Source organism: Thermothielavioides terrestris, chromosome 3 (assembly GCF_000226115.1).
Source record: "Thermothielavioides terrestris NRRL 8126 chromosome 3, complete sequence".
Classification (NCBI taxonomy): Eukaryota; Fungi; Ascomycota; class Sordariomycetes; order Sordariales; family Chaetomiaceae; genus Thermothielavioides; species Thermothielavioides terrestris.
The window spans coordinates 1574308-1836608 of record NC_016459.1 but is presented as its reverse complement, the minus strand read 5'-3'; the positions used below and the strand labels follow the sequence as shown (position 1 = coordinate 1836608).

Sequence of the window (262301 nt, the reverse complement as noted above, 5' to 3'; positions counted from 1 at the left end):
GTGGTATAGGTGTATCTAGCACCCCTTTCTAGAATAGGAACTGCCTAAGGCCAATAGCCCTAATACGCGCCTATATAAGGAGGGAGCTCTATACCTTGCTAAGACCTTTATATACCTATAGCACTTAGATAGGAGGCTCTAAGTTATATAGGTTTGCCACTTCCTTATAGTACGCCCTCTCTAGCCTTTTAGTGTCTATATAGTATATCTATATCTCTCTATGTACCTTCTACTCCTCTACTATAGCTATATCCACGTTAGTATATAGCTATAGCTCCTAGGGCCTCTAATCGTTGTCTTTGTCGCTCTCGTCCTACGCCTTCGCTACTACTGCTAGACAGTGTATAAGGAGCTAGTCCTTAGCCTATAGTTGCCTTTGCTCTATAGGAGACTCCCCTTTAGCTAGTCTCGCCACTAGGGTATAGTGTATATAGCGCTACTTCTTTAACTTTAACGCTACCTTTGTATAGATATTGTATAAAAGCTATATAAGCCTAGTTTTCTAAAGCCTCTATTTGGTATATACCGCCTAGCGGTTAAGGTATAGATCGATAGAGGGTATCTAGGTCTCACTTTCTAAGTTATAGACTAGTATTGTGAATTAGGGTGATAGACTGCCTAGACATAGGGACCTAGTTTTTTTTTCTATTTGTTTTAGCACGTTGCATTCGTTGCTAGGGGGTCTGGCCCTCTAATCACATATATTTAAGTAGGCTGAGCCCATCTTCTTCGTCATCAAGCAAGACATCAAGCAGTTGTCAATATACGTTCGTTGACACTACGTTGGTGGTCCTCCTTCTTCTAGGAAGGCTGTTGAGCCTCTCCTTTCGTTGTTCTACCTCTGTCTAGACGGTAGGCATTCGAGCTATTGAGCTCTAACCGTATTCTTATTGTCTTTTGTCTTTCTACTATATCCCACTAGATGCACCTAAGCTATATGTCTTCCTCTTAGGAGATATCCTTCCTACTACTTGATATACACTATCTTTATTCGTCCAAAGGTATACTATATTCCTTTAGGAGCTATCTTATATACCTAATCCTAGGTGTAGTAGAGTAGGTTAGTATAGAGGTTTTGCACTATTTCAAATAGGGGCTTAATCGGGGAGGAGCTTAGCTCTATATCTAAATAGGATAGTATAGACTACAAAGTCTTCTAAGATCGTAGAACTATATAATACTATATTAATAGCTATACGACGACGATATAGCCGACTTGTTGAGGCTCCGATATACTAATATCGGCATCTCCGGGAGGTATAGAAACCTATTGAGGCGTATATATTCTAAGGGTCTGTTGAGACCTTGTCCTAGGAGACCTTCCTTTGCCTAGACGGCGTAGGGCATTAAAAAGATATCCTATTATCTCTAACACTTCGAAGACCTATTAAGGCTTCGTTATTATCGACGTAGTAGTCGTAAAATACTAACCTAATCGAAAGATAATAGTTCTATCCTCCTAAGTAGAGATAGGGGTAGAATTTTTATCGATTATCATTTTCTTCCTTAGTCTAGCTGAACTAGTCACAAAAGTAGTTAAACGTAGTAGCTATTTATAAGCTTCCAAGCTCGGGACTACACTTTTACGACACTTAGCTCCTTCTAATAGTATATCTAGCACTATTTTATATTGGATATAAGGTTTTAGTATAGACTTTTACTTTTCTTCTTAAAAGCTATACTCTTACTACTATTACACTAGTTAGGTCTAGTATATTAGTTGCTAGGGGTATCTAGGTGATCTATAAGGAACCTATAGTTATCCTTCAGGGCGTTTAGACTATATATTCTAAAGGAACCTAGCTTCTTAAGAGGTTTTCTTCCTCTAGATAGACGTTAAAGGAGTTAATATTCCTATAGAAGTGTATATATCAGTCTTTTTATAGTTTATCGATATAGTCGTTGCCTTTCTCGAAGATAATAGCTAAGCGTCTAATAACTAGACTCTAGCGATATATATATACACTGTCTATAGAAGCTCTAGGAATTCTATCAACCTCTACAACACTATTAATCTTGATATTAACCTCCGAAGGAGAGTCTAAGGACGTATCTATCTTATAGCCTTTCTAAAGTATACTAAGCGAAGAAGACTTAGCTAAAGTAGCGTAGATACCTCTTCTATTTTCGCTAGATACCTCTACTTCGCCTATCTATATAGAGGCATCTACGGTAATACCTTCTAGTCTCTCCGAAGCCGAAGCTCTAAAGAAGATAACTAAATACATTTTTATTGTTACGCTTAGTACGACCTTTCCAACCTTAGCGAAGGCTAGCCTTTAGGGCCACTTCTCTAGTTAGAATACTACACGTTGGATTAAGACCTTCGAAGAGATATACAAGGCTTATTAGGTTACTAATGACAAGACCTATATATATCTGTTTGAGCTTTGGTATAATACTACGATCTAGCCTATTATCTGTCACTAGGAGAAAAAGGACTAAGAGACTTAGGTAGCTTTCAAAGCTAAGTTCTTAAAGCGTTAGAAGGGCAACGATCCTAAGTAGTATAGAGATAGAGGTTACCTTTATAATCTGATCGAAGGGAGATACTAGCTAGTCGATAAGGTTATCTATAACCACTTTAAGTTGATCGACTATATATACATTGTCGCCTCTACTAAAGTTCGTAAAGAGCTATAGTATATAATCGTTCTAACTATATAGTGTACACTTAATTAGTAGATCTAGGTAGCTCTTAAGGACCGCTAGCGTACCCTAAAGAAGGACGACAAAGACTCTATTTGTACTACGAAGTGGGTAGACTTCCTTAAGTTCGTTTAGGATACTCTTTAGAAGGGTCTCAATGTAGGAGACCTCTTTCTTAAGACCTATAAGTATAAGATCAATCTATAGAAGTACTACTTACCTCTAGCTACGCCTACTATTAAGACGATCCCTAAGCTATAGGAATAGGAAGAGGAGGAGCTAAAGAAAGCTCTTATACCTACGCTCGACGATATCGATGATTTAGCTAATTAGCTCTAGCGTCTATATATCTAGAAGTAGAAGATCGCTAAATAGTTCGAACGGAAGATCAAAGCCCTCTGTTTATATAGAATCGATCCTACTCCTAATAAGATCGAGGTTCTCTAGACGTATTTCTAGTAGTAGAGCCGTTTATAGGAGAGACGCGTTAGCTTTGTTGCTAGCCTATATATTGATAGTTGTCCTTTTAGCTATAGTAGACCTATAAGCTCTAGCTATTGCTACTATTGTAGTAACTTTGACTATATAGTCCTTAAGTATATAGAAGCTATAAAAGCTATAGCTATAGGTCTAATATATCGTAAAGGTATAGACTATTGCCTTGGCGATAAGAGCAAGAAGGGCTATACGCTAGCCGAGACGATCACTTTTACAAAAGTAGATGTTGATAATGTATAAGAGGTCGGTAAGATTAGCTAGCTTGTCCTCGTATACGTAGCCTATTGCCTATAGTATAACAGCTACCCTATATATTAGGCGTACTATTGTAAGTATAAGCGCTTAAATAGTCGCCTATTTAAGCTAGATATATCCCTAGTACTAAACAAGCACTACCTCTAGTAGCCTAAACTATATTAGGAGCCTACGACTATCTAGGTAACGATCAATTGTCTTATATACAAAGGGGAGCCTAAGCTTATCTCCGCCTTCTATTATATAGCGTCTAATTAGTTGTCGTTTTATATAGTTCTATTAGAAGAAGGTTATATCTTAACTTAGAAGGTTGTCCTATAGCCTATATTAAAAGCTAACGAATTTCGCTGACTACCTCTTCCTCTCTTTAACTAGACTAAGGGGGAAGCTAAGAAGGAAGTGGACGAGGAAGCGGAGACTATATTTCAAGGTATACCGTCTACTAAGCGTCGGTTCGCTAAAGACGAAAGGGAAGATAACTTCTAGATAGGTAGTACTTTTGTACCTCTAGTAGAGCCTCCTTATATAACTATCTTTAAGAACCTAGCTATAGCGAATTGTATAAAGAAAGAGAAGCTATAGTCTAAGCCGCCTACGCTAAAGGTTGCTATATTGCCTTTATATATAAAGGATACGATCTATACTACAATGAAGGCGAAGACTAGTCTAACCTTTAATAACTTAGTCTATATCTCGCCTAAGTATAAAGACGCTTTAATCGTATATCTATAGAGCATTTCTATCGACGTCAAGGTCATTGACTATAAGGGGTCCAGTGTTCCTAAGCCTAATAGACCGACCACTATACTAAAAGATATAGGGGTCTACGTATAGGCTCTATATACTAATATAAATACGCTTGACGACTCTTCCTCTAGTTAGACCGAGACAGTTCTAGTAATCTTTAGAGTTACTAAGGATAGTGTATAGGGCATCTATATAGGAAGCCTCTAGGAGCGTTGGATTCGTAAGGGTCTACCTAGAGACGTTGACGATTGTATCTATACCCTGCTCTAGAAGAGGGGGACCCCGATTGGAAACCCCTTTTCCAATAGAAAGCTAAGGTAGGCGTTCTACTATAAGTTTAGGGAGGCCTTGAGGACATTTATACTCTAGAAGAATATTGTAAACAAGGTTTAGCCTATCGACTTGGTACTATCGGATAGCTCTACGCTAGAGGGAGACCCATTATAGTGAGAAAAGCAGCTTACAAAGGCTAAAGCTAAAATGTAGTTCGAGAAGGACTAGGAAGACCTTATAGTCCTTTGTTTCTTAGATCTTAAGCTAGGCTCAAGACTTACTAAGGAGCGCCTTCGAGAAATGCTCGCCACTATAAACGGTTTTCTTACCAACTAGAGAGAGAAGGGTATTAGAATAAAGTAGCGAGAAGGTTGGAGGAAGAAAATGGTTCTAGGATAGTAAAGAGAAGAGGAAGGCCTTAAGAATTCAGAGGGCGAATGCTCATTTCTAGCTAATTAGTAGGCGCTACAAGCCTTATCTATTTTCTTTTGCCTAGTTTAAGAAAGAGCTAAGTAGCCCTCTTGCCTTTAAAGGCTTGCCTACCCCTTTTTCTTAATTCTCCTACTAGTTCGCTTACGATCAACTATTTCTTCTACCTTGCCTATTACGCTCTGATTTTTCTTACGATTGTTTTAATTAGTCTAGATCTTTCTGCCTAGAGAGCGACTTTTCTTATAAGCCAATTTTTTATACGCTATCGTAAACATCGCTATAGGCTGTCGTAGGATTCCTAATTTCATAGAGCCTATATAGCCCTAGGCCGATATAACTATCAACCTAGGATAGAAGCAGCTACTTAGAGAGCTCAAGTTTTATATACTATAGGGTTTGCGGAGGCTTGCTAGCAATAGCGATTAAACGTAGTATTACACCTCCCTTATATAGTAAGAGCTAGGCTTAAAGATACTAGGCTACCTAGGTAAGACTAGCCTTAAGCTTTTCCTATTTTTATAGACTTTAAAGAAGTACCTATAAGATATAATTAACTAATGACTCGACTAGATCCTAAGCCTTTAGCTTAGTACGAACCCTAAGATTGTAAAGTACCTATTCCTAGACTAGCTAGAGGGAAGGTCCCTAATAAATCAGTTTTTTAATATCTGTTTTATAGATATAGGTATTTCGCTCTTCGATATAGAAGGTATATTACTTAGTAAGGAATAGCTAGATTATAGGACAATCTTAGACGTTATATAGTTTTTCTTTCGCCTTTACAAGGGCTATCTCTAGATCTACCTATAGCTAGTCTCAGACTATAGTCCTATACCAAAGGAGTTCTACTAGTCTGACCAGAGGGTTATTACTAACAATTGCCGTTTCTAGGTTTTCCTTTGCTTCGTTGACGGAAGGTATTGGGTAGTTGCGATCTTCGATTAAGTTAGAGGTCGGCTCTATTACTTCAACTCTCTATTTAAGAGCTTAGAGACGTATATCGATATCTTGTTAGAGGTCTAGATCGCCTTTTAGTCTGTCTATAGGTTCCTTTAGACGTAGCTGTATAAGGAGGTTATTGTCCACTGCCCTTGGCAAAGTTTAAAATAGGAGTATAGATAGTTCGCCTTTGAGTTTATATAGGCCTTTCTTTAAGAACTCGAGCCCTACCTTCTAGATAGATAAATATAGTTTAGGCTGCCCTAGCTTCGGCTATACTAGGGAGATAGTGAGATAGTTGTATAGTAGTATATATTGTACTTATAGTTAGGAACTTGTAGGCTAGCTCTTAGTACCTTTAAGGATTGTCTACTTCGCGTTAAGGTAGTCCCCTTACTACTATAGGACAATAGTAAGACGTATAAGCTCCCTCTAGACCTACTATCTCTAACCAAAGAGCCTATATAGCTTATAGTCTCGGAGTACAATGAAGATAAGGTGATCGAAGTCCTCTAGGCCGACAATGTATTTATATCCGATGTTCTTAGACTCGATAACCTATCTACGTGTCTCTACGACCACTTTAGCGATATAGAACTTAGGATCCTAGCTATATACTTAGTGGCATTTAAGGAAGCCTAGCTCTTTAACTGGAGTAAGAAAGGAGTAATTACTATTGCCTAAATTATCTTTATATCCTAGTTAAAGAAGGATATAGCCTACTAAATATACTACTGTAGAGTCGTAGGACTCCTACTAGATAGACAGTTAAGTAGTGTACCGCCTTTATAAGACCTTGTAAATAGCCTTGGACGATAGCTATAGAGTATATTCCTAGTACCTAGCACTGTTCTACTCCTCCAACTAGAGGACTAGCAAGCTACTTTAGGTCCATTAATAGCATTTATAGAAGATCTTAACAATATATCAACCTAGTGGGATATTGAAGCTAAGATTATAGAGATTACTATACTATAAGCGACTACGATATAAAAATTTATTGATATCCCTATAGACAAGATAGACTAAGAGCACCTTTTCGGTAGCGACCTAGTTAAAGACCTTAGGGCACTAGTATAGGTAGCCCTTAAGAAGATAGTACTCGATCCCTACCTCTAGGAAAAGGAGACGCTTATCTATACGCTTATAAGGAGGCTAGACTACCTTAAGATGCCTTATACGCTAGTATAGAAGTATCTTTAGGCATATAGATCACCTATGTCATCTAGCTAAATGTTACCTTTAGTATAGCACCGTAGTAAACGCCCTTATAAGGAGCCTACGAAGCCTAGACGTCTACTTCGCCTACCTCTATATAACCTATACGACTACGCCTTCGCCTATAAGTATAAATATCCGGTATAATAGCAAAGATAGGACGTGTATATTAAGGAAGTAGAGGAGTATAAAAGACGATATAATCAGCTACTATAGCTAGCTAGACCTTCGTAAACCGAGAGAGCTATATATAGAGAGTAGCTTAAGGAGTAGCAACGATAAGAGACGTATACTAAGGAGCTTTTAAGGTATAAGCTTGCCTATAGGAGTATATAGTAAGCTTGAAAGGGAAGTATAAATTAGGGTAATAGACTACCTAGATATAGGGACCCAGTTTTTTTTTCTATTTATTTTAGTATATTACATTCGTTGCTAGGGGGTCTAGCCCTCTAATTATATATATTTAAATGGGCTAAGCCTATCTTCTTCGTTATTAAGCAAGACATTAAGTAGTTGTTAATATACGTTCGTTGACACTACGTTAATGGTCCTCCTTCTTCTAGGAAGGCTGTTAAGCCTCTCCTTTCGTTGTTCTACCTCTATCTAGACGATAGGCATTCGAGCTATTGAGCTCTGACTATATTCTTATTGTCTTTTGTCTTTCTACTATATCCTACTAGACGTATCTGAGCTACGTGTCTTCCTCTTAGGAAACATCCTTCCTACTACTTGATATACACTATCTTCATCCGTCTAAAAGTACATTGCATTCCTTTAGGAGCTATCTTACGCGCCTGATCCTAGGTATAGTAGGGTAGGTTGGTATAGAGGTTTTGCACTATTTCAATAGCCTTATATGTATTAACAACTACCTAGAGGTAGCCCGACTACGTTGCACTAAAGCTATATACAACCCTATAGGGAGTCCCTCCGATTAGTATTAGAGTATACTACGCTACTGCCCTATATAAAAGGACGTTCCTAATGACCTTTGTATAGATCTCCCAAGTTTGTATAATATATACCCTATACGTCTTTGCTATAAGTCTTATAAAGGTAAACTTTTATATAGCTATCTTAGCTTTAACCGCCTTTTTATATACTTGAAATAAGAGCTTATAGTCTAGCTATATACTTAGGAACCTCGCTAACTCTATAGGTACAAGCCTTAGCTAACCTTCGCTAAGGATATTAACGATCTCTATATATAGCCGCCACGCCTTTATAAAGTAGATAAGCTTACTCTTCGCTAGCTCGAACTGTATCCCCCGTTCTATAGCCTATTTCTTATACTTAGTAAACCCCCTCTCTAATATATAGTAGTACGCTAGTATATCCTATCTAAACGTAAGGAGGTTAGTATTATCTATATACTCGACTATTAAAAGCCTAGTATACGCCTTAAAGGTATAGAACAGGGGGGTGATAAAGAGGATAAATAGCGCTAGCGATAGTAGCGAGCCCTATAGTATACCTTGCTATAGAGCTATAGGCTTAGCTATAATCCTATTGAACTATAGGTGCGCTATACAATCCTCGAAGTAGCTTTTTAGAAGTATAATCAGCTTTCTCTTAAAGCCTAGTTCCTAGAGCGTATATAGTAGCTAGATCTAGTCGACCTAGTCGAAAGTGCTCTTTAAGTCTAGTTGCAATAGTAAAGCGTAGGCACTACACGCCTACGCTGTTTTTACTATATTAATTACTACCTAGATTGCCACCTCTATAGACCTATACTGCTAGAAGCCTATCTATATCTCTGGGAGTAGCTTATATACCTTAGCTATATATATCACTCAGTCCGTAATAGCTACCTCAATAATCTTGCCTACTGCACTAAGCAACGATATTAGGCGGTACACCCCTACCTCCGTCAACTGTTCTAGAGACTTCTTTAGCTTTCTAAGGACAACCACCTATATAGTGTAGAATCTACGTAGGAAGTGCTCTAGCTTAAAATAGACGTATATAATCGCTATAAGCACCTTCGACAACTTGCTCTCCTTGTTATAGGCTTTAAGGAACTTGTTAATAAAGAGGTCTTCGCTAGGCGCCTTGTTTAATCCTATATAGCTTATAATCTCTATAATTTTAGTACTATAGACCTCCTAGTTGATAGGCGTAGTATTGTAGAAGGACTCTTTAGGCTAATCTCAGTTGGGTATATTGTTGTACTACGCCTATAGGGTAGAGAAGAAGCGCTCTACTAGCGTCTCCGCCTTCTAGGTATACGTTATAGCGCTCTAGGGCTTACTAGGTCCTAGCTAGAGCACTAATAGCGTTAGCGGCTCTAGGCGTTAGTGGCTATAAAGCTGTACCTACCTCTTAATATTTTATATTAGCTTCTGCTTCTTTGACGCCTTAGTAAGCGAGTAGCACTAGTATAGCGTCTACGACCAATGGGTATAACACTTAAAACGCTATACTACCTCGCAATAATATACTTAGGAGCTCGCTATACAGCTTGATCGCTAGGCACATTTAGCTCTCCTCGCTTCTTATATTACTTTGTTGACTTCGAAGTTCTATTATAATATATAGGACCCTTAGTTAAGCTTATAGCATAGTACTACCGTATCTATAATACTAGTTAACTTATATATTAGAGTATCTACTATATCCTTAAGCTACTCTACTATACTGACCTCCCTTAGTAGAGTAAAGAACTATACTTTAGCTTTATACCTCTTATAGTCTAGTAGCGCCTAGCTATAGCCTAGTAGTATAGCGGCTCTACCGCTATTCCCCCTTAGTAGTACTTTAGCTATCTAAGGTACATAGTCTAAGCCTACTAAGTCGAGTAGCCCTAGCTACTAGGCACCACTACCTTACATTGCCTAGATATAGTCGATCGTACTATCTCTATTGCCTTATCGAACCTAAGTAGACATACTATAAGGCGTATAGAGCTTAAGCTCTTATTCTACTATAATCTAGAGTAGTATATATACTAATTAAGAGGTTCTATTGTACTTGTCCTATATTAGATAGTAGGCATTGAAGTTGCCTATAAGTATTTTACGTCCCCTTAGCTCCCGCTCTACTAGGGCATAGAGCGGCGATTACTATCCTAGCTCTTAGTTAGACGAGTAGATAGACTATACTGTAAGGGGGTCCGACCCCTCCTTCTTAAACGTCACCGCTACCTAGTCTTCCCTAGCCTTAGTAGACTACATTGTATAGTCGAGGCACTTACTTATATATAGCACTGCCCTACTAACATTATATATTATCTTATATTGCCTACCTCGCCTATAGGGTAGGGTAGGCGAGGTCGTAGTTAGACGGATTAGCGGCTTTTAAATCGCTATTAGGTCGAACTCCTCTCTCTCCTCTAATACCTAGTTAAAGCAGTGTCTACTACTATCGGTATTCTAGTAGAGCACCCTTAGCGTTATAGCTATATACTTAATATAGAGTAGGGGCCCTTAGTTATAACTACATTAGGCTATAAAGCTAGCTCTATACTTATATTATATAGGGGCGCTATATAAGTAGTACTTTTGTTCTATGCCCTAGCTCTCTAGAACGTTTATAAGAGTACCCTAAACTAGAATAGGTCTATACCATTGGAGCGTCCTACCCTCTAGATGTCGATAGGCTAGCCTACCTTAGTAGAGCGCTTCCTTAGGCGCTACTCCCCTAACTCGTCTTTCTAGCTTCTATACTATATATTCGCCTCCATTATCGCCGTTGCCTAAGGTTAAAGCACGTAGAACGTAAGTAGGTAGTCAAGGAACCGCTCCCTTATACGCCTATACTACTTCTATACAACTTTGTAGCTTATATCGAAAGCTATATAGACACCTCTATAGTTGATATACTTCGGTTAGTGCCTAGCTAGGTTAGTCTTTACTAGGCATTGCGCCTCTCGCTCCTTCGTAGTACTACTATCGCTATACGCTATATAGATATAAACTAGATAGTATATCTCCTCCTCTTTATAGAATACCGCTTTATATCCCTATTTCCTATATTTAAAGTATAGGATTGTATATACTATGCCTTCGAAGCGTTTATAAAGGTAGACTATATAGTCGAGTAGAATACCCTAATCGATAAGCCTTATAGCTTCCTTAACTATATAGAGCTCGACTAATATATATATCGTCTATAGCTCCTAATCGCCTTTAATACTGCCCTATAGCGTATATAGCCTTGTATATACGATCTAGACCTTATTCTCTCTTACTAGGTCTGCTACTAGGTGGCTAAGGTTATCTCTATACCTCGCTAGAGCGGCTAGCTATATACCCTTCGCTAGTATCGTAAATATATAGCGTTTAAGCACTATAGTCGCCTTGAACATAGCGGTAACCTACGCTTTGTTATCCTCGTCAACGAACTACGCCTAGCGATCCTCCTTAAATATAACTACTATATTCCCACTCTTTAGTAGCTTCTATACTACGATAACGCTACTTCTACTGCCCCCTATAGTCGCTCTTATTGTAGCTATAGCCGTATTTACCGCCTAGACTATATCCTCTACGCTCCTATTGACAATATCTGCAAGTACTTGCCTAAGGTTGATCATAAGCTTATAAAATAGCTTCTTTAGTATATACTGTATATAGCTCTTAAGTAGCTAGGGCACCAACGTCGTAGCTATACCCTGCTCTACTACCTAGGCCTAGGTCCTCGCCTATATACCTCTAACGCCTACCTATAGCCCAACCTTGTTCTTAATCTATATAACCTCCTCTTTTATATAGTCGACGCTTTTATATAGCTTATATATATTGTAGAGGTAGTTTAGCTTGTCCTAGAACACCTTACAGTAATATATATATATAGTAGCCTATATATATAGCTATATCTCTAGCGATACTAAGGCGTAGAATTCTTATAAAAGCTTTGATCTTTTATTGCTAGCGCCCTTGGTATATATATTCCGATCGTTTGTAGCTCCTATAGGAGGGAGCCTAAGTCTTCGGTTGCGTCAGTCGGGGTGCTCGTATACGTTAGCTATAGCGTTGCAACTCGTGGCGCCCACTATCGGACCACCGCCATTGCCACTGCGACCTACGTAGCTACTACGCCCCCTCTACGACATCGTAGATAGGGGTAATCGGGTATACTAAGTATGCTTGCGTTGTCGGATCCAATTTTAGCTCAACGGTTCTTTCGCAATCGGCGTTTAAGTACGAAGAAGCTCCTTTTTAGTTTTTGTAGTTTATATATAAATATAATGTTTCCCCTTCCTCTTCTAGTTCGATACTAGCCTATCGTTGTACTATATATCTCTCTATTCCTATTCGAACTCGTCAAACGTAGCAATATCTAAGAAGTTCTCTAAAGGCTCCTATATCAGTTTATTGTAACCTACCTACTTAATGTATATATCGCGGTTGTTCCCCCTCCCCCTTGTATTCCAAGCTTTAAAGATCGCCTCTACTCTATACTTCTACTAGGGAATACCCTTCTTCGATATAACTTATATAGGGTCTAGTCGCTTATTTGTAACTTTCTACGAAGGGAGCAAGTTGGAGGCTACTCGCTCAACTAGGTTAATATAGAAGGTTGGGTATAGGCTGCTTAGTACGTTGAACGTTACCGTTAGGGGGGTAGGTATTGTAACTACCTTGTACTTAGTATTTAGCTAATCGAGCTTTTTACTAGGGCAGTTCGTCTTTATATTATATAGGGAAAGCTATACCTTGTCCCTAACCTAGAACCGTTCGACTAGGCGACAAGAGCGGTTTGTATTCGCCTACTACTACTACTATATATATACGATAGCTACTTAGATCTATTCTATTCCCTCCTTTAGGTGGCGGAGGAATCTAGTAGTATAGCCTTCTAGGGAGGCTATAGGCGCCGTCAAGATCGTAATAAGTTGTATAGGACTTATGTTGAACCTATAGAGAAGATAGTTCGGACTTACTCCGGTTATAGACGAGTCCCTATTATTAAATGTAAACTATTAGACTAGGAGATATTCGAACTAGTCGTACTATGTAAAGGAAACGAAGATCTAAAGGATCGCCTATACCTTTTGATTAACTCGCTTTATCCCTCTATCTATTTAAAGATAATAAGACGTCGATAGGAGCTGCTCTACCCCTATCGCCTTATATAGTATAGTCTAGAACCTACTTAGCTAGTCTAATCTATAGTTGGTTATAATTTGAGTCGAGAACCTATAGAAGCGCTACTATACGTTATAGAACTGAAGGGTATACTCTTCCACTTTTATTAAGTATATCGCCTTAAGCTATATATACTTAGAAAGGTAGTCGATAATCACTATAAAGTAGCTAGGCGCCCCCTTATCTTTTATAGGGAGGTCGGTTATAAAGTCAATAGAGATCTACTTCTAGAAGCGATTAAGGATAGGCAAAGATTATAAAAGCCCTTGACGTAGCTGTTGAAAGATCTTGCTCTAATAGCACTGATTGCAGTTTCTAATAAACCACTTTATATTAGACAATATAAGGTCCTAGTAGTAATCTCTCTAGAGTATTTTAAATAGCCTATTATACCTTAGGTATCCTAATATAGTCGAGTTATAGATCCGCTAGATAATCGTAGTAGTTAAGGGCTCTTATATAGGGAGCTAGAGACGGCTATAGAACTAGAGTGTACTTTATATATTGAAGGAGTAGTCTATAATCTAGGTCTATACTACGTTTGTCTTCTTTAGAAACTTCTAAGCCCTATCGCAAATAGCTTAGAGCTAGTAAACATAGTACTTGTCTTCGACAATACCCTTATCCTATAGGGCAACGAGCTACTTATCTTTGAAAAGCGTCTCTCCTATAGATAACCTAGCCTCTTCCTATACACTAGTCTAGTATACTTTGATTAGAGAGAGCAACTAGGCGATATACTAACTATCTTTAGGCTCGTCCTATTTACATTAAAAGAGTGTATTAGGGCATAAGGCCTAAGATCCTAGCCAGTACTTTAGCTCGAAGTTAAATAGAGAAAGCGTCTTCGCCTATTAGGCTTGTCGTTCATTAATTAGATATAGCTAGGTAAAGTACTTAAGGTTCTTATAGTCGATCAAGATAGTGAAGAGGGCTACTATACTCTAAAGCTCTGTCGACTAGGCCTTAAGGTAAGAGATAATAGCTAGTAGCTCTTTATTATAGATAGTATAGTTATGTTCAATAGGGCTTAGCTTTGTAGAGTAGTAGACTATAGGGTAGAGAACCCTATCCTCTCCCTACTAAGATAAATATCTGCTAAACGCTATATTGGAATAGTCCGCTTCTACGACCGTCTCCCTCTTAGGGTCCTACTAGGCGAGGATTAGCTTTAATATAAACATAGCCTTAAATATATCGAAGGCTTTCTATTCCTCTTTACCTTAGTAGAATAGGATATTTTTATAGGTAAGGTATATTAGTAGAGCTATCTTTTTAAAGAAGTTAGAGATAAAGTTGTAATAGAAATTAGTAAATCCTAGGAAGCTCTATACTCCTTAGACCTTATAGGGCGCCTCCTATTTATAGATAGCCTTGATCTTCTTAGGGTTGGGGTAGATATAGACCTTTGCCTCTACGATATATCTTAGATATTTAACTTCCTTCACTACGAATATATATTTCTTAAAGTCTAGGTTGAGGCCTACGTCCCTTAATCTTCAAAGGACCTTGTATACCTTCCTTATATAGTCCTTTTAGCTCTCGCTTAAATATACTAAGACGTTATTAAGATATATTATTATATAGTCTCCTAGCGTTAGGCTAAGGGCGTTGTTAATATATCTCTAGAACGTTGTAGAAGTACCTACGAGCCTAAAGGGGTAGACTAGGTACTCAAATAGTCTAAACCTTATATAAAACGCTATAAGGTACTTGTCCCCTTTGGCTATCTAGATATAGTAGAATATAGCTCTAACGTCCAACTTTATAAGCTATTTAGCCCTAGCTAGAGACTAAAGAGTCTCCTTAATTAGGGAAAGTAGGTACTAGTCTTACTTAGTGATCTTATTTAGGGTTTAGTAGTCTATATAGAACCTCTATCCTCCTTTTAGCTTCTTCGTAAGCAAGACTAGGGTAGCTACTAATAAGGAGCTTACCTAAATCTATCCCTTATCCAATAGGTCTACGACCTACTTTTAAATCTCTAGGAGGTAGTCCCTTAGTATATTGTATAAAGGTCCCTATAGGAGCTTAGGAGGTTTTCTATCTAAGCCTGTCTTAAGACGGATATAATAGTTGGCCTCCTTTTGATAAGGGGGTAGGCTATTCGCCTTCTCCTTATTAAAGAGGTTAGCGAAGTTATATAGCTCCTCTAGTAAAGCGACCTTTAGGTCTAGGTCGATATTAGGCTAGGAGATAGCTACTCCTAGTATAGTAGTCATCTTGTAGATACTAGTAATAAGGAACGTATCTTATACCCTTTTAGACTTTTTCCTTTATACCCTATAGGCTATACCTATAAATACTACGCCTATAACTAGGGTAATATTAGTTTCTTTCCACTATAAGAAGCATTTATATACCTATAGGCCGCTTTATAAATTGATGGTAAAGACCCTATTAGCCAAGTCTAGTATAATCTTATAGTAGTTTATCTAAAGGAGCTCTAATATAACGTTGTAGACTAGCTCTAGGACTATATAGAATATAGCAATACTGATCTACCTATCGATGTCCATTATAATATAGGCGATATATATTTTTTTTTTATAATTTATACCCCCTTAACTACTATACCTAAGGTATAAAGAGTCGATAGGCTTATCTACTTAATCTTTAACTTCTAATATACTCTCTTGCTAATAGCTCTATAGCTCTAGTACCTACTATCTACTTATATATTTATAAAACTAAAGGAGTTTAGGAAAACAAAGATAAGAAAGGGGGGTTTATCTATTCTCTCTCTAATCTCTATAAACTCGTTCTATAAACGGCTAGGTCCTTTTAGCCCTTATACAAGACTTTGTATAGGGGCTACTCTTTTCCTTCCTTCTCTTTAAAAGAGGAGTCCTCCTCTACCTATTCCTTAGCCTCTAACTTATTGATATCGACCTAGGGAGCTAGTCTCTTAGCTAGAGCGAAGGGGCAAGTAGCTACAAAGTAGCCCTAGCGCCTATAACGGATATAGGCTCTAGCCTATTAGCGTACTATATATACTTCGTCGCTTATCTACTTCGCCTATAGTACGTTTATACTTCGTTTTCCTCTATTCCGCTACTACTTTCCTCTATAACCCTTATTAGCTCCCCCCTAGGCTAGGGCAATATAGATTATATTAATCCCGATTATTGGTATATCTCTATCCGTATCCTTCTCTATATCTACATTAGGCCTAGGTCACTTCCCCTAGGACTACTAATGTCGTTCCTTTAGACAAAGGGCCTCTAGGTCAATAGCGATCTTATAGTACTTTGTAATAGCTATAATATAGTCGTTCTATAGGACCTCCTATCCTATTGCGATATACTTCAACTTTGAGGAGAGGTATCGTTATAGTCTAATAAGTTGTACCTTGTCGCTCTAATTGAATCCTCTAGCCTTCGATAGCTTCGCCTCGAAGCGAATAATAAAGGAGGAGAACGGCTTATTATCTTCTTAGCGAAATATATCTAGCTTCGTTAAGGCTATAACCTATTTATAGAGGTCTATATAGACTGTTGCGAGATATTTAAGAAACGCTCCTAGGTTATAGTTGTAGCTAGGTCCTCCTAACTTATAGAAGGCTATGACTTTAGCCTAGATCCCCTAGCTAAGGTTCCTCTAAATGAATACCTACTAGTTATAGAGGCCTCTAATAAAGTCCTAGTTCGCTACTAGGATATATACTATTATAGCCTTCTAAATAGCGAAGAGCTCCTTTTTACTATTGAAGGGTTGTCCTATAGGGAGACGCTTCTACTACGTCTAAGGAGCTACTAGAGCTATAGCATCAGTCGTCGAAGCTAGAGCATTGGCTACTATAAAGGCGTTTATAGCCTAAGCTATAGCAATCTAAGCTATACAAAGTTCCTTAATAGTTACGTTCTAATGTACGATCGTCTCCTATAAGAGTTAGAAGTATTCGTGGACCTAATCTAGGTCTAGGACCTATAGGACGTTTAGGTTGTTTATAGTAGCGTCTAGTCCACTCGGTACTAGCGTCGAAACGCCTAGCGTACTACTCTTGTCTACGTCTAGAAGTAATAGCTACTCTATCTATATAAAGGTAGTTGAACTATAACGTACTAGCCTTATAGCGTCTATAGATAAGCGTACGATGTTCTATTCAACTACCTTAAGGAAGGAAAAAGGAGAAGTATAGGCTATAGTCCCTACATATAGAGTTTTTTAGAGGCTCGCGAAATGGGTTTGGACCAACGTTATTCTAGGCGCGAGGCAGGCCCGCTATAGGTTCGTCCTAGGGCTACTATAGATCCTAGGTGTAGCCCTATATACCTAGCCTAGGTATAGCCTAGTCTATAATAATAGGCCGCTATATCTCTGTCGCCACTAGACTAGAAAGGTGAGTTCTAGCGAGTTAGAGAGAAGGAATTAGGGAGGCCCGCCCTACGTAGTGGGAACGTAGTGTAGGCGCTATATATAAGTAGTGTACATAGAGGTGGAGGGACCGCTTGCCCTTAGTAGCGAGGCACTAAGTGCCTCTTCGATATAAGATTAATAATAATAATAATAATAATAATAATAATGCAATAGGTTAGCTAGGAACTAATTAGCATCGAGGATAAACCGTCAAATATACAATAGGTTGCTAATAGCGAAGTAACCTCTAATCAACTAGTGGCAAACAGTACAATCACCCTATTAAAGCAATTCAACTATATTGATCGATAGAAGAAGTCTTAAAAGAAGTACGATTCTAACAATAGCTTATAAGACAGAAAACGTAGGTTATACTCCTAGGCCTACCGAACAGGGCTAGAATACCTAGAAGATTAATCTAATAGATCTCTACGAATTCAACGTAGAAGGTAACTAAGGTACCTAAATTCGATTAAAGATTAGCAATTTAACTCTGTTTAGCTCTTAAATCTAAATGACCACCAACTTGATCGAGGAATATAAACTTATAAATCCTATTCCTAAGTTTTTCAACTAAATTAGCTAGATTAAGTATTTAACTAAAGAATAGGAGATAGATTTAATCGAATATTATCTAAGGCTTAAGAACAAATATATTGCTATTGCCTATTTCCCTTAGGATAACGAACCGATTGCCCCTAAGGAGATCTAGCTATTAAGCACTAAATAGGTCGATTAGTTATAAAGCGACAATTTTGTCGAGATAATCTAATCGATTATTATATAGCGCGATATAGCAATTAGATAGGCTACAGCCTTATAAGTCACCTACAATGCGCTAGCCAATTCGATAGCAACGCTACTATGATGGCATAGCACGCTAACCACCGTTATATAACTTGCATATAGACCTGTTATATAACTATATACCTATGTAACTTCCTAAGTTAGTAGATTTATAGGATTCGAGTCGACTTCTAGATTAAGAAGGAGGGGTTGACTTGCTAATAAGGAAAAACGTACTAATAAGGTAAACTATGTTTTACTTTATAGTATATAGACTTTGTAGCTCTACTACAAATTGTAGCCCTATTGTAAATTGTCTATACATACTACCTAAGGTATTTTAGTACAGTTTTCTACTTATATATTGATAGTTTTCCTCTCTCTCCTTAGACTTAAAGTCTTTATTAATCGAAGATCAATTTAGCTACGAGTTATCTAGCATTTGTTTTACCTTGCTATAATATTATTTTAAGTCTTACTACTATAGGCCTACAAAGGCGATATAATATCCAATATAGTCTTCTCGACAAGACTAGTTTAGTTGGCTAAGGAACCTAAATCTCTAATAGAACCTTCGACTTACCAACAATGCAGTGCGATAGGTTAGCTAGGAACTAATTGGTACTAAAGATAAACTGTTAAATATACAATAGGTTGCTAATAGCGAAGCAACCTATGATCGACTAGTGGTAAGTAGTGCGATTACTCTATTAAGGCGATTCAACTATATCGATCGATAGAAGAAGTCCTAAAAGAAGTACAATTCCAACAATAGCTTACGAGATAAAGAACGTAGATTATACTCCTAGGCCTACCAAATAGGACTAGAACACCTAGAAGATTAATCTAGTAGATCTCTGTAAATTCAACGTAGGAGGTAACTAAGGTACCTAAATTCGATCGAAGATTAGCGATTTAACTCTATTTAGCTCCTAAACCTAGATAACTACTAACTTAATCGAGGAATATAAATTTATAAATCCTATTCCTAAGTTTTTTTAATCGAATTAGCTAAATCGAGTATTTAGCTAAGGAATAGGAAATAGATTTGATTAAGCGCTATCTAAGGCTTAAGAATAAGTATATCGCTATCGCCTATTTCTCTTAGGATAATAAACCGATTGCTCCTAAGGAGATCTAGCTATTGAGTATTAAATAGGTCGATTAGTTATAAAGCGATAATCTTATTAAAATAATTTAATCAATTATTGTATAGTACAATATAGTAATTGGATAGGCTATAGCTCTACGAGTCATCTACAACGCACTAGCTAATTCGATAGTAGTGCTACTTATAAGAGTTTAGTAGTTTAAGTAAGAATAAGGCAATATCCCTAACCTTAAAGAACTTTCTACTTTATACACTTAAGTCGAGGTACTCTTATATAATAAGATAGCACTAGAAGACGAGAAGATAGAGCTCTTTAAGAAGATTGCTAATATAGTCGATCTATAGGACTAAACTATACCCTTGACCTAAACCGAACTAATATAAACTAAGTTATATTTAGAGTTATATAATCCTAATCGTCTAATCCCAACGACTAAAAAGACTTTTAAACCTATAACTTATATAAAAACTACGAAGATTATTAACCTTAAAAAGTTTACTAATAACAAAGACCTAAAGTATTTAATATAGAAGGTAGCTATACTTTAGAAGATTAAAGAGAACTATAAATTGTTTTTAATAAAGGATTTAAAATTTAGATATATAGTGTCCTTTATTAATAGTAAAGCAATAGAGGCTTTAGTACCCTACTTTAAAGAGGATATAGCAAAGCTAATTACTAATCTTAATAAGTTGTTCGACTTCCTAGACAGATTTTATATCGATTCTACTAAACTCTGCTATACGAAGAACAATTTTATAGTCTTAAAGATAGGATCTATACTCTACTATAAGTTCCTTATTAAGTTTATCTACCTTGCTACTAAGTCTAAGAAACTTAAAGACAAGTAGAAAGAAGAATTCTATATTCAACTCTCTTAGAGCCTACGTTTCTAGATAGCGAGAGATCTAGTCGATCTAAATATTAGCTTTAACAACTTTACTCGCCTTAGTCACTAGTTCTCCTTACTCTAGGAGATAGCTAAGAAGGATTAGAAAGATAGAAAATCCAATTCACTAGGATCTAGACAACTAAACGGAGGATTAGCTCCTATAAAGAAGAAAGAAAAGACCCTTTAGCTAGATAGCTCTAGTAGAGGCAAGGCTAAATTAGGATCTTCTAGGCTCTTTTAGAAAGAGTGTAATACTTTAAAAAAGGAGGGTAAATACTTTTATTACTAAGAGACTAGTTATATAAAGGTATAATGCCTAAAACGTATTATAGCTATAATTAAGAAGATAGAGGTAGACTTAGAGAAGATAACGAACTTAGTTAAAGAAAATAAAACTAAGACTACCGAATTGGAAAACTAAGAGCTTTAGAGAAAGTAGACTCTAGCTTAGAGCTAGATATTAGCTTAGCAGTTACCTAAATAGACCTTTAGTAGCTAATAGACGGTCGAAGCCTCTCCTTCCCCTATATATTAGCTATTAATAGAACTAGTATTATTATTATTATACTTGTTAACTCTAGAGTAAACGGTTATACCTTCTTTAATCGAACCTATATAAAGCGAATCGCTAAGAAACTTAGTGTTAAAGGGATATCGCTTAAGACTCTGATCTCTATAAAGGACTTCTAAAGCTAATCTATAAACCTTATCGACTTAATCCTAAAATTCGACCTCTAAATTAATAAGAGAATATAGAAGGATACTCTATTTCTAGCTCTTAATATAGGGAAGGAGTATTAGCTATTACTAGGCTAATAGTAGCTTATTTACTACGATATTCTATTAAATACTCACTAATATCGGTTGATCTAGCTTAAAGACAAACTATATAATCTAGAATAGAGTTATATCCTTGAGATTCTTTATAACTCCTTTGTTCCTAAGGCATTAAACTCTAAATACTAGAAGGACATTGAGCAAAGAGACTAAACGATAGAGCATTAAGACCAATGTTAAAAGGCTTAGCAGTAGCTATAAATATTAAAATGTAGAGAGTTACTTTCTAAACCTATATCTAACAAATTCTACTAATTGATATAGCCTACTAAAGATTTAGAAATATATTAATTATTATTATTATTATTATTATTATTATTAATCTTATATTGAAGAGGCACCTAGTGCCTCGCTACTAAGGGCAAGCGGTCCCTCCACCTCTATATATACCACTTATACGTAGTGCCTATACTACGTTCCCGCTACGTAGGGCAGGCCTCCCCAATTCCCTCTCTCTAACTCGCTGGAATTTACTTTTCTAGCCTAGTAGCGATAGAGATATAGCGGCCTATACAGCCCGTTGCATACTACTTACGTATACGATACGCTCTTAGCGTAGGTACCGTAGCCGCTAAATGTACTATATACTTACGAGGAGTAGCTAGAGGCCGACCTTCCTATACCTCTTCCTCCTCCTCCTACGCCTCTCGCCTATGCCTAAGTTCTTATAGCTAGCCGCTAGGGGCTCCTCTACTACGCTGTCCTAGCTACTATGCTCCTACTATATACCTGTGGCGCTCTCTACCGCTCTCTTATATCCTACCTCGCCCTCGACGTTTAGCTTAAGCGTTAGCTAGTACTCCTATAGGCGCTTAGTGTATATTAGCTATCCTATAATCCTTTAGGCGTCTCTCCTACTCCTAAGTAATATAAATAATATATATTGGTCTTTAATATAGGGCCTCCCTATAGCAACTATAGGGTCCCTATAGTATATTGTAAAGTAGGCGATAGTCTTAAGCGCTTTGCTATAGCGGTAGAGTGGTATAGGTATATCTAGTACCCCCTTTTAGAATAGGAACTGCCTAAGGCCAATAGCCCTAATGTACGTCTATATAAGGAGGGAGCTCTATACCTTGCTAAGATCCTTATATACTTATAGCACTTAGGTAGGAGGCTCTAGGTTGTATAGGTCTACTGCCTCCCTATAGTGTGCCCTCTCTAGCCTTCTAACGTCTATATAGCGTATCTATAGTTCTCTATATACCTTCTACTCCTCTACTATAGCTATATCTACATTAGTATATAGCTATAGCTTTTAGGGTCTCTAACTATCGTCCTTGTCGCTCTTGCCCTAAACCTCTACTACTATCGCTAGGCGGTGTATAAGGAGCTAGTCCTTAGCCTATAGTTGCCTCTACTCTATAGGAGACTCCTTTATAGCTGGCCCTACTACTAGGTTGTAGCGTATATAGCGCTACTTCTTTAACTTTAACGCTACCTTTATATAGATATTGTATAGAAGCTATATAAGCCTAGTTTTCTAGAGCCTCTATTTAGTATACGCCGCTTAGCGGTTAAGGTATAAATCGATAGGGGGTATCTAGGTCTTACTTTCTAGGTTATAGATTGGCGTAGCCTTATATATACTAGTAATAACCTAGAGGTAGCCCGACTACGTTGCGCTAAAGCTATATACGATCTTATAGGGAGTCCCTCTGATTAGCGTTAAAGTATACTATACTATTGCCTTATATAAAAGGACGCTCCTAATGACCTTTGTATAGATCTCCTAAGCTTATATAATATATACTTTATACGTCTTCGCTATAAGTCTTATAAAGGTAAACTTCTATATAGCTATCTTAGCTTTAACCGCTTTCTTATATACTTAAAATAAGAGCTTATAGTCTAGCTATATACCTAGGAACCTCGTTGACTCTATAGGTATAAGTCCTAGCTAACCTTTGCTAAGGATATTGACGACCTCTATATATAGCTACTACGCCTTTGTAAAGTAGATAAGCTTGCTCTTTGCTAGTTTGTACTATATCCCTTGTTCTATAGCCTATTTCTTATACTTAGTAAACCCTCTCTCTAGTATACGATAGTACACTAGTATATCCTATCTAAATATAAGAAGGTTGGTATTATTTGTATATCCGACTATTAGGAGCCTAGTATACGCTTTGAAGGTATAGAATAAGGGAGTGATAAAGAGGATAAATAGCGTTGGCGATAGTAGCGAACCCTATAGCGTACCTTGCTATAGGGTCGTTGGCTTAGCTATAATCCTATTGAACTATAGGCGCGTTGTATAATCCTTGAAGTAGCTCTTTAGGAGTATAATTAGCTTCCTTTTAAAGCCTAGTATCTAGAGTATATATAGTAGCTAGACTTAGTCGACTTAGTCGAAGGCGCCTTTTAAGTCTAGTTGTAATAGCGAAGTATAGGCGTTATATACTTATACCGTCTTTACTATATTAGTCACTATCTAGATTGTTACCTCTATAGACCTATACTGTTGGAAGCCTATCTATATCTCTAGGAGTAGCTTATACGCCTTAGCTATATATATTACTCGGTCTACAATAGCCGTCTTAATAATCTTATCTATTGCACTAAGTAGCGATATTAGGTAGTATATCTCTACTTCTATTAGCTGTTCTAGAGACTTCCTTAGTTTCCTAAGGACGATTACCTATATAGTGTAGAATCTATATAGGAAGTGCTCTAGCTTGAAATAGGCGTATATAATTGCTATAAGTATCTCTAATAGCTTGTTCTCCTTATTATAGGCTTTAAGAAACTTATTAGTAAAAAGGTCTTTACTAAGCACCTTATTTAATCCTATATAGCTTATAATCTTTATAATTTTAGTACTATAGATAGACTTCCTAGTTGATAGGCGTAGTGTTATAGAAAGACTCTTTAGGCTAATCTTGGTTAGGTATACTGTTGTACTACGCTTATAGGGTAGGGAAGAAGCGCTCTGTTAGCGCCTCCGCCTTTTAAGTATATATTATAGCGCTTTAGGGCTCGCTAGGTCCTAGCTAGAGCGTTGGTAGCGCTAGCGGCTTAGGGCGTTAGTGGCTACAAAGCTACGTCTACCTTTCGATATTCTATATTAGCTTCTGCTCCTTCAACGCCCTAGCGAGCAAGTAGCGCTAGTATAGTGTCTACAATTGATAGGCGTAGCGTTCGAAACGCTATATTGCTTTACGGTAATACGTTTAGGAGCTTGCTATACGGCTTGACCGCTAGGCGCATTTAGCCCTCTTTGCTTCTTATATTGCCTTATTGACTTCGAAGTTCTACTATAGTATATAGGACCTCCGGTTAAGCTTATAGCGTAGTACTGCTATATCTATGATACTAGTTAGCTTATATACTAGGGTATCTACTATATCTTTAAGCTACTCTACTATATCGATCTCCCTTAGTAGGGTAAGGAACTATACTTTAGCTTTATACCTCTTATAGTTAAGTAGCGCTTAGCTATAGCCTAGTAGTATAGCGGCTTTGCTGCTATTCCTTCTTAGTAGCACTTTAGCTATCTAGGGCATATAGTCTAAGCCTACTAAGTCGAGCGGCCCTAGCTATTAGATACTACTGCCCTATATTGCCTAGATATAGTTGATTATACTATTTTTATTACTTTACTAAACTTAGGTAGGTATATTATAAGGCATATAGAGCTTAAGCTCCTACTCTATTGTAATCTAGAGTAGTGTACCCGCTAATTAGGAGGTTCTATTTTACTTATCCTATATTAGGTAGTAGGCGTTAAAGTCGTCTACAAGTATATTACGCCCCCTTGGCTCTTAATCTACTAGGGCATAGAACGGCGATTGCTACCCTAGCTCCTAGTTAGGTAAGTAGATAGACTATATTGTAAGGGGGTCCAACCCCTCCTTCTTAAACGTTATTGTTGCTTAGTCTTCCTTAGCTTTAATAGACTATATTGTATAATCGAGGCGTTTACTTATATATAGCGCTGCCCTATTAGTACTATATATTATTTTATACCGTTTACTTTGTTTATAGGGTAGAGTAGGCGAGGTTGTAGTTAGACGGATTAGTAGCTTTTAAATCGCTACTAGGTTAAACTCTTCTTTCTTTTCTAGCGCTTAGTTAAGGCGGTGCCTACTACTATTAGTATTCTAGTAGAGTAGCCTTAGCGTTATAGTTGTATACTTAGTATAGAGTAGGGGCCCTTAGTTATAACTATATTAGGCTACAAAGCTAACTCTATACTTACGTTGTATAGGAGCGTTATACAAACAATACTCTTGTTCTACGCCCTAGCCCCCTAGAACGTTTATAAGAGTACTTTAAACTAGAATAGGTCTATACTATTGGAGCGCTTTGCCCTCTAGATGTCGGTGGGCTAGCTTACCTTGGCTAGGCGCTTCCTTAGGCGCTATTCCCCTAACTTGTTTTCTTGGCTTTTATACTATATATTCGCTACCGTTATCGCCATTGCCTAAGGTTAGGGTATATAGAACGTAAGTAGACGGTTAAGGAACCGCTCCCTTATATATCTATGCTACTTCTATATAATCTTATAGCTTATATCGAAGGTTATATAGGCACCTCTATAGTTGATGTACTTTAGCTAGTACCTAGCTAGGTTAGTCTTTATTAGACACTGTGCCTCTTGCTCCTTTATAGTATAGCTATCGCTATACATTGTATAAGTATAAACTAGATAGTATACTTCCTCCTCTTTATAGAATACCGCTTTATGCCTTTATTTTCTATATTTAAAGTATAGGACTATATACGCTATACTTTTAAAGCGTTTACAAAGGTAGACTATATAGTTAAGTAGAATACCCCGATTAATAAGCCTTATAGCTTCTTTAACTATATAAAGCTCGACTAATATATATATCGTCTATAGCCTCTAATTGCCTTTAGTACTACCCTATAGTATATATAGCCTTATATATATAATCTAGACTTTATTCTCTCTTGCTAGGTCCGCTATTAGGTGGCTAAGGTTATCTCTATACCTCGCTAGAGCAGCTAGCTATATGCCCTTCGCTAGTACTATAAAGGTATAGCGCTTAAGTACTATAGTTGCTCCGAACGTAGTAGTAACCTATACCTCGTTGTTCTTATTAGCAAACTACGCCTAGCAATCCTTTTCGAATATAACTACTACGTTCCTACTCTTTGGTAGCTTCTATACTATAATAACGCCGCTTCTACCGCCCTTTATAGTCGCTCCTATTGTAGTTATAGCTGTATTTACCGCCTAGACCATATCCTCTACGCTCCTATTAATAATATCTATAGATGTTTATCTAAGGTCGATTATAAGCTTATAAAATAGCTTCTTTGGTATATACTATATATAGCTCTTAAATAGCTAGGGCGCTAACGTCGTAGGCACGCCTTGCTCTGCTACCTAGGCCTAGGTCCTCGCCTATATACTCTTAGCGCTTACCTATAGCCTAACTTTGTTCTTAATCTATATAATCTCCTCTTTTATATAGTCGACGCTTTTATATAGCTCGTATATATTATAGGGGCAGTTTAGCTCGTCTTAGAACACCTTATAGTAGTATCTATATATAGTAGCCTATATATATAGCTATATCTTTAGTAGCACTAAGGCGTAGAATTCTTGTAAAAGCCTTGGTCTTTTGTCGCTAGCGCCCTCGGTATATATATTCCGATCGTTCATAGCTTCTATAAGAGGGAGCCTAAGTCTTCGGTCACGTTGGTCGGGGTGTTCGTATACGTTAGCCGCAGTGTCGCGACTCGCGGTGTCCACTGTTGGACCATCGCTATCGCTACTACGACCTATATAGCCGCTACGCCCCCTCTGCGATATTATAGATAGGGGTAATCGGGTACGCTAAGTATATTCGTATTATTAGATTCGATTTTAGCTCAACGGTTCCTTCGTAATCGGCGTTTAAGTGCGAAGAAGCTCTGATTCTAAAATATATTAATTAGTACAACCTAAAGCAAGCCTAGGATTATACTAATTAGTATAACTTAAAGTCTCTAAAATATATACTAATAGGTATAATTTCACTAAACACCCTAAGAAACCCCTTTAGAAAATATCGTTTAGAGGTATATAGGACAATAGCCTCTAGAAGATAGATTAGGCATTGAGAGGCAAGGAATTCATTCCCCTAAGAACCTATACTCGACCTATAACACTTAAAGAAGAGGAGGAATAGGCTACCTTCTAGATAAAAGAGGGCAAGCGATTATAGATTCTCGAAGACCTAATTAAAGCTATAGTCATCTCTACTATAGCCTTTAATAAAATGTTCTTTAAAGGAAATCGATAAGGAAATTCTATACTAGGATTTATTATAATCGCCTAAATCGACTAAGCTATTAAGGCTAAGAAGATTAATAAACTTCCTAACGATAAGGACAAAGAGGTCTAAGCCTAAGTCGAAGAAGCGATTATAAAGTACCTTTACCTTATTAAATTTGCTAATATATTTTTAAAGAAAGAATCTAACGAAATGCCTCTAAAGTATAAATATAACTATAAGATCGAACTTACTAGACCACTACCTTAGTAAGTAAGCCCCTTATACTCCTATACCCTCGACTAGCTAGAGACTATAAAGAAGTACCTAGTTGAAAACCTATAGAAGGGTTTTATTAAGCTAAGTACCGCCTTATATAGCTCTCCTATACTTTTTACTATTAAAGGAGATAGGACCTAGAGGTTCTATATTAACTACTAAGCTCTAAATAAGGTCATTGTCAAGGACCGCTATCTACTACCTTATATTAATAAAACTTTATAACAACTAAGAAATACTAAAATCTTTACTAAGATCGATATCTAGTAAGCCTTCTATTAGATCTAACTTACCTTTAGAAGTAAAGACTTAACGACCTTCCGAACCTACTATAGCCAATTCTACTATAAGGTCCTACTATTTAGCCTATATAATAGACCTACTACTTTCTAGCAATTTGTTAATTCCTAGTTCTTTAAGTACCTTAATATATTTATAACTATCTATATCAATAACCTAATTATCTACTCTTAGAATAAAGAAGAACACTATAAATATATATAACTTGTCCTCTAGAAGCTATATAAAGTAGGTCTCTAGGTAGATATTAAGAAATATAAGTTCTATACTACTAAGACTAAGTTCCTTAGATTTATCGTCAATACTAAAGGCGTCTAAGTAGACTTAAAGAAAATTAAGATAATAGTTTCTTAGGACTAACCTACTATTATATAAGGAGTATAAGCTTTCCTTAGATTCTACAACTTTTATCGCTAATTTATCTATAAATATAGAAGAATTATATAGCCTCTATAGCGCCTAACTATTAAAGGAAAACTATTCAAATAGACTAAAGAGTATAAGGAAGCCTTTTAAGAATTTAAAAGGCGAATAACTAATACCCTACTCCTTAAGCACTACGACCCTACTAAAGAGAGTCGAATCGAAGTCGACGTATTTAGCGGAGTCGTAGCTAGAGTCTTCTAGTAGAAATACAACGATAGTTAGTACCCTATTATATTCTTCTTAAAAACGATGTCTAGACTAGAAAGCAATTACCCTATCTATAACAAGGAACTCCTTACTATTGTATATACTATCGAGGAATAGTACCTAATACTGCTTAGTCTCTAATAGTGGTTCGACATTTTATCTAACTACTATACATTGTAATACTTTATATAGAAGAGGCTGCTTAATATACAATAAGTAGAATAGGCTAAGCTCCTCTCTACTCTAGATTTTTAAATCGTCTACCGACCTAGTAAGTAGAACGCCGTTGTCAACGCCTTGTCCTACAAGGCCGAAGAGCTCGCTACCTAGAAGGAAGTCTAAGAAGCCTATTGTACCTAGATAGTTCTCCCTAAGAGCAAGCTAGACCTATAGATCTTAGAGGAACTAGAGTTACTGTTATAGCAAGGCAAATTAAGTGCTAGATAACTCGTAGCTAAATTGATCCTCGATTGACAAAGACTTTAAGTCTAAGGAGAGAGAGGAAAACTATTAATATATAGGTGGAAAACCGTGTTAAAATACCTTAGGTAGTGCGTATAGACAATTTGTAGTAGGGCTGCAATTTATAGTAGAGCTACAAAGTCTACACGCTATAGGGTAAGACGTAGTTCGCCTTATTAGCGTGTTTTTCTTTATTAGCAAGTCAACCCCTTCTTCCTAATCTAGAAGTCGACTTAAATCCTATAAATCTACTAACTTAGGAAGTTATATAGGTGTGTAGTCACGTGATAGGTCTATATATAAGTTATATAATAGTAGTTAGTGTACTATGCTATTATATTACCCCCCTTCGAAAAAACGTTATACCTATACAACAGATGTATTATAGTACTTCGCTAGCTATTAGTAATTAGAAAAATTGGCTTACAAGCCTATTTTTTATAATGTTTATACAATTGAGTTCTATAGGACTTAGAAATCTACCCTATAGCCCACTAGGCTATACAAGTCGTTGTATCTAGGCCGGTGGGTATACGAGGGAGCTAGGATAAAATGTCATTCTACGACCTTATAGTGGGTTTATATATATATACGACGTCTCTTAGATTGAGTTGGATCGCATTATCCTCTAGGTACTAGCAGATTATTATCTAGGTGTTCGTTATCGAAATAATCCTTCTTATAAGCCTTTAGCTATTATAGCAATTATTATAGTAGTCTAGCTATATAGGGGAATACTTTGTAGAATTCCTAAAGGCGGTATAGTATATTCTTAAAATTAGCGGCGTTGTACTATTTAGGATTTTCGCTTTAACCGATCTATTTAGCGTAGTACTAGAGTTTCCCTTTGAATATCTAGGAGGCAAGAATCTTTTCGATTTACTATTTTAATTCACTGTCTACCTTAATTAGCGGCTTAGGCTAGGGTTCCTAACTTGGTAATAGGTTATTCAGTGCCCTCTAGAGTCGATCTAAGGTAAATACTAGGTATATCTTCTAGGTTTTAAGCAGCTTTAGCTTATAGGAATAACCCTTTTTAGCGATAATCAGAAAAGGCCTAGCGATAGGGTAGTCGAGCTTATCGTTTAGTCGGTTCGTCTGCTAGTAGCCCTTTATAATATAGACCTCCTAGCTAACTTCAAAGTCTTCTAGTCGCTAATACTTATTTGCTTACTGCTTTTAGGCTTCTTAAGCTTTCTATATACTTTCTCTAGTAAATTAGACGATAGGATTAATTCTAGAGAGTATCTCCTAGGCTTTAGTATAATTAAACTTGTCTTTAGTACTATTAAATTCTTAGATATACTCCTATTAATTATAGGTTATCTAGGGGAGTATATTAGTTTCAACTTTAAATAGGGCAAAGCTAGTAGATAAATAGAGTAAAATAGCTTAAGTAAAATCTATTATAGACAATAATTTTAACTAATTGTCTTAGAAATAGTTAACAAATAGGTATAGACGCTAGTCGAGGTACTAATTTATAATTTTAATCTACCTATCTATTTAGGGGTACTTTAAAGAAGAGAGATGTAGATTAATTCTAAGGATCTTATAGAACTCGTCTTAGAATATTGAGATAAACTAAGGGCCTTAGTCTAAAGTAATTAATTCTAGAGCTCTATAAATATACTAAATATTATTATTATTATTATTATTAATCTTATACTAAAGAGGCACCTAGTGCCTTGCTACTAAGGGCAAGCGGTCCCTCTACCTCTATATACACTACTCACGTATAGCGCCTACACTACGTTCCTGCTATATAGGGCGGGCTTCTCTAATTCCCTCTCTCCAACTCGCTAGAACTCACCTTTCTAGCCTAGTGGCAATAGAGATATAGCGGCCTATACGGCCCGTTGCGTACTACTTATATATACAATACGCTCCTAGCGTAGGTACTATAGCCGCTAGGCGTACTATATACTTATAAGGAGCGGCTAGAGGCCGACCTTTCTATGCCTCTTCCTCCTCCTCCTACGCCTCTTGTCCGCGCTTAAGTTCTTATAGCTAGCCGCTAGGGGCTCCTCTACTACGTTGTCCTAGCTACTATGCTCTTGCTATATACCTATAGTGCTCTCTATCGCTCTTTTATATTTTACCTTGCCCTCGACGTTTAGCTTAAGCGTTAGTCGGTACTCTTGTAGGCGCCTAGTGCGTATTAGCTATCCTATAATCCTCTAGGCGCTTCTCCTACTTTTAAATAGCGTGAGTAGTATATATTAGTCTCTAATGTAGGGCCTCCCTATAGTAATTGTAAGGTCCCTATAGTGTATTGTAAGGTAGACGATGGTCTTAGGTGCCTCGTTATAGCGGTAGAGCAGTATAGGCGTATCTAGTACCCTCTTCTAGAATAGGAACTGCCTAAGGCTAATGGCCCTAGTGTACACCTATATAAGGAGGGAGCTCTATACTTTACTAAGATCCTTATACACCTATAGTATCTAGGTAGAAGGCTCTAGGTTATATAGGTCTACCGCCTCCCTATAGTACGCCCTCTCTAGCCTCCTAGCGTCTATATAGTATATCTATAGCTCTCTATGCACTTTCTACTCCTCGTCTATATTGGCGTATAGCTATAGCTCTAGCCGTCGCTCTCGCTCTACGCCTCTGCTACTACCGCTAGGCGGTGCACAAGGAGCCTACAGTTGCCTCTACTCTGTAGAAGACTCCTTTGTAGCTAGCTCTGCTGCTAGGGCGTAGCGTGTATAGCGCCGCTTCTTCAACCTTAACGCTACCCTTATGTAGATATCGTATAGGAGCTATATAAGCCTAGTTTTCTAGAGCCTCTGCTTAGTATATGCTGTTTAGCGGTTGAGGTATAGATTGATAGGGGGTACCTAGGTCTCACTTTCTAGGTTGTAGACTAGTATAGCCTTATATATACTAGCAATAACCTAGAGGTAGCCTAACTACGTTATGCTAAAGCTATATACAATCCTATAGGGAGTCCCTCTGATCGGCGTTGGGGTATACTACGCTATTACCTTATATAAAAGGATACTCCTAATGACCTTTATATAGATCTTCCAAGCTTATACAATATATACCTTATACGTCTTCGCTATAAGTCTTATAAAGGTAAACTTCTATATAGCTATCTTAGCCTTAACCGCCTTCTTATATACTTGAAATAAGAGTTTATAGTCTAGCTATACGCCTAGGAACCTCGCTGACTTTATAAGTATAAGTCTTAGCTAACTTTCGCTAAGGATATTGACGACCTCTATATATAGCTACTACGCCTTTATAAAGTAGATAAGCTCGCTCTTCGCTAGTTCGAACTATATCCCTTATTCTATAGCCTATTTATTATACTTAGTAAACCCTTTCTCTAGTATACAATAGTACACTAGTATATCCTATCTGAATATAAGAAGGTTGGTATTATCTATATATCCGACTATCAAGAGCCTAGTATACGCCTTGAGGGTATAGAATAAAGGAGTAATAAAGAGAATAAATAGCGTTAGCGATAGTAGCGAACCCTATAGTATACTTTACTATAGGGTCGTCGGCTTGGCTATAATCCTATTGAACTATAGGCGTGCTATACGATCTTTGAAGTAGCTCTTTAGGAGTATAATTAGCTTTCTCTCGAAGCCTAGTACCTAGAGTATATATAGTAGCTAGACCTAGTTGACTTAGTCGAAGGCGCCTTTTAAGTCTAGTTGCAATAGCGAAGCGTAGGCGCTATATACCTACGCCATCTTCACTATATTAGTTACTACCTAGATTGCTACCTCTATAGACCTATACCGCTAGAAGCCTATCTACATCTCTAGAAGTAGCTTATACGCCTTAGCTATATATATCACTTAGTCTACAATAGCCACCTCGATAATCTTGCCTACTATACTAAGTAGCGATATTAGGTAGTACGCCTCTATCTCTGTCAACTATTCTAAAGACTTCTCTAGTTTCCTAAAGACGATTATCTATATAGCGTAGAATCTATATAGGAAGTGCTCTAGCTTGAAATAGGTATATATAATCGTTGTAAGTACCTTCAATAGCTTGCCCTCTTTGTTATAGGCCTTAAAGAACTTATTAGTAAAGAGGTCTTTGCTAAGCGTCTTATTTAATCCTATATAGCTTATAATCTTTATAATTTCGGTATTATAGACTTTCTAGTTGATAGGCGTAGTATTATAGAAAGACTCCTTAGGCCAATCTTAGTTAAGTATATTGTTGTACTATGCCTATAGGGTAGGGAAGAAGCGCTCTACCAACGTCTCCGCCTTCTAGGCGTATATTATAGCGCTCTAGGGCTCGCTAGGTCCTAGCTAGAGCGCTAGTAGCGCTAGCGGCTTAGGGCGTTAGTAGCTATAAAGCTATATCTACCTCTCGATATTCTATATTAGCTTTTACTCCTTTAACGCCTTAGCGAGCAAGTAGCGCTAGTATAGCGTCTATAGCTAATAGGCGTAGCGTTTAAAACGCTATACTACCTCGCGGTAATATGTTTAGGAGCTTGCTATATAGCTTAACCGCTAGATACGTTTAGCCCTCTTTACTTCTTATATTGCCTTGTCGACTTCGAGGTTCTACTATAGCGTATAGGACCTCCGGTTAAGCTTATAGCGTAGTACCGCTATATCTACGATACTAGTTAGCTTATATACTAGGGTATCTACTATATCCTTAAGCTACTCTACTATATTGACCTCCCCTAGTAGGGTAAGGAACTATACTTCAGCTTTATACCTCTTACAGTCGAGTAGCGCCTAGCTATAGCCTAGTAGCGTAGCGGCTCTACTACTACTCCTTTTTAGCAGCACTTCAGCTACTTAGGGCACGTAGTCCAAGCCTACTAAGTCGAGTAGCCCTAGCTATCAGGTACTATTGCCTTATATTGCCTAGATATAGTCGATTATACTATCTCTATTGCTTTGCCGAACCTAGGTAGATATACTACGAGGTATATAGAGCTCGAGCTCCTACTCTACTATAATTTAGAGTAGTATATCTATTAATTAGGAGGTTCTATTATACTTGTCCTATATTAGATAGTAGACGTTGAAGTCGCCTATAAGTATATTATACCTATTTAGCTCTCGATCTACTAGGGTATAGAGCGATAATCGCTATTTTAGCTCCTAGTTAGGTAAGTAGATAGACTATACTATAAGGGGGTCCAACCTCTCCTTCTTAAACGTTATTACTACCTAGTCTTCCCTAGCCTTAGTAGACTACATTATATAGTCGAGGCGCTTACTTATATATAGCACTGCCTTACTAGTACTATATATTATCTTAGATTACTCGCTTCGCCTATAGGGCGAGGTAGGCGAGGTCGTAGTTAGATAGATCAATAGCTTTTAAATCGCTACTAAATCGAACTCTTCTCTCCCCTTTAGCACCTAGTTAAGGCGATGCCTATTACTATTAGTATTCTAGTAGAGTAGCCTTACTGTTATAGCTATATATTCGATATAGAGTAGAGGCCTTTAGTTATAACTATATTAGGCTACAAAGCTAACTTTGTACTTACGTTATATAAGGGTGCTATATAAGCAGTGCTCCTGTTCTATACCCTAGCCCCCTAGAACGTTTATAAGAGTACTCTAAACTAGAATAGGTCTATACTATTAGAGCGCCCTACCCTCTAGATGTCAGTGGGCTAGCCTACCTTAGCTAGGCGCTTCCTTAGGCGCTACTCCCCTAACTTGTCTTCCTAGCTTCTATACTATATATTTACTACCGTTATCGCTATTGCCCAAGGTTAGAGTATATAGAACGTAAGTAGGCGGTTAAAGAACCACTTTCTTATACGTCTATACTACTCCTATACGACCTTGTAGCTTATATCGAAGGTCGTATAGGCACCTCTACAGTTAACGTACTTTGGCTAGTACCTAGCTAGGTTAGTCTTTACTAGGCACTACGCCTCTCGCTCCCTTATAATATAGCTATTGCTATATACTATATAGGTATAAACTAGACAATATGCCTTCTCCTCTTTATAAAATACTGCTTTATACCCCTATTTCCTATATTTAAAGTATAGGACTATATATGCTACGCCTTTAAAGTGCTTATAAAGGTAGACTATATAGTTAAGTAGAACACCCTAATTAATAAGCCTTATAGCTTCTTCAACTATATAGAGCTCAACTAGTATATACATTGTCTATAGCTCTTAATTACCCTTAGTATTGCTCTATAGCGTATATAGCCTTATATACGTGATTTAGACCTTATTCTCTCTTACTAGGTCTACTACTAGGTAGCTAAGGTTATCTCTATATCTCGCTAGAGCGGCTAGCTATATACCTTTCGCTAGTACTATAAAGGTATAGCGTTTAAGTACTATAGTCGCTTTGAATATAGCGGTGACCTATACCTCATTGTTCTCGTTAGCGAACTACGCTTAACGATCTTCCTCGAATATAACTACTATATTCCTACTTTTCGATAGCTTCTATATTATAATAGCGCCGCTTCCACCGCCCCCTATAGTCGCTCCTATTATAGCTATAGCTATATTTATCGCCTAGACTATATCTCCTATACTCCTATTGACAATATCTATAGGTATCTGCCTAAGGTCGATTATAAGCTTATAAAACAGCTTCTTCGATATATATTGTATATAGCTCTCGAGTAGCTAGAGCGCCAATGTCGTAGGTACGCCTTGCTCTACTACCTAGGCCTAGGTCCTCGCTTATATACCTTTAACGCCTATTTGTAGCCCAACTTTGTTCTTAATCTATATAATCTCCTCTTTTATATAGTCGACGCTTTTATATAATTTGTATATATTATAGAGGCAGTTTAGCTTATCTTAGAACACTTCACAGTAGTATATATATACGGTAGCCTATATATATAGCTATATCTCTAGTAGTACTAAGGCGTAGAATTCTTGTAAAAGCCTTGGTCTTTTGTCGCTAGCGCCCTCGGTATATATATTCCAATCGTTCGTAGCTCTTATAGGAGGGAGCTTAAGTCTTTAGTCGCGTTGGTCGGGGTATTTATATACGTTAGCCGCAATGTTACGATTCGTGGCGCCTACTATCGGACTACCGCCATCGCTACTACGACCCGCGTAGCTGCTACACCCCCTCTACGACATCGTAGATAGGAGTAATCAGGTATACTAAGTATATTTGCGTTGTTGGATTCGATTTTAGCTCAACGGTTCCTTTATAATCGGCGTTTAAGTGCGAAGAAGCTCTTTTTTTATATACTAAATATACTAGTAGTAGAGTTATACTATCTCTTTAATAATAGTAGTCTTATAATAGGGGAGCGAATAACTATACTTCTCTAAGTAGTCTACTATAACAAAGACTTAGTTGTAGCTCAACTTGTCCTAGAGTATTATATAGAAGTCTATAGTAATATACTACTAAGGTCTTATAGAGACTTCTAAAGGCTTAAAGAGGCTTAGTAGCTTGTTATAGAGTATATAGGAACGTTAATAAGTTTAGTGATTTTAGATAAACCTATCGATATCTCCTATTTACCTTAGCTAGAAGTATTGTCTCTAGACTAACTCTCGTATTTTGTTCCTACCTAGGTAGGCTATAGAGATCTAGTTATAGATCTTAGCTAGTAGGTAAGTTCTTAGGTAACTATCTAGTAGAACTATTAGCCTTTCTCCCTTTAGTAGAAGGCTATTGTTGCTTAGGGTCTAGTCGGTATTATTCTAATAGGCGAGCTTCTAAAAGCTTTCTAGGACTTTGCTTTCCTAGTTCGCTTTAAGGATAATATCTACTAGTTGATATCCCTTAAGTCGTTGTAGGTAGGACAGCTTAGATTCATTAGCTTCGATTTAACAAATTATATACTATAAGTCATACTTAGTAGGCTTCTTAGGTAGCAACTCTAGTTCCTCTAGGATCTATAGGTCTAGCTTGCTCTTAGAGAGGACTGTCTAGGTACAATAGGCCTCTTAGACTTCCTTCTAAGTGGCGAGCTCTTCGGCCTTATAGGACAGGGCGTTGGCAATAGCGTTCTATTTACTAGGTCGGTAGACGATTTGAAAATCTAAGGTAGAGAGGAGCTTAGCCTATCTCGCTTATCGTATATTAAGTAACCTCTTCTATATAAAGTATTATAATATATAGTAGTCGAATAAGATGTTGAACCGCTACTAGAGGCTAAGTAGTATTAGGTACTATTCCTTAATAGTATATATAATAGTAAAGAGTTCCTTATTATAGATAGGGTAATTGCTTTCTAGTCTAGATATTGTTTTTAAAAAGAATATAATAGGGTACTAACTATTGTTGTATTTCTATTAGAAGACTCTAGCTACAACTCCGCTAGATACATCGACTTTAATTCGACTCTCCTTAGTAGAGTTGTAGTACTTAAAGAGTAGGGTATTGGTCATTCGCCTCTTAAGTTCTTAAAAAGCTTCCTTATACTCTTTAGTCTACTTAAATGGTTTTCCTTTAACAGTTAGGCGCTATAGGGGCTATATAATCCTTTTATACTTATAGACAAATTAGTAGTAAAAGTTATAGAATTTAAGGAAGGCTTATACTCCCTATATAGTAGTAGGTTAGTCCTAAGAAACTACGATCTTAATTTTCTTTAGGTCTACTTAGACGCCTTCGGTACTAACGATAAACCTAAGGAACTTAGTTTTAGTAGTATAGAATTTATATTTCTTAATGTCTATCTTAAGCCTTACTTTATACAACTTCTAGAGGATAAGTCGTATATACTTATAGTGTTTTTCCTTGTTTTAAAAGTAGATAATTAGGTTATCGATATAGACAATTATAAATATATCAAAGTACTTAAAGAACTAGGAATTAACAAATCGCTAAAAGGTAGTAGGTCTATTATAGAGGTTAAACAGTAGGACCTTATAGTAGAATTAGCTATAGTTGGTTTAGAAGGTTGTTAGGTCTTTACTTCTAGAGGCAAGTTAGATCTAGTAGAAGGTTTACTAAATATTAATCTTAATAAAGATTTTAGCATTTCTTAGTTGTTATAAAGTTTCATTAATATAGGGTAGTAGGTAATAGTCCTTGACAATAACCTTATTTAGAGCTTAGTAGTCAATGTAGAACCTCTAGGTCCTATCTCCTTTGATAGCGAAAAGCATAGGAGAGCTATATAAGGCGGTACTCAGCTTAATAAAACCCTTCTATAGGTTCTTAACTAAGTACTTTTTTATAGTCTCTAGCTAGTCGAGGGTATAAGAGTATAGGGGGCTTACTCGCTAAGGTAGCAGTCTAGTAAGTTTAATCTTATAGTTGTATTTATGCTTTAAAGGTATTTTATTAGATTCTTTCTTTAAAAATATTATTATTATTAATCTTACACCGAAGAGGCACTTAGCGCCTCGCCACTAAGGGCAAGCGGTCCCTCCACCTTTATATACACCACTCACGCGCAGCGCCCGCGCTGCGTTCCCGCTACGCAGGGCGGGCTCTTTAAAAATATATTAGTAAATTCAATAAAGTAAAGGTGTTTTATAATCGCTTTTTCGATTTAAATTTAGACCTTTTCGTCTTTATTGTTAAGAAGTTTATTAATCTTCTTAGCTTTAATAGCTTAGTTGATCTAGGCGATTATAATAAATCCTAGTATAGAATTTCCTTATTAGTTTCCTTTAAAGAACATTTTATTAAAGGCTATAATAGAGATAACTATAGCTTTAATTAGGTCTTTAAGAATCTATAGTCGCTTGCCCTCTTTTACCTAGGAGGCGGCCTATTCCTCCTTTTCTTTAGGTATTATAGGTCGAGTATAGGTCCTTAGGGGAATAAATTCCTCGTCTCTCAATGCTTGGTCTATCTTCTAAAGGCTATTATCCTATACGCCTCTAAATAATATTTTCTAAGGGGGTTTTTTAGGGAGTTTAGTAAGATTACGCCTATTAGTATATATTTTAAAGACTTTAAGTTATACCAATTAATATAATCTTAGGCTTGCCTTAGGTTATATTAATTGATATATTCTTAGATCTTTAGTAGACTATACCAATTAGTAGAATTTATTAAATATAGGTTTAAAGAGTGACTCCCTATACTTTAGTATTTATAGTTGCTACTAAGCCTTCTAACGCTAGTCTTAACACTTTATTGCTTAGTCTCTCTACTTAGTATCCTTCTAGTGTTTAGGGTTTAATGCCTTAGAAACAAGGGAGTTATAAAGAATCTTAAAGATATAACTCTATTCTAGATTATATAGTTTATCTTTAAGCTAGATTAAACGATATCGATAAGTATTTAGTAGAATATTATAGTAAACGAGCTATTGTTGGCCTAGCAATAGCTAATACTCCTTCTCTATATTAAGAGCTAGAAATAGAATGTCCTTCTATATTCTTTTATCGATTTAAAGGTCGAATCTTAGGATTAAGTCGATAGGGTCTATAAATTAGCTTTAAAAGTCCTTTATAGAGATTGGAGTCTCGAGCCGTGTCCCTCTAATATTAAGTTTCTTAGCGATTTACTTTATATAAGTTCGATTAAGGAAGGTATAACTGTTTGCTCTAGAGTCAATAAGTATAGTAATAGTAATGCTAGTTCTATTAATAGCTAATATATAAAGGAAAGAGAGGTTTCGACTGTCTATTAGCTACTAAAGGTTTACCTAGGTAACTATTAACCTAATATCTAGCTCTAAACTAGAGTCTACTTTCCCTAGGGCTTTTAGTTTTCTAATTCGATAGTCTTAGTTTTATTTTCTTTAACTAAGTTTATTATCTTCTCTAGGTCTACCTTTATCTTTTTAATTATAGCTATAATATATTTTAAGTACTATACCTTTATATAACTAGTCTTTTAGTAATAGAAGTATTTGCTCTCCTCTTTTAGAGTATTACGCTCCTTCTAAAGAGCTTAAGAGATCCTAATTTAGCTTTGCCTCTATTGGAGCTATCTAGCTAAGGAGTCTTTTCTTTCTTCTTTATAGGAGCTAATTCTCTATTTAGTTGTCTAGATCCTAGTAAATTGGATTTTCTATCCTTTCGATCCTTCTTAGCTATCTCCTAAAGTAAAGAGAACTAGTAACTAAGGCAAGTAAAGTCGTTAAAGCTAATATTTAGATCAACTAGATCTTTTACTATTTAGAAACGTAGGCTCTAAGAAAGTCGAATATAGAATTCTTCTTTCTATTTGTCCTTATATTTCTTAGACTTAGTAGTAAGGTAGATAAACTTAGTAAAGAACTTATAGTAGAGTGTAGATCCTATCTTTAGGATTATAAAATTGTTCTTTATATAGTGGAGCTTAGTAGGATCAATATAAAATTCGTCTAGGAAGTCGAACAACTTATTAAAATTAGTGATCGACTCTGCTATATCCTCTTTAAAGTAGGGTACTAGAGCCTCTATTGCTTTGCTACCGATAAAGGACACTATATATCCGAATTTTAAATACTTTATTAGAAACAATTTATAGTTCCCTTTAATCTTCTGAAATATAGCTACCTTCTATACTAAATACTTTAGGCCTTTGCTATTAGTAAACTTTATAGGGTTAGTAATCTTTATAATTTTTATATAAATCGTAGGTTTAAAAGTCTTTTTAGTCGTTAAGATTAGACAATTAGGATTATATAACTCTAAGTACAACTTAGTTTATATTAGTTCAGTTTAGATTAAGAGTATAGTTTAGCCCTATAGATCGACTATATTAGTAATCTTCTTAAAGAGCTTTATCCTCTCGTCTTCTAGTACTATTTTATTATATAAGAGTGCTTCGACTTAAGTATATAAAGTAGAAAGTTCTTTAGGGTTAGGGATATTACCTTGTTCTTACTTAAACTACTAAACTCTTATAAGTAGTATTGCTATCGAATTGGCTAGTACGTTATAGGTGACTCGTAGAGCTATAGCCTATCTAATTGCTATATTGTACTATATAATGATCGATTAAATTATTTTAATAAGATCGTCGCCTTACAACTAATCGACCTATTTAGTACTTAACAGCTAGATCTCCTTAGGAGCAATTGGTTTGTTATCCTAAAGGAAATAGGTAATAGCGATATATTTATTTTTAAATCTTAGATAGCATTTAATTAAATTTGTCTCCTATTCTTTAGCTAAATACTTAATTTAGCTAATTTAATTAAAAAACTTAGAAATAGGATTTATAAGTTTATATTCTTTAATTAAGTTGGCAGTTATCTAGGTTTAAAAGTTAAATAGAGTTAAATCGCTAATCTTCGATTAAATTTAGGTACTTTAGTTACCTCCTACATTGAACTTATAGAGGTCTACTAGATTAATCTTCTAGATATTCTAGTCCTATTCGGTAGGCCTAGAAGTATAATCTATATTCTCTATCTTATAAGCTATTATTGGAATTGTACCTCTTTTAGGACTTTTTCTATCGATCAATATAGTTAAATCGCCTTAACGGGGTGATCGTACTACTTATCGCTAGTCGATCAGAGGTTGCTTTGCTATCGGCAACCTATTATATATTTGATGGTTTGTCCTTAGTGCTAATTAGTTCTTAGCTAACCTATTGCACTATATTGTTAGTAAGTCGAAGGTTCTATCAGAGATTCGAGTTCCCTAGCCAACTAAACTAGTCTTGTTAGGAAAACTATATTAGATATTATATTACCTTCGTAGGCCTATAGTAGTAAGACTTGAAGTAATATTACAGTAAAGTAAAACAAGTGTTAGATAACTTATAGCTAAATTGATCTTCGATTAACAAAGACTTTAAGTCTAAGGAAAGAGAGGAAAACTATTAATATATAGGTAGAAAACTATACTAAAATACCTTAGGTAGTATATATTATTATTATTATTATTATTAATTTTACACCGAAGAGGCACTTAGTGCTTCGCTACTAAGGGTAAGCGGTCCTTCCACCTCTATATATACCACTTATATATAGCGCCTACACTACGTTCCTACTATGTAGAGCGGGCCTCCCCAATTCCTTCTCTCTAACTCGCTAGAACTCACCTTTCTAGCCTAGTAGCGATAGAGATATAGTAGCCTATATAGCCCATTGTACGCCACTTACATATATGATATGCTCCTAGTGTAGATGCTATAGCCGCTAGGCGTACTATATACTTGCGAGGAGTAGCTAAAGGCCGACCTTCCTACGCCTTTTTCTCCTCTTCTTATACCTTTCGCCTATGCCTAAGTTCTTGTAGCTAGTCGCTAGAGGCTCCTCTACTATACTGTCCTAGCTGCTACGCTCCTACTATGTACCTATAGCGCTTTCTACTGCTCCCCTATATCCTACTTCGCCTTCGACGTTTAGTTTAAACGCTAGCCAATACTCCTATAGTCGCCTAGTATATATTAGCTATCCTATAATCCTTTAGGCGCCTCTCCTATTCCTAAGTAGTGTAAGTAGCGTATATCGGTCTTAGATATAGGGCCTTCCTATAGCAACTATAAGGTCTTTATAATATATTATAAAGTAGACAACGGTCTTAGGTACCTCGCTATAATAGTAGAGTAGCGTAGGCGTATCTAGTACCCTCTTCTAGAATAGGAACTGCCTAAGGCCAATAGCTCTAATATACGCCTATATAAGAAGGGAGCTTTATACTTTACTAAGATCTTTATATATCTATAGTACCTAGGTAAGAGGCTCTAAGTTATATAGGTCTACTATTTCCCTATAGTACGCTCTTTCTAGTCTTCTAGCGTCTATATAGTATATCTATATCTCTCTATATACCTTCTACTCCTCTACTATAGCCACGTCTATATCGGTATATAGCTATAGCTCCTAGGGTCTTTAACCGTTGTCCTCGTCGCTCTCGTCCTATATCTCTACTACTATTGCTAGGCGGTATACAAGGAGCTAGTCCTTAGTCTATAGTTGCCTCTACTTTATAGGAGACTCTTTTGTAGCTAGTCTTGTCGCTAGGGTATAGTATATATAGCGATACTTCTTCAACCTTGACGCTACCTTCGTATAGACATTGTATAGAAGCTACGTAAGCCTGGTTTTCTAGAGCCTCTGTTCGGTATACGCTACCTAGTAGTTGAGGTATAGGTCGATAGGGGGTATTTAGATCTTACTTTCTAGGTTATAGCCTAGCGTAGCCTTATATATACTAGCAACTACCTAGAGGTAGCCCAACTACATTGTATTAAAGCTATATACAATCTTATAAGAGGTCCCTCCGACTAGCGTTAGAATATACTATGCTACTACCCTATATAAAAGGACGCTCCTAATAACCTTTGTATAGATCTCCTAGGCTTATACGATATATACCCTATACGTCTTCGCTATAAGTCTTATAAGGGTAAATTTCTATATAGCTATCTTAGCTTCGACTACCTTCTTATACGTTCGAAACAAGAGCTTATAGTCTAGCTATATATTTAGGAACCTCGCTAACTCTATAGATATGAGCCTTAGCTAACCTTCGCCGAGGATATTAACGACCTCTATACGTAGCTACTACACCCTTGTAAAGTGGATAAGCTCGCTCTTCGCTAGTTCGAACTATATCCCTCGTTCTATAGCCTATTTCTTATACTTAGTAAACCCTCTCTCTAATATACAATAGTATACTAGTATATCCTATCCAAATGTAAAAAGGTTAGTATCATCTATATACTCAACCGTTAGGAGCCTAGTATACGTCTTAAAGGTATAGAATAGAGGGGTAATAAAGAGGATAAATAGCGCTAGCGATAGTAGCGAACCTTATAGCGTACCTTACTATAGGGTTATCGGCTCAACTATAATCCTATCGAACTGAAGGTGTACTATACAATCTTCGAAGTAGCTCTTTAGGAGTATAATTAGCTTCCTCTCGAAGCCTAGCTCCTAAAGCGTATATAGTAGCTAGACCTAGTCGACCCGGTCGAAGGCGCCTTTTAAATCTAGTTGCAATAGCGAAGCGTAGGTACTACGTACCTATACTGTCTTCACTATATTAGTCACTACCTAGATTGCTACTTCTATAGACCTATACTACTAGAAGCCTATCTACATCTCTAGGAGCAGCTTATACACCTTAGCTATATATATTACTTAGTCTATAATAGCTACCTCGATAATCTTACCTACTATACTAAGCAGTGATATTGGGCGATACGCCTCTATCTCCGTCAGCTGTTCTAAAGACTTCCCTAGCTTCCTAAGGACGACCACCTATATAGTATAGAATCTATATAGGAAGTGCTCTAGCTTAAAACAGGCGTATATAATCGCTATAAGCACCTCTAATAGCTTACTCTCCTTATTATAGGCCTTAAAGAACTTATTAATAAGGAGGTCTTTACTAAATACCTTATTTAATTCTATATAGCTTATAATCTCTATAATTTCAATATTATAGACCTCCTAGTTGATAGGTACAATGTTGCGAAAGGACCCCTTAGGCTAGTCTTAGTCGAGGATACTATTGTACTATGCCTATAGTATAGGAAAGAAGCGCTTTGCTAGCGCTTTAACCTTCTAGGCATATATCATTGCGCTCTAAGGCTTATTAGGCCCTAGCTAGAATGCTAACAACGTTAGAGGTTCAAGGCGTTAATAGCTTCGAAGTTGTACCTACCTCTCGATATCCTATATTAGCTTCTACTCTTTCGACGCTCTAGTAAATGAGTAATGCCAATATAGCGTCTACGACCGTGTAGTATAGTACTCGAACTACTATATTGCCTCGTAGTAGTACGCTTAGGAGCTCGCTATATAGCTCGATCGCTAAATGCGCTTAGCCCTTCTTACTTTCTATATCGCCTTATTAACCTCGAGGTTCTACTATAGTATATAGGATCCCTAATTAAGCTTCTAGTGTAGTGCTACTATGTCTACAATACTAGTTAGCTTATATATTAGGGTATCTACTATATCTTCGAGCTACTCTACTATATTGACCTCCCCTAGTAGAGTAAGGAACTACGTCTTAGCCTTATACCTCTTATAGTCTAGTAGCGCCTAGCTATAGCCTAGCGGTATAGCGGCTCTACTGCTATTCCCCCTTAGTAGTACTTTAGCTATCTAGGGTATATAGTCTAAGCCTACTAAGTCGAACGGCCCTAGCTACTAAGCACCACTGCCCTACGTTGCCTAGATATAGTCGATTGTACTGTCTCTATTGCCCTATCGAACCTAGGTAGGTATACTACAAGGTATATAAAGCTTAAGCTCCTATTCTACTATAATCTAGATTAGGAGATCTATACGAAGGTTATTAGGAGTGTCCTTTCATATAGGGCTATAGCGTAGTACACCTTAACGCCAGTTAGAGGGACCCCCTATAGGATTGTATATAGCTTTAGCGCAATGTAGTTAGGCTGCCTCTAGGTAGTTACTAGTATATACAAGGCTACGTTGGTCTACAACCTTAAGAGCGAGATCTAGGTACCCCCTATCGACCTATACCTCAACCGCTAAGTGGTATATACTAAGCAAAGGCTCTAAGGGATAGGGCTTACATAGCTCCTACGCAATATATATACGAAGGTGGCGTCGAAGCTAAAGAGAAGGCGCTATACACGTTGTGCCCTAGAGGCGAGGCTAGCCATAGAGGTGTCCTCTATAGAGCGGAGGCAGGTATAGGCAAAGGAGTAGTTCCTCTCATATCGCCTTACAGTAGCAGAAGAAGCGTAGAGCAAAAGTAGCGAAGACGATAAATAGGGGCTATAGGAGCCTTAGCTCTATACCAACGTAGATACGGTTATAGTAGAAGAATAGAAGGTATATAGAGAGCTATAGATACGCTATATAGATGTAAAGAGGCTAGAGAGAACACGCTATAGGGAAGTAGCTAATCTATATAGCTTAGAGCCCCTCACCTAGATATTATAGGTATACAAGGACCTTAGCAAGGCGTAGAGCTCCCTCCTTACGTAGGTACGTATAGGAGCCATTGGCCTAAGGCAGTTCCTGTTCCAAAAAGGTGTACCGGATACGCCTACGCCGCTATATCGCTATAGCGAGGCGCTTAAGACTATCGCCCACCTTGTAATATACTATAACGATCTAGCAGTTGCTATAGGAAGGCCTAGAGTCTAGGACTAGTATATACTACTCGCACTGCTTAGGAGTAAGAAGGGCGTCTAGGTGCTTACTAGGTGGCTAATATGTACTAGGCGTCTATAGGAGTACTAGCTAGCGCTTGAGCTAAATGTCGAAGGCGAAGTAGGATACGAAAGAGTAGTAGGAGGCTCTATAGGTGTGTAGTTAGCGCGTAGTAGCTAGGGCGGTGTAGTAGAGGAGCCTCTAGCGAATAGCCTTAAGGGAGATAGCGTAGGCAGGAGGCGTAGAAGGAAGAAGAGGCGTAGGAAGGTTGGCCTCTAGCCGCTCCCCTTACGTATATAGCGCGTTTAGCGACTAAGGCGCTCGTACTAAGGGCGTATCGTATAAGCAAATAGCGTGCAATAGGCTATGTAGGCCGCTATATCTCTGTCGCTACTAAGCTAGAAAGGCGAGTTCTAGCGAGTTAGAAAGAGGAAATTAAAGAGGCCTACCCTACGTAGTAGGAACGTAGCGTAGGCGCTATATATAAGTGGTGTATATAGAGGTAGAGGAACCACTTGCCCTTAGTAGCAAAGCGCTAAGTGCTCCTTCGGTGTTTAATGACGAAGAAGATAGGCTTAGCCTACTTAAATATATGTGATTAGAGGGCTAGACCCCCTAGCAACGAATGTAATGTACTAAAACAAATAGAAAAACTAGGTCCCTATGTCTAAGAGGTTTATTACCCTAATTCAATAAGACGTATAGTTCTATTTTATTAATTTTTAGAACTACTATAATAATTAATAGGGATAGTTGAGAGTATTAGTATTCAATTGTTAGAGGTGAAATTCTTAGATTTATTAAAGACTAACTATTGTAAAAGCATTTGCTAAGGATATTTTCATTAATTAAGAACGAAAGTTAAGGGATTAAAGACGATTAGATACCATTGTAGTCTTAACTATAAACTATACTAATTAGGGATTGGATAGCGTTATTTTTTAACTTGTTTAGCACTTTACAATAAATTAAAATGTTTAGGCTCCTAGGGGAGTATAGTCGCAAGGCTGAAACTTAAAGAAATTGACAGAAGGGCACCACTAGGGGTGGAGCCTATAGCTTAATTTAACTCAAAGATAGGGAAGCTCTCTAAGAGCCTATACTATTGCTTATTTCTCTTAAGTTAGTAGACTAACTTTTAAGACCTATAGCTTTAATTATAAGTTGAAGCCTGCTTACTTACAAATACTCTTCTTTCTTAGAGCGGTTATGCTCTTAGATACTTACACATGGCCCTACCCCATCTGACACCGCCCTTGTACACCCACATGCCTGGCGCGTTCCCGGCTTTGAGTCCCTCAATGGCATTGGCAAGCTGTGGGCCCAGGCCTTCGGCCTTGATGTCAGCAAGCGGGTATAGAAGCGTCTTGAAGCTAAAGAGGATTGCTCCGGTTTCAGGGAGCCGCGTCAGAGTCTGCTGCTCAACTCGGAACCTAGCCTCTTGGACATCTATGCTCGCCTCTTCCTCGACAACATCCTCATCAAGGACATGGTTCCCATTAGGCGCATAGAGCTGCGAATGCGTCTGGATCGCCCACTGAGACAGCCTATCAGATTAGCAGCCTCGCATCACACAGTCAAGTTTGCATTACGCTAGGAAAAAAAAAAAAGGAAAAAAGAAACGCACATTCATCCTCTTCACCGGGCTGCCCACCTCTAGCCGTCTAAAGTACCGCTCCATGCTGGGCCCAATCTTCTCGTACGCTGGCACCGGTGCGTGGATCTCAGCGAGGCGCCTGCCCAGCTTGGCGGCGGGCGCGAAACCGGACGGGTGGCAGCAGACGAAGGCCACGGCACGGTGCTCGTCGCCATCGCGCAGCAGCAGGAACATGTCGTCCTCGACTGTCTCGCCGAGGAGGCGCAGCATCTCGAGCGGGTCCCGGGGGGGCGGGTGCAGAGGCGAGTCGACGTGGGTCACTTTGTTGCGGAAGACCGTGGTGGTGGTGGCGGTCGCGGTGTCTGTGCTCGTGATGAGCTCGAACATGGTAGGGTATCTGGCAGGGAGATAGGTGCCAAGGAGGTAGGAGTAGAGCTCGGCGACGGGAGCGTGGCCCGACGGGATGGCGCCGTGGACTGCGGAAGTGTGCTCGGCTATCAAAGCACGCCGGGCCGTGACGCGGTCGAGGTAGTTGCTGTCCATGACGATGAGGTCTGAGGGGTTGCTGTTTTGGATCGCTGTCGGGGAGGGTTAGCTGCGGTCTTGCGTTCTCGGTCAACTGCTCGGTATGAGAGACATACCCATTGTGATGTTGTACGTCGGTTTGAACGGCCTTAGCTTCATTGGCGGTGTGATTTTCCAGTCGAAGTCTGGGAGAGGCTCGATCGCCGGCGCCTTCGGCGCGGGTGCCGGTCTGCTCTCAAGAACCGCAGACACTTGAGAGTCGGCGTAGTCGGAAGTCTTTGAGGGCATTTGGCGAAGACGACTCGACACTTGGCGATGCCGGTGAGCAAATGCCAAAAGCACTACCACTCCCAGCACGAACACAAGAAGAAACGCCATCGCAACGAGCGGAGAGTAGCTAGATGATTATTTCTTAGAATCACAGGTTCCCGGCTTAGAAGAGGAGAGTGTCAGCCGGGAGAGACGTAGGAGACTGGCTGCTTATATGAAAACAAAACTTGAGAGCTTATCCTTGGGGCGTGATCATTGTCTCCGCTTTCTTGTCGAAGTCTATCACTAGTGCAACTAATTCTCCTCGCAGGCTATCCAAATATGGAATGCCGATTGCTCTCAATGAATCAGGAGCTGGCACCCCGCATCCAATGGGACTAACTAAGGCCAATCATTGTCCAAGGGGGTTTGCGGCTATCCTCGGGGTCCCTTTCTACCTAACTTCCGCAGATACATTGATGTAGGTACCTTGTCTACTCTCACATTCACTGTTCACTCGAGCATCCATTCTCTCTCAGTTCTCCACTTCCACCTCAGTCGTCGCCACCACCACAATGACCCGAAAAGAGCTCCTCTGGTCTTCGTCAACCGACGACCTCACGCAGCTCGACCCGACCCCGGCCTACGAGGAGTTTGTCCCCGCCCCCGCTTCTGGAAACTCGGTCTTGGCCACCCCCCGGGCACCGCAACCGCAGCCGCCTCCGGCGCTGCACATCCTGGCCGCCACCTGGGGCGGCGTGACGGTCACGCCCGAGTTGCGCGCCCTCGCGCGCGCCAGCCCCGACCCGGCCCGGCTCACGCTCGACCTGCGCTCGCTGCACCGCGTGCTGGCGCCCGACCCGGCGCCGGGCACGCTCAAGGTGCTGACCGTGCTGTACCGCTTTGGCGGCGGACCCGACGATGGCCCAGCGGATGTTGGGAGCGGGAGCGGGAGCGGGAGCGGGGCCGGGCCGCCGGACGGGTCCGCGGGGCTGCGGCTGCTGTGCGTGCCCGAGGGCGGCGGCGTGGGGGGCGGCACCGTGACGCTTAGCCGGTTCGCCACGGGCGAGCAGATGCGCGCGCAGCTGGGGCAGCGCAGGAACGTGCTCGGTGTGCATGTCCGGCTGGAGGAGGAGGGCCCGGCGTGGCGTGCCGGGCCCGAGGGGCAGGTGGAGATCCTGGCGGTTTTGTATGGCCCGCAGCGGATCAAGACGCCGGAGGTGCTGGCTGAGTTGGCTAAGTTTTTCGAAGGCAAGAGGGGCCAGATTCGCACGACGAATGCCTTCTTCCGCACGGATCCGTGGCCGTACAAGCGCAAGACGTGGTCTGTGTATTTCCGCTTCGTCGGGTCCACGAGGGTGCAGGTGGTGACCGGCTGGGAGGACGGAGCGCTGGAGGTGCCCTGGAACAGGGACTAGGGGGGTGGGGCCTGCCGGTGTTGTGAGGCTGCGCTGTTGGGGATTGCAATGGCGTGTGTTTCGGGTTGTCATGTGTTTACGTGTTTAAGTGCTCTATCGTAGCGGTATATCCTTTCTATAGACATTCTCCTCCTTGACACATGGACGGCTAGAGGACACTATTTAGCTTCATTTCTCACGCCTCACGTCAAGCAGCAACCTAGCGAATCCACTCACACATGTCGGACTTGCATATCAACATAGACAAGAGCAAGCGGTCGCAACCTCCGCTGCCGTCGTCCTGTGTGTCTCCCTCGATGATGAACCCCTTCCTTTACCTGAACCGTTTGAGCGTGTCCGATCACAGTCTCGAGCACACAGTCTCACGCTCTACCCCTCCACGTACTTCGACCGCCGCGACAGACAATCACCACGAGCGTCCCATCCTCATCCTCGCCCTCTACCAGCGGCAATGGCAGCTGCGACGGCAAGTAGCGAAGGAGAAGGGAAGGCACCTTGGACAGCGAAGGGACGACATTGCAGGGGGGAGGGGCGGCGAGAGAAGGAGGATATCACGCCCAGGTCTCTGGTCTAGACGTAGAACCAAAAAACGGAACGGAAATTGTGCAAGTCCAAAGTTGTGCACGTTCAAGAGAATGCAGGCATATTTCAGTTCATTTCAGCGTGTCATCAATGTCATTGTGATCTAGCAAGGACGCTCCGAAGGCTCTGACGGCCTCCCTCAAGGTGAAAGCCACATTGCCGGAAGCCCAGAAATGATCCGCGCCGGACACCTCGTGGGCACGGAACCTGGAGTCAGGGACGGCCTGCAGACGGGATGCCCAGGCCCGGAGCTTCCGCACGGGCACGAAGCCGTCACGGTCGCCATAGATGGCAAGTGTGGTGTTCTGGGTCAGCTTGGCTTCCGCGTCAGCCGCGGCAGCATGCGCGGGACCCGGTGGCTCCGGAGTTTCGAGGCCAGCAGCCTCTCGGCTACCCTTTGTCGAGAGTCGGGCCCACACCTTTCCCGGGAGGCTTGAGAGTGTGGGGGAAACAGACAGAGTGACAAGGTTTGTAACGATGCCTTGTAGGGGCGAGACCAGCAAGTATGCTGGGCGGAATGCAGTCCATCCTGGAATGGAAAGCAAGTGGGTAGAAGGGGCACCCTCAGGCTCATCATGCTTTCCACCTGCGTTTTGAGATGTTAAACTCTGACCGCTGCAAGACCGGCTGTGTCGCTTTTTCGTCCTTGACAAATATTCTGCAACGCCATGTCGCATTTTGTTCTCGGATTCCGCCGACAGAGAGCGGCGCGTGTCGTGGCTAGTGCGGTTCTCTTCGTCCCCGCCAACGCGCAGGCCGACGTGTCGCCGGGGAGTCGTGGGCGTTGGCCTATCGATGGCGGCGTTCCTTGCGCTGGCAAGGACGGTGTTTTGCATCTCGGCCAGGTGCTGAGCGCGCAGTCGAACCTCGGCGGCCGGCGAGCCGCATTCCGGGGAGATAAACAAAGCGACGATCGCTTCGAAAGACGGGAGCTGGGATGTGATCATGGCGCCGTACGAATAGCCCCCGAGCAACAGGATTGGCGTCGTGGCAGGCACATAATCGGGAGTGGGCGGACGGATGCGAATCGCTGATGGCACATCCCCGGCAGCATCCCCGGCAGCATCACCTCCTTCAAGCGCATGATCGGCGCCGGCACCGGCTGGGCTGAACGGGTCAAGAAAGTGCACGTAGTGGGAGACGAAGCCCACGACCGCCATGTAGTCGCCCCGCTCAGCCTTGGCCGTCCACGAAGTTCTGCCGGCCGAGCCCTGGGCACCTCTAAGCAAAACCGACAGGCAGGGATATCAGCGAGGTGCTGCGAAGCAGCTTTCGGGCGAGCGGCGGACGGGACGGGGCGGGGGACGGTTCGAACCTGAAGTTGAAGGTGCCGACGAGAAAGCCAAGGCGCAACAGAGTACCGGCGACTATGTCGACGATGGGGTCATCGTAGCAGCCGCCGAGCGGGGCGTACGGATGGGCGATGATGGCAGCATGCTTCTGCCACGACGGCGCATTGGGAGGCGCATTGGGAGGCGCATCGGGAGACGCGGCCAGCGCGGGCGGGTGGTAGACTCGGCAGTCGATCGGCAGCCCGTCGTGCAAGCTCGGCACCGTCAAGGTCAGGCTCGGCCTCGGCAGCATTGCCAGGGACATCCTTATGGCCGGCCGTTTGCACAACGCGGTTGGCGGCCGGATCGCAACCCCGAAGGGCAGTAAACGCAACTCGGACGACTCGAGACTTTGGATGCGCCTTCTTTGCTGGAGCCTTGCAGCTTGCCGCCATGTCGGGCCTGATGGGCGACAGTGGGGCGGCGGCGCTAGCCAGATTAAAGGTAGGTAGCCAATCACGTGCGCTGCGTCGTACGCTATTCCATATACAGAACATTAAGCTCAAAGCGTCCAATGGGGAAGTGGCGACCGTAGATTCGGTCGTCCTTAAAGAGGTTCCGCCAAGACTAATTTCCAGCCCCTGTCAACTCCACCCCCCCACTATAACTCGAAGTACTATAGCAGTACCGGCAGGGGCCCTCGCGTATGTTCCGGGGTACTACGCGCTTAAGGGTGGGTAGTAGCGCGCTTACCGCTACTGGCCAGCTACGGGTCATCGCTATATCTACGCTATATTAGTTAAGTTCGTATAGTAGGTGATATAACCTACCTTAGAGCTACCGCTATCTTACTATATAAGAACAGGTCATATATAGAGGCTACAGCTAGGCTAGGGAAGCATAAGACTATATTTAATCCGGGCAAAGCCCGGCTAGCTACTAGGCAATAGCAGAAACGTATTAAAATAAAAGAATTGAACTTAAATATCCGTATCCACCTTACCTTTATCCTCACCTATATCCTTACTACCCTTCTCGCCCTAAATTTCCCTATACTATACTAATTAGCTACTAGCTAGCTACGAAGTAGAGGTATAGTACACTTATAATATTCCGCTCGATATTCTTAAAGTGTCTACGCAACTAGGTTAAGGCTTTAGTATATCGTTTAGCCTCCTCTAGAGTATCTCGAGCTAGCTAGGCTAACTCCTCAGCAGTAGTGGCTAGCCACTCGGCAGCTACGGCCTAGCGCTCTACCGCTAGAGCGACTCTCTCCTCAATACTCTGCTTAGGCTTAGCCCTAGCGAGTAAAAGGTGAGCTATAAAGGCGGCGAAAGCACTAGGCGTAGGTATACCGGCGCTAGCTAGGGGCGGGGCGGCGGTGGTCTCTTTACGTATTATACCTTTTAGTACTAGTTAGTTAGGTATAAGTATAAAGTAGCTATAGAGCTATATAGCTTACGAATAGTTGTAACTAAACGCCTACTCTACGCCTTAAGGTCGGTAGGCAAGGGCTCGTCCTCGTCGACTTCGAAGACTTACTTATACTATTTAATAATCTCTAGCTAAATTACAGAGGATAGCTACTAGTAGCTTATTAGCATTGGACTAGTAGTCGTTCGTTAGTTAATGTTACTTATAAAAATATAGGACTTGGTATAGCCCTACTTAATGTACTCCTAATATATATTACCTAGATCTATATACTAGTTAGCGAATATAAACCTAATACATTAAAAAATACAACACTATATTTACTCTCTTAGAAGTGGTAGGCCTATATATCCCTATTGTAGATATATATAACATAGACCATGTATAGCACTGCCTATACCTTACTATAGTTGGGCTCCTTCTTCTTCTTTTTAGCCTACCCAACGTTAGCTAGCTACTAACTAGTATTTAAATAGCACTCTTTACCAAAGACTTCGTACCCAAGGACCTAGCTAGGCGCTTCCAAAGGTTGTTGGGTATAACTAGCTTAGACTTGCCCTTATTAGCAGGGGTAGCGGGGAGAGCGGGGGCGAGGGCGGGGGCGGGGGCGGGGGTAGCTAGGGGGGCTAGCTACTTACTAGCAACGTTCTTACTACTAGTGCTAGTATTGGTAGTAGTAGTAAGTGTAGAACGTATAAGGCGGGCATAGAAGCGTTGCTACTACTAGCTAGGGGCGGCGAGGGCTAGGGGGGCGGAGGGGGCTAGCTACTTACTAGTAGCGTCCTTGCTACTAGTGCTAGTGTTGATAGTAGTAATGGGCGTAGAATATATAGGGCGGGCGTAGGAGCGTTACTACTGCTAGCTGGGGGCGGTAGGAGGGGTGGCGGCTAGGGCGAAGGAGGCGGCGAGAGCTAGCTACTTACTAGTAGCGCCCTTGTTATTGTTGTTGGTAGTAGTAGTAGTAGTAGTAGTAGTAGTAGTAGCGGGCGCAAAGCATATAGGGCGGGGCCGGAGGCGCTACTGCTACTAGTCGGAGGCGGCGAGAGCGTTGGCGGCGAAGGCCGGAGGGGTAATAGGAGCTAGCTACTTGCTAGTAGCGAGAGCATCGTTGTTAGTAGTAGCGAAGGGGTTATTCTCCTTATATAGCTCTATATCGTTGTATTTGAAGTTGCTATATAACTTAATTAGCTACTACTAATCGCAACACTATTGCTACCACCGCGATTTCGACCGATTTTTCGACTTAACCGACTTATAGAGCGTATAAAAAGTGTAGATTAAAGCTACAATATAGCTAATTAGCTTCTTAGCAATAGCGACAATGGATATAGCTTCAAATCAACTTATATAATAGCAACGTAGGTGTATAGGCGGGCGGCAACGGCTATAGCTACAAGGTTGGAAGAAGGAAAGGAAGAAGAAGTAGGTAAAAGGCTCTAAAGCAGTAGAAAAAGCTGTGGCCTACGTACCTATACAGTTCTTAAAGAATCGAAGGTTTTAATATCAACTATATAGAGTAAATATTATTCATTTTTTAGAATTATCTAACTATAAAGTATCTGGACTAGCAGTAGAATAGTAGCTAGCTAGCACCTCCTCTATACTTATATTCCTTCTTTAGTTTCTCTATAAAGCTGAGCTCAAAGATTAGGATGAAATTTCTATTTATCTACAATTTTATATAGTGTTGAGCCCCCTTTTAGAAACTTCGATCAACTCTATAAAGTTCAGCTATAGAGGGGCTAAGACTTAGACTACTAGCAACACTTACTATATCTTGGCATTGTAGAAACTCCTTTCTAAGCGCGCTAATCGGCTAGGAACTAAGCAACTTACTTACAGTTTAGTAGCTAGCTAGCTACTAATCCTCTGACTTTTAGCCATCAATTATTACGAAGTTCCTTAAAGTTGAAGGCAGTATTAGGGACATAAGGTAGTATAGTCTAGTGGCTAGCTAGCACTCAACTAGAGAACTATATATTGCTACTTATTACTAAGATATAAACGAAGGAATATCTAACCCCTAAACCTATTATAGATCTTCTTAAACCTTGCCTAATAGTTTCTCTAGAATATAGTCGAGATCCTCTTAAGAGCTATATTTTGCCTATACATTATCCTAGATCCTATATATCGTAGTTTATAGCAACTATATCAGCTCCTAGACCTCTAGGAATAGTTACTATATAATAGAGACCTCGTCTAAGCTAGTGAGATCTACTAGTAGTAGAACGACGCTATAGTACATCCCAAACCCCTTCGCTTCTAAGATGCTGACCAGCTATTGGAAGTGCTTTGGCTATAACGAGTTTGTCAACAAGTAATGATGCCAAATATACGAGTAGGGGAGTAACTAGCTCTTAAACTACTTATACCTATAGCAAGGGATGCTAATTAGCTTTGGAATTAGCGTATCCTATAAGAGCTAAGCCACTTAATCCGCCTAGTTGACTACGTTGTAATAGTCTAGGTCACAGTATTCGTCTAGAGCAGCCTACTTAAGTGCAGAGACCTCGGTAGCAATGTCGGTAGTACTCTAGGTACTTAGTCGCGATAGCTAGATAGCTACTATACCGCTTTGCTATTGCCTATTGTTATACTATAGACCAGGGAACTAGTCTAGTATAAAAACGCTATTAAAGTCGAAAGGTTCGTTGATATCGAACTATTTATATACTATCGATAGCTTATACGCGATCAGTGTTTAAGCCTGCTTAGGTAGCCTATTGAAGCCCTAGCCGTCAAACCGCTTTATATATATAGCTAGAAGTATATAATTGAGACTCTTGAACTTAGCCTAGATTGCTCTATTTCGGTAGTCTTATATACAATGATTAAGGTAGATAATTAAATTAGTAAAAGGGAAGATACTAGGCATCTACTACTTCAGTGTAGGCTTAGAGTTCTTAACCTTTGAGTACTATCCTTCGACTACATTTATTATAGTAACCTAGTAGAGTAAGGGGATTAGGTCTTATACCCAATGCGCCTATAGCCGAATATTGTTTAGCCAATTGTTCTTTAAATACTATTTAAGTCTATTAGTACTAATATAAGCAATAGCAGCCTTAATAGACTCTATATAGCCTTTTTCCGAACGACGGCTTAGAAGAGCGGCTCCTATATAGCTAAGGCACTCTTTGTTAATGCTAATCTAACGCTTTAAAGTCTCCTAGCAATACTTTATACAAAGGAGATATTATATATATAGGAGGCTACGCTCATCGTAGCCAAATGCTACCTAAATAGCAAGTTGTTTAGCTATAGAGTTATTGGTAATTATGTATTTTAGGGGCTAGCCCCTATTAGCTACTCCCCTACACTATTCCAACAGTACGCCTAGGTATACTACGATACTATCAGCGGTCTACCTCTCTATAAAGAAGTAAATAGAAGGGAGCTAGTAGCCATTGAAGTTCTAAACTATAATTGTAAATAGGTGCTAACCTCTACGTATAGTCTTGTAAATAGTATCTATAATCGTTAATTAGCTATACTTCTTTAGCGTATCTAATAGGTCTCTATATACGAAGACCAACGTAAAGGAGTTCTTATCGGGGATAGTTAGCGCTTTATACTTATACCAGTCGTTGCAGGATAGTAGCTAGGCAATGGCTTCTATAAATTCTAGCTCCCTAAGGACTTTACAAGACTATACTTTACAATTATCGCGTTTATAGAGCTTAAAAGACCTATATAGGTTGCTAATCTCCTAGGTTGTAATGTACTAGCCGCCTATATAGTAAAGACGTACCCTAGCCTTAGGGGTTTCGATATAGCTACGTAGCTAGTGTTCTACTATACTATCGCTATATCTAAAGGAGAGGAGGTAGGCAATATACTCTAGAATAGTATATAGGCGTTTAACTATCTCAATGTCTTCTATCAAGTAGTTATAGCTATAGCGAATAGCAATGTCAACGGTATCGTCGTCGTATTCAACCTAGTAGAGAATATAGCAGTATAGCTCTATATTCTATAGCGCCCTATTACGTTTACCTTGCCCTTTGGTCTTTTATAGCGTCTTCTAGAGGAGGTAGCGAAATATAGTCTTCTTTTCCTACTGCCTTAGGGCGTCTCTCCGACTATAGAAGTGCGAAACCCAGCGCTATTCGGCTCGCCAAGTTATATATAGAAGGGTAAATATACCTTCTTTAAACTAGCGTTCCCGGATCTCTACGATATTATAAAGAATTGTAAGGCTACTGTTTGGCGCTTCAACCTCTAGTTTAGATACGTAAATTAGGGAAATGTACCTATATCTATGTCTAGAAGCTACTTCCCCTATAGAGGAACTATCATCCTTAGAGGATAGTGAAGAGCTGTCTAGTAGCTAGGCAGAGGCTAGAGCAGAACTAGGAATACCGTTCGATTGTAACGATCGTAGGGTTAGATGCTTAGGAATAGGGAGAAGCTTGGGTTAGGATAGTATTTGCTAAGTAGCTAGATCGAGGTCGAGTTTAGAAGGTAGATGTTCTAGGACTAGAGAGCTCGTTGTAGGCACAGTATTAGCAATTTAACGCTAGTAATTAAATTCGCTATTTGACTAAATGGCACTTATACGTTGAGAGGGACCAAGGGCGCTAATAGGCTATAAATGCTACATCGTCTTATTACTAGCTATATAATACATCGTTTTATTACCAACTATACAAAGCGAGCTAGTCTATAGTAGGATACTAGTCTATAGCTAGATCAATGTTTAGTAACTGCTAATAGGTAGGTAGTAAAACAACTTACTAAACGTATCTTCTAGTTGCTAGCTATACAGTGTATCGTTTTATAGCTAGCTATATAGTACATTGTCTTATTACTAGCTATATAGCGCGTCGTTTTGTTATTAACTATATAAAGCGAGCTAGTCTATAGCTAGATCAATACTTAGCAACTACTAATCAGTAGATAGTAAAACAACTTACCTAGTATATCTTCTAGTTACTAGCCGTATAAAGTAAGCTAGTCTATAGTAGAATACTAGTCTATAGCTAGATCAATATTTAGCAACTACTAATATACGCCGGTAGTAAACTAATCTGAACTTACTAATAGGATCCATTGGATATAGGCTAAATACATAATTCCATAGCGATACAACGTCGTAATATAGGTCTAAGCAGAATAGAGGGTTGGTATAGACGCGGATTGGTTGGGGAAACGTAGGCAGGATATATATAGATACAAACCAGCGGCTAGGTAGCTGCTGACGCGACGTAGGCGTAAGGACCACTGCGTTGAAATTGTTAAGCGGCGGCAAAAGGAGTGACTTCTAAGCGTGGGCGCTATAGTATCTGTGGGGACATCGGAAATTGGTCTTGGCGGGACCTCTTTAAGATCCAGCCGTGGATTCTTGTTGCGACCCCTACAAACGGAAACTGGTCTGTCGTCGAAAAAAACTTGAAACTGGGAGAAAAAGAAGGAAAGGTGGGTTACGTTCCTGAGGTACCGCCATCCTCAACAGATCTTAGGTCGTCAGTTGCGCAGGAGGGCAACGATCTTGGCTTGCAACCACCCTGAGAAAACCCTCTCCTATTTTATCTCGCTCGTCGAGTATGCAAACTGGCACTGAGTCCGAATTCTCTCCGGACTTGGGATCCCACCCACCTATGGTACCTCCCGAGTCTCGTCTGATTCCCGTCAGCAAAACTGAGTCTGACTCGTGAACTCTGTGCAGGTTGATCTCACCAGCAAACGGTTGATCGAGCACCCGTTCTTTCTAGAGCATTCCCTCCTGAATCTTGTGCCACAGCAACTGACTCGGTGGCAATGGGGCATTCCAGTTTGGGGCTTGCCCCTGGGCCGGACCATTCGCTTCCCGATGGATGGAAACCATGCTCTTGCAAGAGCATAATCTTTTCTCGATTTTCACCTCGTCCCGCTGTGTATTCGGAGGATGTACGTGGTCCTACGAGAATGCTGAGCTCGACCATGCGGTCACACTGCTCCTCCACCGTTCGGGAAGCTTGCCTTGAGGACATGCATCGGCAAGTTGACAACATGCCGGTTCTAATGTCGAACAGTGTCAATGGGATGGATCGGAGACTGTCTCGTTGGCCCCCGTTGATGTCATCTTTTGCTGATCACTAACGTTAGCTGCGTCTGCGGTCTGAGGCACAATCGGGGCAGAGCGTAAGGTAATCCGTGATGTGGTACGGATCCGAAGTGGCTGCATTGACGGGTATGCTTGGTGGGCCGGTCCGCTAGACCCCTGCTTTACCCCGCTGATTGCCACGCGCACGTAACCGCCTCGCCTTCCCCACGAATCCTTTGCCCTCTTGATGGTGGGGCTTTCCCCACGAAACGAGACACATTTCCTGTTTGGGTGAGGGCACGGGGTCCATTTCGTCAGGCGCTCTTTCCAGGTGGCTCACAACCACCCGCCGGGGAATTTGGGAGCCGGCCAGGCAGTTTCCACAACCTCCACAACTCTCCACAACCTGCTCAACCGAATTCGATGTCCTGTTCACCACGTGTCTTCTCCCTGATCCTCAGTTTTGTGCCGTAGGCACCTACCACCTTTCGCTTTCGCTGCCTGGTCTGAGAACTGTTAATCATCAATATTGCTCGCACCTCGCTTTGGCGATCCCTGGTTCTCTGACGTGCTCACGGCACCTCGCGAGCCGACGTTGCTACATCATAAAGGGCCTCGGCCTGCCCCGATGCGGTATTGCGCTAATCTCCGGTTCCGAATAACGGCACGCAAGCGCTTGAGCCCGTGATTCCATGATCCCGACCTACGTGTGCAGCATCGAATAGCGCCCATCATCCGGGTTCCTATATGCGACGGAGGTGCCTCGCTTCGATTCCTCTCGCCTCTCTCAGCCAATTTCCGTCATGTCCGAGCTGCTGGTCCACAGCCCTGGTCATGAAATGCGTGGCACGCAGGTCGACTGTGCCGACTTGAGCCCGAGACAACCGCATCTGCTAGACGACCCGGCCAAGTTCAAAAAAAAGAAGAAGCCCAAAAACCATGCGCCCTCCCCGCTATCGTGGATTGTCCGGGTTGCCAGCAATCTGGTCCTGCAGTTGCGAGACGGTCTGTCCGCGTCGGAACGTGAAAACCGGAGGCGGGAGGAGGAGCAGAGGCAGATTCTAGCCGCCCGGATGCAAAATGCAAGGAACTATTCGCAAACCTCACCTGTGTTCTCCTCCGGTCAGCTGCTGACCCCGAGCTTTACACAGGCCACTACGCTGAAAGAGTGGGAAGCAGCAGCCACTCAGCTCGATCGCCTCGAGGGGAACGATGAGTGGAAACTCGACGATTCCAGCGGCGAGTACGAATATCACGCCGATCTTATCCGGGCCAAGCTGAGAGACCTGGACACGGCCCGAAACAATTTCGACATCAGCACCATGATGTACCTGATCAGGACCGGCTTATCTCGCGACGTCGGCGACATGGGCAACATGGGCCTCTACCGCCACTCGTACGTCGGAACAAAGGCTCTGATCGAACGCTACGTCGACTCGGCCATCAAGACCATCGAGTCCGTGGTCGAGAAGAGCATCTACCAGACCGAAATAAGTCCCCGAGACCTGCTGGAGGGTATGGTGTACGCCAGACAGAGCTTTGGTAGGAGCGCCTTGCTCCTGAGCGGGGGTGCCACCTTCGGCATGGCGCACATCGGCGTGATCAAGACGCTTTACGAACAGAACCTGCTTCCGCGCATCATCTCGGGCGCTTCCGCCGGGTCCATCGTCTGCTCCGTTGCGTGCACCCGGAAGGACGACGAATTTCCCGGCTTGATCAAGGCGTTCCCCTTCGGCGACTTGGGCGTGTTCGAGGGCGAGAACGAAAACCTCTCGAGCCATCTGCGCCACCTCCTGACGGAGGGAAGCTGGTCCGACATCTCCAACCTGACGAGGGTGATGCGTGACTGGCTCGGTGACGTCACCTTCCTGGAGGCTTACAACCGGACGCGCCGGATATGCAACATTTGCGTCTCGTCTTCTTCCATCTACGACGTCCCGCGTCTACTCAACTACATCACCGCGCCTAACGTGTTGATTTGGTCTGCCGTTGCCGCTTCCTGCTCCGTCCCCTTCGTTTTTCAGGGCCACCCTCTGCTCATGAAACACCCGGTGACCGGGGCCCACGAGCCGTGGATTCCCACGCCGCAGCAGTTCATCGACGGATCCGTGGACAACGACCTTCCCATGACGCGCCTCGCCGAGATGTTCAACGTCAATCACTTCATCGTCTCGCAGGTTAACCCCCACGTCGTTCCTTTCCTCGCCAAGGACGATCAGCCAGCCCCCGGGAAGCTCCGTCAGAACCGATCCGAGAGCACCAGCGAGAAGCTGCTTTATGCGCTGGCGTCAATGGCCAAGGAGGAGGCGCTCCACAGGTTGCACTTCACAGCCGAGCTGGGCGTCTTTCCGAACCTGCTCACCAAGCTTCTCTCGGTCCTGAGCCAGAACTACTCTGGTGACATCACCATCCTCCCCGAGATCTCCACGTCGGACCTCCGGCTCGTGCTGAAGAACCCGACGCCCGAGTTCATGCTGCGCAGCTGCTTGATAGGCGAGAGGGCGACGTGGCCGAAGCTGAGCCGCATCCGCAACCGGCTCTCGATCGAACTCGCGCTGGACCAGGCAGTACACGCCCTGCGAGCCCGCGTCGTTTTCAGCCGGAGCCAGGTCGAACTCCGCCGAGCGATGGGTGTGTGGAAGCCGGTCGCTTTCAAAATGATTGGCGGCAGGGTGCCCAGCGCCGACTCGAGCGAATTGAACCCGTATGGAGGGTTCCGTGTCGTCCAGCCGCCTGGTTCTGGAGAGGTCACGCCGACAGAAGACCGGCCGTTTGACCGGCGTAGGGGCTCCGGCGCTAGCATACAGCTCGTGGTGGCCAGGCATAGGACCCCGTTCCAGGGCAACGAAGATGAGCAGTCGGACGACGACGAGCGATTGGAGTTGAAGGTGCGGCCACGGAACACGGCCAACCGGCTAGCCGGCAGTGCATTGGAGCCCCGCCTGAGAAGGAACGCCAAGAGCCAGAGCCATATGCGGGACGGAAAATCGGTCGACTTCCACGCTCGAGACGAAACCAGCTCGACCCAAGGCCAGTCTACGAAGTTGCCTTCACAAACCAAAAGAGTTTCTCAAGCAGACAATGTCGTTGCCACCAGAGAACGAGCCGAGATTGCGGCTTCCCCTGCGCGAGGATTTGGGATCATGCTCACCCCAGATGCGGAGGGAGGGACGCAATCTTCAGACGGCGGCTTGCAGAGCGATTCTGATCCTTATGCAGAGGGCGGCAGGCACTCGACTGGTTCGCCGACGAAGGAGCAGCCTTCCAAGCTGCGCTATTCAGAGTCATGAAATGCTTACTTGTGCTTTCTGGGAAGAGGGTATCGTCGTATTTCTTGGGACGATGGCTTGGAAAGACGGGGGTGATACGGGGCGGCGTTGGGGAGACAGCGAGTCGCATTGGCATAGAGCGGCACCTACAAAAGGGGGCGAGAGCAATACAGTCTTGCACAGCGCGGCGGAACGGTTGGGACAGGTCGGCGTATGGGGTAGGAGGATTACCTCGCATGATTTTCTGCTATTGTTCAACCCAGTATGACAGAACATAGCGATGGAGGAGCGAGGCGGCGAGTTCCTTTCAACATCCGATTGGCACCAGTCGTCAAGTATAATATACCACCAGCGTTAACTCGATAGTCTTAGTAAACTATTTGGCCACCGCATGCTTGAGCGAATAGAGATACGCCCTTCGACTGCTTGCCTTGAGCTACTCAGAGTCATGCCTCGATCATTTTGGGTACGACTGACAACAAACTAGGTCCCACAGCCTCGAAAGATGTTCAGATATTGATTCTCTTTGACCCAAGTCCAAAGCTAATCAGTACTGGCCATAATTACATGTGATTAATTACAATTGACGTGTCCCCTAGCAGACGGGAGTAAGCAACTTGCGGTTCCGGTTGTATTTATCCAGACACTCATTACTCGTCCTGGCACGCTCAGCTCAGACGGAGTGCGGAGATGCCTCGGGGTAGACGACCTCGCTACCCCGCTGTTGCTTGCTCCTGTCCTGTTCTGTCTTCTGCATGCGAAGATCTCGCTGCGAGCTGCGATCAAGGGCACCTAGGCATTGCCTCCAAGTCCACCCGGAAACCACTTCGGAAGAACCTTGTACAAAACTGGAATTGGGTACAAGTCACTGGGTTCCTAGTTACCACCAATATGACGGACACGCAGCAGACAGCCGCGCCCCAATTCGTCCCGCGCTTTCGCAGCGACGTCTACCCTTTCATCTCGCCGTCGAAATTCAGGGGCTCGCTGAAGGACAAGGTGGCTATCATCACGGGTAGTGCTGATTCTTTCCTTTTTTTTTTTTTTTTCCTCCCTCCTTCCTTCACTCACGGACTGACCTGCATCTATTCTGTCTCTCGCATTGGGACACTGCACTCTCCTCTCTTCTTGCACAAATATGCGACTCCGGTTACTACACTCGTACTGACTGCTAAACGTAGGAGCCGCCGGCGCCATAGGCCAGGCACTCGCCGAGTCGTTCGCCGTGGCCGGCGCAAAGCTGGTGTTGACGTACAATAAGACGGTGCCGCCGCCGGCGCTGACGGAGCGGTGTCTCCGCTTTGGGGCGGGCGCGGTCGAGTTTGTCCAGTGTGATGTTGCGCAGCTGGAGGGGTGTGAGGCGCTTGTAAGGAAGGTGAGTGGGCGACAAGCCTCGAAGAGCATCAAGCGGCCGCTTGGTGACTGCTGCACCTTGGAGAGGTTATGAGGTGCCTTGCTCTTTAGCCACAACTTGGCTTATTCACATTGTAGACACTGGACCTCCACGGCAGGGTAGACATCCTGGTCAACAACGCGGGCGCCAACGGCCTTGGACCGGTTCGTACCGCCCCATCTTCCGAGATGTCGGTGAATACGCTGACTAGGCCGAACCGTCAGATGTACGCCCAAGACCCGCGCGACTTCATCCACGACATGGCGGTCAACTTCCATGGGCCGTACTACCTCATGCGGCTGGTGGTGCCCGAGTTCCGCCGCCAGCGCAGCGGGTGCGTGCTCAACATCGCCTCCCGCGCCGGCACCGTGGCCATCCCGTACAGCACGAGCTACTGCGCCAGCAAGGCCGCGCTGATCAACCTGACCGCGTGCGTGCAGAAGGAAATGGACGTCGAGGGGCTCGACGACGTGCACCTGTACGCGCTGCACCCGGGCGGCATCAAGAGCGCCATGACGCTGAAGAGTTGCGTCTCCCTCCCTCCTTCATCTTAAATTAATCAAACCTTCCCTACCACCAACAACAAACACGCCTACACACACCTAGATAGCCAGAAGAAACGCTCACACGTGTGCAACCGACCGACACAGAGTACGCCGCGGACTCGATCTCGGCCCTCCCGCCCCCAGCACGAGCCTCCTTCGCCAACACGCTGGACGTGTACAACGACTCGCCCTACCTCAACGGCATGGTGTGCGTGGCGCTGGCGGCGGGCGTGGCCAAGCGCGCCCTGCGCGGCCGCTACTTCGACGTCGGCCAGGACCTCGAGGACGTGCTCGCGCAGGAGGCCGCGCTGGCCGCCGACCCGGACCTGTACGCCCTGCACACCCGCTTCCTGGGCGGGCTGGCCAACGGCGGCGTGCCGCCCGGCGGTTACCGGGGCGCGGAGGAGGGTGCGTGGGAGTTTCCTGGGTTTTAAGGCTTTGAGGAAGGTGGGGGAAGATGTTGGTGGTCTGGAATACGTCCTTGCTTTTGTGAAGGGCGTTGAGCGGGAATTTGTGGTTTCACAGTGGAGTATGTGAACAGGGCTGGAGGGTGGGGGTGTGAGGGAGGATTGGGGGGAGGGGCTTGGAGAGAAGAGAATCCGGTTTACAACTTGTTGATTCTACTCGAGAACGTTGGAAAGCTTCAACCTTCACCACCAAGTTCTGAAGTTCCGCTACCTCGACCTCAATGCCATGTGTGGTTTAAAAGTGAGCTTGCGATGGATGATTGGAAGGGCAGTGGAAGCAAGGGGCAATCAACGACTGCTCAGTCTTCTCCGCAGCGGACATGGAAACGCAACCGAGGGGAGAAAAATCACTCATGGGTGCACGCAGCACGACAGGTGAGTGGGGAAACCGATGTGCTCCCGAGAGGCCAGCATCCGGCAAGCCAATTGCCGGTTCTTCTTCCCGCACAAAAGAGCACATCCCTGTCCGCTGATGATCTGATGATCTGATAAGATGGGCCTGCAGCGCTGGGTTGCACAACTGTGGAGACCCAGAAGCGGAAGCGGTTCTGCGAGTCCCTCCGGTTGGCTCTCGGATACGTGGCCAGCAGGGATAAGTTGGCATTGGGGGTCTCCGGTGCCGGGTGGTGTGGACTGTGGAGGTAGGGTAAGCGACCCACGAGAGGGAACCCGTCTATGGAGCTCAGGGGGAGGGATAGCAAGAGGGGGATTGCGCCAAGATCCAGCTGGTTGAGGAGGGGAGGAGGTGGAGTGCTGTCTTCGGAGCCGTCGCTTCGGCCGCTTGCTCCGTGAAGCAGTCCTGTCGAATAAAGCGGATGTCGAGCACGTCCGGGCCACTCTCCCGCATTCTTCCTCCAGGTCCTGCCGCAACTGCCTCTTCACCCTGGCCAGTTCGCGTGGAACCAGCCTAGTCACAGTTCAATACCCACAAGCACAACAGAGTAGCACCGCTGCCACTTGGTCGCCTCTGTTTGCCTTCGAGCCCCAAGACCCATCGTCCAAAAGCCGTTACAGCCATCTGCAATGGGCTCCATTCCCGAGCCTCAGAGCTCCGTCGAAGGTTCAACGCACCCCTTCAAAGTGCTCATTGTCGGTGGCTCCTACGCTGGTCTCTCGGCCGCCCTCAATCTTCAAGATCTCTGTAGCGGGCTGCCCCCGCGGTGCGCACCGCAGCCTAAGGAGGAAGATAGCGGGGCCGAGCGGAACGAGAGGCCGCAGTTCTCAGTCGACATCACGATAGTCGACGAGAGAGATGGTTTCTGTAAGTCCAGCTTCACCTCTCACCACCAACCTCAACACTTTCTCCGTTCGTTGTCTCTGATTATCGCGCGCGGCCAGACCACCTCATCGGCTCGCCCCTGGCGCTGGCGTCCGAGGCCTACGCCGACAAGTGCTGGGTCCGGTACGAGGACATCCCCGCGCTGCGGGCGGCGCCCAACATCCGCGTGCTGCACGGCTCGGTGCAGGCGGTGGACGTGGAGCGCAAGACTGCAACGTACGTCGCGCACGGGGGCGCGCAGTCGTCGACGCTGCAGTACGACTACTTCGTCGCGGCCGCCGGCCTGAGGAGGGCGTGGCCGGTTGTGCCCCAGTCGCTGCGCAAGAAGCAGTACCTGTTCGAGACGGGCGACCATATCCGGGCGACGACGGCGGCGAGGCACGGGGTGGTCATTGTCGGCGGTGGTATAGCCCCTTTTACTTTCTTTCTTTTTTCTTTCTTTTCAATTCCTCTTTCTTTGCTTTTCTGTTTGGGTTTAACTTGAAGTCTCTGCAGGCGCTGTGGGCATCGAGATGGCTGCAGAGCTCAAGCTGGTGCAGCCACAGCTGCGTGTCACGCTTGTGCACTCGCGCGACAAGCTGCTCTCGTCCGAGCCGCTGCCCGACGAGGTCAAGGACCGTAGCCTGGAGCTGCTTCGCGACGCTGGCGTCGACGTGCTCATGGGCCACCGCCTCGACCGCACCGAAGAGGTCACGGACGAGGCCGGCAACAGGTGTCTGCGCGTGCACTTCACCAACGGACACAGCATGCTGGCCGACCAGGTCTCGCTGGCTGTGTCCAGGAGCGTACCCTCGACGACCTTCCTGCCGCGCCACGTGCTCGACGATGAGGGCTACGTCAAGATCGAGGCCAAGTACGTACACACATACACACACATTCTCTCTCTCGTTCCAGCTCCCGTCTGTTCATCGTGAGTGCTGATCACATCGCAGCCTGGCCTTCGCCCCCTCCCACTTCGCCGTCGGCGACCTCGTCAAGTGGTCCGGCATCAAGCGCTGCGGCGCCGCCATGCACATGGGCTACTTTGCGGCCCACAACCTGCACCAGTTGATGATGCAGGCGACGGCAAAAACGGAGGCGGAAAAGGCACCGCCCAAGTTCCTCGAGCTCGACGAGATCCCGCCTATGATCGGACTCGCCGTCGGCAAGAAGGGCGTGTCGTACTGGCCCCAGGGCGGCCTCAGCTCGGGCGAAGAGGTTATGAAGCTGTTCTTTGGGGACGATCTTGGATTTTCGAGTAAGTGTCCGTCTCTTATCCCCTTCCCGCTGATCGCAGAGATGTCTGCGAAGTACAGACTCGTTTGCTGATGGTGCAGTTTGTTGGAATCACCTGGGCCTTGGGGGCAAGAAGGCGGTTTAAGTGGACTTATGCTTTTGCAACGTGTTTATGTCAGGGACTGGTTTGTGGGATGTGCTTCGGTAAAGATGACTGAAAAAATCGAATGAACTTTCACTGTGATATTACCCGGTACTTGCTTCTTTGGCGAGATGACTCGCGGAGAGTCGCTTTTCTACCTACTAGCAACCAGCAATAGAACCTTGATATTTTCTTTTCTTTTTTACAAAACCGTTCCCTCCCTCTCGAACCCCTAGATACTCTCTACAGATCTACTGAATCTCGTACAACTTCGGCACCAATCCCACGCCGGTCCCACCCACGGCCTTGTCATTGTCGTTGAGCGGGCATTGGTGGAAGAAGCGCTCGCGCGAGCAGCGCATGAGGGCGGACCGCTTGCGCGGCTAGTCGACGGACTTGTCGAAAAGTCGAAGCCGCGGACCAGATCGTCTACGAGCACCTAGCTGTTGGCGTACTTGGACTCGCCGACGACACTCATGGTGCGCCCGTCGTCCAGGAACAGGTAGTGCATCAGGTTTCACCGCCCAGGTACTTCCACGGTGCCGGCCGCGGAAACGCACGTCGCCCGCCGGGTAGTACGCGCCGATCCGCTCCTCCGTCCTCCTGCAGGAGGAACGCCGCGTGTAAATATCGCTCTTTAGAAAGCATTTCCTCCTGACGACGATGGGAGACGTTCGGGCAAGGGGCCGGGGCGGGGTTGAAGGAGGGGCCTAGAGAAAGGGGAGGAAGAGGGAGAAAAGAAAGAACGGGTGCACCCACCTCAAGGTGCGCAAAGAAGGTGTCATCGAACCGCGCTAGCACAACCATCTGGTGCGAATCCTCGTGCGCGCAGCGCAGGTAGGCGCGTTGCTGCTCGCGCGAGTCCGTCTCATTCCAGCCTTGCGCCACGCGCAGGTCTTTCTGCCAGACGTGGAACAGGTCCAGGTGGCGCCCGTCGGCGTGGTCGAGCGCGACCACGCTGAAGGCCTCGCGCAGGTGCGGGCTGTACCGGCAGCACAGGACGACATGCTCGGCTGAGGGGTAGGCGGCGTCCGCGGACGAGGAAGGAGGGTGGTCAATGGCAAAGCCGAAGGTTCTCAGCTGTTGCGTTCTCCGGTCAGTGCCAGACCATTGCGCTTGCGCGTCGAGGCGGAAGGCTTCCTCGCTGGAATGCGCGGTGAAGACGGCGTAGACGTTGAGCCAGAGCTGGCCGACGCTAGGGGGCTCGTCGGTCTTCCAGCTCACTGTCATGGCGGGGTTGCGCCTTGGGCATGTTGTTGGAATCCTTGGGCCGCTCACTCGACTTGAGGTCTTGCGGCTCGAAAATTGAGTCGGCGGCTTTATGCAGGGGCTTAGGCAGAGGCTTGTTGCCAAGTTCCGTGTCGCAAGAACTTGACTAGTAGAAATTGGGGTCTGCGTTAGCCTTTTGCACGAGGTAGGCTGTCTGATACGGATGCAGAAGCTTGGGAATGGACTCTGAAGAGGCAGCGGAGTCAACGAGTTGCCGCAGTGTCTTGGCCAATGGGGCTATGTTCTGGAAACCTGCCGGGGATAGACTGCGAAGAAGAGGATTCAAGAAAGCATCAGGGAACTTTCTGAACTCTTGTTGATCACAGCGTGCTTCGGCACCAGGAGCAGCGGTGGTGGCCGTGTACATACATGCATGCCGAGGAAAAGAGAAGGCGTCCCGTCCGGCAGACAGCTCCGACACGCCCACCTTCCCTTGAACGCACCCACTATACTAGCTCCCTTGGGCATTGCCAAGACAAACGAGGGACCAGGATTCATTCTCGAATCCTGGAAACCAGTTCGCAGGCCATCGGCCGTTTCGAGGCACGCCTCCGAAGAAAACAGCCAATGAGAACGGGCTTAGGGGTTGAGACAGCGTATTGGGGGGTGCGGATCTGATAGCTCTGAACGGATTACACTAGTGTACACTAACTACTCGAACGCCACAGGGCGGATCAGATAACTAAATATTCGCCGGCCCCCGGTCGCTTGGCACCCGGTCCCGGAGGACAAGCACTGTCCGCGCCGGGGCGGCAGTGAGGCGAGCTGTCCGGCTCCCGTCTCCTGAACTGGACGAATAGGTTGATCAGATTGTGATCAAAAAAATTTGCTCTCTGGGATTGGATCCAACAGCGCCTTGAGCAGCGAGGTGACACCCTTCTGGCCAATCCTACCCAAGCATATCGACAGGAGAGCCCCCATGTTCTACCCCTGGACGTGGGACCAGGGACCTTGCATAAATAATCAATATTATACATATCTAGGCAACAATCTTTGCTGTATTCGTATTCCCGTTGGTTGGCCCAGCCTCGAGAGCCTAGAACCAAGGAGGGGATATCAAAAGCGAGATGACTGCAGGGGCAATGCATCGGACCGGAGTGGTACTGTACATCCAGGGGCTAGCAACTGGGCTTACACTACTGCGTAGACACCAAGACAAGAACAATGCCATTCAGTCCTTCGAGAGGAGCTAGCAGAAAGGAACCATCTATCTCAGAAACGAAAGTCGGAGAAGGTAAGTGGGAGTAGTTGGGGGGTTAAAGAGCCCATAGTTTAGAGGCGGCCGCAACGTGCCGGTTGTCGTAAACCGCATTCTTCGGCTCGAGCAGATGCTCATGGCCGACTGGTGTAGTGGTTATCACGTCTCGTTCACAAGAGTTGGACACAACTGGAGCAATTCCACCGAGAAGGTGCCAGGTTCGATCCCTGGGTCGGTCATTTAACTTTTGTTGAGGTCTCCTGCGTTCCCACCCCGAAGGAGTGACCCCGTCTGTTGCAGATGCAGGATATTGACGATGTCTTATGTAGATCCCTGCTATAGTTACATGGACATGTGCATACGCCGACAACTGTGGAAGCCCCTGAAAATGGCAGGCAAAAGTGCCAACAACCTCCCAGAGGTCACGTGGAAGGCGCGTGACCGTTCTTCCAGCAGCGTTACCAGGTGGCAAATTCGTATCCCCCGCATTGCCGGTTTGTTCCCGGAAACCTGTACACATAGCATGCCATGTCACATGTGCCATGGATTCTCAAAGAAATACGTACATACAGTTTCTATGCCTTGCTTTGTCGCGCCATCATCACGCAAGACGTCCAAGTACGACGAGACCACGGGAGGACGCTGCTCTGCATGGAGACGGAAACGCTCAGACTCGGGGAAGACGCCGTTTCGGCTCGAGAACAAGCCGGAACGAGCCCATCCCAGACTCCCGGCAGCGCGACCAGCAAGGTTTCCACCAGGTCGAGGAACGAGAAACGAGCGTACAGAGGCCTGACCTGTGCCAACTGCCGCGCGCGAAAGGTACGAGGAGCCGTGACTCCTGACTGCCAGCGAAGAATGGCTGACAAGTGCTCGCTCCAGGTGCGCTGCGGAGGTGGCCAGCCGAGCTGCAAGACGTGCGAGGTCTACAATGACAAATGCCGCTACGACAGGGTTCCGCCCTTGTCGCAGGTCATGGCCATGGCGAAGCGCTTGCAGGAAGCCGAGGAGACCATCGCCAGGCTGCGCGCGCAGGCCGAAGCCTCTCCACGCGTGGATGCGCGCAGCTCTCTGTCGTCGCCAATACCGCAGATAGCTCCGACGGCGGCGCCGCCGAGCTTGAGCCCTTTCACTCCATCGGCTCCATCGGAACCCACAGTCACGGCGCCGCCTGCTAGTGTGGTACCAGCCCGTGAGCCTGCCACGTTTCGGTCTGTCGGGCCTTCTGTGAATACGCCCACGGCGTATTTGGAGGCCCCGAGCCAGGCCTTGCCCCCGGACTTGAGTGTCGACGAGAATGGAGAAATCCAGTATCTCGGCCCGACGTCAGCCGTGCATGATCCGCACAAGCGCAAGCGTGTTCCCGCCACCACCCAAGCCTCCTCGGCAGCAACCGGAGACTTGTCCCGGAGGGACGTCCGGTCCGCGCTCATGACTTACGCCGAGGAAGCCAAGATATGGGAGGAGTTCGCGTTAGGAAACGCCTCGCTGCAGACGGGTATCCCTCGTCAGATCATCGCCAAGCTGTTGCATATACACTGGACTTGGGTGTCCCCAATGTTCATGTATGTATACCGTCCAGGTAAGCCTCAGCCCTCTTTGCCGCCGATATGAGCGTTCAAGAATTTCAAGCAGCTGACACGTTCGCAGCCTTCGTTCGTATGCTATAATCCCCCCTTCTCCGCCTCCCTCTAATCTGCAATTCCCAGCTGATTCAAAAGCAGGCGATATGGCGACTAGGGGTCGCTATTACTCTGAGCTTCTCCTCACCGTAATATGCGCACATGCATCCAAGTATCAGGATAGCAACTACACCGAGTTTCTGCTTGCTCGAGTGCGCTCTCTCCTAGGTTCCGCTATACAGCAGCCCAGCTCCATCCCGACAGTCCAAGCGCTTCTGCAGCTTAGTGCGTATGAACTCGCCCGCGGCTCCATATCCCAAGCGTGGGTGTACAGCGGGATTGCCTTTCGCATGGCCAGCGACCTCGGGCTTCAGCACAGCGACGCGGGAATTCACGGCCTGGGCCCTGTCGACGTGGAACTTCGGAAGCGTCTGTTTTGGAGTTGCTATTTCTGGGATAAGTACGCCATGCTTGACGGAGGCCGTGTTGGCATGTGCCTGCTGACCACTATGGGGATAACAGAGCGACAAGCCTCTATACCGGGAGACTGCCCGCCGTCACGGAGCTGCCGCAAGAGAGCAGTCTCGACTTACGTCCGTCGCTCTTCCACACCACCCACTTGTCTCGTTGCGCAAAACTCTAACCTAGATGTCATAGTCGATGATTCCATGGAGCTGGAGAGGTGGACCCCTTATTACGGCGACTCCGTTAACCTCGCCAAGTTCGCGCAAACCCCGTATCCACCGAGCACCAGCCACGCTGTGTCCTGTTTCTCGAACTCGTGCAAGCTGTCCATCATCATCAACGACATCATCGTGCAGCTGTATTCTCGGCGGAGTCGGGCCATCACCGAGTCGGCGCTGCGAGATATCAGGACACGTCTCGACGACTGGCGGACAGCGTCGCCGGCCCATCTGCGGTACGATCCGGACGCCCTCCCCAGCGTCAGTCCGCCGCCTCACATTGTATCCCAGAAGTAAGGAAGCCACCACTCTTGCTTTGTCCCCGTCCGCCGTCCTTTTTTTTTTTTTGCACCTACTAATCTGCATCCCCCCCAGTCTGTTGTACTACACAACCGTGATCCTCGCCCACCGCCCATTTTGGTCAGTGGCAGCGTACTATCAGGTGTGCATTACCGCAGCGCAGAACATCGAGAAACTCTTGCTGCTGCTCGAGTCGACCTTCGGTCTCAACCACATCACATATCTGATGGGATACTGCATCTACACGGGCGCCTCCGTCGTCCTGGAGGACGCCAAGCGCAGCAACCTGGGGACGGAGCACCCGGTGCTGCGCACTTTCCTCCGCGCCCTCAACGCGGGCACGCGCCGATGTCCGCTCCTTGAAAGGAGTATAAACATCATTGTCAGGGGCCTCAGCCGCACGTCATCCGACCAGCCGAATGCTCCGCCAGACTCCTCTGCCGCGAGTTGCCATCTAGGCGGCGGCCCGCAGACTGCGCCGGACGCGAGCGGAACGCACCTGAATCCCTACATTCCGGCGTTCCCCTATTTCGAACCCTCCTCACCGCAGGACTTCAACCCGGAAACGTACCTCGGTGGCGTCAACGCCTTTGGCTTCTTGGATTGTTTCCCGGAAATGCAGCTGGACCCGGGGGGCGATTTTGGGTCCTCTATAATGGGCGCTTAAAGATGCTACGGGTTATATGTGCGTTGCTTTTCCGCGCTGTCAGGAGAGTTGTGGGAACGTGGCGCAGTGGCAATCTCACGTTCATTCATGTATGTATGGGAAAGAAATAGCTAGGCCCCATGAAGCCACTCTAGAATAACTGGGCGAGCCGTTGTGCATCCCTCTTGCTCTAGCAGTTCGCATCAATTCTTGATACCCGTTGTTTGCTCCGCTAACGTGTCTTCCTTCAACGCGGGTCTGTCGGCTCGCCCGGCTGTGGTCTGCATCTGTCTGTCAGAACCATTCTCCTCACTGTAATTGCTTGAGTCTCTCGGGTTGTGTTACTTACTCCTCCGTCGACGGGCATGATCAGCCCGGTAATCCATCTTGCCTCTTTGCTCGAGAGGAAGAGGACGGCTATGCGATCGAAAAGAAAAGAAACATCATCAGTCACAAACATGTCCACACACACACCACCATATCACCGAAAAGGGAGATTTGCGGAGCAAGGAGAGGAACGTACCGTAGCCAACATCCCAACCAGTACCCTCCAGCTTCATCAGGTTCTGGTTGATGCGGGCCTGCCTCATCTCGGGCGTCATGCCGCGGCCGCGCGTCATGGGCGTGTACACCATGCCCGGGCACACGCAGTTGACGCGGATGTTTTCTCGCCCGTGCTGCGCGGCCATGGCCCGCGTCATCTGGATGATTGCGCCCTTGGTCGTGGGATAGAGCAGGCTGGGATTGCCGCCGAGTACTGCCTCCATGGTAAGCTTAGCATGATGATGATTGACTTGACATTTGATGAAGGCACGAAAATGAATGAAAAATCAAAAAAATCAACCTACGGCCGCTGACAGACGACATGTTCACGATGGCGCCCCGCCCCTGCTTCCGCATCTCGGGAATCGCATACCGGCTCATCAGCACCATGCTGGTCACGTTGATGCGGAAGTCCCGGTCCCAGGCGTCCAGATTAACCACGGTGGCGTCGCCCATGGCGCCACCGACTCCCACTGCAGCGGGTATGCCATGACATGGCATGACATGGTTAGCGGCCGGGATCGCTGAGCAACAACACCAAGAACCGAGAAAACGGACGCGTACCATTGTTCACCAGGATATGCACTGCTCCAAAGAGCTCGACCGTCTTGGCCACCGCGGCCTTGCACGACTCCTCGTCCGTCACGTCGGCCTGGATCACCTCGGAGATGCCGCCCTCCTCGTCGATCATGCGCTTGGTCTCGTTGGCCCACGCGACGTTGTAGTCGAGCAGGGCCACTTTGGCGCCGTGCCGCGCGAGCAGGATGGCGGACGCTCGGCCGTTGCCAATCTCGCCTGTGCCGTGCATGTTCTGTCAGTGAAGGGTGATTGATTATCGATCAAACTTGAGACGTGGGATATGGGGTCATGACGTACCGTCCATTCGCGAACCGGCGCCTGTACGATGCAAGTGCCTGGTTAGCAGGATATCTTTTCTTTTTCTTTTTCTTTTCTTCTTCTGCTTCTTCTTCTTCTTTCTTGAAAACGACGCGCTGGGCATACCTGTGACAATCGCCACATCGCCGGCGAAATCAAATGCTCTCGGGGGCGCCATGGGCAAAACACGTAGATTTGGCAGCAGCCTCTTGGACGATCAAGCTCACTTGGCAAGCCGTGTAGGAAGGAAACCTGGAATGCTAACCAGAGATGTGGTCTGTCTATGAGGTTTGGAAATTCCTGGTATCAAGTATTCGCTCACTTGGGACATATTCTGAGGTCAGTTATTGCCGTCCATGACTTCTGCGGATCCCGGCCAGCTTCCGCGGGGACTGCCCGACGGTCAAAAGGCACACCAGCTCGACTCCACCAACGCCACCCTCCCTTTCCCCCTTTTTTGCTCACATGCCCGTGTGCTCACGCCAGCGCCACCCCGCCTCGAGCAGCCTCGCGGCTAGTACTCCCGGCCTGCGCTATGAACCGACATCGAAGTGATGTGTAATCTAGCCGATTGGGAGGTTTAGCTGGCAAAGGGATCTGCGGAGATCTCGACGCTAGGCGCAACTCCCCCTCCCCCCCCCCCCCCCACGAGGCCGGGTGTCTCGGACAATCCTCCGCCACCGGACACGCAAACCGAAGATCTTCAGCACGGGGCTTGCTCTTGGTCGGATCGTCGACGACCCCCAGCCAACGAAATTGTAACCTGGCAAGTGGTGGTGAGTGTTGGGTTCCCGCTTCAGGACTGTCTCATCTCAATTCTACGGGAAAAGAGGCTCTGGGCGCTTTTGCGAACTTTCGAGACGTAAGTGAAGAAGCACGAAATGCTGATTTACATTTTTTTTTTTCTTTTATTTATACACACAGACCGTGTCTTCCAGTGTTTGAGCTGATCAAGGCCGAGAGAGCCAGTAGTCTAACCAACGGACAATCCCGGCAAGACTCTCCTCTTTGACCCAACCTAAACCCACGCATATTTGTTACTTACTTGGCCTTTGCAAAAGAGAACCGTCGGGGGCCTGGCACATACGCTGATAAGGGTCATTCGGGTCGCCCCGCAAAGCAAACCCGTGTTCTACCCCGGAAAATAGCTGGTAGTGATAAACTTTCCCTTCCTGCTGCAGGATGTCCAGAGCACGCCTCCTCGACGGCACATCGAACGTGTGGTCGACCTCGGAGCAGGAAAGAAAGAGCGGCTCTGTGCTCCGTCAATGCCGGTGTCAGCAAGCATCTCAAATTGTTTCCTTACACGACAACGGGGGCCACAGAAAGAAAGATTTCCATACTCTTGATGTTTCGGAAATGGTGCTCTTTCAAGAAAGCCGGATGGGCAAAAGCGCCCGCGGCCACCGTCTCCTTGGCGAGCTCGTCACACACGTACGGCGCGCCGAAGCAGTACCCGACGCAGGCGAACTTGGTCTCTGGGTTCACTTGTCGGTACCGTGAAGCGACGCAGGAAACCCATTTGGGCACAGCCTCGTTGGCGAACGCCGTGTGTTTGCGCTTCCACGCCTCGTAGTCAAAATCGGGATTGCTGTTGTCGTGTCGGTTCTTGCGATGCTTCCAGACCGGGTCCTGCTTGCCAGTTAGCAACAATGACCTGGTCATCATGGGGGACGGGGCACCAAAATGGGTGTGTGCTTCGGGCATATCACGCACACCGCGGAAGTAGTCGAGGCCCAGGACGGTATACCCAGCATCCGCGAAGGCGTCCATGACCAGGAGCCCGTTCGTAAACATGCCCCACACATCGGGAAAGTAGAGCAGCACGTTGCCGTTGGCCTTGCCCTCCGGCGGGGTTGAGATGTACGTCTCGACGCCCGCAATGGTTTCCCAGGTCCCCCTCGGCTCGCCCTCGTGGATTGTCCCTTTGAGGCAGCAACTTCCGCTTGGCTTGGCCAGGTACGGGTCTTTCTTCTCATGAGTATGCGTGTCCGAGGGCGCGGGCCCGGTGTGGGAAGGCTGAGATGACTGCCACTGGCCCATCATGGGATCCATGCAGGCAGGGGTTCCGTGGGTTCCAAGAGGTCTTTGTAGCGGAAAGGGGGAGAAGGCTTAGACGTTGGCGTGTGCTGTGAGAGCGGAAAAGGGAAGTACCGAGTCTCTTGATCATGAATATGTATGTGCCGGCCCTCCATCTGCAATCCTGTCTAAATGAGTGACTGTGCTCCTCGGGAATATCGCCAGAGATGTGCCGAGAAGCGGGCATCTTGTCGGCCACTGCCCGCGGGCATTCGCCGTGGCGATGGAGAGGATTCGCGTCGCTCCCACCATCTCCGCCCCCCCGCCTTGGCCCATGTTGATTCGGTCCCACCACTCCCGTGTTGGCAGCATGCGGGGCCCCGGGTTATGGGGCCGGAACCAGGGGTTATAAGATGATAAGGGGCAGATGCTCACCAGATGTTTTGCTGTCCCTCTCCGTGCTGATATTCCCAACGTTTCTCCTGGCTGTCTCCAGAGTCAAGCCGTCTCTCTTGCTTGGCCCCGTCGCTAGCCCCGTCTCTCTCGATTTTCCACGCGCTGCAACCTAGCCCGTTGCACTTGCAAACACGTTGCGACTGCATCTCAACCATGTCCTCCCCGAACCAGGCGCCAGTCGGCGCGGCGGACCGGCCAGACAAGCTCAAGATCGTGCAGGCGGATGACATGGACGTCAGCGAGCAGGAGAATGCAGTTGGATACAGAGAGTATCTGGAGGCTCTGGACGTTGAGCCGACCGTGAGAGAGGTCAGTGCCTAGCCAACATCCACCGTGACCTCTTCTTAGCTAAAAGCGAACCCGGAGTCTCTCTGACTCTACGCCACTTTGAACAGTTGAGAAAGCTGCGGTGGAAGATCGACCTCATCATTCTTCCCATGTTCCTCATCACGCAGGCCCTGCAGTTCATGGACAAGACGTCGCTCAACTACGCGAATCTGTTTAACTACCAGGATGCCTTGGGGTTGAAAGGGAACCAGTTCAACTACCTGTCTGCGAGTACGCAAATGATGCCGATGGCCCATTGGAACTCAGCGAACGTTTTCCCTGACCGAATACCCTTCTCGCAGTGGTGTACGCCGGTTACTTCTTTGGCCAGTACCCGTGTGGCTGGCTCATCGGACGGTATCCGGCTCAGAAAGTCCTGGCAATCAGTGTCCTCGCCTGGGGGGTGTTGGTCATTCTCATGACGCAGGCTCGGTCCTACTCCAGCGCACGTAAGTCCTAATTACTCTACCTGCCACGACTCGCTCCATGCCGAGGGACTAACAAGTTCCTGCACAGTGGCCGTTCGATGTGAGTTCCAAAGCGTCCCCAACATCCCCTCCGCCCGGACTAACAAGTTTGAACGCCAGTCATCATGGGGATATTTGAAGCTGCCGTTACGCCGTAAGTCCACGGGATATTCATTCTTACTGGGTACGCCGCGGCACACGCTGACGCCGTTTCTTTCAGGGGTTTGACCCTGATGACTGGGTTCTGGTACACCAGGCGAGAGATCCCGCTGCGTCAATGCATCTGGTAGTACGTGGTCTCTACCGCATTGCGATCACAGTCAGCGCACTAATCTTGGCTGGTGGTTGTAGCTCCGCACTAGGCTGGGGTGGAATCGTGAGTTTTGGATTCTCCGAGACGGCCGGCGAGCCCTCTAAGTGCCAGCGCGCTGACCTCACATTCCCGTCCAGATCGGATCCTACATCTCCATGGGCATTTCCAAGCTCCCCACGGATGTGAAGCCCGATAGATGGGAACTGATCTTTTACATGGCAAGTCGCACACGTTCTAACCATACAACTTTGAGGTATGCTAACAAGAAAACAGCTCGGTGGCGTCACCTGCCTGTGGGCCCTGGTCATCTGGTTCTTCATGGCGGACTCTCCAACCAACGCCCACTTCTTGAGCCACCGTGAGCGTCTTATTGCGGTCAAGCGTGTCGCCAGCAACGAGACTGGCATCAAGAACAAGCGCTTCGACCGGAAGCAGCTCTGGGTCGGCTTCACGGACCCGAAGATGATCCTGCTCTTCATCAGCGTGTTTGCGGCGTATGTGCTCTGTCCATCATCATCTTCCTTCCGTCAGCTTCACGATGGCTGATTTGGTTCGCATCTCAGGGCAATTCCCAACGGCGTCGTCAATTCCTTCTCCACCGTCATCATCCGGGACATGGGTTTTGACACCACGAAGACCACCGAACTCAAGTCTGTGGGAGACGCAGTCCAGGTCGTGGCGTTGCTCATCGGAGGCGCCATTACTCTGAATATCCCCAACTGTATGTGCTGCCCCGTGGTGCATATCGACTCAGGACACCGCGAGCATGCTAACCGGAGCCCCTTTCTCTTTCAGCCCGCCTGCTGACGGCCACCGTGGCCAACCTCCTCTGCACCGTCGCCGCAGCCTGCATGGCATACCTTCCCCGCTCCAACACCTGGGGCCGGCTCGTCTCGTTCTGGCTGGTCAACTCGCAGTCTGTCGGCTTCACCGTGTCGCTGACCACCATCTCGTCCAACATGGCCGGCTACACGCATCGTTCGCTCGCGAGCGCTCTGGTGTTCACGGCGTACTGCTGGGGCAACTTTGCTGGTCCTTTTGTCGTGAAGGAATCCGATGCGCCGAGATACGAGGGTGCCGCCATCGGCCTGTTAGTCGGCTATGCCATCAAACTCGGCTGCCATCTCGCTCTTCTCGGTAAGTAACCTCAAAACAGCCATGGCTTCTTCACACACTGATTCTGACCTGTTGCGCTGCAGTTTACATGTTTGTTGCCAATAAGCTCCGCGACCGGCGCTATGGTCCAGCCGACAAAGCCGCAAGCGACGAGGCTGGAATGCGGGACAAGACGGAGTTTGAGAACAAGAACTTCAGATATGTGTTGTAATCTGTAGGGGAGTGCATACAACCCTGTTCATGTTCGAAGTTGGCACGAGACGTAGCTCGTGGCCACGAAACCAATCATAGTAGTACCTATCATGTTCCATACCTACAGCTTAATCTACCTTGGAGAGGAGAGCGCCCGTCTTGATGCTCTCTGACGGTTCTTACACCCACTCGCTCCACCGCAAGCCGTGACGATACACCAGCCCGTCGGCCTCGAACTGCGGGCCCTCGGCGTCGAGGATGTAGCCGAGCTCGCAGCGGTCGAAGCGGACCTTGGGCTGCTGCTGCTCGTAGAAGGCGTCGAAGCGGGCGCTCAGGGCGTCGCGCAGGTTCTGCACGTCGCCCGCCGGGTGCAGCGCCTGCCACGGCCGCACGCACGTCGCGCCCTTGCACGACTTGAGCACCAACAGCAGTGCGTCCAGCCGCGCGAGCACCTTGGCCAGCGGCACGCCCAGCAGCGTCGCCGGCGGCGTGGCCGTGCTGTGCAGCAGGTTGTCGAGCTGGTAGGGGTCGGTCTGTTTGGGGCAGGGGGGTACCCTCTTGTCAGAATAGGAGAAAAATAAAAAGAAAAAAGAAAGGAAGAAAAAAGAAAAAGAAAGGAAGAAAAAGCAGACTCACCTTCAGGTCGTACAGCTCGTGCTCGTTGTTGCACCACACCGCGTAGTACAGGTTGTACTCGGACCCGATCACCCGCAGCGCCTTGTAGTTGTTGTTGAGCACCAGCCGGGCCTCGTCGTCGCGGAACAGCTTGCCCTCCGACGCCGCGAACCCCCAGAACTCGACCGTGACGTGCTCGTGGTGGCGGCGGCCGGTCGCCGCCCGGTCGAGCTCCTCCCGGCTCAGCGGGATCGGCTCGCCGTCGAAATCCGCCCGGCTCTTCCCCCCCGCCAGGCTGAGTATCGTCGGCGCCAGGTCGACGTGCGCGGTGACCACCTCGGCGACCTCCCCCCGCGGCACGCCCGGCCCGCGCACGATCAGCGGCACGTTGATGTCCTCCTCGAAGCCGCACTCCTTGCCGGGCTGCAGCCGGTGCTGGCCGATGTGGTAGCCGTTGTCGGTCGTGTAGAAGACGTAGGTGCTGTCGAGCAGGCCGCGCTCCGCCAGCCGGTCCACCACGGCGGCCACCAGCTCGTCGACCGACTGCAGCGTGCGCAGCCGCTGCCGGTAGAAGTGGTCGTTGAAGGCCACGTTCTCGGCCGACTGCCGGCGCAGCCGGCGCACCCAGTTGGCGCCCGTCGCCGCCTCCGGGTTGAAGTTGGGCGTGCGCGGCACCCGCGCGTCCGCGAACAGGTGCTTGTGCCGCTCCGCGGGGATCGGCGGCGTGAAGGCGCCCACGATCTTGTTGATGTCGTCCGGGTTGTCGAACGTGTGGTTGGTCAGCAGGCTGGCCTGCACGTTGCTGTGCGGCGCCACCGGCGCGATGCCCAGGAAGAAGGGCCGGTCGCCGCGCGCCGCCTCGTCCAGGAAGCCGAGCGCCTTCTGCGCCAGCACGTCGACCGAGTGCTGCCCCTCGTAGCTGACGGGCGCCTCCCGGTTGCGCTGGAAGCTGGCGTTCAGGTACATGTACGTGTACGGGTCCAGCAGGAAGTCGGACCCGTTCCAGCCCGCCGGGAACGGCGCGTTGTAGTTCTCCACCGTGTGCGCGTTGAACAGCTTGCCCGTGTAGTACGTGTCGTAGCCGGCTTCCTGCAGCCACAGCGGCAGGTAGGCCGAGTTGAGCCCCTGGCTGACGAACTTGGGGTATCCACCTGCAACTTATCGTCAGCGTCTCCTGTCCTTCCCCCCAGACGCAGTCACCCCTTGGAGAAAAGAATGGCGAAGATGTTCAGCTATGTCCTACCATAAGGCGGGTTCACGTCGGTGACGTTGGTGTTGTGCGCCAGCTTGCCCGTCCACAGCGAGACTCGGGCCGGGCAGCAGATGGCCGTGGTGCAGTAGTGCCGCTTGTACAGCGTGCCCTGGTCGATGAGATGCTTCTTGATCAGGGGCAGGTAGTCCAGCGACTGCATGTGCAGGTCCTGGTCGTCCGTGAGCACAAACACGATGTTTGGCTTCTTCCCCCCAGCGCCAGCAGCAAATGGGCCGCCCGCACCCAGGCTGGGCCCGAGCGGTCTCTGTTCATCGCCGCGGGCGAGGGCAGCGGGCAGCTGCAGACTTGCTGCGAGGGCCACTCTTGAGAATCGCATGGCAAAGATCACGGGGGGTCAGGGACTGCTCTGGGATGTGCCTGTCCGAGACTGACTACATTGCACTGCCGAGTCGTATGGGCCTTCTTTATGAGTCTTCTCGATACCATCGGGAGCCTGGCGCAGCCCGGGTTGATGGTAACCGTGGGGGATTGTGGAGCCTCCCACAATATGCCGCCTGGTGTTGACGATGGCGTTATTACCCCCGGCAATTGCAACGGATGCCGCGAGCCCAGTTGTGGCCATGAGGAGATGCCATCAGCGCAATCCTGAATCAAAGCGAAACCGACCGGCAGGTTGCTTTCCTGCTAGAAACAAACGCGGGAACCGGACTAAACTCTTCTGCAGCGACACTAGTTGTTGAGCCAAGCCAGTTGAGTGGGTGGACCAATGTTTCGAGCGCTTGCGACATCGACTTACAGATGTCGTGATCGGCCGAGAGCGGCTCCTGCGGCGCTATCAACAACAACGACACCAGGGACACCACGCGGCTCTCGGAGATAACTACGTGGGGGTATTATGAATGGGCCGAACAGCCGAGTACTGGGAGTTTTGTGATTGAATTCTCTCCAGTTGTGGTAGGGGTGCTTATTTTATTCCCCTTTTCAGACCAAACCGCTTGATGATCCGCTTCTCTCTAGAAAGAGAATTCATTGATGATACTAGCAGCTCCTTCGACTCTTTCTCCGGCCTTATAGTTCCAGATGGTCCAACGCTCGGAGGCGGAAGGCGCACCGCCAACGGACCAGTCGCCGCTCCTGGGCAAGTCTGGGGGTTCCAACGGGCACGGGGGGACGTATGTCTCCATCACAGCAGTGTCACCCGGGAGCAGCGTCAATGGGGATGGAGGCAATGGACCGGTGTCTAAGAGCAATTCGGCCGACGAGGAGGCTCCAGGACGTGTCGAGGCTGTGGGACGGGGCCATGTGGCTCGCATCATCTCGATCCTGCTCATCGGTTTGTCTACCCATATCACCGGCCAACAATGGCAACAACGTGTGTATGTCATGGATGAACCACTAGGCTGACAGCAGGGCACAGGTATCTTTGTTGCCCACGCCGACGGTTCCATACTGCTAGCAACTCACCCTATCATTGCCTCGGAATTTAACGACTTGGAAAACTCGAGCTGGCTCATCACCAGCTTTGCGTTGGCCGGCGCCGCCACCCAAACTCTGGTACGCACAGCCACCAGTACTCCAGGAGGTTGAAAAACTGACACACGCGGTCTGGCAGTACGGGAAGATGAGCGACATCTACGGCCGGAAGCGACTGGTCATCGTTGCCTATGTCATCTTCGTGGCCGGTTGGTGAGTTGTCCATGGATTTGAATTCTGTTTCATCATCACACTCAATAACTGACTCCAATTGCTAACAAATCATTTAGTGCTCTTGTGTAAGTCAAACTACCGTCCCATCGGTTGCTGGGCGAGCCGAAGCTAGGAGGTTAGCATGCTGACCGTAAAGCCAGCGGGATGGGCCAAACCATGTGGCAGGTCGTCCTCGGCCGAGTCATCTCTGGCGCAGGAGCATCGGGCATGGCTGGTCTTGTCTCGATTTTGATCACTGGTAAGATTGCGCGAAATACAATCCTCCAGACGGGAAAACTGACTGCGCCCACAGACTTGCTTCCCCTCCGTGAGGTCGCCCAGTGGCGCGCCTATGTCAACCTGGTAGCCACGCTTGGCCGCAGCATTGGAGGGCCCCTTGGCGGCTGGCTCGTCGATGTCATCGGATGGCGGTGGTGAGTTTCGAGAAGAAGACAAACAATCCATGGACATTACTTGTTGGAAGGCTAACAATCTGCCTCGCAGGTCCTTCTTCGGCCAAGTTCCTCCCATAGTGCTCGCCATCCTGCTCGTGACCTTCTACCTGCCCGGACCATCAACGGATGAGCCGGAATCTCCAGGTCCTGACGGCACTAACACGGCCGGCCAGAAGAGCAGGTTCAGCCGTGTCGACTTCAAGGGCTCCGTGCTCTTTGCCCTGACCGTCTTGGCACTGCTCTTGCCCATGGAGCTCGGCGGCGTCAAGCTCCCCTGGTCTCACCCTGTCGTTCTCGCTCTCTTCGGCCTAAGCGTTCTCCTCCTGTTCGTCTTTGTTGCCGTCGAGAAGCGGCAGGAGGAGCCGATCCTGCCGCTTGAGATCTTCCACCGACGCGACGCCGTCTTTTCCTTCTTGATCCTCGGTCTTCAGGTTGCTGCACAGTTGGGGGTGTGTGATCAATGACGCAGCTCCAGATTCTTTCTCCTCTAACCGAAGCTAATTGCGCCGTCATCACAGCTCATGTTCTCGGTCCCCCTTTACTTCCAGATTACCGCGCGGGCATCCAACACCGTCGCAGGAGCCCACCTGGTGCCCGCCGTGTTTGGAAACGCGCTCGGCGGGCTGATCTCCGGCCTGCTCATCAAGCGGTAGGTGCATAACTTGGAGAAAGGCCGAGAATCTCTCTTTGCCGTCCCCATCCCGCGGAGCTGGACTAACACGGATCCAGATCCGGCCGCTACAAAGCCCTCGTCATCCTCGCCGTGACGCTCTCCTCCTTCAGCTACCTCCTGCTGATGCTCCGCTGGCACGGCAACACCAACGTCTGGGAGTCGCTCTACATATTTCCCAGGTTGGTTTGCTCCCCCCCAACTTCCCATCACTTCCCTGATATTTCTCCACCTCCCTCTCCCTTCCCAACTTTCCCCCCTCCATCTTCCTCCCCCCGGCCGCTCGAAAGCAAATAAACCAACCCACTAACCAACACCCCCGATACCTTACCCGGGGTGAGCTCACAGCGGTTTCGGCACCGGCATCGCCCAGTCCGCCGTCTTCATCTCGCTGCAGGCCGTCGTCGACCCGGCGCACACGGCCCCCGCCATCTCCTTCATGTACCTGACCACCACCATCGCCGTGACGCTGGGCCTGCCGGTGGCCAACGCCGTCATGCAGGCCGCGCTGCGCCGGAGCCTCGGCGCGCGCCTCCCTGCGCTGGGGCTGGCGCCGGACGAGGTGCGCAGGGTACGTGTCTGCTGTTCTGTTCTGCTTCGTAGCCCGGTTCCCAGTTCCCACTTGAAACCCTTCTTTTATATGTGGCGTGGTGGTGTCTTCGTACTGCTGTCACGACGGCGCCTGGTAGCGTAGCGGTAGTGGTCCGGAGGAGGAGTAAAGAGGATAGTGTAAATACCTGACTAACCCGCGAGGCAGATCATCGAGAACACGGTCTCCGACGTCGACTTCGTCGACCGCATCACCGGCCGCGTGCGCGATGCCGTGGTCGGGTCGTACGTCGACGGCTTGTGGTGGAGCCACGGTAACTAATCCTCTCTCCCCTACCTTTTCCCTCGCATAACCAACCGCAACAGACCCGTATTGTGAAGGTGCTGACAGTTTTGCCAGGTGTCTCGTTTCTGTTCTCCGCTTCAGCGTTTATCCTGGCTCTCTTCATCAAACAGCGTCCACTCGATGGGCCCAGGGCGTAGGAACAAACGCCTGCTTTCCTATTGCTCCGCGAGGCATAGCCACCTTGCCGGTGTTAGAAAGGGGTAGTACAAAAACGTCAGAAAGAGGCATGTATGTGTATGTACATTGCGACATAGACATAACAACACAGATGTGCACCACCGAGATCTGCTCAACAGATACATGAAACGCTGAGCAGGCAAGCAGGACGGCTCTAATCTCGGAAGATCTGAGCTGCCCGCTCAGGACCACGCGAGGCTGACGGAAACAAGACTGTAACCGCCAAGCTGCTGACCTCGAGACATCCCATAACAATTGACGCCGTATAGCACACGATCTAGGCAAGCTACCACCAAAAGGAAGGTATGCCCGCCCAAAACCGTTACCATCATCCAACGCACCCCCTTTGTGCTTCGCAACCACACCCAAAACCAAGTGTCCCACGCTCTGTTCAACCACCCCTTATCCAAGTCAAGGCACGACTGCAAGCCGTAATCTCATCACTTCATCCAAGAAAGCCCACCTCACCTCACCTTACGGTGACTGATGCACCCACCGGAGTCCATCGCGTTCACGAACCCGCGATCCCCAACCCCACGCGACCCTGCCCGTACGCAACACCACCAGCACCAGCCTGCAGCTGTTGCTGCTGCGGCTGCAGCTGGCCGGCGGCCATGGTATTCGTGCCGGTGCGCTCCCTCAACCTGCGGCCCTCCATGAGGCCGCGCAGGCCCCTCTTCTGCAGGCCGATGACGCTGCTGAGGTCGCCGGCCCAGATCTCCCTCGACCCGCCGCGCTCGCTGTCGCCGACCTCGGAGCTGAACTCGCTGCCGCTGACGCTCGTCGTGGCGCTGAGCTCGTCGCTCGTCGGCTGCGCGCTCGGCACCGCCGTGCTGATCTTGAGGCCGGCGACGCCGCCGGCGAGGCTGGCGGCCGTGCTCGTGCTCGCGCCGGCCTCGCTGCCGGCGGCGCTGCCGCCGTTGAGCTGCTGGGCGTCCGCCGGGCCGCCCAGCCCGTCGAGGCCTGCGGACGCGGGGAAGAAGTTGGGGTTCAGCGTGCCGTCGATGCCGCGGCCGCCGCCGGCTGCCATGGCAGTCGCGTTGAACACCGCCGCGGCGTTTCGGCTGTCGAGGAGGCCGTGGAGCCGCTCAACGACAGCTTCTAGCAGGCCGTCGATGCGGTACGGCCGTGCGATCTGGAGGAGGCTGCAGAGGATCTGCGGCGTACAAAGCGGCGAAGACGGCGCCGGAAGGCTCGATGTGTAGAGGAAGTGCAGCAGGGCTTGGACGGTAAGGTAGGTGTGCGGCAGGTACAGGCACCGAGGACGGCTATTCGGCGGCAAGGTACGCGGCGTCGGCGCCGTGTTGATGGCTGCGGGATCCACCAGCGTGCCGGCTGAGGACATGCTACTGGCCCCTCCCTTGCTGCTCGCGCTGCTCGCCGAATACACGGTGCTGCCGCTCATGTTAGTCGGCGTGATGGTGAGGTTGGAGCTTCGGATCGATGATCCGGGTGCCGATATCGAGTTGGACCTGAGTGTCGCCGCATCGCTGCCGTCCTGCGTGGCTGTGCCTTCTCGCAACAGCTGGACGAAGTAGGGTCCCCATCGCCTCGCCACAATCCGAGAGTTGATCGGTATCCGTTCGCCACCGATGCAGAGGATGTCCATGTCGGCCAGCTCCTTCATCGCCAGAGCCTTCTCACCTAGCTCTTCAGCGGCGCGGCCGTGGGACCGGCCGCCGGCAGTGAAGCCCGCCTTACGGGCAAGACTCAAACCTGGGCTCGTGTAGGGGCTGCTGGCGCTGATGAAGCCGCTCATGGGAGACGTCTTCCGGGGATTGTCGTAGAAGCCAAACGCCTCGAGCTCCACCATGCAGACGTTGCTGAAGTTAATCCTCCGGTGGTTATAGTCCTCGACGAGGCTGCGCTTCCTGTTCCCCAGCACCACAAACGTGTTCCGGCGATTCCACAAGACACCGCGGTTCCAGCTTCCCTGGCTGAAGACGGCGCCTCCAGCGTCAATGCGGCTCCAAGTCAACGTTCGCAGATCCAAGGCCCAGAGAGCATATTCCTGCTTGGAAGACGTGAGATATGTGCCGCTGACGACGAAATGGGTATCGATGATGCCGCCGTTCGGAAATCGCAACCCGGGCGGGCTGTACGTGCCGTTCATTTGCCGCTCCGTGAGACGGCCGTCGGGGGTCCTGATCTGCAGCTCGAGTTTGACATCGAGGAAGTTGTAGTTGCTGTATATGAGCATGCTTGAGCCCGGCTCCCTCGCTTCCTGGCTGATGCCTCCAGGCTCTTGCCGCGCGCTGCCCGGGAACGTCTTGCCGAGTTTGGCGGTGACATAGGGGGGAAGCGGGGCGACTACGCTGCGATATGCGCCGCAACTCTTCCCCAGCGGCTGTGTTGAGACCCATTTCAGGCTACGCAAGTTAAAGACGCTGATCTGTTCGATATAGTGGTTCTCTCCGTCTTGGCCGCCGACAACGATCATCTCGGCGCCGCCAGTGCCGTCGATGCTGATACCGATTCGTCCCTCGTTCGGATTGCCCGTAGACGGGTTGTGCTGCAAGGCCGAAAGCGGTGCTCGATGTGAGGCAAACGTCGCTGACGACGGTAGGATGCAAGCGCAATGTGCGTAACGGCCCTGAGGAGCGTCCTGGGTCGGGATGAAGGTCCATTTCTTGGTTGGCAAGTCGTAAATGTAGATATCCGACATGACGGTAACCTCAGGCTGCTGGTCTGCGGGGATGTTCTTCTGGCTCGTTATCGGTGACATGCCCCCGTAGCATACCATCTTCGTATCACCGAGGGCGCACATTGAGTGGAAGTAACGAGGCGGGGGAATGTCGCCGGTCGTCTCCAGCTTTGTCCAGTGCCGGCGGATGAGATCCAGCTCGTACAGATCCGCTGTCAACGGCGCCGGCCTACTCCTGGACAATATCCTTCCTCCGAATACGTACAGCTTGTCTCCCAGAATGGTCGTAGTCGCGCCGACGAGCGGGGGCGGTTCCCTTCCCGTGGTCCGGTGTACGTTGCACATCAGCCCGGACAGGTGCGCAGATGGAGTCGCGGTTCCAACGGCGGTCCCGCCGGCCTGTGTCCTCTGCTGGCCGATACTAGGTGACGGCCCGGCCGACAGCGGGCCAGTGCTCTTGGGCGTCAGGTTGTCGCCCCGATCGTCCGAACCCTCTTGCCGGGAAGAGCTCGCCAAGCTGCTCTGGCTGCTGTTGACGTTCGTGTCCGGACCCTGGCCGGTCTGTCCTCGCGCATATAGGCCACCTCCCATTTCGACTGAGGACGTCGAGTCCATTGTGCTCGTGCGACTGTCCATTTCTGTTGTCTCAACGTCAAGAATGGTGCCGAGACTGCCGAGCGGTTGGGGCGCTGTCAAGGGTGTCAAAGGGCTCGCTGGGGAGATCTGTGGCGGCGGCGGCTCGGGTAAGGGTTTCGAGAGGCTATCCTGTAGACTCAAACTCCGTGCATGTTGCGGCAGTGGCGGACGCGTATTTCGGGACAGGAGAGGCGCGGAGGCCGCGGACCTCTCAACGATAGGAACGGGCGGCTCGGGCGTCCGACGGAGGGAAAGTTGCGACGGTCTCCCGGGTGTGATCTTCTTGATACCGCGGAAGGCCGAGGAAAGGAGGTCGGAGGGTGTCTTTGCGAGGGATCGATCTTCGGTTTCCGAGTCGGGGTACCGGCTAAAATACTCGTCGGCCCCGACCTGCTGCTGGCCTGGCGTACCGAACGTTAGTCCTGAGCCCGACATCGTCGGCCCCAGCAGAGCGCCTGGGCCGCAACAAGCGAGGCGCCTAGCTGTTGTAGCGAGCGATGGAGGCAGGAAGCAAGGCGTTCGTGATGACAAGACTGAGAGACAACGCAAGGACGCAAATGCGCGAAGACCAGGGAGCAAGAAGGTGACGAAGCGGCAACGACGCGCAACGTGGAGAGGACAAGGGACAGGGGCGCAAGAAGAAATTCTGGAAGGCGGGTTTGGGACGGCTGATCCCGCCACGGAGGTGCCGTCGAGGCGCTGTCGGCGTGCGGCACCTTGCGGTCAGGCAAGGAGCGCAGTCCTGATACTGGCGTCGCGGCGGGCCACAGGGAAACCGGGGCCGCCGGGAGTTCCTGGACAACGGTCTCCCCCAGTCAAGCGCCATCAACCCACCAGCGTCCGCCGCCGAATGGTGCACCGAGGACACATTAAGTGACGGGGTAGCGTGATATAAACAGGGAGACAATGACTGCTCGTAAGCGAGGCCGGGGGGAGGGGGGAAGTGGGCGGGTCTTGAAGATTCTCTCTTCCTGGCGCAGCAGCCTCGCACAAAATGGCACGGCGACCGGGGGAAGAAGCGGAAAGGTGCGGCGAGAGTCCACGAACAACGGCGAGCGGCGAGAGTGGCACGGGACAAGGAGCGGAGGGGTTAAAAAAACAGGAGAGATGAGATCACCGGATCGCCACGGACGTACCTGATGAGAGTCGCACTGATTAATTTCCCGGGTTGGGCCCTGGGATAGGATGGCAGACAAATCGCACCCGTCTTGGGAGACGACGGATGAGCGGACAGGAGGATAATGGCTCGGAGGGTCCGTCCACCGCTCGTTCGAATGCACCGCACGGACGGCTCTAGGGATGTTACGGACGGAAACAAGAAGCGGGGGAGGATTGTCGCCGGGTCCAGCTGCAAATTCAATTCAAGACGCTGCTCGCAGACGGCGGGGGTGCTGCGACCCTGAAAGCCGGCAGCCGCGGGCGGTCACGGCCCTGGGAAACTCGCGCGGTGCCCGAGTTGCGATAACAAAGGTACCTTAGACAGACGTTGAGGTGCGTACAAGGAAGGATTGCAGCCGCCACGAGGTCCAACACGCCGACTCGATCGCACGGAGGGCTTCGCCGATGGAATTGTGGGGGTCCAAGTTGTTCTGGAAAAGCGCTGCTCCCTGCCCTCTTTGGTTGGGTGAGGCACGGATTACTCCACAAAGCTGTGGCTCTTGGCGGCGCCCTGGCGAATCACAGGAGGCGGCAGGTGGGTTCAACCATGACAAGACAGGAGCTGTCGGTGCGGCGAGTCAAGTTGCTGCGCTCTTTCTCCTTGTGAACTCCTTCCAAGGTTTGCCCGGACCGCTTCGAATTCTCATCGGCAGATGCAGTGAAAGAACAGTGGCACGGGCCTAGATTGGAGGTACCTCAACATTGCTACATTTTTCTTCCGTACACTCCTGCGCTGAGCAATAGGGCCCGACCTAAAAGACGAAAGATATCCGCCGCGATGGGACAGCCACGTGGAGACAGGGTTGACACAGGAGGATCACCGATTCTTAGCGCAGCGGCATTCCCTAATCCGTACACCTGTGTAACTAAGAGCTGGCAACCGCGAACCACGCACCAACGCCGCCCCAAACTTCCGTCGTCCAAAGCGAACCTGGCTCACGAGGCACAGCCCTCCTCCAGACCAGTTAAGCAGTGAACTGTGGACCTCGTTGGGGCATCCGAGTGTGTCCCCACTATGTGGCCGCCCGTCTGCCACTGTCTTAACCCTCCGCACCGCATTTAAGCAGAGTTGGGCAGCGACGTGAAGCGCAGGTACGGCTTGACGACGCGCACGTTGGGGAAGATCTTTTGGGCGTCCTCGGTCTTGATGCTGGGGTGGACGATGACGTCGTCGCCGGGCACCCAGTTGATCGGCGTGGTGACCTTGTGCTTGTCGCCCGTCTGGAGCGAGTCGACCACCCGGAGGATCTCGGCGCTGTTGCGGCCCGTCGAGGCCGGGTACGACAGGATCGTGCGGATCGTCTTCTTGGGGTCGATGATGAAGACGGAGCGGATCGTGAAGGCGATGCCCTTCTCGTCCACGTTGGTCGTGTCCTGGTAGTCGATCCTGCCGCCCCGCGGTGTTAGACCCCTGACTGGTCTCCGCTGCCCGGGCGACTCTTTCCCGAGGCTTTTTTTCTTTGCACACTTACATGTCGTAGAGGTAGGCAACCTTGCGCTCCTTGTCAGCAATGATGGGGAACTCGACGAGCGAGCCCGTCACGTCGTTGATGTCCTTGATCCAGCCCTCGTGGCTGCTGAGCGTGTTGGCCGACAGGCCGATGAGCTTGACACCACGCTTCTTGAACTCGGGCTCGAGGCGGGCCATCTCGCCGAGCTCGGTGGTGCACACGGGGGTGTAGTCCTCCGGATGGGAGAACAGGATGACCCAGTTGTCGCCGATGAACTCGTGGAAGTCAATGGGGCCCTTGGTGGTGTCTGCCTTGAAGTTGGGGGCAATGCTGCCCAGCCGGAGGCTGCAAAAACCGCATGTTAGCTGCAGGAGACCCTCTCGCGCAGCGACAGTTCTAGGGCCGCCGTCGTTCGGGGGCACGTCACATACGGAACGGGACGCTCAGCCTCGGAAGCCATCTTTGTTTTGTCTGTGAAGGACGGGGTATCTCAAGTGGTACGGTAGTAGAAAGAATCGCAGCGGAAAGATGGTCAAGCGTAAATAAAACTGCTGAGCTGGGACGGTGGAAAGGAACACCTTGGACACGTTGGGTGGGCAGATGAGGTGAGGGGCAGGTGGGTGGAGGCGAATTTAAGAGCTCCGACTGCCTTCCCGGTCCTCGGTCCCCTCCCTCCCTCTCTCTTCCCTCTCATCCCCCACGACGAGCGAAAATCCCCCACCCTTTTTGAAATGATTAATAAAGCCAGCTGGTCGCTTGCTCCCGCCCAGCCGATGCCTTGCCTGACAGTGGCAATGGCTCAGGTTTGGCCGTCTCCGGAGTTCCCTTCTTCATGCTTCTCTTGCGGCCGAACGCGGGGTGATTTACCCCTCCACTTGCTTGACGTGAAGACGCCACTACCCCTCAGTCACCCCAATTGGGGTTGGCGTGCCATTGCGCGATCATTGCCGCGTGCCATTGGTCGAATAGCTGAAGCACACCATCAAGTCACAGTCACATCATGCAGTTTGTGTGTGGCAGCAGGCCAAGCCAAGCCACAGCAGAATCGGATTGTCGTGCAAACCGTCAAGGTATTATGGATGGAAGAAGACAATCTGCCCCAAAAGCTGCGAGGAAACCGATGGTATGTATGTTATACAGGGGATATAAACTACTTCCTATCATGCATTGGCATCTCGCAAGGTCCATCGTTCGCGGCAGCCCACAAGTATAAAGGTAAACAGGGAAGATGAACACAGGAGTAGCACCACAAGACGAACCCTCTCAGGCACAGCGCAGCCTTTCAGAGCTTGACCCGACCCCCTTGCAGTGCCTCCCAATCCTGGGGTCTGAACTCGACGTAGGAATCCCCATGGAGCCAGAAGAGCTGGTCAGAGCCCGTCTTGCTAGGGTCTACGCCTTCGCTACGCAGGCCGGTCTTTTGCTGCTTGTTCGTGCCCGTCGTTTGCATCCCGCCGGCCTGGACAACGCGGAGGAAGAGCGGCAAGGCATACTTCGGCAGCCCAGCCCGGACGTGCTGAGCCAGCGACTTGAGCGTCTCGGGTCTCGGCCGTCCGCCGTCGCCGGCCAGAGCAGATGGTTCGAAGACCACCGCAGCGCATCCAGCACGGCCGTCGTGGTGCGGCAGTGCCACCCCGTAGACGTTGGCTTCCTGGACATCCGGGTGCAGTCCGACGACTTGTGCAACCTCGGCGGTCGACACATTCTCACTCTTCCAGCGGAACGTGTCGCCGATGCGGTCCGCAAAGTACACGCGGTTCTCCTTATCCCAGCGCAGCACATCGCCAGTTCGGAACCAGGCGTCGCCCTTCCGGAAAACATCTCTCAATATCTTCTTGGACGTAGCGTCCTTGTCGCCGTAGTATCCCTGAAAACGGGACTCCACGTCCTTCGGCGGCAGCGTGAAGAGCAGCTCCCCTGGCTCTCCCGCAGCTACCCGGCGGCAGAACCCAGTCTTGGCATCTCGATATGGCATCGCTGTCTCGTGGTCAACCTCGATCAAAGCAATCGTTCTGCCGATGAGGAGATTGTAGAGCGCCCCACTACGGCCAACAGCACCCATGCTAAAATCGTTGCGGCTCTTGTTCCAAGTGGCGAAGCTGCCTTCTGTCGCACCGTAGAATTCCACGATGGTGTCGATACCGAAGCGTTCCTTGAACCGGCTCCACACGTCCGGTCGGAGGCCATTCCCGAACGCCACGCGCACGCTGTGCTTGCGGTCGAGGCTCTCGCCCGTGACCGGATCCTTGCGTTCCGGCGCTGACAGCAAGTAGCGGCACGTCTCACCGACGTACAGAATGATGTTGGCTCCGTGCTTGCGGACATCGTCCCAGAATGAGCTGGTCGAGAACTTGCGGCTCATGGCGAAGGTGCCGCCGGCGGAAAGGATGTGGGCGAAGCCAATCAACATGGCCGTACCGTGATAGAGTGGCATGGCCTGTACACAGACGGTCGAGTCAGAATCAAGCAAAGCTCATACGGATGTGGCACACTCTAGGACCGCCTCCCAGCCCGGTAATCGTTGCCAACCACGTAATGCGTGCGCGCAAAAAAAAATGCTACCCTGGACTCACCGAGTAAAACACATCGTTTTTGGTTGTCCCGGCCAGGCGGGAAGAAAACCCGCCAACTAAGGCTACCTTGCCCCAAGACACAATGGCCGCCTTGGGCAAGCCAGTGGTCCCGCTCGTGTAAATGAGCATGGCCATGCTGTCGGGCGACGCGTCGTTTCGGACGGCATCTGGAGGACGGACGGGCTCATGTGATAGCATTTGCTTCTCCAGCTCCGGGGTAACGACCTCGAAAGTGACGTCGCTGAGCTCCGATCGGACGTCTTCCCCAACGTGCCCGGCAACCAATGGATCCAGGAGCACGAGCCGGGCCTTCGCCTTCCGTACGCAGTGCGCTAGGGGTTTGCCGGTAAGGTTGTGGTTGATCAGCGCCGGGACAGCGCCTAGAGCGCAAAGAGCGAGGAGTAGGAAGACGAAAGTGTCGGTGTTCTGGAAGTCTAGCGCCACCATCTCGCCCTTTCTGACGCCCCGCCGTTCCTTCAGCCACTCGGCGTAGCGCAACACAGTGTCGTAGGCCTGGGCATAGGTGTAAGTTCGGTCCTCGAAGCGCAGGAAGATGCGGTTCTCGGAGGACTTTGATGTGGCGAGATCCTCGAGGCGGTAAAAGAAGTTGAGGCGCCCGCGGTTCGTCCACCAAACCAGGCTGGCGACTGTCGGCACGACGCACCTCAGCAAGCCAAGGTCGTAGGAGAGCGAGGCCTTCGCGTTGACATAGGCCGCGGCAGCCGTCAAGGCCGAAACGGCAACAGGAAGAGGAAGAGGCGCTGCCGGGGGCGGCTGTGATCAGTCCCCAGTCCCATGAACCGGCGCCGTCATGGCTCAAGGTGCGCGATTAGCCGCGCAGGACACTCACAGGTAGTCATTGTCATGTAAGTTGAGCGGGCCAAGAATTCATGAAGAGCGGCTCAGGGGAACGGCTCTGCCGCCAAGTTTGAGAATAATAGGACGTGGCCCACCCTTTCAAGCGCCGTTCACGGCACACACAGGAAACGGCGACCCTGGGGATGCCGGACTCGCGACTTGTGCTGAAAGGCGACGGATCAACTGTGGCATTTATCTGGTATGGCCGCGCTCAACACGACGCCGGAACCAAACACCAAGCGCACAGGGATCTGCGGACGGCACAACAGCTGGCAAGGCCTTGAATCTAAACAGCAAAAATGAGATGAGGAAAGGAAAGACAGTCAACGAGCAAGCGTCCAGCCTGGAACACGTGAACTCATCAAGCCTGAAAAAGGTTATCAGTCGAGCAATGAAGTTACCTCGGCTCGGCAACGTCGGGGCGCCTGGGGCAGCCAGACAACAACCTGGAAGAGACCCTGCGCCAGACGGAAATACGGCCATGGAAGAATTTCCGCGCTAGCCCAAGAACACAGCGCGCAAGCCCATCCAAGAAGGGATGGTGCTTGAGCGGGGCACCCAGGCACCGCACATGGGAAGTGGCCCGTGGACGCAGATGATCATTCGAGTTAAGGTAGGTTGCTTGACAGCTCCGCTGGCGCTGGGATGCGAGTTCCATTGGTTCGGGCACTTGGCAGGGGGTGGGACCAGCTTGTCGTCGGAAGGTGCAAAGCACGATAACTCAATCGAACGGCGGCTGCCCGCTCCCGCGCGAGGGAACGTCCGCATGCCTGCTGCCGTTACGAGTTGGTGGTCTGGGTGTTTGGATGCGGCTCTGTCTTGGGTGGAAATTGCGTGAAACGGAACCGCCCGCCAACCGACAACAGTGTGAAACATGTCCGTGGTGCGTCAAGACCGTGAACTGATTTGATTGCTGGTGTGGGCCCTCGACTCTGTGAAGCAGGGCAGAAGCAAGCCAATCAAATCCTTGCTTGGGCTGGAACATACTGCGTATTGTATGTAATATTTACCTGAATCTGTACCGTAATTGTTCGCTCGCTGTGTGGAAACCTCGCCGTCAGCGAATGGAAACGCTGCGCATTGCTTCACTCCACGTATTACAGTACGGAGGACAGAGAACGCTAGCCTGGTTCGAGGACAACCGTTCGTCCTGCACCGCAGACTCGAGGCGTGCCGGGGGCAGAAACACGACAGAAGAGATGGGCATGCCACCCGCTTCGCCATGACGATTCAACAGCCACTCGACAAGGGCGCAGCAGCAGCAGACTTGCAGAACTCGGCCGCCGTTGCAGCACCGGCGGCAACCACCAGCAATGGATTGCCATTGCCAGCACGCAAGGAGCCGCCGCCCGAGAAGCCGTCGGACGTGCGGCGACGCAGCTACATCATCCTCTCGTTCTGGCTGATCGTGCTATGTCTCGGCCTGCCCATCTGGTGGAAGACGACCACCATCTACCGCGCCGATCTTCCCTTGCAGGAGATGCTCGACTGGGCCGATGGCAAGGTATGCGCCCGGCATGCCCTCGCCCCTCCAGCCATTCAGTGGTAGCCCGTCCGACTGCTGACTCGGCAATGGCACACAGGCATGTCGCCCTGTCTTCCCGCTGCGCATCTCCATCCAGGCCAATGCGCTCCAGGAACAAGAGGCCCAGAACCTGCTGCGGCTCACACAGCATGCTCTCGACGATCTCAACGACTTCTCCGGCCATCACCTGCGGCTGCAGTTGGCCCCCCCGGCCGCGAGCGAGAACCGCGACCACGACCACGACAGTGTTCTGACGATCCGTCTACTTCCTGGCGAGACAACGACGGCATCCTTTGACCCGCACGCGCCGGTTCTCGACATCACATACCCGCCCAATACCCTTCCGTCGCCCACATCATCCTCCTCGTCCCTCGCGACCTACGTTGCCGGCCAGCTGCGGTCGACGTTCGCCGAGGAGCAGGCCACCATCTCGTACTTGCTCTCCACCAACTCGATCCCGTCGGAACATCGGCCGCAGGGTCTCTCGCCGGACGTTGCCGATTCCCTTTCCAAACGCACCACGAGATCGCTGAAATACGCACCGACCTACCACCTCACCTTCTCGCTCTTCACGAGCGGGCCGTTGCCGAGCAGCTGGGATATCGAAGACGCTATTCACCAGTACATGAAGCCTGTGCTGGACGTCCTGTCGCCCATCCACAATTTCACCATAGACACGCAGGTCCAGCTATATGCGACGCCGGGGGTCCAGAACCAGGTGCTCAACAAGGAGGATCTCTCATCCTTCATTAACGCCGCCGAGTGGCCGCTGTCGCCTTCCATCGGGGGAGCGCCGACCATCAACTTTGTCGTTTTCGCCGGGAACCAGACGATTGCGGTGCCGCCGACGCAGGATTCAGCAGATAGCTCCGGGACAGCCCCGGCCCCTCACTCGTGGCTGATCCCCCAGTGGGGCACCGTCTACCTCCTCTCGCTCCCCAGCGACACGGCGCACCTGTCCTCGGAGGCGCTCAAGCAGCCGCTCCTGACCTTCACCTCGCACCTGCTCTCTCTGACGGGGATGCCGCAGTCGGGCTCGCTGCCGCTCCGCCTCTCGACGCTCGCGCGCATCCGCTCGGCGGACCTGCTGCTGCGCGCGTCGTCCACGCTCGGGTCACTCGCGCGGCTCGCGCTCGCGCTGCCCTCGATTTCGATCCCGAGCAGCGTCGCGGACGGGGTGTCCAAGACGATGGCGCACCTGCGCCTGGCCTGCGAGACGCTGGGCAGGCCCGAAGGGCTGGCGCACGCGCGCGTCGCCGAGGCCGAGGCCGAGCGGGCCTTCTTCGAGAAGAGCATGGTCGGGCAGCTGTATTTTCCCGACGAGCACAAGATCGCCGTCTACCTGCCGCTTCTGGGGCCGGTGGCGGTGCCGCTGGTCATGGGCTTGCTCAATGAGCTGAAGGCCTGGAGGAAGCGCAGGCGGGAGGCTGCTGAGGTGGCGCAGGGGAAGAAGAAGGAGTAGGGCGAGGTACGAGTTGCATCGATGGATAGCCGTGGAGTTTGGGTGTGCACTGTGTTTGACTCTATTCTAGCGAACATGCATGGTAATCATAGAAAGACACTTGAAAGGTTCCAGTATCATTTCGCGGCCGCTCTTGTTGTGTTCAGACTTCATGCGGCTTTGTGTCACTTGAATGGCCCCATATGTACTTGACCGGGAAAACACATTTAACATCAAGCGGGTTTAGCTCAGTTGGGAGAGCGTCAGACTGAAGTCAACTTCAGGAACTCAATCTGAAGGTCGTGTGTTCGATCCACACAAACCGCAGTGCTTGTTTTTTGCCCCGGTTTCCACTTCGCACTGGCTGCTCTTTCCGTTGCCGGCATCTCCGACATGTCAAACTCCAAGCCGTCGCCACCTCAGGAGGGCCGTCGCACCTTAGCGAATGGATCCGTTCTGAGTCATCGTCGCCAAACTCTCAAATCATTCACTGTCATAACCGGAACCACGCGGCATCACACTCGCTATGCGTTGCCTATCAATTATCTGCGCAACTAAACAACCCTGTCCTGTCTACCACAGCGCCCCGCTTCTCAACTCCGCCTCCGCCTCCTTACCCTCACGGGCAGTTTCCGGTCTGGGGCGATCGCGCCGCTTGCGAACGCTTTCGCGTCCGGCCTCGCTTTCCGCGCCGACGCGGGATCCAACAGCTCAATCTCAAACTCGCGCATCAGCACGGCCACAGCGACCAGCATCTCCTGCTTGGCCAGGTGCCGCCCGGGACAGATCCTGCTGCCGCCGCCGTACGGGTAAAAGTAGCCCTGCAGGGCGCCCGTCTGGCTGATGGGCTTCGCCGTCTTGTCTTCCTGGGCCGTCCGCTCCGACGTCTTGGCACCTGAGCGGTAGATCGCCTCGTCGGGCTTGCGAACGGGTCCGCTCGCCGGATCCCCCGGATATTGGAGGAAGCGCTCGGCCCAGTACGTGTTGACTGGGTGCTCCGGCTTCCCGTTGGGGAGCACGCGCCCCGTGTTCCAGAAGTGCGGGTCGTGGGCGCCGAACCAGCTGATGCTCAGCATCAGCGAGTTCCGCGGCATGTTCCATCCGCAGAGTTTGAAGTCGTCGACCACCGGGTTTCGGGCCGACGTCGTGGCAACGCAGAAGCGCAGCGCCTCGAGGTACAGGCCGTTCAATAGCGGCTTGCCGCACAGCGCCGACAGGCTGAACGAGTCGCCGCTCTCGTCCTCGAAGCACTCGGCCATCTCGGCCATCACCCGCTCCGTCAGATTCTGCGAGAGCAGCACGTTGAGCAGCACCCACACGGTCGAGGGGATCACGTTGGCGTTGGCCGCCCACAAGAAGCCCAGGTCCATGCTGGCGCACCCGGCGAGCGAGAAGCCGGCCTTGTCGAACATCTCGGCCCGCATCCGCATCAGACGGGCGCCCCAGACCGGCTCGTAGTCGACGTCGGCGAGCGACGGGTCACTGTAGTCGAGTTGCTCCCTCGCGTGCTTGTGCCACTTCTCAATCGAGGCCAGCACTCTGTCGCGCACGGCGTAGGCCTTGGGCGCCATCCAGCGGGGCGTCCGCCGGAGGTACCGCAGCACATGGCTGTCGAACTCCCAAAAGTCGCGGCAGAAGTCGGGGCACAGCTCGAAAAAGCGCTCGCCGGCCAGAGCCGTGCAGGCGGCGTGGAACATCTCGTCGCGCAAGAAGGCGTACATGTCCGGCAGCTCCGTCCACTCGTCGCCGACCAGGGGTGTCGCCCGCAGCCGGGCCGTGTAGTTGGCGATGAAGCGTGCCATCATGCCGTCGAGCGGAGCCCCGTTCAGCATGGCGTTCAGGTCGCGGTGCTGGTGGTAGAAGACGCGGTGCGCGGGGTCCATGTTCTCCCACCCGTCGAGCGGCTTCGCACTGTCGCCGGAGCCGTCGCGCTCGTAGATGGCCAGGTCCGCGGGCGCCATGCCGAACTGGTCTCGCATCGCGACAATGATGATGGGCTTCATCGACAGGTCCCGCGCGTTCTTGAACATGGCTTGGACCGGCCCGCCGGGCGGGATGTAGTACATGTCCTCGAACCCGGCGTTGAGCCGGAACGGCACGCTCCCGAAGCGTCGCCTACGCCCCAAGCAGGAGAAACACATGGGTGAGTCGAAGTCGCCTGCGGGACAGACATGCAAAAAGGGGGCGCTCGGCTTACAGCGTTCTGGCCACGAACCCTTCCGTGTCGTAGGCAAACTGGAACGTATTGCCCAGGAACGGCACGGCGTACGGGACCGGCGGCGGGTCGCCTTTGCCTCGCACATTCTTGATCCAAGCGGAGCGAAGCCAAGTCAGCAAGTAGGTGAGAGCGAGCGGCAGAAGCGCGGCCGCGGCGGCGAAGGCCAGTCGACTGTCCCAGTATCCGAGGCAGGAGAGGAGCGGCCCGCCGAGCAGCGATTCCGCCGCCTTCAGCGACGACTCCAGCGCCATGGTGCTTTGGGCCGGGGTCGCTCAACGGGGCGGATCTGGGTGGCCTTCACGGAAGAACAGGAGGCGATGAGGACGAGGACGCAGACTGCGTCCTCGATATCGCGGGGATCCACCGTGATTTTGATCCCACTGCGCCACATCCATCGCTCCCGGCCATTGGATCGCAGGAGGCAGTTGCCTGTCGTCCGTGAGCCAGCCATGAGGCGCGCTAACGAGTGGACACTAATCGACCCCTGGCTACACGACTGCGATAACGCGAGTTCACCCCTGGCAGCCTAGTGAATCAGATCTTGTGGTTTTCCGAGCGGCTTGCGTTCGCATTTGGTATGATCTAATCCGTATTTACACTCACTTTGGCATGATCTACACTCTTCCTCGACATATCAAGGGTGTACAAGCTCATTCAGAGCAAGTCATCTTCCAGAAGAGGTAACTAACTCACCTCAGCCCCCAATCGGCTCGCCCATCCGGTATCCGGGCAGAGTTCCGTCGTGTACTGTAAGGTAACTCTCACATGACTTGAGGAAATAAGCAAATAAGCCCTCGGACTCCCAACCTCGCATCATCCTGCATCCTACTGTTATACGGAGCCAACTGCGCCGCACCTTTGCAGTCCGACACTGCAGCCCTGGTGAAGCAATGGGTTCTTGGGGACCAGCTTTGGCATGGAGCATGCCGCATCCCGCACCGACAGACTTTCCCTGCCAGATCCACGTGCTCTGGATGTCCTTGATAACCGCATCCACAGCGTCGATAAACACTACGTAGCCATGCAGCCGTCCATCATTACCTAGGTAATCGGCATTATACTCTGTACGGATCCCGTCCATATTGGATTAGGGTGATGGACTACCTGGACATGGGGGGGGACCCAGTTTTTCTGTTTTTCTATTTGTCTCAGAGCGTTGCATTCGTTGCCAGGGGAGGTCTAACCCTCTAGTCATATATATTTAAGTAGGCTGAGCCCATCTTCTTCATTATTAAGCAAGACATTAAGCAGTTGTCAATATACGTTCGTTGACACTACGTTGGTGGTTCTCCTTCTTCTAAGAAGGCTGTTGAGCCTCTCCTTTTGTTGTCCTACCTCTGTCTAGACGATAGGCATCCGAGCTATTGAGCTCTGACCGTATTCTTATTGTCCTTTCTTATATTTCTACTATATCCTATTAGACGTACCTAAGCTATATATCTTCTTCTTAGAAGATAGTCTTCTTACTATTTGATATATACTATCTTTATCTATCTAGAGGAACACTATATTCCTTTAGAAGCTATCTCATATACTTGGTCCTAGGTATAGTAGGGTAGGTTGATATAGAGGTTTTATACTACTTCAAATAGGGGCTTAATCGGGGAGGAGCTTAGCTTTATATCTAAATAGGATAATATAGACTACGAAGTCTTCCAAGATTATAGAACTATATAATACTATATTAATAGCTATACAACGACAATATAGTCGACCTATTAAGGCTCTAGTACACTGATACTAGTATCTCTAGGAGGCGTAGAAACCTATTGAAGCGTATATATTCTAGGGGTCTATTGAGACCTTATCCTAGGAGACTTTCCTTTGCCTAGATAGTATAGGGCATTGAAAAGATATCTTATTATCCTTAATACTTCGAAAACCTATTGAGGCTTCGTTATTATCGACGTAGTGGTTGTAAAACGCTAACCTAATTGAAAGACGACAGTTCTATCCTTCTAAGTAGAGACAAAGGTAGAATTTTCATTGATCGTTATTTTCTTCTCTAATCTAGCTAAACCAATTACGAAAGTAGTTAAATATAGTAGCTATTTACAAGCTTTCGAGCTTAGGGCTATACCTTTATAACATTTGGCTCTTTCTAATAGTATATCTAACACTATCTTATATTAGATATAAGGTCTTAGTGTAGACATTTGCTTGTCTTCTTAAAAGCTATACTCTTACCGCTATTATACTAGTTAGGTTTAGTATATTAGTTGCTAGGGGTATCTAGATAATTTATAAAGAACCTATAGTTATCGTTTAAGGCCTTTAGACTATATATTCTAAAGGAACTTAGCTATTTAAAAGGTTTTCTTCCTCTAGATAGACGTTAAAAGAGTCGATATTTCTATAGAAATGTATATATTAGTCTTTTTATAGTCTATCGATATAGTCGTTGCCTTTCTTAAAGACGATAGCTAAGCGTCTAATAACTAGACTCTAGTGATATATATATACATTGTCTATAGAAGCTCTAGAAATCCTATTGACCTCTATAACACTATTAATCTTGACATTGACCTTCGAGGGAGAGTCTAAGGATATATCTGTCTTATAGCCTTTCTAAGGTATACTAAGCGAAAAAGACCTAGCTAAAGCGGCGTAGATACCCCTTTCGTCTTTACTAGATACCTCTACTCCGCCTATCTATATAGAGGTACCTATAGTAACACCTTCTAGTCTCTTTGAAGCTAAAGCTCTAAAGAAGATGACTAAGTATATTTTTACTACTATGCTTAGTATAATCTTTCTAACCCTAGCGAAGGCTAGCCTTTAGGGCTACTTCTTTAGTTAGAATACTATACGATAGATCGAGACCTTTAAGGAGATGTATAAAGCTTATTAGATTACTAATGACAAAACCTATATATACCTATTTAAGCTTTAGTATAATACTATAATTTAGCCTATTATTCGTTACTAAGAGAAAAAGGACTAAGAGACTTAGGCTACTTTTAAGGCTAAGTTCCTAAAATGCTAGAAGAGTAACGATCCTAAGTAGTATAGTAATAGAGATTATCTTTATAATCTAATTAAAGGGAGATACTAGCTAGTTAGCAAAGTTATCTATAACTACTTTAAGTTAATCGACTATATATACATTGTCGCCTCTACTAAAGTTTATAAAGAGCTATAGTATATAATTGTTCTAATGGTATAATATACACTTGATTAACGGATCTAGGTAGCTCTTAAGGACCATTGGTATACCCTAAAGAAGGACAATAAGGACTCTATCTATACTACGAAGTAGATAGACTTCCTTAAGTTCATTTAGGATACTCTTTAGAAGGGTCTTAACGTAGGAGACCTCTTCTTTAAGACCTATAAGCGTAAGATCGATCTATAGAAGTACTACTTACCTCTAGCTACGCCTACTATTAAGACAACTCCTAAGTTGTAGAAGTAGAAAGAGGAGGAGCTAAAGAAAGCTCTTATACCTATACTCAACGATATCGACAATCTAGCTAATTAGCTCTAGCGTCTATATATCTAGAAATAGAAGATCGCTAAGTAGTTTAAATAGAAGATCAAGGCCTTCCATTTATATAGAATCGATTTTACTCTTAACGAGATTGAGGTTCTCTAGACGTATTTCTAGCAATAGCGGAGCCGCTTATAGAAGAGATATATTAGCTTTGTTACTAGTCTATATATTGATAGTCGTCCTCTTAGCTATAGTAGACCTATAAGTTCTAGCTATTACTACTATTGTAGTAACTCTGACTATATAGTCCTTAAGTATATAGAAGCTATAAAAGCTATAGCTATAGGTCTAATATATTATAAGGGTATAGACTACTGCCTTGGTAATAGGAGTAAGAAAGGCTATATACTAGTTAAGACAATTACCTTTACAAAGGTAGATATTAATAATATACAAGAGGTTAGTAAGATTAGCTAGCTCGTTTTTATATATATAGCCTATTGCCTACGATATAATAGCTACCCTATATACCAAGCTTACTACTACGAGTATAAGCGCCTAAATAGTTGTCTGTTTAAGCTAGATATATCCTTGGTGTTAAATAAGCACTACCTCTAGTAGCCTAAGCTATATTAGGAGCCTACGACTATTTGGATAACGATCAATCGTCTTATATATAAAGGGGAGCCTAAGCTCACCTCCACCTTCTATTATATAGCGTCTAATCAGTTGTCGTTTTATATAGTCCTGTTAGAGGGAGGTTATATCTTGACTTAGAAGGTTGTCCTACGACCTACGCTAAAGGCTAACGAATTTCGCCAACTACCTCTTCCTTTCTCTAACTAGACTAAAGGGGAAGCTAAGGAGGAAGTGGATAAAGAAGTGGAAACTATACTTTAGGGTATACTACCTACTAAACGTTGGTTCGCTAAGAACGAAAGAGAAGACAATATCTAGATAGACAGTACTCCTATATCTCTAGTAGAGCCTCTTTATATAGCTATCCTCAAGAACCTAGCTATAGCGAATTATATAAAGAAAGAGGAGCTATAGTCTAAGCCGCCTATACTAAAGGTTGCTATATTACCTCTATATATAAAGGATATAATCTATATTATAATAAAAGCGAAGACCGGTCTAACCCTTAACAACTTGGTCTATATCTCGTCTAAGTATAAGGACGTTCTAATCGTATATCTATAGAGTATTTCCACTAATATCGAGGTTATCGACTATAAAGGGTCTAATGTTCCTAAGCCTAATAGACTAGCTACTATATTAAAAGATATAGGGATCTATATATAAGCTCTATATATTAATATAAATATATTTGATAGCCTTCGCTCTAGCTAGACTAAGACGGTTCTAGCAATCTTTAGAGTTACTAAGGATAGTATATAGAGCATCTATATAAAAAGCCTTTAGGAACATTAGATTTGTAAAGGTCTGTCTAGAGACGTTGATAATTGTATCTATACCCTACTCTAGAAGTCTATCTTAACGCTTTTAGTCTTAGAGTATATAGAACTTAGTACAATAATAAGAGTATAGTCGCTTTCTACTCTATATATCTAGTTTAAGAAAGGTTATTATAATAAGTATCTCGCCCTAATCGACTCTAGTTCAAAGTATAACTATATTTCGATAAGCGTTATTAAGAAATATATACTACTATACTAGCCTACTAAGGTCGTTTTAAAGGGTCTTTATAGCTTAGCACTGTTCTTTAGAGAGACCTAGGTCACTCTTTACCTAGGCGGAGTCGGCATTAACCTTCACTTCTTTATAACTAAAGATATCGCTAGCGGGTACAAAGCAATCTTTAGTATACCGTTCATTAAAGATATTGCTCTAACCTTCAATTACTACGATAGCAATCTAATTACTACTAATCTACTTATAGAAGGAAAGATAGTTTAAATGTATATTATCTCTAAGAAGATTGCCTAGTAGAACTGTCTATTATCTCTAATATAACTAGCTATTTAGGAACAATTCTAGGGATTAACGAAGAGTCCTAAAAGAATCTTTGACTAGGTAGAGATAAAGGAAGGTGAGACTGCCCTTAGTTTCCTCGATAATAATATAGGTAAAGCAGTTTTTTATCTTGTTTTATAGAAGTCTTATATACTGCTCCTTAGTACTCTTTTTTACATTGTACATTCTTATTCTTCGTCTTTTTCGTCTAGATAGACAAAGATTAAATTGTTATCTTATTTAAAAGGGAAGAGGGGGACCCTAGTTGGAAGCCCCTTTTCTAACTAGAGGCTAAGGCGAGGATTTAAATATAAGGTTAGACGTACCTTAAAGATGTTTATACTCTAGAAGAATATTGTAAACAAGGTTCGACTAGTCGATTTAGCACTATTAGATAGCTCTATACCGAAGAGAGACCTATTATAGTAAGAAAAGAGGCTTATAAAGGCTAAGGCAAAGATATAGTTTAAAAAGGAATAGGACGATCTTATAGTCCCTTATTTTTTAGATCTTAAGCTAGGCTCAAAGCTTACTAAGGAGCGTCTTTAAGCAATGTTCGCCACTATAGATAGGTTCCTTAATAAACTAGAAAAGGAGATGTTTATTAAGATCTTATAAAACTAGGAAGCTACGCTTATATAGGATTTCACTAAGTATAGGTATATCTATAAGGATATTATCTTGCCTTAGTACATTAAGATTATCTTATATAAGGCTTAGTAGAGTAAGTCTATTCTAATTTTAAAGCTACTAATATAGAAGGTCATTGATCTATTTAGAGAGAGGCAGATATATAGGATTATCGAGTATAGCTATATAAGCTACTATAATAACTAGTTCTTCGTTCTTAAGAAGGACGGTAGATTATAGCTTTTTAATGATATTTAAAAGGCCAATGCTATAACGATCTATAACGCTTTTGTTCTACCTACTATAGAGGAATTTAATAAGGACTTTGGTAGCTATAAGCTAATGTCTCTCCTAGATCTCTTCTTTAGTTACAACTAGGTTAATCTCGATAAGCGGAGCTACGATTTAACGACCTTTTCGATGCCAATTAGTCTCTTCTATATATATACGCTACTAATAGAGGGTATAAATTCCATTGCCTAGTTCTAGCGAACTATAACAATGATCTTTAGTAACCTTATCCTAGATGTCTATTAAGTCTATCTAGATGATATTATAATAAAAGGTCTTTAATCTAATTATAATAGCTATCTAGATAGAGGGGGACGTTGTAAATTTGTTGTCGAGTATCTTAAGAACATCGATATAATATTGCTAAACGTAGAGCTAGCAAATGTAACTATCGCTATAGTAAAGTCGAAGTAGGTATAGCTAAAAGCGGTTTTACTTAGTTATCTTTATATATCTAATAGACACTTTCCTAAAGAAGCGAAGGTGATTAAGATAAGGGAGTAGAAGACCTGTTCTAACGTTAAAGAGGTATATACCTTCGTTAGAATAGTTAGATACTACTGGATCTAGATTAAAGGCTTTATAATTATTGCAATTCCTCTTTATACCCTAATAAAGAAGGATACTAAGTAGACTTAGGGGCCTATTAAATAGAAGGCGATAAACGAGCTAAAGGAGAAAATCACTATTGCTCTAGTCCTTACGACACTTGTCTATAGCGATCTACAATATAGTATAATCTTCCTAGTTTACAACGATAGTATCTTTGGCTAGGGAGGTATACTCAAGTAAGTTGGTCCTAATAGTAAAAGACACCTATATAGGTTCAAGAGTAGTATCTAGTTAGAGGCAAAGAAGCGGTATAATACTATGAAGAGAGAGCTAAGGGGGCTACTCTTCCTCCTAAAGCGTTTTCGCTACTATCTTTTTAATATATATTTCACTATAGAGACCAATACTCTAGTTCTAGTCTATTAGCTCAATAGTGCTATAAACGATGTTCTAGGTACTCTTATAATACGCTAGATTGCCTAGATCTACCTATTCGACTTCGAAGTCAAGTATATCCTAGGCCCTAAGAACGTTATAGCCAACGTATTGTCCTATAAACTGCCTAGGCCCTCTGACTATATAGAGAAGGAGTCGAAAGAGGATATCGACGACTAGGTCGACGCCTAAATCTTTGTTAACTATATAGGCGAAGAGACTTTGTATCTAGAAGGGAAACTAGAACCTATTCGCCTTTAGGATAGTTACTCCTAGTGGTCCTAGGACATCGCCTACTTCTTATCGACGATAGAAGCTCCGCCTAGCTATAGTCTATACTAGAAGCGACGTTAGCTTAAAAAGGAAGCGTTGAAATACTTTGTTAAGGATCGTCACCTTTTCCTCCGAAGTACGAATTATATATAATATTATAGGTACATTGTTAATACCTCTAAAGAAAGGCGTTTAATCTTCGACTAGTACTATAGCGAGGTTGACTATTATAGGAGAGAGGCAATATATTGATAAGTGACGAACTACTACTATTAGCGTAGTATATACAAAGATATAGCGAACTAGATTTAGGCTTATACCCTATATTAAGTGTACAATGCCTAGAGGTTTAAAGAAACAGTAGGTTAGATAGCGCCTTCGCCTTTTCCTTTTACTAAATGGCACCTCGATATCTAATATATACTGTCTAGCTATAGGGAGAAGAAGTATTTCCTTGTCGAGGCTTACAACAATCTTATAGGATACGTTGAGGCTAAGATCCTACTGAACAAGTTCTCTAAGGCTATTAAGTCCTTTATTATATAGTATATCCTTTGTTACTAGGGTTACCCTATAGTTGTAGTTGTCGATAGAGGCTCTAAGTTCAAGGGCGAAGTCAAGGAGATCCTTTGTAAATTAGGCATTAAGAGAGTTATTATCTTACTATACAATTCGTATACGAATAGTGTAAATAAGGCTAGCTATATCCCAATTGCCACCTCGTTTATAAAGATAACTAATAGTATAGGAAAGAGGTAGAGGGAGCTCCTTCTATATATTTTATATATAGATTGTACAACTGTTAGAGGCTCTTATAGAATGTCTCCCTTCTTTCTTACCTATAACTATAAGCCTATTAGTCTAATCGAGTTTAATATTCCTACCTAGCGAATTCTTACCTAGGACTCTGTCTATACCTAGATAGAGAGAGAGGATCCCGCTAGACGCTATACAAAGCTTATTGCCCTCTATACTTATATCCTCTAGGAAGCTAAATATAACTATAAGATTACTATTAAATAAGTTGCTATAGCTTATAAAAAGCTAGTTAAACGCTATAATAAGGCCTATAAATATAAATTTTGCCTAGAAAACGTAGTAATATTTATCGACAATTTCGTCCTCGTCTATAACAATATACGCTAGCTAGATATAAGCTTAGTTCAGAAGCTAGAGTATCGCTAGTTTAGCCTATTCTATATTTGGATAATCAAAGACTAGGACATTTACTTCCTAGAGACTTTGGACAATATACCTATCTAGATACTATATTCTCTAAACTATATAAAGAAGTTCTTTAAACTAGATAACGTCTAGCTAGAAGTGGACAATGTAAATCCGTTCCTCTGCTTAGAGGGGTATAGCGACAATGAGCACTACTATAATAGTCGCTATAGTAAAGCGTAGAACAGTAGAGGAGCTAATTCTAACCTTAGCGCTAGCTAAGGCTTAGCTACCTTAGTATATTATAATAACGAGATATACTAACTTAATAATCGTTTAAGCTCTTACTATAATAGGGAGATATATATTAGATATTTCTAGGGAGAACGCTACTACCTTAACGGTTGCTTAAGGCTCTATAAAGATAGTAAAGAGGGGTCTAGTACTATTAAAGACAACTAGAATACTAGCGACTAGACTATAGGTTGTCACCCTTATTAACTAGCTAAAAATTCTAATAGTAGCCAACTAGTTGGGCTTCTTTATAGTAGTGAACTATATAGTGCCTTAACTAGTCGATAATACCGCTTTAGCGATCTTTATTACGCTTATAGCGATGGCCTACTAAGGGAGGAAACTATATAAACGGTTATAGAGGATACTACGATTATAGTAGAGGAAGAGGTTCTCGAGGAAGAAACCCCTAGTTGTACTATAGCGCTTTAGACTAGCTAGACTCGCTTAACTACGAAGGGGGTAAGGAAGGAGCGACCTTATTAGGAGCTTATCGTCGAAATCCTCTATAGAAAGCTACCTAGTTTTTAATATTAGCCCTCTAGACGTATAGAGATATACGTTCTAGAAGGGGGGGAGGGCGTAGAAGCTGCTACCTCTAATGGTTTTACTAGTGTTTAGCTATATTTCCTTCCTAATACCCGTTGTTATATTAGCCTCCTACTTACTAGTAATATCTCCGTTAGCTACGTCTTACTTAGTCTTCGTCTATCTACTATCCTTTGTTCGTTTTTAGCCTTTAAGACCTTATTCTTTTTCGCTAATACCTAAGTTTTCCTTCTAGAGGGTGACCCTACTCTTAGGAGCTTTATAGTCATTTATACCTTTTTCTTTTCACTTCTATCTTCTAGATAGATAGTTTCTATTGTATAGGACTAAGTTTCTTAGAGCTAAAGCTAAGGCTAAGAAAAATCTATAATTAAGGTATATAGTCTCTTAATCTATTATCTATAAGCTAAGCTCCTAGACTATATCCTACCCTCTACCTATCTTTGTCTATTGTCTCCGTCCTTTAGCGACGTAAGCTCTTATAGTTAGCCTAGTACTACGCTATTTGCTCCTTAATAGTATCCTCTAGTAGGATAAACCACTCTTAGCCTACCTCTTCTAAGTATAGCTTTAGCCTAGGATCGTTCTTTAGATTATATAGAAGGTAGCTCTACGAGATTAAGTCCTAAGCTAGGTGCTTCTAATCGTTCCTATAGACGTAAGTCTAGGTATATTCCTTCTTCGACTAGATACAATTGGTATACTTATTAACAAAGAGAGGAGTAAGAGAAGCGTAGCTATTAAAGGGCTAAGTTATATAGATATCTCTATCTTTACTAAAAGGAGTTGTCGAACGTTGGTACAATAGTTTATAGCTTTAATAAAGAACTTTGTTGCTATAGGAGTATTAGTCTTCCTCTACTTAGAGGGCGAGTATAAAAGGGAAGTATAGTATTTACTTATAACTCTATACCTAGATTAAGAGAGCTAAAGCTCGGTTTAAGCGTATAGTAAGATAATGTATCTAATGCCTAAGTAGTCTACTATTATAATACTCTATAAACACTAGACAAAGAACTAAGGTGTTATAGTACTATTTAATTACGTTAACTAGCCTATCGTCGATATAAACCGATCGCTATATTCTATACTAATCTTGCTAGTTGCTTAGTAGGACCTACTAGATATATAGCAATCTAATGTTCAGTCGAAAGATCTTGATTATACTATAGATAGCTTTGTATTTGACTAAGATCGTAGTATACTTATTAGTATAGTATTTATCTTTCGGTATTAGCGAATCCTTTATTTTACTTTAAACTACCTAGATATACTTCTAGGCTACGAAGATCGTTGTTTTCGGCATTAGCGAGAGATCGATCTAGCGGTTTATAATCCTATATAATAGTAGCCTCTAGTCGCTTACTTTATTAGTGATTTCCTATAACGTATTATAGGTATACTAGCTACTTAGCATTATAGTTTCTAGGTTGCGAATTCGTATATAAGAGCTATATACAAATTTAAAAGGGAAGTGGAAGACTCGACTACTAAGAACCTAATCTATTTAGAGAGAGGAGGGTACTAGAATAAAGTAGTAAGAAGGTTAGAGGAAGAAAATACTTTTAAGATAGTAAGGAGGAGAGGAAGGCCTTAAGAATTTAGAGGGCGACGCTTATTTCTAGCCAATTAGTAAGCGCTATAAGCCTTATCCATTTTCTTTTACCTAGTTTAGGAAAGAGCTAAGTAGCCCTTCTACCTTTAAAGGCTTGTTTACCCCTTTTTTCTTAATCCTCTCGCTAGTTCTTTTATAATCGACTATTTCTTCTACTTTGCCTACTACGCTTTAGATTTTCTTATAATCACTTTAATTAGTCTAGATCTTTCTACCTAGAGAGCGACTTTTCTATCGAGCTAAATTTTTATATACTATCGCGAGTATTGCTATAGGTTGTTGTAGGATTCCTAATTTCGTAGGGCCTATATAATCTTAGGCTAATATAATTGCTGCCCTAGGATGGAAGTAGCTACTTAGAGAGCTTAAGTTTTATATACCGCTAGGTTCGTAAAGGCTTATAGAAGATAGTAATTAAACAAGGTATTACACCTCCTTTATAGGGCAAGAGCTAGACTTAAAGATGCTAAGTCACCTTAGGGAGACTAGTCTTAAGCTTTTTCTATTTCTATAGACTTCGAAGAAGTATCTATAAGATATAATCAATTGGCGGCCCAACTAGATTCAGAGCCCTCGGCTTAGTGTAAACCCTAAGATTGTAAACTACTTGTTCCTAGGCTAGCTAGAGGGAAGGTATACAATAGATCGGTTTTTTAAGGTCAGTTTTATAGATATAGGTATTTTACTCTTCAATATAGAAGGTATACTACTTACTAAGGAATAGCTAGAGGGCTAAATGATCCTAGACGTTATACAGTTTTTCTTTCGTCTTTACAAGGACTGTCTCTAGTTCTACCTATAGCCTATCTTAAATACTAGTCCTATACCAAAGGAGTTCTACCGGTCTAACTAGAAGGTTATTGCTAACCGTTGTCGTTTTTAGGTCTTCCTTTACTTTATCGATAGAAGACATTAGGCTATTACGATCTTCGACTAAGTCGTAGGCTAGCTTTACTACTTCGACTCTATACTTAAGAGTATAGAGACGTATATTAACATTTTATTAGAGGTCTAGATTGCTTTCTAGTCTATCTATAGGTTCCTTTAGTTATAGCTATATAAGGAGGTTATTATCTACTACCTTTAGCAAAGTTTAGAATAGGAGTATAGATAGTTCGCTCTCGAGTTTATATAGGCCTTTCTTCAAGAGCTCTAGCCCTATCTTCTAGACGGATAAATATAGTTCAAGCTGCCCTAGCTTCGGCTATATTAGGGAGATAGCGAGATAGTTATATAACGATATATATTGCACTTATAGTTAAGAGCTTATAGGAATACTCTTAGTACTTTCAAGGATTGCCTACTCTACACTAAGGGAATCCCTTCGTTGTAATAGAACAAAGGGAAGATGTATAAGCTCCCTCTAGACCTATTGTCTCTAACCTAAGAACCTATATAGTCTATACTCTTAGAATATAACGAAGACGAGGTAATCAAAGTCCTCTAAGCCAACAATGTATTTATACCCAATGTCTTTAAATTCAATGACCTACCTATATATCTCTATAACTACTTTAGTGATATAGAACTTAGGATTCTAGCTATATACTTAGTAGCGTTTAGGGAAGCCTAGTTCTTTGACTAGAGTAAGAAAGAAGTGATTACTATCGCCTAAATCATCTTTATACCCTAGTTAAAGAAGGACGTAGTATACTAGGTATACTACTATAAGGTTATAGGACTCTTACTAGATAGATAGTTTAGTAGTGTACTACCCTTGTAAAACCCTATAGGCAACCTTGGACAATAGCTATAGGGTATATTTCTAGTACCTAGCACTATTCTACCCCTTTAACTAGAGGACTAGCCAGTTGCTTTAGGTCCATTAGTAGCACTTACAAAGGATCTTAACAATATATCGACCTAGTAGGATATCGAAGCTAAGATTATAGAGATTACTATACTATAAGCGACTATAATATAAAGGCTTGTCGATACCCCTATAGATAAGATAGACTATAAGCGCCTTCTTAGTAGTAACCTAGTTAAGAACCTTAGGGCACTAGTATAAGTAGCCCTTAAGAAGATAGTACTTGATCTCTACCTCTAGGAAGAGGAGACGCTTGTTTATACATTTATAAGGAGGCTAGACTACCTTAAGATACTTTATACTCTAGTATAGAAGTATCTTTAGGCGTAAGGATTATCTACGTTATCTAGCTAAACATTACCCTTAGTATAGTACTATAGTAAGCGCCCTTATAAGGAACCTACGAAGCCTAGACGTCTACTTCGCCTACTACTATACGACCTATACAACTACGCCTTCGCCTATAAGTACAAATATCTAGTATAGTAGTAGGGCTAGGATATATATATCAAGGAGGTAGAGGAGTATAAAAGACAATGTAATCAACTACTATAGCTAGCTAGACCTTTGTAAGCCGAGAGAGCTATATATAGAGAGTAACTCAAGGAGTAGCGACGATAAAAAGTATATATTAGAGAGCTTTTAAAGTACAAGCTTACCTATAGGAGTATATAGTAAGTTTAAAAGGGAAGTGTAGATTAGGGTAATAGACTACCTAGATATAAGGGGGGACCTAGTTTTTCTATTTTTCTATTTATCTTAGAGCGTTATATTCGTTGCTAAAGGAGGTCTAACCCTCTAGTTATATATATTTAAATAGGCTAAGCCTATCTTCTTTATTATTAAGTAAAATATTAAATAGTTATCAATATACGTTCATTGACACTACGTTAGTAGTTCTCCTTCTTCTAGGAAGGCTGTTAAGCCTCTCCTTTTGTTGTCCTACCTCTGTCTAGACGATAGGTATCCGAGCTATTGAGCTCTGACTACATTCTTGTTGTCCTTTCTTATATTTCCGCTATATCCTACTAGACGTACCTGAGCTACGTGTCTTCCTCTCGGAAGATAGCCTTCCTACCACTCGATATGTACTATCTTCATCCGTCTAGAGGAACACTGCATTCCTTTGGAAGCTATCTCGCACGCCTGGTCCTGGGTGTGGTAGGGTAGGTTGGTGTGGAGGTTTTGCACCACTTCAATATATCTTGATCGTTCTCGAAAAGTAACAGTTGGCTTCCCGAACTGCTTCCGGTAATTAGTCGTTTCTTGCCCCGACGCGTGTCTCACGTAAATAGATGTTTTCCGCGCCCTTTTCAGACAGCTTTGGACCCTTTTCGGACAGGTAGGCATGACATGGCTGGCTGCGTGTTTGGACTGTCCCGAGGAGTCATCGATTTCCGGCGGAGGGATAGGACGATAGTACCCAGGGGCCAACTTGGCAACGAAGCTTCGAGGTTCACGCCCAAGTCAACAACACCATCCACCGAAAAGAGCCATGCGTGACTCCAAGCACTCCAATAGTCTCCTCAGTCCCTTCCCTCCACGCCGCGACGGCAGACCCGCTTACACCGCCGTCGCCATGGCTTTAGGCTCCGCAGTCCGATACCCATTCCCATGCCCATCCCCATGTCCGCCCTGTCCCGCTTTGCCTCCCTCCGCCGCCACCACCACCACCACCACCAGCCGGGCCCGGAACTCGTCCTGGTGCTGCCGCACGGCACGTGCGCAGCAGAAGAACGCGGGCGAGGCATTCAGCGGTTGGGCCGGCCTGCGGGATGCGGTAAGCTCGCGCGTGGATCTCGGCGCGGTGCTGTCATGATGGGCCTGGTCATTTATTCGCGCAAACGCAAAGTGTGTGCGATGAGTTAAGTATGGTAGGAAGGAAAAAAGTAGGTTGTTTCTGGCAAGTGGTAAACATGCCAAATAAAACAATGGGCAGTCCCGCGGTGTCTCCCGCCTGATCGACGGTCAAGCAACTCGGTCAGAAGCACTGTTCTCGCTCTCCGTGCTTGAGCGGACAGGCTTGCTCATGATGACATGGTCCGGGACGAATGTCTTTCCGTAGCGGAGCTTCCTGGGGCCGGGGGAGATCTCGTCTTTCTCAAAGCCCAGCTTCCTGTAGAAGGCTAGCCCTCGCTGATTTGACAAGAAGCACGTCAGCATGACCTTGGTCACGGGCGGCAGGTTGGCAGCGACAGTCGAGTGGAAGCCCATGAGCAGCGTGCCTAACCCGGTCCTGCAAAGCGCCGGTCAGCGAAGGGACGACAATCATCAACTTCCAAACGCGGTGGTCAGGTCTGGGATCATTGCAATTACCCCTGAAGCTCCGGATGCAGATGGATCTCGTAGCAGTAGATGACCGGCTGGCCCTCCTCGTAGGTGGGCATCAGCGACGTGAAGGCGCGGATCGTGCTGGTATCCGCTTCCCGGACCAAGATGTACCGCAGGTCGGGAGACCTCATCTCTGCGATTTTCTTTTCGGGATGCCACTTCACAGCCGAGTTTTCATAGTCCTCTTTGCTGGTCTGCTCGATTAAATGGAAGCAAGCCGTGAGATCGTCCTCTGAGAGGCGGCCAGCCCGTACCAGACTGATGCTGTACTCGGCAGCTGTCCGTGGATGGGTCCATGTGGTTACCCAGGCGGAGTCCGCAGGACTGCTTGAGCCGGTTAGCGCTACCAGCTACTGGGACATGACAGATGAAATGGATGGCGATTCTCCCGGAATTATTCTTCCTTTGCTCCCGTTATTTTCTTCTTCTTTTCCCCTTGCATTCTTTTCCTTTCTGCCTGATTACCTCTTCTCTTGATTTCGGAGCAACAGTGACTGACCTTGGCTGCAGATAAGTGGCGATGAACTCCTCGTCGGTCTTGCGATTCGCAAGTTCCAGCGGGCTCGTGGGCGCACGCCGACGCTTTTGCTTCATCTTCAATCCACCGCACAAGGCGGGCCACAGCAGTGGTAAGGAGGAAAGACGCGTCGTGTTCGCGACTTACCTAATTGAGTGATGGCGCGGGTGCACGTGCTTCTTTCCAGAGACAAGGGGTCCTGAACCTGGAACTGGCAGCGGCCTCACCTCCATGTTCATCCATGTTTGGGAAAGCTATGTGGGCCGTTTTCTGATTGCTCCAAATCTCGTCACGTGCAGGGTCGGCGCCCGGACCCCGGCTCACGGTGACCCTTGGAATTTGGTCCCGCAACCTGGCCCTCGGAGTACCTCACCTCCACAACATCTTGTCCACAGTTCCCGAGCCATACTTTCGTGGGCAACCGTCGCATCGCCTCGAGATCTCGAGCTCTCCCTTTCATTTCGCAAAACTTATTTGTCAGCCAATAGCAAAGTGCCGCAACGCACGCAACGCGCTCGGATTCGCACGCGCCCGTCATACTGTCTGCCGACTGGTCCGACAACTCTCGTCGTGTTAGCACGCCGCAAGTTTGTGACGCGTTCTACAGCACGTCGGTTGGCCTGGGTTCCTGGCTCGTGGCCCCTCGCCAGGTTCTGGGACCATATGGCCTGGCACCTGTCGACAGCCGGCTAGCCAAGAATAGGCAGGCCATACATATAGCGGCACCCGTACTGCGTCTTCGGCGCCTATAGTGTTCTGATAACTGTGATGGTATCTGTTGGTATCGCAGAGGCAGTTGGGTGCCTCTGCGATACCAACAGTTTCCTTTTTCGTCACACTGGGATTTTCGCCACGTAGGGATGGACAGCATGCTCATTGAGAGACTAATCTCTACGGGCATTGGGCAGTTCGCTCGCGTACCTTGGATACAGTCATCAGCCAGGAACCGTCTGCAACATGGCGAACGTCTCACAGAGGATAGCCTTACCGCAGAGTAGGTTCCTGAGCCGATTCTTAAGCCGCCTACCATCGAAAAAGAAGATTCCCCTGGGGGCTAGGTATCAGATCTAAACCCAAGAAAAAGAGGAACAGTCTCATCAGAAAAACAGCACTGAGGGCCAGGGCCCCGATCTGACACAATATTCATCAAACTAGTTAACGTTAAGCTAGTTAGTTATAAAGATTACACCCGAACATCTTTCCTTCCAAAGTGGACCGTCTCCCTTTTCACAATGCGAACCATCCGGTGCCAGCTTAAATTTGTCTGCCTTCATGGTCCAGAGACTAAAATTTTCTATTCTCGCGTAAGTTTCAGCATATAGATTCTCTCGGCATATACTATGAAGCCTGGGGTATGCGATTTGGTCGAGTTTATGCATGCTGTGACGGCACAGCACGCTGACCACCGTCATATGACTTGCGCACGGACCTGTCACGTGACCACACACTCACGTAACCTCCTGAGTTGATGGATCTGCAGGATTTAAGTCGACTTCTAGATTGGGAAGGAGGGGTTGACTTGCCGATAAGGAAAAACGGCTGATGGCTAAAGAGGTCCCGCCAAGACTAATTTCGGCCAATTATCGGCAATGTTTTTACAACGTTATTACGTAGCCCCGATGGCCAAGGCGTTTGCACTATCGCCAAGGGGTTTGCACTATTGCCAAGCGGTTACGCTAGTTAGTTCACCAGGGGTGCGGGGGGCAGCGTTAGCCCCCCGCTAGTTAGGGTTCGGGTTAATAGTTAGGATTCGGGTTAAGGTTAGGGTACGGGTTATCTTGGTTTTCTTTTTTTTCAATTTGGTTGAGGTTTCGTGAAGTTGTTGAGACGAGTCTTTGCGATTGTTCGTTGTTGATGTTGCTCGAAGTCGTCGCGGCCCCGCTCACCCCGTGGCGATTGTAAATACTTGTAAGCGGCAGTCTCCGAAATTAGTCTTGGCGGGACCTCTTTAGCTATAACCGGAAAAACGCGCTAATAAGGTGAACCGTGTCTTACCCTATAACGTATAGACTTTGTAGCCCTACTATAAATTGTAGCCCTACTATAAATTGTCTATACGTACTACCTAAGGTATTTAAGTATAGTTTTCTACCTATATATTAATAGTTTCCCTCTCTCTCTTTAGACTTAAAGTCTTCGTTAATCAAGTATCAATTTAGCTACAAATTATCTAGTACTTATTTTACCTTGCTATAACATTACTTTAAGTCTTACTACTATAGGCCTACGAAGGCGATATAATATCTAATATAGCCTTTTCTAATAGGACTAGTTTAGGTGGCTAAGGAACCTAAATCTCTAATAGAACCTTCAACTTGCTAATAGTATAGTATAATAGGTTGGCTAGGAACCAATTGGCACTAAGGATAAACCGTTAAATGTACAATAGGTTGCTAATAGCGAAGCAACCTCCGATCGACTAGCGGTAAGCAGTATAATTACCTTGTTGAGGCGATTTAACTATATTGATCGATAGAAGAAGTCCTAAAAGAGGTACAATTCTACAATAGCTTATAAAACAGAAAATATAGGTTATACTCCTAGGCCTACCAAATAGGGCTAGAACACTTAGAAGATTGATCTAGTAGACCTTTATAAGTTCAATGTAGAAGGTAACCAAGGTACCTAAATTCGATCGAAGATTAGCGATTTAACTCTATTTAACTCCTAAACCTAAATAACCGCTAATTTAATTAAGGAATATAAGTTTATAAACCTTGTTTCTAAGTTTTTCGACTAAATTAGCTAAATCGAATATTTAGCTAAAGAATAGAAGATAGACTTGATTAAGCGTTATATAAGGCTTAAAAATAAATATATTGCTATTACTTATTTCCCTTAGGATAATAAACCGATTGCTCCTAAAGAGGTCTAGCTATTGAGCATTAAATAGGTCGATCAGTTGCAAGGTGACGATCTTGTCAAGATGATCTAGTTGATTATTATATTAAAGTAGTGCAAAACCTCTACACCAACCTACCCCACCACACCCAGGACCAGGCGTGTGAGATAGCTCCTAAAGGAATGTAGTGCCCCTCTAGACAGATGAAGATAATGTATATCGAATAGTAGGAAGGCTGTCTCCTAAGAGGAAGATATATAGCTCAGGTACGTCTAGTAGGATATAGTAGAAAAGATAGAAAACAACAAGAATATAGTTAGAGCTCAACAGCTCGGATACCTATCGTCTAGACAGAGGTAGGACAACAAAAGGAGAGGCTCAATAGCCTTCTTAGAAGAAGGAGAACTACCAATGTAGTGTCAATAAATGTATATTAACAACTGCTTAATATCTTATTTAATAATAAAGAAGATAGGCTTAGCCTACTTAAATATATATAACTAGAGGGTTAGACCTCCTTTAACAACGAATACAATGCTCTAAGATAAGTAGAAAAAATAGAAAAACTAGGTCCCCTATATCTAGGTAGTTTATTACTTTAATCTATATTTCCCTTTTGAGCTTACTATATACTCCTATAGGCAAGCTCGTACCTTAAAAGCTCTCTAATATACGCCTCTTATCGTTGCTACTCCTTGAGTTGCTCTTTATATATAGCTCTCTTAGCTCGCGAAGGTCTAGCTAGCTATAGTAGTTGATTACACTGTCTCTTATACTCCTCTACCTCCTTGATATATATATCCTAGCTTTACTACTATACTAGATACTTATACTTATAGGCAAAGGCACAGTTATATAGGTTATACAGTAGTAGACGAAGTAGATATCTAGGCTTTATAGGTTCTTTATAAAGGCGCTTACTATAGTACTATACTAAAGGTAATATCTAGCTAAATAACGCGAATAATCTTTATACTTAAAGATACTTCTATACTAGAGTATAAGGCATCTTAAGGTAGTCTAGCCTCCTTATAAGCGTATAAATAAACGTCTCCTCTTCCTAGAGGTAGAGATCGAGTACTATCTTCTTAAGAGCTACTTATACTAATGCCCTAAGGTCCTTGACTAGATTATTGCTAAGAAGGCGCTTATAGTCTATCTTATCTATAGAGGTATTGATAAGCCTTTATATTGCGATTGCTTATAGTATAGTAATCTCTATAATCTTAGCTTCGACATCTCGCTAAGTCAATATATTATTAAGATTCTCTATAAATGTCGCTAATGGACTTAAAGCAATTGGCTAGTCCTCTAGTCGAAAGGGCGGAATAGCGCTAGGTACTAGAAATATACTCTATAGCTATTGTCTAAGGTCGTCTACAAGGTTTTACAAAGGTAGTATACCGTTAAACTATCTATCTAGCGGGAGTTCTACGACCCTATAATAGTATACCTAGTATACTACGTCCTTCTTTGACTAGGGTATAAGGATAATTTAGGTAGTAGTAATCACTCCTTTCTCACTCTAGTTAGGAAGCTAGGCTTCCCTAAACGCTACTAAGTATATAGCTAAGATCCTAAGTTCTATATTACTAAAATAGTTATAGAGATATATAGGTAGGTCATTGAATTTAAAGACATTAGACGTAAATATATCGTTGGCTTAGAGGACTTTGATCACCTTGTCTTTATTGTATTTTAAGAGTATAGGCTATATAGGTTCTTAGGTCGAAGACAATAGGTCTAGAGGAAGCTTATACATCTTCCCTTTATTCTACTACAACGAAGGGATTCCCTTAGTATAGAGTAGGCAATCCTTGAAGGTACTAAAAGCATTCCTATAAGCTTCTAACTATAAATGTAATATATACTGCTATACAACTATCTTGCTATCTCCCTAGTATAGCCGAAGCTAGAGCAACCTAAACTATATCTATCTATCTAGAAGGTGGGGCCAAAGCTCTTAAAGAAAGGCCTATATAAACTTAAGGGCGAACTATCTATACTTTTATTCTAAACTTTGCTAAAGGCAATAGACGATAACCTCCTTATATAGCTACGACTAAAGGAACCTATAGACAGACTAGAAAGTAATCTAGACCTCTAATAAAATATTGGTATATACCTCTATACTCTTAAGTATAGAGTCGAAGTAGTAAAGCCGCCCTATAACTTAGTTAAAGATTACAATAGCCTAATACCTTCTATCGACAAAGCAAAGGAAGATTTAGAAACAATAACGGTTAGCAATAACCTTCTAATTAAATCGGTAGAACTCCTTTAGTATAGGACTAGTATCTAAGATAGGCTATAAGTAGAACTAGAGATAGTCCTTGTAAAGACAAAAGAAAAACTATATAACGTCTAGGATTATCTAGCCCTCTAGCTATTCTTTAGCGAATAGTATACCTTCTATATCGAAGAGCGAAATACCTATATCTACAAAACTAACTTCGAAAAACTAATCTATTATATACCTTCCTTCTAGCTAGCCTAGGAATAGGTAGCTTATAATCTTAGGGTTTACACTAAGCTAAAGGCTCTAAATCTAGTTAGGCCGCTAGTTGATTATATCTTATAGGTACTTCTTTAGGGTCTACAGAAATAGAAAAAGCTTAAAACTAGTCTCCCTAGGGTAACTTAGTATCTTTAAGTCTAGCTCTTGCTCTACGAAGGAGATATAATACCTCGCTTAATCGCTATCTCCTATAAGCCTCTATAAACCTAGTGGTATATAAAACTTAAGCTCTTTAAACGGCTACTTCTATCCTAGGGCAACGGTTATATTAGCTCGAGATTATATAGGCCCTATAAAATTGGGAATCCTACAACGACCTATAGCAATACTTGCAATAGTATATAAAAATTTAGCTCGATAGAAAAGTCGCTCTTTAGATAAAAAGATCTAGATCAATTAAAGCGATTATAAGAAAATCCAAGGCGTAGTAGACAAAGTAAAAGAAATGGTCGATCGTAAGAGAACTAGCGAGAGGATTGAGAAAAAGGGGTAGACAAGCCTTCAAAGGTAGGAGGGCTACTTAGCTCTTTCCTAAACTAGGCGAAAGAAAACAGATAAGGCTTATAGCGCCTACTAATTAGCTAGAAATAAGCGTCGCCCCCTAAATTCTTAAGGCCTTCCTCTCCTCCTTACTATCCTAGAAGAATTTTCTTCCTTTAACCTTCTTACTACTTTATTCTAGTGCCCTCCTCTCTCTAAGCGGATTAGGTTCTTAGTTAGGTCTTCTACTTCCCTTTCGAATTTATATATAGCTCCTATATACGAATTCGCAACTTAGAAACTATAATACTAAGTAGCTAATGTACCTACAACGTATTGTAGGAAATCACTAGTGAAGTAAACGACTAGAGGCCACTGTTGTATAAGATTATAAACCGCTAGATCGATCTCTCGCTAGTACTAAAAACAACGATCTTTGTAGCCTAGAAGTATATTTAGGTAGTCTAAAGTAAAATAAGGGATTTGCTAATATTGAAAGATAAGCGTTATACTAACGAATATACTACGATCTTAGTCGAATATAAGGCTATCTATAGTATAATTAAGATCTTTCAACTAAACGTTAGACTACTATATATCTAGTAGGTCCTACTAAGCAATTAGTAAGATTAGTATAGGATATAGCAATTAGTTTATATTGACAATAGGCTAGTTGATATAATCGAATAGCACTGTAATACCTTAGTTCTTTATCTAGTGTTTATAAAGTATTACAATAGTAGACTATTTAGGCGTTAGATATACTATCTCGCTATACGCCTAAACCAAGCTTTAGCTCTCTTAATCTAGGTATAGGGTTATAAGTAAGTACTATACTTCCCTTTTATACTTGTCCTCTAGGTAGAGGAAGACTAACACTCCTATAGCAACAAAGTTCCTTACTAAAGCTATAAACTATCGTACTAACGTTTAATAACTCCTTTTAGTAAAGATAGAGATATCTATATAACTTAGCCCTTTAATAGCTATACTTCTTTTACTCCTCTCTTTGCTAATAAATGTATTAACTATATCTAGTTGGAGAAGGAATATACTTAGACTTACGTCTATAGGAACGATTAGAAGTATCTAGCTTAGGACTTAATCTTATAGGGCTACCTTCTATACGATCTAAAGAACGATCCTAGGCTAAAGCTATACCTAGAAGAGGTAGGCTAAGAGTGGTTTATCCTATTAGAGGATGCTATTAAAGAGTAAATAGCGTAGTACTAGGCTAACTATAAGAGCTTACGTCGCTAAGGGATAGAGACAATGGATAGGGATAGGCAGGGAGTAGGATATAGCCTAGGAGCTTAGCCTATAGACAGTAGATTAAGAGACTATATACTCTAATCGTAGATTTTTATTGGCCTTAGCTTTGGCTCTAAGAAACTTAGTCCTATATAATAGAAACTATCTATCTAGAGGGCAAAAGTGAAAAGAAAAAGGTATAAATGACTATAAGGCTTCTAAGAGTAGAGTTACCCCCTAGGAGGAAAACTTAGGTACTAGCGAAAAAGAATAAAGTCTCGAGGACTAAAAACGAGCGAAAGATAGTAGATAGACGAAGACTAAATAAGATATAGCTAATAGAGATATTACTAGCGAGTAGGAGGCCAATATAACAATAGGTATTAGGAAGGAAATATAGCTAAATGCTAATAAAACTATTAAAGGCGATAGCTTCTACGCTTTCCCCCCCTTCTAGAATATATATCTCTATATATCTAGAGGGCTAGTATTAAAAACTAGGTAGCTTTCTATAGGGGATTTCGACGATAAGCTTTTAATAAGGTTGCTCTTTCCTTGCTCTTTTTACAGTCGAGCAAGTCTAGCTAGCCTAAGGCGCTATAGTACAACTAGGGGTTTCTTCTTCAAAGACCTCCTCTTTAACTACAATTGTAACGTCCTCTATAACTATTTATATAGTTTCCTCCCTTAGTAGGCTATCGCTATAAGTATAATAAAGATCGCTAAAGTAGTACTATCGATTAGTTAAGGTGCTATATAGTTTACTATTATAAGGAAGCTTAACTAGTTGGCTACTATTAGAATTCTTAGCTAGTTGATAAGGGTAATAACCTATAGTCTAGTCGCTAATATTCTAGTTGTCTTTAGCGACGCTAGACCCCTTTTCGTTATCCTTATAGAGCTTTAAGCGACTATCGAGGTAGTAGCGTTCTCCCTAGAAGTGTCTAATATACATTTCCCTATCGTAGTAAGAGCTTAAGCAACTATTAAGTTAATATATCTTACTATTGTAGTACACTAAGGTAGCTAAGCCTTAGCTAGCGCTAGGGTTAGAATTAGCTCCTTCGCTATTCTACACTTTACTATAGCGATCGTTGTAGCAATACTCATTGTCGCTATACCCCTCTAAGCAAAGGAATAGGTTTATACCGTCTACTTCTAGCTAGACGTTATCTAGCTTAAAGAACTTCTTTATATAGTTCGAAGGATATAGTGTCTAGATAGGTATATTGTCCAAAGTCTCTAGGAAGTAAGTGTCTTAGTCTTTGATTATCTAAATATAGAATAGGCTAAACTAGCGATACTCTAGCTTCCGAACTAAGCTTATATCTAGCTAGTATATATTGTTGTAGATAAGGACGAGATTACCAATAGATATAACTATATTTTTAGGGTGAAATTTACATTTATAGGCCTTATTATAGTGTTTAGCTATCTTTTTATAAGCTATAGCAACCTATTTAGTAACAATCTTATAATTATACTTAGCTTCCTAGAGGATATAAGTATAAAGGGCAATAAGCTTTGTATAGCGTCTAGTGGGATCCTCTCCCTCTATCTAGGTATAGACAAAGTCCTAAGTAAGAATTTACTAGGTAGGAACATTAAACTCGACTAGACTAATAGGCTTATAGTTGTAGGTAAGAAAGAAGGGAGATATTCTATAAGAGCCTCTAACAGTTGTACAATCTATATATAAAATATATAGAAAGAGCTCCTTCTACCTCTTTCCTATACTATTAGTTATCTTTATAAACGAAGTAGCAATTAGGATATAGCTAGCCTCATTTACTTTGTTTATATACAAATTGTATAGCGAGATAATAACTCTTTTGATATACAACTTATAAAAGATCTCCTTGACTTCGCCTTTGAACTTAGAGCCTCTATCGACAACTATAACAATAGGGTAGCCCTAGCGACAAAGGATATACCGTATAATAAAGGACTTAATAGCCTTGGAGGACTTGTTTAGTAGGATCTTAGCCTCGATATATCCTATAAGATCGTTGTAAACCTCGACGAGGAAATACTTCTTCTCCCTATAGCTAGACAGTATATATTAGATATCGAGGTACTATTTAGCAAAAGGAAAAGGCGAAGGTACTATCTAACCTACCGCTTCTTTAAACCTCTAGGCATTATACGCTTAATATAGTATATAAGCTCGAATCTACTCTATAACATCTTTATATATACTACGCCAATAGTAGTAGTTCGTCACTTGTTAGTATATCGCCTCTCTCCTATAATAGCCAACCTTGCTATAATACTAGTCGAAGATTAAACGCCTCTCTTTAGAGGTATCAACAACGTGCCTATAACACTATATATAATTTGTACTTTAGAGGAAAAGGTGACAATCCTTAACAAAGTATTTTAACGCTTCTCTTTTAAGCTAACGTCGTTTCTAGTATAGACTATAGCTAAGTAGAGCTTCTATTATCGATAGGAAGTAGACGATATCCTAGAAGCGCTAAGAGTAATTATCTCGAAGATAGATAGGTTCTAGTTTCTCCTCTAGATACGAAGTCTCTTCGCCTATATAGTTGATAAAAATTTAGACGTTGACCTAGTCGTCGATATCCTCCTTTAACTCCTTCTCTATATAGTCAGAGGGCCTAAACGGCTTATAGGACAACGCGTTGGCTACAACGTTCTTAGGGCCTAGGATATACTTAACCTCGAAGTCGAATAGGCAGATCTAGGTAATCTAATATATTATAAGAGTACCTAGAACATCGTTTATAGCACTATTGAGCTAATAGACTAGAACTAGAGTATTAGTCTCTATAGTGAAATATATATTAAAAAGGTAGTAGCGAAAACGCTTTAAGAGGAAGAGTAGCCCCCTTAGCTCCTTCTTCGTAGTATTATACCGCTTCTCTACCTTTGACTAGATACTACTTTTAAACCTATATAGGTGTCTCTTACTATTGGGATCAACTTGCTCAAGTACACCTCCCTAGCTAAGGATACTAGCGTTATAAACTAGGAAGATTATACTATATCGCGGATTGCTATAGATAAGTGTCGTAAAGACTAGAGTAGTAGTAATTTTCTCCTTTAGCTCGTCTATCGCCTTCTGCTCAATAGGCCTCTAAGTCTACTTAGTATCCTTCTTTATTAGAGTATAAAGAGGAATTACGATAATTATAAAATATTTAATTTAGATCTAGTAGTATCTAACTATTTTAACGAAGGTATATACCTCTTTAACGTTAGAATAGGTCTTCTACTCCTTTATCTTAATTATCTTTACTTCCTTAGGAAGGCGCCTATTAGGTGTACAAAGATAACTAAGTAGGACCGCTTTTAGCTACGTCTACTTCAACTTTACTATAGTAATAGTCGTATCTACTAGCTCTATATTTAGCAGTACTATATCGATATTCTTAAGATACTCGACAACAAATTTACAATGTCCCCCTCTATCTAAATAGCTATTATAATTAGATTAAGGGCCTTTTATTGTAATATCGTCTAGGTAGACTTAATAGATATCTAGGATAAGGTTACTAAAGATCGTTGTTATAGCCCGCTAGAACTAGGCAATAGAATTTATACCCCCTATTAGCAACGTATATATATAGAAGAGACTAATTGGCGTTGAAAAGGTCGTTAAATCGTAGCTCCGTTTATCGAGATTAACTTGGTTATAACTAGAGAAGAGATCTAGGAGAGATATTAGCTTATAGCTATTGAAGTCTTTACTAAATTCCTCTATAGTAAATGGGACAAAAGCGTTGTAGATCGTTATAGCATTGGCCTTTTAAATATTATTGATAAGCTATAATCTACTGTCCTTCTTAAGAATAAGGAACTAGTTATTACAATAGCTTGTATAGCTATACTTGATAATCCTATATATCTACCTCTCTCTAAATAGATCAATGACCTTCTATATTAGTGGCTTTGGAATTAGAATAGACTTGCTCTACTAGGCCTTGTATAGGATAGTCTTAATATACTAGGGTAGGATAATATCCTTATAGATACGTCTATATTTAGTAAAATCCTATATAAACGTAGCTTCCTAGTTTCATATAATCTTAGTGAACATCTCCTTTTCTAGCTTATTAAGGAACCTATCTATAGTGGCGAGCATCGTTTAAAGGCACTCCTTAGTAAGCCTTGAGCCTAGCTTAAGATCTAAGAAACAGAGGACTATAAGATCGTCCTATTCCTTTTTAAACTATATCTTTACCTTAGCCTTTGTAAGCTACTTTTCTTACTACAATAGGTCTCCCTCTAATATAGAGCTATCTAATAGTACTAAATCAACTAGTTGAACCTTGTTTATAATATTCTTCTAAAGTATAAACATCTTTAAGGTATATCTAACCTTATATTCGAATCCCTACCTTAGCCTCTAGTTAGAAAAGGGGCTTCTAACTAAGGTCCCCCTCTTCCCTTTTAAATAAAACAACAATTCGATCTTTATCTATCTAGACAAAGAAGATAAAGAATAAGAATATACAATGTAAAAAAGAGTACTAAGAAGTAGTATATAGGACTTCTATAAAATAAGATAAAAAACCGCTTTATCTATATTATTATTGAGGAAACTAAGGGCAGTTTCACCTTCCTCTATCTCTACCTAGTCAAAGATTCTTTTAGGACTCTTTGTCAATCTCTAGAATTGTCTTTAAATAGCTAGTTATATTAGAGATAATAGGTAGTTCCACTAAGCAATCTTCTTAGAGACGATATACGCCTAGACTATCTTTCCTTTTATAAGTAAATTAATAGTAATTAGATTACTATTACAATAATCGAAGGTTAGAGCAATATCTTTAATAAACAATATACTAAGGATTACTTTATACCTACTAGCGATGTCCTTAGTTATAAAGAAGTGAAGGTTAATGCCGACTCTACCTAGGTAAAGAGTGACCTAGGTCTCTCTAAAGAATAGTGCTAAGCTGTAAAGACCCTTTGAAACGACCTTAGTAGGCTAGTATAGCAATATATATTTCTCGACAACGTTTATTAAAATATAGTTGTATTCTAAACTAGAGTCGATTAAGGCAAAATACTTATTATAATAACCTTTCTCGAACTAGATATATAGAATAGAAAACGACTATACTTTTATTATTATACTAAGTTCTATATACTCCGAGACTAAAAGCGTCGAGATAGATTTCTAGAATAGGGTATAGATATAATCGTCAACGTCTCTAGATAGACCCTTATAAATCTAGCGCTCCTAGAGGCTTCCTATATAGATGCCTTATACACTGTCCTTAGTAACTCTGAAAATTGCTAGAACCGTCTTAGTCTAGCTAGAGCAAAGGCTACTAAGTATATTCACATTAGTATATAGAGCCTATATACAGATCCCTATATCTTTTAGTATAGTAGTTAGTCTATTAAGCTTAGGAACATTAGACCCTTTATAGTCGATAACCTTAATATTAGTAGAAATACTCTATAGGTATACGATTAAAGTATCCTTATACTTAGGCGAGATATAGACTAAGTTGTTAAGAGTTAGACTAGTCTTTACTTTCATTGTAGTATAGATCGTATCCTTTATATATAGAGGTAATATAGTAACCTTCGGTATAGGCAGCTTAGACTATAGCTCCTCTTTCTTTATATAATTCGCTATAGCTAGGTTCTTAAGGATAGTTATATAAAGAGGCTCCGCTAGAGGTATAGGAGTACCGCCTATCTAGATGTCGTCTTCCCTTTTATCCTTAGCGAACCGACGCTTAGTAAGCGATATACCTTGAAGTATAGTCTCCGCTTCCTCGTCTACTTTCTCCTTAGCTTCCTCCTTAGTCTAGTTAGAGAGAGGAAGAGGTAGTTAACGGAATTCGTTAGCCTTTAGTATAGGTTATAGGACAACCTTTTAAGTTAAGATACGACCTCCCTTTAATGGAACTATATAAAACAACAACTGATTAGACGCTATATAATAGAAGGCGGAGATGAACTTAGGCTCCTCTTTGTATATAAGACGATTGATCGTTATCTAGATGGTTGTAGGCTCCTAATATAGCTTAGGCTACTAGAGGTAATGCTTATTTAGTACTAGGGATATATCTAGCTTAAATAGACGACTATTTAGGCGCTTATACTTACGATAATATACTTAGTATATAGGGTAGCTATTATATTATAGGCAATAGGCTATATATATAAGAACAAGCTAGCTAATCTTGCTAACCTCTTGTATACTATCAATATTTGCCTTTGTAAAGGTAATTATCTTAGCTAGTATATAGCTCTTCTTACTCCTATCGCTAAGGCAGTAGTCTATACCCTTATAATACATTAGACCTATAGCTATAGCTTTTATAGCCTCTATATACTTAAGAACTATATAGTCAGAGTCACTATAGTAGTAGCAATAGCTAGAACTTATAGGTCTACTATAGCTAAGAGGACGACTATCAATATATAGACTAATAACGAAGCTAACGTATCTCTCTTATAAGCGGCTTCGCTACTACTAGAAATACGTTTAAAGAACCTTGATCTTATTAAAAGTAGGATCAATTCTATATAAATAGAAGGCCTCGATCTTCTATTCAAACTACTTAGCGATCTTCTACTTCTAGATATATAGACGCTAGAGCTAATTAGCTAGATCGTTAATGTCGTTGGGTATAGGTATAAGAGCTTTCTTTAGCTCCTCCTCTTCTTACTCCTATAACTTAGGAGTCGTCTTAACAGTAGACGTAGCTAAAGGCGAATAGTACTTCTATAGATCGATTTTACGCTCGTAGATCTTAAAGAAGAGGTCTTTTACATTAAGACCCTTCTAAAGAGCATCTTAAACGAACTTAAAGAAGTCTATCTACTTCGTAGTGCGAATAGAGTCCTTATTGTCCTTCTTCAAGGTATACTAATAGTCTTTAAAAGCTATTTAGATCTACTAATTAAATGTATATTACACTGTTAGAACGATTATATACTATAGCTCCTTATAAACTTTAATAGGGGCGATAACGTATATATAGTTAATTAACTCGAAGTAGTTATAGATAACCTTATCGACTAGCTAGTATCTCCCTTTAATTAGATTACAAAGGTAACCTCCGTTACTATACTATTTAGGATTATTGCCCTTTTAGCGCTTTAGGAACTTAGCCTTAAAAGTAGCCTAGGTCTTTTAGTCCTTTTTCTCCTAGTAATAGATAATAGGCTAAATTATAGTATTGTACTAAAGTTCGAATAGGTATATATAGGTCTTATTATTAATAACCTAATAAGCCTTATATATCTCTTTAAAGGTCTTAATCTATTATATAGTATTCTAACTAGAGAAGTAGCCCTAAAGGCTAGCCTTTACTAAGGTCAAAAAGGTCGTACTAAACGTAATAGTAAAAACGTACTTAGTTATCTTCTTTAGAGCTTTAGCTTTAGAGAGACTAGAAGGTATTACTGTAGATACCTCTATATAGATAGGCGGAGTAGAGGTATCTAGCGAAGACGGAAGAGGTATCTATATCGCTTTAGCTAGGTCTTCTTTGCTTAATATACCTTAGAAAGGCTATAAGACAGATACGTCTTTGGACTCTCCCTCGGAGATTAGTATTAGGATTAATAGTATTGTAGAGGTCGATAAGATTCTTAGAGCTTCTATAGACAGTATATATATATATTGTTAGAGCCTAATCATTAGGCGTTTAGCTATTGTCTTTAAGAAAGGCAACGACTATATCGATAGACTATAAAAAGACTAATATATACACTTCTATAGGAATGTCGACTCCTTTGACGTCTATCTAAAGGAAGAAAACCTCTTAAGTAGCTAAGTTCCTTTGGAATATATAGTCTAAAGGCCTCGAAGAATGACTATAAGTTCCTTATAGATCACCTAGATACCTTTAGTAACCAATATACTAAACTCAACTAGTATAATAGCGATAAGAGTATAGCTCTTAAGAAGAAAAGTAAACGTCTATACTAAGACCTTATATCCAATATAAAATAGTGCTAGATATACTATTAGAAGGAGCTAAGTGTTATAAAGGTATAGTCCTAAGCTTAGAAGCTTATAAGTAGCTACTACACTTAACTACTTTTATAACTGGTTTAGCTAGATTAGAAAAGAAAATGACGATTAATGAAAATTCTACCTTTGGCTCTATTTAGGAGGATAGAACTATCGTCTTTCGATTAGGTTAACGTTTTACAACTACTATATCGATAATAACGAAGCCTTAATAGGTCTTTGAAGTGTTAAGGATAATAGGATATCTTTTCGATGCTCTACGCTATCTAGGCAAAGGAAGGTCTCCTAGGACAAGGTCTCAATAGACCCCTAGAACGTATATACCTTAATAGGTTTCTATACCTCCTAGAGATACTAGTATCAATATACCAGAGCTTTAATAGGTCGGCTATATCGTCGTTATATAGCTATTAATATAGCATTATATAGTTCTATAATCTTAGAAGACTTTGTAGTCTATACTATCCTATTTAGATATAGAGCTAAGCTCCTCCCTGATTGAGCCCCTATTTAAAGTAGTGTAAAACCTCTATACCAACCTACCCCACTACACCTAGGACCAGGTATATAAGATAGCTTCTAGAAGAATATAGTGCCCCTTTAGACAGATGAAGATAGTATATATCGAATAGTAGGAAGGCTATCTCCTAAGAGGAAGATATATAGCTTAGGTACATCTAGTAGGATATAGTAAAAAAGATAGAAAACAATAAGAATATGGTCAGAGCTCAATAGCTCGGATGCCTATCGTCTAGACAGAGGTAGGACAATAAAAGGAGAGGCTCAACAGCCTTCCTAGAAAAAGGAGAACCACCAACGTAGTGTCAATGAACGTATATTAATAACTGCTTAATGTCTTACTTAATAATAAAGAAGATAGGCTTAGCCTACTTAAATATATATGACTAGAGGGTTAGACCTCCCCTAGTAACAAATGTAACGCTCTAAGACAAGTAGAAAAAACAGAAAAACTGGGTCCCCTATGTCTAGGTAGTCTATCACCCTAATCTAGTATAGCGTAATATAGCAATTAGGTAAGCTATAGCTCTATAAGTCACCTACAATGCACTAGCCAATTCGATAGTAGTGCTATTTATAAGAGTTTAGTAGTTTAAGTAGGAACAAGGTAATATCCTTGACCTTAAAGAACTTTCTACTTTGTATACCTAAGTCGAAGCACTCTTATATAACAAGATAGTATTAGAAGACGAGAGGACGGAGCTCTTTAAGAAGATTGCTAATATAGTCGATCTATAGGGCTAAACTATACCTTTGACCTAAATCGAACTAATATAAACTAAGTTGTATTTAGGGTTATATAATCCTAATCGTCTAATCTTAATGACTAAAAAGACTCTTAAACCTATAGCCTATATAAAAACTATAAAGATTGCCGACTTTGAAAAATTTATTGATAGCAAAGACCTAAAGTATTTAGTATAGAAAGTAGCTATACTTTAGAAGATTAAAGGGAACTATAAATTATTCCTAATAAAGGACTTAAAATTTAGGTATATAATGTCCTTCATTGGTAGCAAAGCAATAGAGGCTCTTATACCCTATCTAGAAGAAGATATAGTAGAATCGATTACTAATCTTAACGAGTTGTTCGACTTCTTAGACAGATTCTATACTGATCCTACCAAGCTCTACTATATAAAGAACGATTTTATAGCCCTAAAGATAGGATTTATACTCTACTATAAGTTCTTTACTAAGTTTATCTACCTTGCTATTAAGTCTAAGAAATCTAAGGACAAATAGAAGGAGGAGTTCTATACTCGACTTTCTTAAAGCCTCTGTTTCTAGATAGTAAGAGATCTAGTTGATCTAAGTATTAGCTTCAACGACTTTACTTGCCTTGGTCACTAGTTCTCCTTGCTCTAGGAGATAGCTAAAAAGGATTAGAAGGATAGAAAATCCAATTTACTAGGATCTAGACAACTAAGTAGAGGATTAGGTCCTATAAAAAAGAAAGAAAAGACCCTTTAGCTAGATAGCTCTAGTAGAGACAAGGCTAAATTAGGATCTCTTAGGCTCTTTTAGAAGGAGTATAATATTTTGAAAGAGAAGGGTAAATGCTTCTATTACTAGGAGACTAGCTATATAAAGGCGTAGTACCTAAAATGTATTATAGCTATAATTAAGAAGATAAAAGTAGACCTAGAAAAAATAATGAACTCAGCTAAAGAAAATAAGACTAAAATCACTAAATTAGAAAACTGAAAGCCCTAGGGAAAGTAGACTCTAGCTTAGGGCTAGATATTAGGTTAATAGTTACTTAGATAGACCTTTAGTAACTTATAGGCGGTCGGAGTCTCTTCTTCCCCTATACATTAGCTATTAATAGAACTAGTATTACTATTACTATACTCATTGACTCTAGAGCAAATGGATATACCTTCTTTAATCGAATTTATATAAAGCGAATCGCTAAGAAACTTAGTATTAAAGGGATACTATTTAAGACTCTAATCTCTATAAAGGACTTCTAGGGCTAGTCTATAGACCTTATTAACTTAATCCTAAGATTCGACCTTTAAATTGATAGGAGAATATAAAAGAATACCCTGTTCCTAGCCCTTAATATAGGGAAGGAGCATTAACTATTACTAGGCTAATAGTAGCTTATTTACTATAATATTCTACTAGATACTCGCTAATATCGATTGATCTAGTTTAAAGATAAACTATATAATCTAGAATAGAATTATATCCTTGAGATTCTTTACAACTCCCTTATTTCTAAGGCTCTAAACCCTAAACATTAGAAGGATACTAAGCAGAGAGACTAAGCGATAGAGCGTTAAGATTAGTATTAGAAGGCTCAATAGTAGCTATAAATATTGAAGTATAGAGAAATACTCTCTAAACCTTTACTCAATAAATTCTACTAATTAGTGTAACCTACTAAAGATCTAGGAATATATCAATTAGTATAACCTAAGGTAAACCTAAGATTATATCAATTGGTGCAACTTAAAGCCTCTAAAATGTATATCAATAAGAGTAATCTCATCGAACCCCCTAAGAAACCTCCTTAGAAGGTGTTGTTTAGAGGCGTATAGGACAATAGCCTCTAGAAGATAGACTAGACACTAAAGGGCGAGGAATTTATTCTCCTAAGAACCTATACTCGACCTATAATACTCAAAGGAAAGGAGGAATAGACCGCCTCCTAGGTAGAAGAGGGCGAGCGACTATAGATTTTAGAAGACTTGATCAAAGCTATAGTCATCTCTACTATAGCCTTTGACAAAATGTTCTTTAAAGGAAACTAATAAGAGAATTCTATACTAGGATTTATTATAATCGTCTAGATCGACTAAGCTATTGAGGCTAGGAAGACTAGTAAACTCCCTAACGACGAAGATAAAAAGGTCTAAGCCTAAGTTGAAAAAGCGATTACAAAGTACTCTTACTTTACTAAATTTACTAATATATTCTTAAAAAAGGAATTTAATAAGATACTACTAAGGTGTAAATACGACTATAAGATTAAACTCACTAGACTACTACCCTAGCAAGTAAACCCCCTATACTCCTATACCCTTGACTAGCTAGAGACTATAAAAAAGTATTTGGTTAAGAACCTATAGAAGGGTTTTATCGAGCTAAGTACCGCCTTATATAGCTCCCCTATACTCTTCGCTATTAAAGAAGATAGGACCTAGAGATTTTACGTTGACTACTAAGCCCTAAATAAGGTTATTGTCAAGGACCGCTTTCTACTATCCTATATTGATAAAACTTTATAATAACTAGGAAATACTAAAATCTTTACTAAAATCAATATCTAGTAAGCCTTCTACTAAATCTGACTTGCCCTTAGAAGCGAAGACCTAACGACCTTCTAAACCTACTATAGTCAATTCCACTATAAGGTCCTGCTATTTAGCCTATACAATAGACCTACTATCTTCTAGCGATTTATCAATTCCTAGTTCTTCGAATGCCTCAATATATTTATAACCGCCTATATCGATAATCTAATTATCTACTCTTAGAACAAGGAAGAATACTATAAGTATATATAGCTTATCCTCTAGAAACTATATAAAGTAGGTCTCTAGATAGATATTAAGAAATACAAATTCTATACTATTGAAACTAAGTTTCTTAGATTTATTATTAGTACTAAAGGCGTCTAAGTAGACCTAAAGAAAATTAAGATAGTAGTTTCTTAGGACCGATCTACTACTATATAGGGAGTATAAGCCTTCTTTAGATTCTATAACCTTTACTACCAATTTGTCTATAAGTATAGAAGGATTATACGCCCTCTATAGCGCTTAACTATTAAAGGAAAACTATTTAAGTAGATCAAAGAGTATAAGGAAGTCTTCTAAGAACTTAAAAGGCGAATAACCAATACTCTACTCCTTAAATACTACGATCCTATTAGAGAGAGCTAAATCAAAGTCGACGTATCTAGCGGAGTTGTAGCTAGAGTCTTCTAGTAGAAGTACAATAATAGTTAGTACCCTGTTACATTCTTCTTAAAAACGATGTCTAGACTAGAAAGCAATTACCCTATCTACGATAAGAAGCTCTTTGCTATTATATATACCGTTGAAGAATAGTACCTAATACTACTTAGCCTCTAATAGTGGTTTAACATCTTATTCGACTACTATATATTGCAATACTTTATATAAAAGAGGCTACTCAATATATAATAAGCCGAATAGGCTAAGCTCCTCTCTGCCCTAGATTTTTAAATTATCTACCGCTCTAGAAAGCAGAACGCTATTACTAATGCCCTATCCTATAAAGCTAAAGAGCTTACTACCTAGAAGGAAGTCTAAGAAGCTTATTGCACCTAGACGGTCCTCCCTAAGAGTAAGCTAGACCTATAGATCTTAGAGGAACTAGAGTTGCTATCTAAGAAGCTTGCTAAGTACGACTTACAATATATAATCTATTAAATCAAAGTCGATAAATCCGAGTTATCTCGCCTATAGCAGCTTAAAGGATATAAACTAGTAGATACTATCCTTAAAGCAAACTAGGAGAGCGAAGCCCTAGAGAGTTTCTAGAAACTTATTCGCTAGAATAATACCGACTAGACCCTAAGCGATAGTAGCCTCCTACTAAAGGGAGGTAGGCTAATAGTTCTATTAGATAGTTATCTATAAACCTACCTATTAGCTAAGATCTACAACTAGATCTCTATAGTCTATCTAGGCAAGAATAAAATATAAAAGTTAGTCTAGAGACAATATTTCTAGCTAAGGTAAATAGGAGATATCGATAGGTTTATCTAGAATTACTAGACCTACCAACGTTCCTATATACCCTACAACAAGCTACTAAGCCTCCTCAAGCCCCTAGAAGTCCTTATAAAACCTTGGTAGCACATTACTATAGACTTCTATACAATGCTTTAGGACAAGTTGAGCTATAACTAAGTCTTTGTTATAGTAGATCATTTAGGGAAGCGTAGTTATTTACTCCTCTATTATAAGACTACTATTATTAAAGAGATAGCGTAACTCTACTACTAGTATATTTAACGTATCTATAGAGCCCTAGAATCAATCACTTTAGACTAAGGCCCTTAGTTTATCTTAGTATTCTAGAACGAGTTTTATAAGATCTTTAGAATTAATCTATACCTCTCTTCTTTAAAATACTCTTAGACGGATAGGTAGACTAAAATTATAAATCAATACCTTAACTAGCGCCTACGCCTCTTCGTTAACTATTTCTAAGACAATTAGTTAGAATTATTGCCTATAATAGATTTTACTTAAGCTATTTTACCTTATTTGTCTACTAGCTTTACCCTATTCGAGGTTGAGACTAATATACTCCCCTAGATAACCTACGATTAATAGGAATATATCTAAGAGTTTAGTAGCGCTAAAGACAAGCTTAATTGTACTAAAGCTTAAGAGATGCTCTCTAGAATCAATTCCACTATCTAATTCGCTAGGGAAAGTATATAGAAAGCCTAGGAAGCTTAAAAGTAGTAAGTGGATAAGCATTGGCGACTAAAAGAATTTAAAGTTAGTCAAGAGGTCTACATTATAAAGGGCTATTAGTAGATAAACTAACTAAGCGACAAGCTCGACTACCTAGTCGCTAGGCCTTTTCCAATTATTACTAAGAAAGGTTATTCCTATAAGCTAAAGCTACCTAAGATCTAGAAGATATACCTAGTATTTACTCTAGATCGACTCTAAAGGGCACCGAATAACCTGTTACTAGGCTAGGAATCCTAGCCTAAGCCGCTAATTGAAGTGGACAATGAATTAAAATAGTAAGTCGAAAAGATTCTTACCTCCTAGATATTTAAAGGGAAACTCTAGTATTACGCTTAGTAGATCGGTTAAGGCAAGAACCCTAAATAGTACAACGCTACTAATTTTAAAAATATACTACACCACCTCTAGGAATTCTATAAAGAATTCCCCTATATAGCTAGGCCACCTTAGCGATTACTATAATAGCTAAAAGCTTATAAAGAGGATTATTTCGATAATGAACACCTAGATAATAACCTACTAGTACCTAAAGGACAACGTAATCCAACTTGATCTAGGAGACATTATATATATATATAAACCTACTATAAGGTCATTATATATATATATAAACCTACTATAAGGTCGTAGGATAACATTTTATCCTAGCTCCCTCGTATACCTACTAGCCTAGATATAGCATCTTATATAGCCTAGCGGGTTGTAGGGTAGATTTTCGAGTCCTATAGAACTTAATTGTATAAGCTTTATAAAAAATAGGCTTATAAGCCAATTCTCCTAATTACCAATAGCTAGTGGAAGACTACAACGTATCTATTATATAGGTACAACGCTTTTTCAAAGGGGGGGTAATATAACAGTATAGTACACTAACTACCGTTATATAACTTGTATATAGACCTATCATATAACTATACACTTATATAACCTCCTAAGTTGATAGATCTATAGGATTCAAGTCGACTTCCAGATTAGGAAGGAGGGGTTGACTTGCTAATAAGGAAAAACGCACTAATAAGGCGAACCACGTCTTACCCTGCAACGTATAGACTTTGTAGCCCTACTGCAAATTGTAGCCCCACTGCAAATTGTCTATACGCACCACCCAAGGTATTTGAGCATAGTTTTCCACCTATATATTGATAGTTTCCCTCTCTCTCTCCTCAGACTTGAAGTCTTCGTCAATCGAGGATCAATTCAGCTGCGAGTCATCCAGCACTTGTTTTACCTTGCCGTGACACATACCACCGTTCGCAGGTCTTCCACTCTCAGTCGTCAGGGCGCTTGCCAGGTCCTTTCCCCCGCCTCTGCCCGTCCCAACGGCCTATCCTATCGGCTATGACCTACAACTGTGGCCCTCTCGCCACCTCGTGTTGGATTCGTGCAGTTGCCCATGTTCAGGGCCCAAATCCCGGATCGCGGCCCCATCTCGCGCCAGAACCCGGCGCCGGGTGGCGACATATTCGGACCGTGTCCGCCAATCCGACCAGCATCGGGTAGTCCTATCCGCCGGGACTTAAATCAGATGTGCTCGTCATCCCAGCGCCCGAGACCTTCATCTCCTGCTACTGGCGTGGGGCATCATGTATTTGACGCCATGCTCATCCGCAGCCGGACGGCCGGAGGCCTGTCCTCTCCTGCATGCAAGTCGAAACGACGGCAGTTTCGACGGTGGTTTGGAATCAGAATATCGGTAAGTGCTTCTGGCTCCTCTTGGGTTCCTAGCTGACTAGCTTAGTGAGGACGTCTCGCTCGTCTACGAGTATGTGACTATCTCTGTCATCGCTGGGCGTAACGGCCATGCTGGACCTCTCGTCAAAGCCGCAATGAACAGCCAATTCACGCAAGAAGAGTCGGCGGAGCTCCACAACCGTTTGCGCGAGAACTGTACATTGACCGCGAAGGAGAGAATACTTGGCTGTGGCTACAAGGAGGGTCTCCGTCGGCGTGTTCGTGAGCTGGAAACGGAGCGCAGAGCTTGAGCATCGGCGACTTGCTCACGGACCGCAAGCGAGGCTGGAGAATCGTTGCTTTGGAGAAAGTTACCGAGGGGGTGCCTTATGTATTAGCCTGTGGCTTCAAAATCGGCCCTGTTTGGCTTTGGAGAATGGCACCAAACTCCGCCATGTACCATGTCCTGCTCTAGGGGTATGCGAGGAAACGTTAATATGATAATGTGTTCAGCCACATCGGGGGCATCATCCGCCCGTAGATTTGGATCTCCGAACTCTCCGAAGCCGTGGGGGGTATGGAAGAGAGCAGAAACGGGGCTATACTCCGTTGAAGTACGTTCTCCCGCAAAATGAACCGCTGTCTCTTGCCTCAACCGCGCCCTAAACTGCTCGAAGGCCGCAATATCCGGCGGGGTCTTGGAGGTTGGTGTTCCAGCTCCGAGAAGCAATCCTTTGCCTCGTAAGCGCGTACAGCAGTCCCGCGCCAACCCCTGGTAAACGGAGAACAGATGTCGTTCAGATCAATCAGCCTGCGCCCGTGCCAATTGGCGGGTTTGAACGGTTCCAGCTCAAACCCTATTGCACGGAAAAAAATCGAGATGCTGTTGAACAACTGCCAGATCCTGCTTCGCTCTCGGTACGAGCTCATAGATGATTGCCACGAGGCCGCAGCGAGGCAGCCTTGAAGGAGCGGTCGGGACAGACTCGGGAAGACGTGCGGGTGGAGATGGGCGGAGGTCGGCTGGTAGAAAGAAAACATATAGTTGTCTCCATCCCATGCTTATCAGGAGGGTCGTGGCTATAGCGGCGGGGCGGTCGTGGGACTGGACCACGGTCTCCTTCAAGTACGACTCGGGCATTTCCGTCAAGATTGGCCGCGCGGCACAAATTGACAGCGCAGCGATGAAGACTGTCGCGCTTTTCTGACGTTGACATTCCTGCCAGCCAGCAACCTTTATCTGGGCACCGCATCCGGGGGGAAGCATTGGACATGTGGGCTGGCTGGCTGGCCTGTTCCGGGTGGGGGCGGAGGGAAGGGGAGTGAAATGAAAAGGGAAGGAAAAAAAAAAAAAAAAAAAAAAAAAAAAAAAAAAAAAAAAAAAAAAAAAAAAAAGAAAGAAAGAAAAAAAGGAGCGACATGTCCAGCCCGTACACTCAAACTTGACTCCTATCGCTGTCCTATCGCTGTAAGTACACAGCCCACGTCGCCCGGATGCCCCTCTCCATATCCTCAACCCTGACCAATACCTTTTACGTCTCCTCGCCAACTGGCCCCCCCGTCTCTGATCCGCCGCGAGGTTCGTCATCAGCAACAGCATGTAATGTTGGTCCCTCGTCGGCGGTATCCCTACCCATCTGTGACAACACAGCCTCCATCTGCATCATAAAAGACGCTGGCTGGTCCCTGCTCTTCTCCGCATCAACCCACTGCTGCTCAGCGAGCGACAAACTTAGCTTATGCCAGCGCTTCTGAGCCGTATATTCCTGCATCACGTCGAAGAAGAGCGTCGGATGCTTCCTCGCCCAGTCCTTGACGAGATTACATGCAACTTTCTCGTACTGAAGCTTCCTCTTGAGGAACTCCTGCATATATCGGTTCCATTGGTCGTCGGTCATGCTATCCCGCAGCTCGGCGGACGACATGCTGCGCGACTTGGTGTCCTTTTTTGTGGAGGCGCTCCCGGCCATGCCGCGTCTGAAAGGCACCTGGCTAAGCCTCTCTTTCGTCCGAGCATCTACGGGGCGGGATTGCCTAAGGCGTCTGTTAGCTAGAGTGTTATGGAGACGGTCGGCGTATGCTGGAAGGCAGTTGAAACCTACAGTTGCTTCCCTGTCCACCTGAAGCTAAGAATCTTACTCGAGACCGAGGCCGATGGTGGACCGGAGTCGAGCAAAACCCAAAGCTTCTTCCCGTCAATATCTTCTAGCCCCGCGATGTTGATCGTATCGAGGTTTTGGTCGTGGTCGCGCCCGAAGCAATGTTGACAGATGATATTTGCCATCGTGGCTTTGCGCTTCTTGCGAGGCCCCGGGATCTGATGGGAGATACACCGGACGACCACGCGGAGAGGATTGGTCATAGACTGGCCGGTGGGAGAATCGAGCGGGGGAAGAGCATCGGACCTAGCCATGTCGCTATCGGCATCAAGCATGGTTCCGGCCTCCGTCGATTGTGACATAGGCCCTTCTTGCTCGGCCGAGTCCGTAGGCGTGTTTTGCTTCGGTCCCACCGCTAGAATTGCACCCTGATCCTGACATATTTCGGCCCTGATCTTCCCACCCCATGGACTCCCTGTCTCCACCTCTAAATTTGCTCTGCTAGCCGGCGTCGTAGCGCCGTCGGAACGCGGAGGCGTCATATGCAGCGCTGGCAGCGGTTGTTCTTCTGAGCTCTTTGCTGGCGCCGTAGCCGCACGGTCTTCACTGCCCGGCACCATCATTTCCGTCCCCGTCATGTCCATCGTCATCATCGCTAGACGTATCTGGTGGAGTCAGGTATGCGCACTCCTGGCAGGTGGTCTCGACGTCCTCGGTGGCGTGGTCGGCAGTGGCGTCGAAGTTGGCGCACTCGGTCTCGTCCCGGCCCTCAACCCACTCGGCGCAGTGCTCAAAGCCCTCCTGATCGTCTCGCGCCGCAATTAAATGGCCGCAAGTGTATCTGTACCACTTGTCGCGGCACATGTCGGGCTAGTGAGCCCTGGTGAAATCTTGTCGGCTGCCTTAGCGAAGTGGTGTCGTTGAGAGAAGGTGTGTCGGATTCGCCAGGGCCCCAGAAATCCTGGAATGTGACTGGATGGAGTGGAATGCACCGTCGGAGCCGGAAGAAAAAGATTTTCCACCAGAATTGGGGGGGTGTGCCAAGCCGGGGTGTGTCACGCGCAACAGAGCCGCGCGTAGCAGTGTTATTCATGCACAGAGCAACCCGCTCACCATGCTGGGAAGAGTGTCACACGGTATATAGGGTGCCCCTAGCCTTTGCAGGGCAAGGATGTCCTTTTGCCCCGTTGTGACAAAGAGCGCCAGCAAGCAAAGCAGGACGTGTGTGTGATACAAACAAAAATTCAAAACAGTTGGGGTTCGGTATGCGGGGAGGCGTTCAATCACGGAAGGCAGACCATGTCCGTTTTCTCATTGCAAATCCCCATTCATAGGGTCGCATCTCGCTCGCCTTGCAAAGTGAACTGCGCTACGAGCGCAGAAGTAGTTCGTAACAGACAAAATTAACGACAGAGAGTGGTGCCAAGGGTCTTATATTTGGAAGACAATGTACACTTGGTAGAACGGAGTGGATAGAGGCGCTATTGCTAGGATGGCTGATATTGCAGCGAAGTGCAAGGAGTAGAGTTTGAGTTCTGAAGTGTGTAGGGACTGAAGCGTCGAGGCCAGCCTTTATAGTTTCTCCTTCGTCAGCGTCAAGCAGGCTTCTTATTCGAATATGCCTCGCCATCGGCCATACGCTCGAGATCATTAATGTCTCAATCATTCTGCCTGACCCTAGATTCACGTTTGCCTTAGACGTTCATGACATATCCCGACCTCCTACCGTGGAACACACCATCTGTAGGCTGCCCGCATGAGTGCAGTATAACGTTAGTCGGGCGCTTTGTTATGTCGGTTCGCGAGGGATCTTGAAAGAGGCCGGACTCCAACATGGAGAAGTATTGCCACGGAAGCGCTTCGAATCTCGGCCACGAAATTCGTCCATGCCTTCAATACCACATCAATGGCTGCTCCTTAAGACCTTCAATGAGGCCTCCAAGACCAGGAGTCTTGTGATGGAGTATCTGGGGTTACTCCTAACCCTTCACTCCGACTCCGAATGTCTACGTTGAACTAATACTCACCGGTAACCGGCATGTGGCGCCATCCGCACTTGGGTTTGGAATCGGGCATGGCCAGTCGCCTTCATCCCTTGTTTGCATAAGGCGTCGCTTCGCCTCCTTGACGAAGTAGTCCGATTGAGAGGGGATGCGAGGGGATGCGAGTTATTGCAGGGCGAGGACGTCGTCCGTGGACACTTGAGAAGAATCCTCGAGCGAGATAATGGAATGGCGTGCAACGCAGCTCTCATAATGACGCTGTTCGACTCCATGATGAGCCTGGAGCCAAACCGGAGGATTACTTGTATAGTCTTCCTGTTACGTGGAGATATACCAGACCTGGTATACTCGTCATCCAGCGTTGTAGCCACCATTTTCCCAAGAGTGGTGGTCGAAATTGAGGGCCTGGTCTTGATATGGTCTATTACGACCAAACGAATAGTAAGTGTAGAATAAGATATTGACACGTATGAGAATTGGAAGACGCGAGGAAATTGCGGACGATAAGGGGCTTCGTTTTTCTCTAATAGAGTAGAGACGAATGTTCGCTTTGAGCAAGGGAAGCTAGAGAGTCAAATGAGGCCCCATCAGGCTCTTTATGCTTCGTTTTTGCCCGAATCCCCTTGCCCGAGAGGCCGCCATAGTCGAGGCTACCCAGCAACATGCCATGTTGGTTGTGACGACCGAGAACTTCCAGCAAGTGCGCCTCGCGAAGCGTAGGCTGTAACCCGGCGGCACACCAGGAGAGGGACCAAGATCATGCACGTTAGCATGAGGATTGGACAAGCTCCGGAGACGCCGTATGCCCCGTGTGGTTAAGACAGGGATGTGATTCACAGTGACGGGTGATATCCTACATGGGTGACGTTCTTTACAAACTAACAAACGATATCAGTTCAGCAACGGAACATCTTAACGTCCAGCCCAAAAGTGGGAAGTGCCTTAACCAAGCGCGGACAAGGCAGACTGGGCGGCCAAGTTGATAGCTCGGGTTGGGCTCAGGTTGCCTTGACCTACTTACCTGGCGGGAGCCAACTCCAACGCGTGGGTTTTCTGAACGGCCTCCTAGCGTTCTCCAGGCCGCCCAAGACACGGGCTGAACATGGCATTGACCTTGCTGCCTCCTCTAACATGACACGGCCGCTGCCATCCATCTTCGTATCCTCCATGTTCAGAGAGCAGCTAGGAAGAGAGATGAGAGCCGAGTATGACGTCCACCCAGGTGGTAGAAACCCGAGCAACACATGACTCACGAGCGTGAAGGCGTCGGTAAGGTCCCTGTGGTGCTCTAACCCATGCTCTTGACGGTCACGTCGCGGAGCAAATCGGGCCCGTCCTACAAATATAAGAGGCGTGGCCCCCCTTCGAAGTCCCCTTTCTGACCTCCCGCACCGCAGCTGGTCTTTCCGCAGCAGCCTTACTCCATTTCGCAGTTCACCATGTCCGCTCTACCGTCCACCGCTTACCCACCAACCAAAGGGTGCGGACCAGCTGCCTTCCATTGCCAAAGGGGCTGTTGAACGACGCCGTCCACCGGCTCCGCCCTTGCCACCTTTACGCACCGATGATCGCCCCCTCCAGCCCAGCAACCGCAAGTCGTGCCTCAAGGAAACGCCAATCGGACTTTTCTGTCGACCCGGCTGCCCTCTCGCCTAGTAAGACCGAGGAGAACAGTCCCACGAGGTTCGAGCCGTACATGATGACGACGCGATTTGGCCGCAAGCCCCGCATGACCGCGAAGGTCCAGGCAGCAGGAGGTTGGAAGGCACTTCACGCCAGTGTCCGCACGCGAATGTCGACGAACAAGGTGCGACGTCGTCGTCGCCATAGGGCCAAGGGTTAAAAATCGGGTATATGCTTACCTCCAGTCCCTGATCATTAGATCCCATGTACTAATGCTATTTGCCAGGGCGCCGAAATACGGAGGCGCCGGGCGATCCACACCAATTCTTCGACGCGAACGGCGAGCTCGAGATGCCGACATTAACGACCGGACCCTGCTTGCCAACGCCCGAGATGGATTGTGTGCCTAAACGAAGTCCCTGAAGTATTTAGCCTGCCAACATCGCTCCCTCCTCTCCGTTCCTCTCCTCTCCCTCATTCGACACAGAGCAGGTCACACGATGTCCCGTACCAAGCAGCGCGCAGGGTGCCGCCGACGAACCCCAGGCCAACGCAAGCTCCCGGACGCCTCAAGGACGCCAAGAATGACAACTCCTCCAATGTCCAAAGCCCGGAGTCTCCCCTCTCCGCCTAAACGGAGCCATGATGCCAAACAGGTCCGAGAGGCCAGATGATCATTCTAGGTAGCCTTCCAGGTAAAGCGCCATTGCTTAACTGTGTTTGGCCGATGTTGCTGATGGCTTTCCACAGTCGGATTTGCGGTTGCCATCGCCCTACGTCCTTCGTCGCCGGACTCCACGCTGACGTTCACGATACTTGAGTTGCCACGTGTGCCCGGAGTTGGGAAAGGGGTCCTGGCACAGCTCACGAGCTGTCACGACACGTAGGAGGAGTGTACCGCGCCTTCCTTTATGAACGGAAGTCCGGAGAGCCGTGAACTCTGGGGATTGGAGAGGATAGCACCAGAGACTGTGAGCGCCATGTGGGTCGGTGTGTTTTAATACTATAAGGAAGTATAGGCTTTACTATGAGCCCAAAGGCGCCACCAATGGTGCAGATGTGGTTTCGGAGCCTGGTGCAGACGACTCGGTCCTTACTCCACGAATTTGCTAGCAGGCCAACGAGTGCTGCAGCAGTGTTAGCAGGCTGTTGACAGAGCTACTGCGCAGGATGGAGACAATGAAGCTATCACGAAGTGCCTGATACACAGAGATGGTGATCAATGATGGTGTTGTTCGTTAAAAGTGTGTATATAGAAGAGGGCTACTCTGGGCACCCAGATCTGTGGCTCTGGTGGATCCTATTACGGCAGTACGGCCCGTGGGTGCCGAGCTCCTGGTATTGAGGCCCAGGTTCTGACAGCTGTAAACAACAGGGGTAACCCTAAACCTTCACTCCACTGTGATGAACGAACATTTCGGCCCCTAGCCACTACCCTCCTCTAGAAAATCGAGCCAGCTGGATTCTGTTGCAAAAGATTTAGTACGTACCAACAGTTAAATAATACGTAGTTGGAGTGTGTGATACGTCTGGAAAAACCTGCTTGCCGCCGGCAGGTCGTCGGTTCGAATCTGGCTCCCCTCTCCCCCTCTAGAATACCCTCGTCTCGGCGATTGGCAGTTTGGGCCGCTGACCAATCAAACAACGGTTTGGCGGATTGCCGGCTGGCCAAAACTGGCGTCCAGGACAACGAAAACACAGACTATCTTTGAAATCTCGACTGGTCTCTTCTTCAGCTCCAATGTTCTCGGACGAATTGGCACCTCCTCACAATTTTTGGGAACAGCCGAAGGGGTTGATCCTGTGTACATCCAAACCGACAGGAGGTATGGGTCAGGGAGCTCTAAGTGGGGCTTCAGCATGACGTCTCGACGCTGGAACCCATCGTTGCCAGCCGAAATTTCCCCTTGACTTGGACTTCCCCTTGACTTGGGAACTCGACCGGACATCAAAAGCACCTCTTCCCGCGCGCCCCAGTTGCCCGACAGCCAGCCCAATGGGTTCTGCAGAATCTTGGCCGCTGATGTTTCCTGGATGGTCCGTGTCTTCATTGTACCGTTTGATGCCTTCTCCTGCGGCGCCGACGTGGCGGACCCTTCGCGCGTATGCGACAGACCGGCAGTCTCGACCCGGCCCAGCGCTGACTTTGGAACATGTAAATTTGATCCTTTGCCTCTGGGCATGTTGCATCTGCGGTTGCCACATATATTGATCAGATGTCTTACTCACAACCCGCCCTCAGTTTGTCCAGCGGGCCCGGGCACTTGCTCTGTACCGGTCCATCCTCCGAAGCACGCGCCGAATTGCTGATCCGAGAACCCGCGCCGAGACGCGCAAGTTTGCGCGGGGCGAGTTCGAGAGGAATCGCGGGGTCACAGATATCGTCGGTGCCGCCGCCCTGGCCGATATCTGCAGAAGTGTACACTGACGCATCGCAAGGACCACATCCGATACCTCCTGTCGACGGGCAAGACCGAGTGGGAGAGCATGGAGAGGTATATTGACGGCCTCTGAAGCAAGAACGACGCCAAACTGTCCTGGTCTAGCCGGCTTTGCTCGCAGCTTCCTGCTGTTCTTCAACCACCTTGGCGTGCCGTCCCTGGGCCTCCCGCACATGTTCCCTTCGACAAACAAGCCTCCTTCTTGATTTCGTAGAGCCGCATCGTCGTCTTACGGTTGAACATGCCGGATTCCCCCCTGACCCAGCGTCCGACCTCGACCTGTCCCAAGCCCGTCGATACGTTTCTGGCGCACCTATCGTACAGAATATCCTCGCCCAGGCTGGTATCAAAACAGCAGACCCTCCATCCTGTTGCAGGACCCATCCCCAATTATCTTATCCCTGGCGCTGCTTGTGCCTCGGGTTCGCGGGGCATATGACGTAGAGGTAGCCGTTGTGCCGTTTGTTGGCCTTGCGCCGGACGACCTGCCGCGGAATCCCAAAATCAGCCCCTCCCCATCCTCTCAACCAAGATATCCTGCCCCAAAAAAACGCAGCCGCGATCCAACCGGGGTCCCTCGCTCACTCACCTTGCAATGCTCGCACCGCTTCTTGATGGCGCTGCGCACCTTCATGCCCCGCACCTGCTGCCTCTGGAACACCGCCACGCCGCTCTGCACCGCCGGGGCAGTTGCGCTGGTGGCGGCACGGGTGCCAAGGGTGGTTGGCGCCCGGGGTGTCGAGAGAACGGCCTGCGAGAGGGAGCGGGTCTGTGTCTGCATGGCGGGCCGCGCGGCGGCGGCGGAGGAGAGGGAGAGGGCGCGCATCGACGAGGTAAGCGACCTCGTGGCCGACGCGGCGGACCGCGCGGTTTGCGACAGGACTGAGAGGCTGGCCATGGTTGTGGTGCGGTGGGTTGGGAATGGCAGGGCGGGTGTTGTTCTCGTCGGATCGGATCGGCAGGAATTGAAGACCGCTGTGCTGCTGGGTCATTGATTCCTTGGCACTGTCACGTGGCTGCATTGGCGAGTGCAGTGGGTTGTTTCCAGGGTTCTGAAGAGCGCCCCTAACCCTTGCTTCTCCTTTCCGAGTCCCAAATCGACAAATCGACAAACCCATCGGCAGGCACGATGGCTTTAAGGACTCTAATTTGGAGGAGTCCGGATGGATCTAGTAATTAATGCACCATCAATTTTTTTTTTTTTTTGAGGAAGCTACTGTGTAAATCGGTAGACATTAGTTTGGCGCGTGTCCGGGGGCCGAAGAGCGATTCAGTCGACGAGGAGCAGCTCAAGGCCATGAATAGGGCATCGGACTTCCGACAAGCTGCTTGGAGTGAAGGCTACTTGCAGATGGTTCTGGTGAGCCGTCGTGGCTAAGAATCCGTGTGTGTAGCCCCCGAGCCCGAGGGAATGGCAAGACCAGAACCAGCCGTTCCTCTCCGGTCTACATTCTTTGGTTTGCAAAGAGTGAGAGAACCGAGCAACAGAGCTCAACCCCAATTCCTCTCAAACATTTATCTTAAGCTCTCGAACATCAATCTATACTATAAGCACGGACCGTGGCCCGCGGTGTTACTGATAGAGCAAGACCAGGGAATATTGGACTCTTGCGAGCGATGCTTGATGGAGCAAAAAGGAAGCAAGGATGGGCTGAAGCAGTCCAGCTCGAGGTGCGCGAGCGCCGGTTCCAGGTAGTTAGCTATATCCAAGACGACCACTGACTCAGGTTTGTGCGCGGTGACCGCGGACGTGGCAACGACCATGTGCATGCCATCGCAGTCTGTGGTTTCGAGGATCAGCGAACGGGGACACACAGACGGACCCGCGGCTTGCACATGCAACCGTACAGCGGGATGGCCAGGGAGACGTTGGACCCTATGGTTTAGGGGACCATGAGCGGCGCACCAATCTTCGATCAAACAGGAAGGTGAGTCTCAATGGCTGAGGACCCGGAAAGCCTGAGATCCGGCTGGATCCGGCCTTGAAATTCTGATGCTGTTGGTTCCATTGTCATCTTATGCAGTCTGCCACTGTCCGTTCCAGCGACGCAGGGCTCGCGGCAAAGTAGGACCCAACATGAAAACATTGAAGGGCGCTGAACAAACTGCCAAAGATCCTGCGTACATGTATGTGCTCCTTACCCAGAAGGTGTCAGCGACTGATATATTTACGTCTTAGGGCTTCTTCCATGCTCACGCATCGAGCAGGAAGCGGGTGGGCAGACCGTCATCGACGGCGGCTTCAAATACAGTGACAGTGCTGCGGCCGGACCCCTTCATGGCCAATTTCGTCGAGCCCATGATCCAATGTGGCTACACCGAGACAAAGAAGGGCACATGGACCAGCTCCATGAGAGCTGAATCCTTACTGGGCCTCGTCGATCACGTCGACATCGCCCGTTTCGTCGCCGCAGCTTTCCAATACCCGGGGCATACCACGGCCGGAATCTGGGTGTCAAAAGCGAGGATCTCTTGGTTCAATACGAGATGAAGCTGATTGCCGAGGCCATTGTTGATGGCAAATTGATTCGCGCTGTCTTCATGATCGGTGAAGAGAGCGAGTGGGAGCAGGGGAAGGACTCTTGGTTATTCTTTCCGTCAAAGGGGTGAGTCAGGTTCATGTGAGACTACACCAATTTGGAGGAGCTCCCACGGAGCAATGCCCATACAAATGAAGTCACATTGAAAACAGCAGTCATTTATCAGAGCAGTACAAGCCGGGGGGGACGGTATGGTCTGTACAGCAGGCGGGTAAAGTACATAAACGTATCATCTTTAGGGAGCCTGTCTGTGTGGAACTACATGGCACTCGAGTGGAATTCAACCTTCCGCATCCCGTTTTCCTCGCAAAGTATCACTCACTCCTGAATCTTGTACACCAACTTCTCGGCGCTGATTGGTCTCAGCCAGTCGGTGCCGTCTCGCTGTCGATCACTCACCCTTCCGGTTCCGAGAAGACTGAAACCATCTGGGACCACCCGGTCCAGGCCGCCGGGCATCAAGCGGATGGGATTCGGCTCCAACCTGCCGCCGCCGGACAGCCAGCTGTAGAAGGAAGCCGCAAACCTCCTCGCCTCCGCAGGCGCCGGGACAACAAAGCCCTGGTACTGGATCTCCACCCCGAGTCCCTCCCAGACGGCGCCATATATAGGCTCCGAGCGCAACTCCCCCTCGGCGGCCACCCATGCTCCGCTCTTCCTAGACCGGACAACCGCGATCTTCCCTCCCTCCCGCAGCGTGCTGGCCGCCTTCTTGACCGACTCCCCTTCCGAAATGCAGTCGTAGGCGAAGTCGACGCCGTCCCCTCCCGCGAGGCGCCTGACCTGCTCGGGCCAGTCGGCATCCCGATAATCCACCAGCGCTTCGTATCCGTACGGCTCGGCCCTCAGCATCTCGAACCTCGCCCTGCTCGCCGCCCCAATAAGCACCAGCCTCCGCCCGCTCACCTCACAGCTCCGCCGCACCAGCTGCGCAGCGTACATCCCCACCGACGTGGACGCGCCGTAGATGAAGAACCGAAGCGGCTCGCCACCACCGCCATCGCTTCCCGCCGCTTCCCGCCCGGTAACGAACGGCGCCGGCAAGCCCAGACGGTAGAACACGGCCTGCGCGGCGGTCAGGCCGCACAAGCTGACGGGCGCGGCGCGCTCGGGCGCCACGCCGTCGGGCACGCGCCAGACCAGGTCGGCCGGGCAGACGAGGTACTCGGCGAAGGCGCCGGGGCGGGGGTTGGCGCTGCAGGCGCCCTGGAGGAATCCGGCGACGCGCTGGCCGACTTGGATGGGTTGTTGGGATGGGGACCCTCCTCCGGAGGAGGAGGAGGAGGCAGGCCCGACGGCGACGACGACGCCGGCGAAGTCGCTGCCGACTGTGCGGCCCGTGGCGCCCAGCGGGTGGCCCGTGTACAGGGCGTCGACGGGGTTGAGGGCGATGGCCTCGACGCGGATCAGCAGCTCGCCTGGCTGCGGGGACGGGAGCGGAGTGTCGGGGCGGACGGAAGCGGTTTTGAGCTCCGCGTTGAGGATCAGGGCTTTCATTGTGGCCGGGAGGGGCGGCGTAGTTGTCGCCATCATGGATCAGGCTGTGGTAGAGTTGGTAGTCCAAAGAGGCCTCTCTCCTCAAGTTATGCTGTGATCCGGTGATTCGAGACAACTTGTGAATCTGGTACTGAAGGCTATCTACCGATTCTGATACTTCTGCTGTCAACGCGACAAGACCCCTTTATATGCGCATTCTATCACTAGGTACCTTGGATATCATTCGGGACTTCGCGTCTCGGCCAATTCGGTCCTGTAAGTAATACGTGTGTTGCTGAGTCAGACCTATAGTTTTTCTGCTTTTGTTTTTGGCATCTGATTGATCAGCTAAGGATGGTGGGAAATACTATTTGCCCGACTCTTCATTTTGCACTGTTAGTGCAGTTGTTCGATTCTCCGGCTGCTGACATGGACACTGACAATGACCGAGGTTGCGTGCGGCAAAGTATACTTCGGCAAGGCTTGTCGGGAGGTGCTGCAAAACGTTTGATACTTGCAGAGAGATCACATCACATCCCATCCCGGAGTTCGGCACTCAGTGTAATTCACCTAGTTTACAGCGCTTAACAGTGACAGGGGGGGGGGGGGGGGGGGGGTTGCGTGCAAGCAACCGACACAACCCTTTGAGACCCGGGTTGACTCCGTGATTCACATCTTTGTCTCCATCATGTCTTCTAGCAACCGACACAGCCCTTTGAGACCCGGGTTGACTCCGTGATTCACACCTTTGTCTCCATCTTCGACTGAGCCCGTTGCTGCCTGATGGCAGTGCTGCTGATCTTGGAGGCAAAGTCCTCTGTCTCGACTGGCTCATCGGGAGCCTCCTTAGCATCGAGCACGTCGACCTCATACACCGCGAGAGCCCGCCAGCCGCGCTCAGCCCGCTTCTCATTGACAGCCTGCCCGCCAGATCTCGTCTCCTTGGAGACAACCAGTGCATCAATCTCCTCGACTGTGATGGTCGGCCCGAACGCATCTTGGATGCGCACGCACTGCACCTCGATTGTGCGGTCTCTGAACGTCGCTGTAAAATTGCCGTCCTTCTCCTCAATCTGCGGTCGGGTGCCATCCTTCCATCCACGGCTGGAAAGCCTGAGCAGCTGGGCCAAGAAGAACATGACGTTCCGCGCCCGCGTCTCCCACGGCTGAATGTACTCGGCATACTTCTTGTTCCGCAACATCTCATCGCCTGTGATTCCGATGATGTACCGACACGGCTTCGCAGCTTCACCCCTCGGCGGAACCTGGAGCAGCAGTGCGCCGGCCGTGAGAAGAAGCTTGTGCCCCGGGTGCAGGTAATCAAACGTGCCACCAAGGCAAACCACTGGGTAGGTAGGGGTCTGTGTCGGCAAGCTCTGGTCGGCTTGAGCGATGTGCAAGGTCAGCCCTCCGTCGATCAGGACAAGCTGGCTCTGCCGCAATGTCTGTTTTCCCTCGGCAAGTTCGAGGTAGGTGCGGTGCAGCTGGAATCCAAGTTCGCTCCTAACTTGAAAGATGGAGTTCCAGGGGAAGTAGGCAGAGGCGAAGGTGGCCATGTCAACAATGATGGTGTTGTTGGTCTCAATAGCAGGGCGGAAGTTGGGTGGGAAGCGCTTGTTGCGGTCGTGGTCAATGAGAACGACGGTAGTGTCGACCGAGCCCGGTCCACCGTCCATCTCGGTGCCAATGGAGAGCTGGTCGCAAACAAGGGAGATGAGGCTGTACATGCCGGCAAGCAGCGCCTGAGCTTCGGGCCATGAGAGAGTCTTGGACTCCAGGAATTGCCCGTGAAGGATGGGACACACGACTCCGACCACGAGTCTGGTGCCACCTGATCGCTTCAACTTCTCGAGGGCATGGGTGAGGGAGGGCTTATAGGCAGCATCGAGTGCAGGGCGGGTGAGGGGATTGGGAGGAAAGGGGAGGAGGAGGAGCGACGGGAGGTCGTCTTGTCCCATGGTGCACTTGGCTGCAGGCGAAAATTCAAACGAATTGAAAAAACTCAAACGAGTCGAAAAGGGACGCCCAGTTGAACGGGCAGGCGAGTCGGTGCTGGCAGTCGGTTCATATGTACAACCAGGGCGCCGAAAGTCGGGTTCGGTAGTCAATCTGACAGACCACGGTGGCTGTGGTTTTGAAAAGTCGAAAATTGAAATGTCGGAAGACCGAAAGGTTGAAAGGTCGAAAGGTCGCGGTGAGTTGTGTTATTGTTGCTGGGTTTTGGCTGGGATGGAATCTCGGCCGCAGGAAGAAGGGCGGGGCACTTTGGGATGACAACCGCGATACCGTGTAATCGTCTACTCGGTAATTGGTCGGGTTGGGAGAAATGAGAAAGAAGGGATGCTGTGAAACCAGGTTTCGCGTGGACGCAGTTAGTTCGGCTTGAAAACCGAGCTGAGAGGATTCTGAATGTGAATATAGGATGCTTGGGAGTCGCGCGGGGTGCCGTAGGTGGCTAGGCCCTGTGTTGTAATTGTTATGCGACTCTTCAAGCTTCCTGTGCAGGTTCAAGTGGAGGTTGGCTCTCTTGAAAGTTGCTGGCTGCTGATTGTTGCGGGGCAGAGGTCAGGTACCAGCGACCTTCCAGAGGCGAACATGGACCCACACTCAGTCTGGCAAAGACCAATCCCGTCTCATCTTGTCGTCCCCCAGCCGTGAGCACCTGGCGACTACCTGGCCAAGGAGGGAAGCGTGGGCGGGCGCCAAGGTAGAATGACTGGGGGGCCCAAGGAGCCTGTGAGGGCCTGTGACGGCGAAACATTGCTGCCAGACCAAGAACGAGCTCGAACGACACCGGCTCTCCTCCCACCCCTCCATTCACGCCAAACCGCCGCTTGTCGTTGCTGCCCTGGCGCTTTTGCGCCTCATCCGCCTGCGCATTTGCGGCAGCAACCGGTGATTTACTGATCCGCATAGACGTGCCGGGCATTGAATGCAGGCATCGGTATCCGGCAGCCCTTGGCGCACGTTCGCTCGCCGCCCGACGACGGCACGGCGAAGACACCCCCGTCCCGAGTTCGAGGCGTCCCCCTGCGAGTCGCGGCCCCGAGCTCCAAGTCCCCCCCACCACTCCTCCACCGGACAGTCAGACCCGCCACGATGAACCAGCCCCAGCAATACCAGCCGCCCCGGCGGACAGGGACCTTCTCTTCGCAGCACGACGAACTGCACATGTCGTCGGCCATGTCCCATCAGAACCAACCAATGTCGCCCCGCGACTACCAGGCCGCTGGTGCTGCCCCGCATATCAAACTCGACCAGGCGTCGTCGAGCCTACCTCAGCTGCCTGGCTACCAATCTGGCGGCACCGTGCCAAACGTGTTGCAGCCCGGCGGGTTGGGCTCCCGGCAGCAGCCCACGATCCCCTCGAACAGTGTTCCTTCGACCATGCCCGGTATGCAGCAACAGCCCGAATATCAATCGCATCAGCACCAGAAGCCCAACTCGCTGAGCTTGTCGCACGCCTACTCGCGCTCCAGCCCCGCGGCGCCCTACGAAAGCGGCGGATCGAACTACATCCCCTACTCGCCGACCACCCCCGGCGGCACCGCGTCCTCGACCCAGTTCATGTCTCCGACGGATACTAAATACAACCCCCCAAATTCCCAACGAAACGTTTCCAACACCCCACTCGGTCTTGCGGATATTCGGCCCCGCGCCGACTCGACCCTGTCAGATGGTTTGCCCGGCACGCCTGGCTACGAGACGGCAAATCTCCAGCCGCGGACCAGCAATTACATGGCTCCGTGGCCGCTCTACGCCTTTGACTGGTGCAAATGGGTCCCTCAAGGCAGCGGCGCTGGAAAGCTTGCCATTGGAAGCTACTTGGAAGATGGGCATAATTATGTGAGTGTCATGTGTGTCACGCCCAGCTCGGGATCCGGTTCACTGACCGCGAGGGCGCTGCTCAGATCCAAATCCTCGAAGCTCAGCTCACGCCCACGCCTTCGGATGTCTATGTCCCTGGTGGATCCAAATGGGCCATGGACTTCACCAAAATCGCAGAGGCCACACATTCGTATCCCGTCACCCGCTTGCTCTGGGAGCCGCCGTCGTCCCAGAAGCAGTCGACAGATCTGCTCGCTACTTCGGGCGACCACCTCCGCCTGTGGTCGCTCCCTTCAGAGCCCCAGCCGCCTACCCCCGGGTCGACGATCACGTCAAGGAACGGCCGCGACATGCCCGTTACGAAACTCACCCCGCTGGCTCTCCTGTCCAACTCCAAGACACCCGACCACACAGCCCCGCTGACCTCCCTGGACTGGAACACAGTAAATCCGAGTCTGATTATCACCTCGAGTATAGATACCACATGCACTATCTGGGATATCCCATCCCTGACGGCAAAGACGCAACTTATTGCGCACGACAAGGAGGTGTACGACGTCCGCTTCTGTGCCCAGAGCAGTGACGTGTTTGTGAGCTGCGGCCAGGACGGCAGCGTCCGAATGTTCGACCTGCGGAGCTTAGAGCACAGCACCATCATCTACGAGCCCTCAGCCAAGGACGAGCGAGGTGAGACCCCCATCCCTCCTACACATCTTGCTTCATCTTCAACTTTCCCTTACTTTCTTCTGACCATTCGTTAAACGCAACGATCTTTAAAGATGCCAACGGCGGCCGCATCAGCCCGACGCTAGCCCAACAAACGCTCTCCCACCCGCCGCCGCTCCTGCGACTCGCGACCTCGCCACACGACCAGCACCTCCTGGCGACCTTCGCCCAAGACTCCAACGTGGTCCGCATCCTCGACGCGCGCCAGCCGGGCCAGGCGCTCCTCGAGCTGCGCGGGCACGCCGGCGCGGTCAACTGCGTCGAGTGGTCGCCCCTGCGCCGCGGCACGCTCGCCTCGGGCGCCGACGACTGCCAGGTCCTGATCTGGGACCTGATGAACCACCACCACCACCAACCGGTCAACGGCGCCGCCGCCGACGGCAGCAGCAGCAGCAGCAGCAGCAGCAGCACCAGCGTGCGCAGCCCCGTGGCCAGCTGGCAGTGCGAGTACGAGGTCGGCAACCTCGGCTGGGTGCCGCACCTGGCCACGGGCGAGTACGGCGAGTGGCTGGGCGTGAGCGCCGGCCGCGGCGTGTGGGGCGTCAGGCTATGATGATGATGATGATGATGCTGTGATGTTCGCTGTTGATGAGCACCATGTCTACTTCAAGTGTGGGAAACGGGGCGTGACGGGGAGGACGGCGGGATAGAGCACAGCAATGCCGTGACAGCCCTTTTCCCCCCTCTCCTCCGTCCCTTCCCCGCCCCTTCCCCCGACTCCGGGGGAGAAGGGGACTTACGGCGTAAGACCTATAGTGGTATTTTGTCATCTGGGGCTGGACAGGCAGCAGGAAGCGGCAAAGCGGGAAGCAAACATGCAAAGCGAGCAAAGCAAGCATGGCACTACCTTCCTACGGATTAGTGGGAGTGCCCGGTAGTTGACGAGTTGTTGTTGTTTGTTGCTGTACATGTGTGGACAGCTTGGGTCATCCATACGGCTGGTTGAGGATACACCGGTCACTGTTGTTTTTGTCATGCATTAACATTGTTTTGTGTTTTGGGGGAAGGGGGGACGGGCGGAGACGGGAACGGGGGGCGGTGATGTCGCAGCAAAAAATGTTGTTGGATGCCCATGCTATACCCATAGGGGAGCAAATGGAGGGCAAGAAAAACATGCGGGGGAGGGAGGAATGAATGCTCACTCAGTTGCCCCGTGTTTGTCTTGAATGTGCCCTGTCGTTCCCTCGGTGTATTATCACGCAGGCGTCAAGCTCTCCTGAAGACCATCTCGATGGGAAACGCTACGTGGCGGCTGGCATGTTTCTAGCCGTGCCTCTCTTCTGCGAGAGAGAGAGTCTGACATGCTTGAAGCCGCCAATGGCGGTGTTACGCGCATCAGGTCACTGACATCCCGTATGGTACAGACAGTGGACGGCTGGGCCAAGACGCATCGTTACTTTCGTTCATGTATGAGGCCTTCATGTCTACATAGGTAGGCATTAGATCCCAGATACACACAGCTTAGAGCTTCTGCATGGAAGCGATGTCGGTGGACTGGACGTAATCCTCGAACTCCTGGATCTGCTCCTGGAGCTCGTCGAGCGAGACCTTCTCGTCCTCGACGACCAGGTTGATCTGCAGCTTCTTGATGCCGAAGCCGACGGGGATGAGCTTGGAAGCGCCCCAGACCAGGCCGTCCTTCTCGATGCTGCGGACGGAGGCCTCCATAGCAGCCAGGTCGGTCTCGTCATCTGTTGGGGGTTGCGGGAGAACCAGGTCAGCCAACTGCGCAAACTTTGTCCTCTCGTGGAGCAAAGCTGGGGAGGTTGAGGGGAAAATGGGCATAATAACGTACCCCAAGGCTTGACGTCGAGGATGACAATCGACTTGGCGGCAACCTTGGGCTTGCCCTCCTTCTTCTTGCGGTACTCGGCCAGGCGCTCCTCGCGGATGCGGGCGGCCTCGGCGTCCTCCTCCTCGTCGTCGCTGCCGAAGAGGTCGACGTCCTCCTCCTCCTCCTCCTTCGCCTCCTCGGCGGGGGCCTTGGCCGGGTTCACCGTGACCTCGACAGTCTCGGGGCCGTAGACAGTGTAGGGCTTGCTGGAGTCGCCGGGCAGGGTGGCGAACTCGTCCTCGTACGAGGCGATGTGCTTGTACCAGCGGGCCGCGTTGGGGTACTTGGCGGCGTCGGGCGCAGCGCTCAGGGCCTTGAAGACGGCGACATCAGCCTGCGAGGCCGAGTACCTGCGAGGAGAACAGACGAAGGTCAGCCCCGAGACCCCAATCCAAGGAACATTGGAAAAGCACGCAGAAATGCAAGCTGCCGGGTGAGAGGGGAAGTTCAGAGATGCACACAGTGCTGGGTGTGTAATCATTTGCAGGTCTTGAGGCTGCTCAGCAACACGGACCATGGTTGATCATCATGTAAGGGCAGAGCAGGAAAGCTGTCGCGGGAGACAAAAACAAGAGGGGTCATCCATACCCGGTGATGTAGGAGCGGGTGAGGAGCCAGTTGTCGAGCACTGCGGGCTGCCAGTCAGCAGGAGATCGCGATGCGCTCAGAGCGCTGGGGGAACGTACCGGCAAGGCCGGCGTCGGTGAGAAGGTCAGTGAAGCCCATTTTGAGTCGCGGTGGTTCGGGACGAAGCTCGAGGAAGTCGGGTCCAGCTGTGTTTGTGGTGGTCGGTAGCTGCCCAAGAAGATGGCGGGGTAAGAAAATCTTTTGGTGGTTAATTGCGACCGAGTGCACAATTGCCCCGCACCGTGATTGTGCCTAAGGCACAAATTGCATTGCGGTCTCAAGGCCCCACCTACCTACCTAACGAAGCAGGTAGCGCGCCGAAATGAGTGTAACTCCGGTATGCCAGGTTGATTTGGCAATCTCGAACACTGGCAATTCGACTGGCAATTCGCTGGAGAGAGCACTGGAGGATTCCTCGTTGAATGCAGGTGCAACAGACAGTTACTGTGTTAGACCCTCCTTCATGTTACCTGCAATACAATCGTCCTGAGGGCGATCCCCCCTCTCTCTCTCCTCTCCTGGAGGCTCCGCAGGCGCCGGGCGATTGACAAGTTGACTATGCCATCCCAGCATGACCCTGACCAAAACAGAGCAACTGCCAAGCGCATACACTCTCCGTAACTGCCCACCGGCAAATAGGTAGTCATGTCACGTCAAAAAAACAATCCACAACTCACCAATCAACAGACTTGAGAAAACGTGGGTCACTCCAGCTCGTCTCCTGGGCCCTGGTCTGCCGCGCTCAAGTCCGGGACCCAGCCCTTGGGCCGCTCACTGCCGCGAATGATGCGGTCGTAGCCGAGCCGCTCGACCTTCTGCACCGACTGCCGCGCGACCTCGAGCTTTTTGCCCCACGCAAACCGGTTCCCGGCGGCCACGGGCAGCATCTCAAACAGGGTCCCGAGCTCGTGCATGTCCTGGACGATAGTGCGCGGCTGCTCGTCGTCGTCGTCGTCGGCGGCGGCGGCGCCGCCCCCGCCCGCCTGCCCGCCAGCGCCGGAGGAAGCCATGGTGCCCGTCAGCGCCGTGGACGTGGTCGCGAAGCGCATCATCTCGCCCGTGAGATCGAAGACGCCGTAGAGGTAGTCGTCCTGCGTGAGGGAGACGGTGGGCGTCTCGGCCGGCTTCTCGGCGTTCCCCGCCGTGTCGACGCCGGCGTCAGCCATGACCTCGTCCTCGGGCGCCGCTCCTTTCCGCGAGAGGTCCTCGATAACGGGCGAGAGCTCCGCAAGGCTGACGAGCGTCTGGGTCCGGAGGTAGTGGGCAAAGGTGAGCGCCTCGACGAGCTCCTCGAGGCACAGGAGCGACCGGGCGTACCGGTACCGGTTGATGCCCTGGACTTCCGGCGCGAGGGCGGCGAGGAGCTTGGCTATCTCGGCCAGCCGCGCATCGACCTCCGCCTGGATGTTGGCGGGGAGCTGGTTCTCGATCTTCCGCACTCTGGTCGGAAGGTCAATGGTGAGCCCCACTCTCACTCTCTTCACTAGGGTCTTCCACGAGCAGAGCTGTCATACCGTTGCAGTGAGAAGATGCTGCGTGCAATGTCAGCGTCAAAACTCGGCGGATGTCACCGAGCAACCATGTACCTTACATCTTCTTGCTGAGCGCCGTGATATCCCGCGACGCCTTGACGATGCGCTCCCGGCGGTCGTAGTGCTCATCCAGCTCGTTGCGGAGGTTCTCGAACATGGGCGTGTACGCGTTTCTCACGGCCTGCTTCGGCGGAGGCCGGGGGCCATCCCGCTTCTTCGCATTCCCGTTCCAGTCGCGCTTGAAACCGGACATGTTGCAGTACCAGGTTGCCGTCGTACGCAGTAGGCTCTCAACGGGCGGGCTGGTTTGTTTGTGTGGTTGTGATACCTACCTAACTTGTGAACCACAAGCGGTTGCAATTTGAAGACGTCAGTGGATTGGTTGACTGGGGTGTTTTAGTGGACACTCATGGCAAGCACGGGGAAATTGTTAGGGGGCTCCCGCTCCCCGTAGTTGAGCTTTCAGTTGAGCTGAACCCTTATGAGGGACAGCAAGCTCCAAAGCGAGCATATTGTTTTCTCGATGCTTGTTGGACAAAACTCTTCGAATAAAAAAACAAGAGTGGCGGCTGTGCTGGCTTTCTAAGCAGGGGAGGAGCTTGGAAAGCTTGAGCAGTGAGCACGCTGCAGCGGACAAACTCACGAGACCCGCGAACCTAAACGGAGTCGCGATTTGGTCGAGTTGATGCTCTTGAGCTTGGGCGTCTGCACTGTGCGACGGGGTTTTGAAGACTGGTGAAACCGGCTTATCTTCGCTTCGTTCTCTCCCCAAGGCGGCCGTTCAGATGAGAAAATGGCCAAGCCATCAGCGACACGCGAGAGCGCAGCGTCCTCGGCACCATCACCGGCGACGCCGTCTCTGGTCGCGTCCTTCTTCCACCACCCGCTCCGTCTCTACCTCTCCGCAGCGCTCCTCCGTGTCGCGTTCCTCCTGTACGGCCTCTGGCAGGATGCGAACTCTCCCGTCAAGTACACCGACATCGACTACCTCGTCTTCACCGACGCCGCCCGCTTCGTCTCGCGCGGCCAGAGCCCCTACGAGCGGGAGACCTACCGCTACACGCCCATCCTGGCCTGGCTGCTGCTGCCAACAGCGCTCAAGACGGGGCATCCGCTGTTAGACACGGCCTTGTTCTCTTCCGGCAAGGTGCTGTTCGCTGCCGCCGACTTGGTGGCCGGCTGGCTTCTCGAGCGTGTCCTCGCCAAGTCCAAGTCCATGGATGCTGCTACGGCGAGGAAATATGCGGCCATTTGGCTGCTTAACCCCATGGTGGCTACCATCAGCACGAGAGGCAGCTCGGAGGGCCTGCTAGGAGTGCTGGTCATGGCGCTGCTGTCTGCCGTGATGGCGAGGCGCATCACCTTGGCCGGCTTGTTGTTGGGGTTTGGGGTGCATTTCAAAATCTACCCCTTCATCTACGCGCCCGCAATTGTGTGGTGGATGGACCAAGAGAGGATGGGCAGTCCTTCGGGAGGCGACAAGCCGAGACCTTCCAAGGAGAAACCCTCATGGGTCACGCAGCTGGCGGCATTTATCACCCCCAAGAGGCTCCAGCTGGCGGCCATCAGCCTCGCCACATTCCTCAGCCTGAACATCCTCATGTTCTTCATGTAAGTCTCCGTCTTTTTTTCCTCCATCCCCCCACCACCCCCTTCCTTCCATCCATCCCTCCTCCAACTCCGAACCCCAGCCGTACTAAAACCACCGAACCTCATCACTCCAATAGCTACGGCCCCCCCTTCCTGCAGCACACCTACCTCCACCACGTCACCCGCCTCGACCACCGGCACAACTTCAGCCCCTACAACACGCAGCTCTACCTCGCCTCGGCCGCCGTAACCCCCGCCGCTGCCGACGCTGCCGCCGCCGCCGCCGCACCCGCGCCCACCACGCTCCACCCCCTCCTCCGCTCCCTCCGCGTCGAGTCGGTCGCCTTCCTGCCCCAGCTGGCCCTCTCGTGCGCGCTGATCCCGCTCGCGCTCGCCAAGAAGGACCTGCCCGCCGCCATGCTGGCCCAGACCTTCGCCTTTGTCACCTTCAACAAGGTCTGCACGAGCCAGGTAAGTCGCTTCCTATTTCCTTTTTTCCCCTTCCCCCCCTCCTTTTTTTTCTCCAGGACTAGAGTTCAAGGAGAGATGATGGCGATAATGATGATATAATGCTGATGCCGACGGGGGGGTTGGGGTTATAGTACTTCCTCTGGTACATGGTGCTGCTGCCGCTGTACCTGCCCCGGTCGTCGTTCCTCAGGGACAAGCGGCTGGGCTTGGCCGCGCTGGTCCTGTGGGTCGCTTCGCAGGCGCTGTGGTTGCAGCAGGGCTATCAGCTGGAGTTCCTGGGGAGGAGCGCCTTCTTGCCCGGTCTGTGGCTTGCGTCGCTGGGGTTCTTCCTTGTGAACTGCTGGATCCTCGGGGTCATCATTGGCGATGTGGCCCATCAGTCTGGGGGAAGTTCGTGATCCACTGTGGCCTTCAAGATTGTGTGTATTGTTTGATCTTGTACGTGTATGTTAGTCACATATGTCGGGTAATCGGGTATGGTGGCATTTCCTGGCTCAATCAGCCCATCAGTGTCCGGTGGTATCAACTCGGCCGGCGTTGGCTGCTGTCTGTCGAGGACCAGTCCTGTGCGAACAGCATCGAATTCGAAAGCAGCATGAAGATATCATCGTGCAATAGGTATGTCCTCCGTGCCCGCGAACCCAGCCAGCAACTCTCCCAACACCCACATACCGGCGCGCCTCGGGCACATTAATCACGCCTGCCCTCCTTCGCTCAACTCCATGGGTTATCATCCTTGCCAGACTCCCAAATGCCACAATATCCCTAGCACGATTGATAGCCGTCCTCCCATTTTGAAATGACAAGCAAATGCAAAATAAATAGCCCGACGGTTTTTTGCCGTGTTCGAACCCCGTACGCCTCCCCTCTATCATCACCCCACAACCCCCGGTATCAAGGCAAGAAAAAGCAAGACAAAAGGACTGGCACGCCACACCACCTTGATGGCAACTACCACCACCGCCCATACTGGCAAGAGGAATGAATCACGAAATCGCAATGCCCGCGCTGAGCAGAGCGTAGTTGGACAGCTTCAGCGACATCGCCCTCGACTTCGGAAACTCGGGGTTGATGGTCACGCGCCCGTCCTTGCGGTAGGCGACCTCGCCGAACGATTCGGACAGCTCCCCGAAGCGGGCGTTCGGCCGGGCCCGATTCAGCTCGGCGATGATGGCGTCGCTCCAGACGCCGGAGCACCATCCGTCGTGGAGGAGGAAGTACGGGTTGAGCGGCGGGAACGGCGAGTCTGCGGTAGAGAACGTGCGTGGGATTAATCACCATTTTCGTGCCACCCAAACTAGTAAAGCAGCAAAGCACAGAGAGGTGTGGAGAAGAAAAAGATTAAGCAGGCAAGGGGTGCGGGTGCGACTTACCCAAATCCACATAGCGGATCCGGAGGTGCTCGACCGACTTGATCCTTCCCAGGGCCCGGATGCCGGCGATAACCAGCTCCTCGAACGCGTTGATGAAGCTCATGTCCGTGATGCCCGACCCGGATTCGTTCCAGTGCGCCGCGTCCCGACAGCAGTTCTTCACGGTCAGGTCGATCGACTTGAGGCGGCTCTGCCTCGGGTCCTTCTGCCTAGCCACGAGATCGGCGAAGAACTGCTTGCAGACCCGGCCCGTGTACGAGAGGTGCTCCAGCGTAGGTGATGCGGCGGCGACGGCGAGTCGCGAACAAAAATGCAGCCGGCTGGACACTTTGATGAAATAAGACGGGAACGACAGCTCGCGGCGGTAGTCGCCCTCGATGCAGAGGTCAAGGCTGGTCAGGCGCATCGGTTTCACGAGGATGTCGGCCATGCTGAGATAGCTCTTGGACTTGGGCTTACTGTACGACGCGTGCCATTCCTTCAGGTTGGGCAGCGCCGACATGATGGTCTCGAAGTCTTCCTCCCACCGTATGAGGTTCCACTGCCCCTTGCAGATGAGCGTGCGGACGGAGCGGACCGTTGGCATCGCCCGGGCCTCCTTCCGGCGGGACTCTCGGGCCCAGTGTCTCACTTTCGGCGCCTTCTTCCTTTCACCTCCTTGCAGTGTCAGGACGCAAACTTCCGGGAGGGCTTCCGCCACAAAATGGAATGCCTCCTCGAGGGAACAGTTATCCACGGGCAGAACATAGGACGCGCTCGTCAGGCCGTCGGGCGTGACCGTCGGGAGCGTGTTCGCATTGGACAGGGCCAGGGGCGAGCACTTGGGCTGGAAGACGGGGAACCATAGCTCAATGTGCTTGACATAGGATCGCAAATGGGGCCTGGTCGCCAAGTAGTCAAGCGCGGCGTGCAGCGACTCGACCGAGGCCTTCAACTTGATGTGCCGGTACAGCCGCTCTTGTACCAGCACCCTCCATGCCCCGCTCACCAGAGATAGCTCAGACAGTTCTTTCCTGCGCGGGTGCCGCAGAGCGGTACCCCATCGTGTCACTGAGCTTTTGGACGTAGCCGAGACTCGGAAACCAAACAGATGGTCGAGGATACACTCGTGGATCTCGGCGGGGAGGTCATTGAGGCTGAGGCGGGTGCTGGCGCCGGTCCCGGGGGAAGGCAGTGTAAGCAGGCCCGCGGGGTCCGCTGCATCGGTGTTCAAGAAGCGGCTGGCCGGGCAGCTGATGCAGCGCAGTTCCGTATTGCGTGGCTCCGGGTGGGGAAACGGGGTGCTGCTGGGTCGGGTGGGAGGGATGAAGTCCTGCATGCGCACCGGGTCCAGCGGCGGGCTCGGCGTCCCCGGCGATACCGGGTTTGAGGCCGTCGACATAATTGAAGTGAGCTCGGCGGTGGCGTTTCCCTCATCTTCTCGGTGTGTTGATTGGGTTCGCTCGGCTCGGGCAACACGGGTGTTAATAGTCAGGGTGTCGGCATGGCTGCCGTCGTCATCGAGGGGCGTTGGCGCGCCTGGTGGATCCATTTTTTGTAGCCGCAGGAGCGTCAATTGCTTTCACTCGTCCGGCGGCTCTCGGAGCACCATGGCAGAGCAGGTGGCTTCCTTGAACCTGGGGCTGGAGGCGGAACGAGAGGGCACAAGTGACGAGGGATCGGGGAGAGACCGGGCAGAGATAGGACGGAGAGGAATGGTGGCTGAGCGACTTGGTCCTGACGCGGGCCGGGATCTTCCTCCCAGTAGGATAATTGGACGTCGTCAAAGAAGGAAAAAGTAAATGGGATAAAAACGTTGCCGATATGTTGCTATCGCAGTACCAGTCAATGATTCGGTGGTGGGTCAAGGTTTTTCTCTCGCGCTGCCTTCTTCATGTTGGAAGCGCAGTTCGGCTGGCGGGCTGGTCGCGTGGATGGGCGGGGGGTGTTCGGTTCGGCTGGTGCGATTGTGCGATCAAGCCGTGCCGCCTGCGCCTGCGCTGAAGTGCTCCGTCCTACGAGTAACGACAGGTACCTTCCTTACTGGTGGTTGAGCGCGCAGAAAAGAGGTAATTTACCTGGTAAATACGTGCATTGATGCCTGAATGAGGTAAGGTAGCCATTACCCAAGAGCTGCATACAACCGCCGTCATCCCTAACCTCTGAACTGGTGTTCTTCAGTTCCTACCTCAGGTAAGAAAAAGATCTCAGAAATGGCTGGCAGCCTCTTGCTTGTGGAAGCACATCGTCTAATGCATCATGTTTGAAGAGGTGCCGCCCAGTTGAGTCTTTCCTGAAAGCCCATGTGGGCAGGGTAACAAAGACCACCTGACATGAGTGGGCGGATAAGAACCCTCTTGAGGAGAAACGAGGCCCGCTTTCAGGCATTGGTGTCCTTCCACTCTGAACAAATTGTGTAAGATATATCGTTTTACTGCAGAAATGTGATAGGCACCCACCGCAGCAGGTTCTCTGGTAGACAGGAAGACTCAAGGTGCCTGTGTTTACCTTAGAAGTATTGTATGACGCTACCATGATGTTTTAGTGGCACACGAGTACGGAATAAATAACCTGAGGTATTACAGAAAATTACAGGAAGCACTCCAGATAGATGTTAGGCCAGCGTAGTCGGCAGGGCTGAGGTCGAAATGGAAGGAGAGAAGGGAACACACGCCTGGAACAGGGCTTCAGCACTGGGGCTCGACGCAAGGCCAGAATGCCCGGCTCCGTTCCGGGGGAAGGGTTACGGAATACCTGGCACTTGGGGAATGAACATGGAAACGGTAAACCAATGCAACCACCGAGGGAAGTTGGGTGTGCCTCAGACATCGTCAAGCGGCCACCAATTGTCATCCCACGCCGGTCTCCGTGATCACCATGTTCCGGAGGTAGCCGTCGGCGGCTGTGGAGCGGCACGGCCGGCCACGGGCCCCGCCGAGTGGTGGTCCCGCCCAGCTGGGTCCCGGCTTTCGTTCCGCCGGCCGGAGCGGACGGCGGCCTGTGGTCAGCATATTGGAGGTCTCCGCACCCCGTCCTCTGCAGCCATAATTCGTAGGGGGCCCCTTTCCAGGTCAACTTCCCTATTCACCGGATCGCCAACAAGCATTGTAGATATATCCATACCGTTGGGGTGATCGCAGCCGGTGGCCTCGCTTGGCATTGCTTGTCTCGGTCAGCTCCAGGGCACGGCGCTGTCTGCTTTGAGCCTCGCTGTTCACCAAGAAGATCTGGGCCACGGGGCCAAACATCAGCACAGCGGCAGCGTTCGGGAGAATAAAGGCTTGGCGCTCGGTAAGTGGGCGACGGACTGGGGTCGAGCCCGGTGTTTCAGATGCTCAAACTTCGCGTCTGCACTCGTACCGTCCGAGTTGAAACCGTCTGGGGAACAGCCCGTAAGGGGATAAAACAGAGGTTAAGAGAGGCGTCGCTTTATTGGTGGGCTTCCCTCGTCATGACACGACGGCGCCAGCTCCTGGTTGCGCAAGTCGCACTCAGGAACGAGTGTACTGTACCTACCTGGTAAGGTAGTAAGCTGATACACTCCCTACCTTTATTCGCCCACATTAAGTCCTTGTGGCATCCGAGCAACTTACTATTCAAGGAGCGCTCGTCTGTTAGCGAAGTGTACAGTACCTTCAGTACTCCGTGTCCCGTGCTCCGGACTCCTCGTCTGATGTGAACCGCTGCGGAGTGTGGAGTGTGGAGGCTTCTGCCTGAGCCCCAAGTAATCGCCTCAGCCAATAGGGCAACGCTAACAGCTGCCTTGAGTGGGTTCCGTTTCTTCCCCACCTCCTCAGCTTGAGAGCTGAGATTGATTGCCAAGCCTTGAGTGTGTCGGGGGTCCACGGCACCTTCCTCGAGCCTCATGGAGCCGCACCCCGCTGCAGTGCGCAGCGCAATGGTCAATTGGTCCAGCAACCTCCTGTGTAGTGTACAGAATACTGCGATATGCCAGATATGATGTGCTCTTGGCTTTGTCAAGCCCAGCAAACCTGGCATCTTGCCCCGCCAGGCACCCGGCAAACGGAGCCCGCATGAACATGCCGAGACGCCGCCGTGGATCTGCCAAGCAGGTCGACCACCACCGTCCTTACGGAGTAGTTACTCTGTAGTTATCCTGACCAGCCCGTCCAAGACGATCGCTTTATGGGCCGGATTGAAGCGCCGCTCGACCAAGAGGCTCCCAAAGCTGCGGTGGCAAGCGGGCCGGCGGCTAGAAACCGAGAGCCTCGCCAATACACTACACTACTACTGACTGATAGTGGCACAGACCCCGACCACCGGCGGTGGCTTTTGGCCGGCATTCCCAAACAAGCTTCGGAGTCTAGTCGATGCGGACGCGAGGTCATGTTCGGTTCATCCGAGTTTCCCCCACCCCTTCGAGAAGCCCGGGCAGGCAGGCGGATCGGATGGCCAAGCATGACGGAAACACAAATCTCACCCCGCTCGCGGGTCTCAATCCCACAATGGAAGTCACCCGAGTTGGGTGTATTGTGTATCTCGAGCGTTTGTGCGCCGTTTGAGGTCAATGGGGACATACAACTCGTCGAAACCTGCAGCCGCCCCCGAAGTGGAGGAAACGGCCGCTGTGTTTGACTTGGCGTCCACGCAGTCCAGGGGAACCACCCTGGCTCGATTCACCCCCTGGACGGTGCAACACGCTGCTCGTACCACAACAATGAACAGCCGCGTTGCTGGGGATCGGGATCCTCGCTTCCCATAAGGGCGCCTCCGTGAGCCGCCAATCTTCATGCGAGCTCCTTCAGTTAAATAGCAGCCGGCCTGCTTCTCTGTGTCAGGAGCATTGTTCTTGTCATTAACCTATTGTCCGTTCCGTTGCTTGCTTTCCTTGTCTTGCATTCATTCTCTTCTCCTCTTGGGCCAAGGTAATCATCACCTTCATGCCCCGTTGCTTGACCTTCGTTTCCGTGCCGTGCATTTTATAGATATCTCCTCCTTCTTCGAGTCTGGAATACTCATCCCAGTTCTCTTCTTCTCTTTCTCGGGCTTCTCCATCTCGGGGGCCTTGCCGCTGGCGGACATTATCCTTCTTCTGTCTTCGATAATCCGTCCACTCTTTTCACTTCACCCCTGAGAACAAGCACCACTGCCCACCGCAGCCATGGCCGGCCGACTGCTCGCTGCTCTCACCTTCGCCCTCGCCGCCCTGGGTGCGTCGGGCCTCCCGCAGCCCAGCAAGGCCGAAGGCTTCTTCCTCGGCGTGCCCATCTCCAACCCCGAAGCCAAGAACGCCATTCCCCACAAGTACATCGTCGTCTACAACAGCACATTCAGCGACGCCGAAATCCAGGCCCACCAGGATAGCATCATCAAGACAATATCCAAGAGGAACGTCGGCAAGCGCAGCCCTCTGACTGGGAAAGTCCTGTCGCCCCATGTCAGCACATTTAGCATGGGCACCTGGCGTGCCATGGCCCTCGAGGCCGACGACCTCATGATGAACGAGATCTTCGCAGCCAAGGAGGTTGACTACATTGAGCAAGACGCCTACGTCAGCATCGCTGCACAGCAAGTCCAGTCGCAGGCAACCTCAGGCCTGGCCCGCATCAGTCATGCGAAGCCTGGAGCTACGACATACGTCTTCGACAGCAGCGCCGGCCAGGGTATGACTGCTTATGTGGTGGATACGGGCATCCTGGTTACCCACAGCGAGTTTGAGGGCCGGGCGACCTTCGCCGCCAACTTTGTCGGCGACAACCAGGTATGCTGAACTCTAGAGCATGTCTAGGGACATATACACATACGGGGAAAAAAACAGTTTACTCATGTCTCGTGCCAGGATACCGACCTGAATGGCCATGGCAGCCACGTTGCGGGTACCATCGGTGGCAAGACTTTTGGCGTCGCCAAAAAGGTCAACCTGGTCGCCGTCAAGGTTCTGGACGCCAACGGCTCTGGGACGAACTCGGGTGTCATTGCGGGAATGCAATTCGGTAAGAACGCTCTGCCTGGACACTTCCGAGCAGCAAGTGGAGGGAAGAAGTTCAGGGGCTAATGTCTCTGGAATAGTGGCCCAGAACGCGACTGGCTCCGGCCTCAGCGGCAAAGCCGTGATGAACATGTCCGTCGGCGGCTCGTTCTCGCGGGCCGTCAACTCAGCCATCAATCAGGTCGCAGCGGCCGGTGTCGTCCCCGTGGTTGCGGCCGGCAACGAGAACCAAAACGCGGCGAATACCTCCCCGGCCTCTGCCACCGCTGCCATCACTGTGGGCGCCATCGACCAGACCGACGATACCCGCGCGAGCTTCTCCAACTTCGGCCGAGTCGTCGACGTCTTCGCCCCCGGCGTCAACGTGCTGAGCGTCGGCATCCGCAGCAACACCGACACCCAGGTCCTGAGCGGCACCAGCATGGCCACCCCGCACGTCGCCGGTCTCGCCGCCTACCTGATGGCGCTCGAGGGCATCACGGGCGGCGCCCAGGCCGTGAGCGACCGCATCAAGCAGCTCGCCCAGGCGACCGGCGCCACCGTGGGCAACGACGTGCGGGGGACGACGACCCTGATTGCCAACAACGGCAACCGCAACTAATAAGCTGCCCTTTTCAAGAGCTGCTGCGGGCGACCTGGAAGTCGTTTGGACTATGGAATTTCTTTGGGGGGGCAGCGGGTCCTGTATACAACACGCCCACACGCACGCCTTCTGGGTGATTCTGGGTGATGCTTGGGAAGCTCCAGCACATATCATTTGTACATATGACTTTTGGTTTTTTTCACCATCTTGGCTTTGAGCGGGCATACATACATCCTGGGCGCTGACTACCGTTTACGGATTACCGGTTGGATTCGTAGAGAGGAAGCCTGCAGGCAAGCAGGTGAGCAAGCAAGCGAACAACGCAATGCACCAAGTATCCGCCTCGCTGGAATCCAAGACACAAAGATACGTCAGCACAGCGGCAGTAGTGCATCGGGCAGGGGGCTGACACTCATCAGCCTGAGCCGGAGAATCTTGCTCGTTTCAGCAGCGACTCGGTTTCAGACAGGCGACGGCATTTACACACACACACACGCCCACACTTGTAGATCTAGGCATGCCGCGAAGACGGTTGCTCATGTCGATTCGCCCAGAAGGCAGCTGATGCATTGATAGACGTACGGACGGTTAAGCTGGCCTGCTCGTTCACCCCAAACGAAAGCCAGCAAAAGCGCAGGAGGACAACAAGGCCCCAGCAACCATCGATCGTCTCACAGATCTGGCTCACCCGCCAAGCCGAAACAACATCCACGGGACGACACGGCCTATCCAAGGCTCATCTAAGGCAAATAAATGTACGCAGTCCACCGCTCAGCAAGTCATTCCGTCAAGCGAGAAGGGAAGAAAAGACCCAGCCGAGGGCGTGCCCGGATTCCAGGCTACTTGCCAAAGGGGTTTCATATCAGCACATCTTCGGCACAACCACAGCCATCGAGCCTTTTTTTGTCCCCCTGGAAGGAGGGGGGAAAAAAAGGCGGCTGAATTGCAATTTGACATCCGTGCTTTCTTTCTTTTCATCCATCTGCTCCGATCACACTTCGGAGTCGATGCAAGAAGTGATCCACCGGGACTTATGAACAAGGCCGGAAGGAAGGAATCAAGGACGTAGATCTATTATGTCAGTAAGGTATTAGGTTGCCCCCAAGAGTCCTCTCAGAGCCTTGATTTTAGGCGTCGCCAAAAACCCGAGTTTCGCCAGTCGCTCGCTCGCTCGTCATCGTGTCCATGACCACACTTTTCAGGGTGGGTATGTCATTAGGAAGATGTCTAGAAGAACGGGAACCAGAAAAAAAAAATGCCTTGCTCTCGCTGGCTGTTGCGTTCCATAGCACGTCTCACAACTCCTCGTGGCCGAGGACTGACGTCGGCTTCTTGACGCTGCCACCAAGCGAATTGTCGAGGCCGTCGAAAAATTTGTTCAGGTGAGCGCCCAGAAACCATGCAGTTCCGACCTGTGTGTGTGACAAGGGGGGTTGGTTAGTTCAACGAGGCACGTCTCCACGTCTCCACAGCGGGGCGGAGAATGAAATCTCCCGTCATCCAAAGCTTTCTGTGTAAGCTCAGCTCGGGAAGGGCCAGGAATCGCTCACCATGAGGAGGCCAATGACAACCAGGGTAAACACGGCAGAAAGCACAAGCAGGATGGCATCCCCCGTGTCCATGCCGGCCTCGTTGACCTGCTTCTGGCCGGCTGCGATCTTCTTGGGGTCCTGCGTGGGGAAGATGGACTCGATGAATTGTTCGATCTGTGGAGAGGGAAGCTTGTTAGCGGAGCGCTCGTCGCTCGCGGCGTGGGGCCAGGCAAATTGCCAACATTACCTTGGCGCACTGCATGCTGATGGCCAAGAAATTGGGGTCCCTTGGATCATTCTTTTTGTGTATCCTCCTGGCGTATCTCCGGAACACGTCGCATACCACACGCAGGTTCTGCGTCGACTCCAACATCAGCCTGCACGCGTCGCCCTTGGTGATCTTGACGTTCCTCTCGAAGATGTCCGGGTTGCGGAAGACCAGCTCCAGAGTCGCAATGGCCATGCTCTGGGGGATGGCGACGAAGTTGAACACGCTCTGGTCGCGGATGCCGGCCATGTAGAAGAGGCATTCGTCCGCGTGCTTGAGCGCGTTGAGCACCAGCTCGGAGCTGCACTGGAGCGCCTTCTCGCGGTGCTCGGGGGCGAAGAGGTCGTCCCACTTGTCGACGTACTTGCTCCAGACCTCCTTCGGCCAGAAGCGCCGCTTGTCCAGCCAGTCCTCGTGCACGTCGCGGATGATGTTGGTCTTCTGCAGGAACTGGCCCATGCTCTCGGTCAGGTCCATGCGGACCAGCAGCTGCGGGTTGGCGAGCTCGCTCTTGACAAAGAGCCGCGTGAGACCCTCGCCCACCAGGCCGGCGACGTAATGGCAGTAGAGCTCGTAGTCGGCTATTGTGTTGACTCCGTTGATGTTGTGCTCGGCGTTCAGGGCGTAGTCAGCCATGCCGTTGCCCATCTTCACCGTGATGTCCTTGATGATTTCGTAGTAAGGTTTCTTGACCTTCTTCAGCTCCACGATGACGTCGTCAAAGTGCACGAGAAGGTCCCGGTCCTTCTCGTTAGGGCCGTTCTTGTCGAATGTCCAGCCGTCCTGCTCCATGTACTTGTGGAAATTCCTCAGCAGCGGCTCCTTCTCTTTGATGTCGATCGTCATGTCGTCCTCGATGGTGTCGAGGCCGCGGAGGACCAAGTAGAAGAGGCAGACCGGCATCAGGAGCTCGGGGTTGAGTTCTTGAATGACGGCGGCGAACGACCGCGAAGTCATGTTGAGGTAGTGGAAACATGACTTCTCTGTCGCCGTCTCTTTGGAAGGGTCGCGTTTATGCACCGGCTCGTGCCATACTTTCCTGGAGAGCGGGATCAGCAAGCGCCTCCCTCGGCGCGTGGGACATTCCGGAAGGACCAGGACGAACCATTGAATGATGGACCGGAGCTCGTTTGGATGGAAGGCGTAGTAGATGGCTTGCTTAGCGACCCCCATGTTTTCGGTGTCTCGGCGGCACGAATCGTCAACGCAGCAGTTAGGGTTCAGATGGGGGGAGTCGCTGTTGACACACTGCGGCTCTGACGGGAAAACGGTCGAAAAGCCCAAGAATTACCGGAGACTGCGATCGGGAGGGCGTGTCGTTGCAACCCTCGCAACACCCGGTTTGCGCTGAACTAAGCTGGCAACCGTCAAACCCCAGGGTAATTGAGGCAGGGAATTGGAGTGCACGCGCGCTCAGAATCCCCCTTGTGGTTGCGGAGAAGCCCAGGCAACGCGGTGTCGGTGCTCCACAGGAAATTGTGTGCTCCATTCGGCCTGGACAGAGATTGGAGCTGTGGTTAGTTATCCGTACCTGGCAGACCCGGCATAATGGTGGGCTGGGGACCCCACTTTTCCCCATGCCGGAATCCGGTTCAGCACGCTGTTGGTCAATTGATGAATGCGGCCAATGATTGTGAAGCCCCGTCCTTGGCTCCAACTTCTGGAGACAGCCGCCAGGACACTGGACACACAACAGCACCACTGCAAATGTACGCAGTATGTCAGCCTTACATGCCAGGATAATCGAGAAGGAAAGGGGAGCAATGGCAACCTTTAAGGGGTCGTTACCTCACCTCGGGGGGCCGTCAACTCCATCAGGTCAGCGGGCACAAGCAACCTACGCGATAACCACATGAATTCCACTTGTTGCCTATGACAGGGACAGCATGACACTTTCAACGAGACATCAATGTTAACGTTACCCCGCGGTCCAGCTCCACAAATCACCTTCTCAGTCCTCAGTCATGTAATGGACACTACTGCGTCCTGATCGGGAACCACGGAGCTCGACAACGCCGCTGCACCTAAACGACACGAAAGGAGGCATTGCCCCTCCAATTATCGTGAGCTTACCCGTTGGCGTTCGCGAGCAGCCCCCGCCAGCTATTGGTGCAGCATGAAGCCATCTCATCTCTAGCTGGTGGTGCTAACGCTTCGTTATTACCACGGTAACCCCAACCCATCCGCAGTGGTCGTCTGTAGGCAAGGCCAGCTTTATATGTACACATTTCGGGCATCCCTGACGGCCTGACCAAGATGCTCGTGGGACGCCCGTTGCTGGCTTGTTCCCGGGTCATGACATCCGAGTTATCCTGTAAAATGTGTTTTCGTGGGTAAATTGCTTCTTTTATAAAACACGACAGAACCAAAACGCATCTGCATAGCCGGGACTCTCCTCTTCCGCCTCGTGGATATCACAATGGCAACAACAAGAAACACCAACGGAACCCGCAAGCACCGCTTCCTGATCTGGGGCGGCGATGGCTGGGTTGCTGGGCATCTCAAGGCCCTGCTGGAAAGCCAGGGCAAAGAGACGCACACGACCACGGTCCGCATGGAGGACCGCGAGGCAGTTTTGAGAGAACTCGACCACATCCAACCAACACATGTGTTGAACGCCGCCGGATGCACTGGGCGTCCCAACGTTGACTGGTGCGAGGACAACAAGGAGGCCACGATCCGGTCCAACGTCGTCGGCACGCTGAACCTGGCCGACTGCTGCTATCTTCGGGGCATCCACTGCACCGTCTTCGCCACTGGCTGCATCTACCAGTACGACGAGGCGCATCCGTGGGACGGGCCAGGCTTTCTCGAGACCGACCCGCCCAACTTTGCCGGCAGCTTCTACTCCATGACCAAGGCCCACGTCGAAGAGGTAACCGCGCCCTCTTTCCTTACACGCCACCCTACTGGTAATCCATTGCTGACCGGGGCCATCGGGATGGTGGCCGGTCCAGATCATCAAGCATTACAATAATTGCTTGATCCTGCGGTTGCGGATGCCAGTCTCGGACGACCTCCACCCGCGGAGCTTCGTGACCAAGATCACCAAATACGAGTACGTGGTGAACATACCAAACAGCAATACCATCCTGACAGACCTGCTGCCGGCGTCCATCCTGCTGGCGGAACACGGCGAGACCGGCGTCTACAACTTCACCAATCCCGGCGCCATCTCGCACAACGAGGTGCTCTCGCTGTTTCGCGACATTGTCCGTCCGTCCTTCACGTGGAAGAACTTCAGCCTCGAAGAGCAGGCCAAGGTCATCAAGGCCGAGCGCAGCAACTGCAAGCTGGCCACTGACAAGCTGGTGGCCAAACTGAACGAGTTTGGCTACGAAGTTCCCGAGATCCACGAGGCGTACCGGCGGTGTTTTGCGCGGATGAAGGCTGCTGGGATCCAATAAAATAAATCTTTTGAAGCTGTGAAATGAGATGGTTGGGGAAGAAAGAAAAGAAAGAAAAACGGCGAGAAGAGGAGCACGTGTTCTATTCGAGTGGTGACTGTGGTTGTTGGTCTGGGGATGGCGCTTTCCAGAATAACAACTGAACTGACGCAGTCTTGGAGTTTGGCGTGAAACCACGCGAATGATACCTAACTGCAAGTTACGTAAGGTATTTTTGCCTGGGCGCTGCTAGTTCCTGCAGCCATCCACCACCTCCAACCTCGAGAATCTGGTATCCCAAGGCAGTTAGTTGATAAGCCGCTGCGCCCCAATTCTGTTACAGTCTTTGATGCGCAGTCCTATTTTTCCTTATCCTTGACATCATCCCCAAAACAGCAGCGCAAAGAGCCTCCCTCCTGATTCTTGACTTTTTTTCTCCCGGCGACCTCGACACGGCAAGTGGCAAGCGACAAGCTACCAAAGAACCCGACAGCGAACCTGGGCGCGCGTCGCTTGTATAATCCGTATCCGCCGCTGCCATGGTGGTCGACACCACCTACTACGACATCCTCGGCGTCAAGCCGACGGCTACCGAGCTTGAAATCAAGAAGGCCTACCGGAAGCTCGCCATCGTCCACCATCCCGGTAAGCTCGCACACGCTCCTCCGTCCCGCTTCCAGTCCGCGACTCTACTGACCAGCCGGCGCCCAAAGACAAGAACCCGAATGACCCAACCGCCCACGCCAAGTTCCAGGAGATCGGCGAGGCGTACCAGGTTCTGTCCAACGAAGACCTCCGCAAGGCCTACGACAAATATGGCAAGGAATCTGCCCGCCCGTCCGAGGGCTTTGTCGATCCCGCCGAGTTCTTCACCAGCATATTCGGCGGCGAGGCCTTTGTGGACTGGATTGGCGAGATCAGTTTGATGAAGGACTTAACCGCCACCATGGACATCGCCTTGGCCGGCGCTGACGAGGAAGAGGCGGCCGCCGCTGCCGCCGACCCCTCCCACGACGGCGAGTTCCCCGGCACAGCGGAGGCCATCAAGGAGAGCTTAAAGACGGCCGGAGACGCCGGTGCCGCGTCCTCTTCGACGGGCGAAAAGAAAGCGGCGCCGACGGTTGTGGTGGAGGATGAGAAGGGTGCTGCCGCTACAGCAGACGCCCCGTATCCGAAATCACCTTCGCCAAGCCCCGGTTCTGGGACGTCAACACCACGGAACGGCCGCAGTACCCAAATACCTCTGCGACCCGCTCTAATGGACCGGCCGTCAGACGAAGCCGGCCCTCCGCAAGGAGATACGGCAGTCCACCACAGCGGAAAGCGCAAGGACAAGAAGTCGAAGTCGGGCCTTACGAAGGAGCAGAAGGAGCAGCTGGCAGCGCTCGAAAGGGAGCGGGCCCGGGTCCGGCAGGAGCGTGTCGAAACGCTGGCGCGGAAACTGCTCGAACGCATCTCGGTCTGGACAGAGACGGACAAGGGCAGGGACGTGACAATGGCATTCCAGGAGAAGATCCGGTTAGAGGTCGAAGAGCTCAAGATGGAGTCGTTCGGCCTCGACATCCTGCACGCCATCAGCGCCACCTACATGAGCAAGGCCACGGCGCTGATCCGCAGCCAGAAGTTCTTCGGCATGGGCGGCTTCCTGAGCCGCATGAAGGACAAGGGCACGCTGGTCAAGGAGACGTGGTACACCATCAGCAGCGCCATCGACGCCCAGCAGACCATGGAGGAAATGGCTCGGCTGGAGGAGCAGGGCGGCGAAGAGTGGACCGACGAGAAGAAGTCCGAGTACGAGCGGCGCGTGACGGGCAAGATCCTGACGGCCGCCTGGCGGGGGAGCAAATTCGAGATCCAGAGCGTCCTGCGCGACGTCTGCGACCTCGTGCTGAGCGACAAGAAGGTGCCCCTGGCCAAGAGGCTGGAGCGGGCCGAGGCGCTCTACATGATTGGCGAGATCTGCGGAAATGTGAGTACAAAGCCGAACCCAAACCAAAACGATACTCGATGACCCTCTGAAATTGACTTTGGAAAAACAAAAAACAGGCCAAGCGAAGCCCTGAAGAGGAGGGCGATTACATGGCTTTCGAGCAGCTGGTGGCCGAGGCCGCCATCAAGAAGGAGAAGGAGTCCAAGAAGAAGGGCAAGGAGAAGAAGGACAAGGCCAACAATCACAAGTTTGGCAGCAAGGCCTGGACCGATGCCGCTTCGGCGGCCGCGCAGGATGCGCCGAATGTGCCAAAGCAGTGAAGGGCGGCGCATATATATAAAGATATATATTTAGTCGCTGCTGTACCGGTGCAGCAAGTGTCTGCCGTCAACCGGCCGGTTCGGGTTTGGATGACAGGGGAGAACATCCTGATGGGTTTAGATACACTGCCGCCTTGATTGGGGCGGCCCCTTCACATACTCCACTACTCCTTTACCTACCTCATTCCTAATGAGACATAGAGTTTGATTCTCTTGCTTGCGGTCGTTTTGGTCCAGGAATACATTACGAACTAGATTGGATCCTGCCGACCCAGAATGCCTTTCACTCGAGACATCACTTCTAATCGCTGTGTGAGCCCTGGGCGGTTGGGAAGGCCCCTGAATGGCCCTTTTTGGTTGCCACGGCTACCCTTTGATGAAGCCGGCCCTCGTCACATTCTTGGCCACCTTCCGCAACTTGGCCGCTTGGATATCAGAGATACTAGCATTAAGCGTGCCCATGATGGATGGATGGATGGACACCATGCAATCCAAGCCTAACAAGCAAAAAACAAGCCCAAGCGAAGTAAAATAACATAGAACAGTACGCGTCTTTTCTCTAGGACACCACATTGTGCCTGCGCTCCCTTTCTTTGATGATGCCTGGGTATCTACCTAGTGGTACAAATGATGCGACAAAGGAAAACGAAACCTGCTGCTGCTGCTGCTGCTGCTGGGACGGGGGCGATCCGCCGGTTTGCCCGTGGCCGGCCAGGAAGAATCGGTAGCCCTGATGTCAGGCTACATGTAACATACCATTAAAGAAGAAAAGGAAGAGTAATGTGATGCTGGAGAATATGAGATCACGGTGAGAAGTGGGAGTTTGGGTACGTGAATAAAACCCCCCTTATGTTCCGCATAATGCAAGCAAGCAAGCCAACCACGAGCAAACCCCGTCGTTCCTAACGCCAAACAAATATGAAGACTAAGGAAATCAACAGGGAGAGAGATATCTCAGTGAGTGGTGAGAGTACGCCATCGCCGTGCGTTGTGCAGAAAAGCATTGTCATCAGTTTGTTACCTTGTTTTTTTCTTCTGGTTATGTTGCTTGCTGTTTCTCAACCGCCGTCCGCGGGCAGTTCAACTCCGCTGTCTCTGTCCTGCGGATTGTCCTGCGGATCCTTGCTCCACTTGGCCGGCTCAGCAGCCTCCGCGAGGAGGGACCCCCCGCCTAGGGCGTCTATCGCATAGATGGTGTCGTCGCCCAGCGTGGCATCCTCGCCGTCGTCGCCACCCAGCTCCCGCCTCTCGATTTCCTCGGGGGCGAGGACCCTCCCGCCTAGCTTAACATCGCTGACTCGCACCTGGTATGCGAGAGCGCGCATGCCGTCTTTGATCAGCTCTTCGGTCCATCCCAGACACCGCTTCAAGCTCTGGTTGATCTTCTGGCTGTCGATGAGCAGCTGCTGGTGCTTGGAAAGATCCAGTTGCAGCCGCCGCTCGTCTCGGCGTCGTTTTTGGCGACGCAATGCGTCGGCGCCGCTGCTGAGCTCACTGGAGGCCTCCGACCCGGACATGTCGTCCTCTCCGAGGTCTTCAAGCTCCTCTAGTTCGGCGTCCTCAGCCTCGATCTCGCTCTCTTCCTCGCTCAAGTCGTCCAGGCCCATTCCTGCCCTTGCCAGAGCACCCCCATCTACAGTCGAGTCGGAGGGGATGCGACTGCCGATCGAGCCCAGGCTCAGTCTTCCGGACCTGGACAGGCGCTGGTAGCGCCGGAGCTCGGCTGTCTGTTTTCTCAGCTGTCGCTCAAGCGTCCGGTTGATCGCCTCCAGGCTGGCATTTGTGATTTCTAAATCCTGGACTTTGCGCTCTCGTCGCGCGCTAGCGACGAGATCTATCACCTGGCCGTCTTGGGATGCCCTCGTTGGACTGTTCAGCGAGTCCGGTTGGGCTTCTTCTGGCTCAGCAGAGTCCTCGGAGGCCGGGAGCAAGGACGCAGAACCGGCAGCCGCTGAGTTGTTCGGCACCATCAACTCAGAATATGGCGGGAACGACGGAGAGGTGCATCCAGACGGGGGCACCGAGTTGTGAGAAGGCGCAGGTTTGGCGGCAGCTGGTGGTTCGATAGCGGCAGCACTCTGCGAACGGGTGTGGGATACGGCTGGCCGAGGTTGAGGCTCGGTGTTTGCCTTCATCTCGCTGGCCTGGGGATTGCTCGAGGGGTTTGCCACCAAAATAGGTGACCGCTGGGAGCGCGCAGTTGAGCTGCTGGGGGATCTGACCAAAATCTGGGAGGGGCTTTTGGCCGGCGACGGAGCCCTTGGAAGGTTCCCTTGTCTTGCCGCTGGCAGCCTGGACGACGTGGAGAGAACCGAGGCTGACGAGGATTGCGACGACGGCCCAATCTTCGCCGGAGGTTGTAGTTCGGGCGTTCCGTTGGCATAAACGAACTTGGTCGCCAGGCTGTCCTGGGAGGAAGGCGAGGGCAACGCCGGGGAGTAGGGCTTCGGAGGGGGGTCCTGCCGGTTTGGCAGGGCATTCCCGTTTGCATAGAAAAAGGTCGCCGGTTTGGGCTGCTGCATCACAGATGGCTTCAAGTTCGCGGCCTGCGGCGGTTGTTTTTGCGCATCCGAAGCGTAGAAAAACTTGGAGTCCCGATCAGGATTTGCGCCGCTGCCCACCTCGGAAGGGGAACTGAATGTAACGACCGGCCGCCGGTGCGACTCGTCCGGCCCGGATCCTGCCACGCCCACGCCCGAGCGCGTCTCCCAATGGTCATGGCGGTCTGGGTTGGGCGTACCGTTGGGGGTGCTATTCGCACTATCGACGCGGCTCTGTCGGGAACCCGACCGCGGGGTAACGTTGCTGCTGAGAAACGTCGGCACGGGCGAGGCCCGCTCGTCTTTGTCGCGGGAACCGGAACCACGGGGGTTCAAGGCCGGCTCGGGGGCGGGGCGCCGGGCGAGCGGAGTTGCGAGCGTCGGGTTCTGATGCTGAGGTGCTGGCGGGCGAGCCGCGACTTTGGGGGTGAGGGGCAGTTTGTTTACGACCCGCGCGACCGTCGGCTGCCGATAGCCAGCGACAGACGGCCGCTCATGCGGCGGCATCCTGGACACCGTCAACGCGGCTGGTATTGTATCCGGTTCAGGTTTCACAGCCCGCGGCGCCGGCGTGGCATTTTGGTCTCGCAGTTGAAGCGGGCGGCGAGAGACTGGTCGGAGTGGCACGGCCTCTGTTGCTGTCGCTGCTCCTGCGGCTGCTGCTGCGGCTGGGCAGGCGGTTGCCGTGGTGGTGATCCGTGCCGTTCTTTTGCCCGCAGGGGTCGTGCTCGTCGTGAGAATTCCCGCAGACGGCTTTTTTCTGACAGACTGTACTTGCGTCACAGACTCTCTTGCTGGGCCGGCAATTGCATGGGATGCGAGGCGTTTTGTTGCAGCGGCTTCGGGGGTCGCCGATCGCATTGCGTCGAGGGCGACCGGACGATGTGGTGTGGAATTCCAGTGGGAGACGCGATGTCCCAGGCCAAACCCTGAATCGGTTTGGGCCGCTCTGAGTGGTTGGTGGCGCGCCCAGCAATTATCGCAGTACACCGACAACACAGCGGGAACAGTGGGGTTTGGCCGCTCTGCCTAACGTGACGGGTAGGTCGAGTCCAGGGATAGAAGGTGACTTCCCACAGAAGGCTGCTCTTCAATGCTCACATAAGGTAGGTGTCTCAGAGACAACGCATCACAGCTCGGGCGGTTTGGTCTGAGAGTTCCGAGGACAGCGGACTGCCCACGTGTGCAGGACACAGTAAACAACACACCCCGAATCCCAAGTCATCATTCATCCCGTCTCCATTCATTGTTTACATACTCCGTCCTGCGGTACACTCCGTCCTTCATGCGCTAACGAACATGCGAACCCCACCATGCAGGAGCCGTTGCACCACGCGCCTGGCCAGACAACTGCTTCCGGGTTGGCGTGCACAAGGGGCCCCTGGTTGGGCCGGCTGCTTGCCGCCCCGCCCTCCGGGTGCCGAGAGGAATCTGAAAATCGCAATCTGCTGCTTGTTTGAAACGAAACATCGTGCGCTAGCGGTTAGTGTTCTCAGCCTCATGTTGCCCATCGAAGTCGAAAACTCTGGAGACTCGAGGCTCGTTCGCTGAGCGCATGCAAGACAACATCAGCAGGCAGACCCAGGCACTCCCATTGCATTGCCCAGCCCGACCACTCAGCTTGCGTGCGCCTCACAGATCCACCCGTGGCTCATGCATGGCTCATGGCTCATGGCTCTTAGCTTTTGGACCTGATCTGACGTTCCGGCGCGTGGCCTAAGAACGTACGATACCAACAAGCAAGATCCCCGCGGATCGCGCCCGACATGGCGTTACTGGGCGTCTCGCTCATCCTCGCATCCTTCGTCCTGTTCTGCATGCGGAGGCAGGACTGGTTTCCATCCATCTTCCGGAGCCTACCCCCGCGACTTCCGATAGAGCCGCCGCCTCAGAATCGGGAGACGCCGGAAGATGATGCGCACCTGGATCGCCGCTCAGACTCAGATGTGGCCAGCGTGGCGAGAGACGAGCCAAAGCACGAGTCAGCAGCAGCGAGTGGCCGGGCATTGGGCGAGATCCCGTTATCCCCTCTTCCGCGAGTGGTCCAGCGCGAAGCCGAACCCGATACCGGCTTGAACTCGCCAAGTGCGCATTCAACCTCCGATGGGCAAACAACGCCCAAGGCCTCGGCCACAGTTCTCGAGTCCTCCGTGCCGGCATTCGCACTTTCCGCGCCGGAAGACGCCTCCTCGGCTGCCCCCAAAGCGAAAAATAGCTCAGCGCCCACACTTTCACCCTCATCCTCCTCCTCCTCATCCTCCTCGTTAATGCCCCCTCCGCCGCGCCCGCCAACCCTCCGCCCGCTTCCCTCCGCCAGCCAAGCCTCCAGCACCTCTTCCTCCCTCGCCCCGGCTCCGCGCGCCCGCAACAACCTGCCGCTCCCCTCCCGCGCGCCAGGCTGTTCAACACTCGCGCCGCCGCCGACGCACTCGTCCAAGCCCTCGGCCAGGGCCAGGCCGTCGCGCGCGGTGGCGCTCTCGCCAGGCCACTCGCCGCTGGACTGGGCGCGGCTGACGGGCGACCCGCGGGGCGCCGAGCGCCTGCGCGGCCTGCCTCCCGGCACGCCCTACCTGCGGGTGACGCCTCGCATGCTGCGGCGGCAGACGGGCCGGCGCGGGCGGGACGCGTGGACGGTGCTGGGCGGGCGAGTGTACAACATCTCGCCGTACCTGCCGTTCCACCCGGGCGGCGAGGCCGAGCTGCTGCGCGGCGCCGGCAGGGACGGCACCCGGCTGTTTGGCGAGGTCCACCCCTGGGTGAACTACGAGGGCATGTTGGCGGCCTGCTTGGTGGGCATCTACGTGGCGGAGGAAGAGGGCGGGGAGGATATGGAGGCTATGAATTGATATCATATCAAGCCGCTGGCAGGTGGACGAAATGCTTTTGACAACCGGAATGCGCGCGCGTGCAATCGGTCTCTCGAGCATTCTGTAGCCAGCTCGATGGATGTACAACAGATGCGTTGAGAGCTGAGAGCGTCCTCCGATTTAGGGAGTTACCATAGACAGAGCTATGATACCCAATAGATAGCGCATAGACGAGGTCACGGCCTTCGTTTTGATGTCTTCAACATAGCTGATTGAGCATGCGCTCGCCTCGTGAGACAAAGCAAAAAGAAGGCCAAATCCAGCACGCTACCTTCGCCTGCCGAAGCGGAACTTGAGCTCATCATCACTGTCCTCACTTTCATCGTCACTCGGCGGCTGGAATCCCCTCCACGGTCTCTTGGCCGCCCGTTCCTTCGCCGGCTCAGCTGCTGCAGGCCGCTTGTTGGATGAGGGCGCCTGGCTCTGCGACTGTGTCTGCGTTTGTGACCGACCGCGCTGCGAGTTCGCCTTCTCGGCCGCCTTGGCCGCCCGGCTCCTGGACGGCTCGGTTTCGGGCACGTAGCTGTCTTCTGGCACCGTTCCGAGCTCGCTTCGCTCTTCTTCTTCGTCGCTGCTGTCAACGGCCAGAATCGTCCTCCGCAACGCCGGCCTCGCCTTCTCCTTCTCCTTCTCCTTCTCTTTGCCCTTGGCTGCGCTCCCCGACTTCTCCTGCGACTGTTGCTGAGTCCGAGTCTGTGAGTCGCGCTGGCTGTCCTTCTTACGGCGGCCACTGCCTTCCTCCTCGAGCCAATAGTCGTCGCCGATGCCGTACTCCTTGGGCTTAACTTCCTCCAGGCCGATGATGATCTGCGGGGCTGGACGCCCCGTCGGTTCGCCTTGCTTGCGAAACCGCTTGAAGTTCTTCCGGCCGTTCCATCGCGGGTCCCAGCGGCCGTCAGCGATGTCCTGATCTCGCCCACGTTTATTCGCGTCCGGGTCCGGGAAGTGCACCTCGCACTCTTCAATGATGTGCAGGGCACGGATTGCTGCGTAATCGATTCCATCATCGGGCAGTTCCTCGAGCTCCTTACGCTTGGCAGCCGCTTGGGCCTCTGCTTCCTCCCGTTTCCGGCGCGCGAGTTCTAGGATATCCCCTTCTTCCTTCACCTTCTTGCCTTTGCCTTTCCTCGCTTGGCCTTTCTTAGGCTTTCCCTGCGGCGAATCCGGCACCATTTCTTCACTCTCGTCCCCTTGCGGTTCTGGTTCCGGCTCCGGCTCAGGGGGCGGCGGCACGGGTGCCTGTCCAGCCTCGATGCGCCGTCGCTTGGCTGCTGCTGTCGTCGGGGCAATCTCGTCCATCAACGCCGAGTTATCGTGTTCCGGAAGGGGTGACAAAGCGCGTTTGCGCAGCGTTCGCCGCGTGGGAGGTGCGTCCTCAACCTCTTTCTCTAGAGGAAGACTGGGTTCCCGATACTGGGACACGAACAAACTGTCTTGAGACGCTGCAGCTACCTGAGGGGGCTCAGGCGGTTCAACTGGGGGAGTCTCCACGATGGGTCCTTCTGCGTCGTCGTCGAAATCGAACCCTTTGAACCGGCTGCGGCCAGCTCTCCTGTCCCGCCCCCTGCGTGTTGTTGGACCTGATTCCTGCTTTGCAACGGGCTCCTGAGACGGCGATCCCTGAGGTGCAGGTTGGTCAACATCCATGCGGTCCCCTTGACCGGCAATGGGCTCCTGTGCCCCGGAAACCGCCGACGCGGGCTGGCTGGCTTCCTCGAGAGGTCGGCGCAACATGGAAGCATCGCAAGCAAGAATAGCTTCGAGGAATTCCCGCTGGTCGATTGGCCGATGGTCAAGCCTCTGGGCAAATGATGTCAAGAACTGGGCGAACCATTCGTAGTCTTCGGTTTTCGGCGTGTACCGGACGACAACCACTCCCCTGCCTTCGCTGCCATCTTCAAATGACCCCAGTCCCTTTTCGCCCGCAACGCCTTTGACGTATCGGACAAAGTCATCGACTCCCGTTTCCCCTGGAACGACCTCTTTGAGCAGAGCTTTCCCCTTGCCGGCAGTGATGGCCGGCAACAGGTTCTCGTACTGCTTCCTCTCGTAGAACACGAACGTATACCCTTCAAACACCTCCTGACGCCGGTCGTCTGGAGCATACGACTCCGGCGGCCGATCCACTGGTTCCGCGCCGCGGGGCGGCAGGTGGTCGATGGGGTTCGGCCAGGCGGCGTCAAAATCCTCCTCCAGAGCACTGTTTGTCCCCGCCTCAGCGTCGTCAGGAATTGCGGCCGCGTCCACGATAGCATTGATGAAGCTATCGGTAACAACGTATGCACCGTTGATCAGAGCCTGCAGCCCTTTTGACGTGTTGCGCTTCTTGGAAACGACGTGGGTGGTCTCCTTCTCGTATTCGGCCGAGTATTTGATGTCGAGCTGTTCCAGGCTCTCGCGAAGCCGGGTCCAGGGATCCGCACTTAGCTCCTTTGCGGTGAAGGAGAAACTGAGAACAACGGGGTGCCATCGTATGCTGCAAGAAGCCAAGACGAATCAGTAAGTGCAGGACGCCAATGCAGCTGCGGTTCGAGACGGTACCGGAGAATCTTGGGACACATGCCCAGTTTTAGTTCGTTCTCATCCTCCGACAATGTCTTCTTCTGCCCGCGTATTTGAACGCCATTCAGAATCGTTCCCTTCTTCGAATCGAGATCTTCAACCGTAACCGTGGATCGCGAACGGAGATTGCGCTTCAAGGGGGCAAGGGATGTCAGTGATTGATAGTAAAAGGCGGCGCCCTTGAATAGTCGCGGGGTGTATCTGGGTAAACGTAACGTACCCCGCCGCCTTCGATGACATTTTCGACTTGGATCGTGATATGCTTCCTCGAGATGGTTTTGTCCGAAACCGCGAGCTGGCCGGCTAGTCCGTTCGAGCCGAAGTTAGTATTTGTTCCCAGGTCTGTGATGGCCCAAGATTTGGAGTAAGACGTACGTTCAGCGGCAGTGCGGCCAAAGAGGTACAATTTTCCCGGGCGCAGCCAGAGCTTCCGGCCTGTTTCTGTGTCAGCTTGCTCTTCACGCGGGGCCGCTGAGGCCTCGGAGCAAGTTGGGCGCACCCTCAAACAGATCGCTTTCGAGCAACCACATGGCTCCGGCAGCAGAAGAGGCGAGGCCGTCTGGATCATGGGATGCGCAATGCAAAACGCGCCGAGCCGAGGCCGTCGGGGTCACGGAGGCGCGCGCGATTAGGACAAGGCGCGGTGTGGTTCAGAGAGAGCTGAACCACCCGCGAATATTACGTAGCGGAAGTACTGTACGGAATAATCTACGCCAAATCGGTGTTACGACTTGCTGTATGGATTACATAGATTACCAATGCAGGGCAGAGAAACACGTCATTTACGCGACGGCACGTGACGGGTCTGTTACCCAATGGGTCATCTACGGCGCTCCAAACGCATCACTGTCCATTAACCCAAACCCGTTTGCAACTGACCGCCAGCCGAACAATCGCCACAGCAACCAGCTTACCCCGCTGCAACCCGATTTTAAGAATCGCCCCTCGCTCTGTACAATCGCCCCTCGCTCTATACAATTAAAGATATTTGAGCTACCTTACACCTTGCAATACCTCTAGGAGCTATAGGCAGGGCGTATATAAGCCACAGGCAGGGTGCACAACTGTGGCTGCCACAGGCAGGGTGCACAACTGTAGCTGCCGCAGGCAGGATGCACAACTGTGGCTGCCGCAGGCAGGGTACGCAACTGTGGGTGCCGCAGGGTACGCAACTATGGGGCTGATGGCTAAAGAGGTCCCGCCAAGACTAATTTCGGCCAATTGTCAGCAATGTTTTTACAGCGTCAATACCCCGCCAAGACCGCCAAGGGGTTTGCACTATCGCCACGGGTTAGCCACGGGTTAGTTCGCCGGGGGTGTGGGGGGCGGCGCCAGCCCCCCGCTAGTTAGGGTGAGGGTTATGGTTAGGGTGAGGGTCAAGGTCAGGGTAAGGGTTAACTTCGTTTTCTTTTTTTTCGATTTGGTTAAGGTTTCGTAAAGTTGTTGCAACGAGTCTTTGCGATTGTTCGTTGTTGATGTTGCTCGAAGTTGTCGAGGCCCCGTCGCGGCCCCGCTCACCCCGTGGCGATTGTAAATACTTGTAAGCGGTAGTCTCCGAAATTAGTCTTGGCGGGACCTCTTTAGCTATAACCACTGTGGGTGCCGCAGGGTATGCAACTGTGGGTGCCGCAGGGTACGTAACTGTGGGTGCCGCAGGGTGCGCAACTGCCCTGTAGGTGCCGTAGCGTAAGGTACGTAACTGTGGGTGCCGCAGGGTACGCAACTGTGGGTGCCGCAGAGTACCTCAGGTACACAACTGTGGGTGCCACAGAGTACCTCAGGTACACAACTGTGGGTGCCACAGAGTACCTCAGGTACACAACTGTGGGTGCCGCGGTACATAACTGTGGGTGCCGCAGGGTGCGCAACTGCCCTGTGGGTGCCGTAGGGTACGCAACTGTGGGTGCCGCAGGGTACGTAACTGTGGGTGCCGTAGTGGTGCGTAACTGTAGGTGCCGCAAGGTACGTACAGGGTTCTGGGGTTTGTTTTGTTAGCTCGGTACGGCCAAGCCACTAGTTGAACCAGGGGGTTGCTACACTTTTCAGGGGCTATCTGGCTATACACATCAGTATTTTATTGTACATCCCTCAGCCTTTCTACATATCTGCAACCACTAGGAGTACAGGCCCGTTGGACTTGCCGAGCTGTGAACCTAGTGAACTTGGCGATCTAGGTAAAAGTGAATCTTCTATATAGATAAAGGCCTTGGATCTTAGTCCTCTCGTCGCGCAGAAGGTCTTTGGATTTGGCTCTCTTGGTAGGTGTTGCCGGGGTTGCTTAGTTCAACAGGTCAGCAAATTGCGAGATCACTTGGAACTGCGGTTGTGGCCTGTGCACTAAAGGATGGAGGTTACTTCGCCATAGAAACTACGAGAAAAGTGACTTGTTGGGGGAGACTTACGTAAGTGGCTGCTTGGCGGCGTCCAGGACCCTGGTCAGTCACGAAAAATAACAATTCAAACCCCGGAACCTTATACAAGCCATAGGTAGGTAAGCGGGAGCGATAGGCAGGGTAGGCAATGTTTTATTGCATATAGCGAAGAGCGATTTTGAAAGTGGGCCAGGTTTGTTTGTTTAGTTGGAGTTAGTTGCAAACGAGTGTCACGTTTATAGACAGTGATGCGTTTGGAGCGCCGTAGTCATCCGTACTCCGTCAAAGGCTCCCCTTTTGCCTTGCTGTGAGCCGAGTCGGGCTTTCCTTCCCAAGTACCTACTAGGTACTGTTTGTTGTTCTACCTCAGGAGGTTTTGACTGCCTCTGTCTCTCAGGTAAATGAGATTATTGACATATTTAAGGTCCAGCAATCAATCAGCACATTCATCGCTTCCATACCATCATTGCAGGGGACAGGCCCGGTTTTAGGAATACCAATTCCCTCAGATGCTCCTGCCAGGCCTCTACCGGATCCTGGGTCTCGGTCAGCGCCGCGGCGGCTGCCTTCGTCTTGACGCCGTAGAGATACGGCTTCTCATCCGCGTAGCAGTTCGTTTCTGGCGAATCAGGCAAAGTGCCATTGAGGATATATGCCCTTGCGATCGACTCGGTGCAGCTCGACGTGTCCCTCGACGAATGACCGTACCCATGGTGAACAATCAGCCGCGCGTTGTCGCCCATCTCGTGCAGCAGCCGTCTGCCGTTCCGCAGCGGAGTGGCGGGATCATACGTCTCGGCGATGAGCAGCACCGGGTGCTTGAGGGTGTGGTTCAGATCGCCACGGTATACGCCCACTGGCTGGGGCCAGTATGTCGTGTAATGCCGGCACGGCAGGACAGTGTAAAAGCGGGAGTCGCCTGCAATCCAGTTCTGAGAAGTCATATTCCCCCATAGAGATAACCACCAGCCTAGGTCGTCGGGGCCCGATGCGTCGTAAGAATCCGCGCAGATGACGAGGTTCGTCAGCTCTGCGTCTGAAGGCGGGACGGGATTCGGCGAACACGGCGTCTCGGGATCGTAATACCAGGCTGATGTCTCAAGGATCGATGCCGCAAGCGTCGAGTTCCCGTCCTCAAGCTCGGAGAGCGTCTGAGCAAGGCTGGGCCAGCTCCGAGCATTGTACATGGCCCCGTAAATGGCGTCGACGAGTGCAGAATATGTCACCAGAGTTGGGCCGCTCGACGGAAGGTAAGCGGGAACGGGAGTGGTAGCGAGCGACCTTAGCAGCGCGTCCATGCGCTTCTCCAGGTCCGACAAGGTGACGGGCTTGCCCTCCTTCGGCTTTGCGAGGGCGCAGTGTTCGGGGCCGGCATTCACGCACTCGCCCAGAAAACCGTCGCGCCAGGCGTCCGTGGCGTTGTCCAGCGCAGTCCAGCCAAACCCGCCGCGGAGGCGATGGTCGCGGACATACTCGGTGCCATCGAGGATGAGACGGCCCACCCTGTCCGGGAACATGGAAGCATAGGTCTGGCCAATGCCCGTCCCGTAGCTGACAAGATACCCCGTCAGCTCATCCTCCCCGAGTGCGATCCGGATCTGCTCCAGATCCCGGGCAACCATCCCCGTGCCGAGGAAGCGACCGAGATCGCCCTGCCGCTCCCAGCAGGCGCGCATGATTGCGGCGTTCATGGCATCGGCAATCTCGAGCTGCTCCCTTGGAGACTTGGAAACGGCGTGGTGAAGGGACGTGAGAATGCTCCAGTGATCCCGGCTGGCATCGTGGGGGAAGCAGGCCACGGCCGGGAGCGAGGCGTTGACGCCCCGCGGGTCCCAGCCCAGGACATCAAACTTGCCATCGGTAAATCGTTCCGTGATGTTCTGCGCTGACCGCCATGCGTACGACGTGCCGCTGCCGCCAGGTCCGCCGGGCTCGATGACTATCGTCCTCTCGCTCTTCCTGCCGGCGGAGCTGTCCGCGGCGTCGCCGACTCGTGCCAGGCCCGAGACCTGGAACTTGGTGACGGCAAGGCGCGCAATCCGGGTGTCGGACTTGTTTGTGTAGTCCAGGGGCACATCCAGGTAGCCGCACAGGTATATCCCACGCCCGGCGTATGGGTCTCCCCCAGCCGTCCCATTCTCGCCGACTTGGGGAGCACCCCAGCTCCAGTGCTCGGGAACAGGGTCGAAACGAGCAGCCCAGGTTCTCTCAGGTGCGCTGTCCTCCAGTGCAGGCGGCAGAGTGGCCGGCGTGCAAGGGAGGAAGTGAAAGGAGTCGCCCTCCTGCGGGAACTTGCCGTACGGGGAACTGTTGTCCAGTTGGCCGGGGTGATGGACGAAATGCTCCGCGGCGCCGGAAGCGAGGCTGGAGCCGGACCAGGATGTCAATTGGGGAAAGGCCGCGAACAGGACCAACGCCGAGGCCGCCACTCCCGCAACGATCCACCCCGGCGACAGTCGGCGAGGCGATGGAGGCGGCTGTCTCGCCAGATCTGAGGCTCTACCCATTGTTGATGATGGTGGCGATGTTGTCAAAGAGAATTCGGCCTTCTCATCAAGCGACGCGTAAGCCGAGTCTCGGCGCCCGGCAAGGCGTGCGGGGTTTGGCCAGCTTGGTCCCCTGGTCGCACCATCGTTCCTGCCTGTTGTGAAGCACGATTTCATTCTTCGGTCTCGTCGCCGCTGTGCATCCATGGATGTGTAGAGGTCCGAACATGCTGTGTGGAAGCGTATTGGACATATTCTGCTGGAAACCTTCACGCGTTGTATCGTCCTCGTCCTCAGACTAAACCTTACCGACCCCTCCTCGGCCGACCACGCGTCCACGGCTTCCTTGTCTTCCCACGGGGCAACAACATGCTCTTCTTAATTGCCTATACCTTGCGACATCCCGCACGGGTTTGCGCAACTGGCGGATCGGCTGTCCCTTCCGGAGTGCGCTGCCTAATTGACTAAGGCCCATGAGCTCTGAGCCCGCGGCTTCGGCAGTATTCCGTTGTCCAGCGCCAATGCCCTGTAGCCTTTTGTTGCGGAAATTCATCATTAATATGTGCAAAGTCGTTAGACAGCGTCCGTCTTTTGCTCCTGCAGCAGAGGTTCCAGATACTTTGCACAGTGGGATTCATCCGAGCCAAACCATCCTAGCCCATCTCCATCAGGACAGCGCATGTTGAAGGTCCCAAGGGTTGCTGAGCAGGGTCCTGTGGCCCGTGTGTTAATGGACCGCATCGCTCCGGCACGAGATTGGGTTGGTTGTGACGTCAGAGGCCGCCAACCAGCTCAAAGAGCACCACTGGGATGACACCTTGCCCGAGAACCCAACCGGTCAGCTGGCGATTTTGCCCTTCCTGTTTTCGCACTATTTTATATTTTGTGCACATGCCCCCGCATAACTACCAGTATTTTCTGGAGAGATTTCGTTGTCCCGCCTGCCGAGTCGTGGCTTATTGCTAGCAACACGTCATCTTGGGCTCCGTTGCACAACTGGGCAGAGTCCGCGCCCCCCGACAACGACAAGGGCAAGCCAACCGGTCTTAAGCTTCGCAAACCCCTCCGGCAACTTTGCTCTGTCCGTCATTTCCTGCTTCTCGGTTCATCAAGACCCTTATCCAGGCCACCATATCCTTCAGACACTTTTGCCGGCCGCGTCGCCAACCCGCTTTTTGTTCTCGGTGAGGAGGGAACGACCCTGACGCCCAAGATGGAACGTTTCGTTCCCATTGCACACGCCATCACGGCGGTCTTCGCCGTTATCGAGTTGGGCCTGACGGCGTATCGTGAGTCCCCTGCTTCCAAATGTCGTCAACACCAACACGACGCAGAGGAGCCCTAATGCTTCATAGTTGTGAGCCCATCGTACGGCCCCTATGGCCCACCGAGCGTCATGTCCTTCATGCTCTTCAACTCGATCTGGACCCTGCTGGTGCTCGCCTATCTCGCCGTTTCTCCCGTCTACTTCGCCCGCTTCTTCCATGCTCTCGCGGCGCTGGGCGTGGGGTGGATCACCATGATCTTCTGGTTCGCCGGCTCCATTGCCCTGGCGAGCTACTGGGGCTCTCCGAGGTGCGATGGCAACACATACTGCGGCTCTACCGAGGCGGCCGTTGCGTTTGGCTTTTTCCTCTGGGCGCTTTTTGGTTTCCTCGTTTTCGTCGACACCGTGGCGGCACTGCGGGGCCGCGGCCATCACGCTTCCACTGCCCAACCCAAGCCTTCCGTCGGCGCGTAGTGGTCTCGGATGATCTTAGGGATGGCAGGCGTGGTACATGCGAGTCTCTGGAGAGACATCATAATGCGGAGCGGTATGGCCCGGATCATGGTAATGGCGGGAGACGAGGTGGAGGTGCGATCGCGGGAGTCGGAGAGGCGCGAGACTGGCGAGCCATAATGAACCCAAGATACCCTAGCTTAACGAGGATGGTTCCTTATTTCTTCATGCAGTACCACTTCCCCGGTGTCAATTTATCATCTGATCCTCCCCCAGCTCGCATTCCCCGGACAGTACCTTGCAGGAACACAGGAGAGCCTGTCAGTTGGCGACCCTAACCCCAGCCCTGAAACCTTCAGTGGCGATTCCGGGCATTCGCCGAGGCCGGTGAAGGAGTCATCGGCCACCAGGATCCTTTAAAAACCGAGCCAACAACAGAACAACCAAATTTCACGGAAATCCTCGCTTTTCCATTCTTCTTGGCTTATTCCTGCGCTTGGTTGTCCGTCTTTCAATCGGTATCAAACGATTCGCTGAATACTGACGCAGCATCTTCGATCAACATGGGCAAAGTGCATGGTTCCCTTGCCCGGGCTGGTACGACTGCGTCAACCTGAGCTCCATTCGATTCGGGATTCGGATGCAGTAAACGAGCCGCAGTTTACTAACCAGAGTGCGCAGGGAAGGTCAAGTCGCAGACACCCAAGGTATCCCAGCTTGTTCCCGGTTGACAGCTCACCTACCTGTCCGAGACACCACAGACAGTTGGTTAACGTGCACCTCTTCTTGTCTAGGTTGAAGCCCAAGAGAAGCCCAAGTCACCCAAGGACCGTGCGCACAAGCGAGAGCTGTACACCCGGCGCTTCGTCAACATCACCGTCACCGGTGGCAAGCGGAGGGTAGGTGTATCGGCCCCCGTTAGCTTCCCAACAGCCTGGGCATTTGACTTACCGAGCTGCGCAACAGATGAACGCGAATCCGACGGCCTAGTTTGACGGGAATGGGGAACGGGGAGGTTCACGAGGCGTTTGAGGTTTACGTACGGTTGCGAGGGGCTTGCCAACAGCGCTTGGACCCGGTAGGGATGACAGACCAGGTTAAGCATCTTGACCTTTAATTTTCCTTGGTTTTCAGCCTAGAATCCCGAGCAAGTAGAACGATATGGTGATGATTCTTGGGCGAGCTCTCGATGCAGGCCTAGGTGGCGTGGCGTATCAATGTTCATGGAAGTGCTGGGCTGCTGTCCTGCATGTCTTGCGTTCTTGGCAGGTCGAGATAGCCGCCAGCGACGCGATTGCGAGTCCGGCTCCGCTGCATTCGGCGGGGAAGGCCGGGCACGGCGTTGTGGATCCTTGAGTCGGCCCCACAATCCCGAGACTCAGCACTGCTTGTTGCCTAAAATCTCAGGCCACAAAGCCATTTAGGGTTGGTGCTTTGACGCACGAGAATTTCCCAAGCAAAAAGCTCCCCCCACCTGAAAATCGTCGACCGACGCAAGACCCTCGACCGAGTCCCCGACGACAACAATTCCCGTTCAACAACCACCGACAACTCCGGAAAATGGCTGATCGGGGAACTGGTGCCCGCGGCGGCGGCTTCGCTTCTCGTGGCGGTGACCGTGGCCGTGGCCGTGGCGGTCGCCGCGGAGGACGCCGGGGCGGCGGCAAGAGCGACGAGAAGGAGTGGCAGCCCGTCACCAAGCTCGGCCGTCTCGTCAAGGCCGGCAAGATCAAGAGCATGGAGGAGATCTACCTCCACTCGCTCCCGATTAAGGAGTACCAGATCGTCGACTTCTTCCTGCCCAAGCTTAAGGATGAGGTCATGAAGGTGCGCATGTCGGGGTGCTCGCGACTGGTTCGCAATTTGGACTGGTTTCTAATGCCCAATTCACCCCGAATATAGATCAAGCCCGTTCAGAAGCAGACCCGCGCCGGTCAGCGCACCCGGTTTAAGGCCATTGTCATCATCGGCGACTCTGAGGGCCACGTCGGTCTCGGTATCAAGACCTCGAAGGAAGTGGCAACCGCCATCCGCGCTGCTATCATCATCGCCAAGCTCAGCGTTATTCCCGTGAGACGCGGCTACTGGGGCGCGAACCTTGGTCTGCCGCACTCTCTTCCCGCCAAGGAGAGCGGCAAGTGCGGTTCCGTCACCGTCCGTGTAAGTGTCATCAGGCCGTCGTGCAACGGGAAGAGCGTGTCCTGGGATCGCAGATGTGCTAATCGGCTGCGCCCAGCTTATTCCTGCCCCCCGCGGTACCTCCCTCGTCGCTTCTCCCGCTGTGAAGCGTCTCCTCCAGCTTGCCGGTATCGAAGATGCCTACACCTCGTCGTCCGGTTCGACCAAGACCCTTGAGAACACCCTCAAGGCCACCTTCGCCGCCGTGGCCAACACCTACGGTTTCCTGACACCCAACCTGTGGAAGGAGACCAAGCTTATCAGGAGCCCCCTGGAGGAGTATGCCGACACTCTCCGGGATGGCAAGCGGTATGTTCACTAGGGCGCTGGATGAGGGTGAGGCTCACTCAGCGGGGAATGGTGCTTTCGGGCGTCTGTGGTTCTGATTTTGCATGGGCTCCGGCAAGGGCATAGATTGAGGCTGTCGAGGAATTAGCTCGGCCTGAATCAATTTCATGACTTGATCAACGACACGTGGCAGTGCATTTGTCCTGGGGGTCTGCTGGATACGTCCCCTTCGTTGAGAGAGCTGCTGCTGCACTGATTCCGGCGGCGTCCTTGCTTCTGAGATACGGACGGGAGTGGCAGAGCTAGCACACGGCGTGACTGTCCTTGGTGCCTGACCCCAGGGCGAGCAATAACTGCTGCGGCCTTTAATAGAACGAGATAGGGGCTGGTTTATGTTTACCTCTCTCCCAGCATCACCGAAAGCCTGAGCTGTCAGGCCTGTATCGCTCAGACATTGTCCCATCATCGTCGTCGACGACACTCTTGCGTTGCAACAGCACACAAGCGAGGTTGATTGCCGCCGGCTTGATGTCTCGGGGCTATGGTGCTCACTCGGGATCAATCCAGCTCTTCCCCCCACACTCGCGCACCTGGCAACCCGAGGAACACTGCACCTAGCAGAGAGTGAAGGCGAACATGCCGACTTCGTGACCAGTCCACAGCATTTCCCCTGCCACAGAGTCCGGCGCTCTTGAGGTGGACAATGCGGGTGATGGATATCCGCATCTGCTCATTCAACAGTCCACCGTTGGAGTGAGCACCGTCTGGGCGATCTAACTCGCCATGTGACGCATCGAGGTTGCTCGAGCGAACCCAGACCGGCGCTGGGAGACACGTCTCAGGTATATATTACATGTAAGTTATCATTTCCTACCTCCATTCCGTCCCGAGTCTTTAACAGACAGGCCTATTCGGGACTGCGTCGCCTCATGCCAGGTTCATACCGACACGACTCATGTCAGCACCACAAAGAACCGAAGGTATCCGAGCTGGTCCGCGAGCAAGTGGCAGCAGGTTATGCGTTACTGCCATGGGCCCGGATAGGGCCGCGCAAGTGCGTCATAAGCATCTCCGTGGTGGTTGGACCTCCCCCACTCCTCCAGATCTCCGCGGAAAGGAGCTGTTGCCGACCAGGCCGTGCCATCACCATGCCGGACACGTGTGGCGGTGGGTACACAGTCAGGTCAATCTACTGGAGTACGACGCCGGGACGGCCCGTCCATCGGTGGATCGGAGACTACACTAGGGCATGCAGTGATGACGGGGGCGGTTCGGATGGATTCCCAAGAAAGGATACACGTACATACCGTGTAAGAGGCACCTTTATCCTCCTCCATTTGGGAAGGGGGCCTTGTTGGCTCCCACCGACTGCACGACTGCCACGGCGCTTGGATCTCCCGATCTCCTCCGTGATCCGAATTCATGAACTGCGCTCCGGGAGCCGGCCGGGCTTGGCGTTCTTCCGGAACCTACCTTGTTGCGAAAACACCAAGATCAACCCTCCGAGCGAGCAGTGAGCCACGTGTAGTGGTTCGCTGCTATGTAAAACTGGTCATTGCGCCAATTCTTATCTCCGGTTGTCTACACAGTACATACACAGCAGGAGCCCGAGTTTCAGAGCAAATGGTTGATCGGCCCTGGAACGGGTACTTTTCCCGCCAGCTCGTGGGTTGCAAACAGCTGCAAGATGCATCATTTTGGGCCCGGGTGACGCAGTCATTCATCCGAGTTCAATCAACCGTTCGGGAAGCCCCTTTTCAGGCACTGAATAGCCAACGCAGGTGCTTAAGGCTTCTAAGTTGGCAGCAGGCTCAGTCCCGGGTCTGCGACGACCGACGTGGCTTGCTTCCGGACGACAGTGCTCTGAGTCCCCTCGCGATCTCCCTCAGCTTTGTTTGACGCAGCCGTGCTGCTTTTCCAAAAGGACAACTCCTTCGCTGTGTAAGACGATGATGAACAAGTTCAGGGCTCGACTTTGATGACAACACCAACTACTTCGGGGTCTGAAGCGCCCCGGAAACATGCCATCGGATTTGTGACAGTGTTGGTTTCTGTGTCGCCGATGCCAGCAGCAGGGGGAGGTCGTGAATGGAACCGGATGCGGCGAGCTGCTGCGACGTTTCGAGCGCCGGCCCGATAGAGATGCAGAGTGTCTCATTTCGTCAAAGTGGGAGTAATATCCGCCGGAAATAAGCTCCAGGCGATAGTACGGTTATAGCTAAAGAGGTCCCGCCAAGACTAATTTCGGAGACTGCCGCTTACAAGTATTTACAATCGCCACGGGGTGAGCGGGGCCGCGACGGGGCCTCGACGACTTCGAGCAACATCAACAACGAACAATCGCAAAGACTTGTTGCAACAACTTTACGAAACCTCAACCAAATCGAAAAAAAAGAAAACGAAGTTAACCCTCACCCTAACCTTGACCCTCACCCTAACTATAACCCTTACCCTAACCAGCGGGGGGCTGGCGCCGCCCCCCGCACCCCCGGCGAACTAACCCGTGGCTAACCCGTGGCGATAGTGCAAACCCCTTGGCGGTCTTGGCGGGGTACTGACGCTGTAAAAACATTGCCGACAATTGGCCGAAATTAGTCTTGGCGGGACCTCTTTAGCCATCAGCGATGGTACATACACTAATGCAGTGGACAGTGTTCCGTACACTCCTGTGCAGTAGACGGAAACAGCAAGAGACGAGCTGGACACGCCTTGAGACGACAACTTGGTATTCCGTACACTCCTCGCCACGCTAGAAAGAGGTAAGGGGAAGGTCACCGCCCGCGGTATGCACACCGTTTCGACCAAAATCAAGCGTAGTGTAGTGTAGGTGGCCAGGACCCTGGCCGTGACACCTGCCGAAACCGAAAATGCCCCAATACGGAGTACTAGGAGGTCAGGTACAATAGTTGATGAGTTTCCGAACATAGGTAGGTACCTTAGTACAAGGATATTTTGGCGCTGCAGTCATCAGCTTTGCAGCGTGCACCAAATGATGTCTGCAATAGCCATTGGCGTTCCAAGAACACGACAGCTGAGAAATATATCCAAGCCGTGGGAAACCAACAACAAGAGCCAACACCGCATTCCGTTTTTTGGAACCACCCCCGGGGAGTGCTGGGCACTGACTTGATGCCACGGTGGGCCGCAGAAAGCGTCCAGAAGCAGGTTCGAAGTCTGGATAAAATGGAAGAAGCCAACCCGGGATAAAATGGAAGAATCCGGTTGGCTTCAACGCGGACCACATCCCGGACGGACAGGACAATTGCCCTCCGTGCATGTTGGAGGATCCTGGTCGCGGGCCGCGCGTCACATCAACGTTTGGTTAACGCAGTAACAGGTATTTAACCAAGCGAATGGCGAATATCCTTACTGCTTTCACTTCACCAAAAACCCAGCCTTGGCGCTGGTGAAAAATTCTGGCGGATGCAAAGTACGGAATATCGAAAGTCGGCCACTGCAATCAGGGCTTGAAATCCACACCACTGGGAAAAACTTACAGGCTGGTAGTTGGAGTCGTATACACTATGGAATACCTTAGTTACTTTCGAATCGACTTGTGACAGCTCTGCCTGAGCATGCACTCAACAACTTCCAGGTTCCCGTCTCTCTTCCAGGTTGTTATGTCGGTACTGTGGTACTGTGCGGAATAGGAGTTACTGCGGTATTGCACGGCGGGGCGTGAAGATGGACAACGGCAGGGGTCCGTCTCCAATCCGGCAGAAAATCCACTGAATGCCGCAGCCTAATGCAGCAATTTGACTAAAATTACTACAAGAGTGGAGTGTACACTACGGGTAACAAACAAACTAGCTGAGTGAGTGGAGGAGGTAAGTTCCGGGCATGACCATTTGAGTCTCGAGCTTTGAATCAGGTAGGGACACACAGGGGCAGTCTGTAAAGTTCTGTTGAGACGCAGCGCCGAGGTAAAGTTACTGCATCCGACAGTGACTCTGGACCGTGGTTGGGCCAGGGGAAGCCTGAACCTCGGTAGCGCTCTGTCAGTGTCCGAAATGCATTTCCAGGTTTCCTTCTGAGAAACCACCAACCTCATTGAACTCGTGTTAACGCTCATGCATCCGGACTTTTCTGACGAACCAGAAGCGTCTGGGGTGAGGTGCGTAAGCGGCAACCTGCAACAATTGGATCCTATCCAATCCAAAACCGGGGCCCCAGAACCCCATTTTGGTTCCCCAACCAGCCAGGTTGAACGGCGGAGGAAGCCACCGGCCTCGGTATCGCGTGTGCCGATCCGGCGACGAAACCACCATCGCAAGCAGGCAGCCTGTCATCCGAGCGGCGCAACCCGAACAGGAATTGAACGTGACCGCCAAGTGCGGGCTTCGATGACCGCCGCCTGGAGCTCTGAGTCTCCGCGCGATCGCCAACTCCCTTAGCCCGTGGGGTAGGCAGGGGTGGTCTTGTGAGCGTCGGTCCCCGGGCTTGCCGAAGGGGCTCGTGGTTCGACCCTCTTAAAAACACTACACAGATTTTTTAGAACCACTACTCCGTACACAGCCGGGGGGTGGTCCGTGCGCCCCCCCAAAAAAACATCCCATGCCAAGCTTTACTGCGGAACAAGTTATATTGCCTACCTTGACCGCCTTCTACATTGAGCGCCAACGCGAGAGACGATGTCTCCATTTTTGTACTTAGCTAGTCACGTGGCTTTTCTTATCGATAAGAAACTTCTCTCGGCAGCACCTTCGTAGGATGGAACTTCCATTGCACTCGCCTTTGCAAAAGTCCTCTCTTTTCGCCTTTACAAAAGTCCTCTCTTTTCGCCTTTACAAAAGTCCTCTCTTTTCGCCTTTATAAAAGTCCTCTCTTTCAAATAACGCGGCGATTGACCATTGGGATCTTTCAAGCTTTTTCTCCTGCGATTCCTGTGGTGACATGTCAGCCGGGGCGTGGGGTGACTGCCCTGCTTACTGCAAGATTTTTTTTTTGTGGGGGGGGGGGGCGCACGGACTACCCGTAGCTGTGTAGTGGTTCTGAAAAATCTGTGTAGTGTTTTTAAGAGGGTCGCTCGTGGTTGGTGGGGGAGTTGAGCTGAAGCTCCTAGGGCTGCTTTGCAACTGAGGCGCCGCGCCATCCGCCAGCCATCGTGCGATTGCAGAATCGTGGCGCTGCTAAGTCGCCAATGGGGGGGTGACGCTGGCGAGAATGCCGATCTGGCCAACTTTGGGCGAAGCACGACAAGCTTGGTACGGAATGTATTGCACTACACTAACGCATGTCAGCAGTTCCTTTGTTCCGTCCCAAACGGCCTTAACTCCACGAAGCGATCGTGACCTCGCTGGGGAAGTGTAAGGACACATCACGTTGTCCTGTTCATGGACAAGAGGGTTTACTTTCCCTCTGGGTACCACCGGAGGAGTGGGCGCCCAATGTCTCACAGCACCAGCGGTGTAAGAGATCACTGTGAATGTGACTTTCACTGCGGCGCAGTGGAACGTGGCCAATTCACCCGAGGTTGCAGGACGTGTAGGTACTGTACACGGTAGTGTACAGGATCGGGTTGCACAAATCGGGTCCTTCCCAGAGACACTCGTCTCAATGAACGCCAGCAGCGCACCTGGCGCCCACGGTGGTGTGCATACGGATGGCTTGCCCCAAACCGCCACGCGGTGGCTGCTCTCGCAAGGTGGAACGGGAACACACTGCGCTAACCAGACCTTTGCATAAACAGTACATATACCACAGTGGCACCCTCCTGCTGGCCCGTCTCCCGTGCTTCCATTGAGCCGGGACGCCAGGGAATCTTGCCTTTAACCCCGACCTCCATTGGATCACCCGCACATTCCCCTCCTCAGCGATTGCCCCAAACCCCTCACTTGTTCACGGGGATAGCGGACACTAGTTTATGCTTGGCTTTTATGGAGCGCGGGGACGGTTCCCCAGAAAACATCTGACGATTCTCCTCCTTTATACATACCAGTTTTTTCCCCCCTTTTTTCCCAGCGTTTTTCATCGGCGCCAAATGCCATCAGCGGCAATCTTCGGTCTTGTCGTGTCCAACTGTACAATAGGTAATTCACTAACAGCACGGCTCATAACCAGAGCGGAAATGGCTCCAGTCAACCTACGGCTCGCGGTCGTGGTTATAGAGGTCCCGCCAAGACTAATTTCGGAGGTTGCCGCTTACAAGTATTTACAATCGCCACAGGGTAAACGGGGCCGCGACGACTTAGAGCAATATCGACAATGTATAATTACAAAGACTCGTAGCAACAACTTCACCAAACCTCAACCAAATCGAAAAAAAAGAAAACGAAGTTAACCTATACCCTAACCTTGACCCTCACCCTAACCTTAACCCGAATCCTAACCAGCGGGGGGCTAGCGCCGCCCCCCGTACCCCTGGCGAACTAACCTGTGGCTAACCCGTGGCGATAGTGCAAACCGCTTGGTGGTCTTGGCGGGGTACTGACGCTATAAAAACATTGCCGACAATTGGCTGAAATTAGTCTTGGCGGGACCTCTATAACCTCCAGCCGGCTGGCACCCGGGACCAGCATTTGGCGGGCCGGAATCCTCGTTTCTGACGGCCCTGACTGGGAGGACCCCAGCTTGCGCTCACCCCAGAAGCGAAGCGTTTTCCCACAGTACCCACAACCTGAGGAGCCAAAACCCGAGATTCTTGCGCTAGCGTAGCGTAGCGTAGTGGGGAAATGCGGCTCCCCCTTGGCCTTTCGTCAGCAACCTGGAAACCCCCGCAGGCTCCATCCACCAGAGGAGATCTCCATCGGGATGACCTGCGAGAACATGGCCCTTGGCACCGGCGTGTTTCACCTCCAGCTGTTCCTCGTCCGAACCACGGTGCTGTGCCTGGCCTTTCTGCCTCACCGTCCCCGGATGAGACAGTAACGTAACGACATGTGCACTCCGTACCGCAACACGGGGCAGTGTACAGATAACTAGAGTTATGCACATACTCTTGAGTAAACAGCGCTCATTAACTACAAAGTCCCTTCTGTGTTGGTACGGTACGTACGGAAGTATGTACGCAACAGGGAATTGGCCCGCTGTGATACATACACACTCTTACTGGTCCTCTCACTACCACGGAATCAATGGAACGTCGCCCCAATCCGGTACGCTAGCCGAGGATCCGTCTTGCCCAACAAGCTGCAGGCAGGGCAGCGATGCCGTGCCGGTTCATTCTCAACCTCCCCGCCCGCCGCAATATCCCCTTTGGGCCGTTGGCAGGCCCCCGGGGGTAGGGGAGGTGAGATCCATATGTCCGGGAATACACTAGTGCATGGAACTCGACCCTATCAGAGAACGCTCCAGACTGGAGATCTCGCGGGTTGGGTGGAAGACAGAAAGCGGACCCTGGCTCGGTGACCCGCCCTCTCTCACACGGGGTCCCGTGTAATTCGACGATCCCTAACCAGTCCGTGTTGCTCTGCCCGGCAACCCCAGTACCAACGAGCCGTTGAGCGTATCATCGGCGGTAACCCTCCCCCCCAAGCTTATAATATGAAGAAGCTCCACGGCCCTCCCGCCCGTTGTCTGTCTTTCGGCGTTTGCTCTTCGGAAAGACTTTTTTTCTTTTCGTGACTTTCGTGGAGTACATACAAAGCCCGCCGTCCGGCTCCCGGGTCAGTTCGCATTCGAGGGGTTTGATATCGCTCGTCAGGAATTCTAGCTAGACGAGAGCCACGCAGTTTTTCCTTGGGGCCGACCAATTCGAACCACAGACAGACACACAATGGCCGACACGGTGAACTCGGCGGCGACGGAGAAGGAAGTCGGCCAGGCGACGGGCGCCGCGACCCCGGCCAACGGCGCCAACGCGCCGCACCACCGCGGCTTCGACACGCGGAACCCCATGGCCAACGTGCACGCCGACGACCAGCCGCGGCTGCCCGCCTTCGGCGGTGAGTTCCAGCCCGGTCTCTGGCGCCCGATCGAGCACCGCAAGTTCGCCAACCCGGCGCCGCTCGGCCTGTCGGCGTTCGCGCTCACCACCTTCGTCCTCTCGTGCGTCAACCTCAACGCGCGCGGCGTGACCGCGCCCAACGTGGCTGTTCCTCTGGCCTTCGGCTACGGCGGCCTCGTCCAGCTGCTGGCCGGCATGTGGTAAGTCTTTTTTTCCCTCTCTCCCTCCCGCGACCCTACCCTAGGCGCGGGTGTTGTCTCTGATGAGAGTCTGACATGACTTCCTCCCGCAGGGAGATGGCGGTTGGCAACACCTTCGGTGCCACGGCTCTCTCGTCGTACGGCGGCTTCTGGATCGCCTACGGCATCCTGCTCACGCCCAACTGGAACATCCTCGGCGCCGACGGGCCGTACTCGCCCGCCGAGACCAAGGGCGACCCTCTGATGGCCCAGTCGGCGGTCGGCTTCTTCCTGACGGGCTGGTTCATCTTCACGACCATCCTGCTGCTGTGCACGCTGCGCTCGACCGTCATGTTCTTCCTGCTCTTCTTCACCCTCGATCTGGCCTTCCTGATGCTCGCCTGCGGCGCCTACGCCACCGACAACGGGAACGCCGAGGCGGCCTCGAAGCTTAACCAGGCCGGCGGCGGCTTCGGCATGCTGGCTGCCTTCTTGGCGTGGTACAACGCCTTTGCCGGTATCGCCGACAGCAGGTATGTGGGCTCTCTGCTTTTTGCTTTTTTCCTTTCCCCGCGTTGTTTCCTGCCCGTCATCATGCATTGGCCTCGGCCCCTCGGGCAAGCGCGCCGGGAAAGGACGGCGGCCGGATTGGATGGCTGCTTGCGCCAAGCGAAGCCACCGAGGACGCCACCTCCTCCTCACCCGAGACAACGGCTGACGCAAGGATCCTCCCGACAGCAACTCGTTCTTCCTCATTCCCGTCTTCCACTTCCCCTGGTCCGAGAAGGGCCGCGAGGCTCGTCTCGCCAAGACGGCGTCTGCCACCGTTTAGAGGGGGGGAGGGTACCTACACTATGTATACTCAGGTACCTTACCTACACTGTGTACGGGATACGATAATAAGGCTGGGTGCGCTGGGCTAAAACTGCTTTCCACTTGGTTGCTGTCTCTTTTATTTTCTTCCTTTTGTGGTTGCTTGCTTGTCTCGGTTTGTGCGGGATACCCCTTTGTCGCGTTCAGCAGTTTTGTTTGCCGCTGGGATGCCTCGCAAGAGCCACCTAGTTGTCAACCGGCTTTGGACGACTGGGCGCGCGAAGAGGGATGCGGCGCTGTGCAAGCCGACGATGAGGAGTGGACCATGCTAGCGATTAGTTGCGATATCCCTGTTTTGTAGTGTAATGCTGCACACATGAAGTGCTAAAAAGAATAAGAGGGGTTGAGTCTGTGATCTCCCCGACAATGCGGAGCAGCGAGTGCCCGTCCCCAACTGGAACTGGGGGACGAGTGGGCCATTGCTTGGTGACGGTTTCCATCCTGGTTTTCCTCCACACGCTCCACCCGTTGAGCAACCTGGAACGTCTGTCCTGGTTTCTGATGCGACAATGGATATGCTCCGCGGCGCTGCGCCACACTCTCTGGCTTCCACTGGAAAGGATGCTTGCCGAGGCTTTCCCAGGAGATTGCCCTGGTGTACTGTACACTAAAAGACAGTTCACTGTGTTACCTACCCTAACCTACAAAGTAGTGTCCGGATTACACTTGGTTGAGCCAACCTGGAATCCCACTGATTTCGTTCAAAGTCGGGCCGAGAAAAAAATCAAGACGAACCCCGGCCACGGCCACGTGACGCCAAGCCCTTGGTTCACAAGTTTTGTTTTTGCGGAGTGTCAGCACTGGCTGTCACTGGAGAGCAACCCAAGCAGCAATTTTCCGCTGTGGTCGCGCCGATTTGCGACGTGTTTTGCTTCCAGTTGTTTCGGGTTCCTGCGACTTTGGCGTTTCTTCGGGCCGTCGTCCTCAGGCCAGATGCGATTGGCTCCCCGCTCCTCCACGAAATGTCCCCTCGCACCGCACCGTGCAGCGTGGAGTTGGCAAGTGCCACCGCCCTCCACCTCGCAGTACGATCACTGTGCGGAATTGACCCCGTCATATCGGCAGTTGTCTCACCTGGACAAGCCCTCTCACCGCCGTGGTTCCTGTGGACATACGCAGCAAAGAGATCTGCAAAGCAAGTTCTCCCGAACTCCGTAGACAGTACGATCCATACTCCGTACTCCGGGTTGCAGTCCTACACAGTGTACCTACCTAGTTGTACCGTTCTGTCGCGGGTTCGGGCGCTGGGGCGCTTGGACTCTCCATATCGGAAGCTCCCGCCTGGGCACCGTTCGACAACGGCGTAATGTCAGCTGATTCAAGTTGACCGAACCGCGCCAGCAACAGCGAGTTGCATCGCGGCCACTCGCACGCCAACATCCATCGCAGACCTCATGCACGGAATACCCGTCTCTGCAGAGATGCCGGAGACGTGAAACACTACCAGGCCGGGTCCTGTGGCTCGAATGCTCATGACAAGACGCCGCCTCCTTTCCATTGCGTTCTTCAGCATCGTCTTGATCCCTATCGCGGCCATCGTGTACCGCCACCTCACGACCACTACAGCATCCTTTCTTAAAACCACTGTCCTCCAAATGGCAAGCACGCATCCGCCCCCCGTCATTGTGGTTGGTGCCGGCCTCGCTGGGCTTTCGGCGGCCTACTCGGCACTCCAGGCGGGGGCCCCCTCTGTCCGGCTTCTCGAACGAGCCGCCAAGCCGGGAGGCAACAGCATCAAGGCTTCGTCCGGAATCAACGGGGCCCCGACGAGGTTCCAAGACGTAGCCAAGCATGGCGTCGACCAGAGCTTCTGTGAAGATACGGTCAAGTCAGCCGGGTCTCGACTCCACGCCTCCGTGGCGGAATCCGTGAGAAAGCAGCGGCAGGACCTCATCTCGGTCTTGACCAGCCGCTCGGCCTCCGCCATCGACTTCCTCGTAGACCTCGGCGTCGACCTCAGCGTCGTGGCGCAGCTCGGCGGACACAGCAAGCCTCGCACGCACCGGGGGGCCGGAAAAACGCCGCCCGGCGCCTCCATCGTGACCACGCTACTTGCCAAGCTGAAAGAACACGAGGGCCGCTTCGAACTCGTCACCGAAGCCGAAGTCACCAAGCTGCTGCTCACGGCCAACAACCAAGTGACCGGCGTCGAGTACCGCAAAGACGGCGCCAGCCACTCCCTCGCGGGCCCCGTCGTCTTCGCCACAGGCGGCTTCGGCGGCGACACGCACGGCCTGCTGGCCCGGTACCGCCCGGACCTCGACGGCCTGCCGTCGACCAACGACCCGCGGCCCGGCGCGCACGACCTGCTCGCCGCCGGCGCCGGCGCCGCCCTCGTCGACATGGAGAGCGTGCAGGTGCACCCGACCGGCTTCGTCGACCCGGCCGCGCCGCGGGCGCCGCTCAAGTTCCTCGCCGCCGAGGTGCTCCGCGGCGAAGGGGGCATCCTCCTGCACCGCGGCCGGCGGATCGTCAACGAGCTGGCCACGCGGGACAAGATCAGCGGTGTTATCATGGACTTGCCCCTGCCCGATGCGGAGGGAGAGGGCGAGGACGGCGCGGGTGGGCTGCGCCAGTGGGATGTGCAGCTGTTGCTGGACCCCGGGACCGCCGAGGCTGCGGCGGGGCATGTCGGGTTCTATCTGTGGAAGGGGCTGCTGCAGAAGAAGAAGGTAGCCGATCTGGACGAGGCTACGAGGGAGACGCTGCGGGAGTATGCTGCGGTTGTGCGCGGGGAGAAGCCGGATGAGTTCGGGCGGACTGCGTTTGGGCACTGGACACTGGGCGCTGATGGCTCGGGGATTGCCGAAGATGCTGAGGTATGCGTCGGCCGCGTAACGCCCATTGTGCACTTTACCATGGGCGGTGTCGTCTTCAACGAGCAGGCGCAGGTGCTCTCATCGGCACTGGGCGAGGCGCAGAAGCCGATTCAGGGGCTCTGGGCGGCTGGCGAGATTACGGGAGGAATCCACGGGGACAACCGGTTGGGCGGGTCGTCGCTGCTGGAGTGTGTCGTGTTCGGGCGCATTGCCGGAGAGCAAGCTGCGCAGTCGGTATTGAAGGCAGAGGCCTGAATCCCTATGAAATCCCGCTGAACTGTCGGCATGCTGAGCTCCATGCAGATGAGGCCGGCGGGTTGGAGAGCACTAGCATCTCTTGCGGCTTAGATTCGCAAGTTTCTGTCGCTACAAGCCTGGAGACCTGGTGGTGCGAACCTGGAGAAAACAATGAGATGCAACCAAGGAAATTGGCACACCTCAACGTCCAGACAACTAACTCTAGGCGATTACAAGATGCTGGCTGAGTTTCCAACAGCAAACTGCAGAGGAGCAGCAAGACAAAAAGATCCAACGCCAGCTGGTGGCAGTAGGAAAAATTTTGTGACAAGAGTGGGATTCGAACCCACGCCCTCTCGGACCACGGAATCTTCAGCGAAGATTGGGATTAAGGGTGAACCTTAACGTGGCGCCTTAGACCGCTCGGCCATCTTGCCAACTGGGTGCTTGAAATGCTGATGGTTCAAAACCGGCTTATCAAGGCTGCGCATTCCCGGCTCGGCCTGCCTTATCATCTGCCCCATCCCCTTCTCCCTCCTCGCTTGAGGACCCAAAACTAACGCTTCAAATGTCGATGATTTCGATTACTTTGTACATCGGCGTCCATCGCCCAGCTTTGCACCACCCATGGCCAAGAATACAAGTATGAATGTGCATTTCAGGGCAATATGCAGTCCACAGGATATACATCCAAAGCTCTATACTGGTCCAAAATCGCGCCTCAGGATCTCTGCGATGTCGCACCCCGGCGCAAATCCAAGATTGGCCATAAACTGGGCATCGGCGTCGACCGCGTCGGTGCATTCGATCGACGCAAGGTCGTCGAGCAGCGCGTCGTAGTCGGGGCTAACCCCAAACCCCGCGGGGGGAGCAAGTGGGTGCGGAGAAGTGTGACCTTGGTGCATCGCGGGAACCGTTGCCGACAGTGCGCCCGCGCCCGTTCCAAGCTGTATCTGGGCATTGCTGCCCTGCGGCACCGCTATTGGAGGATTGCGGAAGTGGCCCTGATATGAGCCCGTCATTCCTGGACCACAAATCGGTTTGTATCCTCCCCTGACTGGTTGTGTTTGTTGGTGTTGTGGTGCAGTCAGCCTGTCATTGAGTGACGGCATCGCGAGGCCGGCAAAAGGCGTGGTAGGAGTGCTCTGCCGGGGAAAGTGCGCCGGGTCGCCCACGCCGACCGGCTCGTGAGCTGCTGGCCAAGTCAAGCCATCGACGACGGTGGTGCCGGCAACACTGGAGGTACGCCTCTCGTCGAAGCTGCCGCATTTGTACGCTGACACGAGGCTTTTCAACCTCTCCCTCCTCTGCTCGCTGAAGCCGAACATGTATTCTTCGTTCGCAAGGGATCCGATGCAAGCCACAATGAACGGAGGCATGCCGCATTTGCCAAACCTCCGCTGATACTGATCTAGGGTATCTTCCAGCAACGCCAGCAGACTCTCCGAGTGAGGGTCCGCAAGCGCGCTAGCCCATAGGAAGGTGGCTCGAGCCACGTAGGGGGTTGGAACCGAGGCAGTCCCGCAGCTTGGTGAGCTAATGAAGTTGCCGAACGGCAGATTGGGGTCTATCGCCCGTCGCAGTTGGCTGCTGAACGCCTCCGGAGCCTCGACCCCGCGAGGCTGACCGCGCCTCCTAGCCAACATCTCAACGCTGACAACCTTCATTATGGCGTAGAGCAGGTTGAACGTGCTCAAGCAGAACGCAGGACTTCGAGACAGGCGAGGGCCGGGATGGCCGGCCCCAAACCCATCGCAGGGTGTCCATGGTTCCCACTCGTCCAGTCCGCCCTCAGTGACCAGCGGCATAGCAGCGAGATCTTCTGCCATCAAATGCGGCGGCCTGTTGCATCTCACCGAGAGGACCGTCTCAAGGATAAAGCAAGCGATCATGCATAGGCTCGTCCTCTGTCCATCCCTGTCGGGGGCACCGCGCTGAAGTGCGTCGGGACCGAGGAGAATGCGAATGGCAGAGCCAAGAAGCAGGCCGGCGCCGGTTGGCTTGTCTTGCCCTAGATTGGCGAGGCTGAGCAGGAGAAGCGCGCGAGCGTGGTGAACTCGGAAGGGCCCATTCTCCGACGGGAGGAGTTCACGGGCAATTCGATAAATTTCGCTCGGGGGCGGGCGGGCGGTTTCGGTGTCATCTGGTGAAGAGGCAGCATCCTGCAGCGCTGCCAGCGCCAAAGCAGCCCACAGCTCTGCATGGGGCGCAGCGGAGGGATCTTCGGGATGGATGACAACTCCCTGTTCTGGGTAGAGGTATGAAGCCCGAAACAGGTCCTGCTTTTCAAGAATGGGCAGCCACGAATGGGTGTAGGAGAAGTAGATGTCAAGCAATCGCCAGTGGTTTGGGGGTAGCTTTAGGCGGTCTGGTGAGGATGGAGGGAACCGAGATATTGAGCTCGTTGGCCTCCTCTGGCGCTGCCAATCAACGCTCGACGGCTCGTCGTTCGAGGGGCTTCGGGGGCGATGCCCAGCCCCTGTTTGTGGAAGGTTCGGAGATTCCGCAGGAAAACTTTCTGAACCGGCGCCATCCAGACTTTGGTTAGAGCACGCTCGAGCCGCATCGCCCTCGGTATCGCTCGCGTCCGCGGAAGGAGAACCCCCATCCTGAGCCGTCCCGCCAGAGAGGATGCGGTCTATCCCCTTGTATACCCGGCTTTTCCTCCATCTCTTCTGCAGACGGTCCGCCCCTCCCACGTCCTTTCCAAGCATGATCGAACTTCCCTGCTGGCCGCTCTCATGGGCGAGGAGGGCACCGAGCGTCTCCTCGCTTCCAGGCACCTTCTCGAGAAGCCAACCAAGAGCCAGTTCGAGGGTGCGGATGTAGCCAGTTTGGACACCCCTCTTCTTGGGGATGGCCTCGTAGGTGCATGGTCGGCTCTGGGACAAGCATGGATAGCATTCCGGCTGTTTACCATCGCATCTCTCCCGCGCAGCGCGGCATTGGTCGCAAGCGCGCGACACTCTCTGTCGTTTGACGGGACCCGGCTGGGCGGCGGGGGCCGGGATTTCAGGCCGGCCAAGCGGCACTTCGGTCGGGTTGTTGGGGGTTTCGGTCTCGGTTGTCCTCCTCTTCGGTGGCATGGCCAACAGGGTGGGTGCGCCGGAAGGCCGACGCAGATTGACTCGTCGCCCCGACGCCAAGGTCGGCGATGCACGATGTCCGCCAGCTCGGGACCATCACGAGCCGTCCGCAATGGCAATGGTCGTCCCGGATCTTCCCAACTTCGGGAACAGAGCCACCACCTTTGCCGGGCCGGTCCCCTTGCTATCGGAGAAAGTTAGTGTGGTCGTAGGTGGCCGGGGGCGAACGCCAGCATGTGGGACCCATGCGAGGCAATTGCGGGGAACCTGGAAGGCTGCCAGGTCTCCCCACGGGTGCCCCAACCTAACTAATCCGTACCTAACTGAACTTATCCTCCTTTTCCCGAGTGAATCTGGATCTTGAGGCAAGCAAGCTGCTCACAGGTTGGCACCTTCAACTGGACACGGCTCGTACCTGCGCCGTCCCAAGTTCGCCCCCTGGGCGTGTCCGAGAGTTGGGAATGGGGACTGAGGGTGGTGTCGGTGGAAGGGAAAAGCGATCTTGCGAGGGCCGCTTCGAGGGATTCGGGAGGCTAAATGTTTATCCACAGCACCTGACAGCCAAGTTAAACCAACCAACAGTGGATGACAGCCTAACCCTGCCGGCTGCAGTGGCCCCACCCCCGCCGCTCGAATCTCCTTTCCCTCTCGGTACCTGATTGATGTGTCTTGATGCTGCCCGTGTGCAGTGTGTCTCCATCCATCCGCAAGCCCAAGGTCTGCGGGGCAGGTTGGACGCTTGCGAACTGGCCGGATTGCATCCTCCCTCGCAATTCCTGGGCCTTGCGGGAACCGTACCCATCCCAATCCCTCGAGTCCCCTCATCCATGTTCCCCTCCAGTCGAGTCACTTGCCCGATTCGTATCTCGGCCGCTTTCCGGTTGGCGTTGCTCCTCGCACCTGCGACGCCTCACCGCACCTACCGCATCCACCGCGCCAAAGTGCAGGGTCTCGCCGTGCCACAGTAGATGCTCCCCGTTTTTGTAGTGGTCGGCGTGCCTCGACTGCCAGCAGCGTCATGACGCCGCCAGCAGCTGCCGGCGTGAAGCGCTCCTACGCCGCGATGGCCGTGTCCTGGGACGGCCAGACACCCGACCGGCCCACTGAATCTCGGCCAGCCGCAAGAGCTTTCTCCGCCGACAGCAGGGACCATGCCTACTTGCCGCCATTCCACGAACCTCCGGCCTTCTCGGCTCGCAGAGGTGAGCACCCCAGCTTGGGTTCCCCCCATCGCCAGCCTGCCTCAACTGATCATCTTGCCAGAGTACGGCCCGGCTTCCCAGACGCCCGCGCGCAGAGTCTCAACCCCAACGGCCGCTGCTCATGACGCAGACGCATCCATCCTTCTTGCCGGCATTCGTGGCGCTGGCAAGACCACCTTAGCCGTCATAGCCTCCAGCGCCATGAACCGCAAGGTTGTCGATCTCGAAATGGCCTTCCGAGAGGTGACAGGCCATTCCAGCCCGGCCTACAAGAAGATGTACGGCGCCGCTGCTTGCCAAAGCCGTCAACTGAGCGTCCTGCGTGACGTCTTCGAGAGGCATAAGAAGAACGCCGTCCTTGTCTTCTCGTGGATCGAGAGGAGCTTGCAGTCGACCCTGGAGCACATCGGACGGTCCATTCCCATCATCTATGTGCTCCGTGACCCCAAAGCCATCCAGAATCACCTGAAAATCGACACTATCGAGAAAGCCCGCAACCTCTTGGACGCAAGCAGCACATTCTTCAGACGATGTACCCGCTATGAGTTCTTCAACGTCTCGGAGGATCACAGCACGCCCCAGGAATTTGCAGGCAACCGTCTCCCGTCGCCGACCGCTGAGCTCGACCGTCCTACCGCACCATATCTCACACTCAAGCGAGCCGAGCGGCACTTCCTCAAGTTTCTTTCCCTGATTCTGCCGAGCGGCGCTATCCCCTTCATCGAGTCCGCCTTCCCTCTTGCATGTGTTCCGGCTGAGGAGAGGCAGTTCACATACGCACTCTCCGTGCCTCTCTCGTCATTTACTGAGGGCGATCTCGACATTCAAGAGCTGGAATTTGGAGCGGATGCCATTGAGATTGTCGTCGACGACCTCGTCTCCGATTACGCCAATCGTTTACCGTCATCGCCCGAAATTTCACCCCACCGAGCCAGCGAGATCAGCCGCGTCCTAGCCCAAGTCCGGCGAGACACCGTTGTCCCCATCCTTTTCCACGTGCTGTTTCCCGAAGCAGCGCTGTCCGGCGAGTTCTGGCGATCCATGTACCTATCTTACATCCTCCACGGCCTGCGACTCACGCCCGATTACATTTCTGTCGACTTGAGGCTTGATACCCCCCTGCTCACGAACATGCTCAGCGTCAAGGGCACTTGCAAAGCTGTGGGCAACCTTCAGTTGCTGGACCCGAACCCACCGCCTTGGGATGCGTCTTTCTGGCGCACATACTACGAAAAGGCACAGGCCTGTGGCTGCGACTTGGCGAGATTCACAAGGAAGGCCATCAACCCGAGCGATAATTTTGATGTGCGGCTCGTCCACCACGCCGTCGAGTCGGTTCCGGGCCCGAGGCTGCCGCTCATTGCTTACAATACCGGGATGCTCGGGCGAACGTCAGCGTGCTTCAATCGAGTGCTCACGTCGGTCGTGCCAGAAGGCTTGCGGAAAGAGCGGCTTGGTCTGGCCTCTGATCTAGAGGCTGCCTTGTGGCCGTCGCTCACAGCCAGAGAAGCAACCCAAGCTATTTACTCGGCTTTTTGCTATGACCCAATGAGGCTCTACGTTTTCGGTGCCAACGTGAGCTACAGCTTGTCTCCAGCAATGCATAATGCTGCGCTCAAGGCCTGTGGCATCCCTCATCACTACCAGCCTCACTCGACCAGCACCATCGCTAGCCTGCAAGAGCTCGTCAACGACCCTCACTTCGCCGGCGCGTCTGTCGGACTGCCTTTCAAGGTCGAGATTATCAGCCTGACTCACTCCCTGAGCCGACACGCCAAGGCAATTGGCGCCGTCAACACCCTGATTCCCATCCGGGACATCGACCCGGACGGTAGCATACCGGATGATGTGCTGCTGTTCAATGGGAGGAATCGAGCAGGCCCGGTGAAAGCCCTGTACGGCGAGAATACGGATTGGATCGGCATCCGAGCCTGCCTCCGCCGCGGTCTTTCTCCAGCCAACGCCGTCAGGCCTAGCAGCACCGGCCTTGTCGTCGGTGCCGGCGGAATGGCCAGGGCGGCAGTCTACGCTATGTTGCAGCTCGGGGTGAAGCACATCCTCATTTTCAACCGGACGCTTGCCAACGCAGAGAAGCTTGTGTCACACTTTGAGACTTTGCTGATGCGAAATGGCCTGCCCCTATTCAGTGCGGCTTCTGGATCTAACGAGACTGCAAGGTTCCACATCATCCGCTCTCGCGATGACCCCTGGCCAGAGGGTTTTAAGCATCCCACCATGATAGTCTCATGTATCCCGACACACGGCATCGGCGGCAATCCTGCGCCGGATTTCACAGTCCCTCCATCCTGGCTAGAAAGCCCCACGGGTGGTGTTGTGTTGGAGCTCGAGTACAAGACGCTGAACAGCCCGCTCTTGGAGCAAGTCCGAAGGGAGGCTCATAGGGGCTGGGTTGCAATGGATGGATTGGATCTGCTTCCTGAGCAAGGCTTTGCTCAATTTGAGCTTTTTACCGGCCGTCGAGCGCCGCGCCGTCTGATGCGACGCGAAGTTTTCAAGTCGTACCCAGATGACCATGGGCGCTCCAACTTGGCGCAGCTACAGCCCCGGCTCGACAACATAAATACGGAGGAATCTTGACGATCTCGTTTTGCAAGTCTATCCTGCTTATATCCTGCATATCCTGTGTGCCGTGCAAGTGACGAGAAGCATCAACCACGCGACAGTGCGCTAGGTTGTCTCACCATCTTTGCACGCGCTAGCAGCTCGCTATCCCGCCGCCGAAAAGCTGACCCTCTTGGTCATCTTCCCTGACCTCCGTTGCCGACGTAGGATATAGAGAGTACCTACGCATCTTTCAACAGTCTCTCCCTTTTCAACAGGCCCGGAGCGTTCAAGTGACCCGGCTCACGGCTACGCAACCGTGAGGCCGAAACTCTAGCAGTCACCAAGATGAGAACGCCAGCCACACAGGCACGGCACTTAATACCGGCCAATGCAAACCCTTCAGGCACCTTCGCCGTGATCGGAAAGCGGTAAATGCCGTGCGCTCCAACCCGGGAGAGCATTCATCCTGGGTGCCGACATAACAGCCATTAGCGCCTCCCTGGATGTGGGGATTTTCCAGGATAGGGGCAGCAACGGCTGGGGAAACTTGCGGGGAAGCAGGATCGACAAGCATTTGGCTTTCCGAAATGGAAAAGAAAACATGAATTGCTGCGCAGTATCCCATCCCATGTCCTCCTACGACGCGTGGCCTCGTCTCTCGGCCCTGCTCCCCACGGTTCAACATTCTTCATGCGGAGAATGTGTCTTGGCTCGCAGGAGACCCATGTGGCTTCCCCGTGGAGGAGTGACAAGCCGCTCCGCAAGGTGTGGGTTACACCGTGCTTCGTCCGGGGTAGTTGGCCAACCCAATCTCAACCTCCATACCGTCCTATAAATCTGGGTATCCCGGGGTGTCATCACGGAGGGAACTCCGGCTTGCCCAGAGCTGATCGTCTCGGGTCGCCGCTTTCCCCTTGACCCCGTCCCCCCTGGGCTGAACCTTCAATCTCTGTGTTCTTGGACGGCTCTCGACAGCCAACCTCACCATGACGATCCTGGCGCTCAAGGAGGACAGGCCGACGCCAAAGGCCGTCTACAACTGGCGCGTCTATGCCTGCGCCGCTGTCGCCTCCTTTGCCTCGTGCATGATCGGGTACGACTCCGCCTTCATCGGCACCACGCTTGCCCTCCCGTCCTTCACCAACGAGTTCGACTTTGCCTCGTACGATCCCGACGACCTCGCCCTGCTCCAGGCCAATATTGTCTCCGTGTACCAGGCAGGTGCCTTCTTCGGCAGCCTCTTTGCGTATGCCACGAGCCGTACGTGCCTTTTAGGCTTCTTCCCCTTACCACTATAGCTATCTCGGGGCCCCCGAGGAAGCGGTTTCACTCTCGGTCTACTTTTTATTCTTTTTGACGAAGTCCAATAGTGATTTGCAACTGACACTTCTTGGTTAGACTTCCTCGGCAGACGCAAGTCTTTGTTCGTCTTTTCCGCCACCTTCATCCTCGGCGCCGGCCTTATGCTCGGTGCCAACGGGGAGAGGGGGCTGGGCCTCATCCTGGCCGGTCGTGTCCTCGCCGGCCTCGGTGTGGGCGGCGCGTCCAACATGGTGCCTATCTACATCTCCGAGCTCTCACCGCCGGCCGTCCGCGGTCGGCTCGTCGGCATCTACGAGCTTGGTTGGCAGATCGGCGGCCTAGTCGGGTTCTGGATCAATTACGGCGTCAACACCACCCTGGCCCCGACCCGGTCGCAATGGCTTATCCCGTTCGCCGTTCAGCTGATCCCCGGGGGTCTTCTGTTCCTCGGCATCTTCTGGATCAAGGAGTCCCCGAGGTGGCTCTTTGCCAACGGCCGGCGAGAAGAGGCCATGAGGGTTCTTTGCTGGATCCGGAACCTCGAGCCCACCGACAGATACATCCTGGAGGAGGTCCAATACATCGATCAAGACATCGAGAGGTTCGAGCGGGAGGTCGGCAAGGGTTTCTGGAAGCCCTTCCTCGCGCTCAAGCAAGCCAAGGTGCGATGGCGCTTCTTCCTCGGCGGCATGCTCTTCCTGCTTCAGAACGGCAGCGGGATCAACGCCATCAACTACTACAGCCCTACCGTCTTCCGCAGCATCGGTATCACCGGCACGAACACGGGGTTCTTGACGACGGGCCTCTTCGGTGTTGTCAAGACTGTTTTGACCTTCTTTTGGCTTCTCTGGCTGGTGGACCGTGTGGGACGTCGCCGGATGCTCTTCGTCGGCGCCGCGGGCGGCTCGCTGTGCATGTGGTTCATCGGCGCCTACATCAAGATTGCCGACCCTTCGTCGAAGCCGAGCGGAAGCATGTCCGGGGCCGGCGTCGCCGCCATCTTCTTCTTCTATCTCTGGACCGCGTTCTACACCCCGTCCTGGAACGGGACGCCGTGGGTGGTCAACGCGGAGATGTTCGACCAGAACACGCGCTCGCTGGGCCAGGCGTCTGCCTCGGCCAACAACTGGTTCTGGAACTTCATCATCTCGCGCTTCACGCCGCAGATGTTCCTCAAGATGAAGTACGGCGTCTACTTCTTCTTCGCGTCCCTGATGCTCCTCTCCATCGTCTTTGTCTACTTCTGGGTCCCGGAGACCAAGTCGATCCCGCTCGAGTCCATGGACCGCCTGTTCGAGATCAAGCCGGTGGCGAAGGCAAACAGCATCCTCATGGAGGAGCTCGTGCTCCAGGATGCCGGCGCAGACGAGGACGAGAAGGCGAAACATAGCCACTTGGAAAGGCCGGAGAGCGCGTAGAACGAAACGTGCGCTGGACATCTCGTCAAGGGCAGCGCGTCAGGTTTCTGGCACAATCCCGGTGTTTCTCTTGTTTTTTCCAGGACCTGTCTGGATATCATCTTTTAGCATGAGTGTAGCAACAGTTCGAACTCGTCCCTGATTTAATCCATGTACTACGCGGCTTTGTCTACCGTCTAATCTAACCGACCTTTGAGGAGTTCGCATGCATTCCCAAGTCGTGTGGCTGCTGACCCAGTTCGCTGGCTTGGACTCCCAGGCCGTCAATGCGAATGGGAACCGGCAAGCCAGCGTATAAAGTACAACTCAAAGCGAATGCACTCGCAGAGGCAGTTGCCGAGACTCCGACTAAAACGGCTTTCCATCCGGATGCTTGCGTACGTATCCAAGCAGTTATTTCGGATGACTACGCCTGGATGGTGCACCGTCGGTAGCGTCAGCGCCTCATGATTTCCACGTGGGAGCAAATGAAACGGCTTATCAGCGAAGACCATCGCGCAGCAAAGAACGTAGGTCAATGTATATTATGGATCACAGATTTTTTGATCAACTGGCTGAGTCTAGGCTGTTGTGTTGGAGAAATAACCATCAAGGGCCCGGCCCCTCGCGCAGAGACTCTGCATGATCGGTAGGACAGTTACAGGTAAACATTCAAGATTGTCTGGACCACAAAATGCACCTCTTGATTTATTTGGCCCTCTAAGTGCTCTATCCAAATGCGCTCAGTGGCCATGTCGAAAACGGCACGGTGATGCTCCTGACTTCACTCATCCTGACTTCGTCCAAGCTTAGCCGGGAATGGGAAAGAGAGATGATTCCAATCTATCCCGCATGCAGGGCCTCTCGGAGGAAGACAAGGTTTGGCGTTAGAAAAGCGGCGAAACTGCCCCGACGGCACATAGTAAGGGTGTCTGTCAGAGGCGGTGTCTAATGGCAAACAACAACAACAGGCCAAACCACCAGAAGCATGCTGACTAACTCTTGGATATCTGAGCTAGCCTGGTGGCGATCGCCTCCTTGACCTGGGCAACGGGAAGCTCACTGGTGTCACGGCCAGTCCAGTACTTATCCTGTTCATCGAGGATCATGTCAGAAAGGAATGACACAGGGGCAAGGGGAGGTACGGAGGAGGGTTGAAGCGCACCTGCTCAATGCCCTGCCAGATGAGGGCCTCGGTTCCCAGGATGACCTGCCAACCCTCCGACTCGGCGAGAGCGCCGAGGGCTGTGTAGGGCGAAGGGTTGTAGCACATTTCCAGCATGGCTCCCTTCCCTTCCTTGCGCAGCATGACCTCGGTGATGCGCCTCACCACCTTCTCGGCCTCGGTCACCGGCGGAAAGTCGGGGATGCAGGCCACAATCGCGCCGGGGCCCTCGAGCGCCTCGGCCTGCTCGACCGTCTCAACATGGACCAGACGGTCGCCGTAGCCGCGCTCGGAGCACTCGGCAACCACGGCGTCCACCTCGCTCTTGTCGCGGTTGACGAGGTAGATGCGGGTGGCCTTGAGCCACTTGTGCAGGGCGTAGACGGCGGAGCGGGCGGCGCCGCCGCTTCCAATCACCATGCCGGGCCGATTCTCGTAGACGGACGGGTCGGGGACGTTCTGGACGAAGGACTCACGGACGCCGATGACGTCGGTGTTGGCGCCGCAGAAGAGGCGGCGGCCGTCTGGGAGGGTGCGGAGGAAGAGCGTGTTGCAGGCGCCCACGTCGCGGCACTCCTCCGTCAGCTCGTCCAAGTGGGGGATGATGGCGACTTTGTGCGGCATGGTGATCGAGGCCCCTGAGCATGCCGGTTAGCAGGAATGCCCATGAAGGTCCCACCCACTCACTGCTTGGTGGAAAAAGCATAGGGTTCATATACCGTAGAACTTGGGGTGCCGTATTAGCCTGAGAAACAAGTCCATATCTGTCGAATCGAGCCTGATCTGCTCCCACTTGAGACCGATCCCCCGGTACACGACGTCGTGTAAGAGCGGGGACATGGATGCCGCGAGCTTCTTGCCGAACAGAAAGCCATGCTTTTCCAGCTGATCGATGCGCGACTCAAGAGTTAGAGCCAGGGGCTGCTCTTGTTGGCTTGTCACCGTGGTGGTGGTGGCGATGGCCATGGCGCCTCTTGCGTTTGTTTCACTGGGATATATGGCGGATAGGGTGCCACGGGGGAACCGGGGCGCAGGGGAGAAAAGTCAAGGGTACCACGAACAACAGGTTAAGATGGTTTGAAGTAGCGTGTTGGAGTTCATTTTACGGGTGTGACGTTTAAATGTCGAGGTTGCCTCTGTCCAACCCCGTCGCCGTCTCGTTCACCCGTCGGGCGGAACGGGGCCTTCGGATTCGGGGGAGCCCTCCGGCCAGTGGACCTACCTAATGAAGATAAAACTGCCGCTCAGTGGGCAGGTAAGGGGGGCTCGTTGCAGACCCGGCAGGGCGGGAACTCATTCAACCAGCCAGTGGGCCGGTGGGTTGTCAGCGTGGGACAAGATGCATCCAGCCGTGCGAGCTCCGATGCTGCGCGGCGCAGCACAGCAGCATGGACGCGTGGAGGCTGCGGGTAGTTTTCCGTACGGATACGCCCTCTGGGCTTCCTCGAGACACCAGCGGCAAAAAGACCGAATCTGCCACGGTGGGATACTTCCCCGGGCCTCTCGTTTCGCTGCGATGTTGTGCGATGAAGGGGGCAAAGTACCCGCCCAAACGGTCCGGTTAAAGATTTATCCAGGTGCCTAACCCGATTGCTCAGTGCTAAGGCAGGTAACTACAGGAGAGGCGGCTAGGCAGCTAGGCAGCTAGCAGCTTCAGCATCGTACCTTCCAAGCTCCCAGGATAATTCACCAACCACACAGTCGAGCTTAACCGCGGAAGAAGCATCAACCCGCCAACAACCCAAAGCAGACCTAACGCTGATTCCTACTGCCATCCACCGGAGCTTCAGTCGCGCCCGCTTAGCATCGGCCCGCCCGCTAAGGTCCCCGCTCGACCCCGAATGATCTGGTTTGTTGCGTCCTCGGCCACAGGAAGCGAGGCCGGGATCGCGTGTTACCCGGGCTTGGATTTGTACGCCGTCAGTCTACTCGCCAGCGAAAGCTTCAATGTTCTGCCCCAGTGGCCCCAGGCTTGGGAAGAAGCGACGGCGCCGGCCCTTGCGATTGCCTCTCTCCGCGGTTGCACCATTCCCATCCCTCGGGGTCCGTGGCCGAAAATGCAGAAACAACGGGCTCGAAACCACCTCAGTTTCGTCAGTCAAATGTACCGAGATATCCGACTGTCAGTACAGTGAGGGCCGCGGCGCGGACTGCCGTGCCCTTGCCGGCAACCAGCCTGGGTCAGTTCACGGTCTCGGCAAGGTGAAGATGGAAAAGAGTGATCAGTGCCTGCCCTCTGTGAGACACGGACAGGACGCGGAAACGCGCAGCCAGTCGGATCACCTTCCTCCCCTTCCCACGGCTCCATCCTAGTTTGATGACCCGTACGTTCCAGGTTTCGTTGCCCTGCTTGGAAATGGAGGGTAGGTGGCAGGTATCTGTAGGCACCTTCCAAGTTCTCCTCATCCGGAATCCCAAGTACTTCAGTAGATGCCTTCCAAGTCCTCCGGATAACCCGCTCGCCAGTTCGACCTCGGCTTACCTTAGGTACCGTTCCTGCCCTAGTACCTCGTTGACTTATACACGCTCCCATCTCGCCGAGGCTCCCTCAATCTCCCTAGGAACTCTGGCACGAGCATATCTTAGTCAACATCAACCAAGCACCCTCCATCCGCTGGCGCACGCTCGCAGCCCAGATTCGCTTCCGGTTTCTATCTACGCCCCTCGTCCTTTTTCCTGGGACTCCACGCTCCGGGCGGCCGCAGGTATGCCGTGCAAGCTTGCCATCACGTCCATGTCGCTCGGTCGATGCTGGGCGGGCCACTCCTTCATAGCCAAGCTGGACGCCGCCCACAAGTATGGATACCAGGGTATCGAGCTCTTCCACGAGGACCTCATCGACGTAGCCGCACGGCTGTCATCCGAAACCCCGCCTCCCTCGGATCCGCCACGGTCAGCCCAGATCGCCGCCGCGCGCCGCATTCTGCGCCTCTGCCGGGCGCGGGACATTGAGATCATCTGCCTCCAACCGTTCAGCCAGTACGATGGGTTGCTTGACCGAGCTGAACACGCGCGCCGGCTGGAGCAGCTGCAGTTCTGGATCCAGCTCGCCCACGAGCTCGAGACAGATATCATCCAGATCCCCGCCAACTTCCTCCCGGCCCGCTACGTGACCGAAGACCTGGACGTGATCGCGTCCGACCTGCGCGAGGTGGCCGACATGGGCCTGCGGGCGACCCCTCCCATCCGCTTCGCCTACGAGAGCCTCTGCTGGAGCACGCGCGTCGACACGTGGGAGCGCTGCTGGGAGCTCGTCCAGCGCGTCGACCGCCCCAATTTCGGCATGTGCCTCGACACCTTCAACATCGCCGGCCGCATCTACGCCGACCCTGCTGTCGCGTCCGGCCGCACCGCCAACGCCGAGGAGGCGGTGCGCGAGTCCATCGCCCGCCTCGTGCAGCAGGTCGACGTCAGCAAGGTGTTCTACGTCCAAGTCGTCGACGCCGAGAGGCTCGAGCAGCCGATCGTTCCCGGCCACCCCTTCTACGATCCCGAGCAGCCGGCGCGCATGAGCTGGTCCCGGAACTGCAGGCTGTTCTACGGGGAGAAGGACCGCGGCGCCTACCTTCCGATCAAGGAGATCGCCCGGGCGTTTTTCCACGGCATCGGCTTCCAGGGATGGGTCAGTCTGGAGCTGTTCAACCGGCGCATGGCCGACAAGGGCCCCGAGGTGCCTGAGGAGCTGGCCAAGAGGGGCGCAGACTCGTGGATCCGGCTGCAGAATGATCTGGGCTTGGTCGTGGACAAGGCGCCACCGCCAGTCGAGAGGATGTATGCGTCTTTGTAGTAGAGGGGCTTCGTCATCACATTTCCCGGTTTGGTTTCTCCTGGCGTCCAAGGTAGGGAGTTGGGTTTAGCGGCAGTGCGTGGATAGAGCGGCATTTTCTATGAAGCAGGAGTAGTAGCTTAGACAACATGATTCATCCCAGCATCCGCCTTTCCGGGCAAAGTCTCATGTTTTCCCTTGTGGTGAACTAGTTCGCATTTCTCCTCTCCTGGTATATTCCGCAAAGTAAACACAGAGCTCGATGGTGTCCTTTACACCTTCATATGCCTCGCCGCAAACTCGATCGCTGCTGTGTACCCATACACGCCCATCCCGCAGATAACAGCCACGGCCCTGTCGCTCAGATGGCTGTGCTTCCGGAACGGCTCCCGCGCATGTACGTTTGAGACGTGTAGTTCCACAAACGGAATATCGACGGCCAACAGCGCGTCCCTGACGGCGACGCTCGTGTGGGTCAGCGCCCCCGGGTTGATGATGATAGCCGACACTCTCTCCTTCGGCGCACGGTCATGTAGACAGTTGGGCCCCCAGCCTGCCGCCTCCTGAATGCGGTCGACGATGGCGCCCTCGTGGTTGGACTGGAACGTCTCGAGCTCGACGCCCAGTGACGAAGCCTGGGTGCGAGCACTGGCTTCGACGTCGGCGAGGGTGGTTGAGCCGTAGATGTGTGGCTCCCGCTTGCCGAGGAGGTTGAGATTTGGGCCGTTGATGAGGAGGATGCGGCGCGTCATGATGGTGTCGTGGAGAACCTGGCCCAGGGGCAAAGTATACGAAAGAGTACGTGGGACAACGGAACGGACTTCTTAAAGTGTGTAAGCCAAGTCGTCTCCGCTGAAGGGCTTCAAGCCAGTGCTATTCTCAAGTTGGATTTCCCCCGAGCATGATATTTATTTTCTCAGCGCTTCGATCAACCAGCTCACAGGCTCAGTCTACAGCCGGTTTGTGCCTGAGCTTCCCCTTATCCTCATTGCGCGGCCTCGCGAGCTCTCAACCGCTCAACAGCATGCCAGCAGGGACCCATCCACTGGGCAGCATTCACCCTCGGGCATGCGGTGTAATTCCGATATCTTGATCTCCCAGTGGCATCCCAACCCCGTGGGGTAGGGACCGCAGGATCCACTTGGCTCTCCACGGTCTGGATAAAGGCTCTCCCGGACGGAAACGGGCTTCCAGGGACCCGTGCATTGGGGAACGAAGACCCAAAGAAGGGTCGGGACTGAGAAATTGTTTGACAATCCGGAATGCTGCGCACCTAGGTACTTACTGGCATAGACGGGGCTTGAGAGTCACATTGCCGCCGCGCTGGTAAGGTCTCCCCTCCCCCCATGTGGGACGGAAAAGGGACCGCAGGCCTCCTCCGTGAACTCGGAGAGGCGGGTAAAGGGGTAGGAACCCGGACTGCAGCCAGCATGGGTCCGTTCCGCCCTCCCCGGTTTCGGCTTCCAGCGGTTGTCGGCGGCAGAGATACGAGGAAGCTTACGGCTGAGCGTCTCTGTCCTCTCTGTGCTGCGTCTATTGGGAGTTCTCTCTCCTTAGACAACCTGGTAGCTCGTCAGAAGCAGCGCGCAACACATAACTTTGCAATTTGCGTATCGTAATCACGACCATGGCCACCAGATCTATAACAGAGCGAGAGCTGGAGGAGATCTATGCCTTTGCCGTTCAGCTCGGCAAGGATGCTGGAAGGCTACTTCTGGAGGCTGCTCAGTCGAGGTTCAGCGACGATGGCGACAGCTCGCAAGACTTCTCCGAGAAGGACAGCGCGGTAGACATTGTCACCAAGACCGACGAAGGTGAGCCACGCAGTGACATCACACCTTGCTTTGTGCAAACCGCTGATCTCATCGACAGACGTGGAATCCTTCATCAGGACATCCATCGCCAAGAGATATCCAGACCATGCGTATGCCGTTACCCCCATGTCCTGCCCCTTGCAAAACAACAGTAGCCCGTCTAACAATAGACATAGCTTCGTTGGCGAAGAAAGCTACTCAAAAGGCGCCTCCCGCGCCTACCTCATCGACGACGCAGTGCCAACCTGGTGCGTGGACCCGCTCGACGGGACCGTCAACTACACGCACCTCTTCCCCATGTTCTGCGTCTCCATCGCCTTCGTCGTCGGCGGCAAGCCCGTCATCGGCGTGATCTACGCCCCCTTTCTGAACCAGCTCTTCACGGCCTGCCGCGGCCGGGGCGCATGGCTCAACGAGACGCAGCGGCTGCCTCTGGTGCGGAACCCAATACCGGCGATGCCCAAGAACGCGCCCGGCGGCTGCATTTTCTCATGCGAGTGGGGAAAGGACAGGAGAGACAGGCCGGACGGCAATCTGTATCGGAAGGTCGACAGCTTTCTGAACATGGCTGCGGAAGTGGGCGGCCGGGGAGGAAAAGGGGGGATGGTCCATGGTGTGCGGAGTCTTGGGAGGTAAGCACGAAGTCTTTGCCGAGGCTTACCCACTTATCCCCTGGCTGATTGTGTGTTCTTCTGTCCGCGAGTGAACAGCGCCACGATGGACCTTGCCTACACAGCAATGGGGTCGTTCGATATCTGGTGGGAAGGAGGATGTTGGGAATGGTAGGAAGCCAATCTGACCCCGACGCCACCGACGGAAGCGTACTGACGTGACCTCCAGGGACGTGGCAGCCGGCATTGCCATCCTCCAAGAAGCAGGCGGCTTGGTAACAACAGCGAACCCTCCCGAAGATCCCTTGACGGCGGAAATCGAGGAGGTCAAGTTGGGAGGCCGCCTGTATCTGGCTATTCGGTGAGTCCCGTCCCGAGAACAGCTGATGCGTAGCTGTTAGTCCCTGTGCTAAGGCTCACCTGTCCGTTCAGACCCGCAGGGCCGTCTGACATCGAGTCAGGGAGAGAAGGGCAGGAACGAACTGTCAGGGAGGTATGGCGTCGCGTTAGAGAACTCGACTACACTCGTCCAGGGGCTTGAGTCACGACATTTTGTGCTTGTGTCAGAGGGTAACAGGCAGAAAAGAACCGTGCGAGTCTGGGATTCCGTGACAGGGATGGGTCTATGTTGTTTTGGATATGCACAACTCGATAGTACCAGAGCAGGCGCTCCGAAGGCAGAAGACGGAGAAAGAAGCGCCGATGAAGCAAAGCACTAGCTCCACGGGGCCGGCAACAGCCAAGGCCGCTGCAGGGTGATACCAACAAATGTTCTGGGACCTGCTGATCCCCGCCCAGCGCTGAAATATAGTGTTTCGAAATGGCTCCGTGGCCCTTGGTCCTTGGCACACGTCCATGCCTACTCTGTCCAGATAGAACTCTATCTCGCAAAGCTGGATGGCCCACAGCGCGGTAAGCTTTGAGGTACACTCCTCATACAGTCGGAGGACCACGGCACAAGCTGACTCTGGGCGGCGCGGGCCTGATTCAGGGGCCTTGACTCGGCCGTGTATACAGAGTTCAAGCGACGCCGCCTTTACTCTCCCAAGACGGCGGCGGGAGTGGAGATGTGGGCTTCGATCCGGTGTGGTAGCTGTGATGAGATGTGTCAGTTGGGTCCGCAACCCAGCAAGTCGGAAAGAACCAACGAGCTGCGCGGGAAATGAACGCGTCTGGTCTCCCGCCGAAGACGGCGGCTTAATCCAAGCCAGGGAAGGCGACAGTCCTTCCTTGGACACCCTTGCCCTTCTTCCGCTTTTTCTTCGACTGCTTCCTTGGACGGTCCTCATCACTGTCGCTGTCGTCATCGTCAGAGTCCTCCTCGTCGCTATCCGCAGACCGCTTGATCGCGGTGCGCTCCGCCTCGTCCTCGTCAACGCCCGACTCGGCCCAGACCTTGACCGTTCTGCCGCCGCCGCTGATTAGGCGATTCTGGTAGTCAAATGTCAAGGCAGCGACGCCCTCGATTTCGTCGTGCTTCAGCACGGCCTGCACCTCGCGCTGTTTCAGGTCGACGACGGCCATGCTGCCGTCGCCCACGCCAACGACCAGCTTCTTGCCCCACCCGAGCTCGTCGGGCACACGCACAATGGCGTCCAGGCTGTCGCCGTCTCTCTTGCTCTTCCCGCCCGCCACGTAGATGCGCTCCTGCTGGTCATCCCAAGAGCCGCGGTCCCATAGTGTCAGGACGCCGCCGCCGGTACCCACCGCGACAACCGCGTTGTTCCTCATGCGCTTGGGCCCCAGTCCGGTCGGGATGATAGTCGAGCACAGCAGCTCGTCCTCCTGGTCTTCCGAGGTGGCCACTATCCCGGCCCTGAGATCTGTGACAGCCAGCGTCGTCCCTCCGGTGGATACCCACTGCTTCGGAAAACCGGATGTGCTCTCGGTGGAAGGCGGCAGAGGGGTGATGCTGGAGATGTAATCTGCGTGCGGGACATGCTTGCGCACCGGCTTCGGATCCAAACTGCCGTTCTCGCGGAGGTCGAAGATATATAGGGCGCCCGAGTCGGTGCCGAGAAGCAGGGTCTGCGGGGACAGGACGTGGAGGATGGCGGGGCAGTCGGTGGTGCTGGTGGCGCTGTTGCGCGGAGGGAGCCCGATCTTGGAGATTACGATGCCGGTCTCCGGGGAGAAGTGTTTGACGACCGAGTCGGTGCCGGCGGAGTAGAGGGCTAAATGGGGTTGCAAATCAATTGTCAGCCATGCATGCGCTTTCCTCCATGGAGCCGACTGAGGGAAGGTTGCCTCGCTCACCCTCTCCGTCATGACTGTAGGCCAGATACCGGCAGCTCCCTTTGTGACGATGTGTGCTCCATACGCTCTTGATCAAACCCCTTCCGTTGCTGGTGCTGCTATTGTCACCGCTGCCGTCGTCATCATCGCTCGGCAGGCGAAAGCTCTCGACGCGCCCGCTCGACAAGCCGACGGTGAGGAGCGGCTTGGACGGGTGCAGGACCTGGGTGAAGAGATCCCCCGAGAGCGGGAGAGTGCAGAGGTTCTCCAGCATCGCGAGACGCAGACGCAGTCGTTGGCTGTACGGATGACAAGAAAAAAGATACAAAGGCTTCAACTCATCATCATGGTCGGTTTCCAATGGCCAATTGCTGGGCGTGTTGCTGGATGGAAGCTGCAGGAACCAGCCAATTGCTGAAAAGGAAACCAAGAATTTGGCAGGAAAGCTTGGCAGCATCCTTCCTCTTTTGGATCAACGTTAAGGTGGTCCCACACAGTACGGAGAAAAAGGCAACTCCCCCGCCCTCGAATTCTGATGTCCGTCTCTGCTTCTGCCTCTCAAGGAGCAGCATAAGAGCGTCCTCGGATTATTTGCGCCCAGGGCACTTGCCGGTTATTGAAGACAGACATATAAAAAGGACACGGCGGCCGCCTCGCGATCAATCTGTCGACTGGCTAAGGTAGGGACAGAATTCTTACCCGAAATAGTCTAGCGTGCCGGCAGGTTTGAGGATCTGCAGCCAGAGCTTCCATCGCAACTGCTGCTGTGTCGTCACCATTCCTGAGCTTGTGCCCTGTTGCAGAGACCAACCTACGAAGAGGAAAAAAGAAAAAGAAGAAGGAAAAAAAGGAAGTGAATGGATAGCATGAGGATGGGAGCAGCCAGGAATCAAATCTAAGTTTGGGAAACACATAACTAAAGAGATGCAAGTTCTTGTCCTGCTGCCTGCCAATCACCAGGTAACTAACTGAGGTGATCATCTCTCCTTCCCGCTTGATGTCTCCCCTTCCACAACTCACAACCTTGCTGAGCTGCCGCAAATTCATTGCCGCTCACTCACCCCACGCCCAGCCTTCAGAATACTGCCGTACCGGGAAGATGGCATCCATACGATTTTTCTGGTCACTTCTTTTTTGGTCACTTCTTTTTCTCTGCTTTTATTCCTCGGTCGCTGAGGCCGTGAACTTGACGTCGGAGCGGGAAATGCGCTCCATCATGTACTTCACCGGGTAATTGATACGTTCCCCAATCGCCACGGCGGTCATGAGCCCATCCACAGGGCTGTTGGTTTACTGATTGCTTCGGACACAGCCAGCACCCAGTTGCGCCCCCCATAGACCAACTTCGGCATGTGACCCACGTGGCTGTGGCTTTCATGAGCCCAGGCATCTTCAACGAGCCCGGTCGAACGGAGTGGCCGTTGTTCACGTCGGTCGACGATGTCCGGGCCAAGTTTCCCAAGGGGACCAAGGTCATGGTCGCCATCGGCGGCTGGGGAGACACGGCTGGTTTCTCCGCGGCCGCACTGACCGACGAGACGAGGAAGACGTTCGCCGAGAACGTGGCCAACATGGTCACGACCACGGGCGCGGATGGCATCGACGTTGACTGGGAGTATCCGGGGTGAGCCTATGACTGATTGATTCATGCGTACATACATCATCGAGATGTCTCGGCGCCTAACTTGTTCGAGCAAAGTGGCAACGGCGAAGACTACAAGCAGGTGCCCAACTCGGCGAAAGCCTGGGAGATCAATGCCTACCCGCTCCTGCTGGCCGAACTGAGAGCCACCCTCGGCCCGGACAAGATCATTTCTGCTGCGGTACCCGGCCTGAAGCGCGACATGCTGGCCTTCACGCGCGAGACCGTGCCCCGTATCATGCGCCACGTCGATTTCCTGAACGTCATGACATATGACCTCATGAACCGCCGTGACACGGTCACCAAGCATCACACCGGCGTCGAGCTCAGTCTTGAGGCTGTCGACGCGTATGTTGCAGCTGGGGCGGCTCCGCAGAATCTCAACCTCGGGTTCGCCTTTTACGTCAAGTACTTCAAGACGGCGCATGATGCTTGCGCACGCGCGTCCCCCGTGGGCTGTCCCACGCTGCTTCTTGAGGACCCCAAGACGGGGGCGGACTTGGGCCGCAGCGGCAGCTTCTCCTGGCACGACTCGGTCCCCGAACATGTGGCCGAGTCCTTCTCGAGGGCGCTGGAGCACGGCGTGTACGACGACCAGCAGGGCGGGTATTACTACTGGGACTCCCTGGAGGACCTCTGGTGGACATTTGACACGCCCGACGCCATCAGGCGCAAGTTCCCCTTGATCCTGGCCAAAAGGCGCTTGGGGGGCGTGTTTGCTTGGGGCTTGGGTGAAGACGCGCCCTTGTTCAAGCATCTTGCCGCGCTGAACGACGGCCTCGAGGAACTCCTCAAGGCCAGGGACGAGCTATAGGCCCAGATCGCAGTGCTTCTACAAGCATGGAGCAAGTCTAAGCAAAGTGATGTCATGTTCTTTCAGTCTGAATTCTCACGGCAAATGGCACACTATAGCAGCCAGGAATGTGCCTGCGGCCCTCCGTGCTGCTCACATCGAGGTTCTGTAGCTTCGTCCGAGGCGGAGTGGTCAATCGGCGGGAGGGGCTGCTTCAAGTAGGTTTCTTCCTTTAGATTTTCCCCTTGTTTTCAAAACACTTGTCTCCGGAGTTTGACTGATTGATTAATGCAGCCTGAATGCACGAAGACAGATTGAGCTACCGGGACACCGTGCCGCGTAGGGGCTTTTGCCCGGGGACTCGGACAGTCTTTTTCCTTCTTCCCCTCTCTTCGCATAGGTCAATGTATGCCAGCAGTCAACCCGCCGTCGACCTGCAGCCGCTGACAACCAACGAGCCGCCCTGTACCGGCTTCAAGTCCGGGTTGGCCAGCAAATTGCGGGGGCTACAAAGCCGGCACGGCCAGTCTGACGGAGTTGGAGGGGAACGGGTAGGATATCTGTGATGCCGAAACTGCTCCAATTGAAGCGTGCTCGCTACATATACAATTTGCCGGGGCTGATGCGACTCTCAACTCAGCTGCGTCTTGTTTAAGCTTGAGTCTCAAGTTTCCGTCCCCTGAAGGGCAACTCCTTGGGGACTGGGAGGGAGGGGCTAGTAAGTACAGGTGTGTCAAACTTCAAGTTACTTGTTACACATGAGTTAACTCATGAATGCCCGGCCTCTTGTCGTCATCGACTGTCAGCTGAACCCCTACACCTCCCTTCACCCTGCCCAACGATGGTGTGATGCTTCCCCTGGGAGCCCGGCTCCAGGGCTTGGCTGTGCCGTGGCAACCCCCCTGTCGCCCCTCCACAGCCAGAAGACATCCAGTCGGCTTTGCTCCCGAGAAACCACAATCCATGGGTTGCCATGCGGCTTGGCGCCATGGCCTCCTGGGCTCGCAGAAGTTCGAGACCCAATTTGGGTGTGCATATTCGAATAGTCGGGAGCGCAGACGGCGACCTCGTTGCCCTTGTTGACCGTGCCTGCCGGGGGCAGGGTGCAGCTATCGACGGGCGAGCAGGGGAAGATCCCGAAGTGGAAGGATGCAACGCTGCAGTAAGACGGCCACACACGTTGGTTGGTGGAAGACTTCGCGTTAGATTTCCACCCTGACGACCAGGCATTCTCCGGGGACAACGCGTTGGTTAAAGGTGAGAGGCCCCTCGGCACAGTGCAGCAACCTTGCGAGGCATAGTTACCAGAGGAACTCGGCGGTGAGAACCCTCGAGTCAACTGTTCAAGATGCGGTACTCGCGCTGCCACCTGCTGGGGACTCTACTCCCGTTGGTCCCCTTCTCCACGGCGGCCCCGGCCGAATCAGTCAGGTTTCCCCGGCATGCGACGGTCGTTGACCACCGGGCCGTGGCCAACAACTACACATTCATCATCGCCGGCGGCGGCATCGCTGGACTTACCCTCGCAGACCGTCTCACCGAGGACCCGAACGGTGAGCCTGACCTGACCCCTGACCTGACTTCCCGGGTGCGCCGCCCTGCCTGCCATCTACCGAGGAACTAACGTCTCGTTGCCTCTCTGAAGTGACCGTGCTGGTCATTGAGGCTGGGCCGCTTGACCAGGGCCAGGATGGCATCCTGGTGCCGGGCGCATATGCCCCGTATCTCTACTTCTGGCCCAATCTCATCACGGTGCCCCAGGCGGGTCTCAATAACAGGACCCCTGGGGCCATCACTGCCCAGGTTGTGGGCGGCGGCAGCACCATCAATGCCATGGTATTTCTGAGGTGCGATAAACCACTGAGCGTTAAGTCAAGGATCGACCGTGGGCGGCTTGGTGCTGACTCGAGGATCTCTGTCCAGGGGTGATGCGGACGACTACGATGCCTGGGGATCTCTTGGGAACCCGGGCTGGAGCTGGCAAGGCTTGCTTCCGTACTTCATCAAGGTGCGTCGCGTTGCCTTCCCGCATGTCTGAGGGAGTAGACGCCAGGGACAGAGCTAACGTCCTCCTCCGGGTGGTCTGCGACAGAGCGAGAACTTCACTGCGCCGGACGCCTCGTTTGCCGCGACCGCCAACATTTCGTGGGATGACTCGATCCGTGGCCATTCCGGTCCTGTGATGAACTCTTACCCCAACTACTTTTACCCTGGAAGCGGTGAGTCGGCACCAGACCCGTAACTGCCGGCCCATCGGAACGACCACTGCTGATTCGATACTATGAACAAAGCAAACTGGTGGAATGCCGCTCTGGAGATTGGTCTCCCCGCGGTCAAAGATCCCCAGGCCGGATCTAAAGAGGGTAAGTCTTGAGTCGCGACAGCTCTGCGTGGGCGCTTCAACAACGTTGACCAAGACACCTTGCGATAGGCGTCTTCTGGATGCCCACGGACCTGGACGCTACCACCATGACCAGGGACCATGCGCGACGCAACCACTACGACCGAGTGAAAGACTCGCGGCCGAACTATCACCTGCTCACGTCCAACATAGTTTGCCAAGTGCTCTTCATGGGCAAGGTGGCCATCGGCGTAAGCTATGTGCCCACATCAGGGGGCGGCTCAAGCTGTACCTCGAGTGTCTACGCCTCCAAGGAGGTTATCCTGGCCGCCGGCGGCTTCGGCACGCCGAAGATCCTGCAACTGTCAGGTGTTGGCCCCCGGAAGCTGCTTAACAAGCTGGGGATTCCTGTCGTGGCCGATCTCCCCGGAGTCGGGCAGAACCTGCAGGACCAGCCCACGCTGACAATCCCGTACAACTGTGAGTTGGCGCGACATCCATCCCTTAACTAGCGCGGAAGAGACTGACTGCGCCGCCACACGTAGTCACTGCCAACGTTGTCCCCAACTACGGCACCCTACTCACAAACTCCACCTATAACGCCGAGCAGCGCGCCCTGTACGACTCGTTCCACGAGGGTGCCTACACCATTGTCAGCAGCCTCAGCACCAACATCGGCGCGCTTTCGCTGCAGCAGGCGACGTCCTCTTACAAAGACATCATTGCAGCGGCGAAGGCAGCCAACCCTGCGTACTCTCTGCCGGCGGACGTCGACCCCACCGTGCTCAAGGGCTACAAGGCCCAGCGCGCGGCCCTCCTGAATCAGTTCGCTAGCCCTAATGTCGGGGTCGGCACCGTCCACTGGGGCACCTCGGACTCGGCGCTGATCTACCATCTCAAGCCGCTCAGCCGCGGGACGGTCAACATCAACTCGACCGATCCGCTGGCCAGCCCGCTGATCGACTTCCGCACCGCCACCGACCCCGTCGATCTCCAGGTCTACACGGCCATCTTCCGCAAGAACCGCGAGCTGTTCGCCGCGCCTTCGATGCAGCTTCTGGGCCCGACCGAGGCCGCTCCGTTCGGCGCGCATCTGACCACCGACGCCGAGATCGCGGCGGTCATGCGCGATCAGATCAACCCGACCAATGCCCACCAGTGCTGCACCGCTGCCATGCTGCCCCTGGAGCTCGGCGGTGTTGTCTCGAGCGACCAGAAGGTGTACGGCGTTCAGGGGCTCCGTGTTGCTGACATCAGCCACTGGCCCTTCCAGCTTTCGGGAGCGCCCATGGCGACCATGTATGCTTCGGCCGAGAGGGTATGTTAGCCGTCCTGGAGCTGGCGATGCGTCGGCGCGAGACTGACCGATATCTCCTCCTCAGCTTGCCGATCTCATCAAAAAGCAGTACTGCCTGGCGGGTGCTTGCTGAGCACGTCACTATCACATTGCGCCTTGCCCTGTTCGAGAGATAACAGGCGGAAGCATCATCCCAGGTCCGGAGATGGTATGTATAAAGGACGAGATGACAGTCACCGCTGTCACCTCTGTCTGTTGACCATGGCAACTCTAAAGAGAGCATCTGCGTGCTAGTGTTCCGCGCTTTGCTCATACGGAATATCCGAGACGCACTTGTGACCATCTCCATCCATAACCGCCCCGGTGATTCTGAGCGAGATCCAGTCGGGGTTTGCCGCCTGTCATATCTGGAATCATGCGCAGATGGGCTGGTTAGTTGATGTTCCACCACAACCTAACCGCTGATGTGGTTGGAAGGGCGTGAGGAACTCAGTAGCCAACCGCAACCAAGAGACAAACATGCATATCCCAACCCGGCAGTCGGCTGCAGGATGAATAAACATAGCCCCTAAGGGGGCATAAGTATCACCCGAACGAATGGCTGATGTAGCCAGGTCTTACCGCTGACCAAGGACTTTGCCGTCCTAGGACGCTTCCCCTGAGCACCGGAGTGCGTGTGACGATCGCATGCAACTCAAGCGCAGGGCGCAAGCTCCGGCGTCTAAGCCCGATAGGCTTGTCGGAGGTAATGGAGAAGCGACAACTCCTTAACCATTTAAGGCCGGCTTCCCTCTTCAAAATCCAGTTCGCATGGTCACAGTTGAGATCCAGTTGCACGAATTCCCAAGCACGCCACATTGGCCCCTGAGCCAACACTCGTCTTCGTTCCACCAGGCAGGTTGCGAGCGACGTATTCACGACAACCCCGCGCTATGACTACCACACATGTTAGCATCGAACTGAAGTGGCAGCCGTCGAGGTTGATGACGTTGGGATCTTCGCCCGCACCACAGGACCGGTCGGGGCGTCTAGTGTAGCGCTGCTCTATGTTTTCCCGTCCTCCTCCCTCTCCTCACCTGCTTCGCCCTCTACACCTTCGACTACGGCGCGCCGACCGGCCTGCGGTTCGCACTGGAGAGGCCCCTCGCCGGCCGCGCCATCGTTTCCCAAAAGCGGCAACGCCTACCGCAAAGGTCTGGGCCAGCCGTTCGGGTCCTCTCTCGAAAAAGCTGTGAGCGACGGGGGGACGCAGGAGGACCGCGGTGCGCTCCGGCAGCAGCTGCTAGAGCTGTCCGCCACGCAATGGCAGTCGGTACACCAACGGGTCTCCGCGCCCGGAGGCCATCCCGCCCAGGCTGCTTTCCTCGACCAGGCGCTGATGGCCGGACCGGCCGGGCAACAGGGAAATCCAGCTGGGCTTGTTTGAGTTCTAGGGCTTGAACGCCGGGCTGTACTTGCGCTTCCAGGACTACCCTGTGCTCGTCAGGAGTGCCCGTGCTGACGGCGTGGAGCAAGGCAGACGAGATCTTTGTGGCCGCGGGTGCTGACGCATTCATGAAGGATGTACGAATGCTTTGAGAGCTGCTGGTGGGACGCGGGCCACATCGTCTCTCGAGATGAACGAGCAGCGGGTGGCTGAGTGGAAGGGCAGTAAAAAGGCAAGGGTTGATCGCCAAGTGCAAAGGCACCGGCAGTTCGAGTTGTTCAACATGAGACCACCTCCTCTGGAAAAGATGTGCATTGTTTGATGCCGAGCGCACGGGGCGGGTGACCGGACGCAATGGAAAACCGGATGGGCATATATAAGAGCGCCAAAGGAGCGAGACGCTCACTCATGGCGGTCCTATGGAAACACGGGGGTTGCAGCGCGGTTGGTGCTCAAGCAAGCCTCCAGACGCGGTCATGCGAAGCAGTCAGAAGTGTAGGAAGCAAGCTGGATGCTACTTAACGCAATTTGCTGAGGTTTGTTTGACGCCCACAATCTCCACGGCTCCCAGACCCCAACGCCCGAAACACCGTGCAACGTTGCGAGTCGAACTCCACCACCGTATCTAGGAGGTTGTGCCGCCGTCGGAACTGTGACACCCAAAGACCCTACCCCAGGGTGATTTCCCTCCAGGCTCGTAAACTTGTTTGGTGAGGCAGAAACGTCCCCATCAGGTTGATATACAAAGAAAGCAGGGTTTCGAAGGAAGTTGCGATGGCAAATGATGCCTCAGAAGTGTCGGGTTGTCCAGGGCTTGAAGCACTGAGCATTCACTGTTCAGTGTGGATCAGTGAATCGGAGGGCTTGACCCTCTGGGCCCATTCCCTGCGGAGAACATGTCAGCAACTGTCAGCAATCCATTTTTTTTCGCCCTCTACTCACGTCCAGCTCCCATCGTAAACCTTCCTCTTCTCCGGCGAGCCATACTGAGCCTCGCTGAGCGCCGTCTCGATGATACACGCCGTCACACCAGTTCCGCAACTGCTGATGATCGGCTTTTCCGGATCTACACCCTTCTTCGTGAACACCTCTCTGAGCTTGTCGGCCGGGAGGAACGCCTTGGTCTTGGGGTCGAGGAGCGAGTCAAAGGGGATGTTGATCGAGCCGGGGAGATGTCCAGAGGGCAAGCCGGGTCTCGGCTCCGGCTCCTTTCCAGACCAGCGGCCATAGGACCTGGCATCCAGTATCTGCACGCCCTCGGCGCCTTCTTTGTTGTAGTCCTGAGCGGCTTCTCGCACCTCCTCGAAGTTTGCCACCTTCTCTTCGTCCAGCTTGGGGATCGGATATGTCCCACACTCCACGGTCCAGACATTGCCGGACTCGGTTGGAAAGCCCTGCTCAACCCATAGCCTGAAGTTGTTCAGGATGTGCACCTTCGGGTGGCCAAACACCTTCATAGTCCACCCCACGCGAGGAGCGCTGAATATGCCCAGCTCATGGCTGTCATAGACCACCACAGTATCCTCATGGCGGATGCCCAGTTCGCTCATGGCCTCGGCGAAGTGCTTTGGAGTTGGCAGCATGTGCGGGTATGGGCTGCGCTTGTCGATGACCTTGTCGAGATCGAAGAAGCGCGCCTTGGGGATGCGCTTCTCGCGGAAGACTTGGAGGCCTGTGCGACCCTGGGGATCATTGGGGAGGAACCACGAGGCGCAGACCGGAATCACACGCGGCTCGGACGAGATTGGCGAGGGCGGGCTCTTCTTGAGGGCTTCGGCGAGCTCTTGCGGGGTGACGAGGTAGCTGGAGAAAGAGCGCCGAGCTTGAAACTTGACATTGGCGACGCTGGCACGAGCGACACCGTGACACAGCTGCGGGGCGCCGCACCGGGGCAGCGACACTCGCACCTGACGGAGGGTGGCGATGGAAGCCATGGCGGAGATCCAGAGTGGGTTACCGAGTTGCGCCTGTTGAAATAACGAACTCAGAACCCAGCTCTCCGTCGAATTGATGTGCTCGGCGTACGTTCACACGGCCACCTTGACTGGACACGGGAATTGGTGTCACAGGAGACCTCCTTTGTCCATTGAGCGGGTCTGCTGTAGAGCCGCTGAGGGCCGGGTCGGGTTCCAGGGTTGTGTGGTGAGGGGACGAAGAACGGCCGCAGCGAAGAAAATCCCGAAGCAGCAGGGCGAGTCACCAGCAGTTATCGCAGTAACGGTTACTGCGGTAGGCGGGAGCTTGGGCCACTGTGCATGACGCCATGGGCCCCGGCCAAAGGATCTGCATGTTTGGGGCAGCGGAGCGATAAGGCCCTCCCAACGGCTTATCACCTTGGTCCAGGGCCAGGCCACAGTGAACGGCGCTCTCTCTTCGGAACACATCATACATCACGAGACGGGTGGATATCGAACAGCGGCGCAGGTCACAATCGACTTGCGAGCCTTGCATTCACACAATTTCCCTGTCAAGTCCGCCGCTGCCATTTGACATATTGCGCCCGCTTTCGACCAACTCCACTCCCCATGAAGGTGAAGATCCAGCAGTGGAACGCTGTGGCGACCTGGCGGTGGGACATTCCCGAAGACGATGTGTGCGGCATCTGCCAGGTCCACTTTGACGGAACATGCCCGACATGCAAATACCCCGGCGATGACTGCAGCCTTTGTGAGTGCCACACCGAGATATATACCTGACAAATCATGCCCTGCTGACGTTCTGTTAACACAGTGTCTGGGAAGTGCGGACACAATTTCCACATGGTCTGTGTGCCTCACCTTGTTCTTGTCTTTCCCTGTGGGCTGGTGAACTCACCCCGACAGCATTGCATTCTCGAGTGGATAAAGCAAGACTCGGCCAAGGGCCAATGCCCCATGTGCCGGCAGAGTACGTCTCCCTTCGTTTTCTGGCTCTCCTACCGCTTGCTGACTCCATGGTGTCTCAGGATTTGAATGGACCGAGCCGTTGAATGGGACCACCGCGGATATTACCTAGGGTGTCCCAGAAGCTTAATTCACCAGGGCCATAGTAACTGGATCTGTATCGTTTCGCACTCTGGCACACCTCGGCGCTTCAGTTCGTCAAGATCAGGAATACATGGGGCCTCCGACAGGGATGCCCCGCAAACAATTGTCTGGGAGGGAGGGCAGGTGGTTTTGGAAGGGTCAACTCGTGCTGAGGATGGGATGCCTGCAGTGCTGCCGGTGATTGGACTGTGAATTGAGACAGCAGTCCAGCCTTGGTACGGTATGTTCTCTTTTTAGGTTTTGTGCAGGCACCAGCGTCTGGCACTGGTGGGATCACGTTTGGGTGCTTTTACTGTGTAGTTGTGTAAGCGATAAGATAAAGCTACCTGTGCTGCGCGTCACATGGATTGGTACCTTGCAGCTGAAGCTCTTTTCCACTTCTCCCATTTTAGAACTTTCCTTCCATCTTACAGTCCGCTTTAGGCAGAGGAATTCAAATGGCCTTTCTTTCGAGCCAGAGGCCCCACAACCAAACAACCTCCATTCGGTGACTCCCGGAAAGACACACGCGACATGCGCCCCGCCCGCCCTGTCGCCACAGCGCCTCGTCTTGACACTGCCATCATCCAAGCGCCGGAGCCTATCCATTTGGACCATCAGCGATGACTGACCCTGGCATCGATCGCCCCGGGTCCCGAGGACACCCTGCCTCGCCTGTTCCGCCGAGCCCACGTCCGTCAGTAGCCAGCCGGGCCAGCAGGTCAAGCCTGCGACGAGACCACGAGCGTCTAGAGGGTCAAGCCCATCCTCGGCCGGCGTCCCCCCACGTAGCCACGGCAGCGTCTGTCGAGGAACACCCTCCCCCGCCATCCCCGTCACCCTTGCAGCCCGCTCACCCACCGTTCTCGCCGATTTTCACCTTGATCAACTCCACCGCGCTCTCATCCAATCGGCAAACGGTGCATCATCCGACCGTCCACTACGTGTTTGCCGATGACGACCCGGAAATACTGACGGCCGCTCTGGCGCACCATCACCGCGGAGCCTACGAGGACGGCGGTGGAGCGGGCAGCCCGAACAGCCCCGTCGACCGCGCTATTCTCCTGGACATGGAGCCTACGGCTGACGGCGCCGGCTACCAGGTGACATGGGCCAGCAGCCTAACCCCAGACTGGGCGGTGACATCGACTCAGTTGAGCCGGGTTGAAGGCGGCGGCGGTGGCTCGGCCTCGGGACCCAACGGCAATTTGGTCCTGAAGATCGAAGGAGTGAGCATCGAGCCGGCGGCTGGGCCCCTGGGCAAGGCGGCGACGCCGGAAGCAGAGCTGCACTCTCCTGGCGGCAGCGGCGGAAGGCAGCCGCCGCCGCCGGCTGCTGAGGAGTACGCCGACTTGATCCAGGACTTCGAAAGGCGGATGTCGACTTTGCGGAAGGCGGTCGAGGCTGGGGCGGCACGGCAGCGAGCACTTGGAGATACCCATGGGCAATTTTCCGAAGGCACGCCCTTAGATAACAGGGTCACTGACCCTTTCCGGCCCGGGACTGGCGTCGACGAAACATGATTCCCGTCAAGCCTGGACGGCGCAAGGGCCATCGACTCATAGTCCCCTGGCCGTTCTCCTGGCCACCGGCTCACCCTTGTCTTCCGACCAGTGGCGTCGCGCACGATGAGTGTTCTGGGCTTGGGGGTGCCGTCGTTATTACAGCTGGGCAGGCTAGATTTGTGTGGCCTTGATCGCGCTACGTTCCACTATTTGTCATCTCGGGTGCGCCGTGAGGAGCCATGCTCGGTCTTGGGTGAGGAGCCGAGTTCCTCTGGCGCCGAATTGTTACACGTCAGGGGTACGGGCAAGTCAGTAGCCAGATGCTTGGCTGTCTTGAGGTATCAAGCCAGAGCTTAGGGAACCCAAACACGCCGAAGATTCCAGGGGACACGGTTTCTGATTATAACACCGTGGACATTGACACAAGGTAACCAGAAGCTATCACTCCGCAGGCCGGCCTTTTAACGCCCTGATATCTGTACCAACAATACGCCATGCTTGCTTGTACGCCTCTCCAGAAAAAAGACCCAAAAAAGGAAAGAAAAAAAGAAAAAGAAAAAGAGGACAAGCCAGAAATCGAACCAACCCAATGGCTAGGACGGACAACGACCGGGAAACCGTTAGCCTGGGACTACGACAACTCGTATCCAATACGATAATCTCCAAAGACCAATCGGTAATGCACTCTCGAGAACAGGCCCGGACGCGCAGCCAGAGCTTGCCGCCGCTCCTGCTCCGGCGAACCAGGATCCCGGCAGGCGTCCCTGTGTGACCCGGCCAGTGCTCTAGGAACAGTCCGTCGCTGGACGAACTGCAACAAGCAATGCAGCAATACATCCGTCCATACCAGGGATTATATCACTTGTCGGAATCCGTGGGGTCGATGCCGTGCCAGTCGACGATGAATCGTTTCGTGTTGGAAAGCTCGACCTCAGTGTTGCGCCCCATCCTAACGCCTCGTGCCGCGTTGGAGCGCCGCCTCGAGTGTCGCGGAGCTGCAGTCAGGTCGGCATCAGCGGACCGGGGGTGCTGGCTAGCCGTCACGGAGTCTGCTGAGATCTGGACGGCGCGAGCGGTGTTCATCTGCAGCTCGTCGACGACGTTGCGCTTGATGAAGAGGCTCCGCTTCTTGCCGCTTGCAGCGCGGTTGACCATAATATAGGCCACCACGACAACCACGACAATAACGACAATGAGAACTACAGTCTCAGGTTAGCGTTTGGAAACTGGAAACGGAGTGGCTTCCCCGAACGAGCACATACCGCAGATTCCCAAGCAGATCCACTTCTTCTTGCGCGTTTTCCGGGCCGTGGCAACGGCAACCTCAAGTTCCTCGTTCGCCTTGACCATGTCGCCAGCAGCCTGCTCAGCGTGCGTATCGATCTCGTTGATGGTCACTTCTTGCTTCGTCAAGAGCTCCTGCATGTCGTTGAGCAGCTCCAAGAGCTCCATCATGCTCCTTTCGATCTGCAACATTTCGCGGTGGCGTTGCTGGACTGCGCCGAGCACACGACTCGCTTGTTCCGACCGGTTCCCGAGGACGGCTTGCTGGAAAACCTGCGTATTCCCTTCCTCAACGGCAGCGCGGATCTCGGCGTCGGTGGCTTCCGGGCGGACTATTCGGAGTTGACGTCCCAGGCGAGCTTCCGTCTCCTTGCGGAACACAGCCTCTAGCTTCTGGAATTCCTGGATGGCGTCCCTAAGTCGCCCCTCAACCCGCTCAACCTGGCGGGTATACATCGGCTGGCGACTTTCCGGCATCGACTTGATCTTCCGAACACGGTCCGCCAACTTTCTGTATTGATCCATGATGTCTTGCCTGAACAAGTCGAGCTTCCTCTTGGCTTCAGAGTCGTTCGAGGTATCCGCATCGGCGAGAAATCGCTTCTGCACTGCCGGCAGCTCTCGAAGCATCCTCTCGACATTCTGGATCCCATTTTGAACCTCCCTACACTCTCGAAGAATGGCCGGCTCGTTCGTTGACGGGGATGACGCCATGGGGCGCGGCCCAGCTGTACAGGCAACACGATTAGAGGACTTTCACGTCTCGCACCGGGATCGAGTGGCTCCGGCATACCTCCGAATCCCTGCCGACCGAATGAGGACATCTCATGCGCGCTGTCTGTTCAGATGTCCGTGATTAGACTTTCCGGGCGTCGTGTGCTAGGGTTTGAAGGGCGCAGCTTACCTCCGTACCCCGCGGCGTTTTCATCCCCGAACGGGTTTTGATTGTATCCCCTGTTTCGATCCATATCAGCCCACTGGTCGTGCACCGACAGTCCTCGACCCCTCCTCCCTCCCATGCCGGGCATGCCGGGCGAGAGCAAGAGAAGCGGATGGGTGAATTGCCTACCTGCCGCCACCATTGTCGCTGTACGAATTGTACCCGCCGTACTGAGAACTGGTCAGCGACGGCTTCCACTTGCATGGCAAGGCAAGAAATTGGGTGAGCACTCACACTCATCTTGGACAAGCGCAGTGCAGAAGCCTAGTTGAGAGGCCTTGGAAGTTGAGGCAAAGCAATGCGGCCCTGTGGGAAAGCCGTTCGTCTCGTATGCAGTGGCTGTTGCAATGGCTATTTTTCTCACTATAACAAAAGACAGGACCCGGTCTACAGTCAGGAAAGAACGCGTCGAGAAAGAGGGAAACCAGAAGAGAGTTCGTTCGCCAGGAAAGTGGGTTGTCGGGTGTGCCGCAGTAAATGAGCGAGACGGGATCCTCAGGAGTCGTCGGCCAAATCGAGGTTAGGGCCTTGTGGCGCGGCCGCAGGGGGAGCTTGCCCGTTGGTGCAGAGACGCTCCGCAAGCTGACAACAGGTGCCGTTTTTGGCAACTGGTGCGCTTGTGTTGGTGTCTACTGCTCGGACAGCTCAGCCGCCAACGAAGTGTACTGCGTAAAGGAATGAAACCACACCCTTCTTCAATCCAGCCCCGAGACCAAAGAGAAACACTCGGCTGGCTGCGCAAGGGTCTCGCCCGCTTGCTGTGTTGAAGAATGGGGTCTGAGGCACAGATGAATCAGCCTGCGATTGGCTCGTGATTCTTCAGCTTGCCAGGTGGGTCTGCGGCCTTGTCGCAGCGAAGGCTGTCGCTTGGCCCCTGGTTATGGACCCCTGGCGCTCGACCCCTTTAAAAACACTACACAGATTTTGCTTGGCGGGGAGGGCCGAGCTTTGAAGAGAGGGCGGGCCCGGCCCAGCGACGAAACCAGTTTCAGAACGGAGATCTTCAGGCACATCCGCTGGCCGAGGTTCGTGCGTGACAAAGGGCATTCATGACACGATGCGGAAGACCTACACTACCGAGTTCTTCATTGTACATGGCAGCCGGAAGAGGCCAATTCAGCGCTGTGCATTGCAAACACCAGGATAACCCCCAGCTCGCATTTCGGCTTCGGCTTAGAAAACGGAGTGCGCAGCCATTGATTACCCGTGTTGGTACACTACGGAATTGGAGTACCTGATGTGGGTGTATCCGGCCGCAAGAACGCAGCTTATAACCCCCGCAAGGACTTCGCACCTGCATTTGAAAGCGTTGGGACTACGGGCTACCATATCTCATCGACGAGCCTGAGCCGATCGCAGGAAATGTTAACCATCGCCCGCTGATCCGTCTACCGTGAACAGCGCAGTTCTATGGAGCAAGCGTTCCACACAAAACAGCTGCCTCCGTTCAGATACCCGACTACCGACGACTTGAGCTCTACCCCTGGCCGATGTGACCTCATCCGAGAATGTGACCCGCCGAGGTAGAGGTAGGGTAGTGAACATGAACAGCCGTGCCCTCTATGAGCCGTCTAACCGGCGCCCGCTCGGCCGAAGCAAAAAGGAACCGCCGCCATGGTCTGTTTCCATCCCGCGAGGCTCGTCAGATAACCGCATAGGCCGACGCATAGCTCACACTGGAGTCCCAGTGCTTCTTGACCAGGTTGCTCCTCTGGTATTGAATGAACCTGAACTTGCCCTTCCCCTCCTGCAGTCCCTGTTCCTTCGCTACCAACTCCAAAGCCGCCATGATGACGCCGATGGGATGTCTCCCACAGACGGTATTGTGGGTATCCTGGATGACCTTGTAGAACTCGCTGTGCGTGCCAGATTCCACCGCATCCATGGCCATCTGGTCGAGGGCCTTGATGACCTCGTGTATCTGCGGGGCACCGGGATCCTCAGCAACCTTGCTCCAATCCGGCGCGGCCTGCACAACGTCGCGTTTCGACCCCTGACTTCTCGGGGCGTCTAGGTTCCGAATCGAGCCCTGGTGGAACTCCGGTCGATAGCTGAACCGTGACCCCCAATGGCAGAAGTCGGACGAGACAATCCAGGCAGTTTCCGGGTCTTTCAAGTACCGCGAGAGGAGCTCCCCAAAAGACTTCTCCTCCTCTTCAGACCCGTCACCCACAAGTATGGGAACGATGGGTGGGTATGTAGTGCTGTCGCTGCCAAAGGTCTGCTCCAGTCGTTTCCAGAGATACGGGATATGCATCTCAAGAGAGTGCTCATCAACGTCACGTCCCGGCGGCATATTCGAGAACCGGCCAGTTCGCTTGAGTTCGGATGTCGTGGCCTTGTCGACAACGAGGTCTCCGAACGGAGTTTCATATTTGTCGAAGGTCGTGAGGGCACATCCTCGCAAGTAGTAGGTGTGAGATGGCCCGAGAATGAAGACGCGTTTCGCCGACCGAAGATCGAGGGCCTTGTACGCCCAGGCGGCGCAGGGCCCCGAATACGAGTATCCAGCGTGTCTTCCAAGGGGACAAGTTAAGACGGAACCACACGATGAGCAAGGGCGCTCGGAATCTTCGACTTACGGAGCGATGATCACCCTAGCACCGGGAATCGGAAGATTGTTGTTGTTCAAGGTTGCCGGAACGCGGTTCAGGAAGTCGTCGAGCTGAGAGGAGAGCACGTCTGCGTCGTCATCGTACCACGATCCAGCATGGCTGGCCTCTCGGGTCCCCATCCTGGTTCCGTCGTGAAGGCAAGCGAAACAAGAGCAGATTGGTTCCCTCAAAATATGTCGTTCGGGTGTTGCCGGGGATCCGGTGTTGAGGTCAACCCTTGGTGAAGGGAAACGTTGAGAAGCACAAACGAAGCGGCGGGTTGAGGCGGGGTACCTTGCGTGCCTGACGTATCTGTACCCGAGGCAGCTCAGCCCCGCACCTAAGCTCCTTCCTCCCCTCAACTAACACAAACGGGCGTACATCGTCGCTGTCGGGCATGGTATTAAACGGGCTGCCGCTTTTAAAGGATGGTTCCCAAAACAAATCAGAGAATGCATCAAGGAAATGTTCCTTATTCTCTCGTTTGAAGACTGCCAGCCCGCCGTGTGATATTCCCAGACATCCCGCTCCTCCACGACCAAGCACTGACCCCAAGAGTCGACACCAAACACAGCGAAGTCCCGAACCAGATGCAAACCAATCCGATACTCCAACAACGCCCAGACACCCTTGTATTCCCATAAACGATCCAATATCACATTGAGCCCAAACCAGCGTATTAAACTCTGGTCTCTGGCTATCTCGTCATCCATGCTTTTGAGTTGATCCCTCCCCTTCCAGGACCAGCACAAGCTAAGCATCGGCGATGTTCTCCAAGATTGCTGACAGAGCAGCTAAAGCAAACCGCTTTCCCGCATGCACCGCAGGCGTGGTCCGTTCCGAAGGCGTCAGCGTCGACCATCACGTCGTCGTCGACGCCGCTCAGTGCCGCGCCGCAGTCCTCGCACTCCGTCACGATGCTAGGGGGCGCCAGTGCCGGCAACGGAGACGACGCAGCAGACGCGGCGGGGGATGATGCCAGAGAGTTCGTCGAGGACGATGGCTCGGGCAGGTTCCAGAAACTGTGCAAGGATCGCTGCTGGCCGCCGCTGTGACTTTGAGAGAGAAGTCGGATGGGTGCCTCGGAGTGGGCGCCTCGGGATAATTGCAGCGCCGCATGATTCACTTCGTGCTGTCGACGCTGGGCGGAGTACAGGACATCTAGCGTGTACTCTGTCGGAGCAGCCTGAGGTAAGCAGGTCGCCATGGTCCAGGCGAAAGTCTCCGACTTACTGTATACTTCTGAGTCGGACGGCCTATTGTCGCGAAATCGCTTCATGGTGCGACTGGGCAGATGCGAGGGTGTGGACATTCTGTTAAGGCGGCCACTGTCTAGCTCCTGTGACGAAGAGAAGACTGCACCGAGCGACAACTCCGATTCGGATCTCTTGCGCTTGAGAAGCATCTTGCCGCCAACGACTCGGGGCTACGGGAAAAGCGATAACACACAAAAAAAATACACGTGGGAACTGATTGATATTATGAACCGTCGCAAGTCCAACCGAGGTTCCCGGGGCTGAATCCGAGCCGGTGGTGTAGAAGGCGAGTCTTGAACGGAGCGGCGAGGGGAAACCGTCAATCACGTCTCCAAGGGCCACAGGGAGGGAGGGGCCCTGCTGGTCAATGTGGATGTGATTCGGCTCGCGACACGCACACGAAGACGCGCGACACTTAAAGTGCGAGTCTGTGCGTTCGCGTTTCTGGATTGGCGCCATTCGAAGAGGTCCCGTGATCTGGCGTGGTCTACGTGGGCCTGAACTTGCAGGGCGACGCGGTTGGCAACCCACGCACGTCAAATCGCGCATGTCAGTTCAACAACGCCTCGAGAGCCCAGGAGAGTCAAACGCAAGCAGCATAACTCTCCCACTCAGAACTCCACAAACCTAAAATAACCCCCGATGCTGTCCGCCGATTATACAGGCCCTCGCAATGCCATGACGCCATGACCCTGAGCTTCACTTTTGAACCGTCGCTTCTCACACGCCTGATCCGCCTCCCACCATGACCATGACAACCGAGGCCCAAACCACGCCCGACAGGAAGTCCGTGGATGCCGAAGAATTCGGCGTGAACGCGGCAACCGAGCACGCATCGCTCAAGTACTCTCTTCTCGGCCCGTCCCTCACAAAGGCCGGCCAGGACTCGGTTGACCAATCCAAGGCATGACCCTCGTGTCCGCCCTGTCCTCCCTGTCCGCCCTGTCAGCGTTGTCTGCGCTGTCTGGCGTCGGCTGCGCGCTAACCGGATGCTCCCGCTCCGCCCACGTTGCAGGTGTCCGAGATCATCTATAACGCTTCCAAGGGCTCCAAATTCTTCAACCACGAAGAGGCACGGGATAAGTCCCTTACGGCCAAGATCGACAGCATCCTCGCCAAGAAGCGCCAACTCGAGGCTCGGGACCTCTCGCGGGAGCTCCGCGCCGCCGACAACCTGCTCGCCGAGCTCGAGCTCTCTCGTGACCTAACGCAGCATATCGTGCACATTGATTGCGACGCTTTCTACGCTGCGGTGGAACAACTGGATCGGCCCGAGTTGAAGGATCTTCCCTTCGCCGTGGGCGGCGGTGTCCTCACCACCTGTAACTATGTCGCCCGTACTTTCGGATGCCGCAGCGGTATGGCCGCCTTTGTGGCCAAGAAGCTCTGCCCGCAGCTAATCATTCTCCCGCTCAATTTCGACAAGTACAACGCGAAAGCAGCCGAGGTGCGCGAGATCCTTGCCGACTATGATCCGCGATTCGAGAGCGCCAGCATTGACGAGGCGTACCTGAACATCACCGAATACTGTGCTGAGCATGACATGGACCCCGCCGACGTGGTCTCCCAGCTGAGAAGGGAGATCCACCAGAAGACACACGTCACGGTCTCGGCAGGCATCGCTGCGAACGCGCGGCTCGCCAAGATTTGCTCCAACATGAACAAGCCCAACGGGCAATTCGTCTTGCCCCGCGAGCGGACCGCAATCATGGCCTTCATGCGCGACCTTCCCTGCCGCAAGGTGAACGGCGTGGGCCGCGTGCTGGAGCGCGAACTGGCGTCGGTGGGGATCAAGACCTGCGGGGATATTTACGCCCAACGGCAGTACCTGGCGCAGCTGTTTGGACAGAAGACGTACGAGTTCCTGCTCCGCTGCTATCTCGGCCTCGGCCGCACGCATATACAGCCCGCAGACGAGTACGAGCGCAAGAGCGTTGGCACCGAAAGCACGTTCCGCGAGATGAGTGATCCCGACCAGCTGCGCCGGAAGCTGAGGCAAACGGCCGAGGAGCTGGAGGCGGACCTTCGGAGGGCAGAGTGCAAGGGCCGCACCCTGTGTTTGAAGGTGAAGCTGCACACCTTCGAGGTTTTGACCCGCCAGGTCGTTCCTCCGAAGGCTGTGCATCTTGCGGATGACCTGTACAGCTACTCGTTGCCCATGCTGGCGAAGCTAGAGCAAGAGATTCCCGGCTTGACCCTCCGGCTGATGGGGCTGAGATGCACCCACCTGGTGAGCACCAAGAAGCCGGATGCGCGGGCCTTTTTTGGATTGAGGCCGCAGAAACATGAATCCGCTGGCTCTTTGGAGGATGGGGGTGTCGTTGTGAGCGAATCAGCGGGTGGGGAGGGAAAGCTGCCTGATGAGGAAGTTGGTTCCGACCACTGCCCAGCATCCGGTGAAGCCTCAGTCATCACGTCCCCTCGCCAGCATGGGAAGGAGATAGTGCCGAATCCTCCCAGGGAGCAAGCCCCGCCACCAGAAGAGGAGCTGTGGGACTGTCCCGTGTGCGCAAGGCCGCAGCCCGCAGACGAGAGGCGGTTCAATGAGCACATCGACCTGTGTCTGTCACGGCGAGCCATCCGGGATACGGTCCAGCAGGATGCCGCAGGGCATCAGCAGCAGCAGCACGAAAATGGCACTCCCGAGATGCGAAGGGTCAGAGAACGGAAGAGGGGACGGCCGCCGGCACCAATAGATCCCAGGCAAAAGAAGCTCTGTTTTGGGTAAACTTCGGTTTCGACGCGGCTTGGGAGTATGATACTGCGCTTGATCATGTTATGTATGTAGCAAAGCTCTATGACACGGTAAGCTCCTTACAACATCCATACACAAAGAGCCTCGCTACCCCACACTCGACCCCTTCGCGGCACGAGGCAGCATCCCACCCCCTTTCTATCTTTCTATGAACCCATGCGGTTATCGAAATCCGTGTGAGCATCGCCTTCTATCCCTCCCAAACACCTGCTTCTCCGTCTATACCGTCTAATTTTTGCATCCAAAAATGTCCGTAACCAAACACGAACCCAGTTCCCTCCAACGCAAAACGCCCTTTGGAAACCACAGTTCTCGTCTTGGCCAATCCCAAGCGTATATAAAATGGCCACCTGCCAACCTCCGACCTAAACACAGGGCCAGGTCCGCCCGCCTAGGCTTCGGTGCTGGCCCTGCGGATCGTCATGCTTCTCCGGATGCGGTGGTCCTCTTCCTCCTCGTCGTGTAGCTTCTCCCCCGGCAAGCGTACGGCCCGGTCGAGGGCCACGGGAAGGCCTCGGTGGCGGCCGCGGATCATAACGGCGCAGAGTACCAGCTTGGAAGCCGTGTGCCATGAACCGCAGAAACTGAACGAGTCGTAGGGAACGCCAACGCTGATGCCGACGCAGCCGTACGCTGAGACGACCTCGAATATCACGTTGAACACGCTGTTGTTGATGGGGTCGGCGAGGAATTTGCTCGTGTTGATTGTCACGATGACGAGGATGGCGAGCACGAGCCACCAGGTGTCGTGGGCCAGCTGCCCGCGGATCTGTTGGCTGATGAAGTTGATGTGCGACTCCGAGCCCTGGTTCAGCGGAGGCGCCCTGGCGCCGACCCCATGCAAGGTCAACGTGCGGCTAATGACCCGACCGACTGCTGCCGCCATGCCGCCATTGCCGCTTCGGCGGCGGCCGTGGACCGACCACGGGGTAGCCATTTCGGGGTCCGCATCCCGAACTTCATCCTCGTCGTAGATCCCGAGCGACCGCTCCTCGTACACGTTGGAGTGCCTCATGGTGATGACGACCGGATACACCGAAATGTACATCATCACTACATAGAGCACCTGCAATCCGACGTACAGCGACGGTATGGGCACGATGTAGAAACCCCCGGACCGCACAGCTACAAAGTCATTCAGCAAAAAAAGCTGGCTATGCTGGGCCCGGAGCAAGAGAGGGGTTAGGGGACTGACCTAGGGCCTGAAATAACCCGTCGATGACGCGGGAACCCTGAGGAATGCTATCCATCGCCCGGTTTCCAAGGTTGAGAAGCTCAAAACATACCCAGTCGACGGAGTTCAGGAGGATAAGCATGAACAGCAGCCACCAGGTGGGGCGAGCAGGGAAGAGGTTCGTGTACACGCGACGAGGATATTGAAGTATGAACCTCAAGGTGTCCTTGAGCCCGCAGAAGTCGTCTTCTCGCGTGGCGGCTGTCAAAAGCTTCAGGAGCGACCAAATGATCAGCCTCAGAAAGATCGGGTATGCCGTATTGCCAGCCAGGATCATCAAGCCCATGGTGATGAGCACGAAGTAGGAGTTCTGGAAAGGGATCATGTTGGCATCCAAAAGTGACATGCCCGAGTTATTGAAAGCGGACACGCCGTTGAAGATGCCCAGCCACCAAGGGTTGATCCCGTTCTTGAGCGGCGGCTCCGGCTGATACTTGTTGATCCAGGCGCCCAGCGCGAGACAGCCAAGCAGCTGCCAGAGAAAGAAATAGAGAGGCACAATGACGGATAGCACTCGCAGCGCCTGGTACTCGCAGCCGCCGAGACGCTCACGTTCCTCGCGGGTCAGACCGTGAAACTGCGCGTTTCTTCCGCCTGGTCTATGTGCTAGGAGATGCCGAATGCTGAAGTCGTCCTTTCCATCGTCCTGGCTGCCGTCCTTTCCGTTACGACTCCTGCGGGTTAGCTGGCTTGGCTCGGAGTGCTCGCGCGCCGTGGTGGACACAGCCTCGCTTGGCCGGGGAGTGTGGACAAAAACGACGCGAGCAGGACTGAGTGCCGCCTCCCGAGGAGCGGCGGCGGCGACGGCCAACTGGGCATCAATGCTAGCAGCAGCAGCAGCAGCGGCTGGCTCAATCTGGCCTGTAGCGGGCTCGGATGGCGGGGGGCCTTCCTTCGGTTCCGGATGCTCGCCTCCCTGTGACACCAGGGGGCTCTGCAGCGGAATGGTGGTCGGTAACTTTCGAAAGGAAAGAAAGCGCTGCAGCTTGGGGAGACTGACGGCGCTCCCCGCCCGGCTCGCCCTCCGCATGCGCTCAGCGCGGACAATGTCCTGGAAGCGCTTCTCGAAGACGTGCTTGCGCGCCACAACCGTCCAGATGGAGACCCATATCGAACTCCCAAGTATTATGAGGAGGAACAGCATCGTCTGCTGCCATGTCGTCATCTGGCTGAGGTTGACCGTGTTGAGTCCTGCCTCGGTCATGGCGCTGACAACCAAGAACAGGCTGTCGGCATAGCTGATGCGGCGCGCCGGGTCCGAAGACCCCCAGAAGACGAGCGAGGCGACCAGACAGACGACGATGAAGTAGGCATAGTGGATGGTGATGAAATTCAGCGGTGGAAGCCAAGCCCGGAATTTGGAACACGCCGAGGCGGCGCCCGATTCTGCGTCGTCGAGATGGTGAGGCCAACGAGACATCCTGGAAGCGGCTTGGCGCGGTCCAACGGTGGAGCGCTCCAGAGGGCAATGCGGCGGCGACGAGAAACACGCTGCTGGTGGGGAATGCCGTGTTGGACCAGCGAATGCATGCCGCTCGCTGAAAAGGGTTCCCGCGTACCCTGGAGGGCGCGTGGACTCGGGTAATTATGAGGTCGCGACCGTGTAATTGTGTGCTATGCTACTTGGCGGGCATCTCAGAACCTGGCGCTCTTGCTCAAGAAAGAGATTGGATGCGCCAGGATTCCGTAACTGACATTCTATCCAACCAACCAACCATTCATTCGCCCAACCAACCTGCAAAACAATACAAGGGCAATGTCGCGTCAGCCTCGACTTTATCTCAGTGGTCCGGAGCAAGATCGCGGCGCAGCGGAGGAACTGCGACGCCAAACGTCGCTCAGGGTGTTCTGGTCATCGCCGCTTATCGGCGAGACCCGGGACGGTCTGCACGTCACAAAACCTCGAGTGGTGAATCACTAACTTGCTGTTAAACCCCTGACTTAGAGCCCCAACGTTCGCCTCGCAATGCCCTCGCCTTCGCCCGGTCGCAGTTATTGCATTGCCCCACCATGCCCGGGCGCGCCCAGAAGCAGGAAAACAGGGCAACAAGGTGAATGGAGACATGTCAACCAGCTGATGTATTCGGGGCGGCAGGGCCTGGAAGTGCTAAACCGACAACTATGACTTCAGCCTGATCAGGAGGGCGCTCGGGTTGGGAGCGGGCGCGTGTCGCATAACCCCCCCTTTACCCCGCGGCGCGCTCTGCTACAGGACTATCACGCCCTATCCCGCCGACGCACCAACCAATTTATAGTTCATTGTGCCCTTGGACATCATCGGTGTCGGCGACCACCGTCTCCGCCGCCTCGGCCGCTTCACTTACGGCGCTGGCCACTGTCTCGGCGATCTTCTGGCTCGCCGAAGAGGTAGGGCTATCAGCGGGCTCGGTAGCGGACTTGGTCACGATCGACTCGGGCTTAGGCACGCCCTCGATTCCCATCAGCTCGGTTTCGAACACTGCCAAGCATCAAGAATCAGCGAAACGCGAAAGGAAGGAGCATGTAAAGGGGGAGGAGCATTGTGGGTACAGCGAGGACGGGGGAGTCGCACCCAAGGTAGAACCAGCGGGAATGGGACCAACACTTCGATCGCCGTAGCCATAGCTCGGGGCGATCGTCAAGGTCCGTTTCTCGCCAATGCACATATCGAGCAAGCCCTCGTCCCAACTGTATCTTGTCAGAACCCGCTTGGCCCAAGATCCATCTTTCGGAAATTATTGGAATTACCCCTTAATCACCATCCCAGCGCCCAGCTTGAAACTGAAGGGTGTCCCGCGATCATAGCCTGGCGAGACGGCGCGTCAGCGCATCCATTGGGCGCCCCGAGGTCGGAGGCTGGAGAGGAGGGGATGCTCGAGCGACGGAGGACTCACTGGCGTCGAATTTCTGGCCATTGGACTGCAAGGTACCCCGGTAATGGACATTGATCGTGTCGCCTTTCTGGGTTTTCCGCTCGCATTCTACGGGGAGTGTGACGTCGATCTTCAACTCCTCCGACGCCAAAGCGCCCACAGCAGCTGAGGCAAGGAGAGAAAGCGATAGCAAGATGCGCTGCATCTTGGGCGACGGCAAGTCGTGGAGGACGGGAGGGAGGACGGCGGCTCTGTCACGGGCGTGCAAAAACAGGCACGAGTTTCGGAAAGGTTGCTGATCTCAGGCCCTGGGCGACAGAGAAGCAGAAGCCCGGCACGCGGCGGGATGAGATCAAGCCAGATTGCAAGGTGCTCGCCCGGCAGCCCCAGTCCGTCACAAAGCAACCTTTCAAAACGGCGAATATGCCCCACCGTCTTTCATGAAATATGTGTAATTACGGGAGTTCCGTACAGTAATCTGCACACGCATTACATCTTCCGGATGTTACACAGTAAGGTACTGTACCTAGCGGAGGAAATCCATCACAGCGGGATGGGGGATGCCTGTGAGGTACCCTGCCGAGCGCCCGGCCCCGCAGCGCCGCGCAGTGCAGCGCAGGAAACCACTGCAGGTACGCAGCCCACACCGACCTCGTACCCACCGCCCGTCATGCCGCTGCACCCCGGAGAACAAGCATTGCGCCAATCGCACACGGCGCAGTTCTGGCAGCGAGATCGCCCTGCTGTGCCATGCAGAGATACAGTCGGGTGTGAACGGTCAGGGGCAAATGCGCATGAGGAACAGGCAATCGCGTCGCAACGCCCCATGTCAACTCTCAGCCAGACCTGCAGAGGTTCCGGCAAACCACTGTGGTGGAACCATTGCGACGGGAATGGCCGAGGCCTCCAGAGGCACTGCGTCCAGCCCGATATGGCATGTGGGTACTGATTGCCAGATACCTACCTTACCTATGTATTCCGCACACTAGACGCCTCCGGAAGGTCTAGGTCATCTCACCCATCATCGAGCATCGTGAAGAAAGGTTCCCATAGCTGAGAGGGCCGGCCGCCGAACAAGCTGGGTGCTTCACGCACACAACTTTGCTCACTCCGTCGGTCGGCTCCGCCCTTGCGCTGCGGGTTGTGCAGCCTTAGAGATGAGTCATTCGTCCTCATCAGCCATCTGCTGGAACCTGGCAATGGGAAGGCGTCGAGCTCTAGACCCAGCTATCTGGTATCGAAGGCAGCAGCAGGCAGAAAGCCAGGCCTTTGTAGGACGCCTAGTAGGACCAGACACAGATCCCTGCGTTCCGGTGAGCTGGTGGTATTTGGCAAGTGTTGTTACCTAAGGTATTGGCCTCAGTCTCACCGAGCTTGGCGTAGGGCTGTGCCGTGCCCATCTGGCTACGCCAAACAGAATACCCCGGTACACATCGCCACTGCGCTCCCCAACCCGTCCCCATGCTTGGCAGCGTGCTGCGTTCTGGCCGCCGGTGCGCTCCTCGCTGCCTAGGGTGGCAGAACGTCAAAAAGGGCAACCCTTGGCAGCCCATCCATGGATCGTGATTGGATCTTGCTCGGCAAGTAACCCAGCACTCAAGTCTCACATCACTTCAATGAACTCCCCACGCTCTGATCCCGTAGATACGGAATACAGACCGCAACTTGGACACCGAGCCTGAGTTGCAAGGCGAATGGCTCACACTGGTCCATTGAGTCATCCGATATGCTCCACTTTGGCAGTTTCCTGACCGGATGAGCGACGAAACACAAGGCACCTATCGTCCCAGGCCTTGCGGTCTGCCTTGGGGCTTGTTGAAGGACTCACCGAGCAGATGTCCGCCCTGCCGCCTCCTTGCCTCACCTTGGAGGTCGGGGCGCGCCCAAGTTGCCATGGCCAAGCAACAACGCAAAGGTCGGGACCTAAACAAGATGGCTTTAACACGTATTTATAACCCCATAACCTCTCCTTTTTCCTGGTGTCCGTCTCGCGGTGTGAACTCTCTACTGCAGGTGTCGCTGTTTGTTACTCGATCTGTCTGCCAGCCAGGTCCCGTCTACCCGCTCCGACCTCCATCACACTAGTTAGCTGAGCCCTCAGCGTCTTCTTCCGATCCTGCCCGCTATGTCCTCGCACCGCAGTTCCGGTGTTGTTCTTGTCCAAGCCGGAAGGCGCCCGTCCACCTCCCTGTCTTCACGGGCATCCACCTATTCTTCGTCCTCCTCTTCCTACACAACGAGTCCCTTTTCCATGGACTCTTCCAGCTCCTCCCAGTCCACCACCGACACACTGTTCCGTTCTGGATCGTCGAGTAAGTGTTGTCACCCTCCCCGGCGTCGACCACTGGAGGGTAACTAACCTATCTGTCTGTAGCCGGCTTCTACACGGACGTCAAAGAGGTCACAAGCTCCCGGAGTGGGCAGACCATCGTGATCGTCCACCATGGTCGTCCCAGCTACGACAAGAACGAGCCCAGGTCATCCGACTACCAACACTCATGGACTGCCTCCAAATCGAAGTAGCGGGCTCAACAGCGGTGTCGCGGCGCGGGGAACGCAGAACTGACGGCATGGGTCTCACCTTCTCGCATTGTCATCGCCGGCGTTGATTTTGGCTGCTGGGAATCCACTGGCGTTACTGGCGTTTTGGAACAGAGGCGTGTATCCAGCAATGGAGTGGTCTGGTTGGCAGTCTTGGTTTTTGCTGTTTTGGGGTTCTTGGGACCATAGAAGTCGGGTAGTTGTGGGCGTAACGCTCTCACAAATATTAAGCGATGCGTTGTCGACCGGTGAACGCGCCTATGGGTGTCTTCTCAAGTACCGTAGAAGTCATAATATTCTCCCCAGTATGAGCTGGCACTCAGTATACATCAGAGGCACCTCTACTGTTCTGGCGTGTTGCCTGCACTTAGTCGTCCTCCCTCATCCGTAGGCGGAGGAAATCGTCTTATGCCTGGCAAGAACGTCCCGGAAAATTGCAGACATGTTGTACTGCGCCATGGCTTGAAGCCTGGCGGCTTGAGCCTCAATCCTGTGTTGCAGTGTTGTGTACAATCTCATGCTGCCCAGTACTAACGGTTCCCCCCAGGGCAGACCGGAGAGCGCGCAGGAGAATGCAGTTCACCGGGATCAGCGCTGACACGCCGTGGTCCAGGGGACTAGTTCATAGTTATAGTATCTTCGTAATAATCAAGCGTCTGGTTTCGTACCCTGACAGCTCAAGGACCATACACTTCAATGCCGATCGGAGTAGGCTTGTGTGAAGGACAGCGTCCTTCCTTGTACCGCAGTCTCGCAGTACCGCAGCCACGAAGACCGTACATCCATCTGTTCCCGATATCCACACCTAAGGACCGGACGATACGAACATGACCCGCGCCCTGCGAAGCCAGCCAGGAATATCACCTTTGTTTGCCGGCCAGTAACGCAAAAGCTGTACTCGCGGGGACAAGCTCACTTATGCACCGCCCTCCCGTTTGGCGTATTCCTCCTCAATCGCCTCGGCATATTTATCCTCGGGCGAGCGCGGGTCCTCGTGGAGGACGCCCTCTTTGATCAGCACCTCCGGCGAAGGCCGGTGGGCGATCTTTTCGTTCAGCGAGTCGGCTCGCATGTGCTTCTCGAGCTGCCATTCCCGGATCAAGTAAGTCACTGGAAACCGCGATCAAACCTGCAACATTCGCTGGGTGGTCCTAGGTGACATGTGGCTTACCTCTCTCTGCTGTGCCTGGATGCCCGGGGCGGCTGTTGAGGCGGGGAGGATGTTCCCTGATTATCACAGCGCACACGGCTCAGCCTTGTGCCATCCATGGCCACGAGACAAGGTGCCTACGGTCAACGAGCTCCTGGCGGCCTGGCCGGTGCGCCAGATGGCGCTCAAGAGAATTCTTCCTCGCCGGGTTGGGCCGGCTGGGCGAGATGGGCGTCTCGTCAACAGTGTTAGCTGCGCTCTCCTGGTCAGCCATGGTGTGGTCCGCGTTGCTGCCGTAGTATGGCGTATCCACTGAGTGTCTCGCGTGTGAACCGGTTCGTCGAAGATGCTGGACAACAACAGGCAAGGCACAGAAGCAGACCTGCAGTCCAGGAGGACGGGGTAAGAGGGTAGGTGGGGTGGCGACCAAAGCTCCCCAGTCCTTTGTGCTTGGGCAGAAGCACAGAGGGCTGGGCAGGTGATAGCAACGGGTTGGACGATGATGCATCCACAACGATCCCCCAAATTGATTGGGGGGTGGCCTGCTAAGAGCTGCCCGCAATTCCTGAACCAGTAAGAGTGACGCAACTGGGCCGCAGCGGCCAGCGACACCCCGCATGCGTCGTGCTTGCAAGACCTGACAGCAACTCACCTGCCTTATGTACCTCTTATCTCAGACCTCAGACCAGTATTGGGCTGTATTGGGTCGCTGCGCGGGCCTCAAACCGGCTTAGCCTGCAACACTGCCCCACTACACTGCCTACAGCCAATCAGAGTGCCCATTGCAATTTGAGCCCATACTGGTCTGAGTGCAAAGTTCGGGATTAGGCCCGATCAAGGCACGCAACAAACAGGGCGAATGGCACCGACGGCCACTACACCATCAAATGTAGGTGTTTAAACAAGCCGTAAGTTGATCCGCAATAGCCAGATAATACGCTTTCTAACGGTGCCTAGGAAGATGCCCGCGAACTTAGGAAGATGCCAGCGCGTTGGCCAGGATGCCCGCAAACCCAGGAAGATGCCCGCGAACCCAGGAAGATACCCGCGAACCCAGGAGGATGCCCGCGTTGGCCAGGATGCCCGCGAACCCAGGAGGATGCCCGCATTGGCCAGGATGCCCGCGTTACCCAGGAGGATGCCCGCAAGCCCAGAATACCCGCGATCAAGCTCGTTACAGGCCATTTTCTATACCCTCTGAGCTACCGTTCGGCAATACAGTTGGATCAAAGGGAGGAAAAACAGTCTCTGAGGATCGTCTTAATGAGCACATCGTTAGTGTCAAATTTGATCAAGTTTAACGCATTGTTGTAGAAGTTAAAGGGGGGTCATCGACCAGATCAAAAGCCGTACCTCGAAGTGAAATTTGCGTTGGAAGCAACCGTTCAGGAAAAAACTGTCGCTATATATATAAAAGTAGGCTTATTAGAATCGCCTATCAATAGCGATCTTCAGACTGTAATCGCCTTAGCGATACGATGTATGGTAGTAGAGATATTGGCGAGTGATTGAAGCACTTTTTTTCAGCTCCTATACAAAACCGTACCTCGACTTGGGGAATCTCAAATTTTGCTCTCAGACCTCTTTCAAAGCGACCCCATTAAATCCACAACCCCTTTTCATTAGAACCACAACCCCTCGACGGGTGGCCCGTGCGCTCCCACCCAAATTTTGCAGCGCGCATCACCACGAGCCCGAGTTACATAAGCACATGTCACCCTAACCCTAGGTGCGAGTCACTACAGGATTACATAACAATGTCGTTCCTACAGTAAAGAACAACTGGAAGCTATGGCCAACCTCGACGCCCTCATTTATAGCGTTTCCTGTGTATACGTTTCCTGCGTGTGCGTTTCCTGCGTATGCGTTTCCTGCGTGTGCGTTTCCTGCGTGTACGTTTCCTGTGTGTGCAGTTCCTGTGTGTGCAGTTCCTGTGTGTGCAGTTCCTGTGTGTGCAGTTCCTGGGTGTGCATTTCTTGGGAGCGCACGGGCCACCCCTGGGGGGTTGTGGTTCTAATGAAAAGGGGTTGTGGATTTAATGGGGTCGCTTTCAAAGGCGTTCTCTGCAAAAAGTGGGCCAGGTTCCCAAAAGGGTCTAGCGGACAGCGTTACATACAAACCAGTATAGGATTACGTCTTGGCAGGCTTGGGCACGGACCTCCCCGGCCGTAGGCCGGGAAAACAGAGAACGCAATGAAAGAGGTCTGAGGGCTGAGATAATGTACCTCCATCGATCGAACGATACCGGTGTTGCCTCTCCCTGTCGCCAGCTTACGTGTTACAAAGAAGCTATTAAGTTAAGCGAGTTGGAAGGCTACCTGACCTTATGATGCAGATCCGCAATAATATGAACCAGGTGTAGCAGAACACAGCATCGTTGAAAGGAGTGTCCATAGTCACCGATGACGTTGCCGACCTTAGCGCGTCCAACGGTTGCCCCGCGTCCCAGGCCGATGTGACTAAACCAAATGGATGTCAGGCGGGGTAACTCCTCCGGTACTGTTTGGGGAACCGCAACCCACATCGGCGTAACAGAGCTTCTAGTGTGGACGAACTGACCAGGCCGGTTTCATGGCCTGTCCCGGCGGCCGGCAGGACGTCGAGTATTAAAGGTAGCGGTAAGCTACCCGACAATGTAAGAGGAAGGCAGAGCGCCGGTTTCAGGCAAAGAAACCCCGTTACCGTTGTCGGTGTCCTAGTACCGAGGTACTTGATGTACCTGATAGTTAAGGTACTGTGCAATCACACCGTGCTCGGTGGAGAGTGCTTTGTGCCGTGTTGAAACTCAGCAGCGACGGATCCATGGATGGTTGACGGATGCCCCGTCAAGCGCATACGCCCAACACCTAGGTGACCTCCCACTGTCCCTGCTCATCCTAGCGTCCTGTGTTGTGACTCGTAACTTCCGGGTTCATATAACGTTACCTTACCTACCTCAAGATGCCTTGATTATTTTCTCTTCTGTCCAGGCTCGAAAAGTGCTGCGAACATACCAACCTGCGTCTGTCAAGTCCAGCCGCGATTGGTCCTAACCAAACTATCGCCCACGCAAATGCAGGTCATCTGGTTGGTGTTCAATCGAAGATGGGGCAAGCTCAGTCGGGCGAGACGCCCGCTCGATACTCTCACGAGGAGCTCAGCAAGCAGCTGGTGAGCTTCCGCTTGGCACGGACTCCGTCAGCACTGTCACAATTCTCATGTACACGTCCTCCTTTCTAGGCCGACAAGTTCGCTCGGAAGTGCTTCACCCCTCTCGAGCTGTACTCGTTCAGGGACGTATTCAACAGCCTTGCCGACCACGAGCACGGAATCCGTTACCTGAAGGAAGATACCATTGCGCGCTTCCTCGAAATTCCCGACGCCCTTGGCGTGTCCGCCGTGCTCTTCCAGATGGTGTCCTGCCTGGGAGCGTTCCCGTTTCTCGAAGATGCACCGGCCGTCTTGGGTCTGGAGCAAATGATCGTGGTCGTCACCCTCTTGACGGAGAGGTATCGACGCGTTTTGGCCGGCGGTGCCGCGGATCGTAGGAAACTGCTCTTCAGAAGCTTGGCTGTGTATGACCGTAAGCTCTCCGACACCCGACCGACCGACGTGGGGAGTGCGAGTGGGGAGAGTGGCAGGAAGGGTGCGGATCAGGACGACGGTGCAGCCCTTGCTACTTCGTCGCCTCGAGGGTTCGCCATTGACGAGCCAGGAGACGACGACGGCGATGTGGGTCCCGACGACGATGACGACGAGCTGGTTCTCGCCGCTTTCGACTCCCTGGGTTACGTCGGCGCATTTAGGCACGGGGGCCTATCAACATACCATGGCGCTATGATCCCCGCGGACAACTGGCGGAAGCTGATTATGCTGCTCCTGCTGGCTGCACCCCTGGGTGCGCAGGAGAGCCTGTCGTCATATTCCAACCGCCTATCCGGCGAAGAGCTGGACAGTTTGAGGTCAACGGCCGAGAGTGTGCTTGCGTCCTTTCTCAACGTCGAGCAGGTGCCCGGCATCAAGTTTGCTCGTTTCGACAGGGTGATAGCGGCATCAATGCCATTCATGTTCAATGGTCTGACACCTCTGTTTGAGCACTTCTTGTTCTCGAGAAACCTGGACTTTCACCGGCATAAGGACGAAGAACCTCGGCCGACCGCCCGACCGCCCGAGCTCGTTCAGCCGCTGCTGGAGAAAACGGGATCTATCATGAACGCGAGTGTCTTGTCTCAGATGTCGTTTTTTATTCCAGGTTCCTCGCTTTTCCGCAAACTGCGACTCTTGTATTCTGGCGAGGAGGACGGTTATAGCATGGGCAGTTTTGAGTCCAAGGTCTTTAACTGGAGGGCGCCGACCATCCTCCTCGTCAGCGGCACTCGGCTTCCAGACGAGGCAGGCTACACACATAAGGGACCCGCCTCCCCCTTTCTCGCCTCTTTACCTTCTCTCCGTTTCCCCCCCGGCAACACGAGCGCAGATAGGGGCGAGACATTGACATTTGGGGCCTACCTGAGTCAGCCCTGGAAGCATACCCACCGCGAGTGCTTCGGCGCCGAGGACACCATTCTGTTCCAGCTCCGACCGATCCACGATGTCTTCCGGGCATCCACCGTCAATAAAGATTACGTGTCGTTCACCAAGCCTTCAGCCTCCATTCAGGTTGGAGGGATATCGTTCGGTTGCCCGCCGCCACATCCTAGTCAAGCGTACCGGCGTTCGAACCTCATCTCTCTTGGACCTGTCTCTCTTGCCCTGGAGGATGGGTTCGAGTTTGGTTGCTTCACCCACAACTACACTTCGCAGGGCGGGGCATTCCAGACAAGCGTTTCGAGGAGATTTGACTTCCAGGATCGCTTCGAGATCTCGAGTATCGAGGTATGGGGTTGCGGTGGGGACGACGAGGCCAGACAACAGGCCGAGCGCTGGGCCTGGGAGGCCAGGGAAGCTGAGGCTAGGAGGAGGATTAACCTGGGGACTGGCGACATCGAAGCCGACCGCATGCTATTAGAGATGGCTGGATTAGTTGGGGGGAATCGAAGCGGTGGCAGCATGGGGTAGACATTAACAGCCATCGTCGGCCAGGTGGCAGCGCAGCCATCCCTACCAGGCCATTGCATCGGCGCATTGGTGTAGCGTCATCCTCGCACTCCAAGAATGTGAACAATACTGGAACGATTCCAACCCACATACTACACAATGCGACACACCCCGTCGTAATCTTACAGATCGAAGCCCCCCTACTTCTGCTGACACACAGCAGCGGGTGTCACTTGTGACCGTCCTTAGGATCGGGCTTCGAGTCGTCTGAGTCCTTGGCAGAGCCTTGCGGTGCTTTGCTTGACCCACCAAACCAACCGCCTAGTGAGCCTAGAATTGAAGTGCTGGGCTTGCTTTTGCTGTCCGCAGGGTCCTCTGAGGCCTCGGCGCTTTCCTCCGCGTTGGCCGCCTTCGCCCCCTTCAGCGCGGCCCTCGCCTGCGCTGCAACGCCCTCCTTCCCCGGTTCGGTTGTCGTGCGCTCGGCTGCCCGCTTTCGTTTCTTCTCGAGAGCCTCTCGGAGCGCCCTCTCTTCCTCGTCACGCGCCTCGAGCTCCCTGATCCACTTCTGCCTCTTCTCCTCCGCCTCCTGCTGCTGCTTCAATTTCCAGAGCTCTTTCTGCTTTTTGCGGTCTTCGGCGTAGTACATGCCGCCCGCAACCATTGCCAACACGGTAAAGCCCTGCGCGGCGACACGAGCTCGGAACATGCGCTGGACCTTGTAGTGATCGCCGCGCCGCATCGCTCGGTAAGCACTGGTGAAGGCCGCGACAGTGAGGATGCATCCGATTGGAACTAGCGGCTCCTCCTTCATCCGGCGGAGAACCTTCTGAACGCCGGATTCGTTGTAGAAGTCCCTGCGCCAGACCCACGTGAGCCTCTTGCGTCAGAGTCGAGAAGAGGTTGCGCTTTTGGCTGGCTTACTCATTGTCGTCAAAGGACGACGGCAGCGGCCGCCCAGAGAGCGGTCGGTCTGACATGTTGATCTTATTCGAAGCGGTCCCCGCCCGGGAGATGATGTCGGTTGGAGCAGTGAGTATGGCGATTGTTGGATGGAACGCGGAACATTGCTCAAAGCTTGAAAGGTCTGCGATCGGGGTCGCTGCGACTAACAGTGGCGTGAATTTCCAGGGTGGTAGCATGCGCTATTGATAAGATGTGGAGTAGCAGATAGGTAAAGCGTGAGGTACATGTATGTAGAATCCTGGATATTTAAGGTAGGTAGGTACCTACTGGGTACCTGAGCTAGCCCAGAACTGACGCGCAGGTCACGCGCGCTCCAACTGGGGTGCTCAACTTCCATGTCTCCGGGTGTTGTAAATAAGGGTACCTTATGTTTACTCTACAGACCTCCATAATGCACAGCAGAGTACACTACCTACTTGCAGTTCGCCTGCAGGGACGGCAACGTTGACAATGCAGTACGGATTACTTACCGCAGGCGGGTGTTTGTCAACCAGGTACGGTACCGCCCGTGCTGAGTCCCGAGCTCGGTGCGCCTTCGAAGGGACCCACCAAAATTTGCGGCCCAGCTCCGAGCAAGGGCAAGCCCAGAGTTCTTTCATGACACACCGACCGACCTTCGGATCCAAACAATCGCATGCGTCGCCACGAGAATGGCATCCCCAGAAACTAACGGGCCTGGCCAGGCGAACGTCCTGGATGGAAACTCTTCGCCCAATGGCGCGGTCTCCCCTTCGCAAGCCCAATCGCAGGGCCCATCAGAGTCAGAGACCGACGGGCTACGTGCGAGGACGCCGTCCCTGAGCAGCTTCGCTCTCACAGAGTACAGTGCAAAGCCGAGCTTGCCGACCGAGGACAGAAAGACGCACATGAAGAAGATTGTTCCCGACGAGTTTCTGCTGCCAAATGGCAACCCCGATGTGAGTCTCCCAGGTGTTTCTCCGTCCCGGCGGTCAGAAATATCACCCTGGTACCGACATGCACCGCCATTGTTCGAGGCCAGGCTCAACATGTCGTTGCGGTCTTGCCAGTCGCTGGACCTGCCGTTTATGACGCTGTGCGCTGTGTATTTCCTCGCTGGGCTAAGACTAGCTACAGTACTTGCGACTTATCATCACCTCATACCCCCGAGTCAGGGAGGTATGCAATGAAATCCCGCTGCAGCACGCTGTCAACTTGAGCAACAGATTGGAATGCAGAGTTCTGCTCAAGCGCGAGGATGAGCAGCCCGTGTTCAGCTTCAAGTTGCGGGGTGCCTACAACAAAATGGCGCATCTGGATCCAGCAGAGTCCTGGAGGGGAGTGGTGTGCTGCAGTGCCGGCAACCATGCCCAGGGAGTGGCGTATTCGGCGCGGAAGCTAAAGATCCCCGCCACCATCGTGATGCCCAAGGGCACCCCCAGCATCAAGCATCTCAATGTCTCCCGGCTAGGGGGCCATGTTGTGCTCCACGGGGCGGACTTCGACGAGGCCAAGGAGGAGTGCAGCCGGAGGGAAAAGCAGGACGGCTTGATCAACATCCCGCCTTTTGACGACCCCTACGTCATTGCCGGCCAGGGCACCATCGGCATCGAAATCCTGTCACAGACCAACCTCCAGAAGCTCGAGGCCATTTTCTGCTGCGTCGGGGGCGGCGGCCTGATTGCTGGTGTCGGCGTCTACGTGAAGCGCATTGCGCCCCACGTAAAAATCATCGGGGTGGAGACGTACGACGCCGACGCCATGACACAATCCCTGGCTAAGGGCGAGCGTGTGGTGTTGAAAGATGTCGGCTTGTTTGCAGACGGGGCAGCTGTCAAGATTGTCGGTGAGGAGACCTTCCGCATCTGCCAGGAGGTAGTGGACGAGATGGTCCGGGTGACGACAGACGAGGCCTGCGCCGCGATCAAGGACATGTTCGAGGACACCCGGTCCATCATCGAGCCCGCCGGCGCCCTGGCAATTGCCGGGCTCAAGAAGTGGGTTGCCGCCAACCCGTCCAGCGATATGACGAGGACAGTCGTGGCCATCACATCTGGCGCCAACATCAACTTTGACCGGCTGGGCTTCGTGGCTGCGCGCGCTACGTACGGTGAAGGGAGAGAAGCGCTCTTGGCGGCAAAGATCCCAGAGAGACCCGGTGCTTTTGCCGAACTGATCAATGCTATCATGCCCCACGCCGTGACCGAGTTCAGCTATCGGTATGCGAGCGAAGCCGAGGCCAATGTGTTGGTCGGCATTTCTCTGACGGCCCCGGCGAGCCAACGAACGCAGGAGCTCCGCACCATCATGGACCGCATCAAGGAATCTGGGACAATGGATGTGGTGGACTTGTCTGGAGATGAGCTCGCTAAGAGCCATATCCGTCACATGGTGGGTGGGCGATCCAGCGTTCCGAATGAACGGCTATACATGTTTCGGTTTCCCGAGCGGCCCGGCGCCTTGGAGCGTTTCCTCCGGACATTACGCCCAAGGTACAATATCAGCTTGTTCCAGTACCGGAACTACGGCGGCGACATTGGTCAGGTCTTGACGGGCATTCTATGCCCAGACGAGGAGGTCAACGAACTGAACTTGTTCTTGAAAGAGATCGGATATCCGTGGGAGGACTGCACAGAGTCAAAGGTGTACAAAACTTTCTTGCGTGCTTAGTTAGATAGACAAGGTGCAGGAGCTTAGGTTTCTTTCAACGCTTGACCTGTGCCACAGCCCTACTTTCGCTAACTGAACTACTTATAGCCTAGTAAGCAAGTAAGGTCTCATAGGCCGAGGGTTGTAGCTTGTAGAGGATATCGCTAAAGCAACGCCCTAGCTACTTAAAAGCTATATATAGCGTATATTGAAGAAGCTTTTTTAAAAGCTAGTAATCGACCTTAGGCAAATACTAGTAGATATAGCTAATAAGAGTATAAGCGATGTAGTTTAAGCAGTTAATAGAGTGATGCGGAGAAGTGCTATAGATATGTAATAGAACAAGATATAGATTAATAATAGTAGTAGATCGAAGATCTAGGCTATTATAGTGCGCTAAGAAATATATACTTACAGGGCAGAACATATATACGTACACCGCCTACCTAATCGGGCCTAGCGTTGCAAAGTCTATAATGTAGAGCGCGGAGCACCCTTATCTAATCTACGTACATAGACATATAGGTTATATAACCCCTTTTATTCCTCCTACCCTATATCAAGTCTAGGCCTATAGGAAAAAACGGCAATGCCCTTATTACCTTGCCTATCTAGATCCTCCGAATCGTCAATTACCCTTTAATCGAGTGCTACGACGTAA

At 51.1% G+C, this 262301-nt stretch overlaps 69 protein-coding genes and 3 non-coding genes across 72 annotated transcripts; 36 read left to right on the top strand and 36 right to left on the bottom strand.

Annotated features, from left to right (window-relative positions):
* Positions 1-46910: 46910 nt before the first annotated feature.
* On the bottom strand, positions 46911-48106 carry THITE_2116980 (uncharacterized protein). The gene is made up of 3 exons (XM_003654138.1): positions 47583-48106; positions 47112-47465; positions 46911-47030 (listed from the first exon to the last, which is right to left on the bottom strand). The coding sequence occupies exons 1-2, from the start codon at positions 48066-48068 to the stop codon at positions 47136-47138; spliced, it is 816 nt and encodes a 271-aa protein (XP_003654186.1). The 5' UTR covers positions 48069-48106; the 3' UTR covers positions 46911-47030; positions 47112-47135.
* Positions 48107-49009: 903 nt separating this feature from the next.
* THITE_2011158 (uncharacterized protein) lies at positions 49010-49717 on the top strand (the record flags this gene model as incomplete). The annotated part of the gene is made up of 2 exons (XM_003654137.2): positions 49010-49234; positions 49316-49717. Coding segments are annotated over 2 exons (627 nt in total), but the record flags the coding sequence as incomplete, so codon positions are not given.
* Positions 49718-50178: 461 nt separating this feature from the next.
* On the bottom strand, positions 50179-52023 carry THITE_2116977 (uncharacterized protein). Its single transcript, XM_003654136.1, has 2 exons — positions 51615-52023; positions 50179-51520 (listed from the first exon to the last, which is right to left on the bottom strand). Exons 1-2 carry the CDS (start codon positions 51893-51895, stop codon positions 50371-50373), a joined length of 1431 nt encoding a protein of 476 aa, XP_003654184.1. The 5' UTR covers positions 51896-52023; the 3' UTR covers positions 50179-50370.
* Positions 52024-59671: 7648 nt separating this feature from the next.
* On the top strand, positions 59672-62732 carry THITE_2116976 (uncharacterized protein). The gene is made up of 2 exons (XM_003654135.1): positions 59672-60114; positions 60184-62732. The coding sequence occupies exons 1-2, from the start codon at positions 59836-59838 to the stop codon at positions 62320-62322; spliced, it is 2418 nt and encodes an 805-aa protein (XP_003654183.1). The 5' UTR covers positions 59672-59835; the 3' UTR covers positions 62323-62732.
* A 460-nt stretch (positions 62733-63192) lies between these two features.
* On the top strand, positions 63193-64673 carry THITE_2049423 (uncharacterized protein; the record flags this gene model as incomplete). Its single annotated transcript, XM_003654134.1, has 5 exons — positions 63193-63319; positions 63486-63676; positions 63793-63858; positions 63919-64219; positions 64345-64673. The coding sequence occupies 5 exons, from the start codon at positions 63193-63195 to the stop codon at positions 64671-64673; spliced, it is 1014 nt and encodes a 337-aa protein (XP_003654182.1).
* Positions 64674-65325: 652 nt separating this feature from the next.
* Positions 65326-67649, top strand: THITE_2116972 (uncharacterized protein). Its single transcript, XM_003654133.1, has 4 exons — positions 65326-65967; positions 66481-66838; positions 66918-67222; positions 67302-67649. Exons 1-4 carry the CDS (start codon positions 65730-65732, stop codon positions 67343-67345), a joined length of 945 nt encoding a protein of 314 aa, XP_003654181.1. The 5' UTR covers positions 65326-65729; the 3' UTR covers positions 67346-67649.
* A 2298-nt stretch (positions 67650-69947) lies between these two features.
* Positions 69948-70048, top strand: THITE_t102. Its single transcript has one exon. It is a non-coding gene; the product is annotated as a tRNA-Val (tRNA).
* Positions 70049-71062: 1014 nt separating this feature from the next.
* THITE_2116969 (uncharacterized protein) lies at positions 71063-73172 on the top strand. Its single transcript, XM_003654132.1, has 3 exons — positions 71063-71374; positions 71534-72407; positions 72490-73172. The coding sequence occupies exons 2-3, from the start codon at positions 71539-71541 to the stop codon at positions 73079-73081; spliced, it is 1461 nt and encodes a 486-aa protein (XP_003654180.1). The 5' UTR covers positions 71063-71374; positions 71534-71538; the 3' UTR covers positions 73082-73172.
* A 135-nt stretch (positions 73173-73307) lies between these two features.
* On the bottom strand, positions 73308-76522 carry THITE_53694 (uncharacterized protein; the record flags this gene model as incomplete). The annotated part of the gene is made up of 10 exons (XM_003654131.1): positions 73308-73477; positions 73584-73817; positions 73909-74076; positions 74168-74398; positions 74480-74500; positions 74606-74687; positions 75148-75242; positions 75567-75734; positions 75823-76111; positions 76196-76522. The coding sequence occupies 10 exons, from the start codon at positions 76520-76522 to the stop codon at positions 73308-73310; spliced, it is 1785 nt and encodes a 594-aa protein (XP_003654179.1).
* Positions 76523-77107: 585 nt separating this feature from the next.
* On the top strand, positions 77108-79206 carry THITE_2129674 (uncharacterized protein; the record flags this gene model as incomplete). The annotated part of the gene is made up of 11 exons (XM_003654130.1): positions 77108-77263; positions 77350-77512; positions 77584-77730; positions 77798-77809; positions 77869-77902; positions 77969-78037; positions 78100-78124; positions 78199-78243; positions 78335-78555; positions 78625-78782; positions 78857-79206. The coding sequence occupies 11 exons, from the start codon at positions 77108-77110 to the stop codon at positions 79204-79206; spliced, it is 1380 nt and encodes a 459-aa protein (XP_003654178.1).
* Positions 79207-79235: 29 nt separating this feature from the next.
* Positions 79236-81639, bottom strand: THITE_2116964 (uncharacterized protein). The gene is made up of 3 exons (XM_003654129.1): positions 81228-81639; positions 80006-81135; positions 79236-79902 (listed from the first exon to the last, which is right to left on the bottom strand). The coding sequence occupies exons 1-3, from the start codon at positions 81571-81573 to the stop codon at positions 79549-79551; spliced, it is 1830 nt and encodes a 609-aa protein (XP_003654177.1). The 5' UTR covers positions 81574-81639; the 3' UTR covers positions 79236-79548.
* A 1329-nt stretch (positions 81640-82968) lies between these two features.
* THITE_2116958 (uncharacterized protein) lies at positions 82969-85235 on the top strand (the record flags this gene model as incomplete). Its single annotated transcript, XM_003654128.1, has 7 exons — positions 82969-83142; positions 83197-83317; positions 83388-83787; positions 83857-83987; positions 84068-84190; positions 84357-84579; positions 84766-85235. Coding segments are annotated over exons 1-7 (1190 nt in total), but the record flags the coding sequence as incomplete, so codon positions are not given.
* Positions 85201-89031, bottom strand: THITE_2116957 (uncharacterized protein). The gene has a single exon (XM_003654127.1). It carries the CDS (start codon positions 88337-88339, stop codon positions 85592-85594), a length of 2748 nt encoding a protein of 915 aa, XP_003654175.1. The 5' UTR covers positions 88340-89031; the 3' UTR covers positions 85201-85591.
* Positions 89032-90173: 1142 nt separating this feature from the next.
* THITE_65565 (uncharacterized protein) lies at positions 90174-91548 on the bottom strand. The gene is made up of 3 exons (XM_003654126.1): positions 91401-91548; positions 90991-91314; positions 90174-90905 (listed from the first exon to the last, which is right to left on the bottom strand). The coding sequence occupies exons 1-3, from the start codon at positions 91427-91429 to the stop codon at positions 90578-90580; spliced, it is 681 nt and encodes a 226-aa protein (XP_003654174.1). The 5' UTR covers positions 91430-91548; the 3' UTR covers positions 90174-90577.
* A 678-nt stretch (positions 91549-92226) lies between these two features.
* On the bottom strand, positions 92227-94519 carry THITE_2116952 (uncharacterized protein). Its single transcript, XM_003654125.1, has 3 exons — positions 94207-94519; positions 93543-94055; positions 92227-93406 (listed from the first exon to the last, which is right to left on the bottom strand). Exons 2-3 carry the CDS (start codon positions 93987-93989, stop codon positions 92252-92254), a joined length of 1602 nt encoding a protein of 533 aa, XP_003654173.1. The 5' UTR covers positions 93990-94055; positions 94207-94519; the 3' UTR covers positions 92227-92251.
* A 990-nt stretch (positions 94520-95509) lies between these two features.
* On the top strand, positions 95510-97725 carry THITE_2116949 (uncharacterized protein). The gene is made up of 2 exons (XM_003654124.1): positions 95510-95904; positions 95984-97725. Exons 1-2 carry the CDS (start codon positions 95623-95625, stop codon positions 97385-97387), a joined length of 1686 nt encoding a protein of 561 aa, XP_003654172.1. The 5' UTR covers positions 95510-95622; the 3' UTR covers positions 97388-97725.
* On the top strand, positions 97604-97693 carry THITE_t103. Its single transcript has one exon. It is a non-coding gene; the product is annotated as a tRNA-Phe (tRNA).
* Positions 97726-97941: 216 nt separating the features above from the next.
* On the bottom strand, positions 97942-100171 carry THITE_2116947 (uncharacterized protein). The gene has a single exon (XM_003654123.1). The coding sequence runs from the start codon at positions 99505-99507 to the stop codon at positions 97960-97962; it is 1548 nt and encodes a 515-aa protein (XP_003654171.1). The 5' UTR covers positions 99508-100171; the 3' UTR covers positions 97942-97959.
* A 14329-nt stretch (positions 100172-114500) lies between these two features.
* Positions 114501-115619, bottom strand: THITE_2116945 (uncharacterized protein). The gene is made up of 3 exons (XM_003654122.1): positions 115438-115619; positions 114924-115262; positions 114501-114843 (listed from the first exon to the last, which is right to left on the bottom strand). The coding sequence occupies exons 1-3, from the start codon at positions 115530-115532 to the stop codon at positions 114576-114578; spliced, it is 702 nt and encodes a 233-aa protein (XP_003654170.1). The 5' UTR covers positions 115533-115619; the 3' UTR covers positions 114501-114575.
* A 10474-nt stretch (positions 115620-126093) lies between these two features.
* On the bottom strand, positions 126094-126312 carry THITE_2049415 (uncharacterized protein; the record flags this gene model as incomplete). The annotated part of the gene is made up of 1 exon (XM_003654121.1): positions 126094-126312. A coding segment is annotated over one exon (219 nt), but the record flags the coding sequence as incomplete, so codon positions are not given.
* A 13299-nt stretch (positions 126313-139611) lies between these two features.
* On the bottom strand, positions 139612-140859 carry THITE_2170615 (uncharacterized protein). The gene is made up of 2 exons (XM_003654120.1): positions 140282-140859; positions 139612-140213 (listed from the first exon to the last, which is right to left on the bottom strand). Exons 1-2 carry the CDS (start codon positions 140818-140820, stop codon positions 139712-139714), a joined length of 1041 nt encoding a protein of 346 aa, XP_003654168.1. The 5' UTR covers positions 140821-140859; the 3' UTR covers positions 139612-139711.
* A 2986-nt stretch (positions 140860-143845) lies between these two features.
* Positions 143846-144538, top strand: THITE_2089318 (uncharacterized protein; the record flags this gene model as incomplete). Its single annotated transcript, XM_003654119.1, has 3 exons — positions 143846-144038; positions 144191-144306; positions 144392-144538. 3 exons carry the CDS (start codon positions 143846-143848, stop codon positions 144536-144538), a joined length of 456 nt encoding a protein of 151 aa, XP_003654167.1.
* An 823-nt stretch (positions 144539-145361) lies between these two features.
* Positions 145362-146490, top strand: THITE_2116940 (uncharacterized protein). Its single transcript, XM_003654118.1, has 3 exons — positions 145362-146059; positions 146147-146287; positions 146344-146490. The coding sequence occupies exons 1-3, from the start codon at positions 145901-145903 to the stop codon at positions 146416-146418; spliced, it is 375 nt and encodes a 124-aa protein (XP_003654166.1). The 5' UTR covers positions 145362-145900; the 3' UTR covers positions 146419-146490.
* Positions 146491-146627: 137 nt separating this feature from the next.
* On the bottom strand, positions 146628-147550 carry THITE_2116938 (uncharacterized protein). Its single transcript, XM_003654117.1, has 2 exons — positions 146935-147550; positions 146628-146830 (listed from the first exon to the last, which is right to left on the bottom strand). The coding sequence occupies exons 1-2, from the start codon at positions 147241-147243 to the stop codon at positions 146741-146743; spliced, it is 399 nt and encodes a 132-aa protein (XP_003654165.1). The 5' UTR covers positions 147244-147550; the 3' UTR covers positions 146628-146740.
* A 688-nt stretch (positions 147551-148238) lies between these two features.
* THITE_2129662 (uncharacterized protein) lies at positions 148239-148836 on the top strand (the record flags this gene model as incomplete). Its single annotated transcript, XM_003654116.1, has 3 exons — positions 148239-148273; positions 148460-148472; positions 148525-148836. 3 exons carry the CDS (start codon positions 148239-148241, stop codon positions 148834-148836), a joined length of 360 nt encoding a protein of 119 aa, XP_003654164.1.
* A 230-nt stretch (positions 148837-149066) lies between these two features.
* THITE_2116936 (uncharacterized protein) lies at positions 149067-149879 on the bottom strand. The gene has a single exon (XM_003654115.1). The coding sequence runs from the start codon at positions 149825-149827 to the stop codon at positions 149204-149206; it is 624 nt and encodes a 207-aa protein (XP_003654163.1). The 5' UTR covers positions 149828-149879; the 3' UTR covers positions 149067-149203.
* Positions 149880-151065: 1186 nt separating this feature from the next.
* Positions 151066-152526, bottom strand: THITE_2116935 (uncharacterized protein). The gene has a single exon (XM_003654114.1). It carries the CDS (start codon positions 152317-152319, stop codon positions 151102-151104), a length of 1218 nt encoding a protein of 405 aa, XP_003654162.1. The 5' UTR covers positions 152320-152526; the 3' UTR covers positions 151066-151101.
* Positions 152527-153222: 696 nt separating this feature from the next.
* On the top strand, positions 153223-156082 carry THITE_2066991 (uncharacterized protein). Its single transcript, XM_003654113.1, has 3 exons — positions 153223-154207; positions 154273-154876; positions 154969-156082. The coding sequence occupies exons 1-3, from the start codon at positions 153461-153463 to the stop codon at positions 155466-155468; spliced, it is 1851 nt and encodes a 616-aa protein (XP_003654161.1). The 5' UTR covers positions 153223-153460; the 3' UTR covers positions 155469-156082.
* Positions 156035-157594, bottom strand: THITE_2116933 (uncharacterized protein). Its single transcript, XM_003654112.1, has 5 exons — positions 157436-157594; positions 157338-157377; positions 156711-157099; positions 156374-156606; positions 156035-156311 (listed from the first exon to the last, which is right to left on the bottom strand). Exons 1-4 carry the CDS (start codon positions 157473-157475, stop codon positions 156377-156379), a joined length of 699 nt encoding a protein of 232 aa, XP_003654160.1. The 5' UTR covers positions 157476-157594; the 3' UTR covers positions 156035-156311; positions 156374-156376.
* A 1-nt stretch (position 157595) lies between these two features.
* On the bottom strand, positions 157596-159261 carry THITE_2116929 (uncharacterized protein). Its single transcript, XM_003654111.1, has 3 exons — positions 158968-159261; positions 158891-158908; positions 157596-158816 (listed from the first exon to the last, which is right to left on the bottom strand). The coding sequence occupies exons 1-3, from the start codon at positions 159159-159161 to the stop codon at positions 158081-158083; spliced, it is 948 nt and encodes a 315-aa protein (XP_003654159.1). The 5' UTR covers positions 159162-159261; the 3' UTR covers positions 157596-158080.
* Positions 159262-159393: 132 nt separating this feature from the next.
* On the top strand, positions 159394-161272 carry THITE_2116926 (glycosyltransferase family 50 protein; the record flags this gene model as incomplete). The annotated part of the gene is made up of 2 exons (XM_003654110.1): positions 159394-160519; positions 160636-161272. Coding segments are annotated over exons 1-2 (1246 nt in total), but the record flags the coding sequence as incomplete, so codon positions are not given.
* Positions 161273-161863: 591 nt separating this feature from the next.
* On the bottom strand, positions 161864-164009 carry THITE_2116925 (uncharacterized protein). Its single transcript, XM_003654109.1, has 2 exons — positions 162343-164009; positions 161864-162215 (listed from the first exon to the last, which is right to left on the bottom strand). The coding sequence occupies exons 1-2, from the start codon at positions 163721-163723 to the stop codon at positions 161956-161958; spliced, it is 1641 nt and encodes a 546-aa protein (XP_003654157.1). The 5' UTR covers positions 163724-164009; the 3' UTR covers positions 161864-161955.
* Positions 164010-165170: 1161 nt separating this feature from the next.
* THITE_2129654 (uncharacterized protein) lies at positions 165171-166363 on the bottom strand (the record flags this gene model as incomplete). The annotated part of the gene is made up of 8 exons (XM_003654108.1): positions 165171-165357; positions 165445-165628; positions 165682-165699; positions 165778-165827; positions 165915-165932; positions 165964-166034; positions 166111-166243; positions 166314-166363. The coding sequence occupies 8 exons, from the start codon at positions 166361-166363 to the stop codon at positions 165171-165173; spliced, it is 711 nt and encodes a 236-aa protein (XP_003654156.1).
* Positions 166364-167108: 745 nt separating this feature from the next.
* THITE_2116923 (uncharacterized protein) lies at positions 167109-169229 on the top strand. The gene is made up of 3 exons (XM_003654107.1): positions 167109-168043; positions 168122-168275; positions 168352-169229. The coding sequence occupies exons 1-3, from the start codon at positions 167444-167446 to the stop codon at positions 168870-168872; spliced, it is 1275 nt and encodes a 424-aa protein (XP_003654155.1). The 5' UTR covers positions 167109-167443; the 3' UTR covers positions 168873-169229.
* Positions 169230-169903: 674 nt separating this feature from the next.
* Positions 169904-172137, bottom strand: THITE_76823 (farnesyl-diphosphate farnesyl transferase). The gene is made up of 4 exons (XM_003654106.1): positions 171760-172137; positions 170634-171693; positions 170405-170560; positions 169904-170266 (listed from the first exon to the last, which is right to left on the bottom strand). The coding sequence occupies exons 1-4, from the start codon at positions 171825-171827 to the stop codon at positions 170150-170152; spliced, it is 1401 nt and encodes a 466-aa protein (XP_003654154.1). The 5' UTR covers positions 171828-172137; the 3' UTR covers positions 169904-170149.
* A 936-nt stretch (positions 172138-173073) lies between these two features.
* THITE_2049831 (uncharacterized protein) lies at positions 173074-174061 on the top strand (the record flags this gene model as incomplete). Its single annotated transcript, XM_003654105.1, has 2 exons — positions 173074-173529; positions 173612-174061. 2 exons carry the CDS (start codon positions 173074-173076, stop codon positions 174059-174061), a joined length of 906 nt encoding a protein of 301 aa, XP_003654153.1.
* On the top strand, positions 174024-176614 carry THITE_2116916 (uncharacterized protein). Its single transcript, XM_003654104.1, has 3 exons — positions 174024-174685; positions 174754-176009; positions 176087-176614. The coding sequence occupies exons 1-3, from the start codon at positions 174580-174582 to the stop codon at positions 176288-176290; spliced, it is 1566 nt and encodes a 521-aa protein (XP_003654152.1). The 5' UTR covers positions 174024-174579; the 3' UTR covers positions 176291-176614.
* Positions 176615-177105: 491 nt separating this feature from the next.
* THITE_2116915 (uncharacterized protein) lies at positions 177106-179910 on the bottom strand. The gene has a single exon (XM_003654103.1). It carries the CDS (start codon positions 179335-179337, stop codon positions 177349-177351), a length of 1989 nt encoding a protein of 662 aa, XP_003654151.1. The 5' UTR covers positions 179338-179910; the 3' UTR covers positions 177106-177348.
* Positions 179911-180596: 686 nt separating this feature from the next.
* THITE_125400 (uncharacterized protein) lies at positions 180597-181676 on the top strand (the record flags this gene model as incomplete). The annotated part of the gene is made up of 1 exon (XM_003654102.1): positions 180597-181676. One exon carries the CDS (start codon positions 180597-180599, stop codon positions 181674-181676), a length of 1080 nt encoding a protein of 359 aa, XP_003654150.1.
* Positions 181677-181820: 144 nt separating this feature from the next.
* THITE_2116913 (uncharacterized protein) lies at positions 181821-184950 on the bottom strand. Its single transcript, XM_003654101.1, has 5 exons — positions 184759-184950; positions 184635-184694; positions 184480-184562; positions 184239-184390; positions 181821-184173 (listed from the first exon to the last, which is right to left on the bottom strand). The coding sequence occupies exons 1-5, from the start codon at positions 184787-184789 to the stop codon at positions 181965-181967; spliced, it is 2535 nt and encodes an 844-aa protein (XP_003654149.1). The 5' UTR covers positions 184790-184950; the 3' UTR covers positions 181821-181964.
* A 1883-nt stretch (positions 184951-186833) lies between these two features.
* Positions 186834-189805, bottom strand: THITE_2116912 (uncharacterized protein). The gene has a single exon (XM_003654100.1). It carries the CDS (start codon positions 189136-189138, stop codon positions 187078-187080), a length of 2061 nt encoding a protein of 686 aa, XP_003654148.1. The 5' UTR covers positions 189139-189805; the 3' UTR covers positions 186834-187077.
* A 606-nt stretch (positions 189806-190411) lies between these two features.
* Positions 190412-191386, top strand: THITE_2116910 (uncharacterized protein). The gene has a single exon (XM_003654099.1). It carries the CDS (start codon positions 190514-190516, stop codon positions 190856-190858), a length of 345 nt encoding a protein of 114 aa, XP_003654147.1. The 5' UTR covers positions 190412-190513; the 3' UTR covers positions 190859-191386.
* A 14-nt stretch (positions 191387-191400) lies between these two features.
* Positions 191401-191827, top strand: THITE_160552 (40S ribosomal protein S30; the record flags this gene model as incomplete). The annotated part of the gene is made up of 4 exons (XM_003654098.1): positions 191401-191434; positions 191519-191544; positions 191632-191736; positions 191804-191827. The coding sequence occupies 4 exons, from the start codon at positions 191401-191403 to the stop codon at positions 191825-191827; spliced, it is 189 nt and encodes a 62-aa protein (XP_003654146.1).
* Positions 191828-192243: 416 nt separating this feature from the next.
* On the top strand, positions 192244-193635 carry THITE_2116905 (40S ribosomal protein S2). Its single transcript, XM_003654097.1, has 4 exons — positions 192244-192664; positions 192740-192997; positions 193074-193351; positions 193423-193635. Exons 1-3 carry the CDS (start codon positions 192398-192400, stop codon positions 193335-193337), a joined length of 789 nt encoding a protein of 262 aa, XP_003654145.1. The 5' UTR covers positions 192244-192397; the 3' UTR covers positions 193338-193351; positions 193423-193635.
* Positions 193636-200806: 7171 nt separating this feature from the next.
* THITE_2155054 (uncharacterized protein) lies at positions 200807-202640 on the top strand. The gene is made up of 3 exons (XM_003654096.1): positions 200807-201388; positions 201481-201900; positions 202106-202640. Exons 1-3 carry the CDS (start codon positions 201018-201020, stop codon positions 202197-202199), a joined length of 885 nt encoding a protein of 294 aa, XP_003654144.1. The 5' UTR covers positions 200807-201017; the 3' UTR covers positions 202200-202640.
* Positions 202641-203627: 987 nt separating this feature from the next.
* On the top strand, positions 203628-205732 carry THITE_2116896 (uncharacterized protein). The gene has a single exon (XM_003654095.1). The coding sequence runs from the start codon at positions 203836-203838 to the stop codon at positions 205312-205314; it is 1479 nt and encodes a 492-aa protein (XP_003654143.1). The 5' UTR covers positions 203628-203835; the 3' UTR covers positions 205315-205732.
* Positions 205622-205733, bottom strand: THITE_t86. Its single transcript has one exon. It is a non-coding gene; the product is annotated as a tRNA-Leu (tRNA).
* Positions 205734-205969: 236 nt separating this feature from the next.
* On the bottom strand, positions 205970-208479 carry THITE_2116895 (uncharacterized protein). The gene has a single exon (XM_003654094.1). It carries the CDS (start codon positions 208380-208382, stop codon positions 205995-205997), a length of 2388 nt encoding a protein of 795 aa, XP_003654142.1. The 5' UTR covers positions 208383-208479; the 3' UTR covers positions 205970-205994.
* Positions 208480-209306: 827 nt separating this feature from the next.
* THITE_2116894 (uncharacterized protein) lies at positions 209307-212334 on the top strand. The gene is made up of 2 exons (XM_003654093.1): positions 209307-209584; positions 209646-212334. The coding sequence occupies exons 1-2, from the start codon at positions 209401-209403 to the stop codon at positions 212180-212182; spliced, it is 2721 nt and encodes a 906-aa protein (XP_003654141.1). The 5' UTR covers positions 209307-209400; the 3' UTR covers positions 212183-212334.
* An 801-nt stretch (positions 212335-213135) lies between these two features.
* Positions 213136-214869, top strand: THITE_2145086 (uncharacterized protein; the record flags this gene model as incomplete). The annotated part of the gene is made up of 2 exons (XM_003654092.1): positions 213136-213409; positions 213548-214869. The coding sequence occupies 2 exons, from the start codon at positions 213136-213138 to the stop codon at positions 214867-214869; spliced, it is 1596 nt and encodes a 531-aa protein (XP_003654140.1).
* Positions 214870-215821: 952 nt separating this feature from the next.
* Positions 215822-217108, bottom strand: THITE_2116892 (uncharacterized protein). The gene is made up of 3 exons (XM_003654091.1): positions 216733-217108; positions 216014-216651; positions 215822-215939 (listed from the first exon to the last, which is right to left on the bottom strand). Exons 1-3 carry the CDS (start codon positions 216977-216979, stop codon positions 215844-215846), a joined length of 981 nt encoding a protein of 326 aa, XP_003654139.1. The 5' UTR covers positions 216980-217108; the 3' UTR covers positions 215822-215843.
* A 1612-nt stretch (positions 217109-218720) lies between these two features.
* Positions 218721-219800, top strand: THITE_160560 (uncharacterized protein; the record flags this gene model as incomplete). Its single annotated transcript, XM_003654090.1, has 1 exon — positions 218721-219800. One exon carries the CDS (start codon positions 218721-218723, stop codon positions 219798-219800), a length of 1080 nt encoding a protein of 359 aa, XP_003654138.1.
* A 71-nt stretch (positions 219801-219871) lies between these two features.
* THITE_2116889 (uncharacterized protein) lies at positions 219872-220792 on the bottom strand. Its single transcript, XM_003654089.1, has one exon. The coding sequence runs from the start codon at positions 220529-220531 to the stop codon at positions 220052-220054; it is 480 nt and encodes a 159-aa protein (XP_003654137.1). The 5' UTR covers positions 220532-220792; the 3' UTR covers positions 219872-220051.
* A 614-nt stretch (positions 220793-221406) lies between these two features.
* On the top strand, positions 221407-222654 carry THITE_2089287 (uncharacterized protein; the record flags this gene model as incomplete). The annotated part of the gene is made up of 6 exons (XM_003654088.1): positions 221407-221593; positions 221652-221703; positions 221770-222225; positions 222304-222375; positions 222434-222565; positions 222645-222654. 6 exons carry the CDS (start codon positions 221407-221409, stop codon positions 222652-222654), a joined length of 909 nt encoding a protein of 302 aa, XP_003654136.1.
* Positions 222627-224978, bottom strand: THITE_2116886 (uncharacterized protein). The gene is made up of 2 exons (XM_003654087.1): positions 224461-224978; positions 222627-224378 (listed from the first exon to the last, which is right to left on the bottom strand). The coding sequence occupies exons 1-2, from the start codon at positions 224711-224713 to the stop codon at positions 223402-223404; spliced, it is 1230 nt and encodes a 409-aa protein (XP_003654135.1). The 5' UTR covers positions 224714-224978; the 3' UTR covers positions 222627-223401.
* A 219-nt stretch (positions 224979-225197) lies between these two features.
* THITE_2116882 (glycoside hydrolase family 18 protein) lies at positions 225198-227161 on the top strand. The gene is made up of 3 exons (XM_003654086.1): positions 225198-225669; positions 225752-226063; positions 226139-227161. Exons 1-3 carry the CDS (start codon positions 225539-225541, stop codon positions 226893-226895), a joined length of 1200 nt encoding a protein of 399 aa, XP_003654134.1. The 5' UTR covers positions 225198-225538; the 3' UTR covers positions 226896-227161.
* Positions 227162-228222: 1061 nt separating this feature from the next.
* THITE_2049710 (uncharacterized protein) lies at positions 228223-230645 on the top strand (the record flags this gene model as incomplete). Its single annotated transcript, XM_003654085.1, has 8 exons — positions 228223-228427; positions 228520-228721; positions 228798-228882; positions 228967-229093; positions 229166-229237; positions 229306-229699; positions 229738-230533; positions 230598-230645. 8 exons carry the CDS (start codon positions 228223-228225, stop codon positions 230643-230645), a joined length of 1929 nt encoding a protein of 642 aa, XP_003654133.1.
* A 2132-nt stretch (positions 230646-232777) lies between these two features.
* Positions 232778-233872, bottom strand: THITE_2031990 (uncharacterized protein; the record flags this gene model as incomplete). Its single annotated transcript, XM_003654084.1, has 2 exons — positions 232778-232823; positions 232881-233872. Coding segments are annotated over 2 exons (1038 nt in total), but the record flags the coding sequence as incomplete, so codon positions are not given.
* A 409-nt stretch (positions 233873-234281) lies between these two features.
* On the top strand, positions 234282-235194 carry THITE_2116873 (uncharacterized protein). The gene is made up of 4 exons (XM_003654083.1): positions 234282-234605; positions 234669-234700; positions 234761-234824; positions 234883-235194. The coding sequence occupies exons 1-4, from the start codon at positions 234464-234466 to the stop codon at positions 234930-234932; spliced, it is 288 nt and encodes a 95-aa protein (XP_003654131.1). The 5' UTR covers positions 234282-234463; the 3' UTR covers positions 234933-235194.
* Positions 235195-236678, top strand: THITE_2116872 (uncharacterized protein). Its single transcript, XM_003654082.1, has one exon. The coding sequence runs from the start codon at positions 236014-236016 to the stop codon at positions 236464-236466; it is 453 nt and encodes a 150-aa protein (XP_003654130.1). The 5' UTR covers positions 235195-236013; the 3' UTR covers positions 236467-236678.
* A 585-nt stretch (positions 236679-237263) lies between these two features.
* THITE_2116870 (uncharacterized protein) lies at positions 237264-238906 on the bottom strand. The gene is made up of 5 exons (XM_003654081.1): positions 238802-238906; positions 238637-238686; positions 238526-238570; positions 237711-238460; positions 237264-237647 (listed from the first exon to the last, which is right to left on the bottom strand). The coding sequence occupies exons 4-5, from the start codon at positions 238444-238446 to the stop codon at positions 237307-237309; spliced, it is 1077 nt and encodes a 358-aa protein (XP_003654129.1). The 5' UTR covers positions 238447-238460; positions 238526-238570; positions 238637-238686; positions 238802-238906; the 3' UTR covers positions 237264-237306.
* Positions 238907-240143: 1237 nt separating this feature from the next.
* On the bottom strand, positions 240144-241534 carry THITE_2116866 (uncharacterized protein). The gene is made up of 2 exons (XM_003654080.1): positions 241255-241534; positions 240144-241188 (listed from the first exon to the last, which is right to left on the bottom strand). Exons 1-2 carry the CDS (start codon positions 241404-241406, stop codon positions 240315-240317), a joined length of 1026 nt encoding a protein of 341 aa, XP_003654128.1. The 5' UTR covers positions 241407-241534; the 3' UTR covers positions 240144-240314.
* Positions 241535-241946: 412 nt separating this feature from the next.
* Positions 241947-242936, bottom strand: THITE_2116864 (uncharacterized protein). The gene is made up of 2 exons (XM_003654079.1): positions 242500-242936; positions 241947-242439 (listed from the first exon to the last, which is right to left on the bottom strand). Exons 1-2 carry the CDS (start codon positions 242669-242671, stop codon positions 241964-241966), a joined length of 648 nt encoding a protein of 215 aa, XP_003654127.1. The 5' UTR covers positions 242672-242936; the 3' UTR covers positions 241947-241963.
* Positions 242937-243267: 331 nt separating this feature from the next.
* On the top strand, positions 243268-245250 carry THITE_160571 (uncharacterized protein; the record flags this gene model as incomplete). The annotated part of the gene is made up of 2 exons (XM_003654078.1): positions 243268-243411; positions 243538-245250. 2 exons carry the CDS (start codon positions 243268-243270, stop codon positions 245248-245250), a joined length of 1857 nt encoding a protein of 618 aa, XP_003654126.1.
* A 209-nt stretch (positions 245251-245459) lies between these two features.
* THITE_2116861 (uncharacterized protein) lies at positions 245460-248073 on the bottom strand. The gene is made up of 2 exons (XM_003654077.1): positions 246473-248073; positions 245460-246402 (listed from the first exon to the last, which is right to left on the bottom strand). Exons 1-2 carry the CDS (start codon positions 247929-247931, stop codon positions 245669-245671), a joined length of 2193 nt encoding a protein of 730 aa, XP_003654125.1. The 5' UTR covers positions 247932-248073; the 3' UTR covers positions 245460-245668.
* Positions 248074-248668: 595 nt separating this feature from the next.
* On the bottom strand, positions 248669-249791 carry THITE_2116855 (uncharacterized protein). The gene is made up of 4 exons (XM_003654076.1): positions 249385-249791; positions 249239-249296; positions 249063-249178; positions 248669-248969 (listed from the first exon to the last, which is right to left on the bottom strand). The coding sequence occupies exons 1-4, from the start codon at positions 249566-249568 to the stop codon at positions 248761-248763; spliced, it is 567 nt and encodes a 188-aa protein (XP_003654124.1). The 5' UTR covers positions 249569-249791; the 3' UTR covers positions 248669-248760.
* Positions 249792-250872: 1081 nt separating this feature from the next.
* THITE_2116853 (uncharacterized protein) lies at positions 250873-252167 on the top strand. The gene is made up of 3 exons (XM_003654075.1): positions 250873-251308; positions 251377-251675; positions 251738-252167. Exons 2-3 carry the CDS (start codon positions 251615-251617, stop codon positions 251884-251886), a joined length of 210 nt encoding a protein of 69 aa, XP_003654123.1. The 5' UTR covers positions 250873-251308; positions 251377-251614; the 3' UTR covers positions 251887-252167.
* Positions 252168-252723: 556 nt separating this feature from the next.
* Positions 252724-253682, bottom strand: THITE_2116852 (uncharacterized protein). Its single transcript, XM_003654074.1, has 3 exons — positions 253196-253682; positions 253076-253131; positions 252724-252988 (listed from the first exon to the last, which is right to left on the bottom strand). The coding sequence occupies exons 1-3, from the start codon at positions 253326-253328 to the stop codon at positions 252821-252823; spliced, it is 357 nt and encodes a 118-aa protein (XP_003654122.1). The 5' UTR covers positions 253329-253682; the 3' UTR covers positions 252724-252820.
* A 157-nt stretch (positions 253683-253839) lies between these two features.
* On the bottom strand, positions 253840-254606 carry THITE_2116847 (uncharacterized protein). The gene is made up of 2 exons (XM_003654073.1): positions 254408-254606; positions 253840-254313 (listed from the first exon to the last, which is right to left on the bottom strand). Exon 2 carries the CDS (start codon positions 254237-254239, stop codon positions 253952-253954), a length of 288 nt encoding a protein of 95 aa, XP_003654121.1. The 5' UTR covers positions 254240-254313; positions 254408-254606; the 3' UTR covers positions 253840-253951.
* Positions 254607-255856: 1250 nt separating this feature from the next.
* On the top strand, positions 255857-258195 carry THITE_2116843 (uncharacterized protein). The gene is made up of 2 exons (XM_003654072.1): positions 255857-256204; positions 256274-258195. The coding sequence occupies exons 1-2, from the start codon at positions 256139-256141 to the stop codon at positions 258089-258091; spliced, it is 1884 nt and encodes a 627-aa protein (XP_003654120.1). The 5' UTR covers positions 255857-256138; the 3' UTR covers positions 258092-258195.
* On the bottom strand, positions 258196-259173 carry THITE_2116842 (uncharacterized protein). Its single transcript, XM_003654071.1, has 2 exons — positions 258992-259173; positions 258196-258924 (listed from the first exon to the last, which is right to left on the bottom strand). The coding sequence occupies exons 1-2, from the start codon at positions 259045-259047 to the stop codon at positions 258300-258302; spliced, it is 681 nt and encodes a 226-aa protein (XP_003654119.1). The 5' UTR covers positions 259048-259173; the 3' UTR covers positions 258196-258299.
* Positions 259174-259421: 248 nt separating this feature from the next.
* THITE_2116840 (uncharacterized protein) lies at positions 259422-261886 on the top strand. Its single transcript, XM_003654070.1, has 2 exons — positions 259422-259950; positions 260129-261886. The coding sequence occupies exons 1-2, from the start codon at positions 259684-259686 to the stop codon at positions 261659-261661; spliced, it is 1800 nt and encodes a 599-aa protein (XP_003654118.1). The 5' UTR covers positions 259422-259683; the 3' UTR covers positions 261662-261886.
* Positions 261887-262301: the final 415 nt, after the last annotated feature.

Coding starts and splice junctions, on each gene's coding strand:
- THITE_2116980 (XM_003654138.1), bottom strand. CDS start 48,068: ATGGACAGCAACTACCTCGACCGCGTCACGGCCCGGCGTGCTTTGATA. Junction 47,466..47,582: donor GGTACTTTAGACGGCTAGAG/GTGGGCAGCCCG, acceptor AGGCTGTCTCAG/TGGGCGATCCAGACGCATTC.
- THITE_2116977 (XM_003654136.1), bottom strand. CDS start 51,895: ATGTCCCTGGCAATGCTGCCGAGGCCGAGCCTGACCTTGACGGTGCCG. Junction 51,521..51,614: donor GTCGGCACCTTCAACTTCAG/GTTCGAACCGTC, acceptor GGTTTTGCTTAG/AGGTGCCCAGGGCTCGGCCG.
- THITE_2116976 (XM_003654135.1), top strand. CDS start 59,836: ATGTCCGAGCTGCTGGTCCACAGCCCTGGTCATGAAATGCGTGGCACG. Junction 60,115..60,183: donor TAGCCGCCCGGATGCAAAAT/GCAAGGAACTAT, acceptor AGCTTTACACAG/GCCACTACGCTGAAAGAGTG.
- THITE_2116972 (XM_003654133.1), top strand. CDS start 65,730: ATGGGCTCCATTCCCGAGCCTCAGAGCTCCGTCGAAGGTTCAACGCAC. Junction 65,968..66,480: donor CGACGAGAGAGATGGTTTCT/GTAAGTCCAGCT, acceptor AAGTCTCTGCAG/GCGCTGTGGGCATCGAGATG. Junction 66,839..66,917: donor TACGTCAAGATCGAGGCCAA/GTACGTACACAC, acceptor ATCACATCGCAG/CCTGGCCTTCGCCCCCTCCC.
- THITE_2116969 (XM_003654132.1), top strand. CDS start 71,539: ATGGCGACTAGGGGTCGCTATTACTCTGAGCTTCTCCTCACCGTAATA. Junction 72,408..72,489: donor CCTCACATTGTATCCCAGAA/GTAAGGAAGCCA, acceptor CATCCCCCCCAG/TCTGTTGTACTACACAACCG.
- THITE_2116964 (XM_003654129.1), bottom strand. CDS start 81,573: ATGCGATTCTCAAGAGTGGCCCTCGCAGCAAGTCTGCAGCTGCCCGCT. Junction 81,136..81,227: donor CGACGTGAACCCGCCTTATG/GTAGGACATAGC, acceptor GATAAGTTGCAG/GTGGATACCCCAAGTTCGTC. Junction 79,903..80,005: donor ACGAGCTGTACGACCTGAAG/GTGAGTCTGCTT, acceptor TGCCCCAAACAG/ACCGACCCCTACCAGCTCGA.
- THITE_2116957 (XM_003654127.1), bottom strand. CDS start 88,339: ATGGACTCGACGTCCTCAGTCGAAATGGGAGGTGGCCTATATGCGCGA.
- THITE_65565 (XM_003654126.1), bottom strand. CDS start 91,429: ATGGCTTCCGAGGCTGAGCGTCCCGTTCC. Junction 91,315..91,400: donor GAGGCTGAGCGTCCCGTTCC/GTATGTGACGTG, acceptor CGGTTTTTGCAG/CCTCCGGCTGGGCAGCATTG. Junction 90,906..90,990: donor GTTGCCTACCTCTACGACAT/GTAAGTGTGCAA, acceptor GCGGGGCGGCAG/GATCGACTACCAGGACACGA.
- THITE_2116952 (XM_003654125.1), bottom strand. CDS start 93,989: ATGGTGGCGCTAGACTTCCAGAACACCGACACTTTCGTCTTCCTACTC. Junction 93,407..93,542: donor AAAACGATGTGTTTTACTCG/GTGAGTCCAGGG, acceptor GTCTGTGTACAG/GCCATGCCACTCTATCACGG.
- THITE_2116949 (XM_003654124.1), top strand. CDS start 95,623: ATGACGATTCAACAGCCACTCGACAAGGGCGCAGCAGCAGCAGACTTG. Junction 95,905..95,983: donor TCGACTGGGCCGATGGCAAG/GTATGCGCCCGG, acceptor AATGGCACACAG/GCATGTCGCCCTGTCTTCCC.
- THITE_2116947 (XM_003654123.1), bottom strand. CDS start 99,507: ATGTGTTTCTCCTGCTTGGGGCGTAGGCGACGCTTCGGGAGCGTGCCG.
- THITE_2116945 (XM_003654122.1), bottom strand. CDS start 115,532: ATGAAGCAAAAGCGTCGGCGTGCGCCCACGAGCCCGCTGGAACTTGCG. Junction 115,263..115,437: donor GCCACTTATCTGCAGCCAAG/GTCAGTCACTGT, acceptor CGGCTCAAGCAG/TCCTGCGGACTCCGCCTGGG. Junction 114,844..114,923: donor CTGCATCCGGAGCTTCAGGG/GTAATTGCAATG, acceptor GGCGCTTTGCAG/GACCGGGTTAGGCACGCTGC.
- THITE_2170615 (XM_003654120.1), bottom strand. CDS start 140,820: ATGACGCCTCCGCGTTCCGACGGCGCTACGACGCCGGCTAGCAGAGCA. Junction 140,214..140,281: donor AGGTGGACAGGGAAGCAACT/GTAGGTTTCAAC, acceptor CAGACGCCTTAG/GCAATCCCGCCCCGTAGATG.
- THITE_2116940 (XM_003654118.1), top strand. CDS start 145,901: ATGGGTTCTGCAGAATCTTGGCCGCTGATGTTTCCTGGATGGTCCGTG. Junction 146,060..146,146: donor CAGCGCTGACTTTGGAACAT/GTAAATTTGATC, acceptor ACCCGCCCTCAG/TTTGTCCAGCGGGCCCGGGC. Junction 146,288..146,343: donor ATCGCGGGGTCACAGATATC/GTCGGTGCCGCC, acceptor ACGCATCGCAAG/GACCACATCCGATACCTCCT.
- THITE_2116938 (XM_003654117.1), bottom strand. CDS start 147,243: ATGGCCAGCCTCTCAGTCCTGTCGCAAACCGCGCGGTCCGCCGCGTCG. Junction 146,831..146,934: donor AGCGGTGCGAGCATTGCAAG/GTGAGTGAGCGA, acceptor ATTCCGCGGCAG/GTCGTCCGGCGCAAGGCCAA.
- THITE_2116936 (XM_003654115.1), bottom strand. CDS start 149,827: ATGTACGCTGCGCAGCTGGTGCGGCGGAGCTGTGAGGTGAGCGGGCGG.
- THITE_2116935 (XM_003654114.1), bottom strand. CDS start 152,319: ATGGGACAAGACGACCTCCCGTCGCTCCTCCTCCTCCCCTTTCCTCCC.
- THITE_2066991 (XM_003654113.1), top strand. CDS start 153,461: ATGAACCAGCCCCAGCAATACCAGCCGCCCCGGCGGACAGGGACCTTC. Junction 154,208..154,272: donor TGGAAGATGGGCATAATTAT/GTGAGTGTCATG, acceptor GGCGCTGCTCAG/ATCCAAATCCTCGAAGCTCA. Junction 154,877..154,968: donor CTCAGCCAAGGACGAGCGAG/GTGAGACCCCCA, acceptor CGATCTTTAAAG/ATGCCAACGGCGGCCGCATC.
- THITE_2116933 (XM_003654112.1), bottom strand. CDS start 157,475: ATGGGCTTCACTGACCTTCTCACCGACGCCGGCCTTGCCG. Junction 157,378..157,435: donor CACCGACGCCGGCCTTGCCG/GTACGTTCCCCC, acceptor GGCAGCCCGCAG/TGCTCGACAACTGGCTCCTC. Junction 156,607..156,710: donor CCTCGACGTCAAGCCTTGGG/GTACGTTATTAT, acceptor AACCCCCAACAG/ATGACGAGACCGACCTGGCT.
- THITE_2116929 (XM_003654111.1), bottom strand. CDS start 159,161: ATGTCCGGTTTCAAGCGCGACTGGAACGGGAATGCGAAGAAGCGGGAT.
- THITE_2116925 (XM_003654109.1), bottom strand. CDS start 163,723: ATGTCGACGGCCTCAAACCCGGTATCGCCGGGGACGCCGAGCCCGCCG. Junction 162,216..162,342: donor GATCCGCTATGTGGATTTGG/GTAAGTCGCACC, acceptor TCTCTACCGCAG/ACTCGCCGTTCCCGCCGCTC.
- THITE_2116923 (XM_003654107.1), top strand. CDS start 167,444: ATGGCCGGCCGACTGCTCGCTGCTCTCACCTTCGCCCTCGCCGCCCTG. Junction 168,044..168,121: donor ACTTTGTCGGCGACAACCAG/GTATGCTGAACT, acceptor GTCTCGTGCCAG/GATACCGACCTGAATGGCCA. Junction 168,276..168,351: donor CATTGCGGGAATGCAATTCG/GTAAGAACGCTC, acceptor TCTCTGGAATAG/TGGCCCAGAACGCGACTGGC.
- THITE_76823 (XM_003654106.1), bottom strand. CDS start 171,827: ATGGGGGTCGCTAAGCAAGCCATCTACTACGCCTTCCATCCAAACGAG. Junction 171,694..171,759: donor CTCCGGTCCATCATTCAATG/GTTCGTCCTGGT, acceptor CCCGCTCTCCAG/GAAAGTATGGCACGAGCCGG. Junction 170,267..170,404: donor TTGTCATTGGCCTCCTCATG/GTGAGCGATTCC, acceptor TCACACACACAG/GTCGGAACTGCATGGTTTCT.
- THITE_2116916 (XM_003654104.1), top strand. CDS start 174,580: ATGGTGGTCGACACCACCTACTACGACATCCTCGGCGTCAAGCCGACG. Junction 174,686..174,753: donor CGCCATCGTCCACCATCCCG/GTAAGCTCGCAC, acceptor CGGCGCCCAAAG/ACAAGAACCCGAATGACCCA. Junction 176,010..176,086: donor TTGGCGAGATCTGCGGAAAT/GTGAGTACAAAG, acceptor AACAAAAAACAG/GCCAAGCGAAGCCCTGAAGA.
- THITE_2116915 (XM_003654103.1), bottom strand. CDS start 179,337: ATGCCGCCGCATGAGCGGCCGTCTGTCGCTGGCTATCGGCAGCCGACG.
- THITE_2116913 (XM_003654101.1), bottom strand. CDS start 184,789: ATGTGGTTGCTCGAAAGCGATCTGTTTGAGG. Junction 184,391..184,479: donor ATGTCATCGAAGGCGGCGGG/GTACGTTACGTT, acceptor GCCCCCTTGAAG/CGCAATCTCCGTTCGCGATC. Junction 184,174..184,238: donor ATGTGTCCCAAGATTCTCCG/GTACCGTCTCGA, acceptor GGCTTCTTGCAG/CATACGATGGCACCCCGTTG.
- THITE_2116912 (XM_003654100.1), bottom strand. CDS start 189,138: ATGGGTAGAGCCTCAGATCTGGCGAGACAGCCGCCTCCATCGCCTCGC.
- THITE_2116910 (XM_003654099.1), top strand. CDS start 190,514: ATGTCCTTCATGCTCTTCAACTCGATCTGGACCCTGCTGGTGCTCGCC.
- THITE_2116905 (XM_003654097.1), top strand. CDS start 192,398: ATGGCTGATCGGGGAACTGGTGCCCGCGGCGGCGGCTTCGCTTCTCGT. Junction 192,665..192,739: donor TTAAGGATGAGGTCATGAAG/GTGCGCATGTCG, acceptor CCCCGAATATAG/ATCAAGCCCGTTCAGAAGCA. Junction 192,998..193,073: donor GCGGTTCCGTCACCGTCCGT/GTAAGTGTCATC, acceptor GGCTGCGCCCAG/CTTATTCCTGCCCCCCGCGG.
- THITE_2155054 (XM_003654096.1), top strand. CDS start 201,018: ATGGCCGACACGGTGAACTCGGCGGCGACGGAGAAGGAAGTCGGCCAG. Junction 201,389..201,480: donor CAGCTGCTGGCCGGCATGTG/GTAAGTCTTTTT, acceptor TTCCTCCCGCAG/GGAGATGGCGGTTGGCAACA. Junction 201,901..202,105: donor GCCGGTATCGCCGACAGCAG/GTATGTGGGCTC, acceptor TCCTCCCGACAG/CAACTCGTTCTTCCTCATTC.
- THITE_2116896 (XM_003654095.1), top strand. CDS start 203,836: ATGGCAAGCACGCATCCGCCCCCCGTCATTGTGGTTGGTGCCGGCCTC.
- THITE_2116895 (XM_003654094.1), bottom strand. CDS start 208,382: ATGCCACCGAAGAGGAGGACAACCGAGACCGAAACCCCCAACAACCCG.
- THITE_2116894 (XM_003654093.1), top strand. CDS start 209,401: ATGACGCCGCCAGCAGCTGCCGGCGTGAAGCGCTCCTACGCCGCGATG. Junction 209,585..209,645: donor GGCCTTCTCGGCTCGCAGAG/GTGAGCACCCCA, acceptor TCATCTTGCCAG/AGTACGGCCCGGCTTCCCAG.
- THITE_2116892 (XM_003654091.1), bottom strand. CDS start 216,979: ATGGCCATCGCCACCACCACCACGGTGACAAGCCAACAAGAGCAGCCC. Junction 216,652..216,732: donor ACGGCACCCCAAGTTCTACG/GTATATGAACCC, acceptor CGGCATGCTCAG/GGGCCTCGATCACCATGCCG. Junction 215,940..216,013: donor TCTGGCAGGGCATTGAGCAG/GTGCGCTTCAAC, acceptor CTCGATGAACAG/GATAAGTACTGGACTGGCCG.
- THITE_2116889 (XM_003654089.1), bottom strand. CDS start 220,531: ATGACGCGCCGCATCCTCCTCATCAACGGCCCAAATCTCAACCTCCTC.
- THITE_2116886 (XM_003654087.1), bottom strand. CDS start 224,713: ATGCTGGAGAACCTCTGCACTCTCCCGCTCTCGGGGGATCTCTTCACC. Junction 224,379..224,460: donor CTACAGTCATGACGGAGAGG/GTGAGCGAGGCA, acceptor AACCCCATTTAG/CCCTCTACTCCGCCGGCACC.
- THITE_2116882 (XM_003654086.1), top strand. CDS start 225,539: ATGGCATCCATACGATTTTTCTGGTCACTTCTTTTTTGGTCACTTCTT. Junction 225,670..225,751: donor TCCATCATGTACTTCACCGG/GTAATTGATACG, acceptor CTTCGGACACAG/CCAGCACCCAGTTGCGCCCC. Junction 226,064..226,138: donor GTTGACTGGGAGTATCCGGG/GTGAGCCTATGA, acceptor GTTCGAGCAAAG/TGGCAACGGCGAAGACTACA.
- THITE_2116873 (XM_003654083.1), top strand. CDS start 234,464: ATGAAGGTGAAGATCCAGCAGTGGAACGCTGTGGCGACCTGGCGGTGG. Junction 234,606..234,668: donor CGGCGATGACTGCAGCCTTT/GTGAGTGCCACA, acceptor CTGTTAACACAG/TGTCTGGGAAGTGCGGACAC. Junction 234,701..234,760: donor GCGGACACAATTTCCACATG/GTCTGTGTGCCT, acceptor TCACCCCGACAG/CATTGCATTCTCGAGTGGAT.
- THITE_2116872 (XM_003654082.1), top strand. CDS start 236,014: ATGGAGCCTACGGCTGACGGCGCCGGCTACCAGGTGACATGGGCCAGC.
- THITE_2116870 (XM_003654081.1), bottom strand. CDS start 238,446: ATGGCGTCATCCCCGTCAACGAACGAGCCGGCCATTCTTCGAGAGTGT. Junction 237,648..237,710: donor GATCTGCTTGGGAATCTGCG/GTATGTGCTCGT, acceptor CTGAGACTGTAG/TTCTCATTGTCGTTATTGTC.
- THITE_2116866 (XM_003654080.1), bottom strand. CDS start 241,406: ATGGGGACCCGAGAGGCCAGCCATGCTGGATCGTGGTACGATGACGAC. Junction 241,189..241,254: donor GCTAGGGTGATCATCGCTCC/GTAAGTCGAAGA, acceptor TCCCCTTGGAAG/ACACGCTGGATACTCGTATT.
- THITE_2116864 (XM_003654079.1), bottom strand. CDS start 242,671: ATGCTTCTCAAGCGCAAGAGATCCGAATCGGAGTTGTCGCTCGGTGCA. Junction 242,440..242,499: donor GTCCGACTCAGAAGTATACA/GTAAGTCGGAGA, acceptor CTGCTCCGACAG/AGTACACGCTAGATGTCCTG.
- THITE_2116861 (XM_003654077.1), bottom strand. CDS start 247,931: ATGTCTCGTTGGCCTCACCATCTCGACGACGCAGAATCGGGCGCCGCC. Junction 246,403..246,472: donor CGGGTTATTTCAGGCCCTAG/GTCAGTCCCCTA, acceptor ATGACTTTGTAG/CTGTGCGGTCCGGGGGTTTC.
- THITE_2116855 (XM_003654076.1), bottom strand. CDS start 249,568: ATGCAGCGCATCTTGCTATCGCTTTCTCTCCTTGCCTCAGCTGCTGTG. Junction 249,297..249,384: donor TGGCCAGAAATTCGACGCCA/GTGAGTCCTCCG, acceptor CCGTCTCGCCAG/GCTATGATCGCGGGACACCC. Junction 249,179..249,238: donor GCTGGGATGGTGATTAAGGG/GTAATTCCAATA, acceptor GACAAGATACAG/TTGGGACGAGGGCTTGCTCG.
- THITE_2116853 (XM_003654075.1), top strand. CDS start 251,615: ATGGACTCTTCCAGCTCCTCCCAGTCCACCACCGACACACTGTTCCGT. Junction 251,676..251,737: donor GTTCCGTTCTGGATCGTCGA/GTAAGTGTTGTC, acceptor ATCTGTCTGTAG/CCGGCTTCTACACGGACGTC.
- THITE_2116852 (XM_003654074.1), bottom strand. CDS start 253,328: ATGGCTGACCAGGAGAGCGCAGCTAACACTGTTGACGAGACGCCCATC. Junction 253,132..253,195: donor CCGCCAGGAGCTCGTTGACC/GTAGGCACCTTG, acceptor TGTGATAATCAG/GGAACATCCTCCCCGCCTCA. Junction 252,989..253,075: donor TCCAGGCACAGCAGAGAGAG/GTAAGCCACATG, acceptor CGGGAATGGCAG/CTCGAGAAGCACATGCGAGC.
- THITE_2116847 (XM_003654073.1), bottom strand. CDS start 254,239: ATGGCCTGTAACGAGCTTGATCGCGGGTATTCTGGGCTTGCGGGCATC.
- THITE_2116843 (XM_003654072.1), top strand. CDS start 256,139: ATGGGGCAAGCTCAGTCGGGCGAGACGCCCGCTCGATACTCTCACGAG. Junction 256,205..256,273: donor AGGAGCTCAGCAAGCAGCTG/GTGAGCTTCCGC, acceptor CCTCCTTTCTAG/GCCGACAAGTTCGCTCGGAA.
- THITE_2116842 (XM_003654071.1), bottom strand. CDS start 259,047: ATGTCAGACCGACCGCTCTCTGGGCGGCCGCTGCCGTCGTCCTTTGAC. Junction 258,925..258,991: donor TCGTCCTTTGACGACAATGA/GTAAGCCAGCCA, acceptor GGTCTGGCGCAG/GGACTTCTACAACGAATCCG.
- THITE_2116840 (XM_003654070.1), top strand. CDS start 259,684: ATGGCATCCCCAGAAACTAACGGGCCTGGCCAGGCGAACGTCCTGGAT. Junction 259,951..260,128: donor TGCCAAATGGCAACCCCGAT/GTGAGTCTCCCA, acceptor GACTAGCTACAG/TACTTGCGACTTATCATCAC.